Genomic DNA, 213,642 nt, shown 5'->3' with positions numbered 1-213,642 from the left:
AACAAATTAATAGAAACATCCAGTATTTTTCAGCTTCCTTTTTGTTTTTAGAGAGAGGGTCTTGCTCTGTTGCCCAGGCTTACTGCATCAGCTTACCTTAAATAGGGATTTTCTAAAGTACTGCTATTTGATGACAATTTTCTTCTGAACCCATTTTACTAAGGAAAAAATCTTTCCCACAGTTTTACATTTAAATTTTTTTTTTTTTTTTTTGGCCAGGCACGGTGGCTTATGCCTGTAATCCCGCACTTCGGGAGGCCAAAGTGGGAGGATCACTTGAGGCCAGGAGTTCAAGACCAGCCTAGGCAACATGGTGAAAACCCATCTCTACTAAAAAATACAAAAATTAGCTGGACGTGGTGGCATGCATCCATAGTCCCAGCTACTCTGGAGGCTGAGGCAGGACATTCGCTTGAACCTGGGAGTCAGAGGTTGCACTGAGCTGAGATTACACCACTGCACTCCAGCCTGGGCAACAGAGACTCTTTGAGACAGAGATTCTGTCCCCCACCCCCCAGAAAAAAGAAAAAAGAAAAAATTGAAGAGATGGGGTGGGGGTGAGGTCTCACCATGTTGCCCGGGAACTCCTGGCCTCAAGTGATCTGCTCATCTTGGCCTCCCAAATTGCTGGGATTACAGGCATGAGTCACCACACCTGGCCGGTTTGACATTCTTTTAAGTTGAATTTTCATGACTTGCTTTGAAAACTGTTTCATTTGATATTTTTGCTGGGTTTAAATGTTATAAATATAACATGGTCATCTGAAACAGTGCTTTGCTATTTTTTCTATACTTTATTTCCACTTTTCAGAATATGTCACCCTTGGCAAAACTGATGAAACAGTTACATTGGTAATTCTCCACCACCTACCCCTTAAAAATCTTTTAATTTCAAGGTCCTCCAATAACTGCAGCAGCAACAATTAAAACTCCCACTGAAAATAAGTGATCTGTCTTAGCCAGGCGCGGTGGCGTACGCATGTAGTCCCAGCTACTCAGAAGACAGGCTGGAGGACCGCTTAAGCCTGGAAGTTTGAGGCTGCAGTGAGCTACGTTGGTGCCACTGCACTCCAGCCTGGGTGACAGAGTGAAACCCTGTCTCTAAAAGAAAAAAAAATAAGTTATCAAAAAAAAGTAGAGTGGAATTAATTTTATGATGAGTAGAGGGAGGGAACTCAGGTGAGAAAAAGAATCCAGTTTTGGGGGACAGAAAAGGAAGAGTACTGCCTCAGATTTTGTTGGGAAAATCTGCAGGAAAATATGTTGGAAAAGAGAGGAGGATAAAATGTAGCTGTGAAACTGATCTCCCTAAGCCAGAGCAGTGCAATGATAGGTTTTTAAGGAGATATTTTCCTTGAAATCACTTTCTTAGGCTCTCATTATATGACTGTAGAATTTCTGCTGTAATTGGCTGGGTGTGGTGGCTCACGCCTGTAATCCCAGCACTTTGAGAGACTGAGGTGGGTGGATCACTTGAGATCAAGAGTTCGAGACCAGCCTGGCCAACATGGTGAAACCATGTCTCTACTAAAAATGCAAAAATTAGCTGGATGTGGTGGCACAGGCCTGTAATCCCAGCTATTCGGGAGACTGAGGCAGGAGAATCGCTTGAACCCGGGAGGCTGAGGTGGCAGTGAGCCGAGTTTGCACCACTGTACTCCAGCCTGAGCGACAAAGACTCTGTCTCAAAAAAATAAAAAAATAAAATAAAAAAGCTGCTGTAATTTCTACTCTTTGGAAAAGTATTTTTTCGGGGGTGGGGGACTCCCTGTGTTGCCCAGGCTGGCCTCGAACTGCTGGGCTTAAGTGTTCCTTCTGCCTTGGCCTCCTAAAGTATCTGGGACGACAGGCATGTGCCACCACACTCAGCTCAGTAAGTGCATTATGAGATGTTCTATGTTTACCAGTTTAGCTTAGGAATGCAATCTTTAACTTTGAAGTTGGAAGAATTTCACCTTTCAGCCTTTCAAGTAAAATGCTTTATATTTCTTGCTTGTCTAAAGAAACCACGTTAAACCCAAACTAAAAATCTAATAATTAATTTGAGAAGTAGTATAAATCTGTGTGTGTGTGTTGCAGAGGACGTTTTTCCTTGTATTGTAAATTGACAATATATAATTATGTATGTGTGTGCAAGTGCATGTGTGTGTTAAAGCAAGTAACTACTATTTGAAAACATGAGAGTAAAATTTTGTTGAAGAGGAACCATCCAATGCGCAGCTGAGACTAGAGGTAAAAATGCCTTAATGTTTAATGTTAACATTAAAAGGAAAGGAAAGGAGAGAGTTATTAAAAGTATCAAGTGGCCTATTTAAATGGTGTATCGATTTTCAAAAGAGTTATTGCTCAATTTAGATTGTAATCAGTCAGGTGGCTTCAGGAATGTGGCTTTACACCGCACCCCTCAAAATAGTCACAAGGTGGGTTACGCCACACATCTTCGTTTTTAAGAATCCAATGTTTTTTAAAAAAATTGTGCTTTCGTGTGTCAGGCATCAGTGCCTAATATGTCTCTGTGGGGAGATGTGAGGTTAGCAGGCGGCACAGGGAAGCCTGTTGAGACAGGTGCTTAAGCAACACGGCAGGGCACAGGGAGCGCTGCAGAGGCGCTGGGGAGGTGGGCTGGGCCCTGCCAAGACAGGTGAAAGCAGGTGGATAGGACTAGGGCACCCGTTTCATCATAGTTTAAAGACAAATAGTGTTTTATTTTAATTTTTAAATAATTGAGTCTGGCTGTGTTGCCCAGGCTGCAGTTCAGTGACTATTCATAGGGGCTATCATAGCCCACTACAGTCTGGAGATCCTGGGCTCAAGCCATCCTCCCACCTCAGTCTCCCGAGCAGCTGGGACTATGAGCACTTTGTCCTCTGTCCCTCCCTCTACTTTCCCCATCTTCTAAGGCAGCTATTCCCAACTTTTGGGGGTTTTCTGAGGTGCTGTGTTTACCTCCATGTCTCTAAACAATAGGCCTCTATTGCCACTTCTTGACTCTTGATTCTTGTGTTGACTTCCTACCACCCCTGAACTACTTCTGTGCCCTAGCCTCCCAATAGAGTTAAATTGAATTTTGTTTAGCCCAATATTCAGTGTTCACATTATAGTGACTGTGTAAGGGCTGTTCTTATCAACTGAGCTGTATAATATTTCTTTATTTTTATTTATCTTTTTAAATTATTTTTTTTTTGAGGTAGGGTCTTGCTCTGTTGCCCAGGCTAGAATTCAGTGGCGCAATCAGGGCTCACTGCAACCTTGACCTCCTGGGCCCAAGTGATCCTCCTTGCCTCATTGTCTGATTTTTTTTTTTTTTTTTTTTTGCTGGGGGACAGAATCTTGCTCTGGTCACCCAGGCTGGTGTGCAGCAGCATGATCTCAGCTCACTGCAACCTCCACCTCCTGGGTTTAAGCAATTCTCCTGCCTAAGCCTCCTGAGTAGCTAGGATTACAGGCTTGTACCACCACGCCCAGCTAATTTTTATATTTTTAGTAGAGATGGAGTTTCACTATATTGGCCAGGTTGGCCTCAAACTCCTGGCCTCAAGTGATCTAACCGCCTTGGCCTCCCAAAGTGCTGGGATTACAGGTGTGAGCCACTGTGCCCGGCCCGAGCTGTGTAATATTTCTTTTTCCACACAAGTTCTTTTTGTTTTTCCCAGAGATTTTGTTTTCCATGTTGTTTACTAATTCACCCTAAACTATGCCAATGTTCTAAGCCCCTCCAAATGCTTAGTATGTAAGGTATTTTATCACTGTCATCTTCTCAGAGCCATTTGTCCTGGAGTTTCTGGCCAGCTGTGCCCAGCACACAAACTTCATCCTGAATGACACTTTCCTCCATGCACCCCATGGGGCAATTCCTCTCCTATGTGTCTTGTGTTTCCCTCTTTCTTGATAAACTGTCTCCTTTCATTGGTGCTCATCCCCCGGTAGCTTTCTGGAAGTGTGCACAGGCAGTAGACATCCGAAAATGCTTTTGTTCTTCATTTACCCTCAATTGATAGTTTGGCTGGATATAGAATCCTTGGTTGAAAACATTTTTCCTCTGGAATTTGAAAACATTGCTTCATCACTCCCAGTGTTGTTGTGAGAAGTCTAAAGCTTGTTGTAACCTTTCTTTCTTTGTGATCTCCTCTTTGTGTTCTAAAATGTCACCATTATGAAAGTTAGGCGAGTCTGTTTTCATCTACTGTACTGGGAACTTGATGTGATGGGGCATCTGATGTGGTACTGCATGTCCTGCAGTCCTGGGAAAGCTTCTGGAATTATTTTTTTCCCCTCCTTTCTGTTTTCTCAGGAACTCCATAATTATTCAGGTGTTGCATCTCCTGGACTGATCCTCTCATTTTATCTTTTCTTCTCTATTTTCCATCTCTCACTTTTTGTTCCACTTCCAAATTTTCTGTTTTAAAATTTCTGTTATCATGTTTTTATTTTCCAAGTCCTTTTCTTGGCCCCAGATATTCCTTTATTCCTTGTTAAAAAAAAAAAAAAATAGTATCCAATTTTGTTTCCTAGTTACAATATGTTTGGAATCTCTGAGGATATGAATGGTATCATTTTGTTAGGTTGTTGTCTGCCTGCATAGTCTCTGTTAGCTTTTTTCTCATTTGTTGTTTTGGACTCTCTGTGGGGTTGAGGCTGTCCATGGATTTCTGGTGATTCCTGGTTACCTGCACATATTTAAGAGCTGGGGGGAAGCTCTGTCAGTCAATGTGTCTAAGTCAGCGGTGTGCTTCTGTAAGAATTAGCAGGCTGTGGGGTTCCCCAAAGAATTCCTCCAGCCTGGGGGTAAGGCTGTGGGCCACTGACATCCTGGGAGCTGAGTGGGGAAGAGGGCTAGTGTGAGGTGGGGGGAGGCGGGTGTCCCAGCCTTCCATGTGAATTTGCCTTTAAAGTTTTCCCGTTTTCAGTTGGGTAGCCCTGCCCATGGCTGGGCTTGGCGTTCCCCAATTCAGAGACTATCTATTTTACCTTCTTCTGGAGAAAAGGCTTACAGGTTCCTGCTGGGGTAGGGGAAGGACTGGCACTCTTAGCTGCTTCTTAAATTTTCTTTCTTTCTTTCTTTTTTTCCTTTGAGATGGAGTTTGACTCTATCGCCCAGGCTGGAGTGCAGTGGCATGATTTTGGCTCACTCTCACCTCCACCTCCCAGGTTGAAGCGATGCTCCTGCCTCAGTCTCCTGAGTAGCTGGGATTACAGGCATGTGCCACCACACCCGGCTAATTTTTGTATTTTTTTTTTTTTTTTTTTTAAGCAGAGATGGGGTTTCACCATGTTTGCCAGGCTGGTCTTATACTCCTGCCTCAAGTGATCTGCCCACCTCAGTCTCCCAAAGTATTGGGATTATGGGCATGAGCCACCATGCCTGGCCTTCTTCCCCTTTTTAATTAAGAATTATGGCTGAGGCTGGGCGCGGTGGTTTAAGCCTGTAATCCCAGCACTTTGGGAGGCCGAGACGGGCGGATTATGAGGTCAGGAGACCGAGACCATCCTGGCTAACACGGTGAAACCCCGTCTCTACTAAAAAAAAAAAAAAAAAAAAAAAAAATAGCTGGGCAAGGTGGCGGGCGCCTGTAGTCCCAGCTACTCAGAAGGCTGAGGCAAGAGAATGGCGTAAATCCGGGAGGCAGAGCTTGCAGTGAGCTGAGATCTGGCCACTGCACTCCAGCCTGGGTGACAGAGCGAGACTCTGGCTCTTAAAAAAAAAAAAAAAAAAAAAAAAAAAAAGGGATTATGGCTGAGCGCAGGGACTCACACCTCACAACTGTAATCCCAGTACTTTGGGAGGCCAAGGTAGGTGGGTCACCTGAGGTCAGGAGTTGGAGCCCAGCCTGGCCAACATGGTGAAAACCCATTTCTACTAAAACTACAAAAAAATCAGCCAGGGGTGGTGGCGGGCACCTGTAATCCCAGTTACTCTGGAGGCTGAGGCAGGAGAATCCCTTGAACCCGGGGTATGGAGGTTGCAGTGAGCCAAGATCGCAGGACTGCACTCCAGCCTGGGCGACAGAGACTCTGTCTCAAAAAAATACACACACACACACACACACACACACACACATATCTTGTGAGCAGTATTGCCTGTGCATAGGCATTCACTAAGCTTCTGTCCTGTGGTGAGCACCGCTGGAGGAAGTGTGGGAAAGGAGGGAGCTCCTCCTTCCTCTGGGACAGGCAGCAAGGACCATCTGTCTGAGGAGGCTAAGGCCATGCTCTGCACAGTGATACATCAAGAGGCTGTAAAAGGACTGAAAGGACAGGCATCACTCGGGAAACTTTTATATTCTCCTACTTGGATGTTGTTCTCATTGCCCGGTGAAGGCAATGAGAAGGATTGGGGTGGCCGAAATACGTGATTCTTAGCTTCTGTTGTGGTTGATTTTAAATGTTTAAATCTTCTCGCTGCACAAGTGAAATAAAGCCCCAAACTGTTGCCCACCACAGAAACTGACTCAGGCAACACATGCAGAGTTCCCTGGAGCAGTGGGCACTGGGCACTTACAAGTTAGGAGGGACCCCAGGGCGCTGCATTCTGGAGCTTATCAACACAGTGGCTAATTAAAATCACAAATATGGCCGGGTGTGGTGGCTCATGCCTGGAATCCCAGCACTTTGGGAGGCCGAGGGGGATGGATCATTTGAGGTCAGGAGTTCGAGACTGGCATGGCCAACATGTTGAAATCCCGTCTCTACTAAAAATAACAAAAATTAGCTGGGCATGGTGGTAGGTGCCTGTAGTCCCAGCTACTTGGGAGGCTGAGGCATGAAAATAGCTTGAACTCGGAAGGTGGAGGTTGCAGTGAGCTGAGAGTGCGCCACTGTACTCCAGCCTGGGAGAGAGAGCAGGACTCTGTCTCAATAAATAAATAAATAAATAAATAAAATCACAAACACATTAGACATGGACATCTGGAGACTTCCTCATCTGGACAGAGACATGCAACTTTCAATAGCAGCTCTTCTGTGTGCATTCAATTTCCCATGCATACTTCTCCACTCCAAAATTACTAACATATTTTCTCTTATAGGTTTCATTTTCATTAGTTTTTGTTTGTTTGTTTGGTTGGTTTTTTTTTTGAGACAGAGTCTCGCTCTGTTGCCCAGGCTAGAGTGCAGTGGCCAGATACAAGCTCACTGCAAGCTCCGCCTCCCGGGTTTACACCATTCTCCTGCCTCAGCCTCCCAAGTAGCTGGGACTATAGGCGCCTGCCACCTCGCCCGGCTAGTTTTTTGTATTTTTAGTAGAGACGGGGTTTCACCGTGTTAGCCAGGATGGTCTTGATCTCCTGACCTCGTGATCTGCCCGTCTCGGCCTCCCATAGTGCTGGGATTACAGGCTTGAGCCATCGCACCCGGCCTGTTTGTTTGTTTTTTAAAAAGACAGGGGTCTTGTTATGTTGCCCAGGCTGGTCTCAAACTCCCGGGCTCAAGGGATCATCCTGCCTTGGCCTCCCGATAGGTAGGACTACAAGCTCATGCCACTGCTGGTGTAAAAATTTTTTTTTTATTAAAAAAAAATATTTTTAGGCCAGGTGCGAGTGGCTCATGCCTCTAATCCCAGCACTTTGGAGGCTGAGGCAAGAGGGTCACTTGTGCCCAGGAGTTCAAGATCAGCCTGGATAACATAGTGAGATCCTGTCTCTACAAACAAACAAAATAACCAGATGTGGCTGTGTGTGCCCATGTTTCACTATGTTGCCCAGGCTAGAGTGCAGTGGTGCCATCACCACTCACTGCAGCCTCCACCTCCTGGGCTCAAGTGATCCTTCTGCCTCAGCCTCCTGAGTAACTGGGACTACAGCCATGTGCCACCAGTTTATCCAGCTGTGGTTCTTAAAAAAAAAAAAAAAAAGCCATTCCTTTTCCTTTCTGATTTGAAGTAACATCCTTGTCACAAATTAAACTCACCTGGGTTTAAAAAATACTGCATATTCCCAGACCCCACCCAAGCACCAGAATCTCTGGGAAGGGGACTCCAACCTTATTTGGAATCCAGTGCCTTAGAGACTTGCTACCCAGTCTGCCAAGGACCAGAAGCATCAGCGTAACCTGGGAGTGAGACAGAAGTTAAAAGTTTCAGTACCCACCCAGGTCTGCTGAATTCGAAACTGAGTGGAACCCAGCCACGGGTGCCTTCACGAGACCTCTGGGTGACTCCGTTGCTGGCTGCCAGTTGAGAATCCCCTATTGAGGCCTGAGTATACAATGGGGGTGATTCTGCTGACAGGTCCACAGTGGCTATGGGGACCACGGGGATGATGGATATGTCCTGACAGTCCTGACGGGAGCAGTGATGTAGGCATGGTGTGTAACTTACTTTCTCCAGCTCTGTTTTCCTGTCTGCTGTCAGGAGACTTGCTCATAGATTTGCGTGAATATGACACACAGATGACCGGCTGGGAAGTGATAGCACTCTTCCACACACCAGAAAGGGCTGAGGGCTCCTCGCTTGGAGAGCACTGAAGGTGGGTCCCAGCAGGAGCCTCTCCCATGGCTGCTCCGCTCCCCTCTCTCTTTCTAGGGCTGACCTTGGCAGAGGTCACCCTGTCCCAGGACTGAGGCACTGGCTGTTCTGGAGGCCTTAGGGAAACGGGTTTCTTCGTTTTCAAGGTTCTGCTGAAGGGGTGGGGCTGCCGGGGGTGCGCAGTGCGTTCGGAAGCTGGCTCTGCTGATGATCCTATTCCCATTCTTCATTGCTGCCGGGATTCCCATTACCGGAGCAGGGAGGCCCCAGCTGCTCAGATCTTCCCGGGTGAGCCCTCAGGATGCTGCAGTGACCCGGCCAGGGCCCTCTGTGGGGAGGCCGATGATTAGTGGAGTCGCACCAGCCCAGAGAGCCAAATGCCACCATGCTTGATTCCCGGGGGCTGCACGAGCCCAGAGGAGCGGCCTGATCAGCGCGGGAAGCCGAGTGGGCTTGCTGCTGCTGGGATGTAAGTCTCAGGTGGGACCTCCTTGTCGCCATCTGGAGTGGAAATCAGAGGCTCCACCTTCCAGCCTCGGCCATCTGATTTCTCAGCATGGTTTCAACGTGGGTGGCCTCGGGCTGGGTTCCAGGCCCACCGCGGGGGGCAAGGCCCTCCCACACCAGAATCTCTCCCCTCTAGGGTGAGCTGGGGTACCAGGCTCCAGGATCCCACCATAGGTTCCCACTACATCAACGTTTCTCCTACCTGTTTGTCATAGATCCCCTGAGTGCTTGTTAAACTACAGACTCTCTGGCCCTTTCTATGAAGACCTGCTAGGGCCTTGGGGGTCGGACCTGAGAAACGGGCATAACAGGTGCTTCTGTAACTCCTCTCAGTGAAGTGGGAACCCCTAGTTCCTGGGTGCCAGGGAGCTTTAGACCAGTGGGAAAGGGCGGGACTCATGGAGGTCTGCGAGTGAGAAATGCCCTCGTGGACTTGATTACTCCCGCCGACGGTCTCCTCTGCCCCTCCCAGGGTGACTCACAGGAGGCTTTCTTGCTCACCCTGTCTGAGTTTCTTGGAAACAGGGCAGATTTTTTTTTTTTTTTTCTGCCAACACTGGGGCCCCACCCTGAGCTGCAGGGATCACAACGAGATTACAACACCTACTTTCTGATGACACCTACAGGGGTGGTTGCGGTCATCTCCCGCCTCTGAGCCCTGCCATAGGAGGTTAAGGCTTGAGTGAGACGCAAGGCGGGACCAAAGCTCCCCCGGCTTGGGAGGAGGGCACTGGCCCGCCGTCTGTGGATCCTTCCAGAAACACTGGCTCTCCTGGAGGGGAGGGGAGGCCTGGGGCAGAAACACTGGAAGAGTTTGTTAGAAAGTGTTTCCCTCTGGGGGTGGGGCGGGCCTGGCGCTCCCCAGCACGTGCGCGCGGTACCTGGAGAAGGTCCTGCTGGGACGCCTTTCCTTCCTGCCGCGCCCCGAGGTTGCCCGGCCGCTCCCTCCCGCGTCAGCGCATTTCCCACGGTTCTGGGGGAGCTGGGGCGGGGCGGGGGCAGCTGCGCCTGCAAGGTGGACGCGGCCTACGGGGCGTCCCCCAGTCCCCCGCCCTGGCTCCCGCCCCCGCGCCCTGGGCCTGGGACACGCGGCCAGCGGGGGGCGCCTGCGGCCGCTCCTCCTTCCCCGCCCGCGGTGAGCGTCGGGCCAGCCCGCGGCCACTGGGGCGGTCACTCGGGCGGCGGTGGAGCGGGAGCGCGCGGCAGGTGAGCGCGGGGCGCAGAGGAGCGCGGCGGGCGGGCCGGGGATGCGCCCGGGGTCGGGGGATGCCAGTGGCCGGTGCCCCGCGCCGCGCGGTCCCCACACAGACGGGCGGGTGGCCCCTCTCCCGGCCCGCCCTTCCCCGGCCTCGCGGGCGCCCGGCGGTGGGGGCTCCTGCCCGGGTGGGTCGGGAATGCTCCGAGACCCTCCCTCGGGCCACGACCTCCTCCCTTAGGCACGGCCGGCTGGGAGACACTTCCCAGACGCTGCCCCAGCAGGAGCCCGCTTTCGGATGACAAGACTGAGACCCGAGGGAGGCCGCCCGGCCCCAGACCCCTGCGGTGGAGCCCGGCTGGCTTAGGGCGCAGAGCAGGGCTGGCTCCGGGCGGCGGGGCCTGTTGGAAGCAAACACTGCACAGGGTAGCAGCCTCTGTGGGCGCAGGACCGGGCTGTGGGTCTGCAGCGCTTCCGCCAGAGCCAGTAGAGAGCAGGACCCCTCCGTGGCCAAAGAGGACCAGGGTCCATGGGAGAGTGAGCCAGGCCCGGCCCTCGCCTCGGATCCCAACCTGGGAACCCAACGCCTCGCACATGAGGAAGTGACAATGGGAGCCGACCCCTGTTGGGAGAGAGAGGCTGGAGCCTCTTCATGGATTGGAGTGGTTCCCTCTCCTGGTTTATGTCTCAGGTCCCCTCCCTCAAAGGCCAGGAACTCCTTTCTGAGTCCCGGCGCTGAAGCTGGAAATGATCGCGTGGGCGCCGTGAACAGAAGTAGAGCCCTTAAAATGAGGAACAGGATACCCTGTGTGGTCGGCTGAAGCCCCCTCGGGCCCGTCCAGAGTGATGCTCCAGAGATTGATTGATTGAATGAATGAATGAATGAATGACCAACAGGACTGTAGTGGACTCTGGGTGAGGCCACAGCTGTGGGGACTTAGGCAGAGGCTTTGGGCCCTGAGAGGAGGGGGTTCTGGGGTTCAGTGAATGCCTTCAAACATGGGCAGGTGCCCTTGTAGAAGGGAGTTTGTGGGCTGTGGAGCTGGGGGCAGGCTGTGGGGAGGGGGTCAGACTCCAGGTTTATGGGGGGACCCCACGGAAGTGGCTGACTGGGCCTGGGTAGAGGGGTGAGAACCCTCTTCCCCACTATCTGGTGAGTTGAGTCCATATGCGGAGGCAGGATTTTTTTTTTTCTTGAAACCGGGCCTTGCTCTGTCCTCCAGGCTGAAGTGCAATGGCACAATCATGGCTCAGTGCAGCCTCCACCTCCCAGGCTCAGGTGATCCTCCCACCTCAGCCTCCCTAGTAGCAGCTGGGATTACAGGTGTGTGCCACCATGCCCGGCTAATTTATTGATTTTTTTTTTTTTTTTTTTTTTTGTAGACACATGGTCTCACTATGTTGTCCAGGCTAGTCTTGAACTCCTGAGCTCAAGTGATCCTCCTGCCTCAGTCTCCCAAAGTGCTGAGATTACAGGTGTGAGCCACCATACCCATCCTTCCTTTCTTTTTTTTCTTTTCTTTTCTTTTCTTTGACTCCTGATTTTATGATTGAGTTTCTTCTCCATCTGAAGCTGTCTTCTGTGGCTGGGAGCCCGGCCTCACAGGACCAGGTCTTCTAAAGCTGCCTCCCCGCTGCTCGGTATTTGGGATCGCCAGGTGCTGGGTCCTCTTCCTTCAGCGGCCACACAGGCCCTGAGTGCCCCTGGGCTTAAAAGAATGGGTACTTTTGGGCTTTTTACAGAGGGGAGCAGGGAGAGGTGAGGCCTGCTGGGCCCTCCCAGGGAGCCTTCCAATTTCCAAGGCCCTTGCAAAGCCCCTGCGTGTCCCTTGTGTCTTTAATCATAAGTCAGCCAGGACCCCAACGACCAGCCCATTCTCAGGTGAGAGAGCTGAGGTCCTCACAGGTCTGGTAGCAAGGAGCTGGGCTCTTCTGATGTGGTCTTGGTGGAGCCTGTTTGCATCCACATCAGTGAGCCTGAGCCCCACCCCCGAATGCAGAGTCAAGTGGGCCTGGTGAGTGCCCCACGGTGGGCAGCACACATTCCCTGCCCTTGCCCCGCCCACCTCTTCCTCTTCCCATTCCTACCCTGTACCTAGAGTTGCCCTGGGGCTTTGCTCCTAACCCCTACCTCTTGGAGCCCCCTTCTTGATGGGCACAAAGGAATGTTGCTGATGGAGAGGGGCTTATGTCTCCTCCTCATCCCTGGCTGAATCCAGCAAGGGGTGGCCTGTGTCTGGGCAGGAGGCAGAGAGGTGAGTTAGGTGTGGGCCCTGCCGTGGCCAGTAGGGGAGACGGAGTGGATGCACTTTGACCCCAAACACTCACACTGCAGGCAGGCCAGGCTGTGCTTTTGTGCATTGAAGGGTAAGGAGGGACCGTTACTTTTTACAGATACCCTGTACAAAACTTTAGGGTATCTTTGGGGGAGTTTGTGGACAGATCATTTTCTTATTTAGTCATGCTTTCTGTGTTTTCAAAATTGCCAGCAATGAGGAAGAAAAGCAAAACTTTATTACCTTTGTGTTTGCTCTGGTAAATTTTCAAGAGCAGTTCTGCTGCTTCTGAATCTTAGAATTGGGTTTGCAGATGAGGTCTGGAGGCTGATGCCAATTTCTGAATTTGACAGGACAACACATGGTGAGGCTCCAGGATGTTGAGGTATTTCAGTACACATTAGCCTCACAGCCTAACAGAATGGCCTGGGACTCAGGTGGATGATGCCCTGTTGGTCGGTGGCAGAGCTTCTTGCTGGCATGTCACCTCTTCCGCTGTGTGTCTGCTGGGATCTGTGGCTCATGGTGGTTGGGAAGCTACCTGGGTCCTGCCTCCTCTTCCCAGAGGTGCAGACTGTGTGTGGCCCCTTTGAGTGCTTTCTGCTCTCTGCATAAGAACCTGCACCATTCCCACCTCCCAGGCCTTGCCCTTTGCTGCGCCTTCTTCCTGTAACCCTTCCAGTATGGTCCTATTGTGTGTCTTAGCAAGTACTCAGGCTCTGGCCTGGCGCAGTGGCTCACGCCTGTAATCCTAGGCCTTTAGGAGGCTGAGGCAGGCAGATCACTTGAAGTCAGGAATTTGAGACCAGCCTGGCCAACATGATGAAACCCCGTCTCTACTAAAAATACAAAAATTAGCTGGGCATGGTGGTGGGTGCCTGTAATCCCAGCTACTCGGGAGGCTGAGGCAGGAGAATCTCTTGAGCCTGGAAGGCGGAGGTTGCAGTGAACCGCAATTGCACTACTGTACTCCAGCTTGCTCTGGGGTGAGAGAGCAAGACTCTGTCTCAAACAACAACAACAACAACAACAACAACAACAACAAAAAACCAAAGTACTCAGGCCCTTCTTAGACAGTTGACCTCATGGGTTCCCCCTGAGCCCTGGTCTGTGGGTTAGGGATGTGGCCTGCGGGCAATTATGACTTCAGGCTCTGCCTTTTGGACCTGGACATTTGGGCCTGAACTATACTGTAAGGGGAGAACATGGCAGGCACTGCTGGCCCCAGCCCTCTGAGGCCCTCATTATCACCCAGTTTGCCAGGAGGTGGGGGGGCTCCTTTGCAGGTGAGCACATTCTTTCTCTGGAAATAGCTATGTGGGGCCCTGCTGGGTGGGGGTGGTGGGCATCTGGCCAGGGCCATTGCCAGGCGTGGGGAGCAGGCAGCCTGAGGCCCAGCCCATGTGTGCACAGAGTGCTCCTTCAGTTAATGACCACCTGCTGAGTGAGGCGCCTTGAGCAGCCGTTTGCAGAGGGAGCCCCTGTTCAGTTAACAACAAAGGTCTTTCTTTGGAAACTCTTGGGCCTGGGAGACAAGAGCAGCACAAGCTCTAAAGAGAGTCCCCCCGGCTTGAGTCCCACCTCAATGTTTGGTAGCTGTGTGATTTTGGGCAAGTGCTTCAACCCCTCTGAGCCTTCAGTTTCTCACTTATAAAATGTGGACAGTAAGAGTACTTATCTCAAGGCCGGGCGTGGTGGCTCAAGCCTGTAATCCCAGCACTTTGGGAGGCCGAGACGGGTGGATCACGAGGTCAGTAGATCGAGACCATCCTGGCTAACACGGTGAAACCCCGTCTCTACTAAAAAATACAAAAAAAAAAACCAAACTAGCAGGGCAAGGTGGCAGGTGCCTGTAGTCCCAGCTACCCGGGAGGCTGAGTCAGGAGAATGGCGTAAACCCGGGAGGCGGAGCTTGCAGTGAGCTGAGATCCGGCCACTGCACCCCAGCCTGGGCGACAGAGTGAGACTGCGTCTCAAAAAAAAAAAAAAAAAAAAAAAGAGTGCTTATCTCAAAGGCCAAGGATTTAACCTCCAGGTTAAAGGACACTGAAGAGAGGTGACAACAAAATGAATTGGCCGGGCGAGGTGGCTCACGCCTGTAATTCCAGCACATTGGGAGGCCAAGGCGGTGGATCACTTGAGCTCAGGAGTTCGTGACCAGCCCGGCCAACATGGTGAAACCCCATCTCTGCTAAAAATACAAAAAATTAGCTGGGCATGGTAGCTCGTACCTGTAGTCCCAGCTACTTGGGAGGCTGAGGCAGGAGAATCGCTTGAACCTGGGAGGCAGAGGTTGCAGTGAGCCGAGATCACTATACTGCACTCCAGTCTGGGGGGCAAAGCAAGACTCCATCTCAAAAAAAAAAAAAAAAACATAAAACCTAAAATGTAGTATGTGGTCAGGTGCAGTGGCTCACACCTTTAATCCTAGCACTTTGGGAGATTGAGGTAGGTGGATCACTTGAGGTCAGGAGTTTGAGACCAGCCTGGACAATGTGGTGAAACTCTGTCTCTATTTTTAAAAATAAACAATTTTAAAACAAGTAAAATTAAATTTTAAAAATGCACTATGTGAGCATACGGTGGGAAAAAAGGTATAAAGTGCATTATTGAGACGGTTGATAAAATTGGGTATGGGCTGTAAAGTATTATATCAACATTAAATGAACAGATAACTGTTTATCTGAGCCCTTGTTCTTAGGAAATTTGCAAGGCTAAAGGGGCACAGTGTAGGTAACCCACTCACAAATATTAAAGAGAAACAAATGTATAGATATCTAATAGGAGGCGGCAAAATGGTTCAAATAGGCAAATCTGGATTAAAAAGTATAGAATTCTTTGTACTTATCACTTTTCTGAAAGTTTTTTGAAAGTATTTAAAATACAGCTTTAAGAAATGCCTGTCTTGCTGGTGAGGTGGCTTACACCTGTAATCCCAGCACTTTGGGAGGCCAAGGTGGGAGGAACGCTTTCGGCCAGGAGTCTGAGACTAGCTTGAGCAATATAGCAAGATTCTGTTTCTTCTCAAAAAAGAAACAAAAAATTGCCAGGCCTGGTGGCACACGCCTGTGGTCCCAGGTACTCCAGAGGTTGAGGCAGGAGGATCACTTGAGCCCAGGAATTCGAGGCTGCAATGAGCTGTGATAACTCTACTGCACTCTAGTTTGGGTGATAGAGCGAGACCCTGATTTAAAAAAAGAAAAAGAAAAAGAAAAAAATGCCTGTCTTATGAGATTGTGGTATGATGAAATGACATTACTTCACAGTACTTAGAACAGCCTCTGGCACTCAGTGAGCATTAGCTGTTATTGTTGCTGTCGCTTTTTGTTATCTTTAGTATGGGCAACGTATGTACCATCTCCTGTTGCCATGATCCTGGGGGTCAGGCCTTGTTTCTCCACTTTACAGATGACACAGTTGAAGCCCAGAGAGGTGAAGTGGCTTGCTCAGGACCACACTGCAGAGTCCAGCGCCGTGAGAGGAGGACTGCAGAAGTGCTTAAAGTTTATTTTGAATTAATCATCAACATTTGAAAACCACAAGATTTTTACGTAAAGCCCAGATTTCTAGTTTCTTTTGCCAACTTAGGCCTGTACCCCTGGCCATGTTGCTGCGTGGCAGCTACTGGTGGAAGCTCAGCAGGGTGGTGCCTCACCCAGGGCTCGGGCCTCCAGTGTGCCCCAGTCCCCACGTAGCCGGCCAGCCTTGCCTGTCATTGCCCCCGCCTGGCCTCTGGGGGCTCCGAGTTCACTGTCCTGGGAAGTGATTGCAGGGTGCTGGGCCACAAAGCTTGGGTTCTCCCCTTCCCCGACCTGCTCCCCCACGCAGAGGGTACAGCATTGCACTGCCTTGACTCAGCCAGTATTTGAGCACCTGGTGTTTGTGGGCAATGGCCGGGGGCTTCAGGCGAGGAGGAAGAGGAGCTGAAGCTTTGGGGCTCCAGCCTGCTCTCCTGTCACAGTCCCAGGCCTCTGTCCATCCCTCCTGCAGCCTCAACCGTGTGCCTGGCCCTGAAGAAGGGGTGCAGGGTGGCTCGCTGACCACGCCTTGAGGAGGGTGCAGGAGGAGCCCCCGAGCTGCTGTTTTTGTCCTCGTTGGGTGTATGTAGGCAGGCAGTCCTTTCCCTGCGCCAAGCCTCGGTTCTTCCTCTGTGAGATGGGGCTAGACCACCTTCCTGGAGGGTGGGTGGAAGCAGCAGGAACAGGACATGTCAGTGTTGAGCAGGGCTGAGCTCTGCACACATGGCTGACAGGATGGTTTCATTCCACTGCGTGACTTCTAATGCCACTGGTCCCCCGCCAGCCTGGCTTCGGGGCTAGCAGGAATGGGTTGAATAAAGGCTGGCAATAGGCATGCCCCAGGGTGTGGGGTGGAGGCAGCCACTGGGCAGGCATTGTTTATGTGCCTGGGTAGGCATTGTTTATGTGCCTTCATAGCTGTGCCTTAAGGTCCTCATCTCACAGTGGAGGGGACAGGCTCAGTGAAGATGGCAGGAGCTCACCTTGGTGAGTTTGGTATTCAACAGATGGGGAAACTGAGGCTCAGAGAGGTGATGTGACCCTCAGAGGTCCCCTGATCAAGCAATAGCAATGCTAGGACTAGAAGCCAGAGTTTCTGCCTCCTGGGCTCTGGGCTGCATTCCCAGGAGGAAGAAAAAGCTCATTTCTTATTTTTAAATAGTTTTCATTTTTTAAAGTACAGAAACAATTCACATTTAGGTAATGAAAAAATCAGAAAATATAAGTAATAAGGTGGGGAAAAAACGTATTAATAGAATCTGACCTCGAAGTAACCCGTTAGCATATTGGTGTATATTCTTCCAGACTTTTTTTTCCCCAACATATTACAAGAAAAAAAGTTGAGCATTACAACTTCCCCTATTGTCCTCTAAGGGGAGTTCTGTCTGCCCCAGGCTTTGGGTGTGGAGTTGGGGGTCAGGGAGGTTGAAGTGTTACAGACATCAGCAGCTCAGCCTTTGACACAGGAGGTGTCCTGGGTGATTTTCTGTCCCCGTTGCAGATATTTCGGTTGTTTCCAGCATTTTTGCAGTTAGAGAGCTGCACTAAACAGCCTGTAGCTAAGTCCTTGCATGTAGTGGGACTGTTTCTTTAGGGTAAATTAAAACGCGTCCATATATTTTTCTTTCCTTTTCTTTTTTCCTTTTTCCTTCCCAAGATGGAGTCTTGCTCTGTCGTCCAGGCTGGAGTGCTGTGGCACAATCTCGGCTCACTGCAGCCTCCGCTTCCTGGGTTCAAGTGATTCTCCTGTCTCAGCCTCCTGAGTAGCTGGGAATTACAGATGTGTGCCACCGTGCCAGACTAATTTTTGTGTTTTTAGTAGAGACATAGTTTCACCATGTTGCCCAGGCTGGTCTCAAACTCCTGGCCTCAAGTGATCCACCCCTGCCTTGGCCTCCCAAAATGCTAGAATTATAGGTGTGAGCCACCGCACCCAGCCAAAAATGGGTCCATTTCTTACCTTTGTGGTGCCCTCAGGCTGGACCCAGGTTTGTGGTGGGACCGCACCTGGGAGTGTGGAGGTCTCGGGCACTGAGCGCTTTCCACTGCCCACTCTTTTGTGGTCAGAGGATGAGACAGGGAGGGGCTCCTGGGGGAGGGCTTTGCCGGGAGTGTGTTCTGACGCCGCCGCCCAGGCTGGCACTGGAAGCCTTTAAGCTCCTGTGGTGAGGTGGGTTGAGGTGGGGGTGGCAGCGGTGGCGTCTGCTGCTACATGCTGGTGGGGCCTAGGGGGCCAGAGCCTGGAGCCTCCTTTGCTTCCAGCAGGAGGGGACCTCAGGAAGAGCTTGCATGTGTCTCTGTCTTTGTCCTTGTCTGTCTCTAACTGCCTTTCTCTGTGTGTGTGTCTGTCTGTCTGTCTCTCTCTCTCTCTCTCTGTCTCTGTCTGTCTCTCTCCAGTCAGGAGCAGGGCTGAGGCTGGGTCTGTGTTTCTGACCCTGAGACCTCAGGAGAGTTACCTTCCCTCTCAAGACCACACGATCCTCATCTGTAGGAAGGGGCTAAAAATGACCCCTTCGCCGTGTGAGACACGGAGGAGATGGCAGATCCCACGGTGCTTTCAGTGACAAGGTTTTGACATTTCATTATGAACAAGCCAACAGACACAGCAGCAGACAGGGCAGCGCACCAGCACACCACCCCACGCACTGCCGCCTCTGCTTCCGCAGGCTCCAGCCCGTGGCCTCTGGGAGCTGCCTCCCCTCCCACACACAACCCCCTCCAGCCACCCTGTCACTTCATCTGTGAGAATGGTAGTCTATGTTACTAAAAGATAAGATGCTTAAAAAACACACAATGACCAAAGAACTGTTAAAATTAATAAACTAACACAGTGAAGTTGTAAAGTCAACACACAAAAATCAGTCATATTTCTTTCTGTATGTTAGCTAACTATCTGAAAAAGAAATCAAGAAGATAATCCCATTCACAATAGCCACACGAAAAAATACTTAGGAATAAATTCAGCCAACAAGGTGAAAGAGCTGTATGCTGAAATCTATAAAACAATGAACCAAGAAATGGAACAAGATACAAATAGATGGGATGTTATCCATGTTCATGGATTGGAAGAATTAATATCGTGCAAATGTCCATACTACCTGAAGCTATTGAATGCAGCCTCTGTCAACATTCCAGTGACTTCTCACAGAAAAAGAAAAAACAGGGAACACACCTTTGGTTTACACCAAAAGCTATGTCTCCCTGTCCCCCGCCCCCACCTCCTGCCAAAACAAAAGAAAAAACAATTCTAAAATTCAGGTGAAACCACAAAAGACCCCAAATAGCTAAAGTGATCTTGAGCAAGAAAATCAAAGCTGAAGGCATCACACTACCTAAATTCAAAATATATTACAGAGCTATAGTAATTAAAACAGCATTGTGCTGGCATAAAAATAGACATATTGGGCTAGGCATGGTGGCTTATGCCTGTAATCCTAGCATTTTGGGAGGCTGAGGTGGGAGGATTGCTTGAGGTCAGACGTTTGCAGCTAGCCTGGGCAACATAGCAAGACCTTGTCTCTACCAAAAAAAAAAAAAAATTAAAAATTTGCCAAGTGTGGTGGCAGAAGCCTGTAGTCCCAGCTACTTGGGAGGCTAAGGTGGGAGGATTGCGTGAGCCTGGGAGCTTGAGGCTGCAGTGAGCTATGATTGTGCCAGTGTACACCAGCCTAGGTGACAGAATGAGCCAATTAAAAAAATATATATATTTTTAATATATATATAATATATATATAATTATTTTTTATACAGATAAGGCCATCCAAAGTGCTGGGATTACAGACATGAGCTACCATGCCTGGCCCATAAGACCCTGTTTCTGGGAAAAAAAAAAAAAAAAAAAAAAAAGAGAGACATATCAACCAATGGAATAGGGTAGAGAGCTCAGAAATGAACCCATGAATACATTTACAGCCCAATAATTTTTTTGTTTGTTTGTTGTTCAGATAGTGTCTCACTCTGTCACCCAGCCTGGAGTACAGTGGTGTGATCTTGGCTCGCTGCAAACTCCGCTTCCCATGCTCAAGCCACGCCCCTGCTTCAGCCTCCTGAGTCACTGGGACCACAGGTACATGCCACCTTTGGCTAATTTTTGTATTTTTTGTAGAGATAGGGTTTCAACATGCTGCCCAGGCTAGTCTTGAACTGCTCAACTCAAGGGCTCTGCCTACCTCAGCCTCCCAAAGTGCTGGGATTACAGGCATGAGCCACCATGCCTGTCCACTCCACTGATTTTTTTGACAAACGTGCCAAGGACACACCATGGGAAAAGGATAGCCTCTTCAATAAACGATATTGGGAAGACTGGGTATTCACATGCAGGAGGATGAAATTAGATCCTTACATGCAAAAACCAACTCAGAATGGACTGAAGACTTAAACATAAGACCTGAAACTATAGAACTACTAGAAGAAAATATAGTGAAAAAGCTATGTGATACTGTTCTGGGCAATTATTATTATTGACCCCAAAATCTCATGCAACAAAAGCAACAATAGACAAATAGGATGATGTCAAACTTAAAAGCTTCTGCACGGCAAAGAAAACAGTTTAACAGAAGAGACAACCTGTAGACTGGGAGAAAATATTTGCAAGCCAAACATCTGATGAGAAGTTAATATCCAAAATAGATAAGGAACTCAATAACAGCAACAACAACAACAAACCCAATTAAAAAATGGGCAAAGGATCTGAATAGACATTTTTCAAAAGAACCCATACAAATTACCAACAGGTATACGAAAAAATGTTCAACATTACTAATCATTAGGGAAATGCATATCAAAACCATGGTGAGGTATCACCTCACACCTGTTAGAATGGCTATTATTAAAAAGATAAGAGAAGCCAGGTGTGGTGGCTCACGCCTGTAATTCCAGCACTTTGGGAGGCTAAGGCAGGAGGATTGCTTGAGCCTGGGAGTTTGAGACCAGCCTGGGCAACACAGGGAGAACCCATCTGTACAAAAAATAAAAAAAAAAAAAACAAGCCAGGTGTGGCAGTGTGCACCTGTTAGTTCTAGCTAGTCAGGAGGTTGAGGTGGGAGGATCACTTGAGCCCAGAATTCAGAGGCTTCAGTGAGCTATGATCACACCACTGCACTCCAGCTGGGCAAGACCCTCTCTCAAAAAAACAAAAACAAACAAACAAACAAAAAAAGCAAAAAAAAAAAAAAAAAAGAGAATGAGAGACAGGTGTTGGAGAAAATGTGGAGAAAAGGAAACCCTTGAGCACTGTCGGTGGGAATACAAATTAGCACAGCCATTATGGAAAACAGTAGGGCCCTCCCTTCCTTCCACTCGTGGGTACATATCCAAAGAATTTGAAAGTAGCGTGTCAAAGAGATATCTGCACTCCCATAATTATTGCAGCATTATTCATAATAGCCAAGATCTAGAAACAAGTGTCCCTTAATGGATGAAGACATACATACACAATGAGATATTATTTAGCCTTAAAAAAGAAGGAACAACATGGGTGAACCTAACGGACATTACGCTAAGTAAATAAGCCAGGCACAGAAGGACAAATACTGCACGATCTCACTTATGCGTGGAATCTAGGAAATCTAGGCTGTGTGCGGTGGCTCACGCTTGTCATCTCAGTGCTTTGGGAGGCTGAGGTGAGAAAACTGCTTGAGGCCAGTTGTTCAAAACAAGCATGGGCAACATAGCACCCCACCTCTACAAAACAAACCAAATCCAAAACACCACCACCAACCAAAAAATCCAATGGAACTCAGAAGCAGCAAGTGGAAGGGTGGTTACCAGAGGCTGTGTGTAGGTAGCGGGGGCAGGGATGGGGTGGGGAGAGGGATGTAGATAGGGAGAGGCAGTCAAAGGATACAAAGTTTCAGTTAGGAGGAATAAGTTTCTTGAGACCTATTGCACAGCATGGTGACTACAGTTAATGTATATTTCAAAATTACTAAGAGGGTCGTTTCAAATGTCCTCACCACAAACAGTGCTAAATACTTGAGGTGATATGTTAATTAACTTCATTTCATCATTCTACATTGTATATATGTAATGTCACTTTGTATCCCATAAATATATACAATTATAGCTGATCAATTGACAATAAAATTTAAAAAACAATTATATTTTACCACACATATTGCTAAACATTAGCAATAATTCTTTAAGATCATAACTATCAATTCGGTGTTCAAACTTCCAATAGTTTTGTAAATGTCAAATATATATATATATATTTATATTTTATATATTAGATTTATCTTTTTTTTTTTTTTTTTTTTTTGAGACAGGGTGTCTGTTGCCCAGGTTAGAGTGCAGTGATGAGTCTCGGTCCACTGCAACCTCCACCTCCCAGGCTCAGGTGATCCTCCCACCTCAGCCTTCCGAATAGCTGGGACCACAGGCATGCACCACCATACCAGGCTAATTTTTTTGTATTTTTTGTAGAGACAGGATTTCACCACATTGCCCAGACTGGTCTCGAACTTCTGGACTCAAGTGATATGCTTGCCTCGGCCTCCCAATGTGCTGGGATTAGGGACGTGAGCCACCGTGCCAGGCCTATATATTAATATTAGCTTTTTAAAATCGGGATCCAGAGCCAGGCATGGTGGCACGCACTTTGTAATGTAACCTCCAAGCTACTTGAGAGGCTGAGGTGGGAGGATTACTTGAGGTCAGGAGTTGGAGGCTGCAGTGAGCTATGACTGAGCCACTGCACTCCAGCCTGGGTGACAGAAAGAGATCCTGTCTCTTTAAAAAATAACAATAATCAGGATCCGAATGAGGTCCGCATGACAAAACTGTGATACGTTTCTTTAGTCTTTCATCTGTAGGACTGGTACTCATTCATTCTCTCTTCTTCCATGCAATGTTTTTGTTGAAGCTGGGTCCCTTTACCTGTAGGAGAGCTTCCTATAATGTGTAGCATGCTTCTTGTCCCCTGAGTCCCGTAAACTCATAGTTGTATCCAGAGGCTTGATCTAGTTCAGTTTTGATTTTTTTCACACAACAGCACATTGGAGATGCTATTGGAAATTTCTGGGAGGCACATGTGGTCTGGTGAATTTCCTTTTGTAATACTGGCAGTCATTGATATTCAATGACTTTAAGGTAGTGTTTTTTGTTGTTGTTGTTGTTGTTTTTTTGAGACATGGTCCCTCTCTGTCACCCAGGCTAGAGTGCAGTGGCTCAATCATAGCTCACTGCAGCCTTGACCTCCAGGCTCAAGCAATCCTCCCACCTCAGCTTCCCAAGTAGCTGGGACCACAGGCGCCCACCACCCGCTCAGGCAGATATTTTTTGTAGAGATGAGGTTTCACTCTGTTTGATTGGCTGGTCTTGAACTGCTGGGCTCAAGCGATCCTCCTGATCTTCCTGTCTTGGTCTCCCAAAGTGCTGGAATTAGAAGCATGAGCCACCACGCCCAGCCCTTAAGGTAGTATTTTTAATTATGGTAAAAACCTTCCATTTTCACCCTGTTACAAGTGGTGCCTAGTTTGGTGTTGGGTGGAAAACTACCCGTCTCAGGGCATTGCTTTTCCTTATTCTTGCTTTTTCTTGATCGTAGCTGGTTTTCCTCCTCTGTTAATTATGTGGGTAGTATATTTTCATTAGAGAAAAACTGAAAAGCAGAGTAAAACTGTGCCAGATTCTATCACCTAGTGATAACTCCTAAGATTTGGGACATTTTCTTCTCGATTTTCTTGTATGCAAAAAAATACAGGCATCCCAGTGAAATCGTTAAAAAAGAAAGGGGTCACACTTCACATGCGGTTCTGGGGGCTGCTCTTTTCAATTTGTGGTTTGTCTGAAGCCCCCTTTGAGGATCTGGTGGGAGGGACGTGGCCTTCCTCCCTGCCTGTCCGTGGGTCACACTGGGCCGGGTGCAGGGAAGGACAGGCGGCCTCTGGCGCGGCCCAGCTGCCAAGTTTTTCAAAGGAAATAAGGGCTTTTGGTTGGCAGGGCAGTTGCTTTCACATCTGTTCTTTTAGGATTCTCTGCTGTTACTCAACACACCATGACCCCAACTGCCCCTTTCCTTCTCCAAAGCCCCGTCTCCCAGACCTGGCAGAGATCGGGGCTCTGGGGGTCATGGGAGCCAGCTCCCTGCCCTTGAATGGGCTGTGTTGCTTACGTGAGGTCGGGCTGTTCATCTCTCCTTGTTCTGGCATTGGAACTGGGCCAAGCAGCAGCGATTTAGGAGGGGCAGTAGCTGCGGGGTGCTGGGTTTAATGGGAAAGATGCTGTTTACTTAGAATATGTGTTCATTTGGAGTGGCTTTGGGGCTTACCTCAGGCCACCCCTTAGGACCACCACTGATTAGGGCTCAGAAGGCCCTGATAGACCTGGGCATTTTCTTGTGTTCCTAGCATGAGAAAGGAACAGATCCCTGCACATCCCTGAGCCCACAGCTGGGAAGAGATGTGGGCAGAGGCCTGGAGGAGGTGGGTGGATGCACTGGAATGTTCCCCTCCTCCCAGCATGAAAGATGCGTCTGGGAGGAAGGAGAGTGGCTCTATCAAGCTGTGCTGCCTCTGAGTCCCTCTCCCTGGGGAGTTCACCTCAGTCCCAAGTGTGGAAGAGCTGGGGGGCATGAAACCGCATGGAGTCAGCCCTGCTCTGTCCTCCCACGTGGGGTGAGGGGGCGCTCACACTGCTGGCTGCACTGAGTGGGTGCCATGTTTCTGCGCTGTGTTCTTGTTGGGAGTATCTGGTACAGGTCCATCTGGCAGAAATGTCGTGAGGGCCCGTGGTGCTGGGGAGAGGTGGTCCTTGCCCTCAGCCAGATGGGTCTGGTAGAGGAGAAGACAGGGCCCTCAGTCACTCCGGCGCAGGGAGGGTGCTGCATGAATAAGTTCAGGTTCTTTGAGCTGCAAGTGCCAGAAACCCACTGTAACCAAAGGGAAAGGGAGAAAGAGAGGACTTGAGACTTTGTGGGGATTCAGACATGGCTGGATCCAGGGACTCAAATGGTATCATGAAGACTCTGCTTCTCTCTCCATTTCTCTGTCTTGGCTTCCTTTTCAGGCCAGTTCTCCCACAGAGAGGTTGTATTTGTAATCTATTGCTGTGTAACGAATTACTCCAATTACCTCACAATTTCTGTAGGTCAGGAGTTCAGGCTGAGCGGGCTGCTTCTGGCTGGGGTTCTCTGATGAGGTTGCAATCAAGCTGCCTGTCAAGCTGCAGTCATCTGAATGCTTGACTGGGGCTGGAGGGTCTGCCTCTGAGGCGGCTTCGTCACATGAAGGGTGGGTTGGTGCTGGCTGCTGGCGGGAGGCCTCGGTTCCTCGAACACAGATCCCTCCTCGGCGCTGCTTGAGTGTCCTCGCACCATGGTGTCTGGCTTCCCCTAGAGGGAGTGATCCAAAGGAAAGCTGAGTGGAAGCTGTGATATCTTTCACAATCTCAGAAGCCGCACATTGTGGTTTCCACAATATTTTATTGGTCACACAGGTGGTGTGGGAGAGGCCATTCACGGACATGAGTTCCAGGGGACAAGCATCACTGGAGGCTGACTGCCACTGTAGCAAAGATGGCCCCAGTGGCTCGTAGCCCACACCTACTGCCAACTGAATGAGAACACTTTCCCACAGTCCTAACAAAATCCCGAAAGTGAATTTCACAGGACTACCTGAGTCTCACACCCATTCCTCAATATACACGGGTCGTGAATCCACCCCTGCAGGGCTGGTTCCCCTTAGGAACAGGGAGCTGTTACCAGAAGTGGACCTGACATCCTCTCTGGAGAGGCCTGAGGGAAGGTCTGTGGCATTGTGGCCTAGAGGAGGTGATGGTGGGGCACTGGGGAAGGCTTCCTGGTAGAGGTGGCACCTGTACCTGGCAGGATGGGTAGCATTTTGAGCATTCCAGGGGCACTAAGGCCTGAGCAAATGCATGGAAGAGTCAGGCAGCTGGGTAGCAAGTGGAGGGAGATAAGGATGGAAAAGTGAGTTGGGCCAGGTGGGGGTCCCCGAGAGGCAGGAGGAGGAGGCAGGACTTGCTTCTGGAGGCACAGGCAAGCCATGGAAGGTGTTTGAAGGCAGGCACGTCGCAGAGCCTAGGGATCTAGGGTTTAGAGCGGGGAGAATGCCTGGCTGTCCTCCTCTCTGCCAGCTTGCACCGAGCACCCACCATGTGCCTTGTCTGCATTTCTCACAGCCCCTCACGGGCTCCCAGCAGAGTGGGCCACATCTCCTGACTTTACAGGGGGGCTCCCTGAGCCACCAGGGTCCCCTAGTTCCGCCAGAGCCCCTGACTCCAGAGCTCTCAGAGAGGAATAGTAACAGGACCTTCCTGAAGGCTCCTCTTCATCCCACCAGGACGAGGCGGGGGGTTGGGGATGAGTGGCCAGCCCAATTGCTCAGACCCTCCCAGGGCTCCTCTGGGTGCCGTGAACCCCTGACCTTAGGGGAAGGAAGAGGTGACTATGGCATGGATGGTGGTTTTTCTTCTCATACCCCCTGGCCCCTACAGAGATGTGCCCAGAGTTCCAAGCCCACTGGGTGCTGAGGGTTTCCTCCCCCCGGTAAGGGCTCAACATCTGGGTTTGTGCGGCAGGGCCAAGCTGTTTGCTCAGCACTCAGCATTATTTGTCCCTTGGCTGACTGACAGCTTGACTGTCTGCCTTGTTTTGGCTGCAGTTTGAGTCCCTCCTACTGACTGTTTCATGGCCTCATCTTGGGCCCCCATCGTTCCCCAGGGGAGGAGGTCCTTCTCCCCTAAACTCTGGGCCACATATGCCTGGACCCTGCTGGGTACTTCTCCTCAGATCTGTTTTTTTTTTTTTTGAGACAGGGTCTCACTTTGCTACCCAGGCTGGAGTGCAGTGGTGTGATCTCAGCTTACTGCAAACTTTGCTTCCTAGGCTCAAGTGATCCTCCCACCTCAGCCTCCCAAGTAGCTGGGATTCAGGGACCTGCCACCAAGCCTGGCTAATTTTTTTTTTTTTTTTTGAGAGGGAGTCTCGCTCTGTCAGCCAGGCTGGAGTGCAGTGGCGCGATCTTGGCTCACTGCAAGCTCCGCCTCCCGGGTTCATGCCATTCTCCTGCCTCAGCCTCCTGAGTAGCTGGGACTACAGGTGCCCGCCACTGTGCCCGGCTAATTTTTTGTATTTTTAGTAGAGACGGGGTTTCACGGTGGTCTCGATCTCCTGACCTTGTGATCCGCCCGCCTCGGCCTCCCAAAGTGCTGGGATTACAGGCGTGAGCCACCGCGACCGGCCTAATTTTTGTATTTTTAGTAGAGATGGGGTTTCACCATGTTGGCCAGGCTGGTCTCGAACTCCTGGCCTCAAGTGATCCCCCGTCCTTAGCCTCCCAAAGAACTGAGATTACAGGCGTGAGCCACCATGCCCTGCCGGCTTCTCCCCAGAGCTTTATGCCATGCCTTTGGTGGGCACCTCTTACCTCCTCCCAGCCTAGGAACTTGCATGAAAGGAAACTATGTCCAAGTCAGTTTTGTGTCCCCAGGACCAGGGAAGAGATGGGGGTTGCTGAGTGGGACAGGAAAGGATTGGGGCCGTGCTGTGTGCCCTGGCACCTCTGCCGAGCAGAAACCAGCCTTCCCTGTCTCATGCTTTGAAAGCCCAAGGTTGCCCTTCTTTGGAGGAGTTTTAGGAAAGAGGGAGTTTGTTCAGCAGACTTGGGAGCACTGTGTGCCAGGGCTGGGACATCTTGAGTGAGGGCATCCACCATGCTCATTACCTTGTAATGGGGTTAGCCTATCCCCAATGGAAGCTTGTCCTTGTTCCCAGGGAGGGTCGGGAGCATGGGTTGTGAAGTCAGGTAGACCTGAGCTTGAATCCTGGCTCTGCCTTTTCATAGCTGTGTGTGCTTGGGCCAGCAATGTGGTGTCTTTGAGCCTTGGTGCCTTCTACAGAGCGATGATAGCAGAGCCTTCCTCAGCGCTGCCAGTGAGTGCCATGAGGCTGTGTGTGTCAAGTCCTGGGTGATGCCAGTGCGGATCCCAGGGAGCATTGACCTGTAGGTGCTGAGATCCTGCCTGCTGGGACCTCCTAGACCGCATGAGGGGTGGGGTGTCCAATGGTGGCTGGTGGCTGGGGCTGCAGGGAGCAGCTAGTGTGAGGCAGTTCTCAGGCTCCAGCAGGGAAGAGACTCACCGCCACATCTTCCAAGGAGAGAGCTGGGAGGGCGGCCTGGGAGGGCAGGAGGTGTTGCTCAGTGGGACAGGAATCTTGGTTATCAAATGGCAGGGTTTACTGTGCCCCTTTCAGTATCAAACTGCAGGGTTCGTTATCGCACAGCCCCTGCTGTATGGCCAGTTTATCTTCACACACTCCCTGCTCTGTGGCTGATGCTGGAAAGCCCAGGGCCCCATCAGCTCCCAGCAGGCAGTGGGGAACCCCCCTCCTGTGTCCAGACATCCACATGTGCCCTCTCCAAGCCACCCCTTTTCTCAAGCCAAGATCATCTTGCAGAAATGTTGGTCAGGGTGGGTCGCTCCCCGCCTGCCATTCCCCTGGACTTGCCCTGCCTCCTATGCCCTTTCCCCTTGGCCCCCTGATATCTCCCCCAGCGGCTCCATCTCCACACCGAACTTTCCTCAGGGTTTGATCATGTGTCTCATCAGCCTCTCGCCCACGGGCCAGGTCAGATCTGTTCTGTTTCCTGAATCTACTGAGCATCCAGCACCATGCCCTCCCGCATACACAAACGGGTATCACTCAATACCCATTTAAAAATGGACGGGTAATTTACATACAGGCAAGTGCACAAACCTTCAATGTACAGGGTAATGGGTGTACTTAGGCACTTGCTTATGTAACCAGCACCCAGAGGGAGATTTATAACTCCTCAGCCCCCAGAAGATCCCTGTGTGCCCAATCAGCGGCCTCCCTAGAGGCAACCGCTGTCTTGCTGTCTGTCGCTGTAGACTAGTTTCATCATTTCTGAAGTTTCATGTAAATGGAAACGTGCTGAATGTGTCTTTTGTGGGCGGGTCTTTCACTCTCCTTGCTGTCTCAGATATTCATTCATGCTGTGTGTTAGCAGTGATCCGTTCCTTTTCACGGCTGAGTAATTTTCTGTTGTGTGAATATATGAAAATTTGTTTATCCATTTACTCATTGCAGGATGTTTGGGTTTGCAGTTTGACTGTTAGGATGAAAGCTTCTCTGAACACTTGGATAGAAGTCATTTGTGGACATGTGTACTCATTTCTTTTGGGTAAATACCTGAGATTGAGTTGCTGAGTCATTGGGGAAGCATATGGTTTGCTTTTGTCCACACTGCCAGGCAGTTTTCATCATCGTGGCTCCATTTTACATTCCTACCAGCAGTACATGAGAGTGAAGAGCTGCTCCTCCTCCTTGTCAACACTTGGTATTTTCATTTTAATTTTAGCCATTCTAGTGATACGGTGGAATCTCTATATGGTTTTAATTTGCTGGTGACTAATGGTGTTGAGTGCCTTTTTCATGTGCTTATTGGTCATTTTGGCATCCTCTTTGTCAAAGTACCTGTGTAAGTCTCCTGTTCATCTTTTAATCGGGCCATTTGTCTTTTTCATATTGGTTTGTGGGAGGTTTTTTTTTTTTTTTCTGAGACAGAGTCTCACTTTGTTGCCCAGGCTGGAGTGCAGTGGCGTGATCTCGGCTCACTGCAGCCTCCGCCTCCCAGGTTCAAGCAATTCTCCTGCCTTAACCTCCCAAGTAGCTGAGATTATTACAGGCATATGCCACCACGCCTGGCTAATTTTTGTGCTTTTATTAGAAACAGGATTTTGCCATGTTGGCCAGGCTGGTTTTGAACTCCTGACATCAGGTGATCCGCCCACCTCAGCCTCCCAAAGTGCTGGGATTACAGGTGTGAGCCACCGTGCCCGGCCTGGGAGATCTTTATATACGCTTGGGAGGAGTCTTTTGTCAGTTATATAGGATGTGATTTTCCTAGTCAGCAGCTTGTCTTTCCCCTCTGTTGATGATGATGATGTGTATTCCTTCTCTGCTCTGGGACACCCAAGCTGGGGAGACATTTGCTGATAGGAGGGCGACACTGATGGGGAGGCTCCCCTGAGGTCTCCCACTCCCTCCTGTGGCCTCTGGAGCAGCCTGGAGCCCTGTGTGAGTCCTATGCCTGTCTCCACCAGATGGCAGACCTTAGGTCACCTGCTAGTCCCCTGCAGGGGCCTGGCACAGAGACAGCACTTATCATGTTCAGTTCCACCTGATCGGTATGCGTGGGATGTCTACTCTGTGACCAGCTGGGGCTGGATGCTGGGGACACAGCTGTTGACATTACAGCTGTCCTCCCAACTCTGCCCTCCCCAAGGATATAACCTAGGAAAGACAGATCAGCAACCAATGGTCACAGCACAGAGGTGCTGTGATGGAGGAAAGTACAGGGGCTGGAAGGAGGTGTGTCTGACCCTGGATGTAGGAGGTGGAGGAGGTACACCCTTGCTTTGAAGAGCTCGTAATCCCAGGATGCCAATCACATGCTCAGAAGGGCTCCCTGAGGACCAGGTGCTGCTGTGGCCCGCTGGCTGGACGCCTCCCCCTCTGATTTGGGAGTTTCCACTCCCTCCTCCCAGCCTCTCCTGATTTGCTCCCTCACCACTGAGCGCCCCATGATCCCAGTGGGGAAACTGAGGCCTGGCACAGCAGAAGGGGTGCTGGGGTTTGGTTCCTGGCCTCATGGTGCCAAGGGATGCTGGGGTTCTCCAGGGACTCTGATTTTGGAATAGGAGCCCCAAGGATGGGCCCACCCCTGCCCTGCTCTCAGCGTGGGAGCGCAGGTGAGATGGAGAGGCAGTGGGCTGGACTGGAAGATCTTTGACCTCTCAGGCCATCTCCTGGGCTCCTCTCAGAGGTGGACGGGGCCACCTTACTACATAGACAGGGAAATTGAGTCCTGGGAAGGCGCGGAGGCCTGTCTGTGAGCGTCAGAGCCCGCAGGAGGCTCAGGTCAGGTGGCTAATTGCTAATTGTTCATTAAGGATGCATTTGCTCCCCACTTCGAACAGTTGTCTTGAGGCTTCTAATGGAGGTTTTTGGTGCTTGTTTTATTATTATATATTTTTTTTTTTCAAAATTGTTCCAGCTTCAAGCTTCAAATTTCCGTGAAGTCATTGGAGCCCGATAGCTCCCAGTCCTGGCAGCTCCCAGGCTGCAGAGAGCAACACTGTGGCTGGGGGAGGGGGCCCTGCATACCCTGAGAAGCTGGGCTGCGGGCTGTGCCTTAGCCTTGCTGCCGCCGCCGCCAGAGCAGGAAGTGGTGGGTCCCAGATGTGACTCACTCTCATTAGGTAGCGTGGAAGGAGCCTTCGGATGGGTGAGCCTGGACGCGTCTGAGGAAGGGCAGGCGAGGGCCGGGCCACCTCCCTGCAGACCCTGGCCAGCTGCTGGGGCCCAGGAGGAGAGCCAGGTAAAAGCGGGGTGTGGGGATGGAGTGTCACCAGTCCTAGCGGCTTGAGCCCCCGGAGACGGGGCTGGACGGTGGGTGGGAAGCAGCCCACCCGGCAGCCTGGCCTGGGAGTGCACTGGGCAGGGTCTGGGCTGGAGAAGGAGGAGGCTCCGGGAGCCTACTGGGCAGACGGCTGGGAGAGGCGACCCCTCAACAGGGGACCAGAGGCGACTTGTCACTGGCTTTTCCCAGCCTGACAAGAAAGTGCGATTGTGATCTCGATGTTGTGCATCTGGCCCGTTCCATCTGGAATTCTAGGAACCACAGACTCTCAAATGTCCACACTCCTTCTCGAGGGTGTAATTTTACATTTACAGGCACACATGACTTTTCTCAATGAAAGGAAACATTGGCAAGGGAAGGGCAATTCAACTAATTTTATGAAATTATAAAACAACGAACAAACAAAACCTCTGAAAGGGGTGCATGCCTGAGGGTCGGCGAACCAAGATGCCTCCGAGAAGCAGACTGCTTTCCCTTTCCCTACAGCGCGTGTCCTCCATCCCCCAGGGACCTCGTGGGCCATCTGGAGTGGGTCTTTCTGGAACTTTCTATGCATTCATCTAAACATGTGTGCACAGAGGGTGAGGCAGTTGCCTCTTCTTTGTGTCATCACAGCAGGAACAAGGGCAGGGACGTCTGGGGCTGGGGGCTTCCTTCCTGGCCAGCCATTGCTGAAGGGAAGAAGGGAGGGCCAGGAGGAGGAAGCCGAGGGCCTGGAGGTGGGGGCCAGGCTGGGCCGCCTGCGACAGGGGCCCTGGCTCCAAGGCCTGGACAGGCAGCCAGTGTGGGCTGGATGTGTCTGGAAGAGCTGTGTGACCGTGGGCCTTCACTAGCGTCACCCACGTGCAGGTGGAGGCTGTGAGGGGTGGACTCAACATCAGTGTTTCTCGGAGTGAGGACCGGGCTGCCCGGGGAATCGCAGGGGGTTCTAGCCTGTAGATGGAAGGACACATTTAAAATCTAAGTATTTGTCTTAGGGAAAAAAAATCTGTAACTAGGACATTGACATTGTGACGTCTTGACTGTATTATTGTCTTGGACGAGGCCAAAGAAGACACAAAAGTGATAAGCCAGCCAATTTTAGAGGAAGTGCCAAGTGCCGGCCCTGCAGGAAGTGCAGGAGGCTGAGGGGGGCTGCAGCTCAGGAAGGCGTTTGTGCACAGCCTTCACTTCCCACCCAGCTGTCTGTCTTCCCACCTCCAGAGGCCCTGGGTTCCCGAGGTTTACCTGCAGCTCCTGGTGCAGGGTATGGGGGAGGGGAGGCTCTCAGATTGTTCCAGATTCTGTGGCCTTCAGAAGGGAAGGTGTGAACTTTGTGGAGGTAGCTCTCCAGTGGTATTTTCTTTCTTTCTTATTTTTATTTTATTTTTTTGAGATGGAGTCTCTGTCTATTGCCCAGGCTGGAGTGCAGTGGTGCCCTCTCGGGTCACTGTCACCTTTGCCTCCTGGGCTTAAGCCATCCTCCTGCCTCAGCCTCCTGAGTAGCTGGGACTACAGGTACCGCGCCACCACACCTGGCTAATTTTTGTATTTTTAGTAAAGACGGGGTTTCACCATGTTGGCCAGGCTGCTCTCGAACTCCTGACTTCAAATGATCCACCCACCTCGACCTCCCAAAGTGCTGGGATTATAGGTGTGAGCCACCACCCCCAGTCCACCACCCCCAGTCTCTTTTTTTTCTTTCTTTCTTTTTTTTTTTTTTTAAAAGACAGGGTCTCACTCTGTCACCCAGCCTGGAGTTCAGTGGAGTGGTCATAGCTCACTGAAACCTTGAATTCATGAGCTCAGGCAATCTTACCGCCTCAGCCTTCCAAAGTGCTGGGATTACAAGCATGAGCCCCACGCCCAGCCCTCTAGTGCTGTTTTCATGAAAGAAGCAGCTGTTTACCAGCAGCTGTTTTCCTAGCGATGAGGGTGAAGCTGGTATTGCAGAATCTCTTTGCCAGGACTAGGTCTGCTTGAGGGAAGTTTGCTTGAGGCCATGGAGGTTGGTGCAGGGAGAGCTCAGGCAGTAGAAGGTGGTCTGGAGTGCGGCCTCGGGACAGGCCACAGGAGAGTCTCAAAAAGAGAAGACATCCCAGCACTTTGGGAGGCCAATGTGGGCAGATCACTTGAGCCCAGGGGTTCGAGACCAGCCTGGGCAACATGGCGAAACCTCGTCTCTACAAAAAATACAAAAATTAGCCAGGTGTAGTGGCATGTGCCTATAGTCCCAGCTACTTGGGAGGCTAAGGCAGGAGGATCCTTTGAGCCCAGACGTTGGAGGCTGTAGTGAGCCGTGACTGTGCCACTGCCTGGATGACAGAATGAGACCCTGTCTCAAAATAAATAAATAAATTTTTAAAAAGAGACAAAAGTCTGACTCGGTGGTTGCACTGGGGACATGCACCCCACTCTACAGTGTATAGCTACTGATTTGACCCATTCCCTACCTCCTCCACCGCTCCATGTGGTAGGTGACAATCACCTCCAGTTTACAGAGGATAGACAACCCAGAGGGGCTGTCTGTCCTGAATCACCCAGCAGATCAGTCCCCAGGCATCCAGTTGTGCCCACCACAGTGTGGTCTGCTGCCACGTTTGAGCCTGGAGTCAGGGCCAGGACACTGTGTTTTTGGCGACATCAGATGGGGCAAAGCTGAGAACAGGGGCTCTGGTTGGTGCTGAGGGATTCATGGGGGTAGTCCTTACTGGGAGGACGAGGAATTGGGCTCCTGTGAGGGCCTCCTCTACCCCGCCCTGTGCCTGGCCTTCGCTGGGCCCACTGCGGGAGGGAAGTGGTAGGAAGAGGCCTCCTCCGTGGCTGGGCCAGGGTGGGCTGTCTCACGTGCTTTCCTGGACATGTGGTTGGGTCGTGCCTTAGCCGGGAGGTAGGCGGTTTGTCCACTCCCTTTCATTGCAAGGGTCACAGAGGTGGCCGGATGGCCTGTCCCTCAGCACCGCTCCTTGCCTCCTTCCTGCTGTCCTGGAGGAAGAGGATGTGGACTTGTTCATACTGAGGTGGCGAAGCATCCCCTCTCCCACCTCTCCCACTGCCCAGGGAGAGGGCAGTGCTTAACCCCACTGGAGAAAGTTCCCGGTCTTTGAGGGAGCATGCAGAGTGGGTCACAGTGGATGCCTGTATCAAAGCAGCCCATTCTAGCCTTTCATGGAGTGCGGGGGAGGCATTTACTACTTTTTAAAAGACACGTGTGGCCAGGCACCATGTTTCACACCTGCAGTCCCAGCACTTTGGAAGGCTGAAGTGGGCAGATCGCTTGAGCTCAAGAGTTTGAGACCAACCTAGGCTACATGGCACAACCCCAACTCTACAAAAAAATACAAATATTATCTAGCATGGTGGTGCATGCCTGTAGTCCCAGCTGCTCAGGAGGCTGAGGCAGGAGGATTGCTTGAGCCCAGGAGGTGGAGGCTGCAGTGAGCTGAGATTGTGCCACTGTACTCCACTCTGGGTGATAGAGCAAGACCCTGTCTCAGATAGATAGATAGATAGATAGATAGATAGACAGACAGACAGACAGACAGACACATGTAGCCAAGAGCTGGAAGTTAGTTGGAACTAGAGAATGAGACCACATCCGAACACGAGCCAGAGAAGCAGGGGTCTTCCAGAAGTTATCCGGTCCAGCCCCCTGCCTGCAGGCAGAACTGGACTGTGCTCTGGTCCGGTGGCCCAAGTTCCAGCTCTGCTCTTGCCTCCTCCCAACAGCGTGTGAGATGAACAAGGGGTGGAGCCTGTTTCTTGCATCTGTGAAATGGGTTGGTAAAGGTACCCCCTGCATCAGGTGGTTGTAAAGATTAAACGAGCTGATGCACACTCTGCGCCTGGCACCGCGGAGGCACTACCTAAGTGGAAGTGCTCGTCACTGTCGGTGTCACGAGGCTCTCCTCTGCCTTGTCCTGCCTTGGGTGGGAGACTGGACCTCCTGGGGGAGCCGGGGAGGTGCAGGCTGGCAGGGCTGAGCTGAACAGCCTCCCTGTCACCTGCATCCCTTGGGCTAATCATTTTCTCTGTTCCTCGGTTTCCTTATCTGTAAAATGGGGCTGACGGCAGGGCTCAGGTAGGTTAATGGGAGGGCTAGCTGGGCGAAAACCCTTCCCAGGCACCGGAGACTAGTGTGCCCAGGCTGAGAGGTTGCCACGCAGTGGCTGGAGTCCCTCCAGCTGTGTGTGCTGGGGATCCCGCCAGCCCCCTCATCTGTCCAGTGGCCCCCTCCCCACCAAGGACAGTGGCACAGTGTTGCCCGGCTTGCCATAGGCATCTAGCCTGACCTGCTGCTGCCCATGGATTTCTCAGCTGGCCACATCATGGCTAGGGCATTGCCCAACCCTGAGTGCAGACCTGCTTGGCCGAAGCATCCTCCATTCCCCGCTCTCCCTTGGAAGCCTGGAAGCCTTTCTAGAAGGGACCAATATTGGGGTAGAGAAGGGTTAGGCGGTTAGTCTGGGACTAGAGCTCCATTCCTCTTCGGTGGCCTTTTCCTTGGAACATCTAGGACTGTGCTTTCCTGCTGCCACCTGCTGTCTCATTTTTTATTTTGACAGGATCTGGCTCTGTTGCCCAGACTGGGGTGCAGTGGCCTGATCGTAGCTCACAGCAGCCTCGACCTCCTGGGCTCAAGATATCCTCCCACCTTGACCTCCCAAAGTGCTGGGGTTACAGGCATGAGCCACCACACCTGGCCTGTCCTCTTCGATGGGCCAATTTCACAGGCATTTTCTGAGCACAGCACAGACCAGTGCTGCCGAGATGAACCTGAGCAGACTCTGCGTTAGGATGGGGTGGGGACGGCTGACCTTGAGCCTGGGAGAAGGTCCCCCCTGTTCTCGAGCACAGCCATCTGGTCAGTTTCTCCTGGCTTGTGAGGCCCTCCCAGACCGGGCCTGACTTCCCTCCCAACTCCCGCTGCTTGTCCCCATCATCCGCTCTGGGCCAGCCTCCCTGACATTTTCACCCCCAGCTTGGCTCTCTCCTGCCCCTTTCCCGCCCTTGGCCCCCACAGTTCCTGCTGCCTGGGGCTTTCCCCCCAACCGCTGCTTGGCTGTGACCCCAGGTGAGGGCCTCCTTCAGGGGTCCTCCAGCATGGGGAGATGAGGGGACCCAGCTGGCTCTGCTCCTAAGCTGTTCACTCAGCCACCTCCCCCACCCCCTTGGCCTTGCTTTGAGCCCCTCTCTTGCTGTGGCTAGAACCCGAGGGATGCCGGGATACCCTCTTCTTGCCTTTCCTCCGTTTATGTCCCTGTCTCCTCCACCACCGCTGACCACTGGAAGGATGACCCCACGACTGGGCCTGAAGGAAAGGGAAGCCAAAGGAGGTCTTTGGTGCAGGCACCCCAGTTTCCAGTTGTGTTTCCTGGCCCCAGGCTCTTGCCTCCTCCCTGGGCATTGGGACCTACTGGAGGTGACGGGGCAGAAGGAGCGGCCATGACCCTCAGACACAGGCCTGTCCCCTGGGGAGGAGCTCGTGTTCCCGGGAGGCAGAAGGGACCTGCAGTGGGTGGTGTCACCACCTGCCTTCTAGGGCCCGGATGCCTGGAGGCCACTGGACCCAGGGCACCCTGATCAGGGTGCTTTGTCTTCCACGCCCCAGGCCCTTCCTGCCCCTGTAACTGGTCAGCTTTCCTCATGCTGGCCTCTGAAACAACTCAGTCACACTGCCTTGGGCACAGCTCACTGAGGTCATTGCTTCCTGGAGTCACCGACTGGCTGGGCAGGGAGAAGCCTAGGACGCTGGGGTGCAGCTGCTCTGCACAGATGGGGAAACTGAGGCCCAGGGAGCTCTGCAGCCTCAGGGCTGGTGTGTCTTCCTGGTGGGAGTTATGTTGGAGGGGCAGGCCCTGCCCCACTCACAAGCACGCCCCTTCGCCTCACTCCTGGGAGGGTGTGGACTGGGGGCCAGTCTTGTGGGCTTGTCATGGTCCTGCTGCTGTTCTTCAGGGTCTGGGTCTCCCTCCTCCTGTGCATCTCCTCGCTGGAGCAGGGGTCCAGGGTGCTGGTGTAGGCTGGGATGAGACCTCCTTCTGTGTGTGTGCATCTGGCTCCTGGGCCCCCCAAGCCTGTCTCCGGTAGGTACCCCATCTGGCTGGGAGGAGGAACCCTTTAAAGTTGTGTGAAGGAGCTATTTTAAGGGGGCCCGGGCTCATGGGAAGTGGCCTCTTTTGATATATCAAGACTCCCTGGAGACACTGCTCCGTCCCCTGGGGGCAGGGACCTGCACTTCTGTATCCATTTGTCAGGCTCAGCTCTCCTGAGCACGGGTACAAGAGCAGAGCTGCCCTTTGGGGGCGGGCAGGAAGTGAGGCTGAGCCCCTGGTACTGAAGTGTGTCCCCAGTACCGGTTTATGTCATGATTTCTCAGCCTGCTCACCCTGGTGTCTGGAGCCGACTGGGGTGGCCCTGGGTGATGGCACTTGCTGTGTGCCCACGTCTACGTTAAGCCCCTGAGAACTGGGTATTGTTACCAGTCCATTCTGTGGGTTAGGAAACTGAGGCCCAGAGAGGTTCAGGAACATGCCCAAGGTCACACAGCTCCTCCACGGTGGAGCCGAGATTCACAGCCTGCTGTTGGATCTCAGAGCTTGTGCTCCCAACCACCATGCTTTCCTTCCTTCCCTACTGCCCTGCCCTGGCATTTCTTTTCCTCACTTGGCTCGTTTATGACACTCTGCCCTCCTCCTGGCGTGGGCTCCTCAGGGCACCAGCGCCTGTCTTGTTGGTTGTAGCAGCAGCAGCGCCTCACCCTGCACCTGCTGCAGGCGGGAGCTCAGTGGCACTTGGCAGATGGAGGTCTGGTGGCGCCAACAAGTGGCCTCTTTCCTGGTGGCAGGATGGGCCCCCTTCCATGTGCAGTGGTTCTGGGTTTATGAGGTTTTATAGCTATGAGGTCATTTCACTGCTAGAATAGGCCATGGAGCAGAGAGAAGGGTTGCATCCCCATTGCTCAGGTGAGAAACTGAGTCCTGAGAGGCAGGTCACCTGCCAGAGCTCAGATGGGACTGGGGACTCCAGGGTTGGGACCCAGTCCTTAGCTGCCAGTTCAGTGCTGGCTGTACCCCACCGTCTGTGGAGTATGGGGTTTGACGTCCCCGCGTACCAGGCAGGATTAGATCCTGGGAGCTAGGTAGTGCATGGCTGGACGTGCAGCCAGGTAGTAACAGGTCAGGGTGGCCTGTGCTTCTGTGGGAGGTGCAGGCCCTGGGGAAGCTAAGGAGCAAGGCCAGACTGGGAGGGGACCAGGCAGCCTTCCGGGAAGAGGTGGCAGCTCAGGTTGGCCCTGAAGGGCGGGCTGGAGTTCACCAGGCAGAAGGCGTTTGGAGGTGAGGAGGTGGGCGTGTTTTCAGACTGCCGGAGCTGGAGATGAAAGGGTGGGGCTTGTTTGGGGAACCGAAATCAGCCAAATCACGCAGCCACAGAGGAGGCCTGGGAAGTTCTGGAGGCGTTTTTTGGCCAAGGGGTGAGCAGAGATCGGGCTTGGTGTTCTGGGGGGTCCTGGGTAGGTGTGGGAGGCCTGGTTTCCGGGGCCATGGGGCTCTTGTGGCCTGAGACTCCATCACAGTGACCTCCTGTGCCCAATAGCTCCGTAAGGGCAGGATTTGTGGAAGGAAGGAGTGAGTGACCAGGAATGGGGGCTTGGGCTCCAGGGACAGCCATGGCGAGGGCTCTTGAGCCCCTGTGTGGGTGCAGGGCCGGAAGCTGGGGCTGTGGTTGGTTGGGGAGGCCGGGTGGGGCTGCTTCCCCTGCAGCAGGGCTCTTCCGGACTCCTGGTGCGGCTTCACGAGGCAGTCCCCTCTGCGTCTCTTGTGCCCCGTAGGCCTGGGTCAGGTTCTCAGGAAGCCTCGGGAAAGTGAGGGTCTTAGCGCCTTGGTTTGGGGTTAGGCGCTTTTCGAGCTGGTGTCGTGGAGGCCAAACTGGGGGCCTCCAGGCCAGGTGGTGGCTTTAGGCTTGCTGTTGGGACAAGAGGCCAGGCTAGGCAGTGACGCCTCGCTGGGCTCTATCGGTGGCCCGCTGAGCTCCAGGTGGGAGAGGCCTCTCCCACTGACCTCTCTGTGACTGGCTTCTCTGCTGGTCTGAGTGGGAAGGGACCTCAGAGACCCTGGAGGCCTTTTCTGCTCTGGGGGAGTCAGGCCCAGAGAGGGTGAAGAATTGCCTGAGTCACACAGTTGGTGATGGGGAGAGCTGGGACTGTACCTTACATCACCTGACATTCAGCCCAGGGCTCTATTCCCTGCACTGCCTTACCTGTGGCAGATGGGGAAACTGAGGCAGGTGGGCCACTCCTCTGCATTGCACGGGAGAGGCAGGAAATTTGACAGGAGCCCTTTGCCGTGTTGGCACTTGGAGCTCTTTTCCTGCTTGCTTTTCCCCAGGGCAAGGTGCTTCCCAGCTGAAAACTGCCTAGGGAGGTCGCTGTTGAGACCATGAGCACCACAGAGCCCCGGTCTTTCACTCAGGTGTCTCCTCTCACCACCTGGAAGGCTAAGCTCAGAGTGGGTATCCTGGCCCACAGGCAGGTGCATGGGCTGGTCCCTTCGGCACCTGCAATCTTCTTGTGCACAGCTAGCCCAACCTGGGGTCAGGTGGAGGTGGGTACGTGGGGCCCCCAGCCTTAAGGAGCTTTAGAGGCTGCCAATTAAGGGGAGGCTAATGGGCTCTACAGGCCACAGCTGCCCAGGGAGGCCTCTTTGGGGAGGAGTTACTAGGTGGGTCTCGGAGACTCCAAAGTCAGCATTTCCCAAAGGAGGTTCATTAGGGATTCAATGCAAAAAGAGTCTCATTAACAAAAGGATGGGGAAATGTTCAGCTGTGCTTAATTCAGCAGGCTTCTTTCCTACAGGACTTGTCAGAGCCGTTAATTTGCTGATGTGTATGGGGGATCTTTAAATGGGGAAGAGGAGAATGTTGAGCTCAGTACCACCTGTGACCAGAAACGGCTGTGGATGTGTGTGGCTGCACATATGTAGCTTTTCATGGCCCTGCTTTTGGGCAGAATGCACCTCAGGAAATGCAGGTAGAGAGTTAATCTGCACTGGACCTTGGAGGAGGGGCAGGCCTGGGTTCGAATCCTAGCTCCACTGTTTCCCAGCAGGTGGGCTTTGGGCTTGGAGGTGAAGGTCCCAGAGTCAGTTGCCCTGGCTAGAAATGGAGCGAGTGCACCCCCACCCACCACCCTTGGGTAGTCAGGGGGACAGGCCTCACCCCATGGTTCTCTGCAGGTTCTCAGAGGAGATGACCAGCCAGGTAGTTTTTGGCCCAGTTTGTCTCCCAGCTGGGCTCTGAGGTCACAGAGCTTATTTTGAGGCCTGGGTACTGCACTCTCTCCTACCAGCACACCTGGAAGGTTTGGGCTGAGGACCTGACTCTGCCTGGGCTGTCACCTGTGAGCTCCCTCCAGCTCAGGCCAACATCACCACCTCCCTCTGACCTGGGTTGGGTGGGACGGTCACTCCCTTGAGGCCCAGATAGGCCCTACATGGAGGGGTCAGCCCACACAGCCGCTCATGGCCCTGGAAAGCCGGCCTGAGTTGCTGACCAGTGTTCTCTCCACCTCCCAGAGGCTGGGCGCTCACAGGCCAGAGTGGGGGCCGGGCCTCCTCATCCCCAGTGCTGCTGGCTCATGGCAGGGTTGAGGGGAGGGGACAGGTGGCTTCCACACCCCATGGGCCTTTCTGACAACTTGGTGATGCGTGCCGTCTAGACTGGGGTGTTCTGTGCCAGGAGTGGCTCAGCACACTGCTTGCATCACCCCCAACTGAATTCTTTCAAAACCCTGTGGGGTAGGACTGTTATTCTCCTTTTGTTAAAATGAGGAAACTGAGGCACAGAGAATCTGTCAGGTCATGTAATGTATTATTTCTTTTAATATTTAATTTGTTTATGAATGAGTGAGATGGAGCCTTGCTCTGTTTCTCAGGCTGGAGTGCGGTGGCACAATCATTGCTCACTGCAGCCTTGACCTGAACTCAGGAGGTCTTCCTGCCTCAGCCTCCCAAATTGCTGGCTCTACAGGCACATACCACTGTGCCTGGCTCAGTTTTAAAATTTTTTTAGAGATAGCATCTTACTATGTTGGCCAGGCTGATCTTGAACTCTTGGCCTTAAGCAATTCTCCCACCTTGGCCTCCTGAATAGCTGACATCACAGGCATGAGCCACTGTACTTGGCTAAGTCACGCAATTTAGGTGTGATGAATCTGGGATTCATTTTTCTTATTAGACATTTTTTTTTAAGTCACATAAGCAATACACTGACAATAGAAATAGAAACTGAAAATGAGAAGTGAGATTTATCCACTCTGTGAAATCAACAGTTTTGGTTTTTCTGTGTCCTGGTTCCATCTTTATTTGTTCCAGGCATTGCCGTGTGGATTTTTCACAGGATACCCTGTGACATTAGTTTCAAGTGGCCTCAGGCTTTTTGACAGCTGCATAGTATTCCATTGTAAGATTGCATCATTTATTTCACCAGTTCCTGATAGGTATATTATTTTCAATCTTTTGTTATTACAAATAATGCTTCAATGACTAATTTTGTGCTCATGTCATTTCACACTCGTGACAGTGTTTGTACAATACATTACTCAAAGTGGATTTGGTAGGTCAAAAAGCACATATGTCCTTTAGTGACTTGGTTAGATATTATTAAACTGCCTTCACTGGGGATTCTACTGACTCACATTCCTGCCCAGGAGGGAATGTGAGTGCCTGTTTCCAACACAGACTTATGAGACTTATGAAATGCTTTGATCTTTGCCCATCAGTTAGGTAAAAATGGTTTTCCATGGTGGTTTTGTTTTTGTTTTAAAGATGGAGATTTTGCTTTGTTACCCAGGTTGGACTCAAACTTCTGGGCTCAAGTGATCTGCCTGCCTCAGCCTCCCAAGTAGCTGGGACTATAGGTGCATCCCATTGTGCCTGGCTACTATGGTAGTTTTTTTTTTTTTTTTTTTGAGACGGAGTCTTGCTCTGTCGCCCAGGCTGGAGTGCAGTGGCACGGTCTCAGCTCACTGCAAGCTCCGCCTCCCGGGTTCATGCCATTCTCCTGCCTCAGCCTCCTGAGTAGCTGGGACTACAGGCGCCTGCCACCACGCCCAGCTAATTTTTTGTATTTTTTAGCAGAGATGAGGTTTCACCACGTTAGCCAGGATGGTCTCGATCTCCTGACCTCGTGATCCGCCCCCCTCAGCCTCCCAAAGGAGTGTGGTCAGCTTCCTTCCAAATGCTGTGGGTTGGTTTTTTGTTTTTTTTTTTTTTTTTAATTTTTATTTATTTATTTATTTATTTATTTATTTATTTATTTTTTTTTTTTTGAGACAGAGCTTCACTCTGTCATCCAGGTTGGTGTACAGGCATGATCTCGGCTCACTGCAACCTCTGCCTCCTGAGTTCAAGTGATTCTCGTGCCCCAGCCTCCCAAGTAGCTGGGATTGTAAGCATGCACCTCCACACCTGGCTAGTTTTCATATTTTTTAGTAGAAATGGGGTTTCACCATGTTGCTCAGGCTGGCCTTGAACTCCTGGCCTCATGTGATCCGCCTGACTCAGCCTACCTAAGTGCTGAGATTACAGGCGTGAGCCACCATGCCTGGACCTTCCAAATGTTTAAGAGTCATTTAGATTGTCTCTTCTATGAACTTTCTCTTCCTAGTCTTCTCCCATTTTTCTATTGGGTTATTGGTCTTCTTTTTGATTTGTGGGAGCTTTTTACATATGAAGGAGATTAGCTCCTTGTGATGTGAATCATGAATGTTCCCCTAATCTGTCACATGTCTTTTGATTGTGCTTTTGGTAGTTTTTACCATGTATTTTTTTTTTTTTTTCATGTAACTGAATTTATCAGTCTTTTATGGCTTTTGGGTTTTGTGTCAGGATAAAAAGGCCATATTCACTATAGCATTATATGATAATTCTCCCATAGTTTCTTGCTGTCTTTGGAAATAATCCTGGTATAAGTTGTGAATCCAGTTTGCTTTCTGTCTTGTGGATGCTGCCTTTCTAAACAGAATACTAGCAGCCTAAGAGTTAAGACTCAAATGCACATCCTTCCTGTCCCCTCCAGGACAGTGGTTACTCTGGGTTGCATCTGTCCATGGGCCTGTGAAATGGATCTTTTTTTGTTGTTGTTGCCGAGCCTCACTCTGTTGCCCAGGCTGGAGTGCAGTGGCGCAATCCCATCTCACTGCAACCTCCACCTCCCAAGTTCAAGTGATTCTCATGCCTCAGCCTCCTGAGTAGCTGGGACTACTATAGGCACACGCCACCACCTTGGGCTAATTTTTCTATTTTTAGAAGAGACAGGGTTTCACCATGTTAGCCAGGTTGTTCTCAAACTCCTAGCCTCAAGTGATCTACCTGCCTTGGCCTCCCAAAGTGCTGGGATTACAGATGTGAGCCACCGTGCCAGGTCTGTGGAGCTCTTCTTGTACCTCCTAGCCCCATTCATGTCTTGCTGTCACTGCTGGACCCACTGTCAGGGTGGGGCCCTAGGCAATGTGCGAAGTCAGCCAGCACCCTCTTGTCCTGGGCAGGATGAGCACCACTTGAGGTCCCCTATGGTCAACTGGACTTCCCCTTTCTGTTCTTCCTTATCAAGGGAAAGGGGATCAGAAATCTGTTAAATGTGGACGTGAAAGTGTTTCCCTTCTGAAGGGGGAGGCTAGTGAGGGCAGTGCTTAAAGAAATGAATCGCTAATGGAATTTCAAGCAAGAGTGAGGAAAAAGTAGGGCGATTCCTCCAACAGGGGATCCTGGGCGATTGGTTAGTCAGTCGATAAACACTGTTGCCTGAACACCCACTGTGTTCAGAGCCCTGGCAGATACCCTGGTCGGGGCAGTGCTAAGGATTCTGCCTCCTGGGAGCTCATTTCCTGAGCAGAATTTCCTCTTGGTACCTGGCCTGGCGCCTGGTGCACAGAAGGCATTAGTGCACAGCTGCTGAAGGAATGCATGGTCGAACTCCCCCTGGGCAGTCACTAACTAGCATTAGAATGGGCATGAGACATAGTAGACCTGGATTCATACCCCTGGCCGCTGGAGCCTTGGGGGTGCATTTTAAAGGAGAGATTGATCAGGGTAACGTTTAACCAAATGAATGAAGTGGAGGGGAAGATTTCAGGAACAAAGAATACTTTTTTTTCTTCCTTTATTGTTGTGTCTCTGGCAGTTTTTGGTATCAAGGTGATGCTGGCCTCATAGAATGAGTTAGGGAGGAGTACCTCCTCCTCAGTTTTTCTGAATAGTTCCTGTGGGAATGGTACCAGTTCTTCTTCGTACATCTGGTAGAATTTGGCTGTGAATCCATCAGGTCCTGGCCTTTTATTGGTAGGCTATTTATTACTAATTCAGTTTAGGAGCTCATTATTGGTATCTTCCTGGCTCAGTCATGGGAGGATTGTGTGTCCAGGAATTTATCCATCTCTTAGATTTTGTAGTTTTTGTGTGTAGAAGTGTTTGTAGTAGTTTCTGATGGTTGTTTTTTTACTTCTGTGCGGTCATTAATAACATTCCTTTAGTCATTTCTAATTGTGTTTCTTTCGATCTTCTCTCTTTATTAGTTTAGTGGCTTATTTTATTAATTTTTTCAAAAAACCAACTCCTGGATTCATTGATCTTTTGAATGGTTTTTTGTCTTGTTTTTCTTCAGTTCAGCTCTGATTTTTGTCGTTTCTTGTCTCCTGCTAGGCTTGGGGTTGATTTGTTTTTGCTTCTCTATTTCTTTCAATTGTGAAGTTAGGTCGTTAATTTGAGATCTTTCTGACTTTTTGATGTGGGCATTTAATGCTACGAATCTCCCTCTTAACACTACCTTAGCTGTGTCCCAAAGAATCAAAGAACAACTTTCTACCCATCCCTAGAAGTGGCTCTCTGGGGCCAGGCGAGAACCTCAGCCTTTTCCCTCAGTTTTTCTCCAGTCCCTTATCCTTTTCATTTACTGGTTCAGCCTCCACCCCCAGTCCAGCCCCAACTAGGCCAGAGCTGGTCTCAGAGGTCTGACACAGCCCCTTCTTTGCAAGAGGGAAAACTAAGGCACAGGTCAGGCAAGAGACTCGTTCAGGGTCACAGAGCATGTTGGTGGCTAAGCTGGGACTGGAATGCAGGTTTTTGGTCCCCAAGACTGATCAGCAGCCTGTGCCCTGGGATTGGGAACAGAGTCAGCCTCGGGGTGCTTGGGGGCTGTGGAGGGGGAGCAGAGTTGGCTGGCAGTCATGCCATTGGGGAACTTCAGCCTTTGCCCCTGCTGGGCAACTTTGCAGGCTATCATCAGGAGATGCAGTGGGGGGCCTGGGTGGGGGCCTGCCCACTCTGCATCTGCCTCTCCCTCTCCCTGGACCCCATGGTTGAACTCTGACCCTGCAGGGCTTCCTCTGACACTAAACCTGACTTCTTGGCCATTTGCCAATTTGTCCTGCAAGCTTGGCCTCTTGGATATCATGACCTGTGCAGACGACCTGGCTATCAGCACCCCCAGTTTACTGATAAGGAAACTGAGGCCAGAGTGTGCAGGCAACTGCCACTCACAGGCCATTGGTAGCAGAGCTGGGATTGGGTGCAGGCATCCTCCCAGAGGCCGAGTGTAGCTGGGAGAGGTGTGCTGTGGCGGGTAAGGCAGGTGTGGCGGGTGCAGCAGGTGCTTCCTGATCTTGAGGGAGGCCCTTTCTTCATCTGCCCTCATCCTTCAGCCGTGGCGCCCTCCTCCCTCACCCATGCCACTCTGCGTGCTTCCCTACCCTGGGCCTGGCGCAGGATTCTGGCTGGCTAACCTTCTTGGCCATTCATGTCACAGGCATTTGCCAGGATCAGCTGCGGGACACACACACAGATCCCACCACGACAGTTTGGCGAGGCAGGGGGCTGGGATGTTAGACCCACAATGGGAAGGCCTTTGGGTAGGGGAGGGGCCTGGGAGAGCAGGGCATGGGGGCCGCAGAGCTCTGGGGACAGGGAGGGTCTGGGGAGGGCTGGGCTTGGGGTGTGGGACCTTGAATACCAGCAGAATTGAATCCCTGGGTTCCACGAGGTTTCCTGGGGGCCTCTTTGGGTCAGGCCTGCACTGGGCAGAGCAGCTGCTGGCTTCATGGAGCTCAGGGTTCCTTGAGAGAGATCGCATTAACATGAGACTCCCTTGGCAAATGAAAAATCTGCCTGAGACTCAGCCTACCAGGGGAGCTGAGAGCCCACAGGCCCGGCGGGGGGCAAGATGGAGCATGCAGGTTTTTTTTGCCTACAGCTGCGTGGCATCCCAGGCAGGGTGTGGGCCCAGGGACCGGAGTGGGGCCTCTTCCCTGGAGGCTTCCATGCCCCCCCCACTCCAAGGTCCCCACTTCCCCTTTTTGAGGCCACCAGGGCCCCATGGCAGCCCTGAGCCTGCTGAGGCTTGGCCGGAGGAAGCCAGTCTGTGGTTTCTGCCAACAGTGGCTGGGTGAGGAAGTGGCTGTCCTGTCTGCATCTGTGAAAGCTGGGGGTTTCTAGAACATACTCTGCACAAGGGCTGTGGTTGTTCTGGGGACACTGCCAGATCAGCTGGACTGGGGAAGGAGTTCCCGAGCACCCGGGGACCTGGCCCTGCAGTTGCAGTATGGAATCCCAGTCTTCTGCTTCCAGCAGTTCTTCTGGCTGGAGAACCTGGACCCAGCCAGCCAGTATTTGGTGAGGAGACCACAGTCCTGCCGTAGTTGCAGGATAAGAGGGTGTGTGAGGGGTTGCTCAGAGGGCTTCCTGGAGGAGGAGGCCCTCCTGGAGTTCACTGACCTGAACTTGCTCCTGCAAGGCAGAGGGAAGTAATTCGACAGGGTCCCCTGAGCTCCCTACCTCTTGGTCATAGCTCTGTCCTGGGCCTTGTTTGTGGGGAAAAGGTTGGTGTTTTGGGATATCATGGGATTTCTGGATGCCAGCACCATGAGGGTGATAGGGACCCCAGATATCCTATGTTTAGATTCCAGTTTTTTTTTTTTTTTTTTTTTTTTCCCAGACAGGGTTCTGCTCTGTCACCCAGGCAGGAGTGCAGTGGCATGATCATAGTTCAGTGAATTCAGCCTTGACCTCCTGTGATGGAGGGATAAGCGGGGCTGTCCCCTCCAAGCCCCAGCTCCCTTCTGGAGGACTGCTTGTATCTGCAGCGTCACACTGTCATCTCTGTGCTGACTGGGACCCTTCCAGTTGACTCTGAACCCATTGAGGGGCCATGGGTGCTTTTTAGATGCAACAAACTGGGTCCAGAAGCCCGGTGTGGACTTTGAGACTCTTGGTTGCGAGTGACAGAAGCTCAAACTAGCTGAAGCTGAAAGAGGCATTACTTGTCCCATGTGGTTAAATATCTAGAGGTTGCATAAGCTTCAGGCACAGCTGGCTCCTGTGGCCCCAGGAGGTGTTGCCACGCCCGTGTCTTGTGCCAGTTCTCCATGTTGGTGTCATTTTCAGGCGGGCTCTCTCCTTGTGGTGGCTCAGGTGTCTGCTGACAGTGCCAGGTCAGCAACAAAAGAGAACACCTCTTTCCCTGGGTCAGCAGAAGTCCAAAGACAGCCCTCACGGCCCAGGCCTGTGGCATTGAGGCTTGAGAGGGACTTTGCTGATTGGCTATACCAGGGTCATGTGGCCCCTGAACCAGGGTACTGAGGGTCGGGAGAGGGGACATTGCACAGCAGAAGCATGAAACACCCTCCTCCCATCTGGACACCTTCCCCGCAGGGGAGTCCCCTCCTCTTTAAAATGGGGCTGCTTACCCTGCTGTACCACCGGGCTGGTCATGAGGTGAGAATAAGTAAGGGCCTCTGGGACTGTAGTCTCCTCAGGAAGAGGGGACTTGATACTTCTGCTCTTGGTGACTTTGGAAGTCAGACAGGACCCATGCAGTGTGGGTGAGGGAGTGACACGGAGGCAGGGCTTGGCTTGAGCTAAGGGAGGCCTCAGGGCCAGAGAAGTGCCCAGTGATGGAGGAGACTGCCCTGAGAGGTGGTGAGCCCCATCGTGGAGGTATACACGCTAACAACAGGGTCATTTGTTAGCAAGCAGGTGTGCACTAACAGCAGGGTCATTCAATCCAGGGGGCCCTGCATTGGATGTGTCTTAGACATGGCAGAAGAGTTCCTTTATCCAGGGCCTTGTGGGGAGGCCCTCCCTGTTGCCAACTGAGTTGAGGACTGGTGGAAGAACTGGTGTTTGGACAGGAGGCCTTGAAAACTTCCCAGGCAGGGGGTGCCTCTGGGTCTGACTTTGGCAGGGTGGCTCCTAGGGAGGAGCTGGCCTGGGGACATGCCACTGGTGGTGGGTTCCTGGACCCCTCTGGAGATGTGATCAGTGAGTTCATTCCCCCCAGGCCTCACGGTGCCCGGCTTGTTCCAGGAGCTGGCCAAGGTCCCTGGATGGGCCGAAGTCCTTGTGCCCGTGCTCTCCACTGTTCACCTGCCCCTGCCTGCCGTTGCCCGGAAAGTGGCCTAATGAGTTCCTTGAGAGGCGTGTTTACCAGGCCTGGGTTCCCACGGGCCCTTGGGACCCTCTCAGCTGGTTCCTCCCTCTCCTCGTGGTGGCCCAGTCTGGCTTTGTGTGCCTGGAGTGGGTGTGTCCACACACAGTCACACTTGCACTTTCACGCACGTGTCTGGCCGCCTCAGCTCTGGTCTGGGGGCTTTGCCTGGGAGATGGAGCAGCTGTGGGGAGTGGCCTCAGCCCTCTGGTGTTTGGAGCTTCTCAGTCTGGCCGTCCTGGTGCACTGGTGTTTGGCAGCAGGCCAGGGGGCAGGCAAGGTTGCTGTTTGTGTGCTGTGGCATCTGGCTCGGTCCCCCGGGATGTCAGTGGGGAAGCCTGGGCTGAGGAGCCCTGGTTTGGGAGCTGGCAGACCCGGGTTTGCATCCCAGCCCCTCTGTCTACCAGCTCCAGCAGTGTGATCTTAGGCAACCACTCTGCCTGTCTGGGCTCAGTTCTGCATGTGTGAAACGGTGGTGCCACCTTGGCCTTTGCCGGTTGTGAAGATGAGAGCGAATGTGTGTGCAGGTGCCGGGGGTGGCAGGAACTGCTGCTGTTATTACTGCAAAAGGCTATTTTGGGGTGGGAGGGGGCTGGATTGAATGTGTCTCAGGCAGGGACTGTATCTCGTTTGGCAAACCCTGCAGCACAGGGTTGGATGTACATGGTTAGCGCACAGTAAATGCCTCTTGTGGAATAGACTGGTTAGTTTAGATTTAGAGGTTGTACACTAGTGGGCTGCAATCACTGCAAAATTTGAATTCAGCTGCCAACATTTAAAAATCATTTTACATAGAAATCAGATTTGTAGCCTGTCTGAGCACTTTGGGCACTTTGACAGCTCTGGGCCACACCCCAGAAGGGTTGCCCCTCGTTGAACAGGTGCTAAGGCCTGTAGACACCTGCCCAGGCACTGAAGGAGACAGGGCTCCTCAGCAAATGACCCCTTCCTCCTCCCCCAAGTATGTGGTTTTTGCATTTTGTTCCTGGTGTGTGGTGATGGAATAGGAACTTCCAGAGGAAATAGAGCCCGAGGTGGCTCCTGGAATCAAGGTGGCCCCTGGGATCTCATAGTAGCAGGTGTTGAGGTTGGGGGGCTTCCCTTAGACTTGGGGACCCTGGATATTCTGCTTTTTACCTTTGGGGGCTGGGGGCTCATCTGGCCACGTTCCCTCCGCTGGACCAGCTGTCCTTTGAAGCTTCCGCTGGTGGCTGGCCATTTGTGCCCCATGACTGCCCTGAGCCGTCCCATGTCTCACAGCCTCCCTGCCGTGAGACAGCCTCTGCCTCTGGCCCTGTTCTGGTTCCAATCCAAGGCAGGCCTGGAGGACACCGGGGGCCTGGATTCTTGGTCCAGCGTGGCCCCTTCATGCAAGGGTCCTGTTGGGAATATGGCAGCTGTCCCCAAGTCCCCATTGCTGTGTGAGGGATTGCACATTTTTGGTAATATTCCTTCCTTTGGAGACTGATGGAGATCACTGGGGAGAGAGAGTCCAGCCTAGCACACAGGAGGTGTAAGGACTGGCAGGCGTAGGTGTGATTCACAGCCTTTTTGGAATCAATGAATATGCTAAGGAATGAATGGTGCTGGGGAAAGAAGGAGCCCGTATGGGCTGAGCGTGGCAAGCCTGGGGGTCAGCTCACAGTGTGTCACAAAGGGGCCACTGTGTCCCTCTCTGAGACTCAGCTTCCTTTTCTGTGAAGCAAGGCTTGCAGACATCTGAAATTTATGTCAGTGGGCTATTTAAACAAATAAACAAGATTTTTGCGGGGTACAGTGGCTCATGCCTGAAATCTTGACACTTCAGAGGCTGAGGAGGGTAGATTGCTTGAGCCTAGGAGTTCAAGACTAGCTTGGGCAACATGGCGAAACCCCATCTCTACAAAAAACACATGGCCCACTGCAGCCTAAGCCTCCCCAGGCTCAGGTCCCAGCTACACAGGAGGCTGAAGTGGGAGGATTGCCTGAGTCCGGGGAGGTTGAGTCTGCAGCAGGCTATGATCACACCACTTCACTCCAGCCTGGGTGACAGAGTGAGACCCCATCTCAAAGAAAACAAAAAACAAACAAACAAAAATCAGAAAGAAAGAAAATGCAAAATGCAGTTTTATGTGAAACTTACTGTAACACAGATGCAGGGGCCTACTCTGGCTGAAGCAGGCATGGGTTGGTTGCCTGAGTCTATGCCCTCCGACCTTCCCTTCCCATCAGGGGCCTGATGCATGTCCCCAAATCTCAGGGCTCCTAGGATCACAGCTTGGAATGCTCTGTGCCTGGAGACATGAGACTCACTGGAAAATGAAGTGAATGTGGTGTTCGCACCAGGACGATGGGGACAGAGCAGAGCCTGGAAACAGACCCCATCTGTGTGATCACCTGACTTATGAGAGAGGTGGCTCCACTGAAATTCAGTGAGAGGATTGCTGGTTCACTGAACACTACTGGGATAATTCAATATCTATGTGGAAAAAAGAAATGAACCTTGATCCCTGCCTCACACGATACCCAGAGTGAATCAAGATGAATTAGAGACCTTAGTGTGAAAGCAAAACAGAGAAACGTGCAGAGCAGAGCTGGCCTGTAGAAGTTTCTGTGATGATAGACATGCTCTATTTTTCTGTGCTGTCTAGTACAGCAGCCGCCAGTCGCATGTGGCCATTGAGTATTTGACTTTTTTTGTTTTTGTTTTTTTTTTTGAGATAGAGTCTCACTCCATTGCCCAGGCTGGATGCAATGGCACGATCTCAGCTCATTGCAACCTCTGCCTCCCAGGTTCAAGCCATTCTCCTGCCTCAGCTTCCCGAATAGCTGGGATTTCAGGCACACACCACCATGTCTGGCTAAGTTTTGTATTTTTAGTGGAGATGGGGTTTTACCCTGTGGGCCAGGCTGGTCTCGAACTGCTGACCTCAGGTGATCCACCTCCCTCAGTCTCTCAAAGTGCTGGGATTACAGGCATGAGCCACCATGCCTGGCTGGCTGTTGAGTATTTGAAATGTGGCTAGTGTGACTGAGGGTCTGAATTTCTAACTTGATTTTAAATTAATTTAAATTTAATTTAAAATAGTGGCTGGGCATGGTGGCTCATGCCTGTAATCCCAGCACTTTGGGAGGCTGAGGCAGGAGGATAGCTTGAGCCCATGAGTTCAAAATCACCCTGGGCAGCAGGAAGAGAGCCCATCTCTACAAAAGAAAATTTAAAAATTAGCTGGAGATGTGGTGGTGCACACCTGTAGTCCCAGCTACTTAGGAGGCTGAGGTGGGAGAATCACTTGAGCCCAGGAGTTTGAGGCTGCAGTGAGCTATGATCATGCCACTGCACTCCAGCCTGGGCAACAGAGTGAGACCCTGTCTTGAAAAAAAAAAAAAGCAGCCTCATGTGGCTAGTGGCTACTATCTTGGACAGTGCAGTTCTAGAATACACAGGGGACTAGCTTTACAACAACAGGACATAAAAGTTAGGTTAGGGTTAAGATGGATAAATCAAACTTGGTGCTGTGAGGCCTGGGCCCTGCTCTCCCCAGTGCCAGCCCTCCCCTGACTTGGCCCATTAGGTCAAGCTCCTGTCTGTTTCATCTCCGCAGAGCTGAGGAACTGCGTGTGGAGTCAGCCCAGTCTGGATGCACAGGAGGATGCCGGCGGCACAGTGAGTGAGGCCTGGTGCCAGAGCTGTGTGGACCCCTCATTGGCCATGGAGCAGCAGGCTCAGAGGCCCTCTCCCCAGCCCTGCTTGCCTGCCTTGGAGAGGACAGAGGCCTAGGCCCACGGGGGAGGGCGTTGGCAGACAGATGCCCTCCAGGCCCTGGGGCCTCCTTAACGGCCGAGGGTGGAAGATGCCGGCCAAGGGGCGCTACTTCCTCAACGAGGGCGAGGAGGGTCCTGACCAAGATGCGCTCTACGAGAAGTACCGGCTCACCAGCCAGCATGGGCCGCTGCTGCTCACGCTCCTGCTGGTGGCCGCCACTGCCTGCGTGGCCCTCATCGTCATCGCCTTCAGCCAGGGGGTGAGTGAGGGCAGCCCCTGGGCTTCACATCTCAGCCCCAACCTTGGCCAAGCTGCCATCTTCTCTTAGCCTCAGTTTCCTCTTCTGTAAAATGCTATTTTTTTTTTTTTTTGAGAGTCTCACTCTGTCACCCAGGCTGGAGTGCAGTGGCATGATCTCGGCTCACTGCAACCTCTGTCTCCTGAGCTCAAGCAATTCTCCTGCCTCAGCCTCCTGAGTAGCTAGGATGACAGGTGCGTGCCACCATGCCTAGCTAATTTTTGTATTTTTGGTAGAGATGGGGTTTCACCATGTTGGCTAGGCTGGTCTTGAACTCTTGACCTCAGGTGATCCACCTGCCTCGGCCCCTCAAAGTGCTGGGATTGTAGATGTGAGCCACCATGCCCGGCCAATGCTATGTCTTTTACAACACGTTTAGACTGGTAGAAGACAAGTTTCTAATTAAAAAAAAAATGTTTTTGAGACTGGGCCTTGCTGTGTTGCCCAGGTTGGCCTTGAACTCCTGGGTTCAAGTAATCCTCCTGGCTCATCCTCCTGAGTAGCTGGGATTACAAGCATGCATGACCATGCCCAGCCTCTCTAACTTTAATTCAATTTTGAAGTCTGGAGTGGTTTCAGATATTACATTAACTTGTCTGAATAAACTATTCTCATTTTTCTCCATGATGAAATTTGATTCTACTGAAGACCTGGGTCAGGGGATGGCCTGCGTATCACTGCCCTCACTTCCTGTACCCATGCAGACATCATTAATCAATCGCTAGCTCCACACTGAGCCTGTCTATGTTCTCAGAATCCTCCTTTTATTTTTTATTTTTTATTTTTATTTTTATTTTTTTGTAGAGACATGGCCTCGCTATATTGCCCAGGCTGGTCTTGAACTCCTGGCCTCAAGTGAGCCTCCCTTGGCCTCCCAAAGTGTTGGGATTACAGGCGTGAGCCACTGTGCCCAACCTCAGAATCCTTTTAAACACAGCCCTCCAGGCTGGCACCACTCATGTCATTTCTGGCCCAGGCACTTGCCTTGGTACAGCCACTAGCTGTGTTCAGCTATTGAGCATTTAAAAAGTGGGTAATGTGACTGAGGAACTGCATTTTTCATCTCCCCTCCCCTCCCATCTCCTTTCCTTTCTTTTGAGACAGAGTTTCGCTCTTGTTGTCCAGGCTGGAGTGCAATGGCACCATCTTGAACTCGCTGCAGCCTCCACCTCCTGGGTTCAAGTGATTCTCCTGCCTCAGCTTCCTGAGTAGCTGGGATTACAGGCGCACGCCACCACACCTGGCTAATTGTTGTATTTTTAGTAAAAACGGGGTTTTGCCATGTTGACCAGGCTGGTCTCGAATTCCTGACCTCAGCTGATCCACCTGCCTTGGCCTCCCAAAGTGCCGGGATTATAGGTGTGAGCCACCATGCCCGGCCCATTTTCTTTTTAGTGAATGTAAATTTGATTAGCAGAGTTCTGGAAGAACACTCGGAAACTCCAGAGTGTTTGTATGAGTCAAGTGGCCAGGACCCAGCAGCTGCCAGTGCAGCCTGGATCCATGTGGCTATCAACCACAGGACGCTTGCTACTGTGTGCCAGCCCCCAGATCAGGCCTCTGCCCCCACGGACCTCCTGGATGCTGTGCCCGTCCCATCCTACCTCTGTGCCGTTGCCCCAGCTCCTCCCCTATGGGATGACTTTTCCTGGTATCCCTCACCAGCCTCTGCTCACTCACTGAGGGCCAGGTGCAGTGTCCTCTTTGGGCAGCTTTCCAGGGCTCTGCCTGTGAACGAGTCCTGCCCTGTGCTTGTGGTATGACTTGTGGTTGTGCACAGAGCACCGTGGGAATCCGGAGAGGAGGCAGGGATGGAGAGTGATGGCATCATGGGCGGGACTGTGGGTGATGCTCTGGTTCCCGAGGTGATGGGAAGGGGGTGGTTGAGGCAGCCTTGGCAGAGGTGACAAAGAAAGGCCAGAAGGTGAGCGGGAACCAGGCGTGGGAGGGCTCATCCACACCCTTCATGTGGAGGAAGCTGTAAGTGAGGCAGCCAGCCCAGCAGGCTTTCTGAAGGAGGTGGCTCTGCACTGGGAAACGCTGAGGCATTTCTGTCTGTTTGCTCTACCCAGGACCCCTCCAGACACCAGGCCATTCTGGGCATGGCGTTCCTGGCGCTGGCGGTGTTTGCAGCCCTCACTGTGCTGATGTATGTCGAGTGTCTCCTGCGGCGCTGGCTCAGGGCCTTGGCGCTGCTCACCTGGGCCTGCCTGGTAGCCCTGGGCTACGTGCTGGTGTTCAACGCGTGGACGAAGGCGGCCTGTGCGTGGGAGCAGGTAACGGGGACTCTGGACTCCCTGCCGGCTGCGCCCTCGGGAGCTCCCATCCCCGTGGTTGGTGGGCATGCCACAGGCCCTTCCTGCCCCACGCTTGGCTGTGTGTCTAGGATGGCCCCAGGCTGGTTTTGTCCCTGTGAGTTCTCTGCATTGACAGGGCTGAGGTGGGGAGAGTGTCCACTTTGGATGCTGGGCTGCAGCACTTTTGGGTGGCTCCAGTTTGGTTGGAGATGACAGAACTTCAGCTCAAAGAGGCAAAAAGGCACAAACTGGTTCCTGTGTCAGGAAAGGCCGAGGGGTCAGTGCTGGGCTCCAGCGGGATAACTGGACCTGGGGCCTCTGGACAGCTTCAGCCCCAGGCACGCTGTCCCCAGGTGGGGGCAGAGAAGGCCACAGGGCTCCAGGCTGCCCACCTCAGCTGAGACAGAGGCCCCTTTCTCAACCAGCTCAACCTGCAGGCTTGAGCCACACTGACCTGACTGTGGTCACGGGCCCAGTCCTGGATGGTCACTGTCACCAAGCAGTGGCACGCTCTGACCAGTGGGCCTGGGTCCTGTGACAGCTCCTGTGGCTGGGGCGGGGTGGGGTGAGGCCCAGGGGAACCATGTGGACTGAAGGGGAGGGAGAGGGCAGCACTCCCAGAGGGGTGGACGCAGGACCGGCTGGTGGGGTTGGTGGGGCAGCTCTGGGAGTGGAGGGAGGGCGGGTGGGGACGCATTGCTGGAGGCAGCTGGTGAGAGGGTGCCTCAGCCTCCCGGTAATCATTCCTGCCGAGCGAGAGCCACGTGGCAGGGGCACCAGGTGGGGGCTCCCTGGATCACGTGAGGCATGGAGCCTCCCACCTGGGGTGGCCACAGGCAGTGGATCAGCACAGGAAACCATGGACCATGTGGCCGGGCCCACCCTAGAAACACATTCTGGCTTTACTTGTTCCTTCGTATGTCTGCCCACGCCGGGGCGGGGGGTGAGGGAGCCGACCTAAGGACACCAATTGGGTGGGCTGGTGTGGTGCAGGTTTCTGGGGGTCGTAGGGCCTGGGGCAGCATCTCGGGGCACTGGGCTCACCAGGCTGCATCCACAGGTGCCCTTCTTCCTGTTCATCATCTTTGTGGTGTACACGCTGCTGCCCTTCAGCATGCGGGGCGCTGTCGCTGTGGGGGCCGTCTCCACCGCCTCCCACCTCCTGGTGCTCGGCGCTTTGATGGGAGGCTTCACGACACCCAGTGTCCGGGTGGGGCTGCAGGTGAGGGACGGGCTAAGGCCTCTGGGGAGGTTTTGTGGTCTGGGTCTAAGGGCAGATGGGGGCCCCCTCTGGGTGAGTTAGACCCAAAGGCCCCGGAGCCGTGTTTGTAGACAGCCCGCTCCAAGGCTGGGTCCTCTCCGAGTCTGCTCTGAAGCTGGGCCTCAGACGTGGCCCTGCCCTCTGGCCTTTGCTTTGCTGGCCTAGGGCTCCCCTGTGGCTCAGCCCTCAGGGTCGTGACCTCAGGCGCTGTCCTGACGGGGCTTGGGGGAGTATCCCAGGACACTGCCTTGTGTCTTTGTGTTGAATGACTGAACCATCTGTTCATAATTATTGGGGGTTTAGAGATGTGTTTCCTCCTGACCAGGCCTGGCATCCTCTCCGGGCAGAGGCTGGCCCTCTGCACAGCCAGCTGGGCGCTGTGCCCTCTGGGACTGCCCTTAGCACTCAAGCCCCTCAGGCCCTGGGCTCTGTGAGGTGGTCTCTTCTGCCTTCCTGGGTGTCCTGGTCTTGCATCCCTAGTGACTCACTAGGAGACTAGCTCCTGTCTGGGCCTCAGTTTCCCTGTCTGCCCCAGGAAGAGTGACATTCTCAGTGGGTTGGGGGTCAGGGAATGGGAAGAGGTGCCATCACTAGTCTGCCTAGGAGTCTGGTGCCTGGGAGGGCAGGGGCCAGGCCACATACTGAGCCCCACCCTGGTCCACCCGCAGCTGCTGGCCAACACAGTCATCTTCCTGTGCGGGAACCTGACAGGCGCCTTCCACAAGCACCAAATGCAGGATGCGTCCCGGGACCTCTTCACCTACACTGTGAAGTGCATCCAGATCCGCCGGAAGCTGCGCATCGAGAAGCGCCAGCAGGTGGGACCTGGCCCCCACTCCTCACCTTGCACACCCCTGTCCTCTTCCTCTTTCTGTTGGACGTGAGACACTCATGCCGCCATGTGCATGAGGTGCATGGACAGACACCTGTGCAGGTCTCACCTCGGTAAGTCCTGGGCTCCAGCAGGGTAACCGTAGCCTGCTGACCCTTGACTCTGCCTTCCTCTGTGTGGTTTCGGTCCTGGACACACCGTCCCCAGGTGGCGGCAGAGAAGGCCGTAGTGGCTCCAGGCTGCTCACGCATCAGCTTAGCCTCCCCAGCTGAAAGAGCCCTTTTCTCAGTCAGTCTGAGTCCCGGGGGCTGCTGGGTACATGGGAGGTAGATGCCCAGTTGGGTTGGTGGAGGACAGGAGCAGAGATGGAGACATTGTGGGCAGGGCAGGCAGGCAGGCAGGGAGGACGGAGGCCAGGGAGGCCAGGTCTGGGCCCTGATGCTACCTTGCCTGTCCTCCGCCGGTCCCTCTGCTGGTCTGCCCGCCGGCACCCAGGAGAACCTGCTGCTATCGGTGCTTCCAGCCCACATCTCCATGGGCATGAAGCTGGCCATCATCGAACGGCTCAAGGAGCATGGCGACCGCCGCTGCATGCCCGACAACAACTTCCACAGCCTCTACGTCAAGAGACACCAGAATGTCAGGTGGGCGGTGAGATGTGTGGACAGCGTATCCCGGGGGCTGGGTCCACCGTTCCCCCGGCCCCCAGGTGGCCTCCCTGCCCTATCTGGAGGCTCAGACTCCTGCCCATATAGGGATTGGGAGAGGGCCCCATGGTTCCAGATTAATCCAGGGCCCTCCCTGGGCCTCAGAATCCCCACTTGTTTCCCCAGGGGCAGGATCAGATCAGGGCTCTTAAATTAGAGAATTCAGATTGGTATTGGAAGATCTAGCACCCCCCAAAACTGTAAAACTGTGTGAGCAAACAGCTTTTGTGAAGGAAGGGGTCCTTTCCGATGATTCTCAAGGGAGCACAGGACCTCCAGAAGGAGGTAAAGCCCCCCGGCCTTGGTGCCCAAGAGTGCCCCAGTTCTGACACACCTGATTTGCAGGGAACCATGAAGTTTTACTTGAATGCACTGACCTGAGTTTGTCAAGTGTAGATGTGGGTGCTGGGTGCTGTTGAGTGTAGATGTGGGTCCCGGGAGACCCCTGGGGTCCTCTGCCTGCAGCGCCAGCATTACATCCAAGGCCGGCCCGCTGCCTTTTCTCTGGTCTGTGGATGGTCCATGAGCTTATGGACTTTGGAGCAGGGAAACCTGGTGCAGATGCCAGCTCTTGGCTTCCCAGCAAGTCTCAATGTCCTGGAGCCTGTTTGTACGTCTGTAGAATGGGAGTTCTGCAAGGGTTGTGTGAAGACTCAATGCCTGTAAAGCACTGGGTGTGGAGGTTGGCTTGAGGGAGCACGGAGCTGCCTCTCACCAGGGAGTTCTAAGGTCTGTGCTGTGGCGAACATTGGATGGGAAAGGGGAAGGCTCCAGGCTGCCTGTAGGAGTGCCCTTCAGCTGTCTGCAGTGATGGGGCCCAGGGGGGGCCTGAGGGCCCCTGCAGGTTCTGGACTTTGCTCCCTTCTGCTTTAATGTGAAGTCCCTGGAACTTTAATCTGTCTTTATGGCTGGGCGCGACTCTCCCATCCCTATGGAGGCTGAGGAAGGGCAGGGGTGAATGGGCTCAGGCCTGGTAGGCTCCTGGGGCTCCAGACAGTCCTCCATGCTCCTGCTGCTGCTGTCCGGGAGCCAGGCTCTGACACTCCCTCCCATCCCGCCCCACCCCCAGCATCCTCTATGCGGACATCGTGGGCTTCACGCGGCTGGCCAGCGACTGCTCCCCCAAGGAGTTGGTGGTGGTGCTGAACGAGCTCTTTGGCAAGTTCGACCAGATCGCCAAGGTGAGCCTGCCGGCCTGCACTGGGCAAAGCCAGGCCCCTCCCCTGCCCATTGCATCTCCAGGGGTGTCCTGTGTCCAGCGCCCTGCTGGGATTGGGATGGGGAGGCGTGGCTGAATTTTAGCATCCAGTCAGCAAACACAAGCACCCCATGGTAAAGGTGGGGGTGAGTGGTGGCCACGGCAGCCAGGATCCTGTGCTCCGAGTGTGAGGCCAGTGGGGAGATGGACAGTGCACACTGGGTGATCTACTGGGGCTTCGGAGCTCAGATGGGGGCTCAGGAGGAGGAGATGGCTCCATCCTCACTGGCAAGGCCAGCAGCCTCTACTCACCTGGTAGCTCAGGAGGACTGTGGAATGCCCAGCCTCACCCAGAACTGCTTTTCACAAGATCTGCAGTGAATTATGGACACATTAAACTTTTATGTTTTGTTTGTTTCTTTTTGTGAGATGGAGTCTCACTCTGCCATCAAGGCTGGAGTGCAGTGGTGCCATCACTGCTCACCGCAGCCTCTACCTCCCAGGCTGTGATTCTCGTGCCTCAGCCTCCTGAGTAGCTGGGACTACAGTGTGGCACCCGCCACCACGCCTAGCTAATTTTTTGTATTTTGTATTTTTATTTTTTGTAGCAATGGGATTTCGCCATGTTGGCCAGGCTGGTCTCGAACTCCTGACCTCAAGTGATCCTCCCCTCTTGGCGTCCCAAGTGCTGGGATTACAGGCGTGAGCTCCTGGCCCACGTTAAAGTTTGAGATACTTGAAAAAACATCTGAGGAGGAAAGGGAACAGTGTTCTTAGCAGGGGGAACAGCATAGACAAAGCCTGGGGTAGAAAGCAAGCCCTGTGTGTCCATGGGGTGAACATGCTCAGTGGGCGTGGAACAGGGTGTGAAGTGGACAAGGGCACAAGGTCAGACGTGCAAGGACATGAGGGCCAAGGCGAGGACCAGGATGCTGAGGAGCTCGACAGGTGCCAGGCAGGGAGGGAGGTCAGGCAAGGAATATTTCCATTAATGGACCAAATGGTCCTGAGAGTAGGTGAGTGCCAGGCCCTGAACCTGGGTGGGGCCTTGGGCCTACATGGTATGTGTTTGAAGAGAAGTGTGGGGTCCAGGAAGCCTGGGGAGCACCTAGCCCAGCTTCAGGTGATCAGGGCAGGTTTCCTGGAAGTGGTGGCCATTAAATAGAGGCTGAAGTGTAATTTAAGGTGGTGGCTCCCTGTCCTGGCTGTACTTGGGAATCACATGGAAAGCTTAAAACACCAATGCCCGTGTCCATACCCATCAGAGTTTTGTTTTGTTTTGTTTTTGAGACAGAGTCTTGCTCTGTCACCTAGGGTGAAGTGCAATGGCATAATCATTGCTAAATGCAGCCTCAACCTCCCTGGGCTCAGGTGAACTTGAACTCCCACTTTAGCCTCCCGAGTAGCTGAGACTACAGGTGTGCACTACAACCCCAGGCTAATTTTTTTTTGTATTTTGTTGAGATGGGGTTTTGCTATGTTGTCCAGGCTGGTCTTGAATTCCTACACTCAAGTGATCCACTCACCTCAGCCTCCCAAAATGCTAGGATTACGGGCATGCACCATCACGCCCTGCCACATCAGAATTTTTTTTTTTTTTTGAGACGGCGTCTCAATCTGTCGCCCGGACTGGAGTGCAGTGGCGTGATCTCGGCTCACTGCAAGCTCCACCTCCCGGGTTCACACCATTCTCCTGCCTCACCCTCCTGAGTAGCTGGGACTACAGGCGCCCGCCACCTCGCCCGGCTAATTTTTTGTGTTTTTAGTAGAGACAGGGTTTCACCATGTTAGCCAGGATGGTCTCGATCTCCTGACCTTGTGATCCGCCTGCCTCGACCTCTCAAAGTGCTGGGATTACAGGCGTGAGCCACTGTGCCTGGCCAGAATTTTTAAGAGCCTTCCAGGTGTCTCTGTGGGCAGAGAATCAATGGTCTAGAACTTGATGGGAGGCAAGTTATGACTTCACACCGGAAAGAAATTTTCACGATCAGAGCAGCTCAATCCTAGGAGGACTGGAAGTGGGCTCCCTGTTGCAGGCGGTAACCAAGCTTCTATAGGATTGCACTGGTCAGGGATGCTCTGGAAAACTGTCCCATCCTGGGGATTGTGGACTGAGTGACTCAGAGGGCCTGTCTAGCCTGGAACCTTCCTTCAGGATCTGCATGGCTTCTGAGCCAGCAGCTGGGAGCCCCAGAGGTTGAGGCTCATGTGAGGCAGGGGCCCTGGGCTCGGGCCACAGCTGGCCCTTTCCTTACCATAAAGCCCGCAGAGGGTCCCTTGCCTCTTGCACACAGTCTTCCCTCTCCAGCAGGCCCAGGAGGCATGGCCCTGTTGCACAGATGGGGAAAGGGAGGCCATGGCAGCTGCCAGCTTCCCAGAGCATCTAATCTCTGGGCAGAGTTGGGCAGGGCTAGTCCCAGCCTTTTCTCCTATCAGCAATAAGATTCCAGAAGTGTAAGCTCTTTCCAAGAGCCAGGGCCTCCTCTCTCAGAGGCATACAAGTCACACCTTGGCGCAAGACCCAGCTCCCCAACTCCAAGTGTCAGAGACACAGGGGACTGTCAGCCGGTGGAGCAGCCTGGGGAATGTGGCTTCCCCTACATCCCTGAGAGCCAGGCTGGGTCCACGGGCAGTCCTGTGCCTGGTCCGAGAGGAGATCAGGGTAGCCGGACCCTAGTATCCAGGTCTGCCAAGGTTGCCTGCTTTCTAGGAAAGTCACTGTCCTCGTGTCCCTGCAGTCACTCAGAACTCACTCAGCATGTGCCAGATGGGGCCCAGCAGGAAACATCTGGCACACGCTCAAACTGAGTAATTGGAGGAGGGCGCAGGCCAGGGATGGTTCCCAGGATGGGCAGGTGCAGGGGACCTGGAGGCAGGGCTGGTGCTGTGTCTGGGGCCTGGGTCTGTGATGACTGATAGGCACAGAGTGGGGACGAGGACAGGATAGGCTCTAGACCTGGAGACAGATGGTGTTCCAGGAGCAGGGCTAGCTGTCGTGAGCCTGCAGGACACAGCCCTCTTAGCTCCCTCCCCGCCAGAAGCCAGAGCACAGGGCCACCTGCTGGGGTGTCCAGTCCGAGGGTCAGCTGAGTGGGTAGAGGGTAGGGAGGGGAGAGCAGAGGCAGATGCTGCTCCTCCTTCAGCTCCCCTAAAGCCCCACCCACGAGGCCTCGGTGCATGTGGCCACGCTTGCTGAAGGCTTAGGGAAGGCCTGGTGATGCAGCAGTGCCTCAGATGAACCTCAGAGGGCTCTCGGGGTCCCCTTCCCTCCCTGGGCCTTTTCCTTTGAGTCCCCGGCCTCGCCCCTCTCTGTCTCCGCCTTCCCCATCCCTCTTTCCTCTTTGCATTGGTATCTTTCCTCCCCACACCTAAGCCCTGTCAGCACAGCCACTGCTTGGGTGACCTTGAAACCTGCTGACGCCTTGGTGTGCACCTGTGACCTCTGTCCTCACTCCCCACTCCTGCAGCCTCCTGGCTGCCTCGCTGTCTCTTCCCCAGCTCCTGTGAGTCCCTGAGCACTCTCCCTGCAGAGACTGGCATGGCCGGCTCTCGCGGTTCCTCAGGGTCTTAGCTCAAATGATTCTGATTCCTTCTCTGAGAGGTCTTCACTGGCTTCCTGGGAACATCACCTCCCTCCTGTGCCTTGGTTTTCTCCTTAGTCCGGTCACTAAGAGGGGCACACTGCTTTGTTTTTGTCTTTTTAGTTTAGTGCCCACCCCTCCTGCCTGCGTGCAAGCTCTGTGGCTGCAGAGATTTTCGTCTATTTTGTTCACTGCTGTGTCCCCTTGCCTGGCCTGGGGCCGGGTACTCAGTAGGCATTCAAACATTACCTGGGCAAATGAAACCAAGGCAGAGCCCTGCCCGAGGCCCTTAGGAACACTTGTGTTCACCTCTGGTGCTTGCCTGGGGGTTCCTCCTGGGGAGGCTCCCATGTTGCTAAGCCTTTTGCCAGGCCCAGAAGTGGCTCCTGGTGGCTGGACCCCAGGAGGCAAGCCCCCAAGCAGGAGAGAGCCGGGCGCACCCTGGAGGGTCGGGGGAGGCGGCTGTCGTGACAGGTCCCGGCCCCAGACCTTCCAGTGACCAGGCCCCTCCCTTACCCTGCAGGCCAACGAGTGCATGCGGATCAAGATCCTTGGTGACTGCTACTACTGTGTATCGGGCCTGCCCGTGTCGCTGCCCACTCACGCCCGGAACTGTGTGAAGATGGGGCTGGACATGTGCCAGGCCATCAAGTAGGTCCTGGGCAGGCCCAGGCACTGGGTCCTGCCCCATGGCGGACCCTCCTGGGCATGGTAGGGTATTTGTCATTCCCATGTCACCAATGGGGAAACTGAGGCTCGGGGGATGGGGGATGAAATCAGCTTGCCTGGACCACCCAACCTGCTGGAGGATTCAGACCTCATCTGTTTGCATCCCTCCCTGTGGTGCTGCCTGTGACTCTGAGTCCCAGAAAGCATCTCCGGAGCTCAGAGCTGGGTAATGTGAGGTCAGGGCAGTGAGATCTGCTCCCCTCAAGGCTGGGGTCTTAGCAACAGCAGGAGGCTTCAGGGCAGGCAGCCGGGGGACCTTTCAGACCCAGGGATCGACTCCAAGGCTCCATCTGCTTGCTGCCCCCCAGTGAAGATCCTGGAGTCAGGCTTGGTCCTGAGGCTGCGGGGAGACCCCCAGCTCTCCTCCAGGTCCGCTGCGGCTCTGAGCAGCCGGGGTCTGTGGCAAGAACTTGCTGAGAGGGCTGTATGGGGAGAGGGCCAGGCAGGCCCAGCCAGGCTGACCAGTGTGGGGCAGAGCAGGGCCTGGTGGGGCTGCCGGTCCCAGGCATCAGTCCCTGTTCCAGACTGTCCTCCTGAAGTCCAGCCACAGGTGGCTGGTGTTGCCAGAAAGAAGCCTGGGCAGAGCTGGAGGGGCCTGGCCCTGCACCACTGCCTGCGTGACCTCAGGCCGGCCCCTGTCCTGTAACAGGTGGAGGTTGTACAGGCTCTCATGTGCCTCTGGCTCTGACCCTGGAAAGCTTGGTCAGTGCCCAGCCTTGTTGGTGGACACATGGTGCCGCTTGTTATGGGGACTCAGGCTCTGTTCCTGTCTTGGGGTCCCCTGTGCCCCAGGGAAGCTCTCCTGTGGGGCTCCGCTCCTGTTCTCAGTGGTGCCAACAGCTCCTAGGGCCCCTGCTTCCCAGGGACTGGTGGGGGGTGCATAGAAGGTACCCATGGTCTGGGCCCTGTGTTCCTTGTCTATGCTAGGTTTTGGGTGGTTCCTGGACCCCCTCTGTAGACCCCAGTAAACTTAAACTTATTTATTTATTTATTTATTTATTTATTTATTTATTTATTTGAGACAGAGTCTCGCTCTGTTGCCCAGAGTGCATCTTGGTTCACCACAACCTCTGCCTCCTGGGTTCAAGCGATTCTCCTGTCTCAGCTTCCCAAGTAGCTGGGACTACAGGCGCCTGCCACCACGCCCAGCTAATTTTTATATTTTTAGTAGAGTCAGGGTTTCACCATATTGGCCAGACTGGTCTCAAACTCCTGACCTCAGGTGATCTGCCTGCCTTAGCCTCCCACAGTGCTGGGATTACAGGCATGAGCTACCACGCCCGGCCCCCAGTAAACTTTTAAAACCCAGCCAGTGCTGCTGGGCAGGGAAAACACCCAGTGATGGTATTTTGGGTCCATCAACATGGGCTGTAGTGACTAGTTGGAATTCCTCCTCCTTCCTACCTAACCCCTGAGGTCAGGTGTGGCCACACCTACTTGTGTGCTCCCGGGGACGGGCACTCAGCTCCTCCTAAAGAGGAAGCCGCATCAGGCTGAGAACATTCTCTCCCGTGGGCTGAGCCTGCCCTGTCCCCACACCCTGTCCGGTACCCACCCCACACCTGGGAGCTTCAGCCTGTCCCAGGGCTTAGGCAGGGCTGGGGTGACTGGGCCACTCTGCCCCAGGCAGGTGCGGGAGGCCACGGGCGTGGACATCAACATGCGTGTGGGCATACACTCGGGGAACGTGCTGTGCGGGGTCATCGGGCTGCGCAAGTGGCAGTATGACGTATGGTCCCACGATGTGTCCCTGGCCAACCGGATGGAGGCAGCCGGAGTCCCCGGGTGAGGCTGGGCTGGGCAGCAGCAGGGCCAGAGGCCTGGGGCTGGCTGTGGATGGAGGGTTCTGCGGTAGGTTGGGGGGTTGTCAGGTGTGGAGGGAGGGATGAATGCAGAAAAGCTGGCCTGGGGTCCGGGCCTGCCTGCTGCACGTCCCTGGGTGGATGCCAGCCCTCTCTGGGCTCCGAGGCTCTGCCTGACTTGGGTCTCCCGCAGCCGGGTGCACATCACGGAGGCGACACTGAAGCACCTGGACAAGGCGTACGAGGTGGAGGATGGGCACGGGCAGCAGCGGGACCCCTACCTCAAGGAGATGAATATCCGCACCTACCTGGTCATCGACCCCCGGGTACGAGGGCTCGGAGGCCGCAGCTGGGGGGGACCCGGAGGGGCTGGAGGGGCCCTGGGAAGCCTGGCCTGCACCTCGGGGGAGACTCCCATGGAGGGAGAGGTGGGGAAGGGTCCTGGCTGGGCAGGAGTGAGCTCCCTGTTCCCAGGCACGTTCTAGGCACTGAGTAGTCAATCCCTGGGCCTCCATTCTTCTCTGTGTGATGGGAAAACAGCACCTGCCCCACCAGAAGGAGCTAATCTGAGCGAGGCCCTTGCGGCGCGCCCGGCACGTCACAGCATTCTATGAATTATCGTCGCTCTTGGTTTATTTTCCATGAGGTGGTTACTAATCTCGCAGATTTCTGAGAGACACACTTTCGAAACAAGCTTTGGATGAGACTCAGGAAAGCAGGGAGTGGCCTGGGAGCCACTGGGCAGGAGCCTCTGAGTGTCCTGGGTGCTGACCGCAGGTCCCCTGGTGGCTCCAGGACCCCGTAGTGGGGGAGGCAGTTCCACTGCCCTGGCCAGGTGGGGTCCACCTCGGCCTGTCTGCTGCCCGCCCCTGGCCTGCTCGAGGGAGTCTGGCATGTCTGGCCACTACTCTGTGAATCATCCTTGAGGCTTGCTCAAGAATGTCGACCCAGCCAGCGAGTGGCTCCTTTCACTCTGGTCCTGAATGTGCCTTGGGGCTGGCCCGACTGCCAGACCCTGGGGGCCCAAGGGCTGGCCTGTGAGCCTCCCTACACATCTGCTGGCCTCACTCTGCCCCCAGCACCCCCAGTGCTGCGCCATCCATACTGAGCCAGCATCTGGGAAAACCCCTCCCAGTACCTGTGTCCTGCGCCGCCACCCTCCTAGAATAGGGCGGCGATCCTCGCCCTGTATCCCGGCCCTGGCCTCGCCCCTCCAAGCCCCTCCCCTGCTCTCCTGTTCCCCTCACCCCACCTGGTCTCCTCCTGCCCTTCCACTACCAGGCTGGTGGCACCCGCAGGTCCCTGCACCCAAAGCACTCCTCCCTCCGTCCCTAATGCCCTTGCTTGTTTATCCATTTTCCTTGTCTGTTGTCAGCGTGAGTGCCATGCCGGGGGGCTCCTCCTCTCCAGGCTGCAGCCCCCCACCCCGTGCTGAGATGGGTGCCCAGCTCGAAGCTGGTGCTCAGATAGCCCTTGAATGAATGAAGCAGCGCTCCTCACCTAGGAGGCTCCAAAATCTACCCCCGCAGGCTGCCAGGTGGAGCAGAGAAAACTGCAGGCTGCCTGGGCAGACTTGCATTTCAGATAACCGTGAATCATGTTTCGCATAAGTGTTGCACGCAGTACTCAACTGGGCAGCTGTATTTATCTGGCAGCTTGTATCTGTATTTATCTGGCAAAAGTTTTTGTTTAACTTTATTCATCCACACAGTTGAAGTTCAAAAGGTGTGAAGGGCATGTTGTAGAAAGAGTCCTTGTCGCCAGCCGGCACATCTCCTCAGAGGGGACCTGTGCAGTGAGTTTCTTGTATTCCCTCCACAGGGATTTTCATGGACACAGAGTGAACTGCAAGTCTCCCGACCCTTCATGCTAAGGTGGCAGTGGCGGGCCCCATGGTCGTGCACCCTGCATTTTTCCTACCTTTGGAACATCCCTCCTGTGTGCAGGGAGCTTGTCTGTAGCTCCTGTTTTTGACACGGAGGTAGATTTTCTGCACTGGCTTCTATGGGCTTTGCCTCACCATTGCTGTATGGCCTGACTGGGGCAAGGTGGGCTCTTGTGGACTGGATGTGGCTGCAGGTGCCCCCATGGGGCTCATACCAATGCCACGCCCATTCTGAGTAGGATGTGTTTGCTCAGAACTGAGGAATCTGATTTTTATTTATTTCTGCTTTTTATTTGTTTCTCAGGGGGCTAGGGTGTCTGGATTCTCTGCTGAGTGCCAGTGACCTTGAACTTGAACGGCTGGGCACTGTGTAAGCAGAGTTGCCACAATGGGCGAGGGGACAGAGAAATGCACCCACCCCCACCAGGTTGCTCACCACAGGGCCAGCGAGCTCTTCCTGCTCCGGGACACTCAACAAGGCCAAATTCCACATGGCTCCCATGGCTAGGCAGATAGACGCGGCTAAGGACTTAAAAATGTTTCTATCCCAAAAGGAGGCAAGAGGTTTCCAGGAAAGCTGAGCTGTGGCTTAGTGAGTGTTTGTAGTTGTGGAGGCTTGTCCACGGGGTGTTTGCGGGGCCCTAGGAGACAGGACTTCTGGAGGCAGGGGAATGTTTCAGGGGCTAAGGACTCAGCAGACCTGGAGCTGGCTTAAGCTCATCTCTGGTGGCCTTTGGGTCTTTCTCTTCCCTGCCCCTTTTCCAGTCCTGTCTGGCCGCCCCAACTGAGGAAGGCCGCAGGCAGCTGTTCTTGGCTAAGGGGTCCTCGGGTCTGTGGCATGAGGGGGTTGGCGGGTAGGGCTGGCCATGCATGCAGGGCCTGGCTGAGCTACTGAGTGTCCAGCATAAGGCTGGGTCTCGCAGGCACGCGGCAGGTCATGGCCCTGTGCCATCTGCGGTTGGGGGCCACACAAGTGGAACTCTCTGGATCGCTGCCTTGGGGGTTGGCTGGCCTCTGGCTTGGTCATTTCTTGGGGCGGCCAGTGCCCCTCTTCCTCCTGGCCGCTTCCCACAGGAAGGAGCGAGCGCGCGCCGGCCACACGTGGGAGGGCGGGCTAGGATGGAGCGAGCGCCCGCCGGCCACACGTGGGAGGGCGGGCTAGGATGGAGCGAACGCGCGCCGGCCACATGTGGGAGGGCGGGCTAGGATGGAGCGAACGCGCGCCGGCCACACGTGGGAGGGCGGGCTAGGATGCCTGTGGCTTCCCCAGGCGCCTCCTGGGGAGGGGCTGATGGGTGCTCAGACCCCAGGGACTCTCTGGTTCCAAGGAGCCTCAAGGGCAGTGGGGCTTCGGGCTTGGGACCCGAACCCCGCCTCTCTCCTTGGGGAGGCAGAGCAGGGAGTGGGGTTGGGTACCGTGGTGGGTACGCGCTAGCCTCTTCTCCGCCTGGGGCAGGGCCAGGGCGCCGAGCTGCGACCCCCTATGGCCTGGCCTCAGTGTGCACCAGGCTTTGGCTGGCCAGTCCCCAAGGGCAGCCACTCTCCAAGGGGACTGCGGATTGAGCAACTTCTTTGCTGTTTATTTTTTCATGGGCTCAGGGTGGTGTCACACTTCAGGGAGAGCCGGATGGGAGTGGCGGCCTCTTCCTGGGCCGAGAGGGGAGGAGGTGGCACAGGCCTGTGTCCATGTCTGCCCCCAGAGCCAGCAGCCACCCCCGCCCAGCCAACACCTCCACAGACCCAAGGGGGATGCGGCCCTGAAGATGCGGGCGTCAGTGCGCATGACCCGGTACCTCGAGTCCTGGGGGGCAGCGCGGCCCTTTGCGCATCTCAACCACCGCGAGAGCGTGAGCAGTGGCGAGACCCCCGTCCCCAATGGGCGGAGGCCTAAGGTAGGTCCCCCTCCCACCCAGAGAGCCAGGGATTGGGGCCCCAAGCCAGGGGCAGGAGAGTGAGTGCTAAAGATATCCTACCCTCTCAGCCTCACTGTCCCCATCTGTAAAATGGCCACAGCCTCTGCCCTACCTCCTGGGGCTGGAGAGGAAGCAAAGGCATTTGGAGACGCCAGGATGGCCAGGAACATCCCTGTCCTCCTTGGTGCCTGGACCATGCTCAGTTGTAGTCAGGATGTCTGTGGCTTGGATGACCCCGACACCTTGTCCTGTGTATCAAGTGCTGGAGGGGCTGCACCTGGCCCAGCAGTGGCCTTCAGGGCCCAGTGTTCTGGGGAATGACTGTATCCTTTCCTCCCTTCCCTTTCAGAGCGTTCCCCAGCGCCACCGCCGGACCCCAGACAGGTGTGTGCCCTGCCATCCTGGCAAGTCCTGCTGCAGCCACCTCCTCCAAGCAGGCTGCCCTGACCAGCCTCTGTCCAGTGGGCAGCTCCGCAAGGCCCAGCCCAGGACCTCTGTGAAGTTGGCCAGGGCTTGGGTCAAAGCATTTCTAGGAACCAGAGTTTCCTGGCTCCTGGCCCTTCTACATGGCCTTGATGGAGCACCTGTTGTGTGGTGCCCTGGCGGGGTCAGTGGAGTCGGTGGAAGGGAAGGAGATGCCTGTGGGTGTTCTGGTCTCCATGCCAACCCCGGGGGTGTAGCTGAAGACGCCTTGGACTGGGGCTCGGGTCTGCCCTCTGCGTGTGGCTGGGCCGCTGGCCAGTTGGGCCATGCTGGACGATGCTGGGTCCTCACTTGCCCTCTCTGGGCCTCAGTGGGACCCACCCATTCCTTCACCATCCCACACGAGGTTCTGGGACCGCACTGGTGGCCATGCCCACGCCCACGCCCTCCTCTGGGAGAGTTGGAGGTGGTTCCTGTGCCCATCCTGTTGTTGGTGTCTGATTCCAGGAGCATGTCCCCCAAGGGGCGGTCGGAGGACGATTCGTACGATGACGAGATGCTGTCAGCCATCGAGGGGCTCAGCTCCACGAGGTGAGGCCTGAGACCTCTGTTCACCCCCATCTCCTCTCCCCCTTGGATAGGGGTCCCCCATGTGGGCAGGCCCACCTCATGCCCCATGCCTGGTGGCCCAGTCTTGTTCCTTCCCCCTGCCTGCTGCCACCTGCCGAGGGAATGGACCCCTTCCCAGCTCCCATCTCACCACAGCTGCCCCCGCCCACAGGCCCTGCTGCTCCAAGTCTGACGACTTCTACACCTTCGGGTCCATCTTCCTGGAGAAGGGCTTTGAGCGCGAGGTGAGGACCCCCAGCAGCCTCCCCCACAGGGGGACAGGGTCTCCAGGCTTGGGGTGGGGTGGGAGGCGCAGGTCATGGGGCAGCCTGCATTCCCAAGACCGGCTAGGGGAGGGGCACTGAGAATCCACAGCTGCTCCCGGGTGGGGGTGGGGGTGGGGCCAGTGCAGCACCAGCCTGGCGTTCTCTCCTGTCAGCCTCATTCCATGACCCAAATGCGCCATCAGAGATTTGCCTCCATGGGTCTTCAAGACTTTTGCTCCGTCCAGTGCAAAGCCTTAGCAGATCCTGCCATGGATGCCTCAGGCTGACGGCACTGGCCTTGCAATGAGACGAGAACCCAAAACTCAGTTATCACTGTCCTGACTTGCTGCTACGAGCTTTTTGTACTGATAACGACCATTTCTTTCCTGAGTGCCTTCTGAGTTCTGGCAGCATCCTTGGCACCCACATTATACAATTTAACCGTCACACGGCCAGCCCAGGGGTGCTGCTGTACCACTTCACACAGGAAACTGGCTCTCAGAGGCTTCAGAGCCTGTCCCCAGCTTCAGGTGTGGCCTGTCATAGAGGACAGTCCCGGCCCTTGGTGCTCCAGGGGTACCCCTCTCCCTCCTCAGCCTGAGGAAGTGGCACCCAGAGTCCAAATTTGGGAGTATTTCCTCTTGTGGGGCTCCCTGAGTTGGGGGCTTCCTAGGTGAGGTCACGAGGAAACCTGCCTGGCAGGTCTTGCTGGCCAAGTGACCTGCAGGGTGTGGCTGGTGTGGCCGGGCCGCCGAGCCTGCTTTCCTTCCCTGCAGCAGTGCAGCAGGAACCCTTCTGGGGCTGTGATCCCACAATGGCACCTGGGTGGGGGTGGGGTGGTCTCCCTACCTGCCAGCTTCTTGGCTTGAGGCGAGGACAGCCCCGGAAGCTCAGACTTGGCTCCTATCCATGTACTTGGGGCCATGAGCTCTGCAGGGACCTTGCAAAGAGAGAGACGGGTGGCGTAGGGGAGGGGAAGGCATTGTCTTCAAATAGGAAAAAGCGGAGAATGGGAACAAATGAAACTTACCAAGTGTCACATCACCTGGAACTCCGGGAGGGTGGGAGGGTTTTAATTTATTTATTTTAGAAATAGAGATAGGGTCTCACTATGTTGACCAGGCTGGTCTCAAACTTCTGGGCTCAAGTGATCCTTCTTCCTTGGCTCCCAAAGTGCTGGGATTACAAGTGTGAGCCACTGTCCCAGCAAGGAGGTGTTTTTTTAAAGCTGATTCACTGGAGGCGGGGTGGGCAAGTGGCACTGCAGGTGGCCACCCCTCACAGTCCCTGTTGCCCCCAGTACCGCCTGGCACCCATCCCCCGGGCCCGCCACGACTTTGCCTGCGCCGGCCTGATTTTTGTCTGCATCCTGCTCGTCCACGTCCTGCTCATGCCCAGGTCAGTTGTGGGGAGGGGTGTGGGGGTCCAGCCTGCTGGGATCCAGGCTGGAAGGTGACCGACCATGGCAGGACCCACCAGAGAACCTGCAAGGAGCTGCATGATTTGGGCTGGAAGGGGTCGGCTGCTGGGGTCCCAGCAACTGGACCAGAGGTTGTGGCTGCACACCTTGAGTTACCAACACTTCTTTTTAATAGAATGTGTGTTTTCTGCCACAGGCCTCCCTACTCCCTAACGTCTCTCCCCTCAGTCACCTGTCATATGTGTGGCCTGCAGGCATTTTGGTTGGCAGCCCTTGCCTTAGGTGTTTGGAGTGCTAGGAAGATAGACTCTGAAAACTGTAGGCACCATCCTTTCTCTCTTATATACAGGGAAATTGAGGCACAGAGAGTTAATGATTTATCCAAAAGTCACTGAGATTCATGCTTCTGGCTCTAGGGCCCTGCTGGTGGGGTATACGGATGGGGGTGAAATCAGAGGGAAGGGGTATCTATGGTCAGCTACTTGGTGCTTTCTAGAAGAGCAGTTAGGCCGAAGCATCGATCAGGATTGTGGTTTTGGCTATGCTTAATAAAGACATAATAGGGAGGCTGGACGCGGTGACTCACGCCTGTAATCCCAGCACTTTGGGAGGCCGAGGGGCGAATCACTCGAGGTCAGGGGTTTGAGAGCAGCCTGGCCAACATGGTGAAACCCCGTCTCTGCCAAAAATACAAAAATTAGCCGGGCGTGGTGGCAGGCGCCTGTAATCCCAGCTACTTGGGAGGCTGAGGCTGAGGCTGAGGCAGGAGAATGGAATGAATCTGGGAGGCGGAGCTTACAGTGAGCCGAGATCACGCCACTGCACTCCAGCCTGGGTGACAGATTGAGACTCCATCTCAAAAAAAAAAAAAAAAAAAAAAAAAAAAGACATAATAGGGAACACGTTTTGACTGTATTTTTTCTGAGTCTAAAGGCAGCAGACATTGCTCATTTCTTACACACTTGGACCAAAAAGAGTGCCATGGTCTTGACCTCAATCTTCATGGTCTAGCCGGGCCCTGTGTGTTGCCCATGGGGCAGCTGGGCCACAGTTTTCACAGGTCCCCTTTGCTGTGGGCAGAATACCAGGTGGGGTGGGGACAGGTGGCTGTGAGCCAGAGGATTGGTGGGGGTAGTGGTCCTGGGCAGAAGGCCCGAGGCAGAACTGAAGTTCTTACCTCCTCTCCAGGACGGCGGCACTGGGTGTGTCCTTTGGGCTGGTGGCCTGTGTACTGGGGCTGGTACTGGGCCTGTGCTTTGCCACCAAGTTCTCGGTAAGTAGGGAGCTCTGGCCCCCTGGACCCTCTCTCCCTGCCTTGGGACGCCTGCCCAGGAGTCCTCCCTGGTGAGCTTGGCCGGGCTGAGCCCCTGCTCTGGTCAAGGTTGGGTGCCCATCTCTCCTGCCTCAGGGACAATTTCCTGAGTGCCCTGGAGGCTTCTTCTGAGGGACCCCTCCCCAGGCTGCCTGCAACCAGCCCTCCTTGCCCAGGCTGTTGGCTGTGGGTGACTTGACCCTGTTACCCCACAGAGGTGGTGCCCAGCCCGGGGGACACTCTGCACTATCTCCGAGAGGGTGGAGACACAGCCCCTGCTGAGGCTGACCCTGGCCATCCTGACCATCGGCAGCCTGCTCACTGTGGCTATCGTCAACCTGGTGGGTCCTGGGGTGGGGAGGCAGGCCTCCTGGGTAGAGGGAGACCTCCAGATTTGGGATGCCTACAGTGTGGCCTTAAAAGCTGCCTCTGGTTGACCTCTCCCCCAAGCTCAGCAGGTGGCCGTTGGGGGTTCCTCTTTGCAGACTCAGGGCTCCTCACCTTTGGGTTTTCAAATGAGGACTCTGGGGACCCAGAGAGCTTGTGTGGCCAGCCCCAGGAGGATGGGATGCTTTGAGCCACCACATCCTGACACCCCATTCATTCTTCATGGCCCTTCTGAGACTCAGTTTCTCCTCTCGGGGATGAACCCTTGCTCCTCTGCTGGTGCTCAGAGGCTCAGTGCTGCAGAAAGCAGCCTGTGGGACACTTGTCTACCCGCCTCTTGGAGCCCGCATCCCAGGTTAGGGCCTCTCTCACCTCTCTGCCCTGGACCCTGGGTTTTTGGAATGTGTTACTGTGACCACCTCCCTCAGGGTCACTGGGGAGGTTGAAAATGTTGGTCCCGGCCCCACCCCCTGGCCGCTGCTCTTCTGGGGGTGACTGTGCCCTCATCTCCTAGCCCCTCTGCCCTGTGAACCCGATGGCTGCTGTGGGGTGTCGGCACGGTGGCTTGAGCCATGCTCGGAGCTGAGCCCAACGTAAAACCTCAGGCTGCTGTGACACTCATGATTGCCTGGGGCCCACCTTGCATGGCCTGGGCAGGTTCCAGTGTTCCTGTCCCTGGACTAACTCTGATGGGGACCCGTCTCCTCTGCAGCCCCTGATGCCTTTCCCAGAGCTGCCTGTTGGCAACGAGACAGGCCTACCAGCTGCGAGCAGCAAGACCAGAGCCCTGTGCGAGCCCCTCCCGGTGAGTGCATTGGGCCCGGCTCCGTGGCCTCACTCAGAGTGGGGCTGCTGCCGCCGGGGGTGCAGTTCGGACCCTCAAAGCATGGGTGCTGACCCCTGAGAGCACAGCACGTGGAGGCTGAGACCAGCCTCTCCTGCAGAGCTGGGAAAGCAGGGCCCCATGGGCCCAGCTGGACTCTGGCCCAAGAGAGTGAGGAGTCCTGGCCTTGGCAGGCTTGGTCTAGGCTGTGTGGGCGGGCAGGGAGTGAGGGGAGCATCTGGCCTTGTGGGGATCTCCGGGTCAGGGTACTTCCTCTCTGACAGGCCTGCCGCTGTTTTATACACGAGTATTTGCAGCTCAGGGAGGGGTTTCATTAGGTGGTGGTGCCAGGGCAGTCTCAGGCAGGCTGATGGCAGAGGTCAAGGTCTCTGCCTGGAGGCCCTTGCAGACAGCAGACTCTGCAGCTTCAGAGGGTGGCAGTGCTCTAAAGAGCAGGAAGGTTCTGGGACAGGGGATGGTGTGGGGAAAAAGCCGAGGCGTGTGTTGGGAGCAGTGGGGTTTTGGGTGGGTTGGCTCCTGGGGAGGGAGTGGGAAGAACCGGGATATTGAGCCAGGGGCAGGCTTGATCCAGATTGGGAGGTGCAAGAATGCCGGGGTGAAGAGCGTGGTCTTTATTCTGGGGGCTGGGGAGCCACAGCACAATCTTGAGCAGGGCAGAGGTCCTTTGGAAGGGTAAGCTCACAAAAACTCAGGGAGGCAACTTGGATGCATGCATGCTCCGGCCTTGACCTTGACCGTGGTCTGTCATATCCAGAGCATCTGCATACTATGTTTTTTCCCCTTTAAATGAGCGCACTTCATAAGAAATAAAACTACAGTAAAAACAACAAAACAATGGACACTCTTAGGTCTCATTGTTTTTTGTTGAGAAGGGAGGTGGTAAGGCAAGAGGGTGATGCTGAGGTGCTGGGGAGTGGAGCTCTGGGGTATGTGCTGGGCCTGAGGCGAGAGTAGGTGGTGGGGTGGCTCTGTCCTGAGTGACACCCCACCCCTCAGTACTATACCTGCAGCTGTGTCCTGGGCTTCATCGCCTGCTCCGTCTTCCTGAGGATGAGCCTGGAACCAAAGGTTGTGCTGCTGACAGTGGCCCTGGTGGCCTACCTGGTGCTCTTCAACCTCTCCCCATGCTGGCAGTGGGACTGCTGCGGCCAAGGCCTGGGCAACCTCACCGAGCCCAATGGTACCACCAGGTGGGGCCCCGCCCATCCCCGTCCCCATGGTGGCCTGTTCACCTGGTGCCTGCTCACACCAAGGGGCTTCTGTGTTCATAGGGAGTGGGCACCTTGCAGGGTGGGGCTGGCAGATGGCCTGGCTTTCATCTCACAGTTGGGACTGACGCTTGCCCAGGTCCCAGGTCTCCAGCGCTCAGAGCTGAGGAATTCGATTCACCGGCAGGTTCTTTAGGAGTCTCTGGTCTGACAGAGGCCACCGGGTCACCCTGTTTCCAAGCCAGTCTAGTGGTGGGGAGGGAAGGTGGCTGCAGCTCTAGCTCTGCTCCTGTCAGGGCCATGTCCTGGGTCTCGAGTTCTGGAAGGAGCAGTTGCTTCCGTCTCTTCAGGTGGTGAAGGTGGTGATACCTGAGGCGCTGTCAGGGCTGGGGTGTGTGGTTCTAGGGGTTCTGGGTCCCAAGTGGATTAAGGAGTGGACCTGGTCCCCCTAAACAAAAAAGCTGGAAGCCTGGGACCCAGAACAGAATCTGCTCCTGTGGGTCTGCCCCGCACCTGAAAATCCTTATGCCACCCATCCACCCCACCCCGCCTGCCACTGACCCTGGCTCACCAGGAGCTCTGGGCTCCCTTCAGGCCCTCATCACGGCTGATTCTGGTCATTCAGGGGTGAGATGAGGTCTTTCCCATGAGGGCTCCCCCACCTCCCTGCCCACCTCGCCCCTCCTCCCTTTATCAATACCCCAGAGTTGTCTAGTTTTCCACCCACCCCATTAGAATCCATTTCCCCCTTTCCCCTGGGTGTGCGTGGCACCTGGAGAGCATGACTCGATGGGTTGGGGTGGTGAGTGCTGGGAGTGACTTGGGCCTCCCTTCATATCCAGCGGCACCCCTAGCTGTTCCTGGAGAGACCTGAAGACCATGACCAATTTCTACCTGGTCCTGTTCTACATCACCCTGCTCACGCTCTCCAGACAGGTATGGAGGCTGGCACCCCCACCCAAGCTCTGCCTGCTTTTCCTCACCTCCATCTGGAGATGGGGTGGGGTGGGCTCGTGTGGAGCAGCAGCAAAGACCAAAGTCCTGCCAGGAAAGCACTGGTCCCCTGGCCAGAGGCTCCAAGGACACCAGGGACAGACAGACCCGGCTAGGAGATGCACAGCAGCATGGCCCCTGCTCGCCTGCGGACAGGGCACTTATGTTCGTGCCGTTTGCAGATTGACTATTACTGCCGCCTGGACTGTCTATGGAAGAAGAAGTTCAAGAAGGAGCACGAGGAGTTTGAGACCATGGAGAACGTGAACCGCCTTCTTCTGGAGAACGTCCTGCCAGCCCACGTGGCCGCCCACTTTATCGGTGACAAGTTAAACGAGGTGTGCTGAGAAGGGGCTGGGGTGGAGGCAGGGAGGCAGAGGGTCCAGGCGCAGTCCATAGGGTGAAGGTGTGGAGTTGGAGTGCACACCGAGCTTGGCTTCCTCAGGTCTTGGCCTCACCGGGATGCCCAGGCAACAATGTATGGGATCAGCTGTGACAGAACAGGTCTGGGGTCAAGGACCTGGGCTCAAGTGTGGTTGTGGACAAGGCACCTTGCTTTCCTGGGCCTTGGTTTTCACCTCTGTAAAATGGGCTGACAGCACTTCCCCACAGGCTTGTGGCGAGGATGAAATGTGTGTTCAGCGGTTTGTGATCTGGACATTCTGTGTTGATGAAAATGTCTGTACTTCTACCAGTTCTGTGTAGCAAGTTTTCTAGATAGGAAACAGAGGCCCAGTGAGAACGAAGACCTCCAACTGTTACCCTCCACTACTGCAGAGGTTCTTACCCCATGTGTACATGGAAACACCCATGGTGCTTCTGTGAGCAAAAAACCAACCTGAGCCTGACCCTCCCTGGCCACCCGATTCTTAATCACCTGGTAACAGCTGCCAGATGAACCTCATGCAGCCCACCTTCCTCCCAACCCCCCGAAAGCTGGGCTGGGCAGTTCAGTGCCATCTGCTCCTGAGGCCTTGCCACTCTTCCCATCCCCTCAAGAGGTGAAGTGGCGTAAGGTCTGGTTTCTTCCCATCCAGGACTGGTACCATCAGTCCTATGACTGCGTCTGTGTCATGTTTGCCTCCGTGCCGGACTTCAAAGTGTTCTACACAGAGTGCGATGTCAACAAAGAAGGGCTGGAGTGCCTGCGCCTGCTCAATGAGATCATTGCCGACTTCGACGAGGTACAGCCTCTAGCCCAGCCCTGTGCAGCAGTCCCAACCCATGCTGGGGAGGGAAGGGCGGCGGCACCTGCCATTCTAAAACCCAATTTAAAAATGTGACACAGGGCTGGGCAAGGTGGTCTATAATCCCAGCACTTTGGGAGGCTGAGGTGGGTGGAACACTTGAGGCCAGGACTTCGAGACCAGCCTGGCCAACATGGTGAAACCCTATCTCTACTGAAAATACAGAAAATTAGCTGGGCTTGGTAGTGCACTTGCCTATAATCCCAGCTACTTGGGAGGCTGAGGCAGGAAAATCACTTGAACCCGGGAGGCAGAGGTTGCAGTGAGCTGGGATCACGCCACTCCACTCCAGCCTGGGCAACAGTTCACAACTCTGTCTCAAAAAAAAAAAAGCACCATGGCCCCCCTGGGGGGAATATACATTACACAGAATATGAAGGTACACATTTCTTTTTCATTCTGTTTTATGCAGCAAATATTTCGTTGGCATCTTCTCTGTGATGGGCAGCTTGCTAAGATTAGACTCAGGCCCTTTAGAATAGCTTCATTTCCAACTAAGCCCACGCTACCAACCAAGCCGATTCAGAGGAAGTCAGTTTGGGTTGAATTATTTGCTGGAGACAAAGAATCTACATTCCTGTGTAGATAATGCCGTGTTTGCTCTGTGCAGACACAGATGGAAGGGAAGAGGGAGACAGTGTGGGGACGGAGACGACAGGAAGAGCAGGAGCCGCCAAGGGCCATGTCCTCACCATGCTTCGTCATGCGCTCAGCTGGCAAGGCAGCCTGAGACGTGTGTACGCGAGGCGGCGATGGGTGGAAGGAACCCCACACCCTTCCTGAGGAGTGGGGGCAGCCTGGCTGTGGCTGTGGAGTGGCGGCTGCTTCACCGCTTCCTTCTCACCTGCAGCTCCTGCTGAAGCCCAAGTTCAGCGGCGTGGAGAAGATAAAGACCATCGGCAGCACATACATGGCAGCTGCAGGGCTCAGTGTCGCCTCAGGGCACGAGAACCAGGTACTCAAGCCCAAGAGGGATAATTCAGCCGACTGCCCTCACTTAAAGGTGACCTGTCACCTTACCTAAAGGGTGTGTCCATATCCTGTCCTGGGGGGGGGAGGGGCCCAGGTGCTTGTAGGGCTCTGCCAGGATTTTAGTGGTGGGGATCCTCAACAAGAGTGGCGCGCCAGGCCCACTATGTCTGGGGGCTCTGGAGATGCAAGGATCTGACCCACAGCCTGTCCCACAGGAGCTGGAGCGGCAGCACGCCCACATTGGCGTCATGGTGGAGTTCAGCATCGCCCTGATGAGCAAGCTGGACGGCATCAACAGACACTCCTTCAACTCCTTCCGCCTCCGCGTCGGTGAGCCCGGGCGGTAGGGGCGTGGGGAGCCCCTGCCTCTAGGCCAGCCCACCCAGTCTGTGCAGCACAGCTGCACCTCGCCATCTATTATGAAAGGTTTGAGAATCCCTCTGATCTGACAAGCTCAGCAGTTGGACAATTATTCTGACGTTTTGCATAAGCATATAGTTAGCATATAGTTACCATTGAGAGTTTTAATAATAAGTAACTACAAAAAACGGAGAACCAAAATTATTGACTGTAAACAGGTAACCTTAAAATACAGAGAAGGAAGCAAAGTTACTAAACCTAAATAGTTGTGGGCCTGCGCTCAAAGCCAGGCCTTTGTTAAAACGGAGAGTAGCAGATACAAGTGTTAACATCAAACCCAGACTTCTGGCTTCTGAATCTGAAAAAGAGCTGGCCGGGGAATGCCCTCCTCACACCCCAAGCCCGACTGCATCATGGTGACTCTGAGAAACAAGCCAGCCTTCACTCTAGTTGTTTTGTCCCCGCATCCTGTACTGGGGTATGGATTCTCTGGCCTCCCCTAAGGACAGAAGCCTGAGGCTTTGCCTGCATGCTTGGCTAACTGTAAACATCATCTTTAGGCATAAACCATGGGCCTGTGATTGCTGGAGTGATTGGGGCCCGAAAACCTCAGTATGACATCTGGGGAAACACAGTCAACGTGGCCAGCCGAATGGAGAGCACCGGAGAACTTGGGAAAATCCAGGTAAAGACCCATCGGGGAAGCAGGTAACTGAGGGGAAAGGATCTTCCCCAGAAGTGAGAGGACTTGGGCTTAAGAGCTGCTGTCTCAACCAGCAGCCATGGTTCTAGGGTTCTAGCTATCACACTCTCCGGGGAAGGCAGGCTGCGTGCCTGGGCGGTCTCTATCTGTCCCTACCATGACAGGTGTTCTTCCCGCCTCTGAAGACACAGGTCTTCTTCCTTTTCAGGTTACCGAGGAGACCTGCACCATCCTCCAGAGCCTCGGGTACTCTTGCGAATGCCGTGGCCTGATCAATGTCAAAGGCAAAGGCGAGCTGAGAACTTACTTTGTCTGTACGGACACTGCCAAGTTTCAGGGGCTGGGGCTGAACTGAGGGCTCCTGCTGGGTTCTGAAAAGGCTGGGAAGCCAATCTCCTTCCCTGAAGCAAGCCCAGGAGAAGACTCCATCCCACGCCAATCCCAGAGGCATGCAGAGGGTGTGGCCGCCTCCTGGCAGATGGCTGTGTATGTTGGCTTCTTTGGACCCCCACTGAAGGATTTCTCAGACACATGCAGCACCAGATTCTGGCTCAAAGCAGCCACTGAGCCATTGTGCGCAGGGGAGGCCAGAACCTCTGTGCCCGGTCTGTAACAGTTTCCAGGCAAGCTGGAGAATGTTCACTGGTTCAGGGCTGACTTTGAGATCTTTGTTCCCTGAGGTGCTATGGAGGCGACTTTAGCACATGATGAAAACAGACGCCCACCTCATTGGCCTGTGGGCATGCAAAAGTGAGGTCTGTTTTTCTAGACACCAAGGGGGAGTAAGCTGAACTGTCTGGCACGGATTGGAGACTCCTTCTCCCTGGTGGGCCCAGCAATGAGAGTGTTTCTCACAGCCGCATTCTGGTAAATGAAGCTGAAAGGGGTGTTTTACTGTAAACGGTTTCAAACAGTAGAGAAACACACCTAATTAGCACTGTTACTTTTTGCCTTGTCTGGTATGTTTGTTTCAAATGAATACATTAATGGGGGTTTTATCCTTTTGAATGACTTCTTAGCTAGCAGACAGAAATCTCTTCCTCCCAGTGGATGCTCTGCCTTTTTAACCACTGACATGTAGGGAGGACTACTGTCCAGTGTCAGCTTATGGGGTCAGCTGGCTGTGGGGGTTGAGTCCTGAGGAATGTGGTCACAGCAAGAAGGCAGGGAGCAGCGGAGCCTTGCCTTTGAATGAGGCAGCTCGTGAGGCAAGCATTCTGGAGAGAGGTGCCTAGAAAGGTGCGGCCTTTCAGCTCTTCCTTGATCACTCACGCATCTTTGCGTTCTCCCCTGCCGTCCTTCAACTGTATCTTACTTTTCTTACTGGAAAGGAATGAAGTCTGTTTAGAGATAAGTTGGACAACCTGTGAGTGCATCTCTCCTTTCCTTTAGTCTTCACAGCTAACTTTGGAGAGCTTCAAAACTACAAGGATCTACTCGGCATGGGTGCGTGCACAGGCTCCTGGATCTGGGAAGCCCGCCCCCTCACAAATGCTGAGCCGTTCTTGCTCTGAAACTGCACGAGTCAAGGCAAATGCAAAAAGCCAGGTTTTGGGGATGTGTCTTACCGGTGCTTCAACTTTCCAAGGAATTGAAAGTCAACCTAACTGTAACAGGGTGAGAAATAACAAAACTGCCCGTGCCTTTTTCTGAAGGGACTTCATAACCAAAAGACTTAACCAGTGGCCTCATCACTAGAGCATCGCCAGGATTTCTAAAGTACTCAGTTTCCCTATATAGCAGGGATTCTTAGCTAGATGTCACCATGAACCCCGTTAAGTTCTACAGAAAGTCTTGCATACAGGAGCCTTTACAAGATTATACAGGGTTGCAGACTGGGTGACTGACCGGACTTGTTGGGGTCCTGGGATGAGTTGCCCCCTGGCTGCAAATTAGAGTACAGCTAAGTGTGGGGGTGGCAGTGGAGGGGACGAAAATTGAGCCTGCCTGTGCTGTGTCATGTGCGGCTTTATCAGCCCGAGGAAGGGCAGGCGTATTCTAATTTGCACAAAGGTGCTGGGTGGACTAGTGACAGCTCTGATGTGCTGCACATAACTGGAATCAGTGTGAACAGAGGAACTTGCTGTATAAAGGAATTTCATGGCAACAATGCTGGTAAGGGCAATTAGCCTCGCTGAAGTTGCCTTTTTTACACACCAACTTTTTACATGAAGGGTTGGTTTCACATGAATACTATACTGAAATCTGTGCTCGCAAGATCTAGCAGTGACCAGGGCTGCCCAGCGGGGGCTCTCCTGGGAAGTCAGGAAGGTTTCTGTTGCTAATATAACATGGAAACACATCAGTGCACTGGGCCTCTCTGAGGTCAGCTTATTTGTACTCTTGCAATATTTAAGTTGTTTTTTTCTTCAGTAACAGAAACCCCAGTTGGGAGTTTAACAAATAACTGATTACCATTCATGCATTTTTATTTCCTATTAAAGCACTGTGCTGTGCTCAGATAATAATAGTTTGTCAGTTTTTAGTTTTCAGTGTTCAGGTTATAGAATATAACTGACCATAAAAATTACCTGCAGGTATTTTCTTTTTATGAACCTGTTTTTAAATTACCAAATTATTTCTTTACTGGTTTCTGTTTTATGACAGAAACAAGTATCTAACAGTGACCTTCTCTATGGGTCAAGGACTTCCTTACAATTTCTCCTAACTGGTGAAAATAATACCTGAAGTTTTCTGCCTTATTGAGGAAATTTCCGAACAGAAGAGAAGATCATTAACCACTGCATACTCTGTGTATATAATAGGTCAATGTAAAGAAACATGATTTGAGGTGGTGCATGCAAATAACTAGGGTTTATTCTATATAATGAGTATTTATAGATCTGTAACATTTGTTTCAAAATGCTGTTTCATTTTTATAAAGTACCAGTGTTTAGCTGCTTTTTATACATATTAAATTAGCAATTTAAAAAACTCAAATATCCGAAGGTATTTTAAATTTAAGTATTTTCTTGGTCCTCAGGAACTCACTAGAGATTAAAAGTAGTCTCTAAAACAACTTGAAAATTTGACTCTTTTAGCATAAGATTTTGAGTCTTTTGGGGGAATTAATTTTCCTTTACCCTACTTGTTCTTCCTAAATACTAATTTTCAAAGTCAGGAAAATGGAAATCAAATGGCTTCCTGCCTGGGTGATTTATAGAAGGATTGTATAAGGGCCTTCAAACTTAATTTGTTCACTGAACAAGGCTATCTCCATCCTTTTTCCCTTATGTATAACAGGTTCTAGACAGATTCAGAAAAATCACCATTTATCTCAGCTTGCTGATAAAGGGGCCATGCATTTTGTGGTCTCCTACTTAAGAGTTCAACTGCTTGGGTACTTGACCTTTGTATTTCAGATAAACAGTAAATAGAAATGTCACCTTTTGGTAATCTGGTAACTACCTGATGTATTCAAGGATGACTTAGTTTATCTTATTTGGCTTATTACTTTGCTATAGTACTAGTAACTCTTTAAAAAATGGAAAAAAACAAAAAACACTAGCCATGTGACCCTGCTATAAAACTCCCAGTGTGCTTTTGTCGGGGGAGGGTGGGAGATGCCTAATTACCCATACAAGGGCATCATTCCCATTGGGTATGCAGGGGCAGAACCACACTAGTAAATTGTAAAATTATTTCAAGTATGTTCGTATAATGGAAAATCTCACTGGATGGGGCCATTTTAAGAACGTTTCTTAGTGATGGTCCTGTCTGTGGGACATAAGGAAGAAGCACGGGCAGGCACTATTTTGAAAGAATGCTGTGCAGGTATGGCAACAGCCCCAAGCACGTTCCTTCCTCACAAGGGCTCCTTTCTGTATACACCACCAAGATGAGTCCCAGGTCCAGCTTTATTACCTAATACAAGTCCAACCTCTGGAACATTCAAATTCACTGTTCCAAAGTTTAATTAAAAACACAATTTACAAATATTTAATATCTTCTGAAAAGCATTTCTAAGTTAAGAATGAAAAAGTATGTACATAATATATAATCAAATACCAGGCAGCCTCAACTTCCACCAGGTCCACACTCAGCAACATCCGTCTTTTTAGGTTCTTCAATATCTGAAAGAAAAAGACATCACTTAATTCAACATTGTTTTTACCTTTTAATTAAAAAGGGGACATGAAGGTCAAGCTGCCATCCAGAACTGTAACTGCTGAGAGCCATTCTTTACCACATCCAAGGTTGAACACTAGGCACATTATCAGGCTATTATTGTGGCTCTTCTGTACACAGGAAATCTTTATTAATTCTTTAGACAAGATAAAAGGAAAACTAAGAATAGTTTTATACATTAAAAACAGACAAAACCTTTCAAGTGTTATTTGAAGGGAGAAGACTAATGTTCCTTTTATAGTTGGCCCTTCTTAGCCACGGGTTCCACGTCTGCAGATTCAACCAACTGCCAATCAAAAATACTTGGGGAAAAAATCCAATTAAAAAAATACAATGAAAAAAAAATACAGTATATTAACTACATTCTACGAAGTATATAAGTAATCTAGAGATGATTTAAAGTATACTGGAGGTTGTGCGTAGGGTATATGCAAATACATTTTATGTTAGGGACTTGAGCATCTACAGATTTTGGTATCCTTGTGGGGTAGATACCAAATCTGGGGTCCTGGAACCAATCTCGGGCAGACACTGAGGGATGACTGTAGTCACTACAGCTTTCCACTTTCCCAGAGAAAATAGGGCACGTACCTTCTGTCAAATCCACAAAGTTGTTTTCCATGACGGCGGAAGGAATGGAAATCCCCATTGCTTTTCGAACTCCATACGTGCTTACAATATCACCTGGAGTTACTTGCTGTGCAAGTTCTTTAAGATTATTGGTCACTTGTTCAGCTAACAAGAAAAACAAAGATAGTTCCAGATACTGAAACATGGTTCCTTTAGACAGAGGCATCCCAAAGAACAGTAAATGTACAAATGCAAAACACAAAACAAAACAAACAACCAAAACACAACTGTCCCTGGGATTCACATCAGCATTACTCTATAGTGCCATTACCACTGTACTCAGAAGTTTTTTCTTTGAAGCATCCCGTGACTCTCCTCTTATGGGAGGCAAAACATACCAAGATGCATTTCTCTGTATGAGGGACCCAAGAGACAGATCATGTTGGGAGGGGGTCTGGTGCTCAAACGTTCATTCTGGGCTTCCTGGAGTTCCCTGAGCAATCTGGTGGTCTCATCAAGTTTCTTCTGGAATATTTCAGCTTCTGTGTGGTAAGAAAAAGAACACACGGAAGAAAACAGACACACTTGTGTTTGATCTTGTGTAATAAACTGACTCCTAGGCTCTAGGGCTTTGCTAATTATTGGTTAGCCTTCTCCCTTCAAAAGAGTAATCCCCTTGAAATGAAATCAACACACTATACCCATTCATTTAACTTGGTAAGCCAAGATCTTCCTGTGGTGAATGGCTATATTAATCTGTACTTATGAGACATGAAATCTTGACTGCCTACATCATGCAGTTTTTCAATCAAACCCTCTGGAGACACTCACCTTCAGAGTCAAAAACTTCAACTGGAACGCCAAAATTTGTTACAGCTTTCAGCGCTATGAGCCTGTCTTGAGTACTGGAGTCCAAATGCCCTGGTGGCTCTACTTCTGTAATCTGCTTCAAAAGGAAAAACAGGCAATTACTAAGTGGAGTTTGCTAAGCCACAGCAGTGTTAACTAGAAATTACTAAGATGGTGTGTATTTACAGGCAAAGTTACTCTACCTATTTACTATGGAGTCCTAATTTTGATGCTTACAGAAAATGAATTTCCAGAACACCCTTTTAAAATGCTATTCCCAAATCTTGGCAAAAACAGGTATTCAATAAATCCACACTTCTGTGAAATGTAATGGTGTATCTCATACAATTTGTATCATTTGTTTAGTATGGCAACTATTCTAAAGATGAAGTAATGAGAGCCTTATCGTTGCTTAAACTGTGAAGAGCTTTTGGTGATGACAATGCCTTGTGTTTTCGAGATTCAAAGACTATTTCAGTCCGTCTAGTCCATATACTTGCATTCCTATTGACACACTTCCTGGGTCTTCTCCAGGCCCCCAAACTAGGCTGTCAATATTGCATGAGAGAAAGAAAATCTTAAAAAGGATAGAGCCGGCCCAATGCAGTGGCTCACGCCTGTAATCCTAGCACTTTGGGAGGCCGAGGTGGGATCACCTGCGGTTAGGAGTTTGAAACCAGCCTGGCCAACATAGTGAAACCCTGTCTCCACTAACAAAAAAAAAAAAAAAAAAATTTAGCTGGGCATGGTGGCAGGCACCTGTAATCACAGCTACTCAGGAGGCTGAAGCAAGAGAACTGCTTAAACCCAGGAGGCAGAGGTTGCAGTGAGCCAAGATCGCGCCACTACACTCCAGCCTGGGTGACAAAGCGGGACTCCGTCTCAAAGAAAAAAAAAAAAAGGTGGAGTTTTTATTTTCAGAATCGTTAAGACTCAGAGTTTCCATAACCTCAACATTGCTTTTTAGGAATAGATCAACCCAGATATTAAGCAATCAAAAGCGAATGGTTCCATTTATACTATGGTGTGGCTCTCCAACTCCAACTCCATTGATCCACCTGATTTCTCTGCCTACATATGGGCTAAAAACTAGTGGTGGAGAAACTGTATAATAGTGTAACTGGGCACTGATATGCATTTATGATTTGCCATTTCAGCTAGGCCCTCACAACTCTACTCACTAACCCTTTTACTTCTTACCCAATAGGCCTTCCCATTCTCAAGACTTCTCTTACTCCCCTTATTTTCCATTTAAATATTTCTCGTAAAGTGTAAAATAAAATCACCTCCATTTCTTTTGCTGTGTCAAGTGTCCTAGTATGGCCTTCATCTTCAGGCAATGACTGTAAGGATAAAGAAAAACAGCTTTTTAGGAAAACACATGAAGGTAAATATCAAGGAAAAGAGAAAAGTGTCAGAAGTTTCTTGGCAAGAGAAAATGAATACAAATATGGACTACTACAATATAATTTTTCAGACCAAAATGACTAAATACAATTATTAGCATTTTGAGAGGATTCCGTGAGCTGGGGTACTTACTACTGGTGATGTTATTTCCATGCCTGATCAAAAGCTACATACATATTTAAGAAGGTATTTGGTAAATAACTTATAAATACGTAAATAAACAGTATCTGTTTTTATTAGAAAAATCCCTGACAAGAAGACAGGAAGGAGTTCTAGGGATTACTGTTCATGAACAGAGCAATATTCTCAGATAGCAGAGGATTACTGAAAAATAATCAAATGCTACAGAGAATGTGAAAGCTGCTCAATCTTGTTCTGCACAGATAACGCACCCAGGAACAAGAGACAGATGTATCATGGACATCAATCAATGATGTCATCTTTCTTTGAAAGGTTCTGTTGTCAGTTATTTAACCAATTCCCAATTTCTAAAAATTATGAACAATGTATCCTTATATGTAACTTTTGTATTTTTTCTAGAATAAATTCTGAGAAGAACTGCTATATTGAAGGACAGAGACACTTAACATTTTGAAACACATTGCCATATTCACCAAATGAAAAATATTCAATTTTCGTTAGATTATTAATTCATTCAGATTAATTGATGAGAAGGATATGGTAAAAAAAATGTGTATTTTTAATTGATGTAAAGTTTCATTTTTTAGGTTGTGTGATGAAAGCGGTCTGAGTGCGGATATTTTACAGCAGTCATCGTTGAGCCTGACTGAGGCACTAACCTCAGCTCTGCTGACAGGTCACCCAGCAACCATATGTGCAGTTGTGAGCAGGGTACCAGGCACTACAGTCGCAGTCACCATTAAGAGTTAGATCTCCAAGAGACACAGGGTTTCTCTAACTATTGTGACAGGAACATTCTGGAGATAAACTCTCTTCTATATCAGCAGGAACATTTTCTGGTTCTAATCCTTGAGCCACAACTCTGAATGATTCCAGATTACGAACTATCTGCAGCTGCACTAGAGATAGCTTACAAGTGTTAATAAAATAGCAATGAGGAAGCTTTTTACTTTTTAACTTGAGGTTCCTCCCAATGTGCTATTACTGCATAAGGAAAAGCCATTCCCTATCATTTTAGCCAACTTAGTTTCAGGCCAGTGAGCAAAACTTTGCTTTTTTGTTAGAGGACACAACACCGACTTCTGAGTTGTAAACCCCATTTCTGAGTCCTACATTCCCAAGATGAGATAAGGATAATGCTCAGGCCCTCACAGATCCTGGTAGCTAAGCTACTCCTTTCCGTTCATTGTCCACCCGTGGCCTCCACCCGGGCTGGGCTGTCTTTCAGGGCCACGGAGTTCAGCTGTCATACTGGTTAATCCCATGGTTTCATTATACTGAATGACTAATGCTTGAGAGTCGATAATAAATTACCCTGTTCCGTTAGCAGCGTTCTTACCATCTCCATCTCTTGTAGGGTCCTGGAATGACCTCCTTTTGTTAAAACATCCAGTAGACTGTCTGCCATGACATACGGATAATCTTGGCATGTGGCCAAAAACTCATGGATGCTGCAAGAGAGAGGAAAGTCTCACATAAATCACCTCCACTGGCTTTATCCTCCTATCAGAGCCAACTGTTCCCATTAGATGCCCTCGGTTATACATCAAGACATCAAATTTCTGCCTAGACACAACATGGTATCTACAAATTAGCAATAACATTATCATGAGAGAATTAATATGAAGAACACAGTAAAAATAAAATGTTCCAAAGAAAAATGAGACCTCAGTGACAGGGGTGCAGGCTCAGTCCCTGAATCTTCTGCTCCCCGCCCTTTCACTTCCTGTCTACAGTGATCACCTTCACCTCAGGACTTTCATCTGGGATCAAAAAACTCTCAAAAGTCACATGTCCAGTTTGGACCACACCCTTTGGTGCTCCACATGGAAGTCTAACAGACATCTCAAGCTTAAAACATACAAAACTGAAATGCTAGATCTTCCCCACTAAGTAATGTTCCAAAGTCTCCCCTTTCTCAGTAAATAGCAACTGCAGCCTTCCAAGCTCAGTGTGCAAACCCTGGAGTCAGCCTCGACATCTCTCCCACATCCCACTTTAATCAGTAAAGAAATCCTACTGGCTGATGACTGAGCCCTTCTCAGAACCTCACCTGCTACTCCCCCGGTCCATTTCTCATCTCCCTACTTCTGTCCTTGCCTCTCTACAGTCTATTCTCCAAGAGTAGCCAGGGTGATCCTTTAAAGATCATAAGCTGGACTGGGTCACTCTTCTGCTCGCAATCCACCAGTAGTTTCCATCTCACTGAGAATAAAATTCAAAGTGCTTATAAGGACCTACTCTCACCAACACCCTCCCTGGCCATGTGCCTGCACACTTCTGCTTCTTCCTGCTGTTCCTCAAGTGTGTTGGGAAGGCTCTCACTCAGGCCCTCTGCATAGCTCCTGCGCTGCCTGGAATGCTCTCTCAGGTGGCAGCCTTGCTTGCTTCCTCACCTCCTTCAGTTTTTGCTCAACTTTCCCTTTTGTGCAGACTTTCCTGACTGATTTAAAAGTGCACCCCTCTCACAGCCCCAGCACTACTCTCTCCTTCTCTGCTGCTTTACTTTTCTCCAAAGCACTTGTCATCATTTGACAAGAGGGCATGGGCCTTTGCCAGTATTGTTTCCCTGTGCAATCCCTATTTGTGTTATGCACAGATACATAATCCAGAAAGAATTCATTCAGGCTGCTGAGGTCTAAAAGATGAAATGGCTTGATCTGAAACCACAGTCAACTTCAGACTTATGGACCCCTACCCTGTAAAAACCACCACCACCAAACCACACTTACTAATGTGAAAGTGAACAGATTCTCCCTTTATCAGAGAAACAGGGGACTGGTGAATCTACAGGGTTAATTTCTTACACATAATGAAAATTAACAAGGTACTACTGCTAAGAAGGAATAATATCCAGTAAACTACTGCCATAACCCAAGCTCAGCATCCTGTCCTGAGCCAGAATCCTGCTAAGTCAGGACGGATCTCATTGTGTTGATGGGATCCAAACTGCTCAGCATCCTAAACAGGAACACAGAGATGATCTTCCCACAGAAACATGCAATAAAGAATGGCTGAGTTTAACTGCAATGGTCTACCTGGCATGTGATTGGTCAAAAAGGCTTTTATGTGGGTTGCCTATCGAATAGAGCCATCCTATCCTGCCTCCTTTCTCGGGGAAAATGCACTGTGGGTTCCCAAACTGATCAAGTTTGGACCATAACTCACTGACACACAACATGTTATAAGAGAACAGATGGCATGTCAACATTTTGAAGTAACAAGTACCTAAACTTTAGTACTGGCTGAGGTAGTCTCTTTAAAAATATATTTTTGTTTAAGAATTAAAATACTGCAGATGCCACCATCAGGGAGACATGCTCTCTCTCCACTAAAGGATAACAGTAACTATGAATCCATTATTGTCAGCTAAAAAAAATTACTGAGCACATTTTTTACTACTCGGCCAGTTTTGTCAGTCTACCCACAAATCACGTATGTACATTAATGTTTTTAAACAAATGTAATCAGAATATTAACTGGAGACTCACCTGAAATCGCTTGGAAGATCAGAGTCTTCCCCATAGGTTGAATAGATTAAATCAGAATCATCCTTGCTGATATTCGCAAATGTGGAGTCATAATGCGGTGCATAAGAACTGTAGGGCCCATAATTCAAATACAACACTGTTGAAAAAATCAAATACTGTAACACTATTCTTTAACTTGTATGTCAATCTATTTTCTTGTTTTACCAAAAGATGATTTATTCTCTCCTAACTTTACTACTTCATTGACTGGTTCGCAAATCTAAGATATTTTCTCCCAAACAGGTACTTGTAAAGTTACAACTCAAGTGAATTCTTCCCTACAAGGGAGAGGAGAGGAACAATAAAGAACAAAACTCATTTTGAATATGAATACCCAATTTTCCAGTCTCTTCTGAAGTTAATAAAATAGCTAATTAATGTTGCAAAAATACCACCAAGATACTGGTACCCATCTAGTGAATAAAGCGTAATTGTGCTTCCTTTCCCTAATACCCCAAAACAGAGAAGAGAAAAAAATGACTTCTATGCAGGAGCCTCACCTGGAGTGACTTTGTTCCTTTTATCCTCTTTGAACCCCTGCAAAGTATTCACTCCAGACTGAAGTCTTCCAGTTGTCATTCCCAGTCTCACAGGGCAGTAGCCTGGCTCTACAACATAAAACTGAGCACAGTGAAGGAGGCCTACATGGCCATGACCCACGGGGCCCTCTGCCGAGTGACTCCGCACACACCACTGCATGGCATCTGCATGACCGTGAAGGAGGCTGGGAAGCCCTTACTACACCCACTTTTATAAGAAAATCAAAGCTCAGAAAGGCAGAGCTATAGCCAGGACCAAAACTTAGACCTGTTCATTACACTCTCCTGCTTCCTGGAATTCTTTATAACCACATACACTTGACTTAAAAAATTAGACTTTTATTAAAAACGAAAGCCATGAAAACTTTTAAAAGCTGGGATTTCTAATGTTAAGATGAAAGTTAACCAGTACAAAGGTTAGTAAAAGACTGAGGGAAAACACCTGCATTAAAGACAAAAGGGCTACTAACACATGAAGGATAAATGAGTGTCTATGAAAGGCATACTTTTAGTGCAATGAGAACAGGCATTAGCCAGGAATGAATCCCTGTGATGAAGCTGGGAATACGTGACATAGAGAAATCATGGGTGGGCACCTGAGGGGACTGCAAAAGATGCTGGCAGGAGAAGATGTGGTCTCCCACAGTATCTAACAGAGGGGCATCTGCTCTCCTGAAGAAGAGTCTGTGTCACATGATCAGCCTGCAACGGAGGCTACTGCCACCAGTGACCGGTGTGGTGAAGGCACTGTTAACCAACTGAACATCTAAATCAGATCTCCTCTCCTTCTCAGTGAATAGTCTGGAATTTGGTTTCCTAATGGGTACGGGTACCAGATGATGAAGCTGAGAAGATGAACAGGGGTGTCTTCTACCTTAAACCACGAAAGTGGCCTACAGAGGGAGCTGTGCACACGGGGAGCCAAATCAGCTTTGGCCACATTTGATTATGTCTCAGAAACTGGAAACCCAGGAAACCAGACCAAAGGCAGAGACCACACTCCTGGCTTCACAGAAAGCAGCAGATCTTAAGGTGTCACCTCCATCAGTTAGCTGCATCTCCTAACACCAAATGTTTACCACAGCTATACTAGAAAGAGCAATGTTCTCAATCCTGTGGCATTCTTTGACCTATGGTCATATAAAATTCTACTTGTTTGCATCAAAGTAAAAACTGAGTTTTGTTTTGAAAACAGCACTAGCTCCTTTTCTTCTATTACTGTTCTCCTCCTTTAGAGAACATTCATGGTCCCCTTCTTTCCATCTTCAAATGCTATTCCCTGCTTCAAGGTTTTCACACCTGCTGTTCTCTCATCCCTTACTCAACCTAAACATCATCTCCTTAAGGACGCCTTCCCTGACCCCCAAACACTAGGTCAGTATCTTCCATTATGATCACAGCTGTTCTCTTCCTTTGTAGTATTTATTCATTATAGACACATAACTGCATAGTACTGATTAAGGACAGACTTCTTTTTACATGAGCCCTCCTCCCCCGACTCCATAGAACCTAAGGAAAAGAGACTCCTCTCTCTCTGTTTTGTTCCCTACTATACAGCTAGCTCCTAAGACAGCACCCTGCTCATAGCAAACAATAAACATCAGAGACTGTTTCCTTAAGGGTAAAAATTCTGTCATTATTCATTTTCATATTTCCAATTACTTCTCTCATTATGACAGTATGAAAATAAATATTTGTTGACTAAATTAACACTGTCACATTTGCATATCTCAATACATGATTCTCCCCTCAGACCAGTGACAAAAAGTTCTAATTCTGACATCGAATTTCAAAATATAACCTATATTATTTCCATTAAAACATCATTTGAGAAAACAAAAATATGACTGAGGCTCTAAAGATTCCCAATCTTTACAAACTTTCTACTGACTTCAGTGAAAGATACGATGTCACTAAGCATACACCCTCCATTATTATTAAGGCACTATGTGGCATATACATTCATTTATTCACTGAAATAAAGAGATCAGTTAAATTTATAATATCATAATCTGTGGGTATCAGATACCTCTAAACTGAGTGTCTAAAGTCTCTTAAAATCAGGGCTAGGAATTACTATCTAAATTATGGCTTTGTTAATGGTGGGTTTAAAATATTTCACAACTTTGAATTTTAAGGAAAACTTGATATACCGTACCTATTCTAAGATGAAGTGAAAGTTAGGCTAGCTATTACCATGAAATACATGACGTCTAGCTAGATCCTCTGCATAATGACACAGTTAGACTGATCAATATTCAAGCTTGTTGCTTTAAAATGTTAACCCAGGTTACTGTTCTCTGCCAAACAGCATCAAGTTCATGCACAGTTTTACTCTGATCCTACCTCCTACAATGGGATCCACAGGATGGAGAAGTCCCAATGTTGTTGTTCCATCTGGTTTTCTTCTTTCGAATTCGCACTGCAATGACCCAAAGTATTCAGATGGAATGAAGTGTTTTATACAAACACGCTGAGTATCCTTTATCTGAAAGGCTTGATACTAGGGTGTTGTGGATTGCAGATTTTCCCAGATTTTGGAATATTTACATATACATAATGAGATATCTTAGGGATGGAACATAAAATTCATTTATGTTTCATACATACTTTACAGACACAGCCGGAAAGTAATTTTATACAATAGTTTAAATAATTTTGTGCAGCCGTCACATGAGGTCATGTGTGGAAGTTTCCACTTACGTCATCATGTCGGAGCTCAAAAAATTTCAGATTTTGGACCAAATTTCAGATTTCGAATTTTTGGATTAGGGATGCTCAGTCTGTACCATATTCATATATGCAGCAAACCACAAAGCCTTATTTTAACCTAACTAATATTACAGGTGGCTAATCATTAAACTCAAGGTACTGACTTTCACACCTGTCTCCAGGTATACAGGGGATGATGGGCTAGAGAAATGGAGGTGAGGAAAATCTCAGAATTCTAAGAGCTCTTGTGGTTCCTTTTTTTTTTTTTTTTTTTTTTTTTTTTTTTTGAGACGGAGTCTCGCTCTGTTGCCCAGGCTGGAGTGCAGTGGCTGGATCTCAGCTCACTGCAAGCTCTGCCTCCCGGGTTCACGCCATTCTCCTGCCTCAGCCTCCCGAGTATCCGGGACTACAGGCGCCCGCCACTGCGCCCGGCTAGTTTTTTGTATTTTTTAGTAGAGACGGGGTTTCACCATGTTAGCCAGGATGGTATCGATCTCCTGACCTCGTGATCCGCCCGTCTCGGCCTCTCAAAGTGCAGGGATTACAGGCTTGAGCCACGGCGCCCGGCCTAGCTCTGTGGGTCCTTAAGGCTACCTAGTTCTCCCCAGTCTATCAAAAAAGGCTACTACGGACCAGGAAAGGGCAGTGGCTTGCTTAAAGGCTTGTACACACCTACTTGGCTTTAAAACCAAGGTGGGCAGGGACCCACCATCTCACTGCCACCCAAGACACAGACATGGCTTCTGTTCCTAAGTCCCCATTAAATGTTTCTTTCTGGAAACATTTAAGCTGGAACATGTAGTGAGCTAGCCAGGAGTTGAGGGACCAAGAAACGGGCAAAGGGAAGGAAGCATCCGTGGGGGAAATCCCAGGTGGCAGCCACTTCCACGTGGAGTGGTGTGGCTCACGTTTTAGACGCCTGTGTGTGAGTACAAGGATGCCCTGAAAACGCCAGTGTATTTGGAGTGATTGCTGGCTGAGAGCCATCCGTCGCACTGTGGTCATGAAGGGCAGCTGGCAGCCACTGCAGCAAGACGGCCACTTTTGTGGGCTGCTTGTTTGTCAACAGGAGCCCAGCTAGCAGCAGAAGCAAAAGTAAAACAGCTTGAGTAGGAATTACAATTAGGAAAAATATTTTTTTGAAAAAGAGCTCTATATTCAAATGTTGGCTCAGTTAAAACTGCTATTTGGGCTATACATATACAAACATATGTCTATTGTTTTAATGCCGCTGTAATGGCCCTGTAAAATGTCTCAGTCAACTGAGTTCTGTTTGGCTAGCCCTCCTTCCTCTTGCCATCCTCCATACCATATTAGGGACCTGATGGAATTTCTGGCAGCTTGTGATCCTTTGAGGTAAACAATAAAGGCATCAAATACTCCTCTTTTTGGGAAGAATCTCTGTTTTTCCTCACAGAATATCAAGAGTTGTAAGCAGATAGATTCCTCTCAGATCTAAAACTCTGCTCTTTTCTGTATTGTATTACCTGATCTCTAAGGCTTTCTGGGGACCCAGGATTCAGTGATTTGGGGTGATCTAAAATCTGCCTTCCAGTAAGTATTAGGCTCTAAAAGCTGCATACTTTCTTGGCCCTGTTCCTTAAAGGGCTCCCCTCCTTGAAACCAGTAATCTAATAAGGAAACAAGTTGAAAAGACATCTTTTTTTTTTTTTTTTTTTTTTTTTGAGACAAAGTCTCACTCTTGCCCAGGCTAGAGTGCAGTGGCAAGATCTTGGCTCACTGCAACCTCCTTCTGGCAATCTTGTTTTCAGGTAATGGTGTTTAGGTTTAGGTTTTGTGCCTTTGAGATGTAAATTTTCTACCTTGTTTCATCTACTTTGTTATGACTTTGGAAATGATAGTCAGTCTACGAGGGGGAGAGTGAAAACTGGCAAATGAAGAATCTTATAAATCTAGAAGATCTGTTTCTGTGTGTTTGTATGTCTATATATGTGTCATGTGTATGTGATATATCACTATCAAAATATATGAAAGCGCTCTAATCAACTGACCAAAGAAAAGTGCTTAAATCAATTATTTTATTAAAAAAAATAGAACTTGGCTCAAATGCCTTCTAGTTCACACAACTTCAGTAATCCTTGTTAAATAAAACTAGTTTCAAAATTATCTTCTGTAATTTTAAATCTTAAAGTCATGTTATATTAAGTAATCTTAGGGTTTTCACTTGAAATTAGGGTTACTAAGAGTTAAAACAGTTAATATATATTATTAAAATTACTAGATATAAGAGAAACAATTCTATATACATAGTATATAAAGAAAAATGTGTTTTTGGTAAAGACACAACATCAATTTACAAAAATCAGTAGCATTTCTATACACCAATAATGTTCAAGCTGAGTGCCAACTCAAGAATGCAATCCTATTCACAACAGCCACACAAAAAATAAAATACCTAGAAATATATGTAAGGAGGTGAAAGATCTCTACAAGAAGAACTAAAAAACACTGCTGAAAGAAATCATAGATGACACAAATGGAAAAACATCCCATGCTCATGGAAGAATCAATATTGTTAAAACGTCCATACTGTCTAAAGCAATCTACAGATTCAATGCTATTCCTATAAAATTCCCAACATCATTCTTCACAGATTCAGAAAAAACTATTCCAAAATTCACATGGAACCAAAAAGGAGCCTGAAGCGTCAAAGCAATTCTAAGCAAAAAGAACAAAGTCAGAGGCATCACATTACCCAATTTCAAACTATACTACAGGTTGGGCATGGTGGCTCATGTCTGTAATCCAGCACTTTGGGAGGCTGAGTTGGGTGGATTGCTTGAGTTCAGGTGTTAGAGACAAGCCTGGGCAATACGGTGAGACCTCATTTCTACAAAAAATACAAAAATTAGCCGGACATGGTGTCATGCACCTGTAGTTTCAGCCACTTGGGAAGCTGAGGCAGGAGAATTGCTTGAGCTCCTGAGGCGTAGGCTGTAGTGAGCCAAGATCGTGCCACTGCACACTCCAGCCTGGGCGACAGAGTGAAAACCTGTCTCAAAATTAAACCAAACCAAACAAAAGCTCCCATAAAACTACAAGGCTACAATAACCAAAACAGCACGATACAGGTAAAAATAAACAAAATAACCCACAGACCAATGGAACAGAACAGAGAACCCAGAAATAAAGCCACATACATACAACCAACTGATCTTTGACAAAGTTGACAAAAATAAACAATGTAGAAAGACCATTCAATAAACGGTGCTAAGAAAACTGGCTAACCATGTGCAGAAAAATGAAACTGAACTCCTATCTCTCACAATATACAAACATTAACTCCAAATGGATTAAACACTTAAAAGTACGACCTCAAATTATAAAAATCCTAGAAGAAAACCTTGGAAATACTCTTCTGGACATGGGCCTTGGCAAAGAATTTTCTATGTTCTCAAAAGTGACAAAAACAAAAATTCACAAGTGGGACTTAATTAAACTACTATCAACAAAGTAAAGATACATCCTACAGAACAGGAGAATATATGTGTGAATTACGCATCCAATAAAGGACTAATACCCAGTATCTATAAGGAACTTAAATCAACAAGAAACAAACAAATAGCCCCATTAAAAACTGGGCAAACGACATGAACAGACACTACTCAAAAGAAGACATACAAGCAGCCAACAAACGTCTGAGAAAATGCTCAGCATCACTGATCATTGGAGAAATGCAAATCAAAACCACAATAAGATACCATATTATATCATTACTGAAAACTCAAAAAAAAAAAAAAAAGAGATGCTGGCAAGGTTGTGGAGAAAAGGGAATGCTCACTGTTGGTGAGAATGTAAATTAGTTCAGCTCCTGTGGAAAGCTGTTTGAAGATTTCCCAAAGAACTAAAAATAGAATTACAATTTGACCCAACAATCCTAGGTATGTACCCAGAGGAAAAAAAATCATTTTACTCAAAAGATACATGCATTTGTATGTGTACTACAGCACTGTGCACAACAAAGACACAGAATCAACCTAGGTGCCCACCAACAAAAGACTAGGTAAAGAAAATGCAGTACACACACACACCATGGAATACTACACAACCATAAAAATGAATCAAATCATGTCCCTTGCAACAACACGGATGAAGACGGAGGCCACTATCCTAAACAAATTAATGCAGAAACAGAAAAACAAATATTGCATGTTCTCACTTAAAAATAGGAGCTACACACTGGTGCACATGGACACAAAAATGGGAAGAACAGACACTGGAAATGCTAAAAGGGGGCAGGGAGGGAAGGGGGCAAGGGTTCAAAAACTTCCTACTGGGTACTATGTTCACTATTTGGGTGATGGGTTCAAGATAAGCTCAAATCTCAACATCATGCAATATACCCACGTAACAAAATTGTGTATGTACCCCTTGAATCTAAAATTAAATAAAACCAATGTGCTAAACAATATGATTTCTTGTAAATACGAATGTTTTCTTGTAAACTTAAATTATGTAGTTTATGTTCCCATTTTAGAACATATTATAACTTCCTTTTTAAAAAATCCAATGAAAGTGGGTAAGATCATATACTTTATAAATGAACATAGATGGTCCTCAACTTACAATGGAGTTACATCCAATAAACCCATTGTAAGTTGAAAATATCATGAGTTGAAAACGCATTTAACATCTTGATAAACTCATTGTAGGGAATCGTCTGTTGTTAATTTTTTTCCTGCTAAGTATTACACTGATGAAGAGCTCTATGGCAGACATGGATTAAAAAATATGCAAGCAACTTAAAAACTACAAGTTTCAGATGTCCCAAATCAGTAGGTAGAGAAAAGAAAGGCAAAGCTCAATCACCTGACTGTTCACAAGCCGCCTGGTCAGCTTTCCTCCAGATTCCTTCACGATGCGGTCAAGCTGCTCCTGCTCTCTCTCTAAATTATTGCTTTTAAACTTATCTTCAAGCATATCTTTGTCTTTCCTGAAAACACACATTAATACTAAGTAAAAAAAAACAAAGATACAATGAAAACATTCAAATGAATTCTAAATATGAATACAACTAAAGTGGTCTCGAGACATTTGGACTACAGTCACTCATTGAAACTTATTTCCTTGATGACCTGGTTAAGGGTCTCTAATTAAAGAACAGAAACAGTAAGGCACACCTAACATGCTATTTCCCTACCTTTTTCTGTTCAGTGTTACTTGTGTTAAACGTTTTTCTGGGAACTTACAAAAAAATTAGTTCTACCTCAAACAGTACTTTGTAAGGGAGAAGAATATACCATTGTTCTTTTAAAGTTTGATTTTTAAAATTTAAATTTAAAACAAGCACTGAAGTGTGTAAATCTTAGAACAAAGAAAAACTTGTCACTAGTTTACTACTGTCTTTGCATTATGACAGCAAAAATCCCAAACTGCTAACTACTACCCTCCTCAAAGTTGGCAGTGAGGTGCTGAGCAGTCAGGGCTGGCTCCCAGTGGTGTGAGTGAGCAGACGCGGCTGCTGCCAACTTCACAGGTGGCTGCCTGGGTGGAACAGTGGTTCAGCGTTGCTCCCACCAGCTGATGTTGGGTGGAAAACATGGGCACGCTGCAGTGACAGCTCATCTGCTTAAGACACAGCAGTGACTGTGCTCCCACTGAGCTCCTTGCTGCTTTATGGAAGGAGGTAATGACTATGCATTTTTTTTTTTTAAACAAACAGTTCTATTTAAATAAACTCACTGACCATATGAGTCCCAAAAGTTACTTTATAGGTTTTAAAACTACTTCAGTAAGAAAATACATTAGAACTGCTTTCTGAACTGTTTGGACAATCCCATATAGTGCTTCATATGAGAAGAGGGGTATTACATCATCAAAATGGACTTTCATGCCCAAACACCACCACTACGGACACACCAGCACTTGGTCTTCCCAAGTCAGGCCCTGAATCAGTATTTCTCCCCATTACTAGCTTGAAGAAGACAGTTTGACCTTAACATCCCAAAGATCTTTTACTTTTTGTTTTCTTTGCTGGGACTCTTGAAGGCGTGTGCTTCGGCATCTCCAGAGTCCTCTCTCTCTCTTGGCCAGCAGCCTCCGTCCTCCCCACTCTGTGAGGTGTCTGTTCTATCTTTCTGCTTTCGAGTTTTCTGCAAGTCAGCCATGAAGTCTATGCTCTGCTTCAGGCTCTGAATTCTTTCCTAAACATAATCAAAAATATTCTTATTATATGTTTGTCATTAACTTTTAAAGTAAAGATTTTTTCCCACAGGAGTTTGTACTTATCCTGTCATTAACCAGGGAAGAAAAACAATGAAATGTAATCATATACCAAGAGAGTATTGTATTTGGAAACCATGATAATGCCTATACCTTCAATTCTTAAAATTTAATTTCCAACTTCATAGAAAGCTTTACAACTTTATTGCCCTATCAGAAAGTTAACAAAGGAGAAAGTATGAATTAAGATGAAGTATTCTTTGACGTACTGAATTGGAAGAGTAAAATTTAGTTTAATGGTGTGTTAACATTTTGTGTTTAACAGACTGGCTTATCTTTTGACAGTTAAGAACTGTTAGGTGTATCAAAGCCTAGGGCATGTGAGCATGTGAAGTTCCTCTCTATTCTGGTAGCCCGGGGTGCTCACTGATGATGCTGGCATTTCACTCTGTGTGAAAACAACAAGCCTTGAGGAGAAGACAGGCTGGTGGCATAGTTCCTTCCTCAGAGTGCAAAATGGTTTCACTAACGAAAGAAGTCTTGTTTCTATTCTGTGAAACATGTGCTTAATTTTCCGCTGCAATGATGCGCTGTGAAATTTTCACTGTAGTTAAGGGCTTGAGGTTTCTGCGTAAATTTTAAGAAGGCATATTTGTTTCTAATGACTACCTTGCCTGTTACTCTGAGAGTTATCACTGGGTAAAATAGAGAGTGCAACCTCCTTAGGGTTGCACAGCAACAGCAGGGAAGACTTCTGTGGAGTAACAGAAACTAAGAACTAGAAAGAACCAGAGGCCATTCAAACAAGAATAACGTGGCCCAGAAACAACAAATGACTCACCTAAGGTCACTAAACCAGCAACTAAGACTAGGCTTGCTGTCACTCATGTCGGGCCTTTCCTCATCACACCATGCTCTATTAGTAGTGCAGATGGTGAGATCCTCACGAACACAGTTCTTGCTGTTTTTTACTGGACTTTTAAATTAATCTTAAAACCATTAAAGCGATATATTTTATTGTGGACAAATAAAAATATGGGTAGAGGAGAAAATAAAAATCTTCTTAATGTATCATCCAGAGAAGAACAGCGTTAACAAGTTTATCATTTCAGTACTTTTCCAACCATTACATATCTTAGCAAATTGGAATTATACTGAATATTTAGTAAAAAGCATTTTTTTGGTTAATAAATTATAAGCATTTACTCTCCATATCAATAGATATTTAAAATATTTTAATAACTATTTAATCCCACATCTACATCATGATTTAACTAATGGCCTATGATTGAACATGTAGATTTCCATGTTTCTACTATTATAAATAAAAGTACCATAAACATCATTATAAATAGATCTCTCTAGGAACAATTATCTCTTTAGGACAAACTCTTAGAAAGGAAACAAAGTCAAAGGGAATGAGTATTTTTGAGGCTTTTGATAATTACTGCCTTCCAGAAAAGGTATACTAATTTACATACTAATTTACATTAGTGTTTGACAGTTTCTCTGAATCCTTGACAAAATCAATTGTATCGTTTAAAAAGCAAATCCATTAGAATCGCTTGAACCCGGGAGGCAGAGGTTGCAGTGAGCCGAGATTGCGCCACTGCACTCCAGCCTGGGTGACACAGTGAGACCATCTCAAAAAAAACAAAAAACACAAAAAACAACAACAAAAAGCAATCTTATTTGATTTTTAAAAACACGTTTTATTTTGCTACATTAAAAATATTAGTTTAATTATTTCTGTTAAGTTCTCGGTAATAATTTTATTTCCACTCTAGAATTTTATAAAGCAGAACTTACATTAAGAACGCTTTGGGATTTTAAAAAAAATGACATGCACAAAATAAATTCAATTAGAGGAAGTTTCTAAACCTTGAAACAAGTCCCAGGAAAGAGTGATGTTTAATCTTCCTTTGAAAGCAATGTTTTTTTCTTTTTTTGGTAATTAAAATGCCTCCAAGTCAGCATATTACTGATCTTCAATTTTACAATATTAAATGGCTAACAGGGCTGGTTCTTTGCTAATAATATAGCTAACATTTACTTAGTGCTTACCCATGTACCAGACACAATTCCATGAGGTAAGTACTATTATTATCCCCACTTTACAGGACAGGAAAAAGGCTGAGAAAGGTTACCTGGGCTAAGGTCACACAGCTTCCAAAGGGTAGAGCTAGGACTTGAACCTTGATTGGTCTGATTTCAAAACCACCATGTTACAAATAGTATTGTTTGTACTACTTTGCTTGTACTACAATGTAGCATTTTACTTAAGTATTTATTTAGGAGATAAAAAGTTACTCTTCATCTGTTCATTCTTTCTTTTTTTTTGAGACCGAGTTTTGCTCTTGTTGCCCAGGCTGGAAATGGCATGATCTTGGCTCACCACAACCTCCACCTTCCGGGTTCAACCTTCCTGCCTCAGCCACCCGAGCAGCTGGGATTACAGGCATGCATCACCACGTCCAGCAAATTTTGTATTTTTAATAGAGACGGATTTCTCCATGTTGGTCAGGCTGGTCTCAAACTCCCGACCTCAGGTGATCCGCCCGCCTCGGCCTCCCAGTGTTGGGATTACAGGCGTGAGCTACTGCGTCTGTCCTCATCTGTTCATTCTTTATAAAAATAACACGTCTACTAATAGTTGCTATTTGAGTATAACTGAAAAAATGAGTGACTACTCTGCAATCTTTTTAACGAACATTCAAAAACAGTTATCTTTGAAAAGACACCATTCATGGAAGAGTGTGCTGGGCTCTCTTGAAGCACAAACTATTAGAAGAGTTAACTCAAAACGTCTAAATTTAAACGTTTAAAAAAAATCACTGTTGTGACGACCCCTCCCATGTAGGGTGGAGAGAACAGTCAACAGGAAGCTAGTAACACAGGATGGGTGGGGCTCCTCAACAGCAAAAGCTCTGAAAAAAAGGAAGACAACAGAGAGAGAAAGAAAGAGGGAGAGAGGGAAGGGAAAGTGGAAAAGAAAATTTTATTTTCTGTGCTTTCAACCATTCCACACGCCAGTAAAATTCAAGAGATAATGGAATCTTTTGCTTGTTGTATTAACTACATTACTTAAGGAAGCGGTAAATCAAAGGTCATTAAAAATTAGGCTCCAACCACCCAATTCAATGTACATATTTTGGAGTGACTAAAGGCTGCATCTGTTAAATGCATTTTTACTTCAAATGCAGTAACAAGAAGCATTTCCAGGTCTTTAAACCTGGAACACGGCGTGGTTCTAGATTCTGAGTCTTCCTGCAAAGAATGGGTAAACATTTCATATTCCTCTTTCCTCTGCAAATGTTGTCAAAGATGGGTAACTGGTTTCCATTAGTTTCCCAAGTCTTTAGGAAAGGGTGGGAACTGATGTTGTCTAAATATTAGGAGCGCAAGAATAATCAACAATCCAAACATGTTTTTCTTTCTCTAGTTAAGCAAATCCAAGAATCTCTCAGCCAAGCACACAGACACTCAGACATCTGCACACCAAGGCATTTCTTTAAATGTAAAACTATAATACAGAAAAATGAATCACCATAAAAATCGGAAAACCATATGCAGATGCACGACTTATTTTTATCATCCTTTAATTCGCCTGAATGTGAGCTCAAGCTCTTGACTCTGATTCTCCTTCTACCAGTGTCTCATACCCACTCACTTCTTCTTTGCAAAATCCCTGTCCTACCTTGTGGTTCTTTTTCATAGTATCCTCTCTACTCTACCTCTTATCTAGAATCAGAACAGTAATGCTAGAAATCATCTTGGAGATCACAGACTAAACCCTTCTTCAGGGACGAGAACACTGAGTCCCAGGGTAGTTAATGTCTTGCCCAAGGTCCACAAGTTAGTGGAAGAGAGCTAAAATTAAAACTCTCTTCTGCCTGCCTGCCACGGTATGGTGCCAGGATCACCCTTGATTCGTTCCCTAAAGAGGTCTCTTACTAATAGGTTTCTCCCACTCAGAGTGGTGAGAAAAACCTCAAAAGATATGGCTTATCTTGTGAGTTATTTTCTCTAGCGGATGCACAGTGATCATCTCAGTTTACCCTTCAAAGCCTTTTATCAACTGTCTTCCTGGTGATACTCGTAATTTTTGCCACTGTGTACAGATCTCATGTTTAAGCTCTTTCCTACAGTTTGATGATGTGTCTGTGCCTACACACACACTTCTCTGACCTCAAATGTCTTACTATGCATTAATTCTTATCCTTTAAGGAAGAGTCTGCTCTTGTGGAGAGGTGGTTTTGAGACAGTTTCGAACTTTTTCTCATTTGTATATAGTCACATGTAGCTTAATGAAGGGATACATTCTGAGAAATGGACTGTTAGGCAATTTTGTTGTGTGACCATCAATGAGTACACTTACACAAACCTAGATGGTATAGCCTACCAGACAACTGGCTAAATGATATAGCCTATTGCTTGTAGGCTAGGAACCTGTACAGCATGCTACCATACTGAATACTGTAGACAGCTGTAACACAATGCGAAGTATTTGTGTATTTAAATATAGCAAAAGTACAGTAAAAATACAGCATTACAATCTTATGGAACCACCATTGTATATGCAGTCTGTATACACAGTATTATGCAGTGCATGACTATATTTTCTTACTAGAAATTCTGTGCTTCTGACAGGACTGACCAACATTAGATTCCACCCCTACAAATGCAAACAGAGAGCTTTCCTCTTCAGAGTTCTCACAATTCAGCCAGTCTTATCCTGGAATTCAGGTTGATGTTTCAAGCTGATGTTTTATCTCTAAAGAGATAATTACAAGTGAATGCCAATATTTATTTGTACTGATTCCAAGTAAGAATTTTCCTGTCTTTTCTTCTCTTTATTAAAATTTTTTTCATTTAGTATTTTCTACTTTAATATAACCTGCTAATAAAATAAATACTGTATTGTATCTGTATTACTATGGCCAACAAACAAGGACACAGATTTTAATAACTATTATTTATGACAAAGAGTTTCCCTTACCTGGCTAAGAATTTTCATCCCTGAGTGCAACAGCTTCTTTGCAGCTTTATAATAAATGGTCTCTGGTTTATTGTAAATCATGGCATTAGTACACATTAGTTTGAAGTTATCCTGCAGAAAGAATATTAAGGGAGAAAATGAATTAATGCAAAACAAACTACCCCACACCCCTAGGTTAAAACCATACAGGTCCTCTAAAAATTTAAAAAGCAACAACATCCCTTTCTTTCACTATTTACTAAACAATACTAACAGCAATTTATTAAGTTTTAAGACTCACCAACAAAACAAATACTGCTAAATGTATTTAAATATGTTATATTATTTCCCAAATTCTTAAATATTTTATAGTACCTGCATATAAACTGTAGATCCCAGAATGAAACTTTTAAATGGGTTTCTTCAGTATAATCTTACTGCACATAAAAAAAAATGTGAAGAAAATACTTCTATTTCATATGTAATGATCTTAGCTGAGTAGTTCATGTAATTAAAAAAAATATTACTCCTAGCTTTAAAGCAAACATCTTAAATTTCCATTTAGGAATTGAATATTTTATTTCAGATCTTGACTGAAAACGGAGCAGTCCTAAATTATCGCAGTATTTCCTGCCAAATTCACATTAACTGAGCAAAAAATGTTAAAACATTTACACTATTTTTATGTGTTTGGATACTATCATAAACCAAACATAATTTGCAGAATGTTGCAAAACCATGCCAATGTGAAATAAACCATACAACCTCAAGGAGTTAAAACATGTAACTGGAGTAGCCAAATTACCAAAACTGTCTTTTTGGCTTAAATTTCAAAGTCTGCGTATGTGCTGGAGAACTTGACCCCACTGCATGCTTTCACGGTTAAGTAATTGTTACATCTACTGCGATTCATTATGCCAAGGCCTTACTAAGTTAAAAGAAAAAACCGAAGAAAACAGAATCTGCCCCCTACAAATTTCTCTAAAAAACAAAAACATTCAAATTCCACTATTTAATAGCAATGACAGGTTAGAACACTTAAATACAACAAAAATAAGTAGACTGAGTTCTATGTAAAAGTATGTAAGACTGATTGAAGGGTCGCAATAAATTTGGTATTAAAGTGGATGAAGTATATGTGGATCTTCAGTTTGGGCCATGACTCTATAAACAGTTAGGACTCTGCCAGATCTTGGATCTCTAAGCATCTGATGAAAGCTATGGGACCATCCTTAAGCGCGCACACACACACAGTTGAACACAAAAGTCTTCATGTAATTTTAGTAGGTTCTTGGTCCCTCTAAAGGCTCATCATGGTACCCAAAGGACCCTAGATTAAAGACATTTGTTACAGATATTTGGAAAAGCTTCCATTCTGTTAAGAATTACTAGGCCGGGCATAGTGGCTCACCCTTATAATTCTAGCACTTCGGGAGGCTGAGGCAGGTGGACTGCTTGAGCCCAGGAGTTTGAGACCGGTCAGGGCAACACCATGAAACCCTGTCTCTACTAAAAATACAAAAAAATTAGCTGAGTGTCGTGGCACACGCCTGTAGTCCCAACTACTCGGGAGGCTGAGGCACAAGAATTGCTTGAACCCTGAAGGTGGAGGTTGCAGTGAGCCAAGATCATGCCACTGCACTCCAGCCTGAGCAACAGAGTGAGACTCGGTCTCAAAAACAAAACAAAACAAAACAAAAACTACATACGTATTTGGGGGCATGCGACGCAAGTGAAGTGAGACACTAGACTACTACATATACTCAAACTAAGTGACCATTTGGCCTATAATTGGCCAGATAATGGGCCTATGAACTGGCAAGAGTACTGAACTGTTCTAATGAGCACAGGACTGATCTATCAAGGCAATTTGTAGATTCCTTAAATCTTAACACAATGTGCTGGTCTTTACTGAACTGTGTGTGATGGCACTGGTCATTCAAAAAGCTGTGTCTTCCTGCACACTTTTCATACACACACACACACACACATACACACACACATTTTATTTCAACCACCAAACGAACTGAATAAATATTACTTTAGGCTGTTGAGCTTTCCCTAGAAAAAAGTGGCAATGTAGAAATTCTAAAGAGCTAAGATACCAATTCCTTTCAATTATGATAAACCCTAACCTGCTTAAAAACACTCTGGGGACACACTTCTACTCTTCTTACTGTAAGAGAAAGATCAGAGAAAATTATTCACAAAAAGAAAAAAACCAAAAAGCTGTGAAATTCTTTTCCATTAAGCAATGGTAAGGTCAGAAATATGCGGAAATAAACAGTTTTAGCCTAATTTTCACCAGATAAAAAGTTGGGAAAAGTTTCCATTTCTCTAAATAAGAGAGAATGTAATTCAGGTTCTTTGGAGAAAATGGAACATTACCTATAAACTCAATAGTAAAGGGCACTAAACACTGGTATTCTTCATAAATCTCTTTTTTTTTTTTTTTTTTTTTTTGAGACGGAGTCTCGCTCTGTCACCCAGGCTGGAGTGCAGTGGCACTATCTCAGCTCACTGCAAGCTCCGCCTCCCGGGTTTACGCCATTCTCCTGCCTCAGCCTCCCGAGTAGCTGGGACTACAGGCGCCCGCCACCACCATCAGCCAATTTTTTTGTACTTTCAGTAGAGACAGGGTTTCCACTGTGTTAGCCAGGATGGTCTTGATCTCTTGATCTCCTGACCTCATGATTCACCCGCCTCAGCCTCCCAAAAGTGCTGGGATTACAGTCGTGAGCCACTGTGCCCGGCTGTAAAGACACTATCTTATTTTATTTTTAGGATAATAACTAATTAGGGTAACCAATTAGCGTCTAACCCCTAGGTCAGGTGAGCACTACCATGGTTATGCAAAAAAAGTAGAGATAAAACAGATATTATCTAAACCAATTAAGTTTGTGGCTGTTGAATACACAGTAAATTTTAATATACACGGTTCCTTTCCCTGAAATCAACACACACCAGGACACTCCCCCAAATGGGAAAAATCTCATCTATAACAGATATATATATTATCTTAGAAGCTTTCAGGTCCTTGTAAATTTTCTATTCTCTTCTTAAAGCTGAAGAAAATATGTTCAACAAATATAGCCAAAATGAACTCAAGAAAGCAATTAACTTTCATCAAATTAGAAAATGTAATTAAACTTCTCTTTAGTATTTCTGGACAAGCCAATTTATCCTTTACTTTAGAGTATATGTGATATGGTTTGGCTCTGTGTCCCCACCCCAATCTCATGTTGAATTGTAATCCCCAATGTTGGGGGAGGGACCTGGTGGGAGGTGATTTGATCATGGAGACAGATTTTCCCGTTGCTGTTCTCGTGATAGTGAGTTCTCACAAGATCTGGTTGTTTGAAAGTGTGTAGCGACAGGTTCCAAGATGGCCAAACAGGAACAGCTCCAGTCTACAGCTCCTAGCCTGAGCGATGCAGAAGACGGGTGATTTCTGCATTTCCAACTGAGGTACTGGGTTCATCTCACTGGGGCTTGTTGGACAGTGGGTGCAGCCACGGAGTGTGAGCTGAAGCAGGGCAGGGCATCGCTTCACTCCGGAAGCATAAGGGGTCGGGGGATTCCCTTTCCTAGCCAAGGGAAGCCGTGACAGACAGTACCTGGAATATCAGGACACTCCCACCCTAATACTGTGCTTTTCCAATGGTCTTAGCAAACAGCACACCAGGAGATTATATCTCGTGCCTGGCTCAGAGGGTCCCATGCCCATGAAGCCTCATTCACTGCCAGCACAGCAGTCTGAGATCGAACTGCAAGGCGGCAGCGAGGCTGGGGGAGGGGCACCCACCATTGCTGAGGCTTGAGTAGGTAAACAAAGCAGCCAGGAACCTCGAACTGGGTGGAGCCCACCGCAGCTCAAGGAGGCCTGACTGCTTCTGTAGACTCCACCTCTGGGGGCAGGGCACAGCTGAACAAAAGGCAGCAGAAACTTCTGCAGACTTAAACATCCCTGTCTGACAGCTTTGAAGAGAGTAGTGGTTCTCCCAGCATGGAGTTTGAGATCTGAGAATGGACAGACTGCCTCAAGTGGGTCCCTGACTGCCGAGTAGCCTAACTGGCAGGCACCTCCCAGTAGGGGCCGACTGACACCTCATACAGCCGGGTGCCCCTCTGAGACGAAGTTTCAGAGGAAGGATCAGGCAGCCACATTTGCCGTTCTGCAATATTTGCTGTTCTGCAGCCTCCGCTGGTGATACCCAGAAAAACAGGGTCTGGGGTAGACCTCCAGCAAACTCCAACACACCTGCAGCTGAGGGTCCTGACTGTTAGAAGGGAAACTAACAAACAGAAAGGACATCCACACAAAACCCCTTCTGTACGTCACCATCATCAAAGACCAAAGGTAGATAAAACCACAAAGATGGGGAAAAAACAGAGCAGAAAAGCTGAAAATTCTAAAAATCAGAGCGCCTCTCCCCCTCCAAAGGAACGCAGCTCCTCACTAGCAACAGAACAAAGCTGGTAGGAGAATGACTTTGACGAGCTGAGAGAAGAAAGCTTCAGACAATCAGTAATAACAAACTTCTCTGAGCTAAAGAAGGATGTTCAAACCCATCACAAAGAAGCTAAAAACCTTGAAAAAAGATTAGACAAATGGCTAACTAGAATAAACAGAGCAGAGAAGACCTTAACTGACCTGATGGAGCTGAAAACCATGGCACCAGAACTACGTGACGCATGCACAAGCGTCATTTGAATTTGGCTCAGTAGCCAAATTCGATCAAGTGGAAGAAAGGGTATCAGTGACTGAAGATCAAATGAATGAAATGAAGCAAGAAGAGAAGCTTAAGAGTAAAAAGAGCGAAAAGAAATGAACAAAACCTCCAAGAAATATGGGACTATGTGAAAATACCAAATCTATGTCTGATTGGTATACCTGAAAGTGATGGGGGAGAATGGAACCAAGCTGGAAAACACTCTTCAGGATATTATCCAGGAGAACTTCCCCAACCTAGCAAGGCAGACCAATATTCAAATTCAGGAAATACAGAGAAACACCACAAAGATACTCCTTGAGAAGAGCAACTCCAAGACAAATAATTGTCAGATTCACCAAAGTTGAAATGAAGGAAAAAATGTTAAGGGCAGCCAGAGAGAAAGGTCGGGTTACCCACAAAGGGAAGCCCATCAGACTAACAGCGGATCTCCTGGCAGAAACTCTACAAGCCAGAGAGAATGGGGGCCAATATTTCTTAAAGAAAACAATTTTCAACCCAGAAATTCATATTCAGCCAAACTAAGCTTCATAAGTGAAGGAGAAATAAAATCTTTTACAGACAAACAAATGCTGAGAGATTCTGTCACCACCAGGCCTGCCATACAAGAGCTCCTGAAGGAAGCATTAAACACAGAAAGGAATAACCGGTACCAGCCACTGCAAAAACATGCCAAATTGTAAAGACCATTGATGCTAAGAAGAAACTACATCAACTACTGAGCAAAATAACCAGCTAACATCATAATGACAGGATCAAATTCACACATAACAATATTAACCTTAAATGTAAACGGGCTAAACGCTCCAATTAAAAGACAGACTGGCAAATTGGATAAAGAGTCAAGACCCATCAGTTTGCTGTATTCAGGAGACCCATCTCACGTGCAGAGACACACATATGCTCAAAATAAAGGGACGGAGATGTACCAAGCAAATGGAAAACAAAAAAAAAGCAGGGGATGCAATTCTCATCTCTGATAAAACAGACTTTAAACCAACAAAGATGAAAACAAATGAAGAAGGCCATTACATAATGGTAAAGGGATCAATTCAACAAGAAGAGCTAACTATACTAAATATATATGCAACCAATACAGGAGCACCCAGATTCATAAAGAAAGTCCTTAAGAGACCTACAAAGAGACTTAGACCCCCACACAATAATGGGAGACTTTAACACCCCACTGTCAACATCAGACGGATAAACAAGACAGAAAGTTAAAAAGGATGTCCAGGAATTAAAATCAGCTCTGCACCAAGTGGACCTAATAGACATCTACAGAACTCGCCACCCTAAATCAACAGAATACACATTCTTCTCAGCACCACATTGCACTTATTCCAAAATTGACCATATAGTTGGAAGTAAAGCACTCCTCAGCAAATGTAAAAGAATAGAAATTATAACAAACTGTCTCTCAGACCACAGTGCAATCAAACTGGAACTCAGGATTAAGAAACTCACTTGCCTTTCCGGCAGTGACGACCTACCCACACGAGAACATGCCTCTCGCAAAGGATCTCCTTCATCCCTCCCCAGAAGAGAAGAGGAAACACAAGAAGAAACGCCTGGTGCAGAGCCCCAATTCCTACTTCATGGATGTGAAATGCCCAGGATGCTATAAAATCACCACGGTCTTTAGCCATGCACAAATGGTAGTTTTGTGTGTTGGCTGCTCCACTGTCCTCTGCCAGCCTACAGGAGGAAAAGCAAAGCTTACAGAAGGATGTTCCTTTAGGAAGAAGCAGCACTAAAAGCACTCTGAATCAAGATGAATGGGAAACCATCTCAATAAACACATTTTGGATTAAAAAAAAAAAAAAAAGAAAAGAAACTCACTCAAAACTGCTCAACTACATGGAAACTGAACAACCTGCTCCTGAATGACTACTGAGTACATAATGAAATGAAGGCAGAAATAAAGATGTTCTTTGAAACCAATGAGAACAAAGACACAACATACCAGAATCTCTGGGACACATTTAAAGCAGTGTGTAGAGGGAAATTTACAGCACTAAATGCCCACAAGAGAAAGCAGGAAAGATCTAAAATTGACACCCTAACATCACAATTAAAAAAACTAGAGAAGCAAGAGCAAACACATTCCAAAGCTAGCAGAAGGCAAGAAATAACTAAGATCAGAGCAGAACTGAAAGAGATAGAGATACAAAAAACCCTTCAAAAAAATCAACGAATCCAGAGCTGATTTTTTTAAAAGATCAACAAAATTGATAGACCGTTAGCAAGACTAAGAAAGAAGAAAAGAGAGAAGAATCAAATAGACGCAGTAAAAAATGATAAAGGGGATATCACCACCGATCCCACAGAAATACAAAGTACCATCAGAGAACACTAAAACACCTCTATGCAAATAAACTAGGAAATCTAGAAGAAATGGATAAATTCCTGGAGACACACACACCCTCCCAAGACTAAACCAGGAAGAAGTTGAATCCCTGAATAGACTAATAACAGGCTCTGAAATTGAGGCAATAATTAATAGCCTACCAACCAAAAAAAGTCCAGGACCAGGCCGGGCGTGGTGGCTCAAGCCTGTAATCCCAGCACTTTGGGAGGCTGAGATGGGCGGATCACAAGGTCAGGAGATCGAGACCATCCTGGCTAACCCGGTGAAACCCCGTCTCTACTAAAAAATACAAAAAACTAGCCGGGCGAGGTGGCGGGCGCCTGTAGTCCCAGTTACTTGGGAGGCTGAGGCAGGAGAATGGCGTAAACCCGGGAGGCGGAGCTTGCAGTGAGCTGAGATCCGGCCACTGCACTCCAGCCCAGGCGACAGAGCGAGACTCCGTCTCAAAAAAAAAAAAAAAAAAAAAAAAAGTCCAGGACCAGACGGATTCACAGCCAAATTCTACCAGAGGTACCAAAAGGAATGGTACCATTCCTTCTGAAACTATTCCAATCAATAGAAAAAGAGGGAATCCTCCCTAACTCATTTTATGAGGCCAGCATCATCCTGATACTAAAGCCTGGTAGAGACATAACAAAAAAAGAGAATTTTAGACCAATATCCCTGATGAACACTGATGCAAAAATCCTCAACAAATTACTGGCACACCAAATCCGGCAGCACATCAAAAAGCTTATCCATCACGATCAAGTTGGCTTCATCCCTGGGATGCAAGGCTGGTTCCACATATGCAAATCAATAAACGTAATCCATCATATAAACAGAACCAAAGACAAAAACCACATGATTATCTCAAAAGATGCAGAAAAGGCCTTTGACAAGATTCAATAGCCTTCATGCTAAAAACTCTCAATAAACTAGGTATTGATGGGACGTATCTCAAAATAATAAAAGCTATTTATGACAAACCCACAGCCAATATCATACTGAATAAGCAAAAACTGGAAGCATTCCCTTTGAAAACTGGCACAAGACAAGGAGGCCCTCTCTCACCACTCTTATCCAACATAGTGTTGGAAGTTCTGGCCAGGGCAATCAGGCAGGAGAAAGAAACAAAGGGTATTCAATTAGGAAAAGAGGAAGTCAAATTGTCCCTGTTTGCAGATAACATGATTGTATATTTAGAAAACCCCACTGTCTCAACCCAAAATCTCCTTAAGCTGATAAGCAACTTCAGCAAAGTCTCAGGATACAAAATCAATGTGCAAAAATCACAAGAATTCCTATACGCCAATAAGAGACAAACAGAGAGCCAAATCATGAGTGAACTCCCATTCACAACTGCTTCAAAGAGAATAAAATACCAAGAAATCCAACTTACAAGGGATGTGAAGGACCTCTTCAAGGAGAACTACAAACCACTGCTCAACGAAATAAAAGAGGACACAAACAAATGGAAGAACATTCCATGCTCACAGATAGGAATAATCAGTATCGTGAAAACGGCCATACTGCCCAAGGTAATTTACAGATTCAACGCCATCCCCATCAAGCTACCAATGACTTTCTTCACAGATTTGGAAAAAACTACTTTAAAGTTTATATGGAACCAAAAAAGAGCCCATATGGCCAAGACAATACTAAGCCAAAACAAAGCTGGAGGCATCATGCTGCCTGACCTCAAACTACACTACAAGGCTACAGTAACCAAAACAGCATGGTACTGGTACCAAAACATGAGATACAGACCAATGGAACAGAACAGAGCCCTCAGAAATAATACCACACATCTACAACCATTTGATCTTTGACAAACCTGACAAAAACAAGAAATGGGGAAAGGATTCCCTATTTAATAAATGGTGCTGGGAAAATTGGCTAGCCATATGTAGAAAGCTGAAACTGGATTCCTTCCTTACACCTTATACAAAAATTAATTCAAGATGGATTAAAAACTTAAATGTGAGACCTAAAACCATAAAAACCCTAGAAGAAAACCTAGGCAATACCATTCAGGACACAGGCATGGGCAAGGACTTCATGACTAAAACAACAAAAGCAATGGCAACAAAAGCCAACATTGACAAACGGGATCTAATGAAACTAAAAAGTTTCTGCACAGCAAAAGAAATTACCATCACAGTGAACAGGCAACCTACAGAATGGGGGAAAATCAACTCATCTGACAAAGGGCTAATATCTAGAAACTACAAAGAACTCAAACAAACTTACAAGAAAAAATCAAACAACCCCATTAAAAAATGAGTGAAGGATATGAACAGACACTTCTCAAAAGAAGACATTTATGCAGCCAACAGACACATGAAAAAATGCTCATTATCACTGGCCATCAGAGAAATGCAAATGAAAACCACAATGAGATACCATCTCATACCAGTCAGAATGGCGATCATTAAAAAGTCAGGAAACAACAGGTGCTGGAGAGGATGTGGAGAAACAGGAACACTTTTACACTGTTAGTGGGACTGTAAACTAGTTCAACCATTGTGGAAGACAGTGTGGTGATTCCTTAAGGATCTAGAACTAGAAATACTATTTGACACAGCCATCCCATTACTGGGTATATACCCCAAGGATTATAAATCATTCTGCTATAAAGACATGTGCACACGTATGTTTATTGCAGCACTATTCACAATAGCAAAGACTTGGAACCAGCCCAAATGTCCATCAATGACAGACTGGATTAAGAAAATGTGGCACACACATACCATGGAATACTATGCAGCCATAAAAAACAATGAGTTCACGTCCTTTGTAGGGACATGGATGAAGCTGGAAACCATCATTCTTAGTAAACTAACACAGGAACAGAAAACCAGACACTGCATGTTCTCCCTCAGAGGTGGGAAGTGAACAATGAAAACACCTGGACACAGGGTGGGGAACATCACACACTGGGGCTTGTTGTGGGGTCAGGGGAGGGGGGAGGGATGGCATTAGGAGATATACCTAATGTAAATGACGAGTTAATGGGTGCAGCACATCAACATGGCACACGTATATATATGTAACAAACCTGCATGTTGTGCACATGTACCCTAGAACTTAAATTAAAACAAACAAAAAAACACAACTTAATTAAAAAAATGTAAACCATCTAAAAAAAAAAAAAAAAAAAGTTTGTAGCACTTCTCCCTTCACTCTCTCCTGCTGCCATGTGAAGATGTGCTTGCTTCCCCTTCATGTTCCACTACAACTGTAAGTTTCCATGGGCCTCTCCAGCCACGTCTCCTGTACAGCCTGTGGAACTGTGAGTCAATTAAAGCTCTTTTCGTCATAAATTACCCACTCTCAGGCAGTTCTTTATAGCAGTGTAAGAATGGACTAATACAATATGCATACCTTATATGTCTAGAAATAGAAAAAACCCTCAACTTTCATTAAAATATTAATTTTACTTGTATTGATCTAAAGCTAAAAATTTCACTCTAAGGTTGGAAAAAATATACTGTGGAACATATATCAAACTCAAAATTTCACTAAAGACAAAAATAATTATGAATGAAAGATATCAGATGACCTATTTCATCTGGTTTTCCATCACCAAGCTCATAAAAAGTTTTCTGAAGCAAAAAAACCAGAGATACTGGATCTTAAAATAAACTCAATTCTTTGCAAAATAAAAGGTCAATGAGAAAGATTCTGAATATCAGATATGCAGATTTCTACCAAGATTTTGTGTATATAGGACTGAAGAGTTACCTTTAGTTCTTCTATGGACTGATAGTCATTGTTCTTGATCTTTTCTTTCATGGTACTAAAATCCATTGGGTGTTTAATGATCATGGAGTAGCCAGGAGCAATAAAATCAGTCACGGGAAATGAAAAGAAAGCACTTGGATCTTTTCTGTGAAGATATGCAAAAGACAATGTTATATTTTATTCTATTACAAACAAATCTAACGGTTTAGGAGCATAAGTCAGAGGAAACCCTTCAGATGCAGAAAGAATTTGTAATATGTTAACATATTTTTAACTGAAAACTGAAGAAATGATTTTCAAGTCTATTAACTATTTAATAACAAGTAAGTTTTACATACTAGCTGTACCCTCAGGATGGAGATTTCTTTCTTATAAAATACAAAGCCTCATTAATTAACAGCTCCACCTATATAGGAAAAAATGAAGCAAAATAAACCTCAACTAACTGACCAATGTTTTAACCTTTGGGAGATCAGCACTGCATATTTTTAATTAACCGAAGGGGAAAAGGCTGAAATAGTAACTATTAACATACATCTACAATCCTCCATATTAACTTCTAACAGGCTTGCATTTCTGGTCCATGTATGTCTATTTTCTCCATCAATGGATATAACTTCTATCATGCTTATGTGGGGGATGCTAAAAAAAACCTGACATTAAAAAGCTCCTCTTTATACCTCCATATGTGTGCCAAAACAGGACTAGACCAAAAACCCCCAAAATCAGAAACCCAAATTTGAAAACTAGTGCTCTTCATCACAGATTCTCAACACTGGCTATACATTAGAATCACACAGGAGCTTTATTAGTGATGGTGAGCATTTTTTCATATACCTATTGGCCATTTGAATGTCTTCTTTTAATTAAGTCATTTCTTTTAAGGTGACATCATTAACTTACATTCTGGTCTTATGTTGCAAGAAAAACTGTAAAGCAGTCATGACATTTACAGTCATACCTTGTAAACTGCAATGGAATACCCAGTACCTATTCACTCCCTTTGGACAAGTAGTGAAGTAATGAATGAGTTATTTAACTATAAAGACTAGAGATGTAATTTTTCTCAAACACCAAAAAAGAAGAGAGACCAGTAAGTTCTTTTTTTTTTTTTTTTTTTTTTTTTTTTTAGAAAAGGTCTCATTCTGCTGCCCAGGCTGGAGTGCAATGGTGCTATCACAGCTCACTGCAGCCTCAACCTCTTGGGCTCAAGTGATCCTTCCACCTCAGTCTCTGGAGCAGCTGGGACTACAGGTGTGTGCAACCACACTAGGATTTTTATTTTTTTGTAGAGATGGGGGTCTCACTATGTTGTCCAGGCTGGTCTTAAACTCTTGGCCTCAAGTGATCCTCCCACCTCAGCCTCCCAAAAAGTGCTGGGATTACAGGTGTGAGCTACTATACTCGGCTAACTTCTGATCTTAACTGCAAACCTAAACAGGCATTGAATACAGATTACATTAGAGAAAAATTATTTACAATGTGTTCTGGGTTGACTTAAGTTCAATACAATGAAAAAAAGTCCACTGTAAAAATGTATGCTCTACAACCATAAACCCTTTGCAAATAATGTAAATATCTTTGAGTAAAGAGAGGTATCAAAATAAATATTTATTTTTATTTATTTATTTATTTATTTTATTATTTTACTTTTTTGAGATGGAGTCTTGCTCTGTCGCTCAGGCTGAAGTACAGTGGCGCAATCTCAGCTCACTGCAAGCTCCACCTCCCAGGTTCACACCATTCTCCTGCCTCAGTCTCCCGAATAGCTGGGACTATAGGCGCCCGCCACCATGCTCGGCAAAGTTTTTTGTATTTTTGAGTAGAAATGGGGTTTCACCGTGTTAGCCAGGATGGTCTCCATCTCCTGACCTCGTGATCCGCCCACCTCGGCCTCCCAAAGTGCTGGGATTACAGGCATGAGCCACAGCACCCGTCCCAAAATAAATGTTTTATAAAGACTGAGTTATTCTTTTCCCTTTTAAGAACTCAACATTGGCTTAATCTAGGCACTGAAATTTTAAAAACAAATTTCTGCTTTTAAAAGAAGGCCATAATTCCTATTCATGGTGTTTTATTTTTTCTCCCATACTTAATAACTGTTAAACATTCATGGCATGATAAGCATTGTACAAATACACAGAAGGTATTTCTATCTATTAGCAAAGTGGAAATAGCTGTATTGTTTATTCCTGGCTTAAAGTTTTAACATCAGAAATTACTTTAGAGACAGAAATTTGTCATTAAAAGTATTATGTAACACCCTTCAAGTTGCCAGGGAAACAAACCAAATAAAGAATATCTAAAAGTTAGCCTCTTGGAGTACTTCTGCTGCCAGGCAAAATATTTATCATTCACTAAAATCAAGTATGTTTGGAGTTAGGCACAATGTGGTTTGGATGCTACACATTTACCATTTTAATTTCTATGTTATAAAAATATTGGAAAAACACTTACCTCTGCAATTGTCTCATCAGTTGATTCAAAGCTTCTTGAAGGGGCGTCTGTTCTACTTCTAAAGCAAAGAAGAAGGGAAAAGGGTGTTTTAAAAAGGAGTATTCTAGAGAGTATTATTTACTAGATCATTTTCTATTTAATAATAGCCATTATTAAATACCTCATACAGAAATTCCATTTATCTTAAAAATATATTGAAGTTTTGAGAGTATCAATCCAAAATTGAAGCTAATTTAAAGCTCTTATGCAGTTTGAGAGAAAAAACTTAAAAATTCAATTACAAAGCTCCAACTTAGGAGCTAAAACCCCACTATTTTCCTGAGCTATAATAATTGCAGCATCCTCATTCAGGATAGTTAATTCAGAGTTATTCCAACCTTCTTGTTTGGCTAAAGAGCTTGTGAGAGGCTTCTCAGGGGGCAAGTCTAATCTCACAGGGGCATGACACTGGAGGTCTTTTTCTGCCTCATTCTCCACCCGGTCTCGATCTCGCTTCTTTTTATCCTCCTAAATGGAACAAAGGGAGATAATTTAGAAATATTTCAGAACCAATATCTTTAAATACACAAATCATTTTAAGGGGTAAAAAGACATCATTGCAAAGAAAATATTCTTAATAATGAGCTCAATGTATTTTACTGACATCTACTGGAAAAGGAGAGAATAATATGTTCACAAAGGAAAAAAAAAAGGCGTCTCTATGCCAGAAATAACCAATTAGAAAAACAATACTATCCAAAAAAGCAACATAGTGTGTATAGAAATAAATCTAATAAAAGATACCCAAAACCTTTTGGGAAAAACTGAAACATTATTGAACGTATTGAAGGTCACAGCAGAAGGCCTGAATAAAGGAGATATACTATGTTCATGAATTGAAAGAGTCAATCCTCTCTCAAGTTATCAATACATTCGATGTAATGCCAATTGAAATTTAAAAACAAAAATTTTCATGGAATTCGACATGCCAATTACATTAATTTACCTTGAAGAGTGAACGATTAAGAACACAATAGTTTTGAAAAAGGTCAGAATAAGATGATATGTCTTACCAGATATTATTTGTGTAACGTGATAATAAGACAATGTGGGTCTGACAGACAACTAAACCAACAGAAGAGATCAGAGTACAGAAACAGACCCATGTACATAGAATAATCTTAGTATATCACAGAGGTGATTATAAGTCAATAACAAAAGGGTGGTACTGAGACAACTGGTTACCTGAAAAGAGAAAATAGAATTTGAGTTCTACTTCATGCCATACACAAAAGTGAATTCCAGATAAAGACTTAAATGTACAAAGCAAAGCTTCAGAACTTCAGATGAAAGTAAAGCATCTTTAAGACCCAAGAACAGAAAAAGACTTTCTTAAATAAGATATAAAAAGAATAAATTTTTGGACGGGCACAGTGGCTCAAGCCTGTAATCCCAGCACTTTGGGAGGCCGAGGTGGGTGGATCACGAGGTCAGGAGATCGAGACCATCCTAGCTAACATGGTGAAATCCCGTCTCTACTAAAAATACAAAAAAAAATTAGCCGGGTGTGGTGGCAGGCGCCTGTAGTCCCAGCTACTCGGGAGGCTGAGGCAGGAGAATGGCGTGAACCCAGGGGGCGGAGCTTGCAGTGAGCCGAGATCGCACCACTGCACTCCAGCCTGGGCGAGAATGCAAGACTCCATCTCAAAAAAAAAAAAAAAAAAAAAAAATACAGTTTTAAGGAAAAACTTGATACATTTGATATTAAGTTGATAAATTTCGGTACCTCAACAAAATCCATGAACCAAGTTAAAAATCTAACAATAGACTGAAATAAAGTACTTGAAACACAACTTATAAAACATTAAGAAAGATTCCATAAAGAGCATCTATAAATCTATGCAAAAAGGCAAAAAATCCAAAAAGGAAACAGATAAGCGACATTACAGGTAACTCACAGAATAAGAAACGTGAAATGTTGAGAACATGAGAACTAGCTCAAGCTCCCTGGAACTTGGGTAATTATAGATTTAAAAACTAGAAGTTATTTCACCTCTCTTTGGCAACATTTAAAATGTCTGAAATGTCAGGTTTTGATAAAAATGTAGAGAAATGGGATTTTCATACCTTGCAATTGGGTGAATAGGAACAATCCTTAGCAGAGCAATTAGCAATATCTATCAAAGCTAGCAAAGCCTTTATCCTACTTCTCAACTGCTACTGCCTGTGCATATACCAGAGAAATTTTCTGTCGTACGGTCTACATGGAGACTTGGTACAAGATTACTGCAGCATTGCTTAAAATAGTAAAAAATAGGAATAATCCAATGCCTATTAAAAGGAAAATGGATTAATAAATTATGTCGTATTTACATAACAGGTAAAATAAATGAGCTAAAATGATATTGTATCAACATGGATAACGTTCAGAAACAAAGTCTGGAGAAAAAGTTGCAGAACAATTATCTGTTACGAGGTATGTATAAAAATGTGTAAGCATACACTGTTTACAGATTTATACAGAACTTGTAATTATAAAAACATGCATGTGATATACACCAAATTCAGTAGAGTGGTTCTCTCTATTAGAAGGAAAGAGAGAAATGGGACTCTGAAAGGGTATAAGGGACGCTTCATCTCTGTCTGCCCTCTTCTTTCCTTAGAGGAAAAAAATACATATAGATACATACATGTATGCATTTTTAAAATTTAAATTTTGAAGTAAAATTGTCCAACAATGCCCATTTTATGCTCATCAAAATCAAGATTCTCAACAGGATCTTATGGACTCAAAAAGCTATTTTCTTGGCCTATACCCTATTTTTTATTTCTAGTATCCAGAGCAGCGGTTCTCAAAGCATGGTCCCCAGACTGGCAGCATCAGGATTATTTAAGATTTGGCAAGAAACAAAAATTCTGAGGTCCCCTTGTGGTTCACAAGCTTTAGTGTGCATTAGAATCACCTGAAGGTCTCATTAAAAACACAGATGGCTGGGCCTTGTCCCTAGAATTACTGATCTGCAGGTATGGGGTAGAGACTGAGAATTTGTACTTTCTAACAAGTTTCCAGGCCATGTGGGTGTTGCTGGTATCAGGACCACACTTTGAGAATCACTGATCTAGATCTTTGAACTCTATTTTCAGAATCCAAAGCACCTAATACAGAATATATGGTTGTTTTAAAAGCTCCAGAGAGCAGTGTTATAAAACGAACTCATGCTTGATCCCAGTTACCACTGTTAGTTGATTAATGTATTTTCACCACCTCATAACATATTCTGTTGCAGTAATTCTTAACTTTGAAAATTTTAAATCCTTCGTCCAGAGACACTGGTATGGATCTTTGGTAGACTGGCAAGTTTAGAACACCTGTTCTACAGAATAACAGCCACAGAGACACAGATTCCTTCCTATTAAATATGACCCGTGAAGAAAGGACAGCTTGAGAGGCAGTATGTACTCTCCCAGGTAGAAAAAACTTGTACAGTGTCACTGCCAAGAGTCTAGAACTGGGGCCAGCAAACTTTTTGGTAAACGACCAAACTGGGCCAAGTGCAGTGGCTCATGCCTATAATCCCAGCACTTTGGGAGGCTGAGGCAGGTGTACCACTTGAGGCCAGGAGTTTGAGACCAGACTGGCCAACATGGAGAAATTCCATCTCTACTAAAAATACAAAAATCAGCCGTGGGTGGTGGTGTGCGCCCGTAATCCCAGCTACTTGGGAGGCTGAGGCAGGAGAATCGCTTGAACCCACGAGGTAGAGGTTGCAGTGAGCCAAGAACGCACCACTGCACTCCAGCCTGGGCGACAGAACAAGACTCTGTCTCAAAAACAAAACAAAAACCAAAAATAGCCAAACTGTAAATATTTAGGCTTTGTGGCCCATAAGGTCTGTCACAACTACTAAACTCTGCTTTTGTATTATAGTATGTTGTAGCATGAAAACCACCACAGATAATATGTAAATGAATTAATTTGGTTGTGTTTCAATAAAAATTTATTTACTAAAACTGTTGGCCAGCTTGCTAACCTATGCTCTAGGAGTCCAGCTTCATCCTTAAAACACTCTGTTGGCTGGATGTGGTGGCTCACCCGTCATCCTAGAACTTTGGGAGGCCAAGGCGGGTGGATCACTTGAGCTCAGGAGTTCGAGGCCAGCCTAGGCAACAAAGCAAAATCCCATCTCTACAAAAGATACAAAACTGTGCACCTGTAGTCCCAGCTACTTGGGAGGTTGAGATGGGAGGATGGCTTGAGCCCCAGGAGGTGGAGGTTGCAGTAAGTCAAGATTGCACCACTGCACCCTAGCCTGGACAACAGAGCCAGATCTTGTCTCAAAAAAAAGAACTAAAAGAATAAAGTAAAAAACCACTGTGACCTTAGGCAATTCATTTACTCTCATCAGACCTCTTTATCACACGCAAGATGGAGATTTAACTGTTATTATTTATCTTAAAGAGATGGTCAGTTACGAACTAGCCAAGTGGAAAAAGTACCAACGGAGGGTATAATGTTTCTGAACTACCCCAACTAGTATCTTTACCTAGTTATCCTTTATATAAAGTAACTACTTTATTATTCAGTAAAGTAAGAAGTCTTTGGGGCTAGGGAGTCCAAAAGAAAGAAGAATATAAAAACATACGCTTGGAAACTACCCTAAACTGAATAGAGATATTGTAGCATCCTATTTCCAGACTGAGAATCTGGAGATCTAGCTTCTAGTTCACCAGCATATGACTTTTAACAAGGTACCCCACTGTTTTAGACTCAGTTTCCCATCTGTACAACACAAGGCTTTGATCTCTACAGGTCTCTCTCCACCTAAAATTCTGATTCCAACCTTCGCATTTTCTTCTTCATAATTCAGAGTATGCTGTAGAATCCTGTTGTCAATGTCACTTATTAAAGGAATACAGTTATGTAAAACCATAAGTTAACATAGTTCTGGTTAATAATAAATTCTGTTAATTACACAGAGAAAACTAAGCAAAAATATTAGTGCCATTTAACTTCAGGTAGTTAAGGAAGAAGAGTTTACAGTTAGTTTATAAAGTGGGTTTAAATTCTGGCCTCGTCACTAGTAGGTGGCAAAGCTATGATATCATGGATAAACTATGCAATTAGCTATGGCATCATGGATAAACTATGTAATTTTTTGGAGTCTAATTTTCTAATCTTTAAAATAGACAAAACAATACATACCTCACAGGACTATTTTAAGGATTAAAGTTTATGTGAAGTTTTAGCACATTACTTAGCACATGATGGACATTCATTCAATAAATGAGGCTTTACTGTGTGGCTATATAGTGAAAGGGAAAATACATACAACCCTACTCTTACAGAGCTCAGAATGGAACAGCAGAGATGTTCATTAAATAACTCATTTAAAAAAAACATGTTTATAACAGCAGAGATGCGCATTAAACAACTCATTAAAAAAAAAAAAACATGTTTACAACTAATTGATCACAACCAGCTACAGATTTCTTTGTTCCTTCCCCATTCCCACTGCTTCACTTGACTAGTCTTAAACACAACAACAAAACAGATTTCAAGGACAGAATAACTTTTGGGTGAAAATAATTTAGACTGGAAAAGTGTGAGAAGGTTTCCATGAGGAAGTAACATCTGAGCTGAGATCTGAAGGAGAAAGAATCTAGCCAGGTTGGGGGTGGAGGTGGGTGTGTGGGAACAGCATTCCAGGCAGAGGAAATATCTTGCGTGCATGAAGATTTGAGGCAGGAGAAAGGAAGAGGGGCTATTTCCATAACTACAAACACATTTACTCACTTCTGACTAGATTCTAATTTGCCCACAACTTGATGGTAAGTTATTAATCTATGAGTAATGCTTTTAAAGCAAATCTTTGCTCAGATTATTAGGATTTAACACTCACCAAACCACATTATTCACTCAACAAATGACATCTGCCTGTTCTACTGGAGCTTCCTCTGGACATAGGTCCTTGTCTTATTCAGCTCCATACCTGCAAGCTCAGCAATGCCTAACACATAATACTTGCTAAGTATTTGCAGAAGTAATTAATCATAGGAGACAGCATGAAATAGGAACACAAAAACATGCAAATTAACAGCTGAAGTCCTTAGTAATAAGTACTGTCCTTCAGGTTGGTTACTTTTGGAGGATATATACACATACATATATTCAAGTGATGTTCCAATATGCAAAACAATGTACAGGTCCCTTTTAACAGCTGATTTTAGAATCCAATGAAAAATGTTTCATTACCTTGCAGCTGCACATCACTTTTGGCCCTAGGCTAAAAACCGCATTTGCTACACAGGTTAGCCATTACCTCTATGATGCTTTCCCCTGGCTGCCCACGGCAGAATGAGGCATACCTTTCCCTGGATTCCTGAAACACGTTAGTCAAACCTCTCTTAGGATTTACCAGGCCGTGAGGTTTATTTACGCTTTCATGTCTGATTTCTGAGTCCAACTTTGAGCTCCTATAGGATATTATTTATTTATCTATCTTAATCACTGCAGCCTAGTACAATCTGGCCAGATAACAGGTGTTAGGTAAATATTTGTTGAATAAAGAAACAGATAAACAGCCTTCTATCAGAGGAGCAATGCTACTCAAAGGCCCCTTTTCCGAGTTCTTCCTTCCTTGGAGGTCTTTTGGGGTTGAGATAACTACCTCAGGAGGGAGACACACGGACCAATGCTGAGAAAGGGGAAGGGTTTTCTGCCAAGCCAGATAAGCTACAGCAGCCCGGAGATCCCAGGTGTGACAGATGGCACAAGTCAATGAACTGTTTTGCCAGAATTCTCATTTTGCTTAATATGATTAGTCACTGCTTCTCTCTAGTTAAAAGCTACCTCATACTCTGTGACTCAGTTAAATCAGCAATACGAGATACTAACAGCACCTACCTCACAGAATTATTTCTAAGGATCAAAATAGTAAATATACACAAAGAATTTAGAATAGTGTCTGGCAGACAGTAAACACTCGAACGTTAGTTATGAGTCTGACTCCACTGTTGGACTTAGTATAGCGCTTTAATAAAATAGGTATTTACTGGAATTTACTGTAATTTTCATTAAAGTTTTACTTAATTTTAGCTTTATAACATCCTATATGTGTTAATGCATCCTATATGTGTTAATGCTTTTGAGTAAAAAATTTTCCTTAATGACTACTATCTTTCTCATTTTATTCTGGTAACATCCCTAAGCAATGTGACTGGCCTAACCTCTTTCAGCAATTAAACCTGAAGTTGACCTACAAAGCTGTTAAGACATCATTTGGGTTAGGACTGTGCTCTTCAGAACAGCAAGAGAGTTTCAATAAAGGAATTGAGACCACTCGTCTGAGCTATTTCAATAAAAAGCTTTCTATGCAAGTCTCTCTACAGTTTCTAATCTCTCCATTCAATATTTGTTAGATACTGTTACCAGATTTATGTTACTAAGGCTCAGCTTTTATCATTCTTCCACTCAAATTTTTTGACTGACTACATACTGAAACTCAAACTCCTTACTCGGCCATCTCAGCTGCCTTTCAGATCTTAGCCTACCCCCCCCAACGCATTCTGTGTTTAAAAAGAGATCTACTTTATGTCCCCTATACACATCTCCTTCTTGCCCATTTTCGAGCTAATCCTCTAACAACAGTTCCATAATCCTGTTTGGTGTGTGGTTTTCCTGACCTCCATGTCTCTACCCAGTGGCCTATCATTCTATTCAGGGATCATCATCTAAAGTCAGCACATAAATAAAAACTGAGTTGTCAGATCACCTTGGAAAATACCTGAAGTAGTCCATAAAGTACAATACTCATGACTTACAATCTTAGAATACTTCTACTGAACTACCATAAAAAGAGCCATTTCTCTCAGGGCATATAGTTGACCCCACATTAACTGAACATATAGTGTTACATCACTGTATTTTGATTTCTAAAGCCCAACTCAAATGCTGCTTCCTGCGCAAAGTCTTCTGTGATTTCCCCCAGATCCATGTACTCTCAGGAGCCGCAGAAAAGAACCCTGCCTCTGTTAGGGCACTGACTTTATTTCCCCATGGGCTGTGGGCAGAGGTTGGTGCCCACTTTAACAACTCTTTTAGATTAAAGACTTCTTAAGGGCAGAATTTGAGTTACTGTTCTGGCACTACCTGTGTGACCTTGGTAAAGTTACTTAACCTCCCTGAGCCTCAATTTTCTCATTTATAAAAGAGAAGATAATATGATCGAGTAATTCTATTTGTGGGTGTGTATCCAAAAGAACTGAAAGTAGGGGTCTTAAAGAGAACTCTGTACAATTCATGTTCCTAGCAGCATTATTCATAACTGCCAAAAGGTGGAAGCAAACCACATGTTCACTGACTGATGAATAAATAAAATGTGGTATATCCATACAATGGAGTAGCATTTAATCTTAGAAGGGAAGGACATTCCAACACTTGCTACAACAGATAAACCTTGAGGACATTGTGCTAAATGATACAGGCCAGCTACAAAAAGACAAATACTGTATCATTCCACTTATATAAGCAGTCAAACTCATAGAGACAGAAAGTGGAATGGTGGTCGCCAAAGTCTGAGGAGAGGGAGAAAGGAAAATGGGGAGTTGTTAATGGGTATGAAAAAGTTCTGGAAAACAGTTGCACAAAAATGTAAATACACTTAACACTACTGAACTGCACACTTAAAAATAATTAAAATGGTAAATTTTATGCTATGTATATTGTACCACAATCCGACAAAATAGAGCGATAACACCAGTCTCACAGGATTACAGGAGGGAGTATAGTAGGATGATGTACATAAAGCGCTCAGCACAGAACCCAGCATGTACTACATGCCTGATAAGTAGCAGTTGTTATCTGTAAAATGTATGTGTAATTTTTTTGTTACAATCATAATGGGTGTGTATATGGTTACTTCCTCTAATGTAATTTTAGAAATACATCTGTAATTTTTATAAATCATTTTATCAAGTTAACAGCCACACAGAATTTTACCTATTGCATCTTAGTTTTACTTAACTATCATCTTGTGTATGTACGACTAGATCAGATGGCATGAGCATTTTTTATGAGCCGTTATTTTATTTTTTACATAACATGGGAAAACATAAGACTGAACATTTAGGAAAGGAAAATTAATGTTTTAAGAGTCATGCCAGCAGGCAAATTCTTTGCCAACTGCTCAGCATCAGAACGTTTAAGGAATAAGAAAATTCATCACTTTCATAGGTGTGGTGTCTGGTGGAAATCAAAGCACGCTGTACCCCTAATGCTTTGGTTGGCATTAAATACCACTGCTGTACAGGGAGAAATACTGCTGATCCTACCTGTTGGGGCATTTTAAACTAATATAGTTAGGGCCTTCCTATTCAAAACAAGAAATTCAGTTAACTAAGGCACCTTTGAAAAATTATAAGGCTTTGTGCTGTGTGTGTGTGTGTGTGTGCGTGCGCACGCGTGCGCGCACTTCCCCCTTTATCTTATTTTCCTAAGTAACTGATTCCTAATTTTTAGCAAGGTACAATACCCCCCCCATTCACTCCCCACAACTAAAATGCCAGACATGGTAGCTCACACTTGTAATCTTAGCACTTTTGGGAGGCTGAGGTGAAAGGATCACCTGACCCCAGGAGTTTGGGACCAGCCTGGACAACATAGCAAGAACCCATCTTAAAAAAAAATGTTTTTGAAAAAATTAGCTGGGTGTGGTGATAGACGCCTGTAGTCCCAGCTACTCAGGAGGCTGAGGTGAGAGGATCACTTAAGTCCAGCAGTTTGAAGCTGCAGTGAGCCATGACTCCACCACTGCATTCTGCCCTGGGCGACAGCGCAGGTTCCTATCTCAAAAAAGAAAAAAAGAAAAAAGACAACATCTTCCAGTCTCCCTAGCAGCTAAGGTGACTATGTGATTAGGTTCTGGTTAGTAAAACATAAGCAGAAGTTATGTATGCCTTTTAGAAAAATGTTTTGAAAGGAAGAGGACATCCTTTGTCCTCCTTCCAGCGGCATGGAACTGAGAGAAGAGTCGCCAGTCCCTCACAATCATACTCTAGCTCTTCTTTCTCCCAAGAAGAGATCACAGCAACTACTGTCCCTACAACTTCCTGGACATTCAGAACAGAGCTCACAGAGGCATCTCTAAGGTCTCCCTCCCTACATAACACTAGCAAAAAGAATCTCTCCCTGCTTCCCTGGTCTAGTCTGGAAAAAAAAAATGACCCAAACAGTCCCTACAGAACCAGTGACACCCCAGATGATCTGAAGTCTCTACCCCTGAATGTGAAATAGAAACCATCTCCCTACCTGTCCTACTCTGAGAGGTGTTGTGTCCAGAAGAGACTGTGGATATGAACCCATTTTAGGTGCAATGACATCAAAATACAATGCGACTGATGATCATTAGAGCCACAGTCAAGAAAGGATAGAGCAGCTGGAACATGGGGCGGCGGGGGGGACTTCTAAGAACCTATCCTGAAGATATTCTTACACAAGTGTACAAAGGTGTGTGTACAATGAGGCTCACTGCAGCATTACATGTAAGATTTAAAAGTAATAGTCGTAAGTATGGTATATCCATGTAACTAAATACTATGTAGTCAATATAAAGAATAAGATAATGAATAAAACAAGAAATGAAGAATATTAATGTATTCATGGGATTATGGTGGTAGCTGCCAGAACAAAAACCAGACTGGTTCAAAGTGGTTACCTCAACTTTTGTTAAACAAGACGATGGCTGGAACAAAGGGCACATAAGGGACAAAGGTGGATAAGCCACGTCAACACACTAGGGAGACGGAAGGCAAATGGGGTGATTTGCAGAACAGAGAAAGCAAGATACTCCCGTATGCAGAGAGGTGGATACCTTTGAAAAAAGCCCAAATCCCAAAACCCTGGAAAAGCTCAGAACTGGGAGACACCGGGAACCTGAGAGTCTCCAAATCTCCAGATGAGCCAAAAGTGAGGAGAAATGCCAGACTCAGAAAACTGGGTGGTAAGACCTTCAGCCCCTGTCCCATAGTTGGCTCCAGAAATACGGATAAAACTGGCAAAATCCATCTCCTAGGAGAGGATTTTTCTCTGGAGAAACTAAAATCCCAGAGAAAACATCTGTAAGGTACAGACATTGGGGCATTCTTCACCAAAATGACCGAGTCCCTGTTAGTCACTCTACAATAAAGTCCATTAACTGACAACCTCTGTCTAGGTAAAAAGCATTTAATCAGCTTTGTAGAGACTGCAAAAGCTCAACAGACAACTAAAGGATGCTTTCAACAGAAAACAGAGACAGACGAATAAATGGAAGAATTTGGGGGAGAGAGAGACAGGGCAGGGAGTAAAAGAAAACTTAGGAGGAAAAAACAGGAAAAAAACTTCAATTAATATCTTCAGAAAAAGAAAAGAATATACTGCATCTAAAATCAAGAACAGGGTGCTAACTCAAAAAGGACAATTAGAGAACAAGAAAAAATTATTGGAAATTCAAGGTATAAGATCTGAAATAAATCCAGAAAAGTCAGAAATTTTAGGGATGTTCCTTGAAGGAAGAACCCTCCCCCGCCCCACACACACCCAGAAAAAATATGAGAAAAACATAAGAAAATTAGAGGATCAGTTCAGGAGTCTAATATCTAAAGGGCAGGAGTTCCAGAAACCAAGAAAAGAAAAAATGGAGGGAAAGAAATGAACACAGGAACACTTCAAGCAAACAGCTCTGAACTGAAGGAACAAGTATTAACTGCAAAATGTCAGAACACTGAAGATAACGGGGAAGATCCTAAAAATTTCAAGTTAGCAAATACTGGTCATATGCAAAGCACTAAGAATCAGAATGGCAACAGACTTCCCAACACCAATTTTGGGAGCCAGAAAACAACAAAGTAATGAATGCCTTCAAAAGTCTGAAAGAAAATAATTTTCAATCTAAACAAGTCAAACCATCAACCTGTATGAGGGTAGAACACAGATTTTCAAACATGTTAGAACTTATAAAATCTACCCTCTGTGTATGCTTTCTTAGGAAGTTCCTAGAGTTAAGAGTCCACCAGAACAAGAGAATGAATCAAGAAAGAGGAAGGCATGAGATCCAGGAAGCAGGTGAAGGAGAGTCCCAAATCCAGCCTCCAGGAGACAGAGAGCTGTAAGATAAATGTCTCCAGAGAAAAGAACTCAAATGAGTTTCATAAATCTTAGAGTTTAGGAAGAATTATTAAGCAATAACCAAACAAATGAAAGCAATGATCTAACTAGTTAAGTTCAGATTTGTATTTGCATACTGTACTTGTCTACAATCGCTTTAATATTAATTTAACCAATAATTGTGATGTACCTATATCTTGAGCAAGGGAAATTGAATTCTCACCTTCCATAACATGATGTCAGTAGAAGATATAAACTGCTAAATCAGCAAATATAAATCTGTATTTCGAAATGGAGATAAGTAGGCAAGGAAAAATACTAAAAAGTGTAGGAAGTACAACTCCAGAGTGGAGCAGCAGCCTGCTTTGTGTCAAAAAGCTGTGTAGTACTCTTGACTTTTAAAAACCATCTTCACGCATTACTTTACTACTATTAATCAAAAAAAAAAAAAAAAAAAAAACACAAAACAAAAAAAAAACAATTGGTTACCTCTGAAGAGGGAGTCTATGTGAAGGCTTGCGGTGAGGAAAACTTTTTTCATTTTGTGTACTTTTGTACCACATGAACTACTTTTAAAAAATCAAATGCATATATGGGTTTTATAATTTAAGGAAGAAAACAAAACATTACTCCTACCTAGCCAAAGCTAATAAAAACTGGGACAAAAGGGAAGGAATAGACTTAAGAAATCCCCAAAATAAGATCTCTAAGACTTGGTGACTTAGCAATGTGTTCAATCACATGTAAGAGAAAGCTCCTGTTGTATTTACAAACATAAGAAAAGTTATATAACTAACCTATGAAAATTTACCTTCACAATAATTGATTTACTGAGTCATTCAGTGGCAGGTCAAATTTGGAAAGTTAATAACAGTAATAACAATGTTATTATTATTAGAGACAGAGTCTCATATTATTGCCCAGGCTGGAGTGCAGTGGTGTGATCACACCTCACTGTGACCTTAAACTCCTGGGCTCAAGCGATCTTCCCGCCTCAGCCTCCTGAATAGCTGGGACACAGCTGCACACCACCAGGCTCTAGAAATTTTCGTAGTTTATTTCGTAGAGACAGGGCCTTGCTATGTTGCCCAGGCTGGTCTCGAACTTTCAGCCTCAAGCAATCCTCCCACCTCGGCATTCCAAAGTGTTAGGATTACAAGCGTGGGCTGCTGCGCCCAGCCATTAATTATTCTGCCCAGCTTTCAAACCAAGATGGCAGCTACTCATTCTTTTCTGTTAAATGCAAATGGTTAAGAATATCAATCTCCATTACAGATCTCTGACCAAACTTTCTCAATAGACTACAACATTGTTTTAAAAGATTTAAAGTTGCTCATTACAGATTTGGCATTATAATATTTATTTCAGAACAAAATTTAAATCCCAGTAGATCCCATTCACTTCTGAAATGACTCTGTTTGACAAAAACCTCGAACACTGAGGCTTTCTTGAGCATGACTTTTTACCCTGCCTAGACGGAAAAAGCATTCTTTGAAGCAGCTCCTGAAAATTTGGGCTTAGCTGCTTCCTCACCTGATGTGCGAGTACAATTGCCTAAGAGTATAATTCAAAAACGATTTGCTGAGACTCATAGATGATTCATGTCTCTATTCTGTCCTGCTCCTCTTCAAATGAGCCAGATCTTAGAGGCGTTTCAGTTTCCCCAGATACAAAGAAAATAAAGTGAGGTTGGTAGCTGGAGGAGGCGGTGCCGTCCGCAAAGCCAAAGCAATGCAACCACTTGTACCTTAACTCTTCTCCGTTTTCTCCCCTTTTCTTCCCCTGGAATCTGCTTCTCTCCTTTCTTTCTCTTTTTCCGCTTTCTGTCCTTGTGTTTGTCATGATCGTTTTTGTCTTCGAAGAGGCTGGAGTCGTGCCCCGAACTGCCCGTGGAGAGTTCAGTGACTTCGTTCCCTCCTACTTTGAGAACCAGCTTCAAGGGCTTCTCCACATACTCTTAAAAAAAGAAAAGAAAAGAAAGCGCGTCGATTAAAGTCGGGGCTCTCCAGGGAGTGCTAAGGATGCAGAGCGCGAAGGCGCAGCAACGCCGAAGTGGCTTTGGGCGCCCCGCGAAGCACCTGTTGAATGACAGAGCCCGGCCCGGGGGTGCGGCGCCGCCCGCCCCGAACGCTCCCACGCCTCTCGGGCCGCCTCACGTCTCCCCACCAGAGACCCACCGGACCAGGGGGACCCGGGTTCGAATGCCGCCGCCGCACGGGGGGCAGCGCGGCCTCGGGCAGGACGCGCCCCCTTCGCCGGCCTGGGCCTGCCGTGGGAGGGAAGGGCCCTGGGCCGCCCCTAAGCCACTGGGAAAGAGCGGAAGCCCCGCAAAGGGGCCGAGAGCCCACCGCCCGCACCCCGGCCCACTCCTCACCCTCGTAGAGGTGTTTCTCCGACTTGTGCTTCTTGTGCTTCTTGCCCATGTCCGACCGGGCCCCGGTGCCCGCCCCCCGCGCCAGGCCCAGGCCGTGCGGCGCCGCTTCCGGTCCGGGCCAGGCGAGCGGAGGGCGGGAGCGGGGCCCGCGAGACCCCGCGCCGCGAGGCAGGGGGGCGGCGCGCGCCGGGCGGCGCGAGGCCCCTCTCGAGAAGACGGCGCGCGAGACCGGTCGGAGCCCGAGAGCGGTGGCGGGGGGGCGAGCGGCCGGAGCAGAGGCGGGAAAGAGGGCCCGCCGCGCGTGCAGGGTGCCGGCGGCTGCGGTGGCGGCCCCTGGCGACCGGAGGTGGCGCTGCAGCTCGCGGGCCGGGGGCGGAGTCGGGGCCGGGAGCGGAGCCGGGGCGGGGCCGAGGCGGGGCTGGGGCGGGGCCGGGGCGGGATCTACCGCTCAGAATCTTGTTTGTCTTCCTTCCTCCTTCTGCCCTCAATCTGTCTGTCTTGTTTCTGTCTCTGTGTGTCTCTCCCTCCCTCTCCCCTTCCCTCCCTTCTTTCTCCTCCCTGTCTCTCTTTCTTTTTCCCTTCCTCCTTCCTTCCTTTCTTCCTTCCCTACTTACTGCCTCCCTTCAAGCCTTCCCTCTCTCTGTTCTTCCTCCCGCGTCTCCCTTCCTTCTCCTCTCCCTGTCTCCTTCACTATTTTTTCCCTTTTCTTTTTTTACCCTTCCTCCTTCCCCCACTCTTCCTTTCTTTCCACTTTCCCTTGCTTGTTTCTTCCCTTTTACAATATTGACTGAACCAGCAAACTCAGCACATTGGTGACTGAAGATTCTAATCTTAAAAAAAAATCTCATGTGCTGATAGGTGAAGATTTCCAGATGTCTCGACTGTCTTTACTTCTAGCTGTATGGTGCTTTGTCTGTTTTCAGATAAGCTCATAATTATAGTCTCCTCTTAAGAAAGGATCTGTCATCAGTCATTTATACTTCAGGAAGAATTTGGACCCATGAATCACCTCTCCCAGGAAGATTTGTAGCTTTACCTTGAACTTCAGTGGTGAAATTATAGGCTTATATTTTAGGACACTATTGTTGGCAAGTGATAGAAACCAATTTGAATTATTTCAAGTAAATGAAAAGGGATTTATTGGTTTACATGTCTAGGAAGGGCAAGAATAAAGCTTGCCAGAGGGAAGACAGGAACCAAGGATGTAATGCTATTGACTGGCATGCCAGCTCTTTCTCTCTCTTGTCTCACTGTATACAATCGGTCTCCGTCTTCCCCCTTCTTTCCTATGTGGCTGGAAACATGGCCCCCATCTGCTTCTGAGGCCTCTTCTTTATAGTGTCCTGACCAACTGGGAAAAAGATCTCTTCTTGTCAGCTTCACCCGGAAAACAGTCCCAGGGAAGGACTCTGATTGGCTTGGCTTGTGTCACATGTTTTTTGGGACAGGGGATGGGAGATTGATTTAGCCTAGATGCCAAATCTACCCCCCAACCCCCTTGGCCAAGAGAAGTGGAGTCTGTGATTGGCAGTCCCTGCCAGACTTCTATGGTTAGCCAGGGAAGATGAGATTCTTCTAATGAAGAGAGTTGCTTTTTCATGAAAGCTAAAAGTGTATGTCTATTGTTTCCCTGTAACAAGCCTCTCTGGTGTCCGTGAGGTAGAGATCAGGCTGTGGAAAGAGGGGTTGTGTTGGGGAAGAGAACTGCTGCTGCTCTGAAATCAAGCCAGCAAGGCCCCCTAAGCATGGGGCAAAGCTTGGTTTCAGCTTTTCAGCCATTGTCTATAACTTATTTTGCTTTAAGAAGAACCACTATGCCAACTCCCACTGTAGCTTCTATTGTGGCATTGCCTTGCTCCAGGCTCAACCTGTGGGTTTACCTGTCTGCTCCTCATCACCCTGGGTACCTCATTGGTACTTACAGCATCTGGCACAGTGACTACTACTGTCCAAATGCCCCTCAGAGGAAAAAGGTCTGGTGAACTCATCCATCCTATCGAGTTAGTAATTTCCCTTCCCTCTCAAGAGTGATTGTACACAGGTCACAAAGTGGTCACAGCAATGGAAAGTGAATAAGAGCATGAAGCAGAAAACACCTTCTAGAAAAAAGTTCCTGGACGTGGAAGCCCAAACTCACCTAGTTTTAAATTCCCAGTACTAATACCATGAAGGCACATAGAAGGCACCAGAAAATGCTAGTTGAGCTGTACGGTCCTGGTTCGGGCAGACTCCCCCAGAGATTTCTGCCTGCTGCCATTCATGTCCTCCCAGTGAATGTGGAATGGCCTAGAGACTGGCTTCAGAGCCATAGAACATGGCAAAGATGATGGACGTCACTCTTGTGATGAGGATACGTAAGACTTCAGTCTTGCTTGCTGACTGTCTCTCTTGCCTTCTTGGCTTGCATGTTTTGATGAAGCAAGCTGCCATGCTGGAGAAGCCCATGTGACAAAGAGCTGAGGCCAGCCCCCAGTTGACATCTGGCTACAACTGAGGCTCTCAGTCCAACAGCCTTGAAGGATTGAATCCTGCCAGCAACCGTGTGAGCTTCAAAGTGGATCCTTCCTCAGTGGAGCGTTCAGATGAGACCTCAGCCCTGGCTGACATCCTGATCACAGCCCTGTGAGAGACCCAGAAGCAGAGGACCCAGTTAAGCTGTGCCCAGACTTCTCCCCACACAGAAAATGGGAGCTAATACATGTATGTTACTTAAGTGTTGGGGTAATTTGTTACATAGGAATACATGGCTTATACGGATATCATTGCAAGCAGGGAAACTTTCTAAGCATGCCACATATCTCAATAAGAAGGACTAAAGTGACAGTAACAACAGCTACTGTTAATTGAGCAGTTGCCTGTGCAGGGCATTTGGTTAAGGCGATGAACACATCACCCCTTTGTATCCGTATTCTGGTCTGTGGGAAGAGTGCTGTTATCCCTATTCCACAGGTGAGGAAACTGAGGCCTGGAGAAGTCAGGTGGCTTCTGCAAAGTCACACACCTTGCCTACCTGGAATTTCAATCCATGTCTGCCTACCTCCAAACCCTACCTTCTAACCACTATGCCACATTGCTCTTGGAAAAGAGGGCTAGGTCATCTCCAACGACCCTTCCTGCATGTTTGGAATCATGTTAAATTAAAACAAATTCCAGAGAAGATGCATGTGCTCCTATATGCAGGTTTGTGCATTGAAAAAGATCAGAAGATAATTTAAGAATGGAAATAGGCTAGGCACACTGGCTCACACCTGTAATCCCAGCACTTTGGGAGGCCAAGGCGGGAGGATCGCTTGAGTGCAGGAGTTTGAAACCAGCCTGGCCTGGGCAACATGGAGAAACCCCATCTCTATTCAATTAAAAAAATGTAAAAAAGAAAAAAAGTAAAGAATGGAAATAGTTGTTATTTGCTGTTTATGGATTTTTGTGGGTCTAGAGGAACTAAATATACAAGGAGAAATTGACAAATAAAACACGACTGCTTAACTCATTGGAATAGCTCTCTAATGGTGAAACTTCAGATTTTGGAATACCTGGGTAAGGGGAGGATCCTGAACTGGGCTGTGAAGGGGAGGTTTCTTGGCAGCAACAAGCTGCACTGCAGGAGAAGATGGAGCCGCTCTGCTCGTGTGTATTTGCTGGCAGAGGAGGAAGAGGATGATCTTGGGGAGAGGACCAAGCAGGCTCTGCACTTTGGTTAGTCCTACCTGGAGTCCTACATCTACTCTGCCGGCCTCTGTTGGTGCCCTTGCAGCCTGGTTTCCCTCATCGAGGAGAGAGAATGGTTGCCTTCTTCTCCAAGGGTGGCCCAAGCCTCACATATATATCCCTAAATCCCCAGAAGGCAGCCCCCAAAACTCTAGGGCTGAATAACTTAGAGAACACTGTTGGCACCTGTTCCACATCTGTCACCTACCTGGATCCTGAGCTCAGTGTCCTTCCTGCCACTCCGGAAGGAGGATATATTTGCCCATCTTAAAGAGGATGGATCTGAGGTTCCATAAGGGCGGGGACTGCCCAAAGCCACACAGCTGGGATTGACAGCAGGTCTTCATGTTCCAGGGCCTTCCTGGGGCCTCCACTGCCAGGGTGGAGAAGCCACTGTTGGGGTGGAGTCAAGATCAGAGAGCAATTGCCTGCTACATGGCTAGTCCGTGGGAGTCAGAATTGGGATCCAGGCCAGGGAAGCCCAACAGCTCTGGAGTGAGTGAGACAGAGCTGACTTGAGTCCTGGGGTCACGCTTACTGGGTCTGTGACCTTGGCATGTCCTGAGAGGGCTGCCTATCTCTGAACTTTGGAACTAGGGTGAGGTCATCGGGTGTGCTGCTGCAACAGGGTGGTTGTAAGGATGAAAGAAGGTAACGCGGTCAGAGCGCCGAGAGTAATGCCTGATATGGTAGATAGTAAATGGTCAATAAATATCAGCTGCTAATACTAACTTTTAAATATTTGTGAATGTCACTTTCCTGCTCAAAACCGTCTCGTGGCTCTCTGTCTCACTCGGAGTCAAAGCCAAATCTTCACCTTGGCTTTCAGGGCCAGATCTGGCCCTCATTCTCTTTCCAGCCCCATCCCCCTGCCCCCTCCTCCCTCCTGCCCCCAGTCCCTGCTTCTCTTCCCTGTGTCCAGAATACTGTCCCCTGAGCTCCTGGAGTGGCTCCTGCCCTTATATCACCTTGGTCTCCCCTGTGACCTCCTCAGAGAAGCTTCTGGACCAGCAACCCACACACCCTTTCCCCTCTTCCCTCAGCCTGTGCAATGCCTGATTTCTCTCCATTGCATCTACAGCCTCCAAAATCATGTTGAATATCTCTTCCCTATCTGTGTGCATGTCCACCATCTATCCACTGGCCTCTCAGGTCCCCGAGGTTAGGGACTAGGTCTGTCTTCCTCATGACTGTGTCCCCACACTTAGCACAGAGCTGGGCTCAGCACAGGCCCTGGATAAATATTTGTTGGACAGATGAGTGCATCATAATTACTGTGTTGTGATAATAATTCTCTTCCTCCTTCTTCCCCTTTCTGGTGGAGGCACGAGGTGACTGGAGGCCTCCGGGAGAGTCTGTGGAGGAGAAGACACCGAGAAAGGCTGGCCACTGGGGGGTGTGACGTGCCCAGGAAATCTCTGCCCAGCTCAGCTTGGAGGTGGCCCCTCTCCTGCCCGGCCTCGCTGCTGAGGAGTTGCTGCCCAGGGTGCCTTCAGGCCTTGGTGCTCCGACAGAGAGGGCACTCTGGCACCCAGCTGATGTCCTGACCATCTGACCCTGAGGTAGAGTCTGGCCTTCATTGGTTGGGTGGGATGAGGGTTGGGTGAAACTCAGTGGCCTTGGTTCTGGGACAGCCACTGGGGACCCATTATAGCTATTCCCCTATAGCCAACAAATGAAAGAGGGCTGCTGGGTGCTGACCTATGATGTGGACAGACTAAAAGCCTCGAACGTCAGGGGCTTCTGAGCCCCTCACCTCTGCTTGGCCGTGCTCCTCAAAGCCCCCTTATGCAGCACTGAGGCAGGATGGGGAACTCCTGAGACAGAGAGAGTCCTTGGGCTACTAAACTTCTCCTGCTTTCGTTTATCTGAATCTCAGTTTTCTCCTCTGAGGGATGGTCAGAGCCAGCCCCGTGCAGCCTGTGTGGCTGGCATAAGGGTTAGCAAAAGCAAGGAGTGAGAAATGTTGTGGCACAGCGCAGGCCTTACCAAGTGTAAAGGGGCAGATGGCGGGTGGGAAAGGGCCGGTTCTCCTGGACACTCACTCCATGGGGATTTCTGCCCTCTGTCCTGGGGTGGAGGGTGGCATTCCCTGAGCCCAGGCCCCCAGCAACTCCAGCAGGTGCCCCCATTTGGCAGCAGGAGTAGGTCTGGGCCTTCCTGGTGCCAGCCTGGTGCCAGCCTGGTGCCAGCCTGTGAGTGCTGCTGGGAGGGGCCTTGAGAGGCTGAGGCTGGTTCAGCAGGCAGCTCTGTGGGGAATCAGTGGCCTGGGGTGATTCGCTGTGACAGGTTGTTGACAGTGCAGCTTCCAGGGTTGCTCACGGTCACTGGCAGAGCAGCCCCAGCTGCTGCCTCTGAGTGAGGAAAAGAGAGAGGCGGTGGATGGCCGCCATCCATGCAGGCATGCCACATGGCCTCTGCCCACATGGTCTCAGAGCTGCTTGCTGGAGGGCGGCGAGCCCAAGCCACGACACTCATGGCTGCCAACCCCAAAAGTCATTTAGCCTCAGAGCCCTCAAATAAGATCAAATAAGAAAGAGGCAATAGCAGGACCTTCCTTCCTTCTTTCAGTTCATATTTTATGTGTGCCTACTACGTGCTGGCGGGTGCTAGGAACATGGTGGGAGTGAAATAGACACGGCCCTGCCCTTATGGAGAGCACAGTGAGATGCATGTTAAACAGAGAACACAGACAAGTATTTAATCATGACCATGCTAACGGTTAGAAAGGAAAGCAGCAGGCTGCTGTCCGGATAGCGCTCTGACCCAGGCTGGGGACTCACCCAGGCCTGACCTGGAGAATAGGTCTTGGTTAGGTACCCTACAAGTGGAACCTGAGGCGGGGATCTGTTGGGGTGGCAATCGAGAGGAACCTGCAAGGCAGGGAGAGAAGCGGGATGGGGTGGGGAGAAGCAGAGAAGAGGTGGTCTAGGCCTCAGCCCCGTGCCACAGTGGTGGCAGGGCGAGGGGGGATGGGGAACATCAACTGTCCAGGGAACAGTCCCACCTTGTGGGAGGTGGCTGGCCTTTTGTAGCCCATGTTGGGAAGTGAGGTCTGCCTGATTGTCGCCTGTTGCAGAGGTGACTCTTGTTTGTCCCAAGGAATTCTCCGAGGGAGGTGTGCAGCTGCCTTCCATGAGTGGCCAACACTCCCAGCTGCTGGTGATAGCCCTCCAGCAGGATGTCCCTTCAGAAGAAGTGAGCCAAGAGGGCATCAGCTGCATCCACTAAACAGGCAGAGAGATCAGCATGCGCAAAGGTGAGGAAAAGTTGGGTGCAGTCAGGGAGGACAGGAGACCAGAGGAGAGATGATGGGGACCATGTCTGGAAGAAAGGCTGGGCTGGGCAGAGCCTTTCAAGGCATGGCAGAGATGCTTGATTTTTTTCAGTATGACCGTGAAGGCAGTGGACGTGGGCGCATGGCCAGATTGGCAATTTCGGAGGAGTGTTTTGGCTTCTGAATGGAGGAAGAATTGGAGTGGGTTTAGGAGACCGGGCAGAGAGACCAGCTTAGAAGCGATGTGGTCTTCAAAGGGGAGATGGGGGTGCCTTGGCCTAGCATGGATGATGTGGGGATGGTGCAATGGGTTAATTCAAGAGTTATTAAGGAGAAAGAACTTAGGAGGAGTTAGGGATGCCTGTGCATAACCCAAGAGGAGAAGACAAGTAGGAAGGTGAATGCCTGTGTCTGGGGCTTGGAAGGGAGGTGAGACCTGAAAATAGATTTTTGGAATAGAGATGTCTTTGGAACCTCAGGAGTGAATGAGACCACCCAGGAAAGTAGAGTGATCAGAGAAGATGGAGCCTTGAAGACCTTCAATAAATAACAGTTGAAAAAAGGATGAGGAAGCAGCAGAGCAGACTGAGGAGGGGCAGGGAGGCAGGAGGAGAAACGGGAGAGCGGGACACCCAGCAGGGGAGGACAGAGCACTGGAGCCAGGTGAGGGCAGTGGTGGGCTGAGGGTGTGCAGAGGAAGGAAAACTTGGGCAGGCTGCAGGGAGCCTCTAAGCACTGGAAGGGCTGGGGGAGGGTGGATCAGACAAGTAGACTTGTGCATGCAAGGCCACCAAGGTGATGCTGGAGAGTGGGAGGTGTGATGAGACAGAGATGCAGAAGGGAACACTGAGGCCTTGAATGACAGGCTGTGGGGCATGGGCTTCCCCCTGTAAATTGGGATAAACCAGATGAAATGGTCTCGTTGGAGAAAACTGGGCATTTTCTAGGAACCCCAGGCTGGGGACAGACCATCAGCAACTCAGAAATGATCCTGCAGGCCCAGGCTCCCAGTCCATCTTGATTCGTTGGAGCACTGCCCTGTGGACGGGGCCCAGGATTAAATTCCCTTCACAGAAAGTTGTTGTGTGTTTGATAAACTCTTATCAGACTGCAGCTGTGGGCTTATGCCATGTCACCCAGATCTCTAATTTCATAGTTCTGGCTCTGCCAAAAACTGGCTGTGAAACCTGGACATGTTTCTTCCTTATCTCCATCTAAACAGAGCCGCAGAAAGAGGAGGAGTAAGTCAGACACGCTGACTCACGCCTGTAATCCCAGCACTTTTGGAGGCTGAGGTGGGAGGATTGCTCAAGACTGGCTTGGGCAACGTAGCAAGACCCCATTTCTACAAAAAATTAAAAATTAGCCAGGTGTGGTGGTGCATGCCTGTGGTCCCAGCTACTCAGGAAGCTGAGGCAGGAGGATCACTTGAGCCCAAGAGGTCAAGGCTGCAGTGAACTATGATTGTGCCACTGCATTCCAGCCTAGGCAACACGGTGAGACCCTGTCTCAAAAACAAAGAAAAAAAGGTAAAAAGATAAAAAGAAAGAGGACTCAACTGGCTGCTTTCAAGCTGTTGTTTCTAGGGAAGTACTTCTGATGCTCTGTCAGTGTCTGATAAAGGCTTTGTTTTTAAAAATATGTGTATATTTTAGGTTTTTCTTGATTCAGTTATTCAGTTTTAAACCTATTTATTGCCTAAATAATTAATGTTCATTAAAGACAAATTGAAAATACAAATAGGTGTAAGGAAGATATTTCAAATTGCTCATAATCTCACCACTTTCTGTAATAATTTGGTATATGTCATTCCAGATATTTTCCAGTTTTTTTTTTTTTTTTTTTTTTTTTTTTTTTTTTTTTCAGAATTTGGTGGTGATTCTCTTCCCCCTGCCTCAGGGGATATGTTCATGATACCCCTTCATTGAGCCTGGCTACTCAAAGAGTGGTCTAGGGACAGCTGCATTGGCAGGACCTGGGAGCTTGGTAGAGATGCAGAGTCTCAGGTCCCACCTCAGGATTGTAGAATCAGAATTCACATTTTAAACAATATTCCTGGTTGATTCATATATGTGTATTAAAGTTTGAGAAGCACTATTCTGGAACATTAGCTTATACTCAGACTTGATTTTCTTGGACGAGAAAAAGGGAACATTTCTGAAGTTGGAACAACTAGACATCAAAAGAAGACCTTTGACAAAACCAGATAAACTAAAAGGTTCCTTTTTTCTTTTTTCTTTTTCTTTTTCTTTTTTTTAACTCGCAAGCCCACAGAAAGATGGAAAAGATCTGAGGGACTTTTTCGTTTACTTTATTCATTCATTTATTTTAGAGATAGGGTCTTGCTATGTTGCCCAGGCTGGAATGCAGTGGCTATTCTCAGGGGCAATCATAGCACAGGACAACCTTGAACTCCTGGGCACAGTCCATCCTCCTGCCTCAACCTTCCAAGTAGCTGGGACTACAGGCATGTGCCACTGCACCTGGCATTTACCCCAATTATTTAAAAAGTTTCTTTCTTTCTTTCTTTTTTTTTTTTTGATACGGAGTTTCACTCTGTCACCCAGGCTGGAGTGCAGTGGCACGACCTTGGCTCACTGCAAGCTCCGCCTCCTGGGTTCACGCCATTATCCTGCCTCGGCCTCTGGAGTAGCTGGGACTACAGGCATCCACCACCACGCCCAGCTAATTTTTTGTATCTTTAGTAGAGACGGGGTTTCAACATGTTAGCCAGAATGGTCTCGATCTCCTGACCTCGTGATCTGCCCACCTTGGCCTCCCTAAAAAGTATTTTTAACTATTAAAAAAGAACAGTGATAGAATGCTAGAACTGATTCCTTCTATCTAGTAATTTCGTATTCATTAATCAACTGTGTTTTTTGTTGTTGTTGTTTGCTTTTTTCTTGTTTTTGTTTTTCCTGTGAAGCTTTTATTTTGGGCAGAGGGTGGGGAGCTCAGTCCTTCCTGGCAGCCGCTTTCTTCATGGCGGCCAGGACATTGCTCAGCTCCTCTCTCTTCTTCTTGGCATAGATATGTGTTAAGCACTTTTGGAGGCTGAGGTGGAAGGATTGCTCAAGACTGGCTTGGGCAACATAGCAATCTGCCCTCCCTATTCTTCCCAGCTTCCAGTTACTACTCCACTTCCTGGTCTAGCCTACCCTCTACTTCCATGAGATCAACTCCTTTAGCTTCCACATATGAATGGGGGCAAAGGATTTAGCCTTTAGTCCTGCAGTATTTCTCTTTCTGTGCCTGGCTTATTTCACTTAACATAGTGTCCTCCAGGTCACCCATGTCATTTCACACAACAGGATTTCCTTCAATTTTAAGGCTGAGTAGTCTTCCATTGTGTACTTGCTTTATCCATTCGTCTGCTGATGGATATTTAGCTAGATAGGAGGAATACATTTTAGTGTTCTTTAGCACTGTAGGGTGACTATAGTTAGTAATAATTTATTGTATATTTCAAATAGCTATAAAAGAGGATTTTAAATGTTTCCAACACAAAGAAATAATAAATGTGTGAGGTGATGGATGTGCTAATTACTCTAATTTGATCATTACACATTATATATATGTATCAAAATATCACTCTAGACCCCATAAATATGTATAATTATTATGTATCAATTATAAATATTTTTTAAAAAGCGATTAAAAACCTTCCATACATGGAAATATATAATAAAATTTTATACGTTGGAAATGAATAACACATTGAAATTTGGGTCTTCATTTATTGTAAAAAGTAAATGTTAAGAACTTTTTTTTAAGATGGACTCTCACTCTGTCTCCCAGGCTGGAGTGCAGTGGCATGATCACGGCTCACTGCAACCTCCACCTCCCAGATTCAAGCAATTCTCCTGTCTCAGCCTCCCGAGTAGCTGGCGTTACAGGCAAGTGCCACCACACCCAGCTAATTTTTGTATTTTTAGCAGCAACAGGGTTTTGCCATGCTGGCCAGGCTGGTCTTGAATTCCTGACCTCAGGTGATCTGCCTGCCTTGGCCTCCCGAAGTGCTGGGATTACAGACGTGAGCCACCATGCCCAGCCAAATGTTAAGAGCTTTTTTTTTTTTTTTTTTTTTTGAGACGGAGTCTCGCTCTGTCGCCCAGGCTGGAGTGCAGTGGCCAGATCTCAGCTCACTGCAAGCTCCGCCTCCCGGGTTTATGCCATTCTCCTGCCTCAGCCTCCTGAGTAGCTGGGACTACAGGCGACTGCCACCTCGCCCGGCTAGTTTTTTGTATTTTTTAGTAGAGACGGGGTTTCACCGTGTTAGCCAGGATGGTCTCGATCTCCTGACCTCGTGATCCGCCCGCCTCAGCCTCCCAGAGTGCTGGGATTACAGGCTTGAGCCACCACGTCCAGCCAATGTTAAGAACTTTTAACGTAAAAGATAAAATACATTTGCACTAACAAGCTACTGCTTTTATTTCTCACACATGGGCGTTCTGCTTAAAACGTCATTTGAAGCAAGAAGTTGCTGAAAATCTTTGAAAACCACTCAGTGATAGGACCTCCAGGGTAATTACAGGCTCTGTAATTCGATTAGATAAAACATTGGAATGATCAGATGTTTTATTTTTAAAATACCCATCTTTTAGCAGACCATAAAGCCACACATAGATTAGTTGAGCTTGTTGTATGGCTGGATAAAGTCATCTGGACAGATTAGTTGAGCTTGTTGTGTGGCTGGATAAAGTCAGCTGGAACTTGATGCAGGGGAAGAGCACTGAACTAGAGATCACAAGGCCTGGTTCTCATTCTTGCATTGCTTGGCCTCCATGTGACAGTCAGAAATCCATCCCTAATGAGGTTGAGCTTCAGGTGTGGCTATATCCAGGTGCTCAAACGATGTCCCCAAGATTCAGGCTTTCTCTCTCTCTGTTCTACTTCCTTCTGCACTGGTCCCATCCTCAGACAGGCTCCACTGGCCTCTAGAAGCTCCCAGATGACATCCTCATAGATCCCAGTCCAGAAAAAAGGGCAATGTGCCTTTCCCCAGTGGCCCAGCAAAAGTCACAGGGTTATGTGATTGCACTGGTTTACATTATGTACCCACCTAGAGCCTATGACCATGAAGGGGTGGGATGTGGGTGGAGGGTGGTCATGGTGGTGGCAGAATTCAGGGACAAGTGAAACCTAGACCATGGGTCTGCTAACCCAGGAGCTTGGGTAGGAGACGAGTGTCACCTAAACCACATGGCGTTAGTTGGGATCCCTAAGAAAAATTAGGGTACTGTGATCAGAGGATTGGAGAATGGATGCTGTACCAAAAGTAACCAAGCATTAAAAAAAAAAAAAAAAAAAAAAAAAAAAACCCAAAACAAACAGAAAGAACATCTGTTTCTAAACTCAGTTTCTCTACCTGCCTTGAGAATAAGCAGGTTGGGAGGACCCAATGAGAGGAGGAGGTAAATGATGAGCACTGTTACCTGTTACTTGGAGCCCTGTTACTGACGGGAGCCCTGAGCCCTATTATTCAGAGCCCTGTTACTTGGAGCTGATGGGAGCCAAGAGGCGCCTTGCTGCTAACAAACACAACACGCTTCACAAAATGTTCACGCTGTCCCCCATGAGACTGGTCACTGATAAAGAACTGGCAGAAAGGTTCTTTCCTACAAATCCAATTCTGATCGGCTTGGCTGATGCTTGGGCTGCTCCTCAGAGAGGCAAACGTGCCCATTTGCTAAGGGAAATGCAACCCAGGGGCGTTTTCTCCTCCTCTCTCTACTGTGATCTTTGCCTTTCAGAGCCAGTAGGGGATCAGACTTGGAGTTGCTGACATTGTCAGCCCCGGGAGAAAAGTTGTGAAGCTCAGCCAGATCTATTTATGCCAGATTTTACAACATCATTGAATTATTTGCACTCAGAACTGCTGATGGTCTGTTGTTATTGTTGTTTAAGTCTACACACAGGCGTTTTGGAAGGCACGGGCCTCTCTTTACAGTTTCTGAGGCAGAAAAAGGAAAAACTTTTTTCTCCCCTTTATTTAGGAGAAAAATGCGTGGAGTGGGGAATACAGCCTTCTCCTTTCTGCCTGCCTGTTCCTCTTTTACCTGGGGTAAAATCTGCTTCTGAAAGCCTCCCCAGAGCCTGCTATGAGGAAGGAATAGCCCCTCATCTGTGCACCCTGGCTGTTGATCAGCAAGAGGTGCCACATTTCCCAGCTTCCACTCTGCTCTGCCGTAAATCCACTTTCCCCACCACAGCCAGAGTGACTTTGAAATACATGGATTTCCAGGCCAGGGGCAGTGGCTCACGCCTGTAATCCCAGCACTTTGGGAGGCCGAGGTAGGAGGACCAGGAGTTTGAGACCAGCCTGGGTAACATAGTGAGACCCCATCTCTGTTAAAAACAAAACACACGGATTTTTCTGTGGGTGGTGGTACATGTTACAAAAATAAAAACAAAAACATAGATTGTAGATTGGATTAGGCCACATCATCATCCTGTTCATAACCCTTTGGGGGGGGTCTCTCATCTCAGTTAGATCATGCCCAAGCTTTTTTCCTCAGCCGACAAGGCTCAGTGTAACCTGACCTCATGCTCTTCTCTCTGACCCCGATTTCTGCCACTGCCTACTTCTACTCGCTAATCTCCAGACATAATTTAGTTCCTTGAACATGCCACACTCTCCCTCCACGCAGGGTTTTCACACATGCTATTCCCTTATTCTGGAATGCTGTTCCCACACTCTTCATATGGCTGGCCTCTTCTCATCTCTCACCGCCTCGGAAAGGCAACCCTAACCTGCTCCAACAAGTCCCCTTTTAGTTTCTCTCCTTGTTTATATATATATTTTTGAGATGGAGTTTTGCTCTTGTAGCCCAAGCTGGAGTGCAGTTGCGAGATCTCAGATCACTGCAACCTCTACTTCCTGGTTTCAAGGGATTCTCCTTCCCCAGCCTCCCGAGTAGCTGCGTTTACAGGCACCCACCACCACGCCCAGCTAATTTTTTGTGTTTTTGGTAGAGATGGGGTTTCGCCATGTTGGCCAGGCTGGTCTTGAACTCCTGACATCAGGTTATCCACCTGCCTCAGCCTCCCAGAGTGCTGGGATTACAGGCGTGAACCACTGCACCTGGCCCTCTTTTAGTTTCTCTCATAGCACCCTGTGCTTTTTCTGTTTCTGGTAAAACACATCACATTTGCAATTCCATATTTATTTGTCTATCGTCTGCCTTCCCACTAGACTGATAACTTCCTGAGGGCAAGAGCTGAGTCTATTCTGTTTTGTTCACTGGCACTTGGCATGTACCTAACACATTTTTATTGCCGAAATGATTAGGGTTGAAGTCCTCTCTTGTGGAGGGCAGGACTTCCTTCTGTGTTCTTCCTTCTGGCAGTGACTTATTTCTCCCAGGAGGGGTTTGGAGAGAGGAGGTTTTGTCATGCTTCCCTCTGTCCCTCTCAAAGCACTCAGCATGCTATTTGGCCCACCATGGGAGCCCAGTGGAGGCTGATGAATGAATTCACATTAAATGTGTTCTTCCTCTTCCCCACAACTACACAGCCAGCTACTCCTGGGAGAGGCATAAATAGTGACCTACAGGCTGGGCACGGTGGCTCACACCTGTAATCCCAGCATTTTGGGAGGCCTAGGTTGGTGGATTACTGGAGGCCGGGAGTTGGAGACCAGTCTGGCCAACACAGGGAAACCCTGTCTCTACTAAAAATACAAAAATTAGCCAGGCATGGTGGCACATGCCTGTAATCCCAGCTTCTTGGGAGACTAAGGCACAAGAATTGCTTGAATCCTGGAGGCGGAGGTTGCAGCGACCTAAGATCGTGCCACTGTGCTCTAGCCTGGGCAACAGAGCAAGACTCTGCCTCAAACAAAAATAAGTGACCTACACCATGAGACTTTGGAGTTGTCAAGCCTTTGCAAAATCTCAAACTCTCTCTTCTACTGATGTGTGTACTGTAGTGCCTGAGAGTCCATTACAACAGAGCAAGGGCAAGGTCTAAGAATCATCTTCCAAGGTCAGCACACCTGGAAGAGGTATGGCCTGAACTGAGCCTGGTAATTTCCTCCTGGGATGGGGAGGGTAGGGAAGGTGGAGAACACAAAGGCAGCGCCCCCGCCCACCCACTGCCCCAGGCTTTCAGTTCACCAGATATCCATTAAGCACATAGTGATTGTTAGGGTCCATGGGGACTTCAGATAAGAACAAGACACAGCCCCTAACCTCAGGAGGCTCAGGGTTTGGTGGAATAGATATGTGACTTGCCCCCTTTCTGCCATATGACACCTTGGGCTCGTTACTTAAAAGCCTTGGTTTCCTCATTTGTAAAATGGGGGTTATAAAGGTACCAATCTCATTGGTGATAATTCATTGAGTTGATGCATAAAAATGCTTAGGACAGGGCCAGGCTCAATAAGGGTGAGCAGTCAGTGTTATTATCTGCCATGCCTCAGGCAAGGTACAGAGGTTCCCCGAGGCTACTTGACCTCCTCCTGTTTACCCTGCCTCCGGGCCAGCTGCCCTCTGGTGGTAACTATGCAGAGTGGCTGCCTGCCTCTGGCACCTGTCTGATCTGCCCTGGTCCTGCTGACCCGTCCAGTGTGGGCCTTTTGGTATTTCGCAGGCCTTCCCTTTTTGCTAGGTTTCCAAGGCTGCTCTTCTGGGTCAGCAAGTTTCTCAGGCTTCTCAGACCCAGCTGACCAGCTTGGGAGATAGGCAGAGAGAAGCCTTGATGTTACTGGTTATTTCTGCCCATTGGGCACCAAATAAACATTTCCTCTAATAACAGCCTCTTGACTTCCATTTAGAGAGCCTCCTCTCCCCACATGACCCAAGCCTGCCAATGAGAGAGTCACAGCTGCCAGGGCCAGTGAGGATTGGTTCACGGGTGAGCATGTGACCCAGGCCTGCCAGTGAGAGTATCACAGCTGCCAGGGCCAATGATTGGTTCAGAGGTGGGCCTGTGTTTGGAATCTGGCTAATGAGAATATCATAGCCACTGGCTTGGTAATTGGTACAGAGGTGGGCTTGGGACTGAGGCTTGGCTTTGGTGGGACCTTTCCATGAAAAGCTTGCTGAGCTAGTGGTATGTCAGTCTGGTGCTTTTGGGGCTTGAGAGGAGGCGCTGCCTGAGAATAAAGCTAATGGTGGAGAAAGCAGAGCCAAGAGCTGGTGGCCTGGTGACAGTGCTTGAGTCTCTGGATCCAGCTGAGCTTGAAGTTCATCAACCTCTTACACTTTTCAATCCAGGGGTTGAATAAATTCCCCCTTTGAGTTTTGTGTACTTTGAACTGGATTTCTGGCTCTTGCAACTGAAAGAACATAGGCTGACTTGTGTTTCATGGACACACACACACATACACACACTTCATTCAGTGCCTACTGAGGAGTCCCTCTGCTTAGGGAACTGAGCACTGCCTGTTCCCAGAACATACAGAGGTGACGAGGACACTTCCTGACCTCAGGAGTCCCAGAAATGGGGCAACAAGTCCGACTTCTTTCTCAGATACTTTTAAGTGTGGTGGGCCCATTCTCACCAGGGTCAGCTATGTAATTTGTAGGGCTGGGTGCCAATGAAAACGTGGGGTCCCTTGTTCAAAATTATTAAGAGTTTCAGGCCAGGTGCGGTGGCTTATGCCTATAATCCCATCACTTTGGGAGGCCGAGGAGGGTGGATCACAAAGTCAGGAGATCGAGACCATCCTGGTTAACACGGTGAAACCTCATCTCTACTAAAAATACAAAAATTAGCTGGGCGTGGTGGCGGGTGCCTGTAGTCCCAGCTACTTGGGACGCTGAGGCAGGAGAATGGCATGAACCCGGGAGGCGGAGCTTGCAGTGAGCCGAGATCATGCCACTGCACTCAGCCTGGGTGACAGAGTGAAGACTCCGTCTAAAAAAAAAAAAAAAAGAATTTCAAGGTAGCAACTCAGAGCATTTATCCAAGTGTGAACCCCTGTGTTCATGAGGGAACATATACATGAGGAAACTATCATACAAACCATTATCAAACAGGTCTAATTTAAGGTATTCTGAGGGACAAGGGCTTGGTTCCTTCAAAACAGGATCCTTGGTGGGGACCCAGGTTTGAGTAGTGCTCACCATGGCAGTAGCTTGAGGGGAGCTGGGAATGAGTGGGTGACCATACTATCTGCCTGTGGTCACCAAGGAAGGCTGTTTTGCCTGGAAGGGAAGAAATCTCCTGGGAACAGAAATCTCAAGCCCAGGCATATAGGTGGGTAGGAGCAGAGGGAAGTGGAGCTGGTTGGGCTCCTTGTTTTGAACTGGGAGGCAAACAAAGATGGGCAAGGCCCATGTTTGGTAAAAAGATGGACCAGGAGTCACAAAAGTGTCAGGGAGACCTGGTGGTTTCCTGGTTCTGCAACCAGGCAGACCTGGGGTTGAGTCCCACTTTGGTGGTTTAGTAGCTTAGTGACCTTGGGAAAGTCATTTGACCTCTCTGAGTGCAGTTTCATGGAATGGAAAATAGCAGTGATATTACCCGCAGCAGATTTGTAGTGAGTACCTAATAGGATAGTGTCTATAAAAAAATCCTTTATAGGCTGGGCAGGAGATCGAGACCATCCTGGCTAACACGGTGAAACCCTGTCTCTACTAAAAATACAAAAAATTAGCTGGGCATGTTGGCATGCGCCTGTAGTCCCAGCTACTTAGGAGGCTGAGGCAGAAATTGCTTGAACCTGGGAGGCAGAGGTTGCAGTGAGCCGAGATTGCGCCACTGCACTCCAGCCTGGGCGACAGAGTGAGACTCCATCTCAAAAAAGAAAAAAAAAAATCCTTTATAAGCTGTAAAATATGACCATAATCCATCAGTTCTAAAACTCATCTTTTTTACATTTCTTATCTCTAAAATTGGGATAAATCTTATTATCCAAGGTGTGACATATTTAATTGGCAACTTTTCTTTTTCCTTGGTGGCTCATGAAATAATGTGTATGTGTCGCCATCAGTGGCATCTCATTAACAGATCTGCTGAAATGATCGTTGGAACAGCCGTCGTCGTCTTTTCCATCTTCACTGCCACCCTTGCCTGTGTTTCCAGAGAACAGAAATGAGACCTTTTCATCTGTGTCCTCTCGGAGCCTGACATAATGTCTGGCACAGGTCAGTGCTCAATTAATGCTTTAAACCAAAGCTTAAAGTGACTAGTTAAAGGGTTTTGCTGGAAGGGCTTTTGACAAGCTAAACCTAACACTTTCATCTTCCGAGTAATTGCAACTTGGGGCTGAGGCGTGGTCATTTGTGTGTCTTGTTTTCCTGGTCACCCAATTGATGCCTCTTTGTCTTTTTTCTGAGAGTTGCTATGGTTCACACTCGTTAGTTTCTATGAGGTACACAGGGAACACACCCACCCTCTCATTCTTCCTGCCCCCTCCACCACTTTAAGACTGACTCAATTAGCATGTCACATCCCTCTGGCCTCAGTGATTGGTCCAGGGATGAACATATGACCCAATCAGAACCTTTGAGATACTATGAGATTTTTGCAGGGTATAGCAGTCCCTGACTGGGCCCCATGCATAGCCTCTTGGCATTTGCTGTTTCCACGCACACAGGCTGGACTACCAATTGCCCGTGTGCATGGAAAAGACATGCTTTGGGTCTATGCTTGAGTACTCTCTCAGGCTGCTACGGCCCACTCTCTCCATGTGTGCCACAGGGGCTACAAGTCAGGGTGCTAATGGAGCCAAGGAGTTGCCAAGGTAGCTAGGGGAGGCAAGTGAGGTGTGTAGGGTGCAAAATTTGAGGAGTCCTAGTTCCAGCTTTGTGGCAGCCCTCAACCAATGGCTGATGGGAGCTGGTGGATAAATACCCCATTTCTCTGCAAAGTGCATGCTCTACCCTGGGCCTCACTGTTCCCCAGTGGGATTAGGCTCCGGATGCCCACAAAGGTAACTGCATGATATCATACCTTGTATTGGCTTCCTTCCCCGTGCTGGCTCTCTTCCCCATTTCCTTACCAGTACTTCCTACGATCACTTCCCAAGGAAACCATTTGTCCTAAAATCCTTGACTAAGGGTCTCCTTCTGAGGGAGCTCAAACCAAGACAGTGGAGCCCCTGCTGTTGTCTGTGGTTGAGGGCTGACACCGCTGTAGAGGCTAGCAGCTGTCTTGCCAGCTGGAGGGGCAAAGGATGGAGCCATCATGGGGGAGAGCAGAACCGGGAGATGGCAGGTGACGTGATTTGACGATGCTGTGCTGCAAGGATCATGCACCACAGTTCGGACACCTTCTAGACTTCCCCATGAGCACTCCCTGTGCACCTATGTTTTTTCTCCTACAGCCAGCCGTCTCTTCTCTTCTCTCCACTTTCTCCAAAAATGCTATTTTCTGGAACTATTCAGTGCTTTCTCTCTCTCAGCTTCTGAGCTCCACTCAACAAAATTGGTCTCCTGGGATTTACCATTCAGGAAGTTGTTTGCATGTGGGTAGGGACTTGTAAACAAAAAAGTAAAAAGGGGTGTGAGTATGTTGGTATGATGGGATGTGGGGTGGGGAGTGTGGTATGTGCATATTTGTGTTTGTACTTCTTGGCACAAATCATAGTTTGTGCCATTGTGATCATTGGTACATTCTTGTCTACTGGGAACTCACATGGGAACCTGAAAGGAAGGACCGGAGGCCTTCTCCCTTCTGTCATCTCTTTCCACCTCTCAGGAACCTCGTATCTCCCTCATCTCTGCTGTTCTTACGTCTCTATTCTTTCTCTTCCTCTCTGCCTCCTTCCTCTGCTTCAACATGGCCCAAGGTGATCACCAGTAGGCACAACCCAACTCCAGCTCAAGTTCTCCGCAGAGAATCTGATAGGCTCTGCTCAACTGCCAATAGATGAGCTTTCTTGGGCCAGACCCTATCCTTTGTCCAATCAGCTTTGGACTTGGTGTTGAGGGTGGGGCCCTGGGCAGGTCGGTCAGTGAAATATGCTGGGTGGCTCCTCCCATCACAGGTGCCTGCTCCCTGAGCTGCAGGACAGTGTCTGGGAGGCAGGACGATGACAACGGTGACTGAACACTTACTTTAAACCAGGTGTGGGACACACATTGCTGATGTTACGTGTTTAGTTCAACACTTGTATTACTTTTAATTCCCGTAGCAAATCCACCATATGGATGAGATTCTTATTACCTCCAATGTACAGACATGGAAACTGAGGCATGGCCACTGAGGGCATAACCAGCACTGTATTCTACCCCTGTCACCCAAGTCACCTCCAGGGATAGGCAAAACCCACTGTGTTCCCAAGCAGCGACAGGGAGACAAACCAGGTGACGTTAACTTCCCCAGTGTGTAGGTGCCAGGTGGAAGCCTGCCAGCCTGGCTCTCCCCTTTTGGCCATCCTTATTCTCCCCCTGCCCTCCCCCTCCTGGCCGCTTGGTACCTTCCTCTCTTTTCCCGGGCAACCCAGCCGCAGCTGGAGGCAGCCCCTGGGAGCCACCAAGCGGCTTTATGATGTGCAGATGGTGTTTGCGGAGCCCCTCGCTTTTCATGTCGGTGGCTTCTGGGAGCTGGGCCAGCCCAGATGTCCCTGATCGTGAGAAAGCCTCCCCTGGCAAGGCTGGTGCAGGATGCCAGTGACGGGGCCTCTGGCCAGTTCTGGTGTGGGTTGTCTGGTGAGGAGCTTGGCTGGATGCTCATGAGGCGGATGCCTCTGTCATTTGTGTCCAGCCCTGCGGGTTCAAACGGTGCATCTGCAGAGCCAGGAATATCCCTTCTGAGTCCACAAACAAATGGACAGAGACTGTGCACAGCCAGCTTTTCAAAAGGACCCTAGATTGATCTCTTTTTTCCCCATACATGTTGTTTTATCTGACTCTCAAGCTATCTATGTGCGCAGACTGCCTCTCCCATCAGAGGAGGTCCCCTCCTGTGATGGGAACAATCTGACCCCCATCAGTGATAAACTGGGCCAGGATCAGGAGGCATGCGTCTCCTCCATCAGACTGAGAGTTTGCAGTATTAGGGAAAATGGAACTCTGCTCTTTGCTCTCCGAATGAGACTTCCCCAAATCAGGAAAATGTGCCCCTGGCATCAGATTGGGAGTTTTCAAGGTTGGGATCGAGGAATCTGTCTCTTTCATCAGGCTGAAAACTCTCCGGGGATGAGGTGGGGGTCTCCTGCATCTGATCAGGAGCTCCCTGAGAGCTCCTCTTCATCTGTGTCCTCCCAGAGTGCTCAGACAAGGCTCAGAGGCTGTCAAGAGCGGAAGAGTCCTGCTGACCATCCTAGGGGCAGACAACTTTCAGCCTGGACTTGGAAGACCTGCCCTTGCCCAAACCACCTGGGGTGAATGGGACCAGTGTCAGCCACAGCAGGTGCCAGAGATACACAGGTGAGGAATACTAGTTGTGAGATGTGTGGACCCCGGACAGAGTTTGTTTTGTGACCTGCTGCATAACCCAACTTCTGGCTCAGGGCTTGGTTCCCAACAAGAGTTCAGTGATGACAAGTGAATAAATGAATGAATGAAGACCTGGTTCCTGTCCTTGAGAAGCTCAGCTTTTCTAAGGAAGAAATGACGCCCACTTCTCTTGGGTGCCTCTATGTGTTGGACATAATTCTAGACTCTTTCACGTACATCACAGAATCTTCAAAACCAGCTTAGAGGAGATTGCAGTGAGCTGAAATTGTGCCATTGCACTCAGCCTGGGTGACAAGAGCAAGACTCTGTTAAAAACAAACAAAAACCAGCCTAGAGGATAAATTTTATTTTTTCACCTTTACAGATAAAGCAACTGAGGCTTAGAGAGGCAAAGTGACCCGTCCAAAGTCTCATAGCTATTGAATAAGGGAACTGACATTTGAACTGAGGTCCTTTGACTTCCAGTGTGCGCTGTTCCTGGAAGCATTATTATCACCTGATTTCAGAGCTACACAAGACAGATATGGATGAAGTGGCACATGAGCTGGGAGTGGCATGTGAGAAGGAAGCTCAGAAAGGCTTCACAGAAGGAGTAACGTTGGAGATGTGTTTTGAAGGATGAGTAGGAGTTCACCAGACTGAGAAGATGTGGAGGCATGGTTAGAAAAGGAGGGGCAAATTATCTACCTGGAAGGTTCCCTGTAGGGGTTGGTGGGCAGGCTGCCCCCTCCCACATGTGCTCTGTGGCACTGCCTCTCTGTGGAGCTGGACTTCCTCTCCCTTTTTGGGAGGACAACAGATGGAAGCCTCATCTCATGCTGGCACATCACTAACAAGAGGCCAGGAAATCTCTGTTGTGGGCCTCCCACCCTGGTGGCAGAGCCAACTGTACTTCTGGAAGGAAAGAAAGGTGAGTAGGGATCAGGTGTGATGAGAAGTTTCCCCTTTGAGTCCTCTGAAGAAGATGGAGTGGAGGAGGAGCTGGGACCCTGGTCTTGGATCTGGCCAGAGAAAGATGGGGTTGGGCAAGTTGTCTCCTCCAAGGTCTGTGACCAGAGGTCCTCTCTCTCTGTCTGGCTTAGAAAGCAGCTGGAGACTTATTATATCCCCTGGGGGTGTGAACGTCCTTTAGAAATCTTTTCTGGGCCAGGTGTTTGAGGACAGGCAGGTATTATGTTTTTCTGGGGTGGGAGGGCAGAACAGGTTTTCCATAGATTCTTGGTTTTTGATCGATGGTTAGACTTTGTGAATTCATTATTTTGCTGAAACTGAGTAGAATGAAGTCCACCTCTTATTGAGCTCATCAGGGTCTGATTAGAATCACAAGTTCAAGGAGGTCAGAAGGAATGAGCAGAGGCCCTCAAGACCCATGGCTTTTAAATTGTATGTGTGTTTTAATCAGCAGATACTTTAAAAAAGCCTGGAGATCTTATTCTGAAGCTCAGTGTGTGTAACAGATAAAAGCAGAGCAGCTGTTTGTAGTGAAGTGGGGAACTTAAAGACCACCTGTTCAGGCCAGGGGCGGGGCTCACGCCTGTAATCCCAACAATCTGGAATGCCAAGGTGGAACCAGGAGTTGAAGACCAGCCTGGGCAACATAGTGAGACTTCATCTTTACAAAACATTAAAATTCGTCTGGGTATGGTAGCATGCACCTGTAGTCCCAGCTACTTGGGAGGCTGAGATGGGATGATTGCTTGAGCCTGGGAAGTCGACACTGCAGTAAGTTATGATTGCACCACTGCACTTTAGTCTGGCTGACAGAGCAAGACCTTGTCTCAAAAAAACAAAACAACAACAACAACAACAAAAAAAAAAAAAAACAAAAAAAGAAAAGAAAAAGGAAAAAAAGACTACTTGCTCAGCTTCTTTTATTTTTTACCAAAAAATTTTTTTATTAAAAAAAAATAGAGATGGGGCTTGCTATGTTGCCCAGGCTGTGTTACCCAGGCTGGTCTCAAACTCCTGGGCTCAAGTGATCCTCCTGCCTTGGCCTCCCAGAGTGCTGGGATTACAGGTATGAACCACTGTGCCCGGCCATTCAGCTTCTTCTGACCCCACCTCTGTCCCTTTGGGGGTGTTCATGGAGCCCCATTTCTCCCTAGCATGTCAGTATCTCTGGCCACCTCCTACCCTTGAGTTCTACTGGGACTGAGTCCCTGAGAGGGGAATGATTTGCTTGCGGTTGCATCAGCGGTGGTTATGTGGGATGGTATCCCCCAAATCTCTGCACTGAACTCAGTGTGGGAGGGTCTGTCCAGCTGTAGCACTGGCTCTGACGCCACCTCCTCCAGGCTTCCCACCCAGGCCTAGGGTGCACTCAGGATCCAAGGCTTTGGGCTCCAGGCTCTGCCACCCAACAGAATAAGAGAAACTCCACCTATAGGTTAAGTCCTATCCCTTTTGCAGGAAGGCAAGCTGAGGCCCAGAGAAGGCCAGGTTCCACGTTATGTTAACTCTGATCCGTTAATGCAGAACTGGGCCAGAACTGCCCAGGGGTCTGTGGCTCTGGGATCTTTGCTGGTCCAAGACTCAGTTGTATGAGGGATACCCTCCCCTGGGACCTGGCAAACAGCCATCTGTCCAGGCCTTGCCCAGCTGGGGGCTGTGAGAAGCAGGTTCTGATACTGAAGCTGCCAGGGCGTTACTAACGGGCTGTCGGTTGCAATCAGGGCAGCAGCCTTTCATCTCCTGCCATCCCCTCCTGTTCAGGGCAGCCTCGCACCAGCTTCCTCTCCTGGCTCTGTCTGTCTGGCTGAGTCTGGGGCCCCTCTGGAGCTGGGACCCAGGCAGGGACTGGAGGGAGGACGCCTCGCTGGAAACCGCTGCTGAGGCCTGGGCTCTGTGTCCAATTGTGGAGTTTCCCGGGGCCCGCAGTCCATCCCTGGGCCCCGCAGTCCATCCCTGGGCCCCCGCCAGGCGAGGCAGGGCCCCTCTCTGAGCCTCGGCCTGGAAAGCTCCATCCACTCCAGTCAGGCCCGCCTGAGATTACCTAGGTGTTCTGGTGACTTCTGAGGGCCTCGCATGAAAGATAACGCCCAAATCAACAAATCTACCATTGTGGCTTTGAAGAGACTGTTTCAATCACTTTATTTTGTCTTTATGTCAGGTTTGCCAGATGGCTTGGGTCTTTCTGAGGTCCTGTACCGAGGGGGCGCAGAGAGAACTGGTGCAGCTTCAAAGCTCCTTTTTAATCTTTAGCAACATCACAGCGGCTGGGAAACTGCCTCGGCTCCCTCAAGTCTCTCCCACAAAAGAGGCGCGGCCGAGGCTCTAATGAAAGCCAGATAAAGGGATGGCTGGAATCAGAAACAGAGGGAAAAGAGCAGTCGTTAGTCTTTCTTGTAGCTGTTTCAAAAGAAATTCTAAGACAAATTATGGCTTTGGGTGTTTTTCTAAAAGGACTGCAGCAGGGAGAGGAGGTGGGGGAGGTGCTTTGACCCCTCAGCACCCTTCCCCTTGCATGAAAGGCAGAGGAGACTGAAAAAAGGCCGAAATACAACAATAAACTTTCTGCGTGTGCGCGTGGGGATGAAAGGCGCGCTGGCATAATTATGGGCGAGGGTGCGCGGGGGCGGGCGGGCGGCTTTACCTTGCCGCCAGCGCTATTAATGATGAGGCTCCCTCTTTTTCTTCTCTGGAAGGGGTGCCTTTGGTTTTCAGGAATGGGGTGGGGCACCGCGTGCTGAGGCTGACATTTGGTGCAGGCGGTGGGGACGAGATGCAATGCTCAGTGCATAGGTGCTTGGGGGCCACAGCGCTCTCATGGCTGCCAAGGCCCTGTCATCCTGAGAAGGAGGCAGATGTACCCGTGGGTCATCCTGCCTCCCTCTTGCCCTCCTTTAAGGTCTCAAGGTCTGTCTCTTGGGCTCTGGGGAAGGTGGGGACATTCTGACCCCTAATTCTAGCCCCACATGCTCTGTTTTTTAGGGGTCAGTCCTATTCTAGGGGGAGTTAGAAGGGGTCCCACCTGTCCTCTTCCATGGCACACACTGTCTTAAATCCGCACTGTCAGCCCAAATATCAGGCCCTATCAGTGCTGCTGAGATCTCATGGTGTTCCAGGCTATCCTTACCTCCTATCTCACCTTGGGCCATCTTAGTTTCCATGGATGGTTGGTCAACTACTTGGCAAGACCTTGTGGGCATGGGACAGCTAAGGTTTGATAGGCAGGCAGGCAGGCAGGAGGCGGGGAAGCTGGACAGCATTCGGGGGCTTCCACGGGAGGGGCAGCGTGGATAGCGTGGGAGTCCCTGAGTAGCACCCCTGGGAAGGCACCTCTGATTCCGAAGGTGAGGGTCCACAGAGTCACAAGGCCACTGTATTAGTCCGTTTTCATGCTGCTGATAAAGACATACCTGAGGCTGGGTAATTTTTAAAGAAAAAGAGGCTTCATGGACTCACAGTTCCACGTGGCTGGAGAGGCCTCACAATCATGGCGGAAGGTGAAAGGCATGTCTTACATGGCAGCAGACAAGAGAGAGAATGAAAGCCCAGCGAAAGGGGAAACCCCTCATAAAACCATCAGATCTTGTGAGACTTATTCACCACCATGAGAACAGTGTGGGGGAACCGCCCCCATGATTCAATTCTCTCCCGTGGGTCCCTTCCACAACATGTGTGAATTACGGGAGTTACAATTCAACGTAAGATTTGGGTGGGGACACAGCAAAACCCTATCAGCCACAGAATGCCAGCCCTGGAAGGGCCCCTTGCTGTATAGATGGCAGATGAGGTCTTAGGAGGGAAGGACTTAACCAAGGTCACAGGGCTGGTTAGGGTCACAGTAGGATTTCAAACCCATGTCCACTAAAGCAAGCAGATATTCTGAGAGAAGGCAGGTCCCTTGTGATGTGGGTCAGAAGAGCATTGAGCTCCTGCAGGGAGGGATGGACAGGGTCAGGTGTGCTCCCCCATGTTTTTGGGGACCTCTAACTGTCCCCCGGATGTCTCACTTTTACTTTGCAGGGCTCAGTGGCCGCAGGCTTTGGCTTTTGGAGCTTTGGCCAAGATATCAGGGGGATTCTGGGCTTTCTGAGCATCAGGACCATCGTGTGGGGTGAAGTCAAGTGGAAGGCATTATGGATCCCTTCCTTCCTTCCTTCTTTCCTTCCTTCCTTCCCTTTCCTTCTCTCTTTCTCTTTCTTTCTCTCTCTTTTTCTCTTTTCCTTTTCTTTCCCTCTTTCCTCCCTTCCTTCCTTCCTTCTCTTTCTTTTTTCCTTCCTTCCTTCCCTTTTTTCTTTCTCCTTCCTTCCTTCCCTTTTTCTTTCTCCTTCCTTCCTTCCTTCCCATATTAATAATAATGATAGTAATAATATGGGCCTAACCCTGACCCCCACACCCTGCCCCTTGGGCATCTGTCCTCCCTCACTTTGCCCCTGGAGCCTCTTGCCCTGCTTAGGACACTTGAGGAGAATTGAAACTAAAGAAATGTATGCCCAAGTTGCTGCCCAACTTTTACTTGCCGGTTCTAAAAGGGTCCCCCTTGTCCCTCTCTAGCCCTCAGCCCCAGAGAGGAGGGAGTTACATATGCTGATGGCGAGTGCTGCAGGAGGGCACATGAGGAGGGGGCCCTGTATGTGTGTCTTCACCCTTTTTGCCTTTGCTCTCTCCCTGTGTGTCTCTCACGTTCTCTGTCTGTCTGTCTGTCCCCTCCTGCCCCTCCCCAGTGGTGTGCTGACCTGGGGCTCTGGTTTTTATTCCTGGCACTGGGGGTTCTGTGGCCCCCATGCTCTGATGCCCCATCCCACTGCTGCACCTGTGACTGAACTAGGAGCTTTGGGGGAGGGTTGCCAGGTGAAGACCCCTAGGGTGGCTCGCTGGGGAGGGGGTGGTGAGGTAGCGAGAGCTGGGCTGTCATATTGCTCCTCCTTCCTTGGGGCAAAGGGCAGAGCCTGGCAGAAGCTGCTTGCTAGGCCTCTGGGCTGCTTTTATGAAGGAGAATTTGGGAAGATGAGAGGCTGTAACCGAGTGGGGAACAGGCTTCTCTTGCTCCTCTGCATATCCAGTTTATACCAGACACCACCAAGTAGACAGTATTGGGCAGCGGGGAGGGCACAGGCTGTGGGACTGGACACCTAGGGTTTGAATCCCGGCTCCTCAACTTTGTAGCCAGGAGACTCTAGGCAAGTGTCTTACCTTGTTTGCACCTCACTTTTCTCATCTGTAAAAGGGGACTAATAATTGTATTTACTTCGTGGGTTTGTCATGAGGAATAAATGGGTTAATACATGTAAAGTACTTAGAATCGTGCCTGGCACACTGTCTCTCAACAGATGTGAGTAATAATAATAAGATGAATAACTGCTGTTATTTCAATATATAGCTTTTCGGCCATCATTGTCAGCAACAGCTAAGTTGATAATCCACTGTATGGATCAGAGCTTATGCTTGGATGTTGGGAGGGTACTGGGGTAAATCTTTCTTTCTTTCTTTCTTTCTTTCTTTCTTTCTTTCTTTCTTTCTTTCTTTCTTTCTTTCTTTCTTTCTTTCTTTTCTTTCTTTCTTTCTTTCTTTCTCTCTCTCTCTCTTTCTTTTCTTTCTCTCTTTCACCTTCTTTTCTTTCTCTCTTTTGTTCTCTTTCCCTCTTTCTTGCCTTCCTTTCCCTTCCTTTCCTTTCCCTCCTTTCCTCTCCCCTCCCCTCCCCTCCCCTCCCCTCTCCTCTCCTTCCCTCCCCTCCCCTTCCTTCTTCTTTCTTTCTTGTCTTCTGGCAACAGACCCCTCTTTCTTGGGGGTGCCCAATCCGTGTAGTTCTGAGGGTGGGACTGAGCCTGCCATGCATGTGCGCCACAGACCTGACCAGTCAGAGAGCTGTATTCCTTGGGCCACAGTGATTGGCTCAGGGACAGTCGTATGACACAAGGCAGCCGGAGTTCTCCCCAGAATTTTGCTGCCCCAGTGTTAGGGAAGACACCATTCCATCCTCTGAGATCCCAAGTTCTAAGGGTGTTGTAAGCCAGAGTCACTAGAAGCCAACTTCTCCAGCTACATGAAGGAAGCTATCCACAGTAGAAGGAAATGAGGCCATCAGGTCAAAAAAGGCAGAAATAAGACATGGAGCGAGAGAGAGAGAGAGAGAGAGAGAGAAATGTGATACCCTAAGTCCAGCCATGCCTACAACTCTTGTGCTGTATGTGCTTCTGACTGAGTCAATTACCTTTGCATTTATAGAGATCCGAGTTTGGTTTCTTTCAATCAGAAGAGTCCTGATCAATATGGAAACTGACTTGGTTACCAAGGGTGCCTGCTGTTGTATTCACATCACCCTCACTCAAAGGGGCTATCTCTTTCATAGATGAACTGCACCATGAGAAGAGGGCTGAGGACCAGGTGGTGAAGGGGCAGGAGTATTTGCCTTGGAAGATTGGAGTTGATGTGGATTCAGCAGAAATGAGCCTTCCCTGGGGCGGTAGTCATCTAGCTGGGCTTGATTTCAGGGACTTGGAGAAGTGGAGGTGGGAGCTGGTGCGCATTCCAGGCGAAGGGCACAGCATGAAGGAAAGGCTTTAGAGGAGAGGAAATGTAAGGTGTGTTCAAAGAACAGCAGCTAGTCTTGGTTGGCTGACTTGTCAGGCAAATGGGTGATGGAAACCTGAAGGTGATGAGGCTGGAGAATTATGCTGGAGTCAGAGCATGGAGGTTTTGAGTTTCAGGTCTAGGATCTTAGATTTTGTGGGCTAGACAATAAGGAAAGTTGAAAGATTCACAGCTGTGTAGTGGATTGTTAAAATGGGGAGGTGAGGCTGGGCACAGTGGCTCATGCCTATAGTCCCGACACCTTTGAAGGCCGAGGCAGGAGGATTGCTTGAGGCCAGGAGTTTGAAACCAGCCTGAGTAACGTAGCCAGACCCTGTCTCTACAAAAGAAAAATAAAAAAATTAGTTGGGCATGGTGGCACGTGCCTGTAGTCCCAGATACTCAGGAGGCTGAGGTGGGAGGATTGCTTGAGCCCAGGACTCCAACACCACAGTGAGCTGTGATTGTGCCACTGCACTCCAGCCTGGGCTACAGGGTGAGATCTGGTCTCTAAAGAAAAAAAAAAAAGATGAGGAGGTGCAAATCAGGGAGTTGGTGGGTTATAGGACAAAGGTGAGAAATAATGACAGTCTAGACTCGGGACTTGGATTGTGGCCTAGGATGGAGATGGGTATCATGGAAATTGGTTGTTTTATATTCAGAATCCACTCTCTTCTTCTGGTAAGAACCTCCCTATTTCCCTTGGGGAAACCACTCCTCTCCGCAGCTCAATCAGTGTGGTCTGAGTGGAACTGATTCCACATCCAGACTCAGGGTATGGCATGTGACCCTGGCTTAAGCTCAGCTGAGCATCCATCCCTTGATCACAGTGGTTGGTTTAAGGGTGGCCATGTGTTTCAATTTTGGCCAATGAGAGTCAGGCCTAGTATTTTTGTCAGATGAGTTAGGAAAGGGAAATTCTATTTTCCAGAGGACTTGTGGCTGGCGGGAAGTGAATCTGGACCTTCCAGGGCCCCAACGTGACAGAATGAAGTCACACAGTTAAAAACAGAGTCAGAGATAGAGAAGTGAGACCAAGTCCTGAGGCCATGATTGCAGCCCCTGAATCAGACACACCCTGGCCATTTCAGGGACCTGGGTCTATGAAATTGAATTGAGTTTTCTCTAACCTGCACACAGGAGTCCTGAGAGTAGGCAGCTGCAGCAACAAGTAAGCAACTGACTAGCTCTGTGTGTGCCTGCGTGCTCTCAGAAGAAAGGGAGGAGCAAAAAAGGAAGCAGTGGGCAGGTCCTGAGTACCTGAGAGGTTGGTGGTACAACTAGCAGGGACTGGGCTTATGGGAGAAGAAGCCATTTTTGTGGGGAAGTGCAGAATCTGAATTATCGGCATGAACCAAAGGTGGCCGGCCATTTCTCCACTGTCAGGAGAAAGAAGTGCATTCCATGACATTCTGTTGAGGACTCGGCCAATTAGCAGAACCCATCCTGGGCCAGAGTTGTCTTTACTCAGTGGAGCCTAGGCATAGAGCAGGACCAGACACTGGCTCCGAGGCCCATGTTTACCGACTGTGTTAGTCAGGGTTCCCTAGAGGGACAGAACTAATAGGATAGATGTATATATGAAAGGGAGTTTATTAAGGAGTATTCACTCACACGATCACAAGGTGAAGTCCCACAGTAGGCCATTTGCAAGCTGAGGACCTAGGAAGCCAGTCTGCGTCCCAAAATCTCAAAAATACGGAAGCCGACAAGGCAGCCTTCAGTCTGTGGCCGAAGGCCCTAGAGCCCCTGGTGAACCATTGGTGTAAATCCGAGAGTCCAAAAGCTGAAGAACTTGGAGTCCAATGTTTGAGGGCAGGAAGCATCCAGCACGGGAGAAAGATGAAGGTCGGAAGACTCAGCCAGTCTAGCCTTTCCACATTCTTCTGCTTGATTTTATTCTAGCCACACTGGCAGCTGATTAGACCCACCCAGATTGAGGGTGAGTTGGCCTCTCCCAATCCACTGTCTCAAATGTTAATCTCCTTTGGCAACACCCTCACAGACACACCCAGGAACAAAACTTTTCATCCTTCAATCCGATCAAGTTGACACTCAGTATTAACCATCAGGCCGACTATTCATCAATCAGCATTATAGCAATGTTCAGCAATGTTTTTCTTTCTGCTTTACGCAGAGTTCTCTGGGAAGTTATAGGAACTAGAAGCTTTCTTCCTCATAGCTGACTGGTAAAGTGAGTTGAGGATTGAGCAGGATGAGGAGCAGAGTTTACACCCTGGCTCTGCTACACTCTGTCTTGGTGCTCTTGGGCAAATTACTTAGTTGCTTGAAAGATGAATCAGAGATTTACCAGGTAGAGATGATTCAGGGAGCATTCAGGCAGGAGGACTGGCTAGTGGCTAAGGGAAGAGAAGCCCCAGGGGGTGGTGGCTGAGTCATGGGCTCTGATGTCAGTTGGATCTGGGTTCTCATACTGGTTCAAGTGCATGCCCTTAAAACAAGTCCTTCAGCCTCTCTGTCTCAGTTTGGTCACCTAAAAAGTGGACCCAATGATCTCTATCTTGTAAGGTTGATATGAAGATTACTGGAGTAACTTTCCTATAAAGTGCCTGGTGTGTAAATGATTGATTTGGGCCAGGCATGGTGGCTCATGCCTGTGATCCCAGCACTTTGGGATATCGCTTAAGGCCAGAAGTTCGAGACCAGACCTGGCAACTTAGTGAGACCCCCGTCCCAATTAAAAACATTTAAAAAAAATGATTGTTTTGACACTATAGGCCATCTGCAAGCTGAGGAGCAAGGAAGCCAGTCCAAGTCCCAAAACCTCAAAAGAAGGGAAGCCAACAGTGTAGCCTTCAGTCTGTGGCCGAAGGCCTAAGAACCTTTGGCAAACCACTGGTATACATTCAAGAGTCCAAAAGCTGAAGAACTTGGAGTCCAATGTTTGAGGACAGGAAACATTATTTTTTAGTGATTTATTCTGATTCCTCAAGGCACAGAGGCAATGGAGAAAATGGAGGTGGGTGTATTCATCTGTCTTTTTTCAGTTGCACATAAAGGAAACCCAAATCAAACTGGCTTTAGAAGAAACAAAAGAAGTCGTTGACTTACGTAAGAGTCAAGTACAGAGGTATTAATGGATTTCGGGCATGGCTTGATCTAGGGGCTCAAAGAATATCACCAGGATACTGCCTATCTCGCCATCATTTGGCTCTGTTTTCTGTGGCATAGGCTCCTCTCAAGGGTGTGCTGGAGCCAGTTGTAAAACATTCAGGAATTGTGGGCACCAGTTGTTCATCATTGGTAGCATAAAACTGGCCATGGTATCATGGAAATTGGCAAATGCTATAAATAAGGGCCTTTTTTTTTTTTTTTTTTTTTTGTGGGAGGAGAGCTTGTTTACCAACACATGACTGCTCCATTCTCCAAAAGTCTCTTCCCCTGCCGTGGGAAGAAGGCAGCCCGCAGCCACTGGCTGACGTCCCACCACCTAGGCTACCACAGTGGAAAGTGAGTATCTCTTTCCCAGAAGTTCCAGGAAATGTCCCAGAGTTGAGTCTCATTGGCCTGGCTTGGATCTCATACCCATTTGTGACACAGCAACTGAGGCCAGGGTGCGGAGTGTACTGACTGGCTTGTGTCCCCTCTGGATCTGTGAGATGGGGTCAGCTCCACCTGAGCCACGTGGAGTAAGAGTGGGTACAGATGGTTCCCTTTACTGTAACGAACAACCACAGACCCTGATGGCACACAAAGCAGGAAGTGTTTATTGTTCACACATCTGCCGGTTGGCTGGAGGCTCTGCTCCAGGCTGGGCTTGTTTGGGGTAGTTAGTGGGGACAGCTCTGCTTTTCTCTCTCCTCCTTCTGGGACCAGCTGACCAACCCAGATTGTTCACCTTCTGGTGACAGCAGAGTCACAAGACAGCAAGAAGGATTAGTGATGTCCTCATAAGGCCTAGGGATAGACTAGGCACACCGTTACTTCCACCTCATTCCGTTGACCAAAGCAAGTTACAGGACTGAGCCTTGGATGTAAATTTTGCTTCTTCTTCTCCTTTTTTTTTTTTTTTTTGAGGTGGAGTCTCGCTGTGTCACCCAGGCTATAGTGCAGTGGCGCGATCTTGGCTCACTGCAACCTCTGTCTCCCAGGTTCAAGTGATTCTCCTGTCTCAGCCTCCCCAGTAGCTGGGATTATGGGATTACAGGGCCCTGCCACCACACCCGGCTAATTTATTTTTTCTTTTTAGTAGAAACAGGGTTTCATCATGTTGGTCAGGCTTGTCTCAAACTCCTGACCTCAAGTGATCGGCCTCCCAAAGTGCTGGGATTATAGGCATGAGCCACTGTGCCCAGCCAAATTTTGCTTCTTCAGTGAGATGAACTGTAAAGTCAGGTGGTGGAGGGAATAGATGTGGAGACGGGAGAAAAACTGGCAACATTGCAACTTACCACCTGTCCTTAAGGAAGATCAGGGCACTGCCAAAAGCAGAGAGGGCTGGAGGGTAGGGGGGTGTAAGCCACAGATATCCCCTAAGGGTATTAGGAAGGGTGGGGGGACTCTGATGTGGCTGTGGCCTGGGTGTGGGAGGGATAGGGTAAGAGAGGAGGCCAAAAGGAGTGTAAGGTAAGGATGAGCCTGGGCCCTGGGCCACCACCCTCATGGGCTGGGTGACTGCACCTCATCTCCAGGCCCAGGGGAGCTGTCTTAACTTTTTCCTTTTCTTTCCTTTTCTTTCTTTCTTTTCTTTTCTCTTTCTGATTTTGTGTGTGTGTGTGTGTGTGTGTGTGTGTGTGTGTGACAGGGTTTCACTCTGTGTCCAGGCTGGAGTGCAGTGCAGCGGCACGATCATGGCTCACTGCAGCCTTGAACTCCTGGGCTCAAGGGGTTCTCCTGCTTCAGCCTCTCAAGTAGCTGGGACTACAGGCACATGCCATGCCACCACACCCAGCTAATTTTTTAAAACAATTTTTTTTTTTTTTTTTTTTTGTAGAGGTGGAGTATCGCTATATTGCCCAGGCTGGCCTGGAACTGCTGGGCTCAAGCGATCCACCCACCTCGGCCTCTCAAAGTTATTGAGGCGGAATGCCCAGCCTATCTTAACTTTAGTTTCCCAGATCTAGACCTTGAAGCAAGGATTTGCGTGTAAGTTAATTGATCTGGAAGGTGATGCCAGGAGACCCTGATGCAGAAGTAGGAAAATAAGCAATGTTGTGCTGGCAAACTTACTCTCTGAAAAAAAAAAAATCCATTATTTGTAGTGTGTGCCCATATTCATGGTGAGAATGTTCCCACTATGGTTGATTTCAAGTTACTAGTGTGATGTAACTGAAAGAGGCCTTGGGGAGAGATGGGTGGAATCGGCTCTCATGAGCTGGTCTGAGCCATTTTTCAGCACACCACTGCAGGTGAGCGGGGTGGCCGGGAGGGCAGCCAGTAACAGGCATATAATCAAGCCGGCCACCCTGTGAGCAGCTGTGGAGCTTCCCACCATTGGGGAGTGGCAGGAGGTGGTGTAGAACTTGTGACCTGTGTTAGCCCATTTGGCGGTGAGGGGCCTTGGGAATATATGCACCGCCTCCCCATCCGTCACTGGTTGAGGCTGTTTCCCCGGGGTTGGCAATTCAGTGTACTTCTGGCCAGCGCTCTGGTGGCCAGAGAAAGAGACACAGGGGCTGGAAGTTGCAAGTTGGTCCAGAATGAGTGGAAATGGTAAGGTCTGTGATAGGAGCCATTTGAGTGTCGCCAGCAGAGTGAGGCCTTCCTGCTGAATCCCTTAGAGCTGCCTGCAACAGGCCAGCCTTCTAGTCCCCTCACCAGCTCCCAGGTGCCATTCTCCCATAGTGTACTATGCCTCCATTGAGAAAAACATTACCTGCCTCCCTCAAAGAAGAAACGAAATGAGGCAAACATCTTTGACATATTCAGTGATATCATTTTGTTTTGTTTTACGGTTTTTTTTCTTTTTTTTGAGACGGGGTCTTGCTGTATTGCTCAGGCTGGTCTTGAACTTCTGACCTTGAGCAATCCTCCTGCCTTGGCCTCCCAAAGCACTGGGATTGCAGGCATGAGTCACCACGGTTGGCAATGATACCATTTTGATTGATGTTTTCTGAATGTAGAGGTATTTCTCTGGAATATTTTCAGATTTGTCAATTCCCTGCTCCTCTGTCTAGCCTTTGTAGGGTGGGAATGAGAGTCATATTATGTTTATTTTATTTCTTGCTTTTTCTCAGGCCCTCTGATGTTTTCTTCTTGGAGCTGGGCTTTACAGAAATAAATTTGTACAGAGTCTGGAGAAAATGCTCTTAAAAAAAAAAAATAGCTCAAATCTCCATTCCTCCATTGAAAACCCACTCATTTTGGTGGTGTGCTCCACAGAGCAAACTCTGGGGGCGTCCTGCCCAGATGACTTTGCTACTCACAGGTCCTACCTCTGGCTTCTTACTGCAAAGAACTGAAGGTACCTGAGGTCATTCTCAAGGATCAGGAGGGTGACCAGCCGCACACAGGACAGGCCCATAGTACTGGGGAGCAGGGCACCCTTTTGGATGGCCATCAGGGGAGAGTGGGCCCATGCCTCATCTTTATCACCCCTCAGGTGGATTACCTCTCAGGGGTGGCCCAGAGACTGGTTGGGATTGAACCCATTTTGCAAACAGCAGAAACTGCCCCTTACCCCAGCCTGTGTTAGCTCTGTTCCCCTCCCATGCCCTTCCCCACTCTTCTGCTGGTACCTCGTAGGACCACTTCCCTAATCCGCTGCTTGTGTACACATCCTTGTGTGAGGGCCTGCTTCTGGGGATCCCAACCTGGGACATGGGGTGTCAGGCCTCCTTGGCTTCTGAGTGAGATTAATCTGACCGGGTTGAAGCCACATCTGGTGGTGCTTGTTGTTTTCCCCCGGGGCTTGGCACAGCATGAGGGACTCATCAGGGTTCCAACATCTGGTTGATGAATCAAAGAATGTGAACATTTAAATATAAGGAAGCAGGGCTGAAAGCTGACGGGGAGATGGGGATGGCTGGGTCTGCAGGTGCCGTGTCCTCCCAGGTCTGCACATCCAGCCTCCTCTCTCCTGACCCCAGACCTGTGCATTCAACCAGACGTCTTCACCTGGGTCCTCAAGCTCAATGCAACTTGTCATTCCTCCCCACCCCCTCCATAGGCAACCTGCCTCCTCTCCTGCGTGGCTGGTCTCAGGCAATGAAAGTAGGCACTCCGCTTGCCCTCAGCCACACAGTTCTTGTTTCATCACCGTGTGCATCTTTCTTGATGCTCTCCACTGTGTCCAGCTCCCCTGTCACCTCTCTGGCCCCTGCCAGCCTCATCTCTCACCTCCAGTCTTGCCTCCCTGTAATCCCTCCTGCGGCCCCGAGTGAACTTTGTGAAGTGGCCTTGACCACATGGCTTGCTGCTAAAAATCCTCAACTGTGGCTCTCCACTGCTGTAAAGAGGAAATCCAAACTCCTTGTGATGGCCTAGCAAGGCCCTGCAGGAATTGCTTCCTGCCAAACCTCCAGCCCCTACGAGTTCTGTTCTCCTTAACACCCTCCCCATGCCTGCAGAGCCCAGCTGCTTTCGGTCCCTTGAACAGACACTCTCTCATCTCCAGGCCTCTGTACATGCTGTTCTCTCTGCCCCAACACTCTTCCCTCCCCTGCTTCCCGGGCCAACAATCCCATGGAGCAGATGCTTCTGAATCCCCTGTCTGGGTTACAAAAGCCTGCTTATAACCTTGTGCTTTCCCTGTGGCTACTTGGATGCCTCTGAATTATGCCTGTTATTTAAACTCATGTCTCTCCTGTGAAAAATAAACTCTCCTAGAGCAGGGCTGATTTGTTCGTGGTTGTATCCCTGGCATTCAGCACCATGCGCACGTTGCAGTTGCAGAGTACATGCCTGGTGGGTGAATTAGGGAGTGAAAGGAAGGCCGATCCCCAGCCCACCTGGGAGGAGTGGATCTGGAGACCCAGGCTTCTATCTAGCTCTCCCAGACGAGATGAGATGGAGCTGTGACTTGGATGCCTTTGTGGCCCCACGACATCATATTCAGGTCCTTAACGGGAAGGGAGGGGAAAGAGACATGGCAAGAAGGAGGGAGGAAGGAGAAGAAAGGAAGCCCTAATCTGTGGCCCAGAAGAAATGAACATCTCCACGTTTCCCACATCTCATCTAAGTAGGTCACATGGAAGAACTCGGAGTCCCTGTCAAAGTTTCAGGCAAAAACAATAACTTGGTTTTGACCTTGCTCTCTTCAAAAAGCAAGTTGCTGCTGAGCTGCAACATCAAAAAGAATAAATAATTGTTTTTCTTTTTTGTTGTTATGATATGGATCATCTGAGCGGTTAGTGGTAAGCAAGCCACTTTGATTCCACTCTGGCTCCCCAGCGCTCCAGCCTCTCTTTATGTCAGCAGGCTCCTGTTTCCACCCCAGGATAGCAGAATCCCTTGATTAAATTCATATTTGTTTTAATCTTTCCCTGTGTCTGATCTCAAGCTCAAAGATGGTCAGGAAAAAAACCCGGCTGCCCCGCTGTGGCCACGGGGAGGGCCCGTGTCAGGCCCCACGCTGATTGTTCTGTCCAGTGTGATAAGGCAGCCAGCCTGTGGTGCCCTGGCATGCCCACTGCCGTGCCAGCCCCAGTCCGCACACCACCAGTGGCTGCTGGACAGCTCACAGAGCTGCTGGGCTGCAGGAGAGCACGAGGAGACCCAGCGAGGAGGCAGCCGACTGCGCTGGCCACAGCCTCCCGTGTTGGCCTGGGAGTGCTGGAATTCTCTTTAACATTTTTAAAGTGAACAAAATTATGACTCTTAGGTGGAATGAAGTTTATCACTCTGCTTAGTTTAGAGTGGGTCCTTATCATTTGCCTGTGATTTACATGCCCCCCACTCTTTCATTCTCCCAGCACAGAGGCAACTGTCCAGTGTGTTTGGTAAATATTCTTAAATACACAATGCTGCTGTATATGTAGATGTGTGTTTCTTTTCTTCATGTGGCAAAATGCACATAACCTAAAATTTGCCTTTTTTTTTTTTCCCCTTCGAGGCAGAGTCTCACTCTGTTGCCCAGCCTGGAGTGCAGTGATGCAATCATGGCTCACTGTAACCTTGAACTCCTAGGCTCAAGCGATCCTCCTACCTCAGCCTCCCAAGTAGCTGGGATTACAGGTGCATGGCACCATGGCTGACTAATTTAAAAAATTTTTTTTTGTACAGATAGGGTCTTTCTATGTTGCCCAAGTTGGTCTTGATCATCTGATCTCAAGCAATCCTCCAGGTGCTTTTTGTGTGTAGATAGTTGTAAAATTTGGGAGGCCTTGGCCTCCCAAAGTACTGGGATTATAGGTGGGAACCACTGCACCAAACATTATCTTTTCAATGAGTGTGTTTTTACCATACAGAAAGGTATTGTGTTGTGTACACCATAGGAGTCAAGAGCACAGGTTCTAGAGTCCACTGACCCAGTTCAAAACCCAAGCTCTGCCTTGCTGGCAGTTACTTAGCCTTGAAACCTCAGTTTCTCCAACTGTCATGTGGGATGGTAATTGTTCCCACTTCAAAGAGATGGCCAGAGGATTAAGTGAGTTAATACTTAAAAAGCACCCAGAACACTACTTCGCATAAAGTAAATGCTCAAAAAATATTAGCTCTGTTTATTATTCTATTTCTCACTTTTTATTTTCTCTTACTCAGCTCAGTGTTTTTCTTTTAATTTTTAATTTTCTTTTTTTTTTTTTTAAAATTTTGAGATAGAGTCTTGCTCTGTTGCCCAGGCTGGAGTCCAGTGGTGCAACCACAGCTCACTGCAGCCTGGAACTCCCTGACTCAAGCAATTCTCCCCCATCAGCCTCCCAAATAACTGGGACTATAGATGCCTGCTATTACACCCACATAATTTTTGCATTTTTTGTAGAGACATGGTTCACTGTGTTGCCCAGGCTGGTCTCAAACTCCTGGCCTCAAGCTATCCTCCCCTCTTAGCCTCCCAAAGTATTGGGATCACATGCATGAGCCATACCTCCTGGCCAGCCCAGTATTTTTGAGAACCACCCACGTTGTATATACGTCTGATTCCTTACTTTTAATTGCATTCCATAGGGTGTATTGCCTACATTTTACTTATTGATTCCAAAGAGATGACACCTAATTGGCAGTGCATCAACGGGCATCCCTTGCAGACCAGTGGTAGGATTTCTGCTCCCAGGAATGGCATCACTGGCTTAGGGATTGGCAAACTTTCTGTAAGGGGTGAGATGGTAAATATTTTCAGTGTCACGGGCTATACAGTTTCTGTTACAACTTTTCAACTCCGTTTTTATTGCCCCAAGGCAGCCATAGACCATATGTAGATGAATGTGTGTGGCTATGTTCAAATAAAACTTTATTGATATTAATTATTATTATTATTTTTGAGACAGAGTCTCGCTCTGTTGCCCAGGCTGGAGTGCAGTGGTACAATCTCAGCTCACTGCGACCTTCACCTCCTGGGTTCAAGTGTTTCTCATGCCTCAGCCTCCCAAGTAGCTGGGACTACAGGCGCATAATTTGCCCAAGAGCACCAAGCAAGAGTATGATGAGTATTTACAAAGTGAACATCTCCATGAAATCAGCACCCAGATAACAAATAGGACTTCTTTACTTCTGTATGCAAGTTCACAGAAAAAAAAATTAGAACTTCACCAGCACCCCAGAAACTTATCTCATATTCCCTCCCAGATATCCCCACCTTCCCAAGGGCATCCACTCTCCTGGCTTCTAACAGCACAAATTAATTTTGCCTGGTTGTGAACCTGAACTTTACATAACTGGAATCATCGGCACGTACCCTTTTGTGTTGGGTTTCTTTTGCTCAACACCTTGTGAGATTCACCCATGTTGATGGTTGGGTGTAGATTTAGTTTGCTTATTCTCACTGCTGAAGAAGTATTTCATGACACACCACCATTTATCATTCTTTTTTTTCTGAGACAGAGTCTTGCTCTGTTCCCTAGGCTGGAGTGCAGTGGCGCGATCTCAGCTCACTGCAACCTCTGCCTCCCGGGTTCAAATGATTCTGGTGCCTTGGCTGCCCAAGTAGCTGGGATTACAGGCATGCACCGCCACACCCAGGTAGGTTTTTCTTTTTCTTTTTCTTTTTTTTTAGTAGAGATGAAGTTTCACCATGTCGGGCAGGCTGGTCTCGAACTCCTGACCCCAAGGGATCTTCCTGTCTCCCCTCCCGAAGTTCTGGGATTACAGGTATGAACCACCGTGACTGGCCACCATTTACCGTTCTACCCTTGCGGGGCATCTGGGTAGTTTCCAGCTTTTGGCCATCATGCATAATGTGCTATGAACACTCTTATATGTGTCTTTTGGTGACCATGTGCGTGCATTTCTATTAGGTATATACCTAGGAATAGAATAGTTAGGTTCTTGAGGAACAAATGTTTAGTGCTAGTTAAATGCCACTAAGCAAGTGACGTTCCCATCCCAGTGCCTGAGAGTTCCATTTGCTCTGGATCCAATATTGCATTAGGGCTTACAACCAGCCACTAGGTTTTTAGGGATTCTGAGTGTCCTTTAGCTTCACCAGCCTGTGGGCTCAAATGAGGTCACCCTGACTTGTCTGGGGGCTCTCCCTGATTGGACGGCTCTACCCCTCCTGTTTGCCTCTATGGAGCAATAGACACTAAAATAGTGCATTAGTCAATCACTATGACAACATTTATTGAGTACTTGCTATGTGCATGGTGCAAGTTCTGTCTAAGAATTAACTGATTTAATCCTTACAACAACACTTTGCAGTTGTACAATTCTCCTGCCATTTACAGATGAGGAAACCGAGACACACGGAACGGAAGTAACTTGTTCAAGGGGACACAACAGTAGGTGGCCATGCCAATAGGAAGCCCCAGGAAGTCTGGCTTCGGAGCCACTCCCTTTAGCTCTGATGGCACACTGCCTTGTAGTTCAGTCTTCAAATGCCACAGCCTCTGGGACACCATTTCCTCCTCCTGGGGTTCTCCATGAAAGCCCCACTCTCATGGTTCTGTGCAGGCAGCTGCTTTCCATGTATCATTGCCTCCTGGCTGCTGTCTGGTGCTGCTCTGGGCCACCCTCCACTGGCCTTCCTTGGGCTGCCATCCCGTGAGCAGCTGCCATTGTTCCATAGGGAATGGGCCCAACTGTGTCAGAGGGATACCACCAGGGGCAGAGGGGTGGGGAGGGGTGGCTCTTGTCGCCATGGTGACTGGTGTGGGAGGGGCTTGACTAGGAGAGCCAGCAGGGCAAGAACTATCACTCCTCTCCCACCCTCAGACTCACCTGTGGGTGGCCACGTCTGGCTCACAACATCAGACGTTTCTTTCCTTTAGGAGGGTTTAGATTTTAGAGGTCCTAGTTCAGTCTGGGCTCTGGTTTCATACAGTAGAATCTGGCAATGGTAAACTTAAGCATTCGGGGAATGGATCAGAAGAGTATGAAGTAGCCCAGCAGAAGGCTGGCATCTTCCAAAGGGGGATGGAGCCAAGACTCTTTTGAGATTTCATAAGGTATATTCCTTTAAAATAGGAAGGGCGTTTGGATTCTGGAAAGAGAGGAGGGAGAAACAGAAAGATCATGCCCCTTCCTCTTAGGATTTGGTATCTGCCACAACTCCCTCAGTCTGTTAAATACGTGGAATATGCCTGAACCCAGATTCTGGCCTTCCTCTTGGAAAAAGGCCCCTCCCTAACCTGGTGTCAATTAGCTGGTACTGATAGGACTGGGAAGGTCGTTGCAGGTCTCATCTGGGCACAGCAAGGTATCCTTAGTATGTTGGAATCTTGAGTCATTTTTTTCATGGTAGTGGCTTTGCTGCCTGAAACAAAGAATAGCCAAATGAAGGGATCAGCAGTTTTCCAGCAACGATTTGTCCAAGTAAAGTCATGGTACCATCTAACATTGAGAGGCATCCACAGGGTGAGAACTACAGCAACGCCTCTGACAAATGGAATGCTGAACTTGATTTATGCAACTATTTCTCACCTCTTTATTCCACATTCCAATCTTAGGATAACATTTAAAATCTTAATGTTGTTTTCAGGAAGAGCCAATAAAATAAATTGGCTCTGCTTTTGTCACTGTTGGAAGTTTTGTTTTTCTTTATGAAAACTCCTTAAATACAAAGCAAATATGTAATGAAAATGTGAGAAAAATAGCTAAATATATAAAGTAAGAAGTATTGGATTTAAATGAATTTATAATTTAGAAATGCAAAAACAACTTAGATTGCAGGTAATAGACTTGGCAGATTGCAAATTTGTTTTATCCTTGCAATAAGTTTCAGAAATTAAAAAAATATATATCATTGGGTGCAACCCAAGTTATCAATGAACATGTTCACTTTGACCATATTCACTTTGGGGCATTTCACATAGCACCAGAGACATGTGAAGCCTTTGGGGCAGCCAAGATTACCTGAAAATTATTTTGAAATTAAAAATTTTATTAACGAGTTAACGAGTGCATTTTTTTTTTTTGAGACAGTGTCTTCCTCTGTCACCCATGCTGTGCAATGATGTGAACATGGCTCACTGCAGCCTTGACCTCCTGGGCTCAAGTGATCCTTTTGCCTCAACTTCCTTTGTAGCTGGGCCCACAGGCATGCATTACCATGCCTGGCTAATTAAAAAAATTTTTTTTGTAGAGATGGGCTCTTCCCATCTTGCCCAGGTTAAATGCATTTTTAAAAAGCATGTCATATAAAAGCTGAGTTCCTAGAAACCAAAAACACCCCAAATCCTGAAAATTGGCTAAAATAAACTGTCACCAACCATTCAACAGTAAAAAATTGATTTATGAGATATTAAACAAAAAGGAAAGAAAAACCAGTGACTAATTATGACCTGTTTGCCACTTCGACCGTTACTCCGTCTGCCAATTCACCTGAAACTGTAGATATTTATCAAACAGATGAAGAATGCTAGCTGGTCTTGGGTGGACTCAATGCCCACACACATCTCCTGTCCCCCAGCAATGGTGGGTGAGTGGGTCTGCCCACTCAGCCACTTACCCACTGCTGGTGTTCAGCTTCCGGTTCTGGATTTTCTGTGGAGATGAATATCTTTGAACATTTATCCTGCTTTTGCTCTAGGAAGTGCATTTGAGTGTGGCCAGATATCCCCAGTTGAGGAGGGAAAGTTTGTCTTTACAGAACAATGCCAGCTAGTAAATGAAGAAGCCAGACAATCAGAAAATGACCAGTTTGCAACTATCAATGAACTAAGTGGCTGGGATTAGGATCATCAGTGGATGTTGAAAGCATTAGGTGAAAAGTCGATAAGTAACTGGATTTTTGTACAATGTCAAGGTACCATCCCTACAGTCTACTTGCAAAAGGAAATAATGTCATTGTATATTGGCAAGATCTAACGGTTGCCACCTTACCCAGAAACCAAATCAAGTTTGGCATCAATTAAGTGGAAACTCTATTGCTTCAGGCCTCCTGATGGGATGCCGTCGTGAAGCACAGAGCCTCACCTTTGAAGTTTTCTTGCCAACGATGTTGAACGTGTTTCTCACCAACCGTTCAGTCCTAATTCTGGTTTATAAAAAGTACAGAAGACAGAGGAACAAATTAAATGGTACCACAAGGAAACAATGAGACAGACAAATATAGAATGTAGAACAGTCCTTAAGATTAAAAGTCAATGTCATGGAGGAAAAAATAAGACAAGATTAAGCGGATTGTTCTAGAGTAAAGGAGATCTGGGAGACATAACTAAGTGCAAGTTGTGGTCTTTGGACCCTAGTTTAAGCAGATATCAATAAGAAACATTTTTGGAGCAAATGGGGATGTGAATATGGACTTATTATTGGATGATATTTGGGAATTGTGTTGATTTTGTTACATGTGATAATGATATTGTGGAAAGTATCCTTAATTTTTGGCAATGCATGCTAAGTATTATGGTTATGTTGCCTACAATTTACTTTCAAACGGTTCTGCAAAAAAATTTGAATTAAGCAAATATGTTAAATCTAAACAAAAGTTTATTCTTTTGCTATTCTATTATATTTTTCAGTATGTTTCAAGCATGTCTTCAAAACCTTAAAAATAAAAGTATTCCAGCACATACGAAAACCTTCAAATTTCTAAATAGTCTGGTCGTACATAGCAAAATATAGGGCTGGTGACTGATTTGGGAAAAAAACAGGCTATGCTATAAAATGCTGAGTTTATGGCCCCCACAGCGACAGTAACCTGAGGGAGGTATGGGCGGTGGAGTCTGGGTGTGGTGGGCCACAGCCTTACCACAGCTCATGAGTCTCTCCATGCTGGTGGCCGGCGGCTCCTATGGGAGCCATTGCTGGGGTTTATGGTTGGGTTTACGAAATCCATTCAACACTTTGGCACTGGCACAAAAAATACATGTGTAAAGGTGAGTATGCCCTTGGAAAATCTTTTTTTTTTTTTTTAACAAACCAACAAACAAGGCCACCGGGCCTATAAAATCCAGGTGAAGTCTACACATCATGTCTCACCTCTCCCCTAGCCTCCTGATTTTACTGTCACTTTCACTTCCCCAGAGGTTGAGGCCAACCGTGGCTTGCCCTTAGATTCAGAAGCTGTGATTCTTGACCTTGGCTGCTAAGAAAGGCATGTGCGACCTTGAACAAATTACTTGCCTCCTGGCACATTGGATTTCTCATCAGAAAACTGAGATGACAAAATCTCTCTTCAAGGTTTTGGGTTTTAGGTGAAATTCACATAACATAAGTTAACCATTTTAAAGCAAACAATAGCATTTAGAACATTCACAATGTTGTGCAACCATCACCACCATCCATCTGTGGAACCTTTGCATCTTCCCAAATGGAAACTCTGTATCCATTAAACAATGACTCCCTATTTCCCTCTCAGTCTAGCCTCTGAAAAACCATCTTTCTACTTTGCATTTCTATGAAATTACCTATCCTGGCTATTTCCTATAAGTGGGATAATATAATATGTGATCTTTTTTTGTGTTTGGCTTCTGTCTCTTAACATAATGTTTTCAAGGTTCACCTGTGTTGTAGCATGCATGGGTTCTTAGTTCCTTTGTATGGCTGAATAACGTTACTTGTATAATACCACAATTTGCTTATCCATTTGCTTGTTAATGGACATTTGGGTTGTTTCTACCCCTTGACTATTGTGAATAGCACTGCTATGAACATGCATATATAAGTACTTTTTTGAATCCTTGATTTCAACTTTGAGTGTGTATCTAAGAATGTAATAGCTGTCATATGGTAATTCTATGTTTAACTTTTTGAAGAGCTGCCAAACTATTTTCCACAGTAACCAAAACATTTCACATTCCCACCAGCAAAATTCGAGTTTCAAATTCTCTACATCTTCCCCAATACTTGTTATTTTCTAATTTTTTTGGATGTAGCCATCCTAGTGGGTGTGAAGTGGTATCTCATTGTGGTTTTGACTTCCACTCCTGATGCTGACATCCTTTCATCATGTGATTATTGGCCATTTGAATATCTTCCTTTTTTTTTTTTTTTTTTTTGAGACAGAGTCTCGCTCTGTCACCCAGGCTGGAGTGCAGTGGCACAATCTCAGCTCACTACAACCTGTGCTTCCTGGGTTCAAGCAATTCTCCTGCCTCAACCTCCCAAGTAGCTGGAACTACAGGTGTGTGCCACCATGCCTGGCTGATTTTTGTATTTTTTAGTAGAGATGGGGTTTCACCATATTGGCCAGGCTGGTTTTGAACTCCTGACCTCATGATCCACCCACCTTAGCCTCCCAAAGTGCTGGGATTATAGGCTTGAATGGCTGCACCTGGCTTCATTTGCATATCTTCTTTGAAGAAATGTCTATTCCAGTTCTTTGTCCATTTTTGAATTAGGTTGTTTGTTTTCCTTGTGTGTTGAGTTCTAGGCATTCTTTACATATTCTAGATACTAATCCCTTTTCGGATATATGATTTGCAAGTATTTCCTTCAATTTCGTATGTTGCCTTTTCACTCTCTCACTCTTTTTTTTTTTTTTTTGAGACAGGGTCTTGCTCTGTCACTCAGGCTAGAGTACAATGGTGTGATCATGGCTCACTACAGCCTCGATCTCCTGGGCTCAAGAGATCCTCCTGCCTCAGCCTCCTGAGTAGTTGGGACTATAGGCATGTGCCACCACACCCAGCTAATTTTTTATTTTTTTGTAGAGATGGGGTCTCACTATGTTGCCCAGGCTGGTCTTGAATTCTTGGGCTCAAGTAGTCCTTCCACCTCAGCCTCCCAAAGAGTTTGAGATTACAGGCGTGAGCCACTACACCTGGCACACTCTCTTGATAGTGTCTTTTGGTGCACAAAAGTTTTAAAAGTTGACAAAGTTCAATTTATGTATTTTTTTTTGTTGTTGTTTCCTTTACTTTTGGTATCTTTTCTGAGACTCTATTGGCAAATACAAGGTCATGAATGTTTATCCCTGTGTTTACCATGGGGATTACAATTAATATCCTAAATATATAAAAACCTAATTGAAATTAATTCCTGTTTAGTTTCAATAGCATACAAAAACTCTGTTCCTATACACCTCAGTCCATTCCCTTTTAAGATCATAAATTACATCTTTATACACTGCCTATTAATATAGATTTTTAATTATTGTTTTATGCATTTGTCTATAAATAAGTTAGAAAACAAAAAGTGGAGTTAGAAACCAAAAATATAATTACACTGGCTTTTATATTTATCTATCTATTTTTACCAGAATTCCCAATTTCTTCATATGAATTTGAGTTACTCTCTAGTGTCATTTCAGCCAGAAAGGCTCCCTTTGGCGTTTCTTGTAGGCCAAGTCTAGTAGTGACAAACACTCTCAGCTTTTTTTAAAATCTGGGAATGTTTTCATTTCTTCTTTTAAATTACTTTTGTTTGGCTGACTTTGTTTATTTTGATTGTGGTAAAATATAGGTAACATAAAATTTACTGTTATGGACGGCCACAGCGGCTCACACCTGTAATCCCAGCACTTTGGGAAGGTGAGGGGGCGGATCACAAGGTCAGGAGTTCAAGACCAGCCTGGCCAATATGGTGAAACCCCATCTCTACTAAAAATACAAAAATTAGCCAGGCTTGGTGGCACAAGTCTGTAATCCCAGCTACCCAGGAGGCTGAGGCAGGAGAATCACTTGACGTCGGCAGGCGGAGGTTGTGATGAGCCAAGATCACGCCACTGCACTCCAGCCTGGGAGAAAGAGTGAAACTGTCTCCAACAACAACAACAACAAAAAATTTACTGTTGTCACTATTTTTAAGTTTACATTTCAGTGACCTTAAGTATATTCACAATGTTGTGTAACCACCATTGAATACTATCTATTTCCAGAACTTTTTTTTATCTTCAAAACATAAACTCCAAACCCATTAAGCAATACCTCCCCATTCCTCCCCTCTTCCCCCTTCCTGTGCCCCTTGGTTCCTGATAATTTCTATTCTACCTTTGTCTCTATAAATTTGACTACTCTAGGTACCTCATATAAGTGAAATCATACAATATGTACTTTTTTGTTTTTGTCTGGCTTATTTCACTTAGCACAATTTTCCAAGGTGCGTTCATGTTATAGTATGTATCAGAATTTCATTCCTTTTTAAGGATAAATAACATTCCATTGCATGTATATATCACATTACGTTTATCCATTCATCTGATGATAGGCCTTTGGGTCCTTTCCATCTTCTGGGTATTGAGAATAAGGCTGCTATGAACATTGGTGCACAAGAATCTGTTTAAGTTCCGGATTTCTTATTTAATTTATTTAAAATATTCTTTTCTTCTGAGTCAGCTTGCTAGGGAATGTGTCCCTGATTTCAATTCTTTTGGATGTATACCTAGAAGTGAAGTTGCTGGATCATATAGTAATTCTATGTTTAATTTTTGAGGAGCTGCCAAGCTATTTCCCACAGCAGCTGCACCATTTTACATCTCCATCAGCAACACACAAGGTGAATTTCTTCACCTCCTCACCGACCCTTTCCTTTCCTTTCCTTTCCTTTCATTTTTTTTCCTTTTCTTTATTTTCCTTTCCTTTCCTTTCTTTTCCTTTCCCCTTCCCCTTCCCCCCTTCCATCCTCTTCCGTCCCCTCTCCTTTCCTTTCTTTTTTTCAAAGAAATGGTGTCTCCCTCTGTTGCCCAAGCTGGAATGCAGTGGTGCAGTCATAGCTTACTGTATTCTGGAACTCCTGGGCTCAAGTGATTCTCCCACCTCAGCCGCCCTAGTAGCTGGGATTACAGGTGAGCACCACTGTATCTCTCTCTCTCTCTCTCTCTCTCTCTCTCTGTCTCTCTGTCTCCCCCCACTCTCTCTCTCTATCTCTCTCTCGCTCTCTCATTCTCTCACTCTCTCTCCTCACCCCTCCCTCTTCCTCTCTCTGTCTCTTTGTAAATAATAGCTCTCATAGTGGGCATAAAGTGGTATCTCATTATGGTTTTGATTTGTGTTTCCCTAATGACTAGTGATGTTCAGCCTCTTTTTATGTGCATATTGGTCATTTGCACATCTTCCTGGGAAAAATGTCAAGTTCTTTGCCTATGTTTCAATAGGGTTATTTGTTTTATTGTTGTTGAGTTGTAGGAGATTTAATATATTCTGGACATTAATCCTTTACCAGATATACAATTTGCAAATATTTTCTTTCATTTTGTGAGTTGTCTTTTCACTCTGTTATAGTTTTAAATTTTTATTTTCTTACCTAGAACATAGATGCAATCACTGTGTTATAGTGTCTTTTGATGCATGCAAGTTTTAATTTTGATGGAGTACAATTTATCTATTTTTTCTTTTGTTGCCTGTACAGTTAGTACCACATTTAATAAATCATTGCCAAAGTCAAAGTCACAAAGATTTTTCTTCTATATTTTCTACTAACAGTTTTATAGTTTAAGTTTTTATTTATTTATTTAGGGATGGGGTCTTGGTATTTTGCCCAGGCTGGCCTTGAACTCTTGGGCTCAAGCAATCTTTCCACTGCAGCCTCTCAAGTGGCTGGGACTATAGGCACGTGTCACCACCCCCAGCTCAGCTTTTAAATTTAGGTCTTTGATCCATTTTGTTTATGGTACAAGGTAAGAGTCTAACTTAATTCTTTTGGATGTGGATATCTAGTTTTCCCAGTACCATCTGTTGAAAACCTTGTTCTTTCTCCATTGAGTGATCTTGCCACCCTTGTCATAAATCAATTAACCATATATGGATTTATTTCTGGGCTCTTTAGTCCATTGATTGATATGTCTATCCTTATGCTAGTACCACACTGCTTTGATTACTATAACTACAGGAATTTATAAAATCAGAAAGAGTAAATCCTCCATCTTTGTTCTTTTTCAAGATCAATTTGACTACTTGGGGTCCCTTAAAATTCATATGAATTTAGTATAGGCTTTTTTTTCTTTTTTTTCTGTTTCTGAAAAAAAAAAAAACAAAACAAAACACAAGAAAACCACCATTGGGATTTTGATAGATTCAACACCATTGAATCCATACATTGCTTTGGGTAGTACTGTCAACTTAACAATATTAAGTCTTCCAATCCATGAACACAGGATATATTTCCATTTACTTAGGTCATCTTTATTCTTTCAGCAATATTTTACAGTTTTCAGTGTATAAGTCTCTCACTTCCTTGGTTAAATTTATTCCTAAGTGTTTTATTATTTTAGATGCTGTTGTCAATGGAATTTTAAAATTAATTTCCTTTTTGAGTTATTCATTGCTATTGTATAAGAAACACAATTGATTTTTGTGTGTTTATTTTATATCCTACAAATTTACTGAATTTATTAGCTTAACTCTGTGTGTGTGTGTGTGTGTGTGTGTGTGTGTGTGTATTCTTCTTTAGGGTTTTCTACATAAAAGATCATATCATCTGTAAATAAATGAATTTTATTTCTTCCTTTCCAATATGGATGCCTTTTAATTCTCTTTCTTGTCTAATTGCTCTGGATAGAACTTCTATTACTATGTTGCACAGAAATGATAAAAGCAGGCATTCTTGTCTTTTTCTGTTCTAAGGGGAAAAGCTTTCAGTCTTTCATCATTGAATATGACGTCAGCTGCAGGTTTTTCAAATATAGCCTTTATCATGTTGAGGAAGTTCTCCTCTATTCTTAGCTTATTGAGTTGTTGATAGCTTATTTATTATGAAAGGGTGTTGGATTTTGCAAACATTTTTCCTGCATCAGTTGAGATGATAATTTTTCCTTCATTCTATTAATGTTATGTGTTACATTGATAGATTTTCTTATGTTGAACCATCCTTGCATTCTAGAAATAAATCCCACTTAATCATGATGTATAATCCTTTTAATATGTTGCTGAATTCAGTTTCCTAGTATTTTGTTGAGAATTTTGCACCTGTACTCATAAGAGATATTGGTCTCTAGTTTTCCTTTCTTATACCCTCTTTGCCCGACTTTGGTATCAGAGTTAATACTGGCCTCATAAGCTATAAGGGGTTCCCTCCTCTTGAATATATTGGACGAATTTGAGACAGATTGATATTAATTCTTCTTTGAATATTTGGTAGAATTCACTAGTAAAGTCATCTGGTCCTGAGCTTTTCTTTGTTGGGAGGTTTTGGTTGCTAATTCAATCTCTTTACTTATTATAGGTCTATCCAGATTTTCTATTTTTCCTTGTGTCAGTTTTGGTAGTTCATGTGTTTCTAGGATTTGTCTATTTCATCTAGATTATCCAATTTGCTGGCATACAGTTGTTCATAGTGTTTTCTTAGAATCCCTTTTATTTCCATAAAATTGGTAGTGATGTCCTCATTTTCATTTTTAATTTTAGTTATTTGTGTCTTTTCTCTTTTTTTGTTAGTCAGTATAGGTAAAGGTTTATCAATTTTGTTGATCTTTCAAAGAACCATCATTGAATAGTGTTAAGAGTGAAAGAAAAGAAGAAAACCCCAAAACTAAAGAACCAATGTTTTGTTTAGTTGCTATTTCTCTACTGTTTTTCTATTCTCTCTGTAGTGTGTGTGTGTGTGCATGTGCATGTGTGTGAGTGTGTATGTGTGTGTGGGTGTCTGTGTTCTATCTTCAGTCTAATCTTTATTATTGCCTCCCTTCTGTTAGGTTAGGTCAAGTTTTTTCTTCTCATTCTAGTTTTTTAAGGTACACAATTGGGTTATTGATTTGAAATCTTTCTTTTTAAAAAATGTATGTGTTTACAACTATAAGTTTCCCTCTTAGCACTGCTTTCACTGTATTCCATACATTTGGTTGACTGTGTTATCATTTTCATTTTTGAAAAAATATTTTCTAATTTTCTTTGTGGTTTATTCTTTGCTCCATTGGTTGTTTAAGATTTGTTGTTTAATTTTCACATATTTGTGAATTTTCCTGTTTTACTATTAAATTCTAGTTTTATTCCATTGTAATTGGAAAAGATACTTTGTATAATTTCAATTAAAAATTTTTTGTAAGACTGTTTTGTACCCTAACATATGGTCTATCATGGAGAATGTTCCATATGCACCTAGAAGAATGAGTATTTTGATGCTGTTGAGTAGAATGTTCTGTATATGTCTTTTAGGTCTAATTGGTTTATAGTGTTATTTATATCTTCTGCTTTCTTACTGATGTTGTATCTTATTGTTCTTTATTATTAAAAGTGAGGTATTGCAGGTTCCAATTATTGTAGTACTGTTTATTTCTCTCTTCAATTCTTTTTTTTTTTTTTTTTAATTTTTCTGCTTTCCCATGCTTCCTAGAGATATTTGTCTCTTCAGTTCTGTCAAGTTTTGCTTCATCTGTCTTAGGTCTCTGTTATTAGTTTTATATAGGTTTACAATTGTTATATATTCTTGCCGAATTAAACCTTTTATCAATATATACTCACCTTTTATGTCTTTTGTTGAGCTTTTTCACTAACAGGTTGTTTTGCCTGACAATAATATAGCCACCTGGCTCTCTTTTGGTTACTATTTGCATAGAGTATCTTTCTCTATCCTTCTAATTTCAATCTCTTTGAATTATTATATCTAAAGTGAGTCTTATGTAAACAGCATTTAGATGGATCATGTTTTTCTTTTATTCAGTCTGCCAAGCTCTGCCTTTTAATAGGAGAGTAATTTACATTTAATGTGATTATTGATAAGAGGGAGTTTACTTCTACCATTTTTTTTTCCCCTTATATGTATTGTATATTTTTTGTTCCTCTATTTCTCCTTTACTGCTTTTTTGGTATTTAGATGTTTTTTTTTAGTGTACCATTTTGGTTCCTTTCTTTCCTTTTCTGTGAATTTTGATTTTATTTTCTTAAGAGCTACTTTGGGAGATTACAGTTAATATCTTAAACTTATAACAACCTAGTTTGCAAAAATGCCAATGTAGTTTCAAAGGTGTATACATACTCTACTCCTATACATCTCTGTTCTTCTCTCTTTGTTTTGTAATTGTCACAGATTACATTTTTACACAAGTGTGTCCATTAATATAGGCTTATAATTGTTTTATGCATTTGCCTTTTATATCACATAAAAAAAGAGAAGTTACAAACCCAAAGAACAATAATACTGACTTTATATTTACCTATGTAGTTGCCTTTACCAGTGTTCTTTATTTCTTCTTATAGCTTTGAGTTTATAGCTAGTGTCCTTTTGTTTCAGACTGAAGGACTTATTTTAGTAATTCTTGTAGAGAAGATCTACCGGTAACGAACTCCTTCAGGTTTTGTTTATATGGAAATGTCTTAATTTTCCTTCCTTCCTTCCTTCCTTCCTTCCTTCCTTCCTTCCTTCCTTCCTTCCTTCCTTCCTTCCTTTCTTTCTTCCTTCTTTCTTTCTTTCTTTTTCTTTCTTTCTCTTTCTTTCTTGACATAATCTCACTCTGTTGCCCAGGCTGGAGTGCAGTGGCATGATCTCAGCTCACTGCAACCTCCACCTCCTGGGTTCAAGTGCTTCTTGTGCCTCAGCCTCCAGAGTGACTGTGATTATGGGTGTGCACAACCACACCCAGGTAATTTTTGTATTTTTTTTTAGTAAAGATGGGGTTTCACCATGTTGGCCAGGGTGAAAGACAGTTTTGCTGGATACAGAACTCTTGGTTGACAGTTTCTTTCACCATGTTAAATATCATCCCACTGCCTTCTGGCCTCCATAATTTCTGATGAGAAATCAGCTGTTAATCTTATTGAAGCTCTCTTATATGTGCCCCAAATAGCTTCTCCCTTGCTGTTTTCAAAGTTCTCTTTGCCTTTGCATTTCAGTAGTTTGGTTATAATGTGTCTTGATGTGGATATTTTGAGTTTAACCTACTTGGGGTTTATTGAGCTTGTTGTATATGTATATGGATGCATTTCATCAAATTTGAGAAAAAAATTTGGCCACTATTTCTTTGAATATTTTTTTCTGCCACCTTTTCTCTCTATTCTCCTTCCTGGATTACTGTGGTTTGTATGCTGGTATTGTTGATGGTCTTCCACAGCTCCCTCAGTTTCTGTTCATTTTTCTTTCTTTCTTTTTGTATTTTTCTTTCCACTCTTCAGAATGGGTATTATTTTTCTCAGGCTGCTATAACAGAATAGAATACCATAGCGTGGGTAAAACAATAGGCATCTATTTCTCACAGCTCTCAAGACTGAGAAATCTAAGATCAAGGTGCCAGCAAAAATGAGTTTTATTCTGAGGCATCTTCTCTTGCCTAGTTGCCTTCTCATTCTATGCTGACATTACTTCTTTGTATATGTGTGTAGGGGGGGAGAGAGAGAGATCTTTCTCTTCTTATAAGGTCACCAATTCTATCAGGTGCAGGTTCTACCCCAATCTCACTTTACTTTAATTACCTCCTAAAGGTGCTATCTCCAAATACAGTCACATTGGCGGTGTTACGGTTTCAACATATACATTTACAGGGGACACAATTCTGACCGTAGCAGATTGGGTAACTTCAGTGATCTTTTCTTTAAGTTTGCTGATGCTTTCATCTACCTGCTCAGATCCACTGTTGAATCTCTCTAGTACATTTTTAATTTTTGCTATTGTACTTCTTAGGTCCAGAATTTCTATTTAGTTCCTTTTCATAATTTTTGTCTCTTTACCGATATTCTCTATCTGTTCATACATTGTCCTTTTGGTTTCCTTTAGTTCATTGGGCATCCTCCTCCCAGGATTTGCTGTTGTTGATTGTGGATGGCTGTAGCCATCCACTTGTTTTATGACTTTTCCTACTTTTTGCAAAGACTATTTCTCGTTGTGCGTGGCCACTAAAGTCTCTGTTCTTTTATATCAGTGGTTATCTAGTTAACTGTCAGAAATTTCCTTAAATACCTGACTGGACACGTTGGCTCACGCTTATAATCCCAACACTTTGGGAGGCTGAGGTGGGCAGATCACTTGAGGCCAGGAGTTCAAGACCAGCCTGGCCAACATGATGAAACCTCATCTCTACCAAAAATACAAAAATTAGCTGGTCATGGTGGTTGTGCCTGTAATCCCAGCTACTCAGGAGGCTGAGGCAGGAGAATTGCTTGAACCCAGGAGGCAGAGGTTGCAGTGAGGTGAGATCATGCCACTGCACTCCAGCCTAGGCAACAGAGTGAAACCCCATCTCACACACACACACACACACACACACACAAAAGAGAGAAAGAAAGAAAGAAAAAGAAAAGAAATTTCCTTAAATACCTGGAGCCAAAGAGTATAAAAATATCTCCCTCTCAAGTTTTTGCAGATTGACTTTAAGCTGGGGCACTTCTTCAATACTAAGCCAGGCCACATAGAACTTTGCTTAGCCTCTACCTCCTGCTTGTGTGGTTCTCAAAGATCAGCCAAAGGTGGAAGTGAAGGGTCCTATCAGGTCTTTTCTGATCATGTGTCTAGCCCTAGTCATGTACCTTTAACTCCAGATTTCCTGATATACTTGTTAGCCCTTCAAACCCCATATTGCCCCAATAATCTTTCTCCTTGGCATCCTCCTTTCCAAACTTTTAAGTCTATCTCACTTGCCTTTTCTGTCTCTTGTCTCAGGTGGTTCTAGGTAGTATATGTTTTTAAATGCTTTCCACAGATACCTCACAGAAAGCCATTGTAGCCTGAGGGGGATGAAATGAAGGCCAACCTCTATGCTGGTTTCCCAGGTAACTGCCATACCAGTTAAGAGGTACTACCAAAATTATTAAAGAACAAGGTCTGTATTGCCTTACACCTGCAGCAAACCAAACTAGAAATGCAGGCTGCCATCCACATGGCCAATGCTGAGCTGGGGACTGCGGGATAATAGGTGGGTAAGCAAAAGTGCTACATGCTTTCTCACTGAATTTAACAACTTGTTTCTTCATTAAGCATGCCCACTGTGGCTATAAGCTTTTGATTAGATTTCAGAGTTCCAAAGGAATTAATTCTATCAATTTTTTCCAGTTTAATGGTTGTTTCTATGGAGGAATCAATTCTTAGAGTTCCTTACTCTTCCATTTCTGTGGTATCATTCTACCTCTCCCAGGTTTAAAAAAATTTAAAAACACTTTTTATCAAGGAAAAATTTAAGCATATACAAAAGTGAGGAGGTTGTTTTAATGTACATTCACGAACTCATCAACCAGTGTGAAAAATTATCAACTCATGGCCAATCTTATTTCTTCAATACCACTAACCACTGTCAAAGACTTACTAAGTGTTGTGCTCAGAGTGCCTCATGCATTATCTTATCTTGTTTTCACAATAGTTCTACAAGATGGATATTAATATCCCCATTTCATAGACGAGAAAATGAAAACTGAGGGGTTTAGTAATTTTCCCAAGGTCACACACAACTTCCTGGGGTCAGATTCTGAGCTTGTATCTATCTGGGATCTGAATCATGGCTTAAGCTGATTCTCCAATCAGAAGCTCATTTGATGCTGACAGCAACCTGAATGTGGTGGACATGACTAATGTTCATTCAAATTTACTTCTTATCTTCCAAGTAGATGGAATTATGATTCCTCAACTCCTTGAAATTAGACAGGGTTCTGTGGCAAGTTCTGGCCAAGGCAATGTGGGCAGAAGTGACTTGTGTCACTACTGGGCTGAAGCATTTCATTGCTGGTGCTTCACTTCCCAACCCTCTCTTTGCCTGCTGCAGAGAACTCTTTTTTTTTTGAGACGGAATCTCACTCTGTCACCCAGGCTGGAGTGCAGTGGCACAATCTCCGCTCACTGCAAGCTGCACTGCCTCCAGGGTTCATGCCATTCTCCTGCCTCAGCCTCCCTAGAAGCTGAGACTACAGGGGCCCGCCACCACGCCTGGCTAATTTTTTTGTATTTTTAGTAGAGATGGGGTTTCACCGTGTTCGCCAGGATGGTCTCGATCTCCTGACCTTGTGATCCTTCTGCCTTGGCCTCCCAAAGTGCTGGGATTACAGGTGTGAGCCACCGCGCCTGGCCAGAGAACTCTTTAACCTTGTCTTGAGATGCTAGTTATAGGTGATGGGTTTGGATCAGGGTTGGGGAGCCTCTATCACTTTGGGTCCCTTAAAGATGATTATTACAGGAGAGCACAGTCTTTTGCCAACGATTGTACATGCAATCTGTATAAGAAATAAACCTTTTCTGTGGCAAACCACACAGGTGTTAGGCTTGTTTGTTATCGCAACATAATATGACCTATCCTGACTAGTAAAATAGTGCAATCCTCCTTGTTTTATAGATAAGGAAACTGAGCCACAAGAACTTGCCCAATGTCATATAACTCACTTAGTTTTAGAACTAGAGATGGAACGTGTGCATGTGTCTTTATAGAAGAATGATTTATAATCCCTTGGGTATATACCCAGTAATGGGATTGCTGGGTCAAATGGTATTTCTGGTTCTAGATCCTTGAGGACTCACCACACTGTCATCCACGACGGCTGAACTAATTTACACTCCCACCAACAGTGTAAAAGCGTTCCTATTTCTCCACGGCCTCGCCAGCATCTGTTGTTTCTGAATGGCAGGATTTTTGTCTAGTGGAAGACAAGAAGGCATAAGAGCAGCAGAATGTTTTAGGATGGTCAAGCTGGTGGCCCTGCAGAGGGCAAATTAGTGAGAGGGGAAGAGGAAGGCCAGTCAGAAAGCAGTTGAAATAATGTAAGCAGGAGCTGCCACAGGCCTAGACCAGCAAGGACAGTGGGTGTGGCAGGGAAGGGCAGTGGTGAGAGACCTGGTAAGGGAAGAGCTGTGCAGTGGTCATGGTTGCACCACTCCTGTCAGCATGGTCTCAAGTCACCTTGTGTTGACTAATCCAATTTTATCCTTCTGGTCCAGCTAGCCCAGGCCTTGCCCGAGTCCTGTGTGTCTGTCCGTGGCCTCCAGACTAGCTGGTGGGCTGGAGGGAGGGGCAGGCTGTTAGCAGCTGGCTGAATGCTGATGGACACATGTTCCCCATCATTCCTTTCAATTTCAACCTGTCTGTCACCATCTTCTCTCCCTAAGAGTGCAGAAAGCAAAGCTGCTCTGGGACCATCCCAAATGCTAAGGTCAGTGGGTGGCGGCCGAGACCATGCTGGGAACTGGCTCTTCAATTTTAAAGTAAAGCCACAGGCTTCAGACGTGCTGGTCTTGGGCACCTCTGGGGTCACCCTCCTGCTACCCTGGTATCAGACCTGCTAGGTCCCTTTTTCCAAGTCAGCTGAAAAGTTTCTAATCTCTTTGCAAAGTGTCAAGTATCTTCCAGCACCTTGAAAGGTGATTTTCTAAAAGCAGATCAAACAGTTTTGACATTTGCTGCGGAACCATTTAAAGTTCTACTACAGGCTCACCGTTGGCCACGGCAGCTCAACTGGCCGCAGATAAAGGTTGAAGCGGCACGTCTCGTCACAGACACAAGGAGCCGGCTCATGGGAGCCGCATCCTGGAGAGAAACACAGTTCACAAAAGTTAATCTGCTGCTTTGTCTTGGCCGACAATTTATTCTTTCATGAAAGCCAGCCCATAATCCCCAATTGAATTCTGCACACACATTTTTTTAATTTGCTGGAATTTGCAAAGACACATCAGTGGCTCTGCAGCCTTTGGATTTTCATGTTCAGCAAAATAATCCCACGGCATCGCCTTCAAAGCCCTCTCTGCATCACGCTTTCTCCCGGCTCGATCCTGCCTTCTAACGAGGGAGCTGAACTGTGAGGGGCACTGAGGTCGGGGTTGCCGTCGGCTGTGCTGTCCTCTGTCAGCCAGGACCATACAGGACCAGGGTCATTAACTCAGTTGCCTTCAAAGTCAGGCAAATAAAGTAAGTGGGCGGAGTGAGCTGGCTAAACAATAAGGAGTGGTGGAGACTGGGGCAAACTGAAAATTGCATACCCTATTAAAATGGGGCAACTGGCCTCAGCAACGGATAACTGTCGCTGGGTGGGAACGTGGGCTCAGTGCTTTCAGAGCTTTCCATCTTCCAAAAGAAGCAAGACATTTGGCATTTAAAAAATATGAAATCGCTTCATTTTAAAATGTTGATCCAAATTCTCTTAAAACACTCTGCAGGCCAAACCAAAGATGTCTGTTGGCCCAATCTGGCTTGCAGAGCTGCCGGTTTATAATCTCTGATCAAGGGGCAGAGACATGAGTGGGGAAGGCAGACTCACCTCCTACCTTTCTTCCTTTTTATTCCTTCCTTTTTCTTCCTTTCTTCCTTTCTCTCTCTCTTTCTTTGTTCATTCTTTCTTTACTTTTCGACAGGGTGTTGCTCTTTTTGCCCAGGCCGGAGCACAATGGCACAATCATAGTTTACTGCAGCCTCAAACTCTTGAGCTCGAGTGATCCTCCTTCTTTGGCCTCCCAAAGTGCTGGGATTACAGGTGTGAGTCACCTTTTTTCTTTAATTTGAGAGGTCATGCATCCAGCTCAATGGCCTCATTTTACAGATGGGGAAACTGAGGCCAGTCACTCAGAGATCTCACTGATCTTTCTCCTACTGCCTCTTATATAAGACTTAAGGCATGTCATCACCTAAAATGTGAGACTTAAAAATGTCGTTCCCCAGGATGTGAGACCTAAGGTGTAACATCCCCCAGGAATCTCATTTTAATAACAGAGACAAACCTTTACAACTCAAAGGAATGCCTCTCTTCAACGGTGACACTTTAGATAATGTGACAGGAGAGTTGGGTAAGAGTTTTTCCAAAGTTCCTGCAATGCTAGGTGGGTGTCCTCTCCGCCCCAGGGAGTTCCTGGAGTAGTTGTCCCTACCCCAGCAATATCTGGATGCTGTTTCTGTTCTCCCACCAAACTGCTGGGGCACAAATTGGTTCCCATGAGAGATTGAACCCCTGGAACTCTGGGGCTCGTGTTTGGAGTTTCTTTTTTTTTTTTTTTTTGAGATGGGGTCTCCCTCTGTCACCCAGGCTGGAGTACAGTGTTGCAATCACAACTCATTGCAGCTTCGATCTCCTGGGCTCAAGCGGCTCAGCTTCATGAGTAGCTATGACTAAAGAAAGTGCTGCCACGCCTGGATTTTTAATTTGTATTTTGTATATGTGGAATCTCCCTGTGTTGCCCAGGCCGGGGGAGCTTCTGCACCTGCAGATCTGCCATAAAATTCTCAAGATGGCTCTGGTCTGGCTGCTGGCTAACATGGAAGGGGAACCTCCCTGAGAGTTCAGCAAAATAAATCCAAGCTGCAAAGATTTGTCCAGGACCTGCTCTGAGCTTGGCTAGAGCAGAAGCAGTTAGCTACAAGGAGAGGGTGGCAGTCTCATCTTCTCTGCCCTGCTGGCCTGGAAACCCGTGGCTGGTCAGTGAGCCCTCCCTCCTGCCCCAGGCTCCCACCCGTGTCCTCATCCTGCCCCACACCTCCTCTTGTGCAGTCTGTTAGAGCTCTGACCACCAAATTAGCCCTTCGTGATTTTATTTGGCTTTTATTGGCTCAAGCTGTATGTTGGAGATGGAGCCAGATGTGAGGCCGGAGGACCACTTGAAAGGCCAGGTAATTAGCAGCATCTGCCTCTGCCTTCTTATCTTGACAGGCAGACACACAGAGCAGTGACCTGGGAGCCGGGAAGCAGCTGCTTTCTTGACATAAAACGAGGCAAAGGCCAAAGGGGAACTGCACTCAGCCTGAAATGGCAGCATGTGTGTGTGTATGTGCGTGTGTGTGTGCGCGCGTGCGCGCACGTCTGTGTGTGTGCCTGCAAGCACATGTAAGTGTGAGTGCGTTGAAGATCATCCCCTCCACCCATTGTTTTCTTGCCCCAAACTCTGAAGAACCGTCTGCCAACTTCTAACCACCTGGGGTGGAATTATTATTTTTCAATGGAGAAATCATTTACATACAGTGCGATGCATAGATCTTAAGTATATGGTTTGCTGAGTTTTCACAAATGAGTAAAATTCATGTAACACACACTCCAATGAAGACATGAAACATTTTCATTGCCCCCAGAAAGTTCTTTTTCTTTGTATTTATTTATTTCTTTTTGAGACAGGGCCTCTCTTTGTTGCCTAGCCTGGTGTGCGATGGTGTGATTATAGCTCACTGCAGCCTCTAACTCCTGGGCTCAAGAGATCCTCCTGCCTCAGCCTCCCAAGTAGCTGGAACTACAGGCCCCACTGCACCAAGCTCATTATTTTTTTGTAGAGATGGAGATTTGTTATGTTTCTCAGTCTGTTCTCGAACTCATGGCCTCAAGCAGTCCTCTTGCCTTGACCTCCCAAAGTGTGGGGATTACAAAAGTGAGCTACCACGCCTGGCCCCTAGAAAGTTCTTTATGGTTCTTCCCAGTGACTCCTCCCCTCTCCCTCACACAAGCAACCATAGTCAGTTCCAATTTCTATTGCCAAAAATGAATTTTTGCCCATTCTTAAATATCATGTAAATGGAACCATAGAATACAATCACAGACTTGCAGTCTTCTTGTGTCTGGCTTCTTTTGCTCAACCTAATGTTTTGGAGATTCATCCAAGTTGTTACATGTATTAGGAATTCATTCCTTTTCACCGCTGAGTAGTATTTCACTGTATGAGTAGATCACAATTTGTTTATCCACTCTCTGCTTGATGGATATTTGGATATTCAGTTTTTTTGCTGTTTTGAATAAAGCAGTATATCAGTATTTCATGGCTGTATCACAAATTACCATAACCAAAATGGCTTAAAACACCACAGGTGTATTACCTCAGTTTCTCTGGGTTAGGTGTCCACGCATGGGTGGGTTGGGTCCTGTGCCAGGGGTCTCACCAGGTTTAAATCAAGGTGTCACCCAGTGCTGTGATCTCATCTGAGGCTCAGGGTCCTCTGCTAAGTTCACAGCATTGTTGGTGGAATTCAGTTCCTTGTGGTGGTTGGACCGAGGCCTTGAGCTCCTAGAGGTCACCTTGCCTGGTACATGGCCTTCTCCACAACATGCCAGTTTTCTTCTTCAAGGCCAACAGGAGTGTGTCTGCTGTGGCATCAGATCTCTCTGACTTCTTCTATCTGGGATCTCTAGACCTTCTTTTAAAGGCTGCACCTGATTAGGTCAGGCCCCCTGAGGGTAACACGGTTTGGATGTGCATCACCTCCAGATCTTTTAAAAAAAGTTTGTGAGTATATAGCAGGTGTATATATTTATGGGGTACATGAGATGATTTGATACAGGCATGCAATGCATAACAATCCCATTATGGAAGATGGTGTATCCATCCCCTCAAGCATTTGTCCTTTGTGTTACAAACAATCCAATTACATTATTTTAGTTATTTTAAATCACCCTGTTGTGCTATCAAATACTAGGTCTCATTCATTCATTCTAACTAATTTTTTGTACCCATTATCCCCTCCAAACCGTATGCTGAAACGTGACCTCCAATGTTAGAGGTGGGTGTAGCGAGAGGTGTTTGGGTCATGGAGGTAGATCTTTTATGAATGGCTCACCATGGTAATGAGTGAGTTTTTGCTCTGGTGGTTCCTGTGAGAGCTTGTTGTCTAAAAGAGTATGGCACCTCCCCCTCGCCCCTACTCCCTCTTTTGCCATGAGACGTGCTTGCTCCCCCTTTGCCTTCTGCCATGGTTGGAAGCTTTCTGAGGCGTTTGTCAGAAGCTGAGTGATGTTGGTGCCATGCTTGTGCAGCCTGTAGAGCCATGAACCAAAATAAACCTCTTTTCTTTATAAATTACCCAGTCTCAGGTGTTCCTTTAGAGTAACGCAAATGGACTAATATACAAGATAACCTCCCTTTTGATCGAAGTCAACTGATTAGGGGCCTTAATTACATCTGCATACTTTCTTCACCTCTGTCATATGATTAACCTAGTCACAAGAATGACATCCCATCCTATTCACATTTAGGGTGTGCACTCCAGGGATGACAGTCTTGGGGGCCACCTTAGAATTCTGTCTGTCACAAGCAACTATGAACATTCTGGAGCTTATCATTTAAGTATGCACCTTTAAAAAGTAAGAGTATTTCTGGCTGGGTGCAGTGGCTCATGCCTGCAATTCCAACACTTTGGGAGGCTGAGTGGGAGGATCACTTGAAGCCAGGAGTTGAAGGCCAGCCTGGGCAACACAGCAAGAGCCCTGTCTCTACAAAAAAAATACACAATTAGCCAGACATGGTGGCATGCACCTGTAGTCCCAGCATACTCAGGAGGCTGAGGTGGGAGGCTGCAGTGAGCTATGATCGTGCCAATGGATGACAGAGTGAGACCCTATCTCTTAAATAAAAAAAAGAGCATTTCTTATTAACCCCAAAATAACATGATCCCACTTAACAAAGTAAACACTTATTTCTAAATATCATCTTATACCTGACCCATATTTAAGTTTTCTTGCCAGGCAAGGTGACTCATGCTTGTAATCCCAGCTCTTTGGGAGGCCAATGCTGGAGGATCACTTGAGCCCAGGAGTTCAAGACCAGCCTGGGCAATATAGTGAGACCTCGCCACTACAAAAAATAAAAATAAAATAAAAAATAACCAGGTGTAGTGGTACTCACCTGTAGTCTCAGCTACTTGGGAGGCTGAGGAAGGAGGATCACTTGAGCCTGGGATGTCGAGGCTGCAGTGAGGCATGATTGCGCCACTGTACTCCAGCCTAGGTGACAGAGGGAGATGCTGTCTCATAAAGAAAATATACCAAACTACAGAGAGGGTTGACAGACAGTCGACCCTGTCTCTAAAAATAAATAAGAAATAAAGAAAGAAATTTTTCTCAGTTGCCTCAACAATGTGTTTTAGCTGGTATGTCCAAGGCAGTATCCAAAAAGGGCAACACATTGATCCAGGAATCAGTCTTGTAAAACCAACCATGGGTCAACTGGATAGCATGTGTCTCTGGACAACGGACCCTTCCAGTTGCTTTCCATCTAGCACAGTGTCCTTACTGTGGTTGGCTGGAGAGAGTGGGTCTGTTGTCCTGCAGAATATCTGACCACCTGGTTTGGAGTGGTTGCTTCCTTTTGTCCTCATTTAGCTTGTTCCTATATCCCCTTTACATCTTCTGAACTGGAAATCAAATCTGAAGTTTGATGGACTCAGGTGAACATTTTTTTGGCTGGAGCAAATCATGGGAGATGCTGAGAGCTTCAAACTGCATCACTTGGGGAGACCATGACATGCGGTTGACCCATGGTTGGTTGTGCAAGACTGACTCCCGGATCAGGGTGGGGACCGCCTGGCTCCTCCAGTTCTGTTTCTTCCTCCTGGGCCAGAAGGAAGTCTGCAGAGTCTCACTTTGACACCATTTGAAAGTCCAGTTATACATCGACCCTTGGCCTAATGGTCTGCTATGGTGTGAATGTTTGTTTCTCCCCCAGATTCATACCTCAAGACCTACTCCCCAATGCAACAGTATTAAGAGGTGGGGCCTTTGGGAGGTGATTAGGTCATGAGAGTTCCACCCTCATAAATGAGGTGAGTGCCCTTAGACCAGAGGCCTGAGGGAGCCTGTGAGTCCCTTTTTGCCCTTTCAACATGAGGACTCGGCAAGAAATTGCCATCTATGAGGAATGGGCCCTCACCGGAAACCAAATCTGCTGTTGCCTTTATGTTGGACTTTCCAGCCTCCAGAACCATGAGCAATAAATTCTGTTGTTTGTAAATTACCAGTCTTGGATATTTTGTTACAGCAGCCAGAACAGACTAAGACATGGTCCTAACACATCAATTGATAACTCTTGCCTGAATCAATGATTTCATTAGAGTTCAGGGTGGAATTTTGATCTGGCGTTCCCTCTCTGTGGAACTATGATTTGGTCTGAAATATGCTTTTGGTCTCTGAGGGCCTGATCTCCCTCCAAGTTGGACCATCTGGCTTAGATCCATCCTCACCAGGCCCAGGGGCAGAGGTGGCCTGAGATGGGAAGGGGTTGGGAGACCTGGTGACTGGTACCTGCTTCTGAAAGGTGGCCACCTTGGTGTGTCTATGCCCCTCTCTCTATCCAATGCCCCTGAGGGCCTGGGCTCTGTCTGGGTGGGGTTGTATCTTCCTGCAGCAGAGCTCTGCCTGTCTGTTGGATTAGACTCTCCTAAAGCCTATCTTGTTCCTTGGGGCCCCATCACAATGAACCTGCCATGCAGAGCTGCATCTGGAGATACAGTCATGCAATGCTGGCACCACCAACCACTGGTAGGGTGTCCATCAGATAACAAACATCAGGACACTTAGGAAAGTTTGGGTGGGGTGCACATACTCTCTCCACCCTGGCCTCCCTCCTGGAAAATGGTTCAGCAGCTGGGTTCTGACATCAGGCCAGTTGCCCCCACCCCCCGGGCAGAGAATCTGCCTTTAATTTAGCAGTTCTATTTCTTTCTCCCTGGAAAAGTCTTTGTGGTAACAATTAAGGAACTCTTTTATCCCCTCCTGTTTGAGGAGTGAGGAATTTGGGGATAGCGTAGGAAAGGCTCCTTCCCTTGCTAATTCCCAAGACACAGCAACTTTTTCTTGGAAAGGGCATCTGGCAGGAGCCTCTGGGAGAGTCCCGATTGGTGATTTGCTGGTTGACATCTATGGAGGGCCATAGATGCGCCAGGCACCACACCAGGCACACCACATGGGTTACCTTACAGCATCTTCACAACCATCCCTCAAAGAAGGAAGGTCCTGAGCTCACAAGATCCATTCTAGTAGCATGTTAATGCCATCTCCCAAGTCCTGGGCATTAAGTCTGACCATGGGTGTTAAATCTGACCATGGGACAGTGCTCCCAAATCAATACACTCTCCCTCATCCAGCTTTAAAGTCTGCTCCCCATCCAACCCCCTTAACTCAAACATTTCAGGATCCAATTCCATGTATATTATCTGGTTCCTGCCACTATAGATTGATAAGACCCCACAGCTCCCCCAAAGGATAGACTTCTCCATCACACAGCAGGCCCAGCACCATGGCCAGGTTGTGACTTGACCCCAGTTATTGGGCTGGTGACCAGGAGGAGAGGTGGGGTAATTCCTGAGGGGGTGTGTGCTGTTTTACAAGGTAGAGGACTCTGCACCATTTTCAAGCAAAGAGAAGCATTGGCCTTTAAAAGGGAGGAGAGGAGTCATTTCTGCAGTGTCAGAGCGTTCAGGACGATCAAGGGTTTCAAGATTCCTAAGTGTCAATGTCCTACTCATTCCCTCCTTCCCAATCAGGGTGCTAATTTTGGCATAAGCAGATTTGCTGGGGTTGTAAATTCAACTTTCTCTGGAGCAGTGCTATTTTTATAATTATGTCTTGAGCTTGAGGTTTTTATACCTTCTTGCTACAGAAGACGAGAGTCTTGTATTTCAACCTTATATTGAAGATTAATCACCTACAGCCTCTCTTTGTCTTTATTTTTATAGGGACAGGGTCCCTCTATGTTCCTAGACTGGTCTTGAACTTCTGACCTCAAGAGATTCTACTGCCTTGGCCTCCCAAAGTCCTGGGATTACAGTCATGCGCTACCATGCCTGGCCCTCTTTGTCTTCCTCTACAGCACTGATAGCCCTCAACAATGGCTATCCATAGTATGTCTCAAATGCCTAAGCTACCGTATCAGCCATCGCATTCCTTCCCACCCTTCTCCTATCCTAGTTCACCCCTGGTGAACATGTGAGCAAATGCACCACTTTTGCATGCAAGGTGTTTTCTGTATTCTAGCTACCACTAGTAATGGGGTCCTCATTCTCAACTGGCCAGTAGGGTGATCCAGTTCTAAAATCCCAATTTAGAGTGACTGCCCTCAGACCACCTCTGTTACAGGTGAGTTTCCAGAGAATCCAATTTTGAGACAGATTTGCATGCAGATGGTTTACTGGGGGACCAATACCTGTCAGAGGCTGTGGGCAGCAGGGCTGGATGAGGAGAAACTGAGCAAGAGTGCAGCAGTCTCATTAGAAGTCTCAGCTGATTCTGTGGGGAGTGTGGGGGCAGGAGAACCCTCCTGAATTGTGTTGGAGACCGAGGATCTGGATCTTTATACTCTTGCACTGACCTGTCACTGGACATGAGTTCCCCAGGGAAGGTGTGTGATATGGTTTGGCTATGTCCCCACCCAAATCTCATCTTGAATTGTAGCCCCCATAATTCCTATGTGTTGTGGGAGGAACCTGGTGGGAGAATCAAGGTGGCAGTTCCCACCATACTGTTCTCTTGGTAGTGAGTAAGTCTCATGAAATCTGATGGTTTTATAAGGAGAAACCCCTTTTGCTTGGCTCTCATTTCTCTCTTGCCTGCTGCCGTGTAAGATGTGCCTTTCACGTTCCGCCATGATTGTGAGGCCTCCTCAGCCACTCGGAACTCTGAGTCCATTAATCTCTTTTTCTTTGTAAATCACCCAGTCTCTGGTATGTCTTTATTAGCAGTGTGAGAACAGATTCATACAGTATGTCACCTTGGGCAAGGCAACTCTTTTTGAGTGGAGGCCAATCTCAGAGAGGAAGTCAGGGATGAGCCATTAGCAGCTAACACCCTTGAAAGATGGGAAAATGAGTACCTCAGTCCTGAAGGGGGAACTGGGCAGCTCATAACAGTATCCACTACAGAGAAGTAAGTTTTTTCCAATTTTCCTCTTACTATAACAATACTGTAATGAACATCTCTGCACATCTCTCTCCTTGTGTAAATGTTTGAGCAATGATTCCCTGCTTTGCACATCACATAGTGTAAACAGAATATGAGGATTTATGTGTAACACACGGGAGTAAATAGGAAAGAGTGTGAAACCCTGGTTGTGTGGGCAGCTGGCAGGGGTTCACACTGCTCCAGGTATCTTCTTCCCCCCACTGCTGCCTCATGGCCTGAGAGGATCAATATTTTCATTCTACACAAAAGGGTCTGAGCTCTCTACTCTGGGTTTGGATGCACCTGGAAGAGTAATCGCCGGATGTAAGGCCTGTACACTGTCATCTTAATGAGGTATTGACATTTTACCTATAAAACTAGAAGATGCCCTTTTACATCTTTCAGGTTTAGTATTGTTGTCAACTCGATAGGTGTGAAATAGTGTCTTATTGCTTAATTTTCCCTTTCTCTGTTTACCCATGTCATCGGGCATCTTTTCACAAGTCTATTGGCCATCTGCTTCCCTCTTCAGAGACTTGCTTGTTCATTTCCATTGCCCTTTTTGCTGATGAGTTGTTCATCTTTTCCTTATTGATTTGTGGGACTCACTGCTCTGCTCCCTGCGGCTGTCTCTGTCAATTCAACGCTCCTGCTGCTATGGTCACTGCCTCCCCCTATCCATATACCAAATAGAGTCTTTGATCCTCTCCGTCTTTATGTCTGGGGAGGTACACCTGGTTGCCTGAGAGAGTTCAAGCCACACACTTTCCCCTGAGCTGAATGGGAGCCTGAGAATATGAGCACCTGGCACTTTCGTCTTCCCTCATTGGAGGTGGACTCAGCTTCTCAACCAGTTTCATAAGGTGAAGAATTGCTCAGAAGGACATCCGATTTGGGAAAGTCTCCCTCAAAAATGGATAAACATCTATCCCAGTGTTAGTAGATCTTTACTTCACAAGGTCAGTGAGGGCTTAAAGAAAATAGAGTATGCAAAAGTGCCCAGCAGATGCTCATAGGATAGCCCATCCTCTTCCTTTGCAGCTTTGCTGGGACAAATGTCCATTCGGGATGGCAAATTAAGTGGACTCACATCGTGTAGGCATTGAACTAATGCAAACTCCACACTCTCTCAACTGTGTGCTTACAGGTTGTGGTAGAGGGAACTAACAGTTTGTCTGGACAGTTGGTTTTATCTGACCAGTGCACAGCTACCTGGGAGTGAATGGGAGGAAACGGGATTCTGTTTTTGCTGTGCCTTCAGGAAAGCTCAGTGCCTCCCTCCCCTGTGCCTCTCCCAATTCCCTGATGGATTCTAGTTTTTAAAGACAGGCATTTTCATACACCCCAGCCTCTCAACAGTAGTCAAGCCCATCACTTGGGGCTCAACCAACAACACAGTGATCTATGGCAAGACTGGAGGAAAACCTCCTGGCTGGACTCATTATGAGCCTGAGCTATCCTATACTTTCTTTGAGATTTAGGAGATTTTCAAGGATAATCTTTGATTTGACACAGTTTTCCTTTCATGCCAGGACTTTAGAATCTACCTTCTGCAGAAGAGGCAATTCCCGACGGAAGACAGCGGTCTCATTTAAAGTGTTGTATGTAATTGATTGACTATGATGGTCTGGAGAGTCGCAGGAAAGAGGGTGGTGATGGAAGGTCTGCCAGGAGGGCAGGAATGGGCACATGTGCACCGGTGCTGGGTATGAGATGGAGCAGGACCCCTGTTAGGTCTTTATGACCTGTATCTTGTGCCGACCTCCTATCTGATCCTGTGACTTAGAATGCATTAACTGTCTGGGAATGTAACCCAGTGGGTTTCAGCCTTATTTTACCCAGCTCCTATTCAAAATGGAGTTGCTCTGGTTCTAAGGCCTCTGACAACCCTAACTCCTCAGGGAGATGGATTTGTGGTTTCCTCCCGTCTCCTCATTTGGTGGCCCTACAATTAAACCTCCTTCTCTACTGTCTTGGAGAAGAGCCTAGGAAGACACAACCACTAAATACGATGTGGTGTCCCAGTGTCCGGGAAGAGGGCGTCAAGTCCAAGCTAAGGAAATGTGAATAAGCAATGGACTTTAGTTAATAACAATGGATGGATATTGGTTCGTTCACTGTAATAAATGTTCCACACTAATGTAAGACATCAGTAATAGGGGAAACTGTGTGTAGGGGTATACAGAAACTCTTTGTACTATATGCTCAATCTTTCTGTAAAACTAAAACTGTTCTAAAAAATAGAGTGCATTTCATTGTCATTATCAAAAAACAAATACAACCAACAAAAACCTCTTTCTCTGCTGCATGCCAGTGTCTTGGTGTATTGACTTGCTGTGTGCATTGGACAATGGGCTTATTATGGTTACACCCTCTATCAGCCCAAGGTTAATGCTTGAGTGTGCTCCTGGACATAAATGTGTTCTGTCTCTTGGGAGTTTGAGAAATGCAGAAATTTCCAGAGCCTGGAGACTCAGTCCGGGTCAGGTCCTGCTAAGCTAAGAGCTGACAAGCAGCTGAAGAGCTCACCCCGGGCTGTATACACTGCTTGGGGGCTGCCAACTGCTGGGCACTCCCCTGTCGATCTGGAGTCCCGGAGCATCTTTGCTGCAGAGGTCTGCAGAGAATGTGTGGTATAACAGAAAAGTATTTAGGCCAGGCACGGTGGCTCACACCTGTAATTCTAACACTTTGGGAGGCTGAGGTGGAAGAGTCATTTGAGCCCAGGAGTGCGAGAGCAGCCTGGGCAACATATGGAGACCTCATCTCTACAAAAAGTCACAAAATTAACCAGGTGGCACATGTGGTGGCACATGCCTGTAGTCCCAGCTACTAGAGAGGCCGAGGCAGGAGGCTCACTTGAATCTGGGAGGTCAAGGCTGTAGTGAGTTATGATCGCACCACCGCACTCCAGCCTGGGTGACAGAGCCAAATCCTGTCACTGATATATGTATATAATTAAAAATATATTTCTGATGATGATGAAGAAGATGATGATGATGATGATGATGATGTATGTTTGGTCCTTGTCCCTGGTTCCTGGCATTGAGCCCCTAAAACCCCCGGAATTTCTCCAGTGATGGGAGTATCTTTTGTTACTACAGTGAGCACCTTTCAACCATGTCAGAGTTTATGCTAGTGAAGTGACTCAGGGTGGGGCCCCTAGATAACCTCAGGATGGGGCTGGTCACCAAAAAGACCAAACACAGGATTAGGAGGTTGGGACTTTCAGCCACACCCCTGACCTCGGGCAAGGAAAGGGCTGGACATTGGATTATAAATAAACTCTTAAATAAAGACATTTGCAGCGCTTCGGGTTGTTGACCACACTGATGTGCCGGAAGGGTGGCGCAGCCCAGGAGGACATGGAAGCCCCGGGCCATCCTGTCCCAGAACCTTACTTCAGGCACATCTTCCATTAGGCTGTTGCTGAGTTTTATCCTTTATAAGGAACCAGTAATAGTAAGTAAAAGGCTTTCCCGAGTTCTGTGAATCAATCTAGGAAATTACTGAACTTGAGAAGGCGATCATGAGAATCCTTGAGTTTGTAGTTGCCTGGGCAGAAGTGTGGGTCACCTGCGGACCCCATTTGTGCCTAGCATCTGAAGTGGGGGGCAGTGCTGTGGGACTGAGCACTAAACCTGTGGAGTCTGACACCAACTCTGAGCCATTAGTGTCAGAATTAAATTGAACTGTTAGAAACCCAGTTGGTGTTGGAGAGTTGGAGAACCAGTGTCAGGAAATACCACAGGGCTGGGCACGGGAGCTCATGCCTATAATCTCAAGACTTAGGGAGGCCGAAGTGGGGAGATCACTTGAGCCTAGGAGTTCAAGACCAGCCTGGGCAATCCAGCAAGACACCCTATCTCTACAAAAAAGAAGGAAGAAAGAAAGAAAATACCACATACAGGTCCTCAATGGATATCTGTTGAATGAACAGAGAACACTAGCTAACATAAATTAGGCACTATATCCTGAGTGGTAGGCTAAATACTTTCTATGCACTCATTTAAAAAATACTTTTTGAGTTAGTACTATGTCATGTGCCTGGCTTGGTGCTTGGTACAGCTGTGAACAATTAAGCCAATTCAGCACATCTGTTTTAGTGCCTAACTGCGTGCCATGCACTGTTGTAGGTCCTGGAGATACAGCTGTGGGCAATTTAAGTTTACCTAACAAATATTTATTGAGTTCCTACTGTGTGTCAGACACCTTTCCAGGCCTGCAGAATACAGCAGCGACCGCACGTCAAATCCCCACCCTATGTGCATTTTGCAGGAGCCCTAGGAGGTAAGTCATTTTGCTCTTGAGGAAATTAAGGGCTGGGTGGGCTGGGTGCGGTGGTTCACACATGTAATTCCAGCTCTTTGGGAGTCTAGTTAGGAGAATCTCAAACTCAGGTGTTCAAGATCAGCCTGAGGAACATAGTGAGACTGCCATCTTTACCAAAAAAATAAAATAAAATAAAATTAGCATAGTGGCATGCATCTGTACACCAGCTATTTGGGAGTCTGAGGCTGGAGGATTGCCTGAGCCCAGGAATTTGAGGCTGCAGTGAACCATGATTTGGCTCCGCACTCCAGCCTTGGTAACAGAGCCAGGTTTTGTCTCTAAGAACAAAAGCAAACAAACAAATTGAGACTCAGAGAGGTTAATTGTCTTTCACAAGGTCACACAGCCAGGGTAGTAAGGCTAGACCTAACCCTTGCCCAACTGACATCACTGCTTATGTTCTCACTCTCTGGCCTAGGCTGAGTCTTCTTCTGTGTGTGTGTGTGTGAGAGACAGGGTCTCATTCTGCCACCCAGGCTGGAGTGCAGTAGCCTGATCGCAGCTCGCTGCAGCCTCGACCTCCTGAGCTCAAGCAATCCTCCCACCTCAGCCTCCTGAGTAGCTGGGTCCAGAGGCTTGTGCCACCACACCCACCTAACCAGGCTGAGTCTTAATGTTGGAGTGAGTCCTGTGGTCCAGCAGGCTGGGCAATTTAGGGGCTCCTAAGTCACCCACACAAGCCTCCCTCTTCTAGGCCCCCCAGCCCTGCTTCCTCTTCTCTGGTACACAGAACGCATAATGAGGCTGGCACTGTTCCCAAGTGACACCCCCAAGTGCCGTAATGTGTTTTTTGTGTGCAAAACCCTGTGTTCAGCAAATTGCTGTGACCAAGACCCTATCCAGTTACCTGACGCATCAGAGGTATGTTCTGCGGGGCTGCCAAGCAAAGCAGAGAATAATACTTCTAAGAATTTTAACCATTGGGTAGAAAAAGTGTGGTCCTGGCAGCCCCTGGCAGGAGCTGCTGAGTGGGAACCAGATACAAAGCAAATAAGAAGGGCGAGTGGCATGTGTGGCCTGTTGTCCTTGCCGGCGGCTTGGCTGCCCTGGCCCGACAGTCGCGTCGTCAAAGCCACCAGTCGCCTGACTCTTGTTGCTGGCTGGCTGGAGACTGTGGCCCTGGGGTTTCCATACACCAGCTTGGAACTCTGAGCTGAGATCAGCTTCCTGGAGGGGTGGGTTCAGTTTAGACAACCACTGAGCAGAGGGGCATTGGCTCTGATGCCACACTGCAAGCTTCCGTGGCTGTCCCTCATCTCGGTGGCCTGTGAACTTCAGGCAGGTGACTCATCCTCACTGGGCCTCACTGGGGATGGCAATCAGAATACCTCCTTCACTTGGGAGGATTAGAGAAGTGAGTGAGTTCAGAGAAGCAAAAAAGAACCAAATCTGGCTCATTCCTGAGACTGCTGCTGCTAGCTGTTATCTGAAAGTCAGGCATTCATGCAACAAATATCCATGAAGCACTGCCGAGGTGCCCTGCCAAGTGTGCACAACGGTGAGTAGAACAGATGTAGTGCCTGCTTTCATGGTGCTTAGAGTCCAATGGGGGTGATGGGCGGTTAAGGAGTCCTATCAACAAATATGACATTAGAAAGGGGTCCAGTGCTGGGGAGAGAGTCCTAAGGGGTCCATGATGGAGGTTTTGTTGGGTAGGGAAGTTGGGGAAAGTCACTCTGGGGGACTTTGTGGGTGCTCTAGACTTCAAAAATGAGGACATTCTCAAGAAGCAATGACAATACAACAGAGCAAATAAACTCTTTTCAACAAATGGTTCTGGAACAGCTGGACATTCACATGCTAAAAAATGAATCTAGATACAGAGTTTATACCCCTCACAAAAATTAACTCAAAATGGATCACAGACCTAAAAGTAAAATAAAAAACTATAAAACTCCTAGAAGATAACAGGAGAAAATCTAGATGACCTTGGGTTTGGCAATGACTTTACAGATATAGCACCAGAAGTGCAACCCATGAAAGAAAGAATTGATAAGCTGAGCTTCATTAAAATGAAATGCTTCTGCTATGGGAAAGACAGTGTCAAAATAATGACAAAAAAAGCCATGGACTGGGAGAAAATATTTGCAAAATATACATCCGATAAAGAACTGTTATCCAAAATATGCAAATAACTCTTTAAAAAATCAACAATAAGAAAGCAAGCCAATTAAAAAGTGTGCCAAGGACTTTAAGAGACTCCTCACTAAAGAAGATATACAGATGGGAACCAGCATATGAAGAGATGCTCCACATCATATGTCATCCAGAAAATTCAAATTAAAACAACAATGAGATACCACCATGTGCCTGTTAGAATGGCCAAAATCCAGAACACTGATAGCACCAAATGCTGATAAAGAGGTGGAGCAACAGGAACTCTCACTCATTGCTAGTGGGAACATACAATGGCACAGGCACTTTGAGAGCAGTATGATAGTTTTTAAAAAAAATTTATATATCTATATTTTACAAAAACTCAGCATACTCATCATAGAATCCAAAAATTGCACTCTTTGGTATTTATCCAAAGGTGCTGAATATTTACATCTGCACAAAAACCTGCACATGGAAGTTAGAGCCATTTACTTGTCAAAATGTGGCAATTGGAAGACAGCAATCTTCCCATGTCTTTCAGTAGGTGAATGGATAAACTGTGGTGCCTCCGGACAATGGAGTATTATTCAGTGTTAAAAAAATGATCTATCAAGCCATGAAAAGATGCAGAGAAAACTTAAGTGCATATTCCTAAATGAAAGAAGCCAATCTGAAATGGCCACAATTGAGTGATTCCAATGATATGACATTCTGAAAAAAGGCAAAACTATGGAAATCAGAAGAGCAGGGATGGCCAGGGGTTAGGAGGAAGGGATGAATAGGTCAAGCACACAGGACTTTTGGGACAGTGAAACTACTCTCTATGATCCTGTAATGGTGGATACATGTTATTATAAATTTGTCCAAGCCCATAAAATGCACAACACCGAGTGAACCTTAAACTACGGACTTTGAGTGATAATGATGTGCTCATGTAGGTTCATCAGTTGCAGCAAATGTACCACTCTGGTGGGAGATGTCAACGATCGGGAAGGCTTGGGAGGGAAATTTCTGTGCCTTCCACTCAAGGTAGCTGTGAACTGAAAACTGCTGTAAAAAATAAAGTCTATTAAATTAAAAACAATGAGGATGCTATGAGGGTAAAGGAAGGGACAAGCTTTCCAGGTAGATGGAACAGCATGGGCAAAGGCCTAGTGGCAAGAGGAAGCCTGATGACTCCAAGGACTTGAGATGAGTTCAGTGTGGCTGACTGCAGAGGGACAGGGAACTTGGAGATGATGCTGGAGAGGCAGGTGGGTAGGGGCTGAGTCTTGTGCACTTAGTAGGCTAAATTCAGCAGTTTAGCTTGTGACCTAAGAGCAGTAGGAAACATAAAAATGCTTTAGCCAGGTGATGACTTGATTTGATTGGTGTTTTAGTAAAGATTACTCTGGCTGCTATGTGGAAAACAGAGCATAAGGGGCCAGGAGGGGAAGCCCAGAAACCAGCAAGGGAAGATGGTGGCTTGGATCCAGATGTGGTGATGGTGGGTGGGTTTGAAAGGCAGCAGGGCTTATTGCTACGTTAGATGTGGCTGGGCTGCAAGGGGTGGGGGAGGGGCTCATAAATGAATGTCATTGTGCCTGGGTTCCTGTGGAGAACCAGCAGGGCCTGCCCAAGTCACACTCAGTTCCCAGGCAGGTGAACGTGCATCTGATTATCTGCCCCTAAGAAGCTTCCAAAGGCCAAGAAAGCCTGAGCTAGCCACAGCTCTTCCCTTGTTCCCCACACTTCCCAGCCTCTCTCCAGGTGCTCATAAAGGTAAAGTGAAGCCTCTGGAGGATGGACCTGCTGCTTTCCCTCCCCTGGTGCTGGGAGGAGCTTGGGGATCTGACCCTCTCTCCTCTTCACTTAGGGCATGCCCCTCTGATGGCAGCAGCAGCCTGTCTGGAGTGGCTCCTGCAAAGATGCCAGCTGCAGTGGGGAAAGCGTGGCTGGGGCTGCATGTCCCATGGGAATAGGCAGAAGCCCTACCACTTCTGAGGGAGCAGGGTGGGAGCCCCACCCTCATGGGCACGGCTGCAGCTGCCCAGCTGCAACCACAGACCTGGTGATATCTGCACTCTCAGGGACCTGGGAAGCCCCCTTGCCTCTGCAGGCTCGGAAATTTCTGCTCCTGCTGCCTGGCTTCTCTCCACTCCCAGTACCCACTCTGATCTTGGAGTAAAGTAGAGGCCAAGGCTGGGTGCTGTTGCAACCCAATTGGGTGTGTGGATGCTCAGTGCAGTGCTGACATGCCAGCTCCCTGCCACCTTGGCCTCCTCTAGACTTTGGGTATTGACGAGCATGGGAGGGAGGCTGAGGGGGCATTGATGGCAGTTTGGTGCTGGCCTGCAGGTGCCCCTCGGCAGGAACAGCCTGGGAGCCATGAACAGCAGCAGGAGGCAGACAGGCTGCAGAAAGGGACAGATCCCTGGTGAAGGCCCATCTTCAAACTAGGGATGGCCTGAAGCCTGGGGGCCCAGGCTGCCAGTTCTGTGGATGGGAGTGGGAACTTATAGTTCTTTTCCCAGGCCCATTCATGGTTACCCATGGATCAATCAGCATGCACTTCCTCCCCTCCGAAGCTCATAAAAGTCCCAGGCTCAACCAGACTCAGACATCAGGATGACCTGCCTGCGGAAAGGAGCTAGCAACCATGAGTCTTCTCTCAGCTGAGGGCTGAGCAGAAGTTGGGACAACCTGCCTGCAGAGAGGAGCTACTCACTGTGGGTCTCCTGAGAGCTGTACTGCAGTTCAATAAAGCAACTCTTCACCTTGCTTACTCTTCACTTGTCTGTGTACCTCATTCTTCTTGGATGCGGGACAAGAACTTGGAAAACACTGAAAGAGCTGTAATCCAAACGGGGTTGAAACACACCCCTTGTTTGCCACATTGTGGTAATGAGAAGGGAAGAAGAGAGAGGGAGAGAAGAGTTGCAGCCCTTTGGGGTGCCCAGACCAAGGAGCTTCCTGAGCCAGGGCTGTGACACTCACTTTGGGGCTTGGCAGTCCCTGGCTTCTGGGCTCCAAGTTTCTGGGCACCACTACATTCCCCAGCGCCAGCAGTAGAAGCTGCTTGTCATATGCCTGGTGCAGCCATGGCCTTGCAGGGAGCTGCCACCCATCTGGTGCCTGGAGCTGGCCTCTCTGCCACAGCTGGCATGCCTGGCTGTGTGCAGTGGCTGGATCCCACACTCACTCGTATACCCCTCACTACTCTGCACCTGGCTCATCCTTGGCAGATATGGGATCCAGGATGGTAGTGCGAGCTAAGTGCAACCTGCCAGGCTGAATGGGTAGAATGAGCCCAATAGGCCCAAGCAAGACTTGGGCAACTGCACTGCTGGCCACAGAAGTTTCTGGCCAGAAAAGTGACACCCCAAGAATCCCATGACACCTCCAGGGGGTTTTAGTGCAGTGGCTACAGAACTGGTTTTGGTGTCAGACATACCTAGATTTGGGTCCAGATTTTGCCAGTTACAATTATCTGTGGGACTTTGGGGCAAATTCTCAACCTTTCTGTACTTGTTTTCTTGTCTGTATTAAGCTGGGGGGGAGCGGGGGAGGGGGCACTTAACTTGTGAATTATCATGAGGATTTCAATGAGTTATTCCATATAAAACACTTGGGAAAATACTGGGCACATAGTAGGTGTTTAATAAATATTAGATTTTTAAAAATTTTTGTTTTAAAATTGTAAGTGGACAAATTACAGTTGTATATATTTATGGAGTACAAAGCGATATGATTTGTGAATACAGTGTGGAATAATTTAACCTAATTAACATGTCTCTCACTGCAAACACTTATTTTTTTGTGAAAATCTTAGCAATTTTTGAAATGCACAATGTTATTACTTAGTATATTTGCCACTCTGTGCAATAAACCTCAATATATCTCAAAGTAAAAACCAAAAAACAAAACATTCCTCCTGTCTGACTGATGCTTTGTACCTTTGACCATCCTCTCCCTCAGCCTCTACTAAAGACCATTCTACTCTTTGCTTCTTTGAGTCTTTTGATTGTTTTAGAGTCCACAAATAAGTGAGAACATGTGATATCTGTCTCAGTGTCTGGTTTATTTTGCTTAGCTTAATACTGTCTGATTCCATCTGCGTTGTTGCAAATGACAACATTTCTTTCTGTTTTTAAGGCCAAATAGTATTTTATTGTGTATATATACCACATTTTCTTTATCCATAAACGTCTCTCAAAAGAAGGTGTACAAATGGCCAATAGATATATGAAAAATGCTCAACATCACTCAGCATTAGGGAAATGCAAAGTAAAGCACAAGGAAATACGACCACACCTGTTAGAATGGCGATCATTAAGAAGACAAGTGCTGATGAAGACATGGAGAAAGGTAACCCTGTGTACTGTTGGTGGGAATGTAAATTAGAACAGCCATCATGGAAAACTGCATGGCGGGTCCTCAAAGAGCTAAAAATAGAATTACTATAGGATCCAGCAATCCCCATTCTGGGTATTTACCCAAAAGATTTGAAACTAGCATGTCAAACAGATGTCTGCACTCCCATGTTCACTGCAGCACTATTCACAATAGCCAGCAATGATATGGAACCAATTTAAGTATTCATCAGCAGATGAATGCATATTAGATATTACCATTGAAAATAACCAGAAAATGGGAATAATGATCACAGGGCTGTTGAGAAGACTACACATATAATGTGAGCATCACAATCCCCAAAGTGTTTTTGTTGTTGTTTTTACAACAGGCTAGGTTGGAAACAGCATCACAATCCAATGAGGATCTTTTAAGTCAGTTCTAGAGATCCATACAATGGAATGTGAAAGAGCCATTAGAAAGTTGTTGTAGGAGGATATTTAAAGGTGAACTTGGTTGTTCTCTAACATGAAGTGAAAACAGCTAAAAATGTATGTGTAGGGCCAGGCGTTGTGACTCACGCCTGTAATCTCAGCAGTTGGGGAAGCTGAGGTGGGAGGATCACTTAAGGCCAGGGGTTTAAGACCAGCCTAGGCAGCATAGCAAGACCCTGCCTTTACAAATTAAAAAAAAACAAAAATTAGCCAGGTGTGGTGGTGTATACCTGTAATGCCCCCTTCCCAGGAGGCTGAGGCGGGAGGATTGCTTGAGCACAGGAATTTGAGGCTGTAATGAGCTGTGATTGCAGCACTGCACTCCAGCCTGGGTGACAGAGAGAGAGTCTCTAATAAACAAAACAATAAAACAGAAAACATGGCCTCAAATCCTTTGACCTTCTTCCCCTGACCTCAACCCTTGAATCTGGACAGGCATGTGACTGCTTTGATCAACAGCTGTGGCAGAAATGACACAATGTAGCTTCCAAAAGTAGGTCATAAAAGGCCATGGAATTTCCCTTCACTTGCTCAACCTCCATTCTGGGAGACTGAGCCTTAAGGTAAGAAGTGCAACTATCCTGAGGCCGCCATACTGTGAGGAACCCTAAACCACATGGAGAAGCCATGCATAGGCACTTGGGGCAATGGCCTCAGCAGATTCAGCCCAGTTCACGAGCCAGACATATGAATGAAGAAGATTCTAGAAGATTCTAGTCTCCAGCTGTTTGAGTATTTCTAGTTGAGACTTCAGACACCACAAGAGCAGAGATAAGCCATCCCTTATGTGCCTTGTTCAAATTTCTGATGCACAGAATCTGTGAGCATGATTAAATGGTTATTCTCTCCCAGCAAATTTGGGGTGGTTTGTGATATAGTGCTAGAGAATGGGAATGGGGGATTTTAGGATATTTTTATTCTTTTAACTCTACATTTCTGAAACTTTACTTTTTCATGGTGAGTGTATGTTTTTGTGACTAAGAAAATATTTATAAGGAAATATTTATTGAGTGAATAAATAAAGAAAAAATAAATGAAAGAAAATGGGAGAGAGGAAGAGAGGGAGAGAGAAAAGAGGGAGGAAACTGTTTTGTGGGAAGGCCCCGACTCCAACCCTTTCAGGAATTACTGACTTCAGATAAGTGTCCCTTGAACCTTTCTTTCCTCCATGTACCATTCCTTGAGCCACTTTGTTCTCAGGCCATGACCAAAAGGCAGAGCTGGGTTTGAGTCTGATGGCTCTACCTCTTACTGCCTGTATGTCTTTGTACAACTCATTCACCCTCTCTGAGTGCATTTCAGAAAGTGGGGTGCACACAAACACTTGGACATGTGGGAGAAGCCTGATTCAAACCTAGAGCTGGCTGACTCTTGCCAGAGCCGCCCCTCTTTCTCCATTAAGGGGGTCCAGGACACCGCCTCGAGGGACATTGGGAGAGGGGGCTACCCTCAGCCAGCTCCATCCTGGGAGCCCTCTGTGTGGGCTGCCATTGGGCCAAGGTGCCGGGCACAGAGAGGGGAGGCTGGGGCCCAGGCAGAGGCCAGGGCTGCTCCAGTCCCTCCAGGAAGTCAAGCGATCCCTCCCCTAAACCTTTCACCTCTGCACGCTCTGAATGAAGCCATTCAGAGGAAGAAACCTGACCAGCGCATGTTTTATGCATGGTCCGGCTGTGCCAGCAGGGGTGGGTCTCCCAGGGTGGTATTATTTTTAGCTGGAGCGTGTGAGGGGGCTGGGGACTTGAAAGAAGCAGGCTGGTCACCCACCTGTCCATCCTCTTCACCCAAGGACCCCCATCCTTGCTGGGTGACCATGGGCAGCACTAACTCGGTCTGTGCCCAGCACTAGGGGTGCTGCCCACAGAGCCAGGCCTCTGCCGAGGCTTGGGGGAGGTGGTCTCGTGGCCCCAGGCTGTCTGTTGTGCAGCCAACGAAAGCAACTGGTCACCTCCACACCTGCGTGCCCTCCCACCCCCAACGGGGGCTTGCTCCCTCACTTTCACAGGTGTTGGCTCCGGGTAAGGCTAAACCCTTGGGAGGGGAACAGGCACCTTTCTGAGACTGGGTGAGAGGATGTCACCTTTATCAGCCTTTCAAAATTCCTCTGCGGCTGCAACACATAATCTGGCTGCTGGGGGTGGCTGGCTTTCAGCACTCCCAGTTTCTTCCTGGACAGTGGCCACAGCGGGTAGAGTGTCCGCTTCAGGGGAGAGTGTCAGGGAATCCTGGGTCATTAACATCTTTCACTGTCAAGTTTCCACCCTGTTTCTCGGCCTTCCTGCCCTGTTTTCCACCAAGTTTCCACTGCAATGTGGCTAGCATTTATCAAGCACCTACTGTGTGCCCAGTGTTTTCACACATCATTGCTTTCCACCTGCACCTGTGCCTCTGGGATACGTACTGCTGTGGACTTCATTTTTCCTAAGGGGAAACTGAGACTCAGAGAGAGAGAGTGACTTACTTCGGGCCACACAGCAAGTTAGGGCAGAGTTGGACTCAGACCCAACCCTGCCTGACCCAAGGAACACAGTGCAATTTGAGGCCTCTGACCTGGTAACATCTTTAGGTTAAGAGGCCAAACTCAAGGCTTGGGGGTGTCTTCTCCTTGCTGTGTTCTCTCCTTTTAATGAATCATCAGAAACTTTAAAATATAGGCATTAGGATCTGTGCAGATCATATTTTTCAGTTGGAGAAACTAGATGGAGGCAACAGAGGCCCAGAGAGAAGAGGATACTTCTTCAAGGTCACTTAGTGCCCCAGGGCTGACCCAGAACCCAGGCTCCTTCTGTTTCTGCACAGGACTCCCCAGTCACCTGACCTCCCCGGGCCTCCCTCTGCCCACCTGCCAACTGGAGTGGTCACTCAGCTTGGCTCCCAGGCCATTGCGGACGGGAAGGGGCTTAGGGAGTGGACAGGCCTGCGTTCCCGACGCTAGCTATGGGAACCCTCTCTCCTGCTTGGCCCACGCTCACCACACACTCTTAGCCTGGTCAGCTCATGACCCCTAAGGCAACTGCCTGTCTCTCTGCA

At 47.5% G+C, this 213,642-nt stretch overlaps 3 protein-coding genes across 12 annotated transcripts; 2 read left to right on the top strand and 1 right to left on the bottom strand.

The window, feature by feature from the left end:
• Positions 1–10,101: 10,101 nt before the first annotated feature.
• On the top strand, positions 10,102–82,750 carry ADCY7 (adenylate cyclase 7). 6 transcript variants are annotated; one of them, XM_050774782.1, is made up of 26 exons: positions 10,102–10,174; positions 52,403–52,822; positions 54,934–55,137; positions 56,219–56,380; positions 57,088–57,237; positions 57,747–57,895; positions 59,028–59,139; positions 63,261–63,388; positions 65,093–65,251; positions 65,462–65,594; positions 68,854–69,045; positions 69,416–69,450; positions 69,997–70,080; positions 70,271–70,343; positions 71,665–71,762; positions 72,973–73,057; positions 73,312–73,437; positions 74,196–74,288; positions 75,324–75,517; positions 76,378–76,471; positions 76,711–76,866; positions 77,566–77,712; positions 78,626–78,730; positions 78,963–79,077; positions 79,668–79,792; positions 80,019–82,750. In XM_050774782.1, exons 2-26 carry the CDS (start codon positions 52,607–52,609, stop codon positions 80,163–80,165), a joined length of 3,282 nt encoding a protein of 1,093 aa, XP_050630739.1. In that variant the 5' UTR covers positions 10,102–10,174; positions 52,403–52,606; the 3' UTR covers positions 80,166–82,750. The 6 variants fall into 6 exon arrangements, with proteins under 6 accessions (XP_050630739.1, XP_050630737.1, XP_050630740.1 ...); XM_050774780.1 differs by lacking the exon at positions 10,102–10,174 and adding an exon at positions 31,178–31,322; XM_050774783.1 differs by lacking the exon at positions 10,102–10,174 and adding an exon at positions 38,161–38,817 and having other exon boundaries at positions 56,219–56,368.
• Positions 80,746–132,945, bottom strand: BRD7 (bromodomain containing 7). 5 transcript variants are annotated; one of them, XM_050774799.1, is made up of 18 exons: positions 132,630–132,945; positions 132,003–132,211; positions 118,512–118,641; positions 118,135–118,192; positions 115,678–115,822; positions 104,869–104,979; positions 99,666–99,850; positions 98,517–98,640; positions 93,321–93,396; positions 90,936–91,043; positions 90,397–90,532; positions 88,245–88,356; positions 86,644–86,700; positions 85,340–85,454; positions 84,907–85,050; positions 84,530–84,673; positions 83,819–83,883; positions 80,746–81,133 (listed from the first exon to the last, which is right to left on the bottom strand). In XM_050774799.1, exons 1-17 carry the CDS (start codon positions 132,676–132,678, stop codon positions 83,828–83,830), a joined length of 1,959 nt encoding a protein of 652 aa, XP_050630756.1. In that variant the 5' UTR covers positions 132,679–132,945; the 3' UTR covers positions 80,746–81,133; positions 83,819–83,827. The 5 variants fall into 5 exon arrangements, with proteins under 5 accessions (XP_050630756.1, XP_050630755.1, XP_050630757.1 ...); XM_050774798.1 differs by lacking the exon at positions 80,746–81,133 and having other exon boundaries at positions 83,651–83,883; XM_050774800.1 differs by lacking the exon at positions 80,746–81,133 and having other exon boundaries at positions 83,651–83,883; positions 85,340–85,451.
• LOC126944913 (40S ribosomal protein S27-like) lies at positions 111,021–111,391 on the top strand. The gene has a single exon (XM_050774804.1). It carries the CDS (start codon positions 111,086–111,088, stop codon positions 111,335–111,337), a length of 252 nt encoding a protein of 83 aa, XP_050630761.1. The 5' UTR covers positions 111,021–111,085; the 3' UTR covers positions 111,338–111,391.
• Positions 132,946–213,642: the final 80,697 nt, after the last annotated feature.

The sequence above is a fragment of the Macaca thibetana genome, chromosome 20, assembly GCF_024542745.1.
Source record: "Macaca thibetana thibetana isolate TM-01 chromosome 20, ASM2454274v1, whole genome shotgun sequence".
Taxonomy (NCBI): Eukaryota; Metazoa; Chordata; class Mammalia; order Primates; family Cercopithecidae; genus Macaca; species Macaca thibetana.
Note: the sequence above shows the minus strand (reverse complement) of the source record. Positions and strands in the feature narration are given on the sequence as shown.

Excerpts from the sequence above, each read along its gene's own strand:
- ADCY7 (XM_050774782.1), top strand. The coding sequence starts at position 52,607 with ATGCCCTCCAGGCCCTGGGGCCTCCTTAACGGCCGAGGGTGGAAGATG. Across the intron at positions 73,438-74,195 it reads CTGTGGCTATCGTCAACCTG|CCCCTGATGCCTTTCCCAGA; the intron begins GTGGGTCCTGGG and ends TCTCCTCTGCAG. Across the intron at positions 79,793-80,018 it reads GAGAACTTGGGAAAATCCAG|GTTACCGAGGAGACCTGCAC; the intron begins GTAAAGACCCAT and ends CTTCCTTTTCAG.
- LOC126944913 (XM_050774804.1), top strand. The coding sequence starts at position 111,086 with ATGCCTCTCGCAAAGGATCTCCTTCATCCCTCCCCAGAAGAGAAGAGG.
- BRD7 (XM_050774796.1), bottom strand. The coding sequence starts at position 132,678 with ATGGGCAAGAAGCACAAGAAGCACAAGTCGGAGAAACACCTCTACGAG. Across the intron at positions 85,051-85,339 it reads TGAAGTTTTTGACTCTGAAG|AAGCTGAAATATTCCAGAAG; the intron begins GTGAGTGTCTCC and ends CTTACCACACAG. Across the intron at positions 84,674-84,906 it reads ATACAGAGAAATGCATCTTG|CTGAACAAGTGACCAATAAT; the intron begins GTATGTTTTGCC and ends TTTTCTTGTTAG.